The 226,847-nt window shown below is 35.0% G+C and overlaps 1 protein-coding gene and 1 pseudogene across 1 annotated transcript; both read left to right on the top strand.

The window, feature by feature from the left end:
- The first annotated feature begins 3,303 nt into the window (after window positions 1–3,303).
- On the top strand, window positions 3,304–208,310 carry LOC148948988 (protein TANC2-like). The gene is made up of 25 exons (XM_089095078.1): window positions 3,304–3,313; window positions 4,125–4,288; window positions 14,978–15,074; window positions 51,493–51,651; window positions 55,109–55,204; window positions 69,902–70,123; window positions 78,789–78,941; window positions 108,029–108,139; window positions 114,807–115,055; window positions 130,804–130,928; window positions 134,544–134,762; window positions 136,268–136,455; window positions 166,337–166,583; window positions 169,205–169,414; window positions 174,795–174,916; window positions 180,997–181,258; window positions 188,778–189,040; window positions 191,753–191,897; window positions 195,245–195,403; window positions 196,898–197,075; window positions 199,607–199,788; window positions 200,796–200,965; window positions 204,090–204,300; window positions 205,192–205,292; window positions 207,538–208,310. Exons 1-25 carry the CDS (start codon window positions 3,304–3,306, stop codon window positions 207,800–207,802), a joined length of 4,308 nt encoding a protein of 1,435 aa, XP_088951204.1. The 3' UTR covers window positions 207,803–208,310.
- Window positions 122,088–124,031, top strand: LOC148948989 (nuclear protein localization protein 4 homolog pseudogene; annotated as a pseudogene).
- Window positions 208,311–226,847: the final 18,537 nt, after the last annotated feature.

The following is a 226,847-nucleotide window of genomic DNA, read 5'->3' as shown; positions in this document are numbered from 1 at the left end:
GAGAAAGCCATTTAACCAAATAAAAGTAAATTAATGTGAAAATTTTGTTTTAATTATTCATGTACTGTGAGCCAAGATCAAAACGCCTTGCTCTTTACGCTAAAGTTTGACTTTCTCACAACTCTATTTTTTTTAAACAATAAAAAACTTTAGCGTAAAGAGCAAGGCGTTGAGGAGGGGACAGCCCCTTTCATATACGGAATAATTTCTGTTCGTTTTAAGTTTTATTGTCGTTCCTTCCTTTCAGTTAAAAAAACTTGTTTTTTTTTTTATTTTCTATATTAAAAAACGTGCTCAAATTGCACTGGTTTATTTTTGTTGCGTCAGTCATTATGTATTTTCAGAGCCAATAGCAATATTCCTTAAGGTTACCTCAAGCCAAATAACCCCGCTCTTTTATGCAATATGAAATTTTGAGCAAGTAAATAGGGTACTTGTATAGAAAGCGGGGTACTGTTCTAATATCTGTAAAACACACGAGGCATCCATTCGACAAAAGCAAAGATCTTAACGCTATCTGATGGAGTAAAAGTATTTAGGGGTTTCTCACTCTGGAAACTATATTTAAACTTTAGTTTTTTGGGGTTTAGGGGGGGGAAGCCGAAGTTAGTTTATGTAAGCTTTGGCTATCAAGGACAGGGCGGTGTACCAAGAACAGGGAAAGTAATAAATATGAAATTAAAAAAAAAAATTTCAAAACGGACTAGAAAGTAGAAAATATTTTTCTTTTCTTCAAGATCTAGGAACATAAGTGAAAATAAGGGGCCCTATTGCGCAGGACCGTATCCAGGGGGCGTACCCGGTCTGAATCCCCCCCCCCCCCGAAATGTTTTGTCCGACTCATAAAAACGTAACAAAAACGGACATAAACAAATTTTGTATGCGTTTTTGAGGTTTTTTGTGTCCCCCCTCGCTCCCGAAATTTTTTTTTGAGTAAAAAACCTCCGAACAAAAAATCCTGGGTACGGCCTTGCTATTGCGGCCCTTGTTTTTCACTTATATTAATAGATCCTTGAGGAAAGAAATTATTAATACTTTTTAGTTCATTCTGAAAACGAGTTACAAAAAAAATTACTAATTTTTTCGATTTTCATGTTTTCTATAAGACTGCTAAGTCTTTAGTCTTCTAAAATAAAAAAATTGTCTTACCTAAGATTTGAATCTAAGCTACTACGAGGGGGTGCGTACCCCTAGTGTAGTCTAAAGTAGTGTAATTTACTTAATTGACGCAAGATTGCGTCAATTAAACTTGCTCCTAACGCAACTTTATCGGATCAACCTATTTTGCGCCCCCCCCCTCTAAAAAAAATCCTGGATCGGCCCCTGGTTATGTAACCGAAATTTTCGCTTAGGTTGTACATTGTATCTTATTCACTGGTTTCAGAAAACTCCTCGTTGTCTTATTATATTTTGTGTAATAGAAAAGTAGTGGGGTCTTCGTCATTCGTCATTATTTTAAACAACTAAAAGACAAATCTTATAAGGTTGAAGTTTTCAGGCATGAAAAAACCAAACATGGGTTCATTGGGGGAAATGCTTTTACTTTAAGTAAAATTAATGTTTTTAATATTAGTTTAACAAAATTAAAAAAGACTAAAATTTAGTAATAATAAAATTAAAAAAAAAGATTTAATAAAAATAGTTTCAATATTAATATTTTTAAATATCTTGGTACTTAAGTTCGCGTTACAAATTGAAGACCAATAACACCGCCTTTTTGGGCAGCATGAAATTTTCAGCAAGTAATCACAACATTCATAACATTGAGTCACAATATTTTTACAAGTCTATTCTCTATTTCTCTCTGCTTCCTTTTTATGATTAATTTGAAAAACTTTTCCCGCAAAACAAGTTTTCAAAGGAAAAGTAAAGATCTCCATTAAACCAAAATTGAGCAGAAATAAAGTGAAATAATCTTCCAAGCGTAACTACCACAAATCACCGTAAATAAATAAATGAAACCCGAAACAAACAGAAAAGTACAATTAATAACCGACTGAAAACAAGCAAAATTAATATTAGTAGGGCTGACAACCCCCATTCCTTCTCAAGACCAGAACATAATTTGCTTTTTACTGAAAACAAAATCCATTTTAGGTGTTTTCACTTTTTTTACTTTAATAAATGAATAATTATTGAAACTTTAAGGAATAAATATCAATATAGCCTATGTATATTAACCTGGCAATCCATGTTCATTTATTTTTTTCAGTGCAAATTACGTTCTGGTCTATGAGTTGCAATTCTAATGATACAGCCTTTGGCTACTTTTCTGTTAATAGATAATAGTTTGTGTCAGCAAAAAAAAAAATACAGATTTCCCTTTTTTTGTCTAGGCTCGGTTACATATATCTTACTGGTTACAAATTATAGTTTTTGAAACCCTTTTTAAGTTGCAAAAAAGGCAAATCAATGGCTGTCTACCCAAGTTGACTAAGATTAATTTCATGACTTGTTTAAATAAAGTTTGTATGGGCATAATTAGTTTATCCACGGGAGGTCTCAGCCGTCTTCGTAGTTTCGCGGATTTTCGTAATTACTGAACACCAGGAATAAGGAAAATTTCTCTCGTTTGGAATTCGTTCTGGAGTTTAAAAGATTCGAGTACCAAGGACAGTGGAAGTGAAATATGATTGTTGGTTTTGTTTTGTTGAAATATGATTTTGTGTTGTTCACAATATTCGTGAAGTGGAAAGTTACAAAACCATATGTATCTTAATATATTACGAAAATTTGGCAGTTTTTCAATTTTTAATGGAATAGTTCGGTACTTATTTAATATCCGGGCAACACGAGAAGAACCACCTGTAGAATCTCAGAGATCCAATAGGAAAAACAGGTTTCCGCTGCGTTCTAAAGACCTCCGCTTGCAGTTTTTGATAAAACTTCGAACCAAAATAAGCTAGAAAAGCATGACACTCAACAGCTTCTGGAGGTGTAGTTTTCCTTTGAAAGTGTAATTGTATTTGGGAATCAAGAGGTTGTTCTACGGATGAAAAGCGTTGTCAAATTTACTAAATTAAATTTTCTTATTTATTGCCATGGTTCAATGTGGCAACACTGTGGAAAAAGTCATACTGCCCTAAAACTTCATAATATTGAAGAAGCCAGAAGAAAAATACTAAAAAAATGCAACACTAAGGCACAAATACACCTAAGACTGGTCTAGAAGACATAAATGTTTAATTTTTTTAAATTTGTTCCGTTAAAAAATTGCAACTTTGTTGAGGTAGGTGTAGCCTATACAGTTTAGATCTTCAGGAAATCAGGATTTTTTTTTTTTTTTTTTTTTTAAAGAGTCCTATGAATCGCAGTAAATTTAAGCTGAAATTATTATCTTTTTTTCCGCAGTTTTTTGTTGAGAGGGCCTAAGTTTATGAGGGAGGTTGCCCCAGCCCCCGCCCCTCAATACCTCGCTCTTTACGATACCATTTTTTAGAACCTTTAAAACAGCTTATTGTTCTAATTAAACAGTCCTTGTGTTTCAGGAGTCATTCTTAAAGAATTTGGACAAAATTCAAACTCTAGCGTAAAGAGGGAGGTGTTGAGGAGGGTGAAACCCTCTTCATATACTTCATAATTTCTGTTCGTTTAAGTTTTAATGTTGCTCCTTACTTTCAGTTCAAAAAACTTGTTTTTTTATTTAATTTTTGATCGTTTTTTAAATAATGCCAGGAAATCTGGCCCCACCTCCACGGAGAAATCCCCTTCCCATGGAAATATCCTCTAGACAATACAATCCCGGTGAAAATTTAACCCCGGACACTTACTCTTAACCACTCCGTGCGTAAAATTGAGACGGAAAAGAGAAAGCTAGACATAAAAAAAAATTTTGTATAATAATTCTGGCAAATTCAATGGCAAATAGCAAATTTTAGCGTAAAGAGTGAGGTATTTAGGAGGGGAAACCCCTCTCATATAGATAATAATTTCTGTTCGTTTTAAGTTTTAATGTTGCTCCTTACTTTCTGTTGAAAAAAGTTTTTTTTTATATTTAATCCAACTAACTAAGTGAACAGAATCCAAATATTACAAAGATCTTAAATGAAACAATCAAAGACAAGAGATTGACCAAAGTTGACTGATTGATCAAGTCTCTATTTTTTATTGCCTTTTATTTTCAGGTTTTCCACCCAAAAAGCCTTTGGTAGATTCCAACTATTCGAAATTTCCCATTGAAAGATCAAGAACTTTAGACGGTTGTTATTCGTCCAAATCTCCTGATTCTGGTTCTTCGTCTCCCATAAGAAACAAGGTCCGCACAAACGGTCACTTTACATATTTACAGGTGAGCAATCTCTTTTACTTCAAGATTTCGGTTTATAATTGTGTGGACCCCACCCCCGCTAAATAATTTCAGGTACTGGTTAAATTTCCAATCAAGAAGTGAAGTTAGGTTAATCGTACTGAAATATACTGAATATAATACTGCACAAACAAAATTATGGGAAATACAATAGAGAATAATGGAAAGCAGGCCGTCCAGAACTCATTATATTAAATACCTAACCTAACTAAAATAAAAACTCTAAATATTAAATGTTTAATCAAAATATACCTGCATTGTAGTTTATCTCTCTCAGGCTGTAAACCGGTTTTATTACTGAGAGAAAACAATATATGTATATATATGTATATATATATATATATATATATATATATATATATATATATATATATATATATATATATATATATATATATATATATATATATATATATATATATATATATATATATATATATATATATATATATATATATATATATATATATATATATATATATATATATATATATATTATATTTTTTATATATTTCCCTTTATTAACAGTGCCTTTTACTTTATTTTCATAAAAATGAAATTTCTAAACTTACAAAATGATTATAACCGTTAGATTATTTATTTGAAATTTTGCACCCCTAAAATTTCCGCCTCTGGGATCTGTCCTTCCCCTAAAATCCCCTCTGACGAAAAGTTGTTGGTATAAAATCACGATTTTCAGGCAAGAACAAAGGCTATCTAAGATGGGTTCAGGTGCCAAAAAATGTTTTGATTTTGATGTCCTTGGTACTTTAAGAATTTTGTTATATTGGAAGAAGGAGGGGGGGGGGGTATAACGCATCGTCTCTCCTAAATCCATCCATGCTTTAAGTTTATTTAGTTGTAATTCTCATTGTATCTGTAACATAAGAAATGCGATAAATGTAAGTGTGAAAAGACGCTTAGATAACGAAATATTTTGGTAGGCTAGTTATGGAACAATGAAACAGATGAATTTTAGATTATAAATTCTCTTACATTGGCAGACTTGGTGGTGTTACGGCCAATTATTTTTGATTTGCTTGAAGTGATCAGATAAAAGGAATTATAGAACTTAGTTTTGATTCACAATTGCAATAATCAGCTGCAGGTTTTGTTTAATTGTATGTCAATTACATATGCTAAAGTTTGTGTAGGCGTCTGCAGAAAAGGAGATACCAGCTATTTTCATATGGAACACTTTAATAATTTTTTTTGAGTTCACTTCCGTATGAATTAAAGCTGCAAAGATTTTAGGAAAATAATACATTTCATTCCTTTAGTTATTAGCTAGATCTGTGGTGCATCGTATGCACCGTGGCACTCTGAAATGTGACATTTTTTAAATTGGAGCCAGTGAATCTGGCACACGCAAGGAAATTTACTTGAGAGAAAAAAAGGAGAATTACAAGAAAATTACAGAGGACTTGTGGAATCATAAAAAACCTAAGTCTTTTCTGGGTGACATAGGCCCACAGCCCATCCCTGTTCTGCTTACATAGCGTAGCTCTGTAAAAGGCTCAAAGTATTTTTTTATAATCAAATTTTTAAATCAGAAATTATCTCTGAGGAGGATTATAAATAGAAATTCTTCCTACGCGTTATTTTTAAAAGAATGGGAAATAATGGGAAAACTTAAGGGCCCATCCCAAAGGATCCCTCCTTTACATATGTCTATTGCCGAAGTTTATTTGGTATAAACTTATAGGAAAAACTGGAAAATTCAGGACTCATCTACTGTGTCGTGCTTTGGCGCAAACAGTTTTAACTCTAAGGAGGTACCAGGAGATATTTTTTGCGGTGACAGGTGCTTCAAAACGTACATTTGCAGCAGGTATACGTTTGCAACTGGACCTTTGCCCCCCCCCCCCTCCCCGGTATCTTGACACTCATATAATTCTTCCTATAATTTTTTTCGGTACTTGTGTCGGTAGGGGAGACCGGCCCACGATCGACAGGTTTTGACTTTATCAATTCTGCAGGCATTAATTCAACCGATAGGAAGTTGCTGAGTGTGCCAAAGCAAAGTGGTATCATCCAGTGGGTATCATCCCAGAAAAAAACAATTAGGAATGCTCCCCCACTGTTCTAGCTGGAAGCTGCTCTTTCCAAGTGGCTAAAAGTGCTGAACCTGGGCCACCCCGGTACTGGTTCGGCCGTCTCTGGCCTACGTTCGGCCACCTGACAAGACAAACAGAAAAGTGCCCAGCAAAACGTTAAAACTTGTTTTACGGCTACAAAAGTATAAAAGAGTATGATCAGTATAAAAAGCTAGAGAATCAGCTTCAGTAAGGCTAAAAAAACTGACAGAGAATTCATTTCAAATTGTAATTTGATAGATCAACATCACAAGTGAGCCACTTCACTAATCTTGATGATCCACCTTCAATTGTTGGCGGTGCCAGTTTCGTTTCAACTTCCGTCTTTAGGACACTAGCTGTCTCGTCGGTTAGCAGACAGTCACTTATCCCTGTCTTCTTTAGAAACTGGACCTCAAGTTATTCAGTTACTACGTCTTTGATAGGTATCGGCCCATTACAGATCTCTGCGGTACCCCTTTATTTTCTAACAGAAAATATGAGATGATTCTTCACAAACTTGGACTTTAAAACTTCTTTCAGACAAATACGATCTCATCAAATCCAGAGCTATTCCACGGATTCTTAAATTTTCCAACTTATCTAAAAGAATTGCATGATCTATTGTATCAAAAGCTTTTTTAATGTAAAAAAATATAGTTGCCGCCAAATAACTATCATCCATAACCTCTGATAAGAAATGATGTAAAGAAGCTACTGCTTGTTCTGTTGATCTACCACTCAAAAAACCAAACTCATTAGGAGAAAAAAACTTATTCTTTACCAGAAATGAAATAGATCTATTTTTTATTATCTTTTCAAAAGCTTCAGAAACAGGTGATAAAATAGTAATAGGCCTATAATTGTTTGGATTATCTTTATCACCTTTTTTAAAAAAAGGTAAAATTTTAGCTACTTTATGAAAAACTGGGAAAAGTCCATTTTTTATGCAAGAATTAAGAATATATCAAAGCGCAGAAAAAGTACACCATCTAATTCTTTAAACAGAGAAGTCGATATACCATCAGACCCTGTCGAAAATCCATTGTTTAAACTGGTAACATCTTTTTGGTACTCCGAAAACCAGATAGGGTACATAAATATAGTCTTGTCTACTTTATTTGGTAAATATTTTCTATGATTATGTGTTCCAGCAGTAATTTTATCCACCAGATCATGTCCAACTTTTCTAAAATGGTCAGCAAATGCTTCCGCCATCCCTCTCTCATCAGTTATCTTAACTTTTTCATGAATTGTAATGTGGGATGGAATATTTCTTGTTTTAACATTATTTATTTTTTAATTTATTATTTTCCATGTTTTCCGACGTGAATCGCATTTACGAAATTCATTTTGATAATATTTTGCTTCTGCTTCTCTGAGAACAAAGTTACTGATTTTTATATTTAAAAAAATTTTTATATTAATTTCATTTGGGTACTGCATTTTTACCTTATACAATCTATTATTTTCACAGGGTTAATAATGCCAGAATTAATCGATTCTTGGATTCTGAGCTTACATGAAACCTTAAAATATGCTGTTTACTCAGCTTTTATAAGCATACACGTTCGGTCCGGGCCGAACCTGCCCCAACGTGGGAACGTGGGAACGTGTGGGCGATCTTGGGACTTTTCCACCTCATGGGATGAAAAATTGTTAGCACCCGACCAGTGAAGATGGAGCGTCTTTTAAGATGTCAAAAGACAGAGAGTTAATCAGAGAATACAACACGAGTTTCTGTCCTACCAAGTATCTGTAGCTAGGGGTAGAGCTCCAGACATAACTTGAACAAAATTCAGGATTTGCTCACTATAAAACACGATCCAATATGGTATTTTTGGTTAAATTGTTTATCAAGGGCAGTCATTTTACAAACATAGACTTCCATCAAGCGGAGCTTTTGCAATCTACCAGAAGTCTTCATCTGTTTTTAAATTGAGATTATTTGCTTTGGCCGAACGTGGGCGGTGCCGATCGTGGGCCGGTCTCCCCTACTTGTCAATTAGCTGGAACCCATGCGATAATGCTTTGTTTGGTTAATGCTAATGAAATAAAACAAAATAGGATGAAAATATCATAGTTTAGAAACAAATTTCGGCTATATATTTGCACATTCGGGGGAGGTGGGGTGGGGATAAAGCATAGCATATATTAAATACGTAACCTAATCTAGCTACCTCCCCCCCCTAAACCCCAAAAAACAAAAGTTGAAATATTGTAAACGCAGTGACGAACCACGGTCTGCAATCCAATTCCTATTGAAAGAAATCCGTTTGACTAGTTTCTTAAGCATCTTCCCTATATAATATATCGCGTGGGTTCCAGCTAATTGACGAGTACCCTTGTGTCTTAAAACCACCACACTCAACTTCTCTCGAGATTTTGTATCGCGAATATGAGACAATAACCGGTTTTCAAGGTCTTTATACTAGACAATATTAGTTTCGGTTCGGTAGGAAACTACATCGTAGCTGTATTTTGATTAAATATTTAGTTGGTATTTTGATTAGATTAGGTTTGTTTAGGTCGGTATTTAATATAATGCGGTCTGGCTGACGCCCCTTCTATAATTCTTTGTTGTAGTTTCCATAATTTTGTTACTAAACTGCTCATCATATTTTGGTATATTTCATTATGATTAACCTAACTTCACTTCTTGAGTGTGGTGGCTATAAGACACAAGTACCTTTTTTCCTATAAAATACATTTATTTGTTCAATACAATGTTTTTGTTGTCCTCCTTCCCTGAAAAAAATTGTTTAAAGTTGTTTATAATTGTTAAAGTTGTTTAAAGTTGTTTAACAATTGTTAAAAATTGTTTAATTGTTTAAAGTTGTAACTCCTTCCCTGAAAAAAAAAATAAAATCTTGCTTACATGTCTGATTTTAGACTAAAATTTCTTTGAGAAGTGGAACCCTTCCAACCAGTTTTATGAGAATATTCCCTCTAACCCATGTGTGTGCTAGGATAGGACCGTGGATTGAAAAACCGAGGCACTTTCTGATCTAGACGGTTAATGCGGCGTAATCATCCATACCAAAATTAGCTTTCTTATTATAACTTTTTATGAGTCCTCCCCTGCCAGAAAAAAATCTGGAAAACCAAAGATTGCCTTGGAATAGGGGGTTATTTCTGGCTAATTCTGCGATCATATTCCCTTTAATCCGGCACCTGCGTGCAAATAACTTCTGATCTAGATGACTAAATCTTGTTTTTTTTTCTTAATCACTCACGCGAAATTAATTTTATAGTTTGCCTCATAGCTCCAATCTCCAAGAAAATGTGCACATGTTTGATTTCAGACCAAAAATTCCTATGGGTAGGGGTGGGATCCTTACGGCCAGCTCATGATAATGACAAGTATGTGGAAGGAGGGTAGTGTTGACTGATAATTGAGGTTCTTTTTAATCACTCGTGTAATATTAGCTTTCATATTATAGTTATTTTTTGACCACCTCCTCCCAGAGACAAATTTTATGATTTCAGACCAAAAATTTCCTTGGAAAGGGGGATGCTTACGGCCAGCTCTTGAGAATATCCGAATTAAACCGGCGCATACGTGCAAGGATAGGACTGTGGACTAGAAAAAAACGAGGTAACTTCTGATCTAGACGATCATCGTGTGGTTTCTTCTTAATCAACCGCACAAAATTAACTTTCTTATTATAGTTTTTTATACCCATCAATTCTAACCTTCATGTAATAGCCTAGTAATGTGTTCTGTATTACGACCTGAGGCATAGGCCAAATTAGCTCAGTCTATAAGCGCTTAATTACAATTTTCTTCCTATGGTTACAGGTGCTTTTGACAAAGCCCAATATAGTCACTTAACAATTCATATGTCTTTTAACCATTGTATCTTTTTAACCGCCGATATTTAACGCCTTTTTTGTGATGCGACTTGAAGATAGTTCGACGGGAATCCGATATCCATTTCCATTGAAAACCATTGTTCTGAAATTATAGCTTCAGAGTCGTGTAATTAATGGTTTTGTAATGGAAACCTGTACTTCCTTTTCCTTGTAACTGGAGATGAATAGGGTTTTGGGAAATAATTTGTGCACATTTTTCAACTTTATTTCTATCGGGCAGCCAGCTACCAGCCATTTAAACATTTGCTTCTCAATTACTTGGACTATCTGTCTTGGCTTTTCTCTGTCTACAATTAGCCATGTCTTGATGCAACCTATGCAACTACTGCAAAATACTTGATAACTTCAATTCAAAATCAACGGACTCGGATAAAATCACAATGATTTTTTTTTTGAAGAAGAAGAAGAAGAAGAAGAAGAAGAAGAAGAAGAAGAAGAAGAAGAAGAAATTATAATGTTTAGAATTATTGGCAAAAGCTAAATCTTTTTCGCTGTCCAGAAAAAAAAAGAAAAGCGGACCAAATTAAATTTTTACTTAGTGGAATTATAATTGAAAGTTCCTATAGGTACAGGCAGTGGCGTCAATGGGGGAGGCCCTCCATCCACAAGTCTTTTGCCCCCCTATATTATGAAAAAAATCTTTTTTTCTGTGTTTTTGTTGAAAAATGTATTCTTAGTACTTTCTTAGAAAATATTGAAAAACAATAAATCCACGCTCGATTTTGAAAAATATATTTTCGCTCCGTTCCCTGATTTCCGTGGATTGACACCTTGGGTAGGCCGATAGATATAATTTGCAGGACGTATTTCTAGTAAAAGTGCATTTTTCGCAACTTTTTGTTTCAAAATTTTGTAGATAATGTTCTTGTAACAGAAACCTATACTTCCTTTTCCTGGTAACTGGAGATAAATAGGGTTTCAAATAGAATTTTGTGTCAGTTCATTAATTTTCTCACAAACAGCCAGTTTGTGCAAAGACGGAAAACTGTTTTTTTAACAGAAGAAAAGCACATATTTGATTTTGTAAGTTTAAAATAACAAAAAAACACATGTAAATTATAGGCTATAGAAAACACGGCAACTTCCTGGGAAAATAGTAAAAATTCCAAGATTTAGGAGGGGTGAGACTGAAGCCCCTTGTTCTTGTGCACAAGCCCTTGTTCTTGTCTACGTACTCTGGAAATAGCTAAACTTCCCACTATAGGGGTTTTAAGGTGTTTGCTCCCTGTATCAATTTCCCATGCAAGATATCTAGATGTTTATTTATCTAGACTTCACCGCAAGATGACGATGATGAAACCGTTCGATACCGAAGATTATGTCCTTGAGAATTTTGATTTTAAATTCTTTTTTCATAATACTGCGAAAACGCTTAAAATATTTCCGAAAATTAGCGTTTCGTTAGTAGTTTTTCATATCTTTATTCTCTATCGAAAGGGAAAAAATTACATACCATTGCATTCACGTTCTCCTGATATAGATGATCATGAGTTCAAAATTGTCGATTTTCCTTCTTGTAAACCAAGAGTGGTTGATAATATTTTAGAGGCGCTATGTTCCCTGGAGGCTTTCCATCCCTTTTGAAAATTAACTAAAAAAAAACAAGTCTTTTTAACTGAAAGTAAGGAGCGACATAAAAACTCAAAACGAACAGAAATTATTCCGTATATGGAAGGGGCTGTCCCCTCTTCAACGCCTCACTCTTTACGCTAAATTTTTTTATTGTTTTAAAAAATAAAGCTGTGAGACAGAGTCAAACTTTAACGTAAAGAGCGAGGCGTTGAGGAGGGGAAAGCCCCTTCCATATACGGAATAGTTTCTGTTCGTTTTAAGTTTTAATGTTGCTCCTTACTTTCAATTAAAAAAACTTTTTTTTTAGTTAATTTCTGACAGTTTGTAAACTAATGTATCTTCTATTTTAACTCTAAATACATGAATAATTAAAACATAATTGACATAATAATTTTCCTGTGCTTGGTTAAAAGACTTTTTTAACATTCTGGTTTAAGGAAATTTGCGAATTTATTTACGTAAAGAATTTCTCTATTCTTATTTTCTTATTACAAATACTAGAAAGTTCGCCCCCTAGTCAATACCTCTCCCTTTACGCTAAAGTTCGATTTTTGTTCGAGTCACAAACCCCTGAATCTCAAAGGCCGTTTAATTAGAATAGACAGCTCTATTGAAAGTATTAAAAAGAACTTTAGCGTAAAGAGCGAGGTATTGACTAGGGGCGAACCCCTCATATACGTAATAATTTCTGTTTGTTTTGAGTTTCAATGTTGCTTCTTACTTTCAGCTGAAAAAAACTTATTTTTTTATTTAATTTTTGATCGTTTTTTAAATAATGCTGGGAAATCTGGCGCCCCTTCATAGAAATTTTCCTTCCCCCAAGGAAATATCCTGCATGGAAAGATCCTCCCCGTAACCCCTTCTCTGACCCCGAACCCCCACTAGAAAAAAAAAATTCCTCCTGAAAACGCCTGTATACTTCCCAATAACCAATACTATATGTAAACAATGGGCAATGGGCTTGTAATCTTAGCCGTCCTGGCTAAGTGGACGTACGCTGGGTTGAGAATTCTTTGTCCCAAGGGGCACGGGTTCGATCCCTGGCGTGGCCAGTCATTTGGGTCTGGGACGCGGGTCACTGGTGTGACTCTGTAAGCTTAGCGAGAGCCGACCCAGCTCTAAATGGGTACCTCGAGAAATCAGGGGAAGGTATGCAGGAAGGGTGTGCGAAAGTACAGGATGGCTGGTCCCCAGCCCCCCATTGCACTTCCTGGCTGAGCGCCATGAAACGGAGATCAACACCGCCGGTTTGGATCTTAAGGGTCTAGTGCCGTCATACTTACATATTTACTTACCTGTAATTTTCGGACTTCTGGTACTCTAAACTATGATCTTGCATGTTTTGGTATTACATGGCATAGGCGCTCCTATTTTGCGCTTTACGCGCTTTGTTTAGCGCTCTGTTGTGCACTTCAGAGCAATTCTTTTCTTTTTATATAGCCGCCATTGGAATCGCCATATCTTAGAATTTATATTCAGAGGTTTTGATGCTTCTGTAGAGATGCTGGTTAACTTGCGCGTTTTTTTTTTAGTACTTTTGGCACTCGTAAATGTGCATTAGAACGTCCACTCGACGTGCTCCCCGTCACCATTAGATTCCCCGTGCTTTAATCTATATTTCCACCAATTTTCGTGCTTTTTCCCAGAAGTGCACGATTCTTATGCTTAACAGCCCCGCTATTATGTTTTCTCTATACTTTATCTGTTTTCGGGACCTTTTTATAAGTTGTTTACGTAGGGAAATGCCCCCCCCCCCCCAAAAAAAAAACAAAAACCAAAAAAAAACAATTCTTGGTCAGTTGAATAAAAGAGAGTAAAAGATCTTGTAATATTTTAATTAAATGGAATACATATTTTTCAAACACAAAATTAAATTGTATTCTCTAGTTTCGTGCATTAATATATTTATTTGACGAAGGTGGGGGGGGGGGCTTGGTAACAGAAAAATTAGGTTGGTTACATGGATAATAAAGAAAATTTTGGCAACAGAAAAAGTGTAAGCCCCCCTTCCTTCCCAGCATGAGTCCCCGTCTCAAATATTAATTTCCCTCTGGTCAATTTGTGTTGGTGCTCAAGGCAATAGTTTTAATTAAAATCGTGGAAAAATGAATATGTTCAGCACGAGATCAGCATCCGAAGAAATGGATGTCTTATTTTATTTTTTAAGCACTGATAGTTCTAAATAAGCTATTTCTGCAATCAGTTAAGACCTCCTGATGTTTCTTTTAAATTTTGGCCGAAAAAGGGTATTTCTTGTTTGTTTAGCGGCTGAATCAACCGGAACAGTAAAACGATTTCTGTGGTTTTACCATTCATTGTCTGAAACTGTTAAACAGTGCTAATTAACTTGAGAGGTATTGAACTAGTGGCTTTTAGCACATGTCTATTGAAAATTTGGTGAAATTGGCATATTTTCGAGATTTTCCGCGCCTGTTTGATTTTTCAAACTGAACATAATATATTTAAATAGACAGTTATCCTTTTATTACTGTGAAATCCTAGCCAACAGGAGTACATACTAATTGTTTTATTGAATTAAACAATACTTAGGTCCAGACAAGGCCGTATCCAGGGGGAAGGGGGCTAGACGTTTGACCCCTCCCCCTGAAACGTGGGTTCGACTCGTAAAGACGTAACAAAAATGGGTACTGTTCTATTAACCGAACTCTTTTATATAGTGCTAGTTTGGTTAATGCTAATAATAAGTTTTAATGCTGTTTTTAATAATTAATGCTGAAATAAGTTTTAATATATTATTTTATTGTCTCTAGTACTGATATTTCTATGTAACTTATTTTTGGCAGTCAGCCAAGACTGGAATATACCTACGTGTGGTGCAAATTGTACCATGCGTGGCGGAATTAGTGATCCTCGAAGATGTATACCAAGTGGCAGAGAGTGGGTGATCCCTTGATTCAACCTTTCCCATATTTGCTTCATTTAGCTGCCCCTCATCCTTTTCGTGCTAAGACATGCCCGAAGTTATTTCAAACACTTTGGTAATGTCAGTTTCCTACGACATTGCATCAACCAATTTAATTGTCATTTGTGTCTCTTTCTTTGATTAACTTTGATAATCCAATGTCATTGTGTCTTTAGTTCTTGCTGTAGTCAATTTCCCTAATGTCATTTTTTTTTTTTTTTGAAGGGTGATCCGTCTCAAAGTTCACGAGGATCAGTATCTCCCAATAAGTCTCCAGTACGAATAGACCGTTCTCCTGGAAGAGGCCTCTATTCTAGTCGGGGTAAGGTTTATTCTTTCTTATTAAAAGTGAGAAGATTGATCTGAACTGGCCATTTATTTCAACGTGCAACATCATACGTTGCGTGCATTTTAGAGTACATTCTCAAATGTCTCTTGGGAGGGGGAATATTTTGTCTCGGAGAGAGGTTGGTTGGGCAAAAACTTTCTGTGCTAGTAAGACCCCAAAAGCACTGCTTTTGCCGAATGTTTATATAGTTTTCTCTTTTTTTGACTTCATATAAAGATTTTTCAGTATTAAGGGGGCGTGGTGCCCTGGCTGTTCAGCCAGTGGCGTTCAGGGGCGTACTCTTAAACAATTGGAATTGACAGACAGGCGCGCCAATTCACGAAAATGTAGAGGCGGCAAGGATTTTTGTCGATTTGTTTGTGAAAATATTCCAAAAAAGGTGTTTTTAGAAATAGAGGGTGGGAGAGGGGCATTTTCTTTGTTTCCTAATGAACACCGAAAAAAATTATTTTTCAAAATCTCTCCCCCCCCCCATTGGTGCCCCTGTTCCCAGAAGTAAAATTTTCGGGAGCAAAAATATGCAAACAAAGTTGAAGCAGAATAATTGAAAATTAAGCTGAAGTTCCAAGCTAAATTTGAGAATTTTCGAGCCCAGAACGAAAGATGAATCTCACATTTTCATTGTTTTACAGGAAGGCTAAGGTATCTAAGCTTTTCAAGCATTTCAACAAGAAAACTTTTAAAAATTCCTATGGGAGTAGTAAGCGCCCAATTCGTTGAAAACCTACACGCAAACCTACGCCTGAGGCATGGATATGTGTGTAGGTTTTCAACGAATTGCGTTCCTTCAGGTTTTTCTGGTAGGTAATTCTAATCTAGAGGTCAATACATCTTTCAAAGAGGAACGAGTACGCAATACCGGTCCTAGTGTGATTGATTTTTTGGACAATTGCCTTTAGTCAAGAATAGTTTGTTAGGAATGTGTCGTTGCTAAAGCTAACTCTCATTGGAAAAAAAGGGGTATAAAGCTTTTTTGTTTTTGATAAGAATTGCACAATGAATGTATCGTTTGACGTGGGCATTTTCTATGAGCCAATCAGAGGTTGTTTAATATATGATAACTTGATTTGTGGCTGGGATTTGAATAAAAGAAATAGTTATGTTATTTCCTTGCGTGTATAGGAATTCCCATGTTATTTGCTTTCAGGTATATGAATTCCATATTTATGTTATTGCATTTTTAGTAATTCAATTTTTATTAGCTATAGGGAAAAGGTATTCAATGTGTATATGCTTGAAGTTCTAGTTAAACCCATGATCTTTTTTTGAATTAATAGGAATTACGTTGGTATTTGAAGGAGTGCATAGGAATTCCCATGTTATATGATTGCCTGGATAGGACTACCGTTGTTATATTCTTGCAGGTTTAGGAATTCATTTGTTCTATTCTTGGTTGTATAGGAATTCCGATGTTAATTGCTTGATTGTATAGGAATTCCCATGTTATTTTCTTACATGTATAGGAATTCACATGTTATTTGTTTGCGTGTATAGGAATTCCCTTGTTATTTGCTTGCATGTATAGGAATTCCCATGTTAGTTGCTTGCTTGTATAGGAATTCCCATGTTATTTGCTTGCATGTATAGGAATTCCCATGTTATTTGCTTGCGTGTATATGAATTCCCATGTTATTTGCTTGCATTTATATGTAATCCCCTTTTATTTTCGTTCATTTTTAGTTATTGCCAGGTTATTTTGCTTGCTTGTATAGGAATTCCCATGTTATTTGCTTGCGTGTATAGGAATTCCCATGTTATTTGCTTGCATGTATAGGAATTCCTGTTATTGCTTGCGTGTATAGGAATTCCCATGTTATTTGCTTGCATGTATAGGAACTCCCATGTTATTTGCTTGCATGTATAGGAATTGCTACGTTATTTTGCTTGCGTGTATAGGAATTCTTCCCTGTCAAAGCCTGAATAAAAGACTTTCACCAATTGCACAAGTATTCGCTTAAGCTACCTCAAAGCTTATAACTCAACTAGGAGTAAGCAAACGCATTCTTGATAAGCTCTTACATTCCCATCCATCTCAGCTTACTCTGCATGTATAGAGACGTCCCTTGGTATTTGCAACGGCGTGTATAGAGAATTCCAAAATTATTTGCAATGCGTGTATAGGAAGTCGCACGTTATTTGCTGTGTCAGTCGATATAGAGAAAGTTGGTAAACTGTTATTTGCTTTCAATGAAGTCCATAGCACTTTGCAGATTACTCAATTTACATCTTAGTGTTAACTGGGCAATGACTAAAGGAACATTTGAGGGTGGAGAAAAAAAGGGTAATTAGCGATTGGATAATTTTAACAAGAAATGACTGAAAAGTGTTTTGGTTTGCACAGTGTTGTCAATTTTAAATAGTTCAGAAATAAAAAAAAAATAACAAGAAATGGCTGAAAAGTGTTTTAAGGGAGTTGAGTTGCACGAGGGTTCAGTTACATGTGGGTTCAGTTACACGGGGATTAGTTGAATAGGGTCGACTAGCACGGAGGTTCAGTTGTACAGGGTTTCACTTTTACAGTGGTTCAGTTACGTAGGAGTTCTTTGTGTTAAATAAGAAGTTTTTGTATCTTTTAAAAGATCTTTACGGGGATTGAGAGACTCAGTTGCCTAATTCCGTGTGATTTTTCTTTCCTTGGTTGTCATTAAAAACGAAATTTTTGTGTTAAATAAGTATTTTTTGTATCTTTTAAAAGAGATTTACGGGGATTGAGAGACTCAGTTGCCTAATTCCGTGTGGTTTTTCTTTACTTGATTGTCATTAAAAACGAAATTTTAGTGTTAAATAAGTAGTTTTTGTATCTTTTAAAAGATCTTTACGGGGATTGAGAGACTCAGTTGCCTAATTCCGTGTGATTTTTCTTTACTTGTTTGTCATTAAAATCGAAATATTTTTGTTATATAAGTAGTTTTTGTATCTTTTAAAAGATCTTTACGGGGATTGAGAGACTCAGTTGCCTAATTCCGTGTGATTTTTATTTACTTTGTGGTCATTAAAAACGAAATTTTTGTCTTTAATAAGTAGTTTTTGTATCTTTTAAAAGAGCTTTACGGTGATTGACAGAGACAGTCTAATTAGTCATATATAAAGTTCTGAATATGATGGAAAACTAATACGTTAATTGTGTGTTTTATATGTAGTTTTTGGATATTTTAAAAGTGCAGTACGTGTAGGGTGAGCGAAAGGTGCCTATGCCCCTTTGAATTATGTGTACTTGGGACACGTTAAAAACGTATTTTATGTTTTAAATAATTAGTATTTGAAAATAATTAATTTGCATTAATAGGATTGAGAGACTCAGTTGACTAATTCCGTGTGATTTTCTTTACTTGATGGATAGTAATCCTGTGATTTCTTTACTTGGTGGTCATTAAAAACGAAATTTTTGTGTTAAATAAGTAGTTTTTGTATCTTTTAAAAGAGCTTTACGGAGATTGAGAGACTCACTTGCCTAATTCCGTATGATTTTTCTTTACTTGATGGTAATTAAAAAAGAAATATTTGTGTTAAATAAGTAGTTTTTGTATCTTTTAAAAGAGCTTTACGGGGATTGAGAGACTCAGTTGCCTTATTCCGTGTGATTTTTCTTCTTTTCAGTAAAGACATTCGATATCCTAAAAGTGTTTAATTCAAACTTTTTTTAAAACTTCGAAATTTTTCAACTTTATTTATTTTTTTCTTTTTGTACATAACTTAAAATGTCGAAATATTATTACAGTTCTAACAGTTGCTCTCTTTGATTGGTCAGAGACACGATGTGACTTTCCCTCTGGTATTCTATGACCGTATATTCACACTACCTAATCTATTGCATGTATTAAAATCAGTATTTTTTACGCAGTGGAACGATAAACACATAAGTCATATCTTTAAAAAAAAAGTGAAGATGGAGCATTTAAATAAAGTGTGTTTACATAACAAGGTTATTGTAGCATTGAATGCTGACAAAGAGAAGTATTTAAACTTTGAAACAAGTACAGGTGGTAGCACTATTGGAAATGTATGCATGCATTGTCATGACAGTAAGGAATTAAATTTCTTTGGAATACCGAAAAATTCAACTCTTATGTTGGTGGATATGCGAGATTGAGATCTCCAGAGATGATTGCACTCAAAGAGAATGCCAACATAAAAATAATCATTGATGATAGAGGACAACTCCTTGCTACTTTTGCAGGTAACACATTACCTACTGATGTATCCAATCGTCACCTTTCGGGTATTAGCATTCAACGGAAGATCAATAAAAGAATGGCCTACTCTTCTACTAATATCGTAAACCATATCTTGTCTACATGCCGAAACTGTTACCTGTGTAAAAATAATGTGATAATAGAGAGTGAAATTGCCAGAAAAGTAAAAAGGGCATTGTCAGAAAATATCACGATGGAATATAAAGATGAATCGATGAAAAACAAAGCACCAGCAAACGTTACTGCCATTGATCAAACAGTCATTGAACCAAATAATACCATAGACGAAAAGCATATTGAGCCTGTTGATGAGACACCAGTAAAAATTGTGTATGACTCAAAATGGAATAATGATTATTCTACTGATTACGAACTAAGAAAAGACAATAGCTATAATATCAAGAGAGAACATGGTGAACTATTTTATGGAACAGATTCAAAATGTCCAAAGTTGATCATTGATATTAATAATGTATCATAATATATTTTTGTATTAATATTCTACATAGCATTATTTCATTAAAAATACATTATGCATTACATTGTTATGTGTTCATTATTTTTAGAGTAAGCTAGCATATCAAACGTTGAGAATGTCTAATAAAACGTCGGAGATGTAAGAAAAGGAATTTGTATACATCTATTGTCAGACACATGGGAACAAATTCTTTCTTGAATTCGCCTCCTGGATAAATAAAAAAATACATTTCATTCAAGAAATTATGAAGAAACTCTAAGTAAGCAACAAACTCTTTCTTGAAGTTACCTCATGGATACACAATGCAGAAATTTCATTTAAGAAATTATCAAAAATTGTAAGTAAGTAACAAATTCTTTCAAAAATATTTTTATACGTTTAAGCAATAAATATCTAAGCTTAACCCGTCTTTATTCTTCAGAATTGTTTTATTCATTTCATTGAATTATGAAGAAATTGTAAGTAATTAACAATAGGTTTCATGGATTCACTTCCTAGACACAATACATATATCTAATTCAAAAGATCCTAATAAAATCACAAAAAAGTGATAAACTCTATATTGTTTTCACTTCTCGGACTCACAATACTGAAATTTAATTCAAGAAATTATGATGGAATTGTAAATAGGTAAAACACTCATGTTACTTCATGGACACACATTGCAGAAATTACACTTAAGGAATTATAAAAAATTTTAAGTAAGTAGCAAATTCTTTTTTTAATTTACCCCGTGGGTAAATAAAAAATACAGTTCATTACAGAAATTATTAAAAAATTGTATGTAAGTAGCAAATTCTTTCTTGAACTCACCTGCTGGATAAACAAAAAAGACATTTCGTTCAAGAAATTGTGTCAAAATTCCAATTAAGTAACAAACTCTTTATTGTTTTCATGACTTAGATACACGATGTAGAAATTTAATTCAAGAAATTATGAAAAAATTATCAGTAATTAGCAATTTCTTTCTTGAAGTCAGCTCTTGGATACACAATACGGAAATTTAATTTAATAAATTATGAAAAAAAAACAATTTCTTTCTTGAAGTCAACTCTTGGATACAGAATATGGAAATTTCATTCAAGAAATTATGAACATATTTGTAAGTAAGTAACAAACTCTTTTTGTTTTCACCTCTTGGATATACAGTACAGATACTTCATTCAAGAAATCATGAAAAAAACACAAGTAAGTAACTTTTTTTTTTCTTTATCAAAAACAATTTTCACTTAGCTACATGATGTAGAAATTTAATTCAAGAAATTAGGAAAAAATTCTCGGTAATTAAAAATTTCTTTCCTGAAGTCAACTCATGGATACACAATATGGAAATTTCATTCAAGAATTTCATGACTTAGATACACGATGTAGAAATTTGATTCAAGAAATTATGAAAAAATTCTCAGTAAGTAACAATTTCTTTCTTGAACTCATCTCTTGTATACACAATACGGAAATTTCATTCAAGAAATTATGAAAATATTTGTAAGTAAGTAACAAACTCTTTATTGATTTCACCTCTTGGATATACAGTACAGGTACTTCATTCATGAAATTATGAAAAAATCGCAAGTAAGTAACTTTCTTTCTCTATATCACAAACAATGTTCGCTGAGCTAAATGATTTAGAAATTTAATTCAAGATATTATTGAAAAAATTCTCAGTAAGTAACAATTTCTTTCTTGGAGTCAACTCTTGGATATATAATACGGAAATTCCATTCAAGAAATTATGAAAAAAAATTGTAACTAAGTACCAAATTCTTTCTTGAATTTACCTCTTGGACAGAAAAAAAGACATTTCGTTCAAGAAATTATGAAAAAATTCTAATTAAGTAACAAACTCTTTATTGTTTTCACAAGTTAGATATACGATCTAGAAATTAAATTCAAGAAATTATGAAAAAATTCTCAGTCTAGGTAGCAAATTCTTTCTTGAATTCACCTGTTGGATAATCAAAAAAACATTTATTTAAATAAATTATGACAAAATTCTAAGTAATTAAAAAACTTTATTTTTTTCGCGATTTAGATATTAGACATATAAATTTAATTAAATAAATCATGAAAAAATTATCATTATAAGTATCAAATTACTTCTTTAATTTACCTGTGGTATAGACAAAAAAAAAAGACATTTCGTTCAATACACTATTGAAAAATTATTAGTAAGTAGCAAACTTTATTTTTTTAACGAGTTATATATACGATGTAGAAACTAAATTAATGAAATTAATAAAAAATTATAAGTAAGTAACCATTTCTTTCTTGAAGTCAACTCTTGGATACACAATACGGAAATTTCATTCAAGAAATTATGAAAATATTTGTATGTAAGTAACACACTCTTTATTAATTTCACCTCTTGGATATACAGTACAGATACTTCATTCAAGGAATTTTGAAAAATCGCAAGTAAGTAGTTTTTTTTTCTATTTATCACAAATACTTTTCACTTAGCTAAGCGATATAGACATTTAATTCGAGAAATTATGAAAAATTTAACAGTAAGTAAAAATTTCTTTCTTGAAGTCAACTCTTGGATACACACAATAAGGAAATTTCATTCAAGAAATTATAAAAAATATTTGTGAGTAAGTAACAAGCTCTTTATTGATTTCACCTCTTGAATATACAGTACAGATACTTCATTCAAGAAACCTGATTAAACACATATTGAAACTACATGCTATTTTTATGCCTTTTCTTGGCACTTTTCCAAATGAGCGGGGAGTCCCCACTGGTTCCTACACATTACAAAAAAGTGAGCAGTACGAAAACTCCCCGCTTTCAACCAGACTGGTTTTTTAGGGATCAATCAGGAGAGATATGCAAAGTCGACATAGCTTAGTTTAATTTTTTTAAGGTTCATTTCGACGAGGTTACGTGCGCGCACGTAACCTCGTCTAAATGAATCTTAAAAAAAAATGAAATAAAGCTATGTCGACTTTGCATATCTCTCCTGATTGGTCCCTAAAAAACCAGTCTGGTTGAAAACGTGGAGTTTTCGTACTGCTCACTTTTTGCAATGTGTAGGAACCAGTGGGGAATCCCCGCTCGTTTGGAAAGGTGCCAAGGAAAGGCATACAAATAGCATGTAGTTTCAAAATGTGTTGAATCACGTTTCTTGAATGAAGTATCTGTACTGTATATTCAAGAGGTGAAATCAATAAAGAGCTTGTTACTTACTTACAAATATTTTTTATAATTTCTTGAATGAAATTTCCTTATTGTGTGTATCCAAGAGTTGACTTCAATAAAGAAATTGTTACTTACTGTGAATTTTTTCATAATTTCTTGAATTAAATTTCTATATCGCGTAGCTAAGTGAAAATTGTTTGTGATAAAGAAAAAAAAAGCTACTTACTTGAAATTTTTTCATAATTTCTTGAATGAAGTATCTGTACTGTATATCCAAAAGGTTAAATTAATAAAGAGTTTGTTACTTACTTAAAAATATTTTCATAATCTCTTGAATGAAATTTCCCGTATTGTGTATCCAAGAGTTGACTTCAAGAAAGAAATGGTTACTTACTGAGAATTTTTTCATAATTTCATGAATTTAATTTCTACATCGTTTATCTAACTCGTCAAAACAATAAAGTTTGTTACTTACTTAGAATTTTGTTATAATTTCTTGAACGAAATGTCTTTTTTGTTTTTTTTGTTTTATCCAACAGGTGAATTCAAGAAAGAATTTGCTACTTAGACTAAGAATTTTTTCATAATTTCTTAAATTTAATTTCTATGTCGTATATCTAACTCGTGAAAACAATAAAGTTTGTTAATTACTTAGAATTTTGTCTTAATTTCTTGAACGAAATTTTTTTTTTGTTTATCCAACAGGTGAATTCAAGAAAGAATTTGCTACCTAGACTAAGAATTTTTTCATAATTTCTTTAATTTAATTTCTACGTCGTATACCTAACTTGTGAAAACAATAAAGAGTTTGTTACTTACTTGGAATTTTGTCATAATTTCTTGAACGAAAGGTCTTTTTTGTTTGTACAACAGGTACATTCAAGAAAGAATTTACTACTTAGTTACAATTTTTTTCATAATTTCTTGAATGGAATTTCCATATTGCGTATCCAAGAGTTGACTTCAAGAAAGAAATTGTTACTTACTGAGAATTTTTTCATAATTTCTTGAATCAAATTTCTACATCATTTAGCTAAGTGAAAATTGTTTGTGATAAAGAGAAAAAAATTTACTTACTTGCGATTTTTTCATAATTTATTGAATGAAGTATCTGTACTGTGTATCCAAGATGTGAAATTAATAAAGAGTTTTTTACTTACTTACAAATAAATTCATAATTTCCTGAATGAAATTTCCACACTGTGCATCCAAGAGATAACTTCAAGAAAGAAATAGTTACTTACTGAGAATTTTTTCATAATCTCTTGAATCAAATTTCTACATCGTTTATCTAAGTCATGAAATTCTTGAAAGAAATTTCGATATTGTGTATCAATGAGCTGACTTAAAGAAAGAAATTGTTACTTACCGAGATTTTTTTCCTAATTTCTTGAATTAAATTTCTACATCATATAGCTAAGTGAAAATTGTTTTTGATAAAGAAAAAAAAAAGTTACTTACTGGTGGTTTTTTCATGATTTCTTGAATGAAGTATCTGTACTGTATATCCAAGATGTGAAAACAAAAAGAGTTTGTTACTTACTTACAAATATTTTCATAATCTCTTGAATGAAATTTTCATATTCTGTATCCAAGAGTTGACTTCAAGAAAGGAATTGTTTTTTTTTCATAATTTCTTAAATGAAATTTCCGTATTGTGTATCCAAGAGTTGACTTCAAGAAAGAAATTGTTACTTACTGAGAATTTTTTCATAATTTCTTGAATTAAATTTCTACATCGTGTATCTAAGTCATGAAAACAATGAAGAGTTTGTTACTTACTTGGAATTTTGTCATAATTTCTTGAACGAAATGTCTTTTTTGTTTATCCAGCAGGTGAATTCAAGAAAGAATTTGCTACTTACTTACAATTTTTTAATAATTTCTGTAATGAACTGTATTTTTTATTTACCCAGGGGGCAAATTCAAAAAAGAATTTGCTACTTACTTAAAATTTTTGATAATTCCTTAAATGAAATTTCTGCATTGTGTGTCCATGAGGTAACATGAGTGTTTTACCTATTTACAATTCCTTCATAATTTCTTGAATGAAATTTCAGTATTGTGTATCCAATAGGTGAAAACAATAAAGACTTTAGTACTTACTTGCGATTTTATTATGATTTCTTGAATTAAATATCTGTATTGTGTCCAGGAAGCGAATTCAAGAAAGCTATTGTTACTTACTTACAATTTCTTCATAATTTAATGAAATGAATAAAACTGTTCTGAAGAATAGAGACGGGTTAAGCTTAGATATTTATTGCTTAAACGTATTAACATATTTTTGAAAGAATTTGCTACTTACTAACAATTTTTGATAATTTCTTAGATGAAATTTCTGCATTGTGTATCCATGAGGTAACTTCAAGAAAGAGTTTGTTGCTTACTTAGAGTTTCGTCATAATTTCTTGAATAAAATGTCTTTTTTTATTTATCCAGGAGGCGAATTCAAGAAAGAATTTGTTCCCGTGTGTCTGACAATAGATGTATGCAAATTCCTTTTCTTACATATCCGACGTTTTATTAGACATTCTAAACGTTTGATATGCTAGCTTATTCTAAAAATAACGAACACATAACAATGTAATGCATAATATATTTCTAATGAAATAATGCTATGTAGAATATTAATACATAAATATATTATGATACATTATTAATATCAATGACTAACTTCGGAATTTTGAATTTGTTCCATAAAATAGTTCACCATGTTCTCTCTTGATATTATAGCTATTGTCTTTTCTTAGTTCGTAATCAGTAGAATAATCATTATTCCATTTTTAGTCATACACAATTTTTACTGGTGTCTCATCAACAGACTCAATCTGCTTTTCGTCTTTGGTATTATTTGATTCAATGACGGTTTGATCAATGGTAGTAACGTTTGCTAGTGCTTTGTTTTTCGTCAATTAATCTTTATATTCCATAGTGATGTTTTCTGACAATGCCCTTTTTATTTTTCTGGCAATTTCACTGTCTATTATCACATTATTTTTACATAAGTAACAGTTTCGGCACGTAGACAAGATATGGTTTACGATATTAGTAGAAGAGTAGACCTTTCTTTTATTGACCTTTCGTTGAATGCTAATACCTGAAAGCTGACGAATGGATGTATCAGTAGGTAATGTGTTACCTGCTACAGTAGCAAGGAGTTGTCCTCTATCATCAATGATTATTTTTATGTTGGCATTTTCTTTGAGTGCAATCATCTCTGGAGATCTCAATCTCGCATAACCACCAACATAAGAGTTGAATTTTTTCGGTATTCCAAAGAAATTTAATTCCTTACTGTCATGACAATGCATGCATACATTTCCAATAGTGCTACCACCTGTACTTGTTTCAAAGTTTAAATACTTCTCTTTGTCAGCATTCAATGCTACAATAACCTTGTTATGTAAACACACTTTATTAAAATGCTCCATCTTCACTTTTTTTTTTAATATATGACTTATGTGTTTATCGTTACACTGCTTAAAAAATACTGATTTAATACATGCAATAGATTATGTAGTGTGAATAACCGGTAATATAATAGCAGAGGTTAAGTCAAATCGAGTCTCTGACAAACCAAAGAGCGCAATTTTTAGAGCTGTACTTATATTTCGACATTTTAATTTATGTACAAAAAGAAAAAAAATTAATAAGTATGAAAAGTTTTGAAGTTTTAAAAAAAGTTTTAATTAAACACTTTTAGGATATCGAATGTCTTTACTGAAAAGAAGAAAAATCACATGGAATCCGGCAACTGAGTCTCTCAATCCCCATAAAGCTCTTTTAAAAGATACAAAAACTACTTATTTAACACAAAAATTTCGTTTTTAATGACCAGCAAGTAAAGAAAAATCATACGGAATTAGGCAACTGAGTCTCTCAATCCCCGTAAAGATCTTTTAAAAGATATAAAAACTTCTTATTTAACACAAAGAACCCCTACGTAACTGAACCCTTGTATAAGTGAAACCCTGTACAACTGAACCTCCGTGCTACTCGACCCTATTTAACTAATCCCCGTGTAACTGAATCCGCATGTAACTGAACCCTCGTGCAAATAAACTCCCTTAAAACACTTTTTAGCCATTTCTTGTTATTTTTTTTTTTATTTCTGAACTATATAAAATTTACAACACTGTGAAAACCAAATTCCTTTTAAGTCATTTATTGTTAAAATTATCCAATAGATAATTACCCCTTTTTTTTCTCCACCTTCAAATTTTACTTTAGTCATTGCCCAGTTAACACTAAGATGTAAATTGAGCAATCTGCAAAGTGCTATGGACTTCATTGAAAAAATACCAGTTTACCAACTTTCTCTAATCGACTGACACACAAAAAGTGCACTTCTTTTCGCATTGTATTTTTGATCTCTATACCGCCGTTGCTAAAACCAAGGGACGTCTCAAGGGAGAGTGGTAAGCTGAGAGGGAGGGGAAGGTAAGAGCTTATCAAGAATGCGTTTGCTTACTCCTAGTTGAGTTATAAGCTTTGAGGTAGCTTAAGCGAATACTTGTGCAATTGGTGAGTCTTTTATTCAGGCTTTGACAGGGAAGAATTCCTATACACGCAAGCAAAATAACGTGGCAATTCCTATACATGCAAGCAAATAACATGGGAGTTCCTATACATGCAAGCAAATAACATGGGAATTCCTATACAAATTCCTATACATGCAAGCAAATAACATGGGAATTCCTATACACGCAAGCAAATAACATTGGAATTCCTATACACGCAAGCAAAAAAAAGTGGCAATACCAAAAAATGAACTAACATACCATGGGGATACATCACAATGAAATAAAATACAATGTTACTTAATATACTCGAAATCGAATAAACTGGTAAGTCATCTACCTGTACTAAGATCAAATGTGAATTCCTATACACGCAAGATAATACCTTAGGAATTCCTATACAATGAAGCAAAGACCCTTGTAACTCCTATAACCTCATGAAAATATCCTGGTATTTACTATACATTTAAGCATACGACATGTGAATTCCTATAGACGCAAGAGAATAACAAAGGAATTCCTATACACGCACGAAAATAACAAAGGACTTCCTATAAATGAAAGCACATAAGAAGGGAATTCCTATAAAAGCAATCAAATAACAACGGAATTCCTTTACAAGCAAGCAAATAACAAGGCAATAACTATACAAGCAAGCAAATAACAAGGGAAGTTCTATTCATGCAAGCAAATAACATGGGAATTCCTATACACGCAAGCAAATAACATAACCATTTCTTTTATTCAAATCCCAACCACAAATCAAGTTATCGTATATTGAACAACCTCTGATTGGCTCATAAAAAATGCCCACGTCAAACGATACGTTCATTGTGCAATTCTTATCAAAAACAAACAGCTTTATACCCCTTTTTTCCAATGAGAGTTAGCTTTAGCAACGACACATTCCTAACAAACTATTCTTGACTAAAGGCAATTGTCCAAAAAATCCATCACACTAGGACCGGTAGTGCGTACTCGTTCCTCTTTGAAAGATGTATTGACCTCTAGATTAGAATTACCTACCAGAAAAACCTGAAGGAACCCAATTCGTTGAAAACCTACACGCCTCTCCGTGCCTCAGGCGTAGGTTTGCGTGTAGGTTTTCAACGAATTGGGTACTTACTACTTATGGGTAGCAAAATATTACTACTAACAACTCACTGTAGCACCAAGCCACCTGAGGTCAACAGAGCCACGCACGTTCCTCCTCCATCCATATCTATTTAAAGCCTCCCTCTTTACACCCTACCAAGAAGTTCCAATTTCTCTTAAATCCTTGAAAGTGTCAAGGATAATTTTTTAATTATAGCACATTATAGCTAAACTATAATAGCACAAAATGTCGAAAAGTTTAAATTGAAGAAATTTCTTTGGGTGGCACCGGGGCCTTAATTCACCAAAATACGGTGGGTACAAAATGTCTTTTTCGGAATCTAGGGGGACACTTTTTCTGTTTTATCGTTTTTTTCATGGAAAATTCCAAAAAGGTGTTTTCAATGTAAATACAAAAAAGGTGTTTGTCGAGATTTAGGGAGGGAGTCGAGGGATGCAAATGCCCCCCCCCCAATTGACGCGTCTGGTGTGGCGAAATTGTACAAGGCGGCTACAGGAATTCAAATTCTTAAAAATTGAAAACTGAGTTTCAGTTGACTATAAGATAATTGTTTTTGGCATTTACGATGCAACTAATGTTTTGATATGAAACGTTCCAACTCTTTCTACGATTGAAAAAAGAACATAACGGTAATGGCCAGTTCTAATTTTTTTTTTTTTTTTAATCTAATGGACAGGCCTGGCCAGCCCAGATTGACTCAAAATTGTAGGTCCTCCGAAAGAACCCACAGGGAAGAGCAGAGGCCAGGTGTTCCCATCTCAGCTTTAACTACGTTTGGTGTTCAAGATTGTTATTCATATAGCAATAATAGTTAGCGATAATTGTTAGTGATTTTTCGGTCGCTAATGGAGTGAAAGTTCGCTCATTAGAAGTTCTTGACGGCCTCATAAAATGCTCAGTCCAACTTCGAGTTATATCCGCTTTTATTGTTTTTTTATTTTTATTTATTATCTTTGTTTTTGCTTCTATATTGCTACTATAATGAAGCAAAAGTCACTGCAAAAAGTTTTATGCGAGTTGTAAGATAATTTAACCTGTTTTGGAGTCTGCAAATGTTTGTTCAGCTTCACAGTATTTCTGCAATTACTGAACAATTTATTTGCTGAATCACTGCTTAAATTTGTAGAAGCCATCTGTAAAAATCCATTCAGTGTAGTTATTATCACGTATCACAATTACTGCAATTTTTTTATTATATATTATTGACAGATTCCAGTCCGTAGGGCGTCCCCTGAGAGCGGTTTTGTCGTATCTGCGACTTTTTCGGGAAGTGGAGTTAGGACTGCCATCTAACGTGAAATTGTTTGCTCTATCCGATTCCGTCGACCATTTTGTTGTAGCTCAGCTAGAAGTGCCCCAATTTTAGATTTCTCGTTTATCGTATCTCACATTTTGCCGTTTTGTTAAGAGCGGTTCTGTCGTACCTCATATGGGAAAATTACACGGGCATTTTTGTCGTAACTCCGTCGACGTATACTTTTGAAGAAGAAAAAGTTTGTTAAAGTTTCACAATGAAACCCAAACGGACATTGTTTACATCCGCAGAAGCTGCACAATATTTGCAGGAATCCAGGTACCTCATTTTTGTGGAATTGACTAATATTTTGTTCCAAGAGTAGGTAAAGGTGCAGTGTAGCTCCCCCTGATAAAAAAAGCTTATTTCCAAGGGTATATTATTCAGTCAATTTAGTTGTAAAGTTGCACAGATACTGTCCAATAGAAGTAGAATGCAAACAACACAATTCTTCCTGTATATTTCAGTTCTCTTAGTAGGGTCTCTGCACCCTATAGTCCCGGGGGAGCTACACTGCACCTTTACCCAAGAGTATATCAAATAGGCTACCTGATTTGTTATGATTTTTGGTGCATATATAGTTTGATTTGGAAACAGCATTGAATTAGGAATATGGTTCTATTCCTAGATAACAGAATTGTCTTGTCTATTTACGCACATTATTGTACCACTGCACCATCTCATAATGCGATTTGCTAATTTGCAGAACTCAAAGGAAGTATCAAATTTTCTTGAACAAGTAGGCTAGCCTAGGCTATTTGATTAGGCTGAATATTTTAGCCATATGGATAGCTGAATGTTTTGAATGCATTGATAGTTAATAGTAGAGTCTAATGACAAATACACAATTTAGTTTAAGCATAGCCTAGGCTAATTCTAGAAAATACTGCCCAATCTTAAACACATGATCCTATAGGCCTTGTAGGATACAAAACCACTCAAACATAAATAGATTCAATCCCAGACATGTGCTGTAAAGAAAAAATAGGCTACTAGGGTTTGCTAACTTTTCTTTAAGCTTAATTTTCAGTATAAAAAAGTTTCTGAGATCAAATTGAGCTAATCCCAACAAGGTAATCTAAATCTATACATTATGCAAGACTAAGAGCTTGCTTGGAAATATAGGCTCTATTTGAATCAAATTATGCTCGGTTGCTTGTCCAAAGTTAGTGATTATCCAAACACCAGGGGTGCTTGGATAATATACCCAGTTCTTCATCAGCAGCTGATGTGTATTACCAAATAAAGCTAGTTTAAAGAAAAATCAAACTGTTTTGTTAAGCCTAAAGGTGTATCTGGCTTTGTGGGGGAATAGACAAGGAAATAGAAAATCTAATGGTATATTTCCTTTTTTTCTTTATCTGATTTCTCCCCTTTAATAAATATTAGAGCTAAAAATATGTTTTGCTATTACTAGGCCTAGACTAGTCTATCCTTACAAAGCCTATCTTTAGTCTACTGAAAATTTCATTTTCCTGACCTAGCCCCATTTTCCATTTCCTGACTTGAAGTAAAATCAAGTAATTGGAAGCATTGCATCAAGCCACAATGTCCATTGGGCTTGTATAGCCTAAGCTTTTGTTTGTTAAGCTTTTGTTTTGTTTGTTTGTTTTTTAGTTTTTTGTTTGTTTTTTCTAGCGAGGAAGATCTATCTTCTGATTCAGAAAAAGGCAGTGATCCTCTCTATCGACCTGAACTAGATGCAAGCAGCCTTTCAGAACTAAATTTCCGAGACTCTGATCAGGAAGTAGCTGAGGCTCTTCAAGAAAATGTGGATTATGATCTCTTTTCAGAGGTTAATGTCAGTGTTGGCTGTGGTTCTAGTTCAAGTGCCATAACAGGTTCATTGGCAGAAGAAAATCAGGAGCACCTCAAGATTCCCAATAATGCTGAACCTGTACAAGAAACAACCGAGCCAGATCTAAATAGTCAAAGCAATACAGTGGATCATCCTAATTCACGTAAAAAGACCAGAAAACGAATTTCAGATAGGAAGAACTGGGCTAAGACAAAGATCAAGGCAGCAGTAAACTCTGGTACTGTATATATGAATCCTAACAACCAGAAAACTCATGGAGAAGAGAAGAAAGTGAAGGATGTTGTTTGTAATAAGGATTGTCATTATATTTGAAGTCAGGCTATTGCCTCTGGAGAGAGACAAAAGATTTATGATGATTTCTGGAGACTAAGTAAGGATATGAAGAAAATGTTTTACTTGAAAACAACAAAGACCGTTCCAACCAAGACTAAAACCAAGAAGAAGGCGGAGACGCGCAGGAGTTGCACACTGTGATATTATTTTGTCGTTAGCACGAAAACAGTCCAGATTTGCAAGACATTTTATTTGGCTACTCTTGATATTTCAGAGAGAAGAGTTTACTATGCACATTCAAATGTTGCTACAACAGGAGTGCCAAATCCAAAGGCAATACAGGTACCTCGAAGCAAAACTAGTCACGAGGACATTGAACTTGTGAAAAAGCATATTGAATCTTTCCCGTGCGTTGAATTGCATTATACTCGAGCCAAGTCTACCAGAAAATTCTTGGAAGCAAATCTAAACATTCGCAAAATGTATGAACTGTATCAGGAATACTGCAGAGAACTAGCAAGAAATGATGTTAGTGAGTTTAAGTATCGTGAGATCTTCAACACGCAGTTTAATTTGTCATTTCATATTCCGAAAACAGATCGATGTGATGTATGCGAGGAAAAACGTGTAAGTGAAGAAAACCGAATTGAAATGGATCAGGAAGTAAAAGACAAGTATGAGGCTCATGTGAAAAGTAAAATTGAGACCAAGATTGAATGTGACGTGGACAGGTCAAACCTATCTATTCCCCTACTTTGTTTTGATCTGGAGAATGTTTTTCCGCTGCCCCGGGGTAATGTTTCTTCATTTTTCTATAAAAGGAAGATAACTACATTCAACCTCACGGCAATTCTTTCATTCTAGAGAAGGACTGGAGAGAAAATCAATGAGGTATACTGTTGCATTTGGTCCGAGTTTGAGGCTGGACGTGGAGCAAACGAAATAGCTAGTGGACTAGTGGCCATACTGGAAAAAGTCCTTGATACTTACCCTGATATCTGCCAGTTAATTACTTGGTCGGACTCTTGCGTCTGTCCCAGAACCGAAACTCATTTATAAGCTTCGCCATCCAAGATGTTCTAAGAAAATTTCCGCGCTTAGAACAAGTGGTTATGAAGTATTGTGAACCAGGTCATTCAAGTATACAGGAGGTTGATGCTGTACATAGCACTATTGAGCGGGGGCTAAAGCATCTTGATTTTTTTTCCCACTAGATCTGGTGAGGAAGTTACTGAAAGTAAGAAGGATACATCCTTTTAATGTCCTGCAAATGACCCAGTCAAAGTTCTTTGACTTTCAAAAGCCAGCAAAACTGTACAAGTACTCGTTGGTACCGTATTCAAAGGTAAACAACTTGATTTCCGTCAGGATAACGCTAAGAGAATTTGGTTCAAAGCTTCCTTCTCTGGAGACTTGCAAATGGCTACTATATCACAAGAATGTACTTCGGTTAAAAAGTGTCCCAACACTTCGGCTGTCCGTGTTGTTGAACGTATTGTTTTGCCCAAACTTTGTGGCAAAAAGATTGATCTACCTGAGGCGAAAATCAAAGATGTCAAGTATCTCTTGAAGTTCATCCCCAACCAAGACAAGGAGTATTTTGAAACCAAGATTGAACAGTACTACAAGGCCAAGGGGGATGCTGAACGTTTGGAAGCCTCTCCGTCTACGCGAGATCCCTGTCCAGAGGAGGATTCCACTGAAGCAACGTTTGGAAGGCAGGTTTGGAAGCCTCTCGGTCTACGCGAGATCCCTGTCCAGAGGAGGATTCCACTGAAGCAAAACGGCGGCCGGAAAAGAAACTCAACAAAAAATAAACGTTTCTGACGTTTTTTGTAATTTTTATACTTTTTCAAATAGTATTGCTGCATCAGAACTCATTTGTCGTATCTTCATGGTGAAAAGAATAGGCAGCCCACACCATTTTATCGTATCTAATTTTGCTCCCATTTCGTTAAGGGCGGATTGTCGTATCTGTATTTCATTTCAAGTTTCGACAATGAAAACTTTACCTTTTCCATCTCATATTCGGGAGACCTTTCTTGTTATTTTTTCTCTTTTTTTTGATGTATTTGCGAAGAAAATCGGTTGTACCGTGTAAGTTCCAGCAAAGGGGAAATTTTCAAAGTCGTTTTTCTAGGAATTTTGAAAAACTTAGTTACGACAAAACCGCTCTCAGGGGACGAGGGGGTAATGAGACAATATTTAAAACGCGAAAACGTGCATTTTTTATCCTGAGTAATTGCAAGTTTTCTGTTTATAATATCCCTGGATTCTGTTCCTCGAGGGGCACCCACTTTCAAAAATAATCTACAATAGGTGACGCGTTCCAAGCGTGGCGGAAGTGCATCAAGCGTGGCCGAACTGTGCCGAATTTGAAGAAACTATGTGGCACAATGGAGGTTCTGAGATGTACACCAAGTGGCGTAAATTAGGCACCCCTCGGCGTCTCTTGAAATCTTAGAGTTGGGTTACAATTTGGATCACTTCCGCGATTGAAAGGGCGAAATAAATATTCTCCTTTTTGAAACCTGGCCCAGAGTGTTAAGCATTCGGTTCCTGAAACTCTTTGGACGAAAATGTTTGTTTTCATAAGCTTCCACCCAATCTCTTACGAATATTCGGAAGTTACTAGATCTGTTCCTGCTCCCTAGAAAGTAGAGAAATTTGTTTGTGCTGATGTCATGATGACTATTGCAAGAAGATTTATACCTAGATTTTAGAAATTGAAACTTTATGGGCCGTGGGGGTTCCCTATATTTCTCTTAATCCCCCATATCTCTTTCTCCCTAACCATAGGAAACGGTATAATAACTTATATTAGAATAAAAAAAAAAGAAAATATTCACGCCATCAGACCAACTCTTAGCACAGTTGGTTTTTCATTTTCATTTTTCATTTGAGACTACATAGCTAAAAGTTTGATTTCAATAATTTAATAGTCAATAGTATGTTTTCAACCTGAAAAGTTTGACTCTGTCTCACAACTTTACTTTTTAAAGCAATAAAAGACTTTAGCGTAAAGAGCGAGGCGTTGCGTTGAGGAGGGGACAGCCCCTTTCATATACGGAACAATTTCTGTTCGTTTTAACTTTTAATGTCGCTCCTTAATTTCAGTTAAAAAAACTTTTTATTTTTATTTAATAGAAACAAACAATGAATGACTCATAAGTATCAGGCAAAGTATCAGGCTGATAGTTTATATTAATCCTACTTATTACAAACCGGAATTTATACTAAATAAATGTTAATATTACTTAAAGAATAGAATTCATATAGAAAAAAAGGGAGATGCCACTGAATTTCCCTTTCTAAATATTTAATCTTCCTTTCAAAATATAGTAACTGCTGTCGTTCCTTTCCTGTCTCTTTATTTCGCTATCTGCTGGGCTAAATCTGGGGTTTGGTTCGGGGGGATGGGCTCAACCAACGGAGGTTTACCTCCCGTGGACTTTGTCTTACGAACTTAAAAAAGTTTTTTTAGCATCACTTTTGAGACCAATATACTAGTTGGCGAAATATTTTTTTTTAGTTTTATAGTTCAATTTTTTTTAGTTTTATTTGTAGAACATTTTTTTTTATATACAGAATTTGTCTTAAAATGATAAATCTACGAGTCGAAGAAATGTTTGGGAGGGCGGTCAAATTGAGTTTGACCCCCTTGAGGTTGTAAGAGAACCATCATAAATCTCTCAATGGGTTTTACTGATGGCTATTCAAAGATGTTACAGCTAATGTTTTGTTAATACATGTATGGTATTATTACCACTTTTAAAAAAATCCCTCTTTGAATTCACAGAAATCATTATGCTTCAAAAAATCCCTCCTACAAAACATAGTATCAAACAGTTCGTGGTAACGAACTGTAAGTAAGGAGCGACCCGGCTCAATAGTAGCCGAAACTCTAAAAAACGGAATTTGGATACCAATAGATACATCAAAGAATCAGATTTTAATGCTGATTTGAAATAATAAGTTTCATCAAGTTTAGTCTTATCCATCAAAAGCTACGTGCCTGAGCAAATTTGCCTTATTTTTGAAAAAAAGGGGAAACATCCCCTAAGAGTTATAGAATTTTAATGCAAATTACACCATCAGATTAAGCGTATCAGAGAACCTTACTGTAGAGGTTTCAAGCTCCTATCTGCAAAAATGTAGAATTTGGTATTTTTTGCCAGAAAAAACATCACGGATGCGTGTTTATTTGTTTGTTGTTGCTTTTTTTTCCCAGAGGTGGTCGTATCGACCCAGTGGTCCTAGAATATTGTGGGAGAGCTCATTCGAACGGAAATTAAAAGTTCTAGTGCCCTTTTTAAGTGACCAAAAAATGGAGGATAACTAGGCCCCCTCCCACGCTCATTTTTTCTCAAAGTCACCCGATCAAAATTTTGAGATAGCCCTTTTTTTCGGCATGGTCGAAAATATAATAACCATGTCTTTTAGGATTACTTAATCCCCCAAAGTCCCCGGGGGGGAGGGCTGAAAGTTATGAACCTTACCCAATGTTTACGTATAGTATTGGTTATTGGGAAGTATACAGACGTTTTCAGGGGGGATTTTTTTCTGGTAGCGGGGGGATACTGCAAGTAAGGTGCAACATCAAAACTTAAAACAAACAGAAATTTATTGCGTATATGATTGGTTTCGCCCTCTAGTCAATACCTCGCTCTTTAAGCCAAATATTTTTTAGTACTTTCATAAGAGCTATTTATGCTAATTAACGGCCTTTGTCATTAAGGTGCCATTTTTAAAGAATTGGAACAAAATTCGAACTTTAGTGTAAAGAGCGAGGTATTTACTAGGGGGCGAACCCCCTGTAAGCTTTATCTTTAATGTTCAAGAGTTGGGCGAGTCCATTCAATGGTACTTACAAACTAGTATACTATTTTGCAGAGATAGATATTCAAGTCCATAGATGTTTCATATAAAACAATCTTTATTTATATCAAAGCCATAGCTTTCTACATACTTATCACGTACAATGCATACGTTCGACTGTCCCTATCTAAGGGTTAAACACACAAATATATACTTGTCTTTCTACAGGTTTATGAATATTTTCTAGGAATCCTTTTACTTTTCACATTACTGGGTAAACCTATATTCAAAGAAATCTCTTGGATTCCGTGACAAACGAAAGCTGTGTTGCAACAAAAATATTGACAGCTAGGTTAATCTATTAACATAATTTAAATCAGGAAGAGACTTTACAATCCACCCCCCTCTTAAAGAGAACCAAAGTTCTTATTATTTCCCTTCATATTTTTGAGTTATTTAAAAAAAAAAGTTTTTAGATTATCTTTTACATCACTTAAATCCCGACATAGCAAAAAAAATTAAGATTTTTAAACTATGCTTAAAAGTTCTGGTATTACGGCGCAGAATATCCATGAAACAAACATAAAATTAGGACACAAAAAATTAAAAGAACAAACAGCAAATACTAAATTAGGGTGTGCACTTAAAAACATATACTGAAAATAAAAGTGTTCTGTTTTGACGGGAAATAATAAGAACTTTGGTTCTCTTTAAGAGGGGGGTGGATTGTAAAGTCTCTTCCTGATTTAAATTATGTTAATAGATTAACCTAGCTGTCAATATTTTTGTTGCAACACAGCTTTCGTTTGTCACGGAATCCAAGAGATTTCTTTGAATATAGGTTTACCCAGTAATGTGAAAAGTAAAAGGATTCCTAGAAAATATTCATAAACCTATAGAAAGACAAGTATATATTTGTGTGTTTAACCCTTAGATAGGGACAGTCGAACGTATGCATTGTACGTGATAAGTATGTAGAAAGCTATGGCTTTGATATAAATAAAGACTGTTTATATGAAACATCTATGGACTTAAATATCTAGCTCTGCAAAATGGTATACTAGTTTGTAAGCACCATTGAATGGACTCGCCCAACTCTTGAACATTAAAGATAAAGCTTACAACATAGATCCCACTTCTGACGCCATGTTGTAAGCTTTATCTTTAATGTTAAAGAGTTGGGCGAGTCCATTCAGTGGTGCTTACAAACTAGTATACCATTTTGCAGAGCTAGATATTTAAGTCCATAGATGTTTCATATAAAAGGTCTTTCTTTATTTCAAAGCCATAGCTTTCTACATACTTATCACGTACAATGCATACGTTCGACTCTCTCTCTCTAAGGGTTAAACACACAAATATATACTTGTCTTTTTACAGGTTTATGAATATTTTCTAGGAATCCTTTTACTTTTCACCTGGGTAAACCTATATTCAAAGAAATCTCTTGGATTCCGTGACAAACGAAAGCTGTGTTGCAACAAAAATATTGACAGCTAGGTTAATCTATTAACATAATTTAAATCAGGAAGAGACTTTACACCCCTAATATAGGTATTAAAAATATATGAATATAGAAGTTCGTTACGTAAATTAATCGTAAGTTACGTATATTCATTACTAATAAAAACGTTCGTAAATAAAATTAAAGAACTTTCGAGAAAGCCATTTAAACAAATAAAAGTAAAATTAATATGCAAATTTTGCTTTAATTATTCATGTACGGTGAGCCAAAATCGATCCAAAAATTAATTCAAAAACGTCCAAAAATTAAATAAAAAAACAAGGTTTTTTCACTGGAAGTAAAGAGCAACATTAAAACTTAAAACGAACAGAAAGTATTCCGTATATGAAAGGGGCTGTCCCCTCCTCAACGCCTTGCTATTTACGCTGAAGTTTGACTCTTTCTCACGACTTTATTTTTTTAAACAATAAAAAACTTTAGCGTAAAGAGCAAACAAAAAAATTGCCCACTCTAAATTTTGAAAAATTTATCCCGTATCCTAAATTTTCGCGACTTGGTGCCCCTGTGCATTGTAATTTAAATCTACAAGTGTAAGCAAAAGCCGCCTTTTTGACACCTGTACTTTTTCAGATATTGTGTAAATGGCTCTATTGTACCTCCGTTATATCAAGTCTTTTAGACAGCATCAATCAATCGATCATAAATGATCTTATTCTGGGGATGTAAAATTCTCAATTTTGAGAAAATGGTCAGTTACTGCCTTTTTTAATAGGGTCGTCCCAATTGTCTCATGATGAAATACAGCTTGTTTTCTCTGCTTTGTTTTTCAGCCTTAATTTAGTTTGAAAATTATGCCAAACCTAGTGCTTGAAGAAGAGGTGGCATAAAACAATCATAATTCGTACTTCTATGAATTGATTTTTAGATCCGATTTCTGGAATTTCTTAATTGATTGCTAGAATAAAAAAAATGTTTTTGTGTGTTTTTTCTTTTCTAACCGGATGATGCATGACCATAGACTCTCAACTATGCCGATGAAAAGACCCTTATGTCGATGTTAACCAGCATCAATGGGATCAACTTCCATTCCGGAGTGACACTACTGTAAACAACGTCAAAATACGCCTAATTTCACCAAATAGACATCTCCCCAGAATCATTTCTATTTTTTTGTGCATTAATCCCCCTCACAAGTAGAAAAAGAAACTATTCGACCCCTTTAAAGGTTAGACCGACGGGAGCCAACTTTCTGCGACCTGGGGCACATCTCAGAACGTTACGTTTGCCGCACAATTTCGCCGCGCTTGGCAAAGTTTTCGCCTCGCTTGGCACGTACCACCTAATGTACGTGATTTCTGAAAGTAGCTCTTACCTTGCGTTAGACAACATTGATAAAGAAAGGGCTATACTTGTCAAAAAGCTTACAAAAATGTATTCCCATTAAAGTTTCACATAAAGGAGCAGAAACATTTGGATGGGGTATGGCCAGTTGTGGGATTTAGGGGGTCTGCTCCTGCAGATGGTGCTCTCATCCAAACCCAGTATAATCCGCAAGATAAAAAATCTAATCTTTTTGTTTCATTGACCGCTCCTCCTGAAGGCTAAAAAAGAACCCCTGCTGGAACCCATTCTTCAGATATTCTTTCTTCTGCTAATCTTTTTCCTCTGCTGTTCCTTGTACAATACTTGGGACTTTGGTTATATTCTTTGTGGGCTCTGTTTGTCAAAGGCAGACAAATTGTATAATATGAAATTAATATTGTATGGTTCTGGGATAAGAGTATTATCTAGAGACCTTCCCCACCCACGTACGTGCCTGCTGCCCTTGATTCTCAATTGAACCTGTTTTTTTTTACTTGACCGATTTGGTTCAAGATCTATAATGCGTTGAATTTTTGACTTATAATTTTAACGTTCTTGAATTTTACATCCTCAGTCTTCTAAATACGATTCTTTGTTTCCAAACCTTTAAGACGATGCAAAAAGCAAGATCACTATCTAAACCAAGCAACGAAAACTATGCTTTCATGAAATTTAATGGTTTCATTGCTTGAACATTCCTTACAAAAATGTCTATTACTTTTTTATAAGATTTATCGCCGATAACTCGATATCATTAAGCATTGAGTCATAAGAAAGGGACTACCTACTAGGCTCTTTCTTTACAATTGGGGTATCAGGGCATAACAAGGTGGCCTCCGCCTTGATTTTGAAAATTACATTTGGTACATATGTATTATAGGCAACCCCACTCAAGACGTGAAGTTAGACTAGTCCAAATAAAATTATCAAAATATAATGACAATATAAAACTTTGGAAAGAAAATTATGGAAACTACCGAAGAAAATTATGGAAAGCAGGCCGTCCAAAACGCGTAGATGTCATTAAAAATTGTGTTGAAAGGAGCTCTACCTTCACCCCCCATATGTGCTCCGCTAGATATGATTTCGAATGATGGCATGCTGTACATCGGTGCCGTTTTGCGGAACTCCACATGCTCTCTACTTGTTGAGAAAATGCACCGGTTTTATTGGTCGACCAATGAATTTCATCCATGGTCAAAGAAACCGGTTCTACTCAGATCAAGAACTTGAGTGGCGTCGCTATAATACATAAGTACCGTATAATTTTTTGTAATTTCACTGAAAATGGCTGAATTGACGCCACGGAAGAGTAGTGACGATTAATTTGAAGAGCATAATTTAATTCGGCACAGATGGCAGAGTACACCTGCGACAATACTGCGCAGCACATGAATACAAGCAAGGCATTATTCGACTCAGAAAGCTGATCGGTTTTATAGATTTATTTTAAGCTCAACATGGATAACAGTTATGATTCCTGAATCAATGTCAATTCATGGTCCATTTACAATAGAAAATTGATTTTGGAATGAATTTTCTTAATTTTAGTTAATATGGACCGGAGTTTGGTCTGTACTGGATTTCAGCTACTGTTGCAACCATGATTTAGAGTTTGCTAAGCTTGTTATGTGTTTGATTTGTCATAGTTGATCATAGGTTGAGTTTTATTTAGTCTTTTAATACGAAGGCACCGTGAATGACAAAAAGATTTAAAAAAAAAATCGGCTTGTCTTTATTGGCCCAAATGTTGTTCTGGTTGTCTACATAGCTAACCCAATTATAGTATCAAGTAACTAATGAGATGGTTGTCCACAGCTATGTAATTTCTGGCAACCCGTCTGACCTTTACCAGGATCTAACCGTGTATTTGTCAGTATTGTAGCTAGAGGGTATATGACGTGGAGAATATGCACTTTCTCAACGTCAAGAGACTAATATTACCGAAAGTGTTCTCCCTAGAGATAAGTTCTAACCCCTCCCCCAAAAATCTAGTCAAAGCCCTAATTCTAGTTAATTCTTCAAAGGGGTTTGGAGATTAGAGTATTTTTTGAAGCCAATGTGTCCTCAATTGAATAGAAATTTGCTGCCTATTCGGGGCGAAATTGCTGCTTTTAGCACAAAATGACAAAAGCTGGCTGCTTTCCATGGCACCATATCTTTTGTCACTTAAAAAGGACAAGAAAATTTAGGTTCTGTTTGAATTTATTCTTTTGATTTGTTTTTTTTTATGGAAACGCAGTTTTGTACGAGAAACTAAATATTGATTCGTTACTTAAATACTGGAGCGAAAATATAGTTTAAATTCTCTATGAAGTAATGCGTCATGTTATTTTTCTTTTGGCAATTTTCTTTTTTCGTCCGCGGTTACCCTATTCGGATCGATTACCTGTTGGGGGCTTTAAACCTTCTCCCAAAATTTTACTACTGCTGGTTCGATACGATCATCTCTAGTGGAAAAACAAATCTGCGCTCATATCACTCCGGAAAGATATGAATTTCCGGATTCTTATAGGGAGGAACTTCAAATCTATATTCTCGGACACTTAGACATGTTGAATTTGGTGGTGTAATTTTCATCAAAATCAGACCCCTTTTTCAGATTACGGTCATTATGTATGCTTAAAACTTTGAACTTAAGGAATCGCACATATGTGCAATCAGCATAGATAGCGGATTCTCATATTGTTTTATTGTCAAACGTTAGTTTTTAGAGCTTTGGTTATTATAAACAAGGGTCGCTCTTAATCTACCGTCCTTTACCATGAACAGTCTGGAATTGTAAGACTTGGGGTTATTCAACATCTAAATCTTCTTGACAGGCCCATTAGATATATTTTAAAATGAAAGTCGTACTAGAATGCTGAAAACGTAACTCCATAGTTCTTCCTCAATTCTCATAATAATAAGTGTAATCAATTACTGCCTAGGGCCGAAAGCCCGAATTTGTTCATGTCCATTTCCAAGGTGTAGAGTAGGTACGTGCCTTGGGTATCCATTTAATGTTTAATTTATTCATCTTAGCTTATGTTTTACTTCGATATCAGTATGCCAGATGAGACGCTCTGTGTCAAGATAAAAACGCTCTCCATCATGGGTCGGCTGTTCTTGTTCCTAATGTCCGTTCAAAATTATCACGATTGCTATTTCTTATGATATTCGGTTCTCACGACCACCAACGACGCTAGTTACGATGTTTTTTTCTGAGGGACTGGTGTCCTGATGTACAGGGGCGTCCCGAGGGGGAGGGACGCGCCACCCCGCCAATGTTTTTGGTATTCGGTAAATTTTTCGCCGAAGGCGAAAATTTTGGCAGATATTTTGCAAAATCTTGATTTCTGCAGAAAATTCGGCATAAATCAGGTAACGATTCGGTAAAATTTATGAAGATCGCCCCTCCAATGAAATGAGTCTCGGGACGCTCATGCTGATGTATCTTGGAGGGAAACATAGTCAGTGTCGTTTCTGGCCTCTCTTGCGCTTGGGGCAAAAAATCTTGATTAGCGCTTTCCCTGTCTCCCAAAAAAATTTTAGGGCCAAATTTTAACAAAATATTCCGTTTATTAACAAAAATATTCTTTTTAACTAAATATTGATTCGTTACTTAAATAGTGGAGCGAAAATATAGTTTAAATTCTCCATGAAGTAATGCATCATGTTATTTTTCTTTTGACAATTTTCTTTTTTCGTCCGCGGTTACCAAGGCCGTATCCAGGGGGGGGGGGGGTTACCCGGTTTGAACCCCCCCCCCCTCCCGAAATTGTTTACCGAGTCGAAAATAAGTAGAAAATTAGTAAAACCTAGGTAAAAATCAGTAAAATTAGTCGAAAACTGAGTCAAAATTAGTAACCCCCCCCTTCCCCCGAAAAAAAATCCTGGATCCGCCCTTGGCGGTTACCCTATTCGGCATAAATCAGGTAACGATTCGGTAAAATTTATGAAGATCGCCCTCCAATGAAATGAGTCTCGGGACGCTCCTGGTGATGTATCTTGGAGGGAAACATAGTCAGTGTCGGTTCTGGCCTCTCTTGCGCTTGGGGCAAAATATCTTGATTAGCGCTTTTAGTGTCTCCCAAAAAATTTTGGGGCCAAACTTTAACAAAATCTTCCATTTATTAACAAAAATATTCTTTGTTTACTAATTAATTAATAATTTATTTATCATTCTCATATATTAAGTACGACCTCTACTTTTTATTTAATAAAAAGGAAAGTTTCTGAAATTACAAAATGACTATAACCGTTAGATTATTTGTTCGAAATTGTGCGTCCCAAAAATTTCTGCGCCCGGAGCAAGTGCCCCTTATTCCTTTCCCCTAAAACCGCCTCTGGAAATAGCTAAACTTCCCACTATAGGGGTTTTAAGGTGTTTGCTCCCTGTATCAATTTCCCATGCAAGATATCTAGACGTTTATTTATCTAGACTTCACCGCAAGATGACGATGGTGATACCGTTCGATACCGAAGATTATGTCCTTGAGAATTTTGATTTTAAATTCTTTTTTCATAATACTGCGAAAACGCTTAAAATATTTCCGAAAATTAGCGTTTCGTTAGTAGTTTTTCATATCTTTATTCTCTATCGAAAGGGAAAAAATTACATACAATGGCATTCACGTTCTCCTGATATAGATGATCATGAGTTCAAAATTGTCGATTTTCCTTCTTGTAAACCAAGAGTGGTTGATAATATTTTAGAGGCGCTATGTTCCCCTGTAGGCTTTCCATCCCTTTTGAAAATTAACTAAAAAAAACCAAGTATTTTTAACTGAAAGTAAGGAGCGACATTAAAACTCAAAACGAACAGAAATTATTCCGTATATGAAACGGGCTGTCCCCTCCTCAACGCCTCACTCTTTACGCTAAAGTTTTTTATTGTTTAAAAAAATAAAGTTGTGAGACAAAGTCAAACTCTAGCGTAAAGAGCGAGGCGTTGAGGAGGGGACAGCCCCTTTCATATACGGAATAATTTCTGTTCGTTTTAAGTTTTTATGTCACTCCTTACTTGCAGTTAAAAAAAACTCGTTTTCTTTATTTAATTTCTGAAAGTTTTTGAATTAATGCGGGTTTGACTTTAGCTCACCATACATGAATAATTAAAACGAAATTCGCATTTTAATTTTCCTTTTTTTTTGTCTAAATTGCTTTCTCGGAATTTTTTTCTGACGCAACTTCGAATTAACTTATGTAACGAATTTCTATATTTGTATGTTTTTATTACGTATATTAGGGAGTTCCTAGTCAATACCTCACTCTTTACGCTAAATTTCGAATTTTGTTCGAATCACAAACCCCTGAATCACGATGGCCGTTTAATTAGAATAGATAGCTCTTTTGAAAGTACTTATAAAAACTTAGTGTAAAGAGCGAGGTGTTGACTAGGGGGCGAACCCCCTCATCTACTTAATAATTACTGTTCGTTTTAAGTTTTAATGTTCCTCCTTACTTTCAGTTGAAAAAACTTGTTTTTTTATTTAATTTTTGATCGTTTTTTAAATAATGCTGGGAAATCTGGCGCCCCTTCATAGAAATTTCCCTTCCCCCAAGGAAATATTCTGCATGGAAAGATCCTCCCCCGTAACCCCTACACTGACCCCGAACCCCCACTAGTAAAAAAATTCCTCCTGAAAACGCCTGTATACTTCCCAAAAACCAGAACTATATGTAAAAAATGGGCAAAGTTTATAACTTGCAGCCCTTCCCCCGGGAACAGTGGGGGGTTAAGTCATCCTTAAAGACATATTAATTAGATTTTCGACTATGCTGAACAAAATGGCTATCTCAAAATTTTAACTGGGTGACTTCGGGAACAAAATGAACGTGGGAGGGGGCGCAGTTGCCCTCCAATTTTTTTAGTAACTTAAAAAGGGCACTAGAATTTGTAATTTTCATTTGAATGAGCCCTCTCGCGACATTCTAGGACTACAGGGTCGATACGATCACCCCTGGAAAAAAAACAACAAATAAACACGCATCCGTTATCTTTCTTCTGGCAAAAAATACAAAATTCCACATTTTTGCAGAAAGGAGCTTGAAAGCTCTATAGTAGGGTTCACTGATACGCTGAATCTGATGGTGTGATTTTCATAAAAGTTCTATGACTTTTAAGGGTTGCTTCCCCTTTTTTTGAAAATATGGGAAATTTTCTCAGGCGCGTAATTTTTGATGGGTAAGACTAAACTTGATGAAACTTATATATTTGAAATCAGCATAAAAATCTGATTCTTCTGATGTATCTTCCGTTTTTTATAGTTTCGGTTACCATTGAGCCGGGTCGCTCCTTACTTACAGTTTGTTACCATGAACTGTTTGAAAATATAGTCTGAACGTTTGTATTCGTATAGATTAAGGAGTATTGCTCCTTTCTTCAAATGGGGAGGTGGCACAGTCTAGGACAGTATTTTCGAAAGTAGGGGCTACATCCCTTTGGTGGGGATTTAAGGGAGGGGTGCTCACTTTCCACCACTTGGTGTAAATCTCAGAACGCCACGTGTACTGTTCAGTTCTGTCACTCTCTTCACACTTTCTGCCACAGTTAACACACTCCTGGCAAACTTGGCACGCGCCACTTGATGTTTTGAAAATGGGCGCCTCCCCCAGATTCAGGATTATTACTGAGGAAAACAGAGCAAAAAATAAATAAATTGGTTGCAGCACATCAGGTTTATCATTCTCATTAAGATGATTCCAAATGTTTAACTTTATTTTTGTATTATCTTTCTATTCTGAGTTCAATAAATAGTTTCATGTTTTCAAATATGAATGTTTCTATTTTACACCTTACTTTACCCTTAACTTACTTTACAAAAAAAGTAGACACATTAATTCATATATCTTTCTGTTTGATTGCTTTAAAAATTTAGAAATAATTAATTTCCAGGGAGCGCTGAATAATTTTTTTTCTGGACGTGGACTGGTAGGCCTAATCAGTTCGAAACCACTGGTATAGAAAACCATTTATGGACCCGCCAAGTAAATATAAAAGAAAAAATGGAGCTCCAATTCAGTATGAGACTTTTTGTTGGTGTCTCGTCATGGGGCATATGTGGTGTTCTGAAATGTAGGCCTACACCATGTGGTGGGAAGCCAGTGCCCCTTGGTCATTTCTGGCATTTTCGAACTTCTAATATTCCAATTGGATAATTTCCAGTTCTGGATAATTTCCAAAAGTCGTTTGCTTAGCTTTTTTTCGAGGCGAGGATCAGTAGGACAATACTTGTTCAGTATGTTCATTTCTGTATGTTTACATCGAAGAATTTTTGCATTTTGGCAACATTCTCTTCGCTCGTATGTGCCTGTTCGCTAATTCTGACTGATGACAAAAAAGCAAAGATGCTGAGAACTTGGACGATGTTAATGTGTATTTGCTTGAATACTAGTAATCATCAAAGGTTTTCTGTTCATTTGGCGGTATCTTGAATGAGAGAGCGCACAGAGGGGCTGCTTACTCTCCATCGTCTGGTACATATTTTGGAGTGGGGCAAAATTGTTCTGCCAAACGTGATGCCACACCTTTCACCACAGCACTCCTCTTTCTGCCACGCATAGCAGACTTCCGCCACACTTGAGTTGTGCCACCTTCTCTACACAATTTTGAAAGTGAGAAACCTGAAGCATATTACAGGAGTCTTTAGCAAATATGAATTTTGATGGATTAGCGTTTTTGTTTTGCTAAATCGGCTACAGTAATTCAAAAGATATTATATTATATAATTATATTATTCTAATTTAAAGACTAACTTTAAATTAGAGCGAAAAGACTGAAAAGTGTGTTTCGGGTTTTTGACTATGATTAGAAATCAACTACTATTACTGCTACTACTACTAACAACTTACTGCAGCGCAAAGCTGCCGGATGCCAACACAACTAAGCACGCCCCTTCTCCATTCCAATCTTTTCAAAGATTTACTGTTTATTCTCTCCCACGTAGGTTAATTCTTATTTATTTAAACCCTTTTTATGGCCTCTTCCGACCCAACTCGGGGGCTAATTTTAGTTTGGCCCCACAGTCTGGCTAATTTAATCTGGGCTAATTTAATCTGGCCAGGCCATCTGAACCTCATTTTATTATAGACCTAGAAAGTGAGATCAAAGTGAGATTCTGGAACAGCTTATTGTTTGATATATTGTCAGTCCAACGATTACTTAAAACTACCCTTATACACGGCCGTATCCAGAGGGGAGTTAGGAGGTTTGACCCCCTCTCCCCTCTGAAAAAACCCTGGATACGGCCCAGCCCTTATACAATTTCTTTGGATAACAATGAGCAAGCCTTCTACAGCCCATCAAAGAACCCATATATTAGTGCCATACCTGAACTGCCTTAATGGCCGTGGCTTCCAGTATCTAATATTAGTTCGTAGACTTATTATCCTATTCTTGCAAACTTTGCTTGACTGTTAAAAACACCCTGAACCTTGGCTATTCCACCCTTCACAGCATCCACCATTTTTACTAATAATACTACCGAGTATTATTATAATAATAATATTATTATAATAATATATAATAATAATAGTAATAATATTATAATAATAAAAAGCTATCTACTTGATCGACTTTTCTCGATAGGATACTCATGTCATTTACATAATCTAAGTCTAGCAAAGTTTTGACGTTCATTTTACACCATTTTCTCATATAGCCTTCACTGTGTTCCTTGAGACAAAACTAATCAAAATATCCAAATAAGAGGGAATTGGAAGGCAAACCTGCTTAGATCCTAATTCTACGCCATACCAACTACTAACATCATTTCCCACCTTAACTCAAGCAATTTTCTCGTACAAGTAGAAATACAATAAACACGTATAAATACAATTCATATAAATACGGAGAATATACAATGCTCAAAACCTGTATACTGAAATCAAAATAATTTTTAGTTACAGGGGGGGGGGGAGGGTATCACTCACATCATCATCATCCCAGAAAACTGGGAAATTAAAGCTAAGAAATGGACCTTTGCTCAAGGCGGAAGATTCCCCCCTCCTGAGTAATAAAATTCTGAAAATTTTTTAGACATGTTTCCAAAACAAACGTCCCTCTTAAGCGAAATTAAAATTAGGGTACTGGTGCATTAGATGGTCACTTCTAAAAAGTCAAGTTTGGTTAATGCTAATTAAATGAAATAAAATAGGATGAATAGATAATAGCTTAGAAAAAAATTTGGGATATATATTTGCACATTAGGCGGGGGGGAGGTAAAGTATAGCATATATTAAATATGTAGCCTAACCTAGGTACCTCCCCCCCCCTTAAACCCCAAAAAACAACAGTTAGATATCGTAAACGCAATGAAACTACTCTTTGAATTCCATTTCTGAATAGCAGTTTCTTGCAGTTAACACGTCTGGTGGGTTGTTCGTGACTGGTTTCCTTGCATAGTATATAAAAGTGACCATGTAATGCACCAGTACCAAAATTAGATTAGAAACCAATTGAACGAAGTTTGCGTATTTGGCCCGCTAATCCTAGTCAAGACTACTTGTTCTAGTACGGACCTTTCTAAGGTGAATTGTATTTAAACTACTTATCAGAAAATAATCTTCTCAAGTCCTTTGCCACTTTAGAGATTTTGCATACAGGCAAGGGACGCTATAACCTCAAATTTTTGGTAAAGGCCAAGGCTAGAGAAAAATCTGCAGTGTTTTTAAATTTTCGGAAAACCAATTGTTCAGCCTGATTGATATCCTTTTCCCAGGGCCGTTCCCAGGATTTTTTAAAAACGCATCAAATTTTTTTTGTATGCACTTTGTTACGTTTTTACGAGTCGGACAAACACTTTGAGGGACGGGGTCCAAACCGCTCTGGATACGGCCTATTTCTCCCAAAGCTTCTGGACGCTCCTATGTCCAAATTCAGTATATAACGTGGAAAAGGGCACCCCCATGGATTTTTCTAGGGGGAAGAGGCCACCTTTTAAATATTTTGCCGCGGAGGTGAGTTTGAAAGGAATCACTAGAAAATGTCAAATTTCCACCAATCGTTACATATGTTGTCCTTTTTTGGCGTTCTGAAGAGGAGGGAAAATACTCCCGCCCTCTACTATGGACGTTGAATTTTACCACCCTCTGGTGTGGTTGCCCTTGAATCAAGTCCTTAGCGGACACGCAAGCTGCGTCCTAAATCTTTTAAGTTCATGGAGAATTCACCTTGTCGTTTTGTCAGTTACCGCTGACAGATCATCCGTCATCTGATGATAAAAGCGTTACCGAAATCCAATTTAGTTCGATGTCATTTCCGGATTGCTGATTTGAGAGATGTTGAAAAGATATCCAAAATCAAGATTAGTCAAATGGATATTATTTCAATTGCTGACCAGCGCATTTTGATAGGATCTGGTTAAATTGGTTCCAGTCAATTAGCCATGTTCCAATTGGAACTTGGCGCCGACTTGGTCGGCAGTTTTTGTACTAATTTTCTGTAAAATTGGAAAATAACCCTCTCTTTGCTTTTATAAACGACAATTATCGTGTAGACATTGGTGGCATTGTAGTCTAGAGAAGCATAAAACATCATCATCAAGCAGTAACATTTGCAATTTTTTTGTTTTTGGTGAACCGTCGTTTTCTTTATAGGAACACCTATTATGACATCATAATTTTATATACGAACACTCAGGCTCCTGCATTGAAGAGAGTGCATACATCCCCCTCCTTTTATGACCATATTTGTGAAAACATGGTGACCTATTTTTAAATTGAAAATAAGGAAACTGGAACATTCTTCTTGGGGGATAGAGGTTTAAATAATTTGTTTTTAGATCTTTATACTTGAGGATTTAATGTTTTTTCCTCCAGTATTTTCATAGAGGTCCATGCGTATTCTCACAAAAAAACTTACAGTGGCATAAACCTAAATTTTACATGTAATTCAAGTTATTTTTGGACATTGTTCTGGCCAGAAAGTTTATTTTATTGTATATGAGATTAGAAAAAAAAGATCTGGGTAAAAGTGAACCAGAGGCAGTCAAAAATTGGGGGGGGGGGGTTGAGGCTTTTGCTCCTTTGCTCTTTGATATGTATTTTTTTCTATAATTTCTTTTATTTTCAGCCAAATTTGCCTCTTTTTGGCGTTTTCTCTGAGGAATTTTTACCCCTTCTAAAAACCTTAACCCCCAGCCCTGAAATAATTATTGTATATGTGGCTAAATCCTGGATTCTTGGGGTGAATATATATGTATATAGTAGCATTACTGAGTGCAGTTTAACTAGGAGTTGTCAGTCATTACTCCCCTGACTGTCAACCCTGACTACAAACCATGAATCATAGCTCCTCTTATGCGCTTGTAGCTTTTACTCAGCGGCTTATCGCGTTTATACTCTCAGATCAAGGCCGTATTCAGGGGGGGGGTGTTAGGAAGTTTAACCCCCCTCCCCCGAAATGTTTTTCCGACTTGTAAAAACATATCAAAAATGAATATAAACAAATTTTTGATGCGTTTTTTGTAAGCCCCCCCCCCCCTCTTCCGAAAAAAATCCTTTTGTACCCAGCCCCCCCCCCCTTAAAAAAATTCTGGATGCGACCTTGGCTCAGATATAACCGTGACTTTGATATTATTTCGGATTAGTATTAAGCTAGGTGAACAAGACGTATGAAACCGCAAAGACAAGACAATCATATAATACGTTGCTTGAAGAATCATTTGTCGAGCTTCAGTGTCGGCTGAACATCACAAAGACAAAAGGTCCATTAGCGAATTGTCCCAGGGGGCAAAAATACAGAAAATACAGAAAATACAGAAAGCTTTTTTGATGATATTCTCAATACTTAGGCCACACAACCTAAAAAAGTTCATAATCGGCGATATGAGGTGATTGTTTAAGATACCGTGTCCCCATAAGGGTTCAAAAAAGTCTTAATTTGTCGCTTTGAACAAACCTACTTACTTTTTTCGTTTTACAGGCTGTATAGTATCGCCAATAACCAGACGACGTGGACTAGCAAGTGCAGGGTCAAGTCCTAATTCAAGTCCACGTTTTGGTAGATCTTTGTGGACCCACAAATCTAGTCGCGCCCGGTTGACGCACACCGGTAAAGAAGAAAGGAAGCTAAGCTTAACAGGTATTCATCACTCTATTAAATTTTGGCATGTGAAGATTATGCGTGTTGTAGAACTAATTTAAATTCTAGTTGCTTAATAACAAAGTTCTGAACGTGATTAACAAAGCAGGATTTGAAGGTAACAATAAACACTTAACATAAAAGACACAAAAATAAAATAAATAAAAGACCCAAAAAAATTTTTGTGTAGTCTCAGAAGAAGTTTATCTTGCTTTGGTTTAACCGGCAGAAAGTTTGTTAGCTTCGCGTTTATATTTTATAATATTTTAACTTCGCATTTGTACTTGATTTGCGTTTATATATTATTGGCTTTCAAAGAATTGATTTCAAATATCGGAGGAGACAATGCAATCGAAAGAAAAATAAGGAGAAAAATAGAAAATAAGGAGAAAAAAGAAAATAAATAAAAATAGAAAAAAAGAAAATAAGGAGAAAAATAAGGAGAAAAATTTCAAAAATGCCTAAGACCACGCTGCCTTCCATAATTTAACAACATTTTTATTTATTAAACCTTAAATTATGAAAAATCTGGATATTTTTTATTCTTCTTCTAGAGTCGCTCTTCTAAGAAAAACAAAAATTTCAAAACATTTTCTTCACAATTGCACAAGCAATGTTTGTCCTGCTGTAGCACAATGGATTGATCTTTTCCTGGACATACATGGCCCAGAGTTTAATTCCACCTGCTCAAGCAAGGACCTTTGTAGTCAAGAACTGCTGTTAATTCATAATACAGACAATAAATATTGCCACACATCCTAGAAAAAATATTGAATTCGCAGACGAACCAAAGTTTTAGGCGATTGAAAGGAATTTTTTGTTCGTTTGCTAAGTCTACAGAAAATGTCATTCTGTTGGTAAAACGACGACTAAAACCTATTTTCCCAAAATATAAATACAAAGATTAACTCTTATATAATTAAATCTTAATGATCAACTCTTAAAATAACTGGTTGTTGATTTACTTTATTAATTGCAATAATAGCAGGTTTTGTTTATTTATTACTAATTATCAATGATTAATACTAATTTTTTCGTAATGTTGTGGTCCAATTTTGATGTAATATTGATTGTGATTTTGTGAAGAATCTGCTATGAATTTACGGGTTAGCTTTTTTGCGCCTTTAAAAAGGGATCTTTGCTTCAAAATATACTTAGGGTTTGCTTTAAATTTATGTTTCACTGTCTATAATAAAATTGTTCCCATTTAAATAAAAAAAAATATGCATTAAATAATGTAAATTTGCAACATTGATAAATGTACTTAAAAAAACCCACTCGGTATGTATGCCAAAATGGGGCCACGAAACTTTAGATGTCTCTCAAATCCTGCTTGGGATACCTGAGCTCCGTTGTTTCCATACCCAGTAAAGACTAGTTTATAGTTATTAAATTACTCATGTTTGGTATGTTGGGTTTTGATTAAGTGGAACAGGATAAAAAACAATCGCTTCAGGAAGAAAATAAACTTGTTGCTCATGCCTCAGAGCATAATCACTTGCCTGCTGAAGATTCTGGGTTTAAAAACTAAATCAGAAACCCCCCCCCCCCAAAAAAAAAAGTCTCAGAAGAAAGTATAACGGAAGGCTTCGGATCATCTAAGTTCTGATTGAGTCTCTAATCGAACCAAGCTCGAGACGGAGGGCCATGCTTTGATGCTTGACTCAGAAGACGATGGAGTTTTTTTTTCAGTTTAATCCGCAGATCTATGGATAAACAAGCCCATTGAGCAAAAATTTTTGAGTAGTAATTTCTTTTCAGGTTTTGAAGTATAAGAACTTTAAATTGGTTGCGAAACTTAATTGTTTAAAAATACAAAAATTGGAATTGATAAAAATTTTGAACAATAATCGAAGGGTTGAATGATAAGAATTAATAATCTGGCAAATTTTCTCTGGCTTGTAACTGTTGGTGAGTAATTTTAAACATAAGAATTTTTAAATATTTAAAATCATTATATATTTAGAATTATCAATAAAAATACCAAACAAATATGGTTAAACCATAGACAAACAAAGAGTTTATATGTAAAAAAAAATAATTTAAAAACCGACTCGTTTCTTTAATAGGCTAAAACTTTCATATAAAGAATCAATCCTGTTTTTGTTGTTTTTACTAGCTCAAAATGTGGCCTAAAAACGAGGGATATGTAAAACGGAGAGTAGAGAGCGTGAGGATATTTGGCTTTCCTTTCTGAGTTACACTAAAGGAACAAAGCGGTTTTCTAGCAAAAGTACGTCAGCAAAATAAGCCAATGGAATTAAAGCACATTTTTTATTACGGAAATATAGGACTATAAGGTCTCTTTGATTTTTATATTGACTAGGTTGCGGTTTAACAAACTATGTATGTAAATAATAGTTGTGAAATATCACTGAGCGAAAAGCTCAGAGATGACTAGCGAAAATACGGTTATCCGAGATGAAACCTCCTCAGTAAGGTTCTGTCATACGCTGAATCTGATGGTGTGATTTTTGTTAAAATTCTTTTGGTGTTTCCCCCCTTTTTCGGAAATCATGGAAATTATCTCAGGCTCGTAGCCTTTGATGGGTAACACTAAACTTAATGAAACTTATTTATTTGGAATCAGCATAATAAGTCAATTATTTTGATATATTAATTGGCATCAAAATCCCATTTTTTAGAATTTCGGTTACTATTGATCCTTGTCGCTCCTTACTTGCAGTTCGTTACCTCGAACTGTTTGATACGTCGCTTGTAAGTAATGATGAAAGGTACACAAATAAATATATTAAATAAAAAACATAACAAACTTTTGAAATGCAATAGATATCATAATGGATAAATCTGTGGCGTTCTGCAAAAAGGGCCTAAGTCCACTTTCGCTAATTTTTCAGGAGAGTAAAATGAAAACGCACAATGACAAAATCTTTTTTATAAATCAGAATTTAAGAAACTTGAACTTTAAAGACTGATTTCTAGTTGACTTTTCGATCAGAATTCGATGGAAATGTCTAAATTGCTAATTTGTTCGTTACTTAGAAGATAAGGGACTTAAGCCCTTTTAAAACGATTTTTAACTGTCAGAATTAAAGATAAGCCCATTTTGAGTAGACCAATTGATAGATATCTTCGAGCTCTCTCGAACCACGGGCAAAAGTGGACTCGGGCTCTTTTCATAAAACGCCACTGAAATATCAAAAGTGGTGAAATGAAGTGTGGTGTGCTTTAGTACGATTGTTTGTAATTTGTTAGAATAGCAGTTTAGATTTTGCTGATTAACACTATTCAAGGGCGCCCGTTGAAACCCTGTATTTCGATTAATCGGGTTATTCTGCAAAAAATCTTTTAGTAGGGCTAAGATTTGAAACGTAGCACTTTGTACCCACTTCTGCTATTCGAGGAGGAGGGCTGATCCCACCTTCCCTCCCGGATGGGCGCCCTTGACACTATGGGCTTTGCTTTGAGCATGATTTTCTTCTTAACTCTTTTTCAGCCTCCGAATTTGATTTTCAAGGTTCATATGGCAACGTAAGTGTGGGATCTTGGCCCAAGACATTTTTCAGAAAAATCAAGTCCTTATGGGCTATAGGTATGAACTTTATAAATTATTTAGCACTTGACAATATTCTTTCCACCTAAACAGACGTCTATCTCATTTTTGCCTGCAGATCAGTGGCGGATCCAGGGAAGGGGCGAGGGGGGCACGCGCCCCCCAAACGTAATCTAAAGTTGTGTAATTTACTTAATTACCGCAGGTTTGTGTTAATAAAACTTGCTACAAACGCAAGTTTATCGGATCAACCTATTTTGCCCCCCCCTAAAAAAAATCCTGGATCCGCCCTTGCTGCAGATTCTCTACCTGTGTATAAATGAGGCATTGCGTGTTATCCCAAACCACACTCAAGAAGTGAATTTAGGTATACGTAATCAAATATTCCAAAATCTGATGAGAATATAATACTTTAGTAACAAAATTATTGAAACTACAACAGAGAATTATGGAAAACAGGCCGCCCAGAACGTATTTTATTAAATATCTAACCTAGCCAATTCTATATATTAAAATATTTAATTAAAATATACCTGCAAAGTAGTTTATCTCACTCAGGCTAAGTTGATTATCTGAGAGTGCACACATAAAACTGGTTTTAAACACATGATCAGATCAAACTTCTTTGTGCAGTCGGGATAACACATAAGTACCTAATTTTTCTCCAGATTAGTGGGAGGGGAATGGGAGAAAGTGAACCCCCCTTGCTACCCCCCCCTCCCCACACCCACACACACACAATCAACGCCACTCTACGTCCCTGAATCTATTTCATTGAACTTGATGATTGAACTTGATAATATTCTGCCCACCTAAGCCGGAAATTTATATCTCGTTTTTCACTGTAGATTTTTTTTCACTTTTATATTTTTAGATGTAACATCGCCTCACTTGATTAACCATTAAATTGCTACTTACATGAGGGTGTTGACTAAACATGAGGTCTCGTTAAAAAAAGAAAAATGATATCAAAACTCGCGATCTTCATTGACACCTTCATGGACTTGCTCAATTTACCTTCTCGTTGGGTCAGATTGTTACATCAATTTTTTTTTTACTTCTATTTAAGCTTCTGCATAAGATTAATAAAAAAGATTTTGATTGAATGAACGAAAATAATAATGATAATTGGTCCTGGTGCATTATGCGGGCCCACCACTATAGACTGCATCAAGGAAACCAATCACAAAACCCGTCAAACGGGCTATTTGCAAGAGACCGCTATAGATAAATGATTGCAACGCCGTGGTTTCTAAGTGAGTTACAATATGTAAACGATTGGTTTTTGGGGTTTAGGGGGGGGGTACCTAGGTTAGGTTGCGTATTTAATATATGCTATGCTTTATCCTCCACCCCCCCCCCTCTAATGCGCAAATATATATCCCAAATTTGTTTCTAAACACTTATATATATATATCCTATTTTATTTAATTAGCATTAACCAAACTTCACTTCTTCGCGGTGCCCCCATAATGCACCAGCACCTGATAATTATGTTTGCGTTTATTGGGGCACACCGTCTAAGGGTTAATCAGTAGGGAAAAATTTTCGCCCCATTGGAATGGCTGTCGTCTTGCCAAATTTAACCAAATTCTCAGCTGTTCAACCAAATTGCCAAGCCAACCAATTTTTGGTTTTCAGCCATTTCTTACCACATATTTCCGAAAACAATTTTTTTTTCTTTCTAAAAAATAAGTTTTGGCAACAAACCTATGCTTAGATGCAAGATCATTTGTATGATTGTATTTGAGGGTGAAAAGGGAGGGGGCGGTGGATGCAAGATCTTTTTTATGATTGTATTTGAGGGTGAAAAGGGAGGGGGCGGTGGATGCACGATCATTTGTATGATTGTATTTGAGGGTAAAAAAGGGAGGGAATGGTGGATGCAAGATCATTTGTATGATTGTATTTGAGGGTGAAAAGGGAGGGGGTGGTGGATGCAAGATCATTTGTATGATTGTATTTGAGGGCGAAAAGGGAGGGGGGGGTGGATGAAAGATAATTTGTATGATTGTATTTGAGGGTGAAAAGGGAGGGGGCGGTGGATGCAAGATAATTTGTATGATTGTATTTGAGGGTGAAAAGGGAGGGGCCGGTGGATGAAAGATAATTTGTATGATTGTATTTGAGGGTGAAAAGGGAGGGGACGGTGGATGCAAGATAATTTGTATGATTGTATTTGAGGGTGAAAAGGGAGGGGACGGTGGATGTAAGATCATTTGTATGATTGTATTTGAGGGTGAAAAGGGAGGAGGCGGTGGTTCAAAAAATGCTAAAAATTGTTAAATTGCCGTGGGGAAATTTGACGCACTGCAGAAACACTAAAACTATATCGTTATTAAGGAGAAGGGTAGGGACTCAAAGGCTTGCCCCCCTGCATTCCTGCTTACTGAGGTTGGATATTTACAGGATGGATATTATACTGAAAGATGAAAATTTTTACTTGATGAAGACAAATAGTAAAAATAAAATAGTAAAAGTATAACTTAATTAAAGCATTGTTCTTTGATATCCCTGACGAATAATTTCCTCCTCCTGGAATGGAGAATTAAGCTTTTCAAGAAGTATCCGTGAACACTCAGTATTGAAGAATTCGAAATTGAGGATGCAAGAAAGAGAGAGAGAGAGAGAGAAAGAGAAAGAAAGAGAGAGATGCAGTTTTTCGTAAATGGTCGCTGTCATCCCAAAAATTGTATCTGACATTTCTTACTTCTGATATAACTGCCAAAAACAGTTAGGTAAGCTGTTCTCAAAGGGACGATCAGCTGGACAATGTAAGTCAAGATGACTAGTGCACGGCTGAAAACACATTGCCCTGTTGACCCTCCCTTTGACAACGGCTTAGCAACAATTGGGCTTTGTGCCAATCATCTCAGAAATGGGAAAATGTTAGTTATGACCTTTAGTCGCTACATGCAATGACATGCGAGAATATGGAAATATTCTCGTTTTTGTTACTGTCATTAGCGAACGAGGTGTTTAGTTTTTGGTGGTATAGGGCTTAGTGAAGCGAATCCATCCTTATCTATAATCTGCGATTTAGATTAAGAACGGGTACCTTCTAAATTCTTATGTACTCAGTATTTGTTGCATAAGCTAGCTTTTTTCCCTAAGATACTAATTGAATTGTTGTCGAGGGGTTGTCCATGTTAAAAAAACGAGTGCACCCGATGGCACGCGCTATTTGGTGCGAAAGTGAGCCCTGTTTGGCACAAAAGCATGTCATATGTAGCTTGGTTTGGCGGAATTGTGCCACTCGCGGAGGAACAAGTGCCACTCCGCACATCAAATGGTGAAGATTGAGCAACCCCTCGATTGTTCCGCGTTGGTATTCATGCGTGAAGAAACTTAAAACAACTGTAGCGTCTAACAGGGAAGACACTGGAGTTCTTTTTTGTGTCTCTCTTTAATGTTTCTGTTTCTTGCCAACTGTCTGAAAGCCAGGAGATGAAGTACGGTACTTTGTGCCATAACGAAATGGTTTCTTTCTTTATTCTCTCTAGTTTAAACTATTACTAGCGAGCAGGCGCTTACAAAAATAGAGGGGGACGGGCCCGGGTTTCTAAAATCTCACGACTTTCTCTGTAATTTTCAGTAGTTTATGTTTATTTTTTTTTCGTTTAAACCTGCGTTTTGGTATTTTGACAAATAGGCTTCCTCGATAAAATAAATTCCAATACATGTCTGCTAGTAAAGCCCTTGGGGGGAGGGTATTCAGGGAAGGAGTTTCCACTTTCAAAATATGTTTATTTCTCTCTTATTTTCCAATCGAAAGAAAAATTTACGCCCTTTTAAATGTTCTAGATGGGTCAAGATCAATAATAACTAGGTAAAAAGATAAATAAATAATAATATGAGGTCAATAATAACAAAAGCAGAAGAGCGGCCATATATTTTGGACCAATATACTTTGTCCTTCAGCAACAAAAATAGAAAGAAAAATGAAGCATAACTATGTGATATGAGGACAAAGAACCCCGAAACCCCTCCCCACTACCCCCCAAAAAATTGTGCAAACTAAAAAAAAAATGGTCCGTGTTTGTAACTTTCTTTTTATATATATGTTTTGCATGCGCACGGTATTTGCCCTATTACTTGGTTTTCTCCTAACGAATCGATAATTGAATGAAGTGAGCCGAGTGTTGCCACCCCTAGTGATTTATCACTATTTTAGTGATTTTTTATATTGCCAAAACTAAAAAATCGCTAAATTTGGACAGATAGCCTACCACTAGATTATTGATGAAAATTACTAAATAATCCAGCAAAATCTAATGATTTTTTTTTGTCATCGGATGGCAACCCTGAGTGAGCTGAATTACAAATTGCTTTAGCGCAACAGAATTGACTTGCTTAGGACGAAGAAGATGAAATATCAAGTCGAGCGCTGCTGTAATAAACAACTTCCATTGATGTTTTGAAAAGAAAAATGACTCTGTTAATGGCAATCCGTAGACTCGTCATTTTAGCCCATTATTCCGCTTTGCTAGTCACGCGTCAAGCAACTATGGTTTTCACACCGTAAACTGTGATAAGAGAGGCGGGTATCAATATTTTTGGGGTGGGGATAATTTCCCTTCCTCAACATTTTGAAAAATACTTTTTTTATTTTCACTTTAAAAATATATAAGAAACAACAAAATTGCCTCTTATAGATTTTGAAGGTACTTACGTATTATACTAAACACACTCGAGAAGTGAAGTCAGGCTAATCACAATGAAATATGCCAAAATATGGTAAAAATATTATACTTTAGAAACAAAATTATGGAAACTACGACCAAGAATTATGGAAAGCAGGCCGCCCAGAACGAATTGCATTACCAAACCTAACCTAACCAAAATATGAACCCTATATATTAAATATTTAATTGAAATATACCTACATTGTATAGTTTTTCCACTGATTCTAAGCTAATTGTCTCTGAATACAGACCAATAAAACCGGTTTTTCTCACATCTAAGAGAGCAAACTTCTCGAGTGTGTTTGGTATTATACGTAAGTACCATTTTGAAAAATATAGTTTTTCGTTTGTTTCTTCATTAAAAAAAAGGATTAAAAAAAATCTTTGCCCCCTCTTTAATGAATTGGTGCCCCGGTGTAAGAACACATACCCTCGTTCTTGTAATCTTTATGCTTTGCTTAGAAGATAAACTAATTTCGCTCCAAGCAGCTTTGCTTGTGTAAAGTGTTCATAATCATTGCCCTGTTTTGATTGCGTTATGCCAGTAATTCTTTATCGGTTGCCATTACTCATTTAAATTCTATTTTTCGATTTCTTTTTGCCTGTTGTTGATTACTGCCCCCCCCCCTCAGATTCTTGTGAATTTTCGCCCCTGTTGGTCAACAGCTACCAGCAAGTCAGAAATGACCAATTAGCTGAAGTACCAAGAAAAATAAAAATAAAATATGATTGCTAGAATTGGTTTAGTGGAAACTTATAGGCCTATGTATCCTAAAGAAATTTGGGAAAATCGGAAATTCAATTTTTAACGAAAAAGACCTCCAAGTACAGCTGTAAAGCTTTGGTAGTAAAGGGGGCCAAATTAGAAAAAAAGAACCCAGGGTGATAAATTAGCAAAAAATAAGATAAGAAATTGCATTAAGCAGCTTAAGAGGTCACGGAATTGGAATAAAAGTCTCAATTCTCGAACTGGATTATGTCGGCAAAAGCTGTCAAAGACAAAGGATTTCAAAATTGTAACATGTGTGTCAGCTTGATGTCTCTCCTTTTCAGGGGTTGCTTACGTTAAAGCGGAGCTAATGAATAGTCGACGCATACTTTGTATAATATAATAGTCGACTAAAAATTTAATTTGAAGTTTTGGAGTACATAAGAAGCTTGACAAAATCTGTTCAAATAGAATTAAGTAGACAATAAATATTTGGCACTAATCTCTACAAAGGCTATCGTTCTTTCTTTTCACAGTATCTAACCTAAAAAGGGATGCTAGATGTATTACCCCCTCCCCTCCCTGTGTAAAATACTCCCCGCAGAAAATACCCTCTCACGGAATTTACAATCCTCCCATGAAAATTTCCCCCGCGGAAATTGACTACCGATTTCCGGACTACCAGTTTTGATTTTTGACTATCAAAATTAGGTAGAAGATCTGATAGCATCTATTTTTAAATTGGTATTTATTTCAATTCTATTTTCCTCTTTTGGGGTCGAGTTATGATTGCTGGGTAAGATTTCATATTTGAAAATATGAAGTCGGTGGCAACTGTATATGAGTTGTCTTATGATGGAAGTACACAGAGATAACAAGCTGAAACCAAGAAGTACGAGTAATTATTTTCCATAGACTTGGTCTGGTACGGGCCAGAGTCATTACTATCCATGGGATGGGCCATGGGTACCATGTTTACCTAATGATTTGGGATATATCAGTATAAAAAATTACTTAAAAGTATAAAAAGTTACGTAAAAATCAGTATAAAAATTACGCAAAAAGACAAGCAAACACACACGCATCCGTGATAAACGAGTAATTACTTCCCCAGGAATTAGTGTGCTACTGACCAGAGGCGTAACTAGCCACAATGTTTGGGAGGGAGCAATTGATTACACCAGAGGGCAGGCCATTTTTACCTCCAGATTTGGGCAAGATTGCTGTCAAAACTATTTAATTAAAAAAAGAAAATCAACACGCATTTGGGGTTTTTCTTCCTGGATAAAATACAAAATATCAATTTTTTTTAAATAGGAGCTTGAAACCTTAGCAGCGGGGTTCTCTAGTATGCTGAATCGGATGGCTAAATTATCATTGTGATTACTTGCTATTTTGGAGGTGTTCACCTCATTTCTTGAAAATCAAGTATTTTTTTTAGGCTTGTGGCGTTTGATGTGTAATATTAAACTTAGTGAGCCTTGTATATTTGAAATCAGCATAAAAATAAAACATATATTATTTGTTATATATTTTTTTTTTAGTTTTGGTAACTATTGGCACGAGTTGCTGCTTCAGCTCGTTACCAAAAACTGTTATTTTACTCCCTATATTCCGCATTTACATTCTACATTGGAATATAGGGTACATTCTACATTGGAATATAGGAATATAATTTGTTTATATCCATTTTTGTGACGTTTTTACGAATCGGAATTTTTTTTTTTTTGGGGGGGGGGGGGTTCAAACCGGGTTTGAATAATCAGGATAAATCCTGATTTATAAATCAGGATTTATCCAAACCGGGTTTGGATAAATCAGGATTAAATAAATCAGGATTTTTTAGAGGAGGGGGGGGGGCTAAATAGGTTGATCCGATAAACTTGCATTAGGAGCAAGGTTACAATCCCATTTTGCGGGGCCTCTCTAAAGAAGTCCAACAAGAGATGCTAGAGATGCTAGAGACGGAAGAGATGCGTTGAAAAACCCATTTTTTCAAGATGATTTTTTTTTGGAGTTTAGATGGAGGAAAAGGTACCTAGGTTATGTATTTAATATATGCAATGCTTTGCCCCCCATCCCTATCCCCCAATGTACAAATATATAGCCCAAATTTGTTTCTAAACTATTCTATAGTCATCCTATTTTATTTTATTTCATTAGCATCAACCAAACTTGACTTTTTAGAAAGGCCCGCAAAATGGGATAGTACCGAATATAGGTTATGAATGTTGATTAAGAGGATAGTGATTTTAGTATGTCTTCATTTTATTTATCCTTTTTCTTTTCTTTTTTGTTTTGTATATGGCTGTAAAAAGCTTTAATAATACATTATTATTATTATTATATAGGTACAATTTCTGACATTTTCTTTCCTTAATTCCTTTGATTTGTCTTAATTTCCCTTTGGCTGCTCATTAAACTATAAAAGTGATTATAATTTCGTTAAGATATTGTAGAAACAGCTCCAGTATGAAAATTATCTTTACCAATAATTAGTTGAAAATAAAATACTATGAAAAGGTGAAAACAAAGAAATAAAATGAAACACTTGTAAATATTTTTTTTTAAGCCCATCGACAACGATTTCCCGTACTTAAATTTTAAGTTCCCGTCTCACTTTTACGCTCGGAGTGGTTAAGAGTAATTGTCTGGCGTAAATTTTCACCGGGATTCAATTGTCTAGAGGATATTTTCGTGGGGAGGGGATTTCTTCGTGGAGGCGGGGCCAGTTTCCTGGCATTATTTAAAAAACAATCAGAAATTAAGTAAAAAAACAAGTTTTTTCAACTGAAAGTAAGGAGTAGGCTAACATAAAAAAAAAACAGAAATAATAACGCATATGTAAGGGATTGCCCCCTCCACAACGCCTCGCTCTTTACGCTAAATTTTGAATTTTGTCCCAATTTTTTAATAACTAGCCTCATTTAACAAAATTATTTAAGTCATTTTAACAAACAGCGAGGTATTTCGAATGTTAAGGAAGGGGTTGGGAGATTTGGATGTTGATTAAGGGGTTGTCCCTTCCTCAACACCTCACTTTGTAGGGTAAAGTTTAAATTTTGTCCTAATTCCTTATAAACGACTCCTGAAACACAAGGGTTTCAGTACTTTTTTTAAAGTACTGAAAACTTTAGCGTAAACAGCGAGGTGTTTAGGGGGGACATCCCCCCACAAATGTAATAATTGCTGTTCGTTTTAAGTTATAATGTTGCTCCTTACTTTCAGTTGAAAAAAACTTGTTTTATTTTATTTGAGTACAAGACTGAAGCTGTTATTCACCTTTTTATTATTCGCATAAAATCAATGAATCACGGTACTCTCTGTTCTCAGCCAACATGTTTTGTACATGGTAATTAAATTAATTAAATTTAAGTAAAGTAAAAATTATAGAAAATTAAAACTTATTTGGAATAACAGGACTGTCAATTGTAGGTTGGGCAGCAATTTTCCCTTCTAAATATTTCGTTACTCTTCCGAAGATTGACTTTTATTAGCTTTTTCTCCATTTAAAATATTCGTCTCTTTCTCTTTTAAAAAGCAACAGAAAAACTGACAAAATCCCTCAAGTATTTATCAGTAACAAACTAAAAAATACTTAACATGGAAGCGATGGCAAGTTGATTTGGACAGGCGTCCAGCCTTAAGGTATAGTTATCTTTTGGAATCAACATATTGTTAGGTTGTTAGATTGTTAATGTTTCATTTTTTTTTACAGATGAAAAGCGGTATCAAATTTAATAAGTTTTTATTTTTTGCTTTTATGGTTCAATTTTGCAACACTGACGAAACCATCGTGCTGCTCTAAAGCATTCACAATCTTGAAATAATCAATGGAAAAATCCTAGAAATTTGCGGTTTTTAGGTATGATTGACAGGTGGACCAAAGACAGGTCCAGGAACAGGAATTTTTAAGTACTTTATTTATGTAATTAGTAAAGCTATCCTTTGGGTTATTCTTCGGTGAAACTACCCTTTCTAAAATTAAAGTACAGGACACAAATCAAATTTGTTTCCCACCTTTTTAAAAAAGAAATTTTAAATCAATAGTTGACACTAATGATTTATGTAATGAATGTACATTTATGCATTATTTATCTAGATCTTTTTTAGATTTTCTTTAAAGGTGTATGCACCACTTAGAGAGTGTCCTAGGGATGAAGATTGACCAAAATATAGGGGAAGGGCAGGGATTTCTCTTAAATTTGATTAAAGAAGGATACAAAATTTTTTTTTCTAAATATAGGAGATCAAATTTGAAATAATGTAAAATATGACAAAATATAGGGGGGGGGGGGCGAAATATATGAAAACATAGGAGATTCACAAAACCGTCCCTCTAAAATTTTGAAAAAAAACTTGTTTTGTATCTTCATTAATCAAATTTAAGAGAAATCCCCCCCACCCCTACATTTTTGTCAATCGTCGCCCCTAGGACACTCATTAAGTGATTCATGCACTCTTTGGAAGAAATTTAAAATAAGACCTAGATAAAAACTACATAAATGTGCGATCATTACATAAATCAGCAATGTCAACAGTGATTTATAATTTCTTTTTAAAAAAGGTGGGAAAAAGGTACATAATTGAAGTTATAGGCAAGTATTTAATTCACAAGATAAGGAAAGCTCTGAAAGTATTTATGCGCGCTGATTACATAAATCTCTGATATAATCAGTGATTTATGCTCTGCTTAAAGAAAATTCTTCTGGGTTTAATTGCATTTTATGCTTGCCGATCTCCATTTTAGTACCGGTTTTCTACCCGTCCTTTTCGCTTTTAGTGCCATCTACTCCAATAGATTTTTTGTTTGTTTCTGTGACTTACCCCACGTTCAATAGAGCTTATTGTAATTGATTACAATTAATTGCGATAACTTTTGAATAAATGTAATGATTGCGCTCTATTGAAGACAGCTAGACGGCTAGAGCATCAAAATGGATTTCTTTAAAACCAACACCAACCGACAATAGTTTCCTTTTACTAATAGATAAATATTTCTAATAGATAATATTTTATATATTTAAATATATATTTTAATATATATATCTATATTATTTATATGCTATATATATTTGTATATATTATATATTATATATATTTTATTATTATATATATTTATATAATAATATATATTTAAATATATATTTTATATTTAAATAAATATATTATATAATTAAATATATAATATTTTATATATTAAATATATATAATATTTAAATATATTAATAAATATATAAAAACTTTACTAATAGATAAATATTCCAAGAATTTTCTATCAAACAGTTCGTAATAGCGAACTGTAAGTAAGGAGCGACGCGGCTCAATAGTAACCGAAACTCTTAAAAAATGGAGTTTTGTGAAAAAATTTGCTTGATTTTTGAAAAGGGGGGGGGGGAACAATCCTTAAAAGTCAAGGAATCTTTATGAAAATCACACCATCAAATTAAACGTATCCAAAAACTTTATTGTAGAAGTTTCAAGCTCCCATCCACAAAAATTTGGAATTTTGTATTTTTTGCCAGAAGAAAGATGACGGATGCGTGTTTATTAGTTTTTTTTCCAGGGATGTTCGTATCGAACCAGTAGTCCTAGAATATCGGGAAAGGATTCATTCTAACGGAAATTAAAAGTTCTAGTGTCCTTTTTAAGTGACCAAAAAGACTGGAGGGCAAATAGCCCTCTCTCATCCAACTTTTTTCCTCAAAGTCAACTGATAAAAATTTTCAAGATTTTAAGATAGCCATTTTGTTCAGCATGGTTGAAAAGCCCAGTAACTATGCCTTTTGGGGATAACATGACCCCCCAGAGCCCCTGGGAAAAGGTCTGTAAGTCATGAAGTTTTCCCATTGTTAACGCATAACATTTGTTATTGGGAAGTATACAGACACTTTTGGGGGGGGGGGATTCCGCTGTGAGGATGTTCAGTGGGGAGGGAATTTTTCAGGGGGTTGAACTCTCTAGGGGGAATTTGACACTCAGGGAATTTGCCAGAAGTCCTATATGAAATTATTTTTATTTGTCTTACTTTCTGATTGCCGACTCAATCTTACATTTAGAGATGTTTAGGGGAATCGTCTTCGGATTGTTTTTTGTTTTTACCGGGTTTGAATTGTCTAGAGTATCTTTCTGTAGGGGGGGGGTGATTTTTCAGAAGATAAATTTTCCATAGGGAGTTTTCCCAGGGATAAATTTTCCAGAGGGAACTTCCTGCGGGAACAACTTTCTACTAGGGGTGGGGGGCTATTTGAGAGAAAAATTTTCCACAGAGGAGGGGATTTCCGGCATGATTTTAAAAACAATCAGAAATTAAAGCATTTTCAAATGAAAGTGAGCTAAGAAAAAATTTTCATGCAGGATCGTCTGCAGGGAATTTACCGGGTGGAATTTTCAGTTGGAATGGAAATTTCTGGGGGAATTTCCCTGGCGAGGGTAGAGGTATTTTATGCGAAAAGAACTTTCCATGGAGGAATTTTCCGTTGGGATAAGGAATTTTCCATGAAGGGGGAGGCGGATTTCCTGGCATTATTTGAAAACAATCAGAAATTAAATACTAAAAACAGGTTTCTTCAGCTGAAAGTAAGGAGCAGTATCAAAACTTAAAACGAACATAAATTACTACTATATGAAAAAGGTTACCCCCTCCTCAAGACCTTGCTCTTTACGCTAAAATTTGTGTCCGAAATTTTTATGAACGACTCCTGAAACATAAAAGCCGTTTAATTAGAATAATAAAGCTTTCTTTAAAAAAATTATATAATAAAATTTAGCGTAAAGAGCGTGGTCTTGAGGAGGGGACATAAAGGGCATAAAGGACAAATTACAGCTCTGAAGCACAATGAACAAATAATTAATCAGTAATTAAGCAAATAATAAGCAATAATTAGGTTTCAATAAGTGCCTCTGAACGCAATTCAATATTTGCAATTGGCTATTAAACACAAAAAAAAACTACAAAAATCAACTGCAATAAAGTTATTGATAGCGGGGCCTGTATATAGGCCTACAGCCTATTCGCAGAATTTTTTTTCGTAGAGGAACGAATTGTAAAATGAAAAAAACTCAAAGGAACGAATTATTTAAACAAGATCTAGGGTAAATATGTAGTATGTGCGAAATGTATAAACATTTGACTTGCAAAATTGGAGAAATGATATAAAATTGCGAGGTTTGAAGGGAGGGGTTAAGGAAGGGAAGGTGGTAGGGACTGATACCCGATTCTTAGAAGTAAATTGGCTGCTTTTTCTTGTTCTGATTGATTATTTATAATTATTACGTAATCATTGACGTATAATCTCGTTAGAGAAAATAATTTTTTTAAGTTAAATTTATACTAGCCGATCTCCCTTTTAGGGCAGCCCCTTCGGCTTTTAGTGCCATCTAGTCCAATGTCATCTTTATTTCTTGTAAGATATTTACGCAACTTGTTTTTTTTTTTCATTGAGGGGATACAAGATCTAGAAACGAAATATTTAAAATACGAGTTAGGGAAAATATATAATATTTGCCTATTGCACAAATAGGTGAATTATAGAATTTGAGAAGTGATATGAAAATAGCTAGATTCGGAGGGAGCAATCAAAAAAGAGGGGCAGAGGCAGGGCGGATCCAGGGTTTTTTAGAGAGGGGGGCAAAATAGGTAGATGCGATAAACTTGCGTTAGGAGCTAGTTTAATTAACGCAAACTTGCGTTAATTAAGTAAATTACACCACTTTAGACTACGTTAGGGGGCGCGCGCCCCTCTCGCCCCTGGATCTGTCACTGGGCAGAGGAGGCAATAAATAAATCCTAGAAGCAAATTGGCTGGTTCTATTAGCTCTCAGTGGCTACTTAAGTCGTTGATGTAATCAGTAACGTATACGCTCTTAAAGAAAAAAGGAAAAGGTTTAAAATAAGTGGCATAAATAAAAAATAAAAGAAAGTTTTTAATTCGCGAGATAAGGAAATTCCTGAGATTCCTGAAGAACGCTCATTGCATTCACCATTAATGTAATCAGTGATGGATGCTCTCTTTAAAGCAAATTCTTCTGTTTTTAAGCGCAGTTTGTTCCAGCTGATCTTGCTTTTAGTGCCTGCTTTTTAGCATGGCCCTTTTTCTTTTAGTGCCATAGAATGACACATATATGTCACTTTTCCATTCAGCGTGGCAGCACTGGCGGGAATGTAACAAATTCATAATTTTGAAACAACCTAAAGAAAAATACTATAAAATCGCGGTTATAATGTATTAATAGGTCAAAGATGGGCCGAGAAAGGGAGGGGGGTAAGGGGGAGGAAAGGATTTGAATTTTTATTCTTGGTATTTTTGGGAAGCTCTGCGGGGAACGATGATATATTGACGTTTTCTTATAGTATTTTTTTTAGATAAATTGATTGATTTATAGTTATGGCTCAATTTTGATCAAGTAACTTACAAGCTGAACAGTCAAGTAACTTATTCTAAATGCACACAATTTGAAAAAAATATAGATATGAAATTACCGTAAATGATTATATTTCTAGGACAAATAAAAATAAAATCCTAGCGAAATCTTTACACAACCCTGCTATATTGAAATCGTATGACCTAAGAGTAGTTCCTTTAAGCTTTCTCTGAAAGGTGGGGAGGGGCTTGGGTTCTCCCAACAGTGTCTTGATGACCAAAGAAGCTTAAATCTTGAATTACTGTTTTTGGATATGTATTTTGAATAACGCGATAAAGATTAATAAAAATTACATATTAAAGTTATTTTTAGACCTAGCCTCACACTAAACAGTGACTTAATTGAAACCCTAATTAGGGCAAAAATGTTCTCGCGGGTTAAAGTTTGGAAAAAAAAACTTCTTTTTAACCAGATAAAAGTGTCTGATTTTTCAAAAAATGTAATTATAGGGATATATTAGAAATGTTTGTACTGTTTGTATATTTTGCTCTTCAATGAAGGGAGGGGGTTGAATTGAATATTTTATGTCAAAATATTTTCAAGAGATTTCACTATTCCTCTCTGCTAAAATGAAATTATTTTATCATTAGGTAAGCTTCCTTTGACGGATGTAGGGCAGGCGCGTCAGTTTGGGGGGGAGGCAACAGGCTATGTTCTTCCTATCCTTTTGGTTATGATAACTATTCTTTTTTGATATTTTCTCTGAAAAATGTCTTTTTTGGGTTTTCATTGAACATCTCGAAAACAAATTGAAATTGAAAATTGAAAATCGAAAAGAAATCCCCTAATTTTCCCTAATATCGCTAATATTAATAAATTAGCACCACCGATGTAGTTTGGACACCAAAAACTGTTTTTTTCACATTGATGAATATGAGTGACTTTTTCCAAGCAGATTTAATTTTTTTTTTCTTTCAGACGAGGAAAGACCGCACGAGAAGCTCCCTCCAACTGGTTTACAAAATCCTGTCCAAACAAGTGACATTTATTCAAGACTGGGTTTTCTTTTTGCTGACAGAACCAGGCGGTCCGGCCGACCGGCAGATTCTGGCCAGGGATCTTCCGCTTCTTCCTTCAGCAGCTTGGAGCATAATGGCGTTTTCAATTCTTGCAATACGAGTCCTATCTCTACCTTAACAGGTATTGTGCCTATTGTCCCTAAATTAAGTCAATTATTACCGGAAAAAAGCTTAAAAAATAGTTGTATATATTGTTTTTAGAGCAGACATGTCAGCTGCTTAGAAGACGGGAATCCCCATGTTGAAACTGTACACTTAGAGATTGATTTTATTAACTATATCAATATTGACTATATTCAATATCAACCCCAGAGTTGCCAACCTGAAAAAAAATTACTAGATTTCACTGATTTTTTTGTTGATTTAGTTGTTTTCATCAATAATCTAGTGATTTATGGGTACTTATGCATTACATGCTACACACGGAAGAAGTCAAGTTTGTGAATGCTAATGAAATAAAATAAAATAGGATGAATATATACTAGTTTAGAAACAAATTTGGACTATATATTTGCACATAAGCGGGGGTGGGGGATATAGCATAGTATTTATTAAATACGTAACCTAACCTAGGTGCCTTTCCCTCCCCCTAAACCCCCAAAAAGAATCGTTTAAATATTGAAAACTCGTTAAGAAACCTCGCTTTGCAATCAATTTAGATAGCAAATACCCGTTTGACGGGTTTCCATGTCTGATTTGCTTGTACAGTCTATAGTGCCGTGTAGCATATAATGCATAAGTACCGATTTATGTGCTGATTTAGTGATTTTTTTTTCTTTAGGCAACGCTAGAAAACAATAGAAAATAGTGATAAATCACTAGGAGTGGCAATCCTGATCAACATGTATCAACGGTTTAAAGAAGATTCGTCTCATTCTTTCTGTGTAACAACATGCCCTGTTCTCTAACCAACCAATCAGATCGTTTAAATTTGTACTCTTCTTTTGTAAATAATTTTGTGAACCCCTTTCTTGTAATCATCTTTAACGATCATCTCTTAGCATTTATATCTCCTCCCCAAAATGTACCTGGAAGGGGGGATATCTCTAAACAAAGAGAGCTATATGGAAATTTCAGAAATTATAGAAATAATCATAAACATTTTGAAGTTACTGCTTCTCTTACTTTTGTGAGTACTTTTGTGAGGGCTTGATTATTTGAGGACACTTTTAAGCCACTGAATTAAACAGAGCTTTGATTTTTTGTAATGCAACAAATTTAGAACTCACATTTATGCATTTATGCTCCCCTCCCTCAAAGGTGTTTGAGGAGTAAGGGGGCACACATTTTTAGAAAATCTGCATTTATGTCTGAGTAGGGGGCACACATTTTCTAAATCTGCATTTATGCTCCCCTCCCTCAAAGGTGTTTGAGGAGTAAGGGGCCACACATTTTTAGAAAATCTACATTTATTTATGAGTAGGGGGCACATATTTTCTAAATCTGTATTTATGCTCACCTCCCTCAATGGTGTTTGGGGAGTAAGGGGGCACACATTTTTAGAAAAGTAAGCTAAATGAAAATTTATATATTATATAAACAACCGGAAAATACCGGATGGATACCCCCCTCCTTCTACGCTCCTACGGTTGTGTTTGCCTCCTTTTTAGGACAATTTATTTGTTTATGGCCCTGGGCAAATAAAAGCCAGCCATCTCGTTAGTTTAACTAACGTTTCAGTTTTGGTATTGGAAAAAATTTTGAACTAAAATCCACAATTTTAGCGTTGAATTGAATGGTTATATTGAATTGTACACATCCAAGCAGAGAGAGCAAATATGGCATTATTCAAATTATCTAGGTCACGACTCCCTTAAGAAGAACGGTGTGAGGGCTGAAATTGAAGAAGGTAGCCATGAATAACTAAAGGGATCAAGAAATATTTAATACCTGTTTTATTTCGAAACAGGTTACTCTAGAACAGTGGAACTTGCAATTATCACGACGTAAACAAACGTTCTTCGTAGAACGTAATGCATATAAGACAATGATTAAAAGTAAACGCAAAAAGTAGCTTGAAAATGTCTATATTAGCAAAACACGTTTATATTAACGTTTATATTAGCAAAAACGTTTATATTAGATTCTTGTTTTCTGTAGACCAATGCTTGTCAACAAGCAGGGCCGTATTCACGTTTTTTTTTCGGGGTAGGTTTTACAAAAGGATTTTTTCGGGATGGGCTGCTACATATTTTTTTAAAAACGCATCAAAAATCCATCTATATACATTTTTGTTACGTTTTTACGAGTCGGAAAAATATTTCGGGGGGGAGGGTCAAATTCCTCCCCCCTCCCCCCTGGATACTGCCTTGTCAACAAGTGTTGCTACTGATATATTATATACAAATTAACATTACAAACTTGTTAATTCCATTTAAAAAAAAAAATGCTAATGACTTTTTTTTGGTAAAATCATAAGCTAGGCAGGTAGCAGTGTGAGGGTTATATGTTGGGTTGCCTTTGGCCCCTGGGCCGTGTTTTGTAGAGGTATGATCTTGGCAATTTAATCATAATAGCCAGGTGTTGTATTCGGTTCCATGTTAAGTGCTTCATAGTAACACAGAGATTCAATAATAGCACAACAATCGTCAATAATAACACAGAGTTTACTTGTAAAAAATCTTGTGCCTAAAAGCCTTTCGTTCATTCTTGAAATTTCAGTGACTGATTGACTGGCTTGAAATTTCAAATAGAAAATAAATCATATATTGCATTTTTTTACGTGCTAAAAATTTGACACGGCAACAACGAGTAATTACAACAAGGGATAAAATAGGCCAAGCTATTTGGGTTACCTATCTGACGCACGATCAAGGAATACTGTCATTGGTTCAGAAGTGAGGACTGACATTACCTTAAACCTTTGTTCCTCCAGAGCCATTGGCCGTCGTTGAAGATGAAGCATCTCCACTTCTGTTAAAACGGTGCTTCAGCGGTGATTTCTTCCCATTTACAAGATAAAAAGAGTACACATGAAATAACTTTCCCCTTTATCTTGAAAGTCCCCGTCTATTTCAGTTGGGGTTGAGAGTTTCTGAAGCGGTTTTATTGAAATATCATTAAAAATGACGGAATAAGGACAAGTCGATTCCTGATAAACCTTTGTCATTTTTTTTCGAAGATAAAAGAAGGCTATTAAAAAAAAATCAAAAAAAATATTGTCATAGGTTTTGAAGCTGCTTTGTGTAGTATCCAAGTGAGAGAGAAAAGGTCTTTCAATAAAGGCAACACGCAGTGCATCTCAATCATATATGACAAGATAGGACCGTATGGCATTTGAAAAATAAAATTTTTATACCAAAACCTTACTCAAGAAGTAGCAATTTCTAAGTACCATAGAATACTAAGCGCCTTAGGGTATAGTTATTGCCGCAGCTAGCAAGGGTCCAAATTAATCTCGCATTTAAAAGAAAATTCTAAGACCCAGTGATGTCAATTCACCAAAATTCAGGAGGGGTTAATTTTTTTGTTTATTTTTTTTTTTCTGTAAAAATACCCAAAAGGGTAATTTTCAATCGAAATACCCCAGAAAAGTTGTTTTGAAAATCTCAGGGGGAAGTGCAAAAGTCAAGAGAAGACCCCCTCGTATCCCCTTCCTAATTGACGCTACTGCTAAGACTATTAACTTAAATGGGACCCACACTCTTAATTGTGTTAATTTTTCTGGAGTTTTCAGTGTGCCTTCTTGTATGGCTAACTTTCTGCTGGTTGTAAGCTCTAGTATCGCTCTTTACTTTTTGTTTAAAAACATTTTCGAGTTTAAAGACTAAAAAGAAACACTCTATTTTGGAATTTCGGTTACTATTTAGTTCCTTGCTAGATACAAGTCACCTTTGGCATGTTACTACGAATTATTTGATAAAATACTAAGAGCTTGTTTGCATATTTGTTGAATTAGCTAGGAAGAACACAAATGAATTTTGTTCTTAAAAGAACTTTCTAAGAGTGTGTTCCAGGTGGAAATTGCATTTCAAATCGTATTTACTTAAATTTAATACTAATTAGCTGCGAACCTGGAATTTTTTAGTTTATGTGGCCGAATTATCTAGATTTGGTTGGGCAGTTATGCCATAACTTCTATAGCTTGAATATCAGATCCAAATAAACGACCGAAAACAAAAAGCCGACACCTGCTTTCCCAGAAATCTTAGAAAAACCATTTAACTTATCCCGTTTTATGCTGGAAATAGAGATTCTGTTTTTCTTGATTAAAGGAGCAGAATTTTCTCGTTAAAATTCAGGAAAGGTCAGTCCTTAAAGATGTTCTAGCGTATCTGCTAGGAAAACGTAAGAATCAGCTCATAGGGAATGTCATTTGAGCCATTTTGCAGCTTTGAGAGTTCCCTGTGGTGGCTACCCGCTTTGATTGAAAATGTTGCGGACATAGGGATGTAAAATTTAATTGTCTTTTCAATCAAATTTCATAGTCTAACCACATAGTTTCAATACCTTTCGATGGTGGCTATCCCCTTGGGGATATCTTGCAGACATAGGGATGTAAAATTTAATTGTCTTTCAATCAAATTTCATAGTCTAACCACATATTTTCAATACCATTCGATGGTGACTATCCTCTTGGGGCTATCTTGCAGACATAGGGATGTAAAATTTAATTGTCTTTTCAATCAAATTTCATAGTCTAACCACATAGTTTCAATACCTTTCGATGGTGGCTATCCCATTGGGGAAGCTTGCAGACATAGGGAGGGATGTAAAATTTAATTGTCTTTCAATCAAATTTTATAGTCTAACCACATATTTTCAATACCATTCGATGGTGGCTATCCCCTTGGGGATATCTTGCAGACATAGGGATGTAAAATTTAATTGTCTTTTCAATCAAATTTCATAGTCTAACCACATAGTTTCAATACCATTCGATGGTTGCTAGCTAATGGTTTTTTTTGTCTTTGAGACGGTCAGCCGGCGTTGAGGCTGAGGCTTCGATATGAGATGTAGAAAATTTCGGAGACCACACTGCCTTTCCATGACGATAAATAAAAGTTCAAATAAAGATAAAATCCTTTTAATCGACAGTGTTTCACAAACAGTGATAGAAATTCACAAAAATACCAGATATTTTGGTCACATATGCATTGACCGAAATATCTGGAATTTTTGTGAATTTCTATCACTTTGAAACACTGTCGTTTAAAAGGATTTTATCCCTATTTGAACTTTTATTTATCGATATGAGATATCTATTCAATAAATATGTGTGTAATCACCCACACTAGGGCAAAACACATCTTGACATCTATTTTTCAATTATTTCTGTGAGAAATGGAGATGCAACGCATCTTGGAACCAAAGAAAATATCAATAGTGTCAGGAGTGCCTGAGGGCTCGCAAAATGATTTTAAAGTATTGAATCCCTTAACTAATGCCTTAATACACTAATGAGTTATTAAGATATGAGTAACTCTAATGAGTAAAATATGAGGCCTCAATCAATCAATCAGCGTCTATTCAAAGAATGAGTGTGGGATCACCCAAGTTCAAGATATAAATACAAGATATCAGTACGGTCGTAGGGGTGGGAAATTGCCCCCCCCCAAGCTTCCCATCCCCCTAGATTTTGAACAGTACTTAGTTTCGGTATTTTTATGAAAAAAATACACCCCCTCCCTGGATTTCGAACGTATCTATTAAAAAGACATCCTTGTCCCCCCTCTAACTTTCCGTAAATTGGCATCCCTGGATAGGACCAAATCAAATAAGGAGCAATAAATAGAACATTCTAAGTTTTATTGATGTAGGATATGCATCTCACAGGTTTAGAAACATTTCGCATAATACCTCATTTCACCCATATTTCACATAATGGCTTTTGAATTACTCCAGTAGAATTGCTTAAGTAGTACTGAAGAAAAAAATTAATTGCTGATTCATTCTGCTTGTATTGTATCAGTCACTGAGTGAAAAAGTACCCTAAAATATTTGGGCCTTGGGGGCTACCAAAGAGCACTGAGAACTGATAAGATAGAAAGTCATAGCTTACATATGAGAAAGAATAACATCTTGCGTTATCCCGAAAATTCAAAAGTTAATTATCAAAGCTCAATTGAAATATTAATTGTATTTCTCTTGTTTGTTACTGTTACTTTACATCTTGCGCAAAGGACCAGCTTTGGCAAAAGAACACCAGAGCCCTCCCCCCGAAATCCTAAAATGTTCCGAACTTATGGGCATGTCTTATTCAAATTATAAAAGAAACTTTGTTGTTGTTTTTTTATCATTACCATTCCCGCAGTCCTTGGGAAGAATTCCTTCATAAAATCCGGGGCAACTGGCACAAAATAATATTGCTCTATTATGAGGGGAATTTCGACATAAGTAAGGGTTGTATTCCATATCCTTTTAATGTTGAATAGAAACTGCGGTAGGTTTTGCAATAACATGATTTTATTTGATTTGTAGGCCTATAAAAATAAAGCTTTTTATTACAGGCTATATCAAGAAAGTCGGCTCTATTTTCTTTTATAGCTGAAAAGAATGCTAGTGCTTTGAATTTTACGGCCCTGACTACGGCCTACTTATATTTTTTTTTTGTCGTGTGTGTGTGATCTCTTCGGTGAGTTTACGCCTATGACGTAATATTGTGGCACATTTTGGATTTGGTAACTCAAAAGATGTGATTTTTAGGAAAAAAATATTTTCATTCGTCCAGCCGAACAAAAAAAGTTCTATTGATTCCAAGTTGTCCTTCATAAGACATTTAGAAGTACTTTCTAAAAGAAGTTTGTGTACTTTCTTTTTCGAAATGGGTCGTGTTTTTTTTTCAAATGTAAACCAGTGTGGTAGTTTTTGATCAGTGCTTTCACTACTTCCGATTTTATTGGGGTTCTCTCCAATTTCTCCGAAAGAAAATTGGGTTCTCCGAAATCTCCACAGATATGGTCTTCGAATAAGATTGCTCCAAATTTTTCAAGATACTGCTATGGAAAAGGTCTTCCAAGAGCCAAGTCTTATTTTTCCCTTTCATTGTGGTATGTTTGGGTCAGGGTGCTAGTTGTCCATTACATAAGTTATCCAATACATAAAATTGGTATTTCATATATGAAAATGTCATTTTATCATTTTACTAAATCATTGGCTGCTGGTGTTGCTAGCAAACTACATGATCGTCCAAGTGTTAGCCTGTCTGAGGCAGATAAACCAGCGAAAAATTGGGTTCGATCCCACCTTCTATGGCCACAATAAAAAAAGGCTAAGAGGTCTATGCCACGTTTATAGACGAATGATGTTAGGTAACCAAAGATTTTTCTGAGGGGGCACCCACATTCCACCACCTGACGTACATCTCAGAACTTCACGTGTGCCGCACAGTTTGGCCGTGTTTAGCACAGTTTCCGCAAAGCTTGGCACGCTTTCATCTCTCTTGGTATACTTCCGCCAATTTTGACACGCGCCACCCGGTTCGCGTGATTTCTGAAAGTGGACGCCTTTTGATTGCGCTTTTTGGCCATCCTCCTTGTGCCAAGCAAAAAGCAGGTCGTCTCGCAATTGGGTGGGAAGAATTCTTAAAAAAGATTTAGAGGACATTGGAACTTCATGGGTGGGGATAAATCGCGAAGCTTTGAGTAGATTAGGCAGGAAGTGACGAAGCATGCGCAGTTGTTTGCTGGAATCACGTGACTTGGTGTTGCAATGATCCGTTAATAATAGTAATAATTCGAAGCCTTGCGACAGCCAAGTGGATAAAGCAACGCCTAAAAACTCTGGGACTGCGGGTTCGCCCCTTCCTGTCGCAAGGCTCCTCTCTCGAAGAGGGGTGAAACTTCAGTTAAATTAAGCCAAGTAATTGAGATGGCTTTGCACTGCACGGCCTCAGGTAACTTAACGTAGCAGTAGAAGTTTAAAAGAAAAAACAATAGTTTTCCTAGAATAAGATTTAGAAATTATATAATGAAGGTTAGAATAGACTGGGGTGGAGTTTGAGGGTTGGAGTATGAGCTGTGTTGGCCTTAGGCTGGTCAGTGCTGCAATGCATTATTCGGAGGAGTAGTTGGTGTACCTATTGTTTGTCGAGTTATTTCAGTGAAGCATAAGTTGTTGTCTTTATGACAGTAGGGCCAGAACGGGGAACACCAACCGAAATTATTGGCCCAAACAGTGCCACATTTCTTTTGAGTGAAAATTCTGCGGTACCCAAATTGAATTAGATTCCACACTCTGTAGTCGTTTTTTCCTTTGAATCTTTTCTATTATTTCCTTTTTTTAGAATCTTTATAGAGATATCAAATTTAATGATGCGTTATTAGCCATAATGTGCTTTCTTGTGTTGTGTTGATTGACAATCCAATATGGTGGAATTCCATTAATAAACAATTGGGTTTTCGTGGTCAATAACGGGTTTTTGACTAACAATTGTCGGTGAAGATTCTTACAGTTTAAATGACTGTTAGCCGATATTCTAGGCTAGATAAACAGGATATTTTGAAAAAAGAACAAGAAAAAACAGAAAATTCATGAAAATTTATATGATTTAGACTGTTGTAGAAGATAAAAGCTTAGCCAGGGGTTAAAGAAAGATATTTATCTAATAAATATGATATTTTGCAAATATATATATATATATATATATATATATATATATATATATATATATATATATATATATATATATATATATATATATATATATATATCACTAATACACCAGTAATTGGGTTGATTTAGATTTTTATGTGTAAACTTATATTTATGACATAAGATTCTAGAGAAAGGTCAAGTTCAGACCAAGATCGATGCATTTTGATGAATCTTTTGTATCATTATTTTAGGATCTTCGGGGGTTGATTCACATCAAAAGGACTGCAAAAACCCGACTGACAACATGGGCTCTATATTTTCAATGAATTGTCTTCCTGTGAACTCAGGTCACCAGCAACAGAAGACCAATCAATTACCAAATAACAGGAGACATTCAGTTACAAGTAAGATTTTTTTTCAAAGAAAATTCCTAGTATTATGAATATATTGCTGTAAACAGATGCCAGTCTACAAACAAGCAAAACTACTTTTAGGCAGAATATATTTTACCGTCCAAGGACTGCCCAGCGGAATTCTTGGAACAGTAACAGAAAATTTGCCAAAAATTGGATATTTTGGGTTAAAAATATTTTTGTTGGACTATCAAGAACCCCGCCTTGCCCTTCTGAAAAAATCGTCTGTTTCCCATACAGCTTTGCCCTCCCCAATCGAACCGTATCGGTACTCTGGTATTATATGTATTTTTATAATTCACCGCTTTCGAGCTAGTTGAATGAATTTTGATCCGCACCCCTAAGTCCAGTGAGAAGAAGGCAGGGGAGAGTAATCTTAAGGCCCTAGCTTCAAAGAGGCCTAATTTAAAATGGTGCACTTGGCGAGGGAATATTAATTTGGATATTTTTAATTGAAATTAAAAAAAAATTTCCAGATTTTTTATCTCTTCTTTTCTTCAAATGAGTATAAAATTTAATAACGTCAAAACCACAGGAGGGGGGGCAATCTTAGCAAAATGGCTATGTGTTTGCTCCCGGATTAATTTACTTTTTTTCAAATGAGTATAAAAGTTAATAACGTCAAAACCACAGGAGGGGGGGGGAATCTTAGCATAATGGCCATGTGTTTGCTCCCGGATAAATTTTCCCCGCTCCGAAAAGAATATGGACCACTCCAGTATATATGGTTATAATTCAACTATATTTATTGTATTATAATTCAATTGTATTTATTGTATTATAATTCAACTATAGTTATATTATAGTTTTCAGTTATATTATTCAGTCGCAATTCAATTATATAGTTTCAGTTTAACATACAGTTTTAATTAAAGTGTGCAGCTAACTACATAAGGTTGTGCTCATATAGTTTGTGACTAAGGGTAAGATAAAATGAGATTTATTCATAATAAAACACACATACGATAATAAACTGTATCTACGATATAGTTTATACTATATAAATAGTTTATAATATAAACTATACGATAATAAACTATATAAACTATAAACTATATATACGATAATGTACTAATCTCCCCAAGGGCTCCTTGACCTGTAAAACAAGGGAAGACATACGAGTCACTAACTCAGAGAAAAAAATATCGCATACTTACAAAGAGAAAAAAAATGCATAGAATACAAAAATAAAGTAAGTAGAATAAATAGATTCCAATGAATCCTGTGCAAAAAAGATAAAAGAAAATTAGAAATAACGGGACTTGGTAATAATACGGAACACACCCAAGAAGTAAACTAATGAAATATAACCTTCATATAAGCTTTAGTTCATATAATAATATAATTTGGGCTCTATAGTTGCACCTTTAAGGGGGGGGGTAAAGTATCTGGGCAGCTCCCTTGACCTAACCTACACCCCCCCCCCCCCCTTAATGCCCAAATTATACAAGTCCAATGCATTGCAACATGCGTCACTTATCCTTCTAGCTATGAAACCGATTTTCTGAGATCTAAGCGTAATTCATGAGTGTGTTCCGTATTATTATCAAGTACCGAAATGACTTCTAAGAAGCCAACAATTTTTTTGAGTGGCGCGCTGACTCAGGCGTCATATTCCCACACAATAACTCGCCATTACATGATCGAAGTCTGACTCTGACCTTAGAGAAGGAGCAAAGGAATTTGAATATAATTTTTGTATCACGAGATAATCAATTATTTTGATCAGATATATAAGACGGCTGAACACTTAGGGACCGGGAGAGGTCAACATGAAACTGAGAAAAAGTGAAACATCCACATGAAAGAATGTATAATGATTCGTGATCAAGTAAAGGGATAAGTCCTAAACGATTATTTTCCTGAGTAAGGTTTCCAGCTTTATTTTAAACCTTAGAAAGGGTACCAGGCCCGTATCCAGGGGGGTTACCCGGTTCGACCCCCCCCCCCCGAAATGTTTATTTGACTCGTAAAAACGTAACAAAAACGAACATAAAAAAATTTGTATGCGCTTTTTGAGTTTTTTGTGTAACCCACCCCCCCCCCGAATTGTTTTTTGAGTAAAACCCCCTCCGAAAAAAAATTCTCTGATAATCAGCTAGTAATAATTACTATGCACATAGTAACTACTATGCAGGTATATTTTAATTAAATATTTAATATATAGAGTTGGTTAGGTATTTAATATAATGCTTTCTGAACGGCCAGCTTTCCATAATTCTCTGTTGTAGTTTCAGGGACGTACGCAGGGGGGGGTCCGGGCCTGCCCCCCCCCCCCCCGAAATCTCACGATTTTTTCATTTTCCCATAATTTTCTCATTTCTCTCACAGAATAATGGGTTTGAAGGATTTGCCCCCCCCCCCGAAACAAATTCCTGCGTACGTGCCTGTGTAGTTTCCATAATTTTGTTATTAAAGTATTACATTTTCATCATATTTAGGTATATTTCATTAGGATAAACCAAACTTTATTTCTTGAGTGTGATTGGGATAACACGTAAGTACCAATGTGGATTTAAAAATAAAGCGAAAGTCGATATCAATACTATGGGACAGTGAAGAACATAAGAAGTAAGTTGATATTCGAAGTTGATCCGAAGTAAACTCTGTGCTATAGTGTATGCCCGAAAACACAACTGCCGGAGAGGCCCGCCGGCAGGGGGTGCCAATTGGGGGGGGGGGAATTACCTCGTAGATTTTTAGTTTTCTCTCAGAGTTTGAAATATATTTTTTTGATGTTTTAGTTGAAGGATACATTTTTTTTATTTTCCTTGAATTGCCCCCCCACCTATATTTTGAAAAATAGTTTTGGCCCCACCTACATTTTTGTGAATTTGTACCCCTACCCAACAGATTGTTATGAGCAGTCCTTTGCTACCAATAGCTGGAGCCACCGTTATAACCACAGTTTATAGAATTATCCAGTAAGTTTATCGCAGATCATTTCTGGTCTTCATTCTCGGTGCGAACAAAAAGCTCCTCCCACTTATTTCTGCATTAGCGGGTTAATCTGTTTTTGTCAATCAATGAGAAATGGTTACAAAGTGCATTATTCGTAATAGCGGGTTTCCACTTGTTTCGCGTCCAAGAGAAATCTGACTTGTCTACCGGTGAAAAGATCTAATGCCGCTTATGTTTATATCTGGAAAAACGTTCTCTGGAGCACTCTCACCTTGGTCCGGGTTTTCATAATGGGTGAGATAGGGAATGATCATACTGCTAATTCTATAAACTGTGGTTATAACGAACTGTCTTCGTTCGATCACAAATTTTAAAATGGCCCCAATTAGAGACGAAACTGACTGGAGGGTACCCTACCACCCTGCATTTCCCTGGCCTATCCCACAGGTCCACATGGCAGCGTACATAAATTATAAAATAGACCTTGAAATTAGAACTGTTGAAAGGTCGTAAAAACGTGCATCTGGTGGCAATGTCATCCGTGTAGCCCCAGACAAAAGGGCACGAAATTTGGCAAAGAGCCTGTTTGAAAACAGTTCTGATTAAGACACTTCCGAAGAAAGTGTAAAGTTATACTTTACTGAATTTATAATTTTCAGTCTGCCGGGGAGCCTTAAGTGGGGCCTTGGACCCAACTTTCAAAAGGTTAGGGTGCCGTTTTTTTCGTTTAAAGTAATTTTTAAATTTTTAAATAGACTCGTATGAAATTAACTCATTCATAGTTAAATCCCTGTCTCTCCAAATAGTTCTCTCTACCCCCCAGATTAAGGTTCTGGATACGACCCTGAAGGATAGAAATCTTTATTAAATTAGAAAACAGAGAATTGAGAACCCAGTTTTGCTTACTATATAATCTGCGAAACCGCTGAGACTGCAGCAAATCAAAAGGCGTTAAGTCATTTTTTGTGAAACTAATATTTTTAACACATCCCCTTGAATATAAGGTCGAATCGGTTGCTCTAAACTGTTTCTCAATTTCTCTTTTGTCCTTGAATATATTAAAGTCTCCCGATGTTCCACCCTAACTATACTTTTTTGTTTGCAGATGGATTTTTGTTTTTGTTTGGGGTAAAATATTCAGCTTCTCACGCCATGTTAGTCTTGATCATGTTTCAAGGGCCTAAAAAGAATCTTTTAGGGTAATGTGGGTAAAAATGGACAGATACAATCCTCAATGAACAACTAGTAATTGTTAGATCTTAAATTAGACAAATACCTGAAAATACTCATATGTAAAATGTATGTTTTGTAAAATCAGGCTCGTTTGAGGGGGGGGACTCTAGGGCCCGTACACCCAAAATCCTAAAATCGTCTGAATTTATTGGCAGTTTTATTCAAATTAAGATTTTTTATAGCCCACCCCCCCCCCTTGTAGAAAATTCTGATTTTGAGTTTCCACAGTTGACTTGACCTTGTTGTTGTAGTTGTGTATAGGTCAGACATTAACTAGTAACTGTAAAACTCTAAAAAAGTACTTTAAGAAGCACTTTATTTTATCTTTCAAATAGACATGCAAATTTAATATTTGTTTAAGTCTATGTTTGCTGGTTTCCTTGTTTGAATTGGCTAAATGAAATTGCTAATTTTATTTGTGTCGGATTCTTCGGAAAGTACCACGCCTCTGTGAATGATATCATTTCCGTTTTTTTTTTGCTAATTTGAATTCCGGAAATGATTTTTCGCAATTTTCCTGAATTTTACTTTGTGTTTCCCCTTTTAAAATTCCGGACCTTTTGCTGGGTGAAACTTACTTTTTAAAAAAGCGAAAAAAAAAACTGAATTCGATTTACGATTTCTTGAAAGATTGAAAAGGGCGTCATAATTACTAACTTGTAAAAAAAAAATCAACTTTAGTTATAATATACAGTTAGAATATTACACACACATATATATATATATATATATATATATATATATATATATATATATATATATATATATATATATATATATATGGAAATAATATAATATATACAATATTATACTATATATAATATTATAATAAAGCTAAAGTGTTCTGGTACATTCATGTTAACATACTCAACCAAGCGAGGAGTAAGAGAATGATTATCGCTGCTTATTTCCATTGCTGTAGGTTGCAATATGTGCGAACAAAACTGCCAGTTTGTAATTTTTAATACCAAAATATATTCAGTTAAATTCAAATTCATTATCAATGTATAGCTAAATATAACCGCAATAATAAAATATAAATTGCCGAAAAGTAGTGACGTCGCATAATTTCCAATTACGAATAAAACAGGAGAAGGATTAAGAGGGAGGTATAAGGAGGAGTCTTTACTCCTCCGTAGGAGTCTTACTCCTCGCACAAGGTTGTGCGAGGGCACAACCTTGAAAAACAACAAAAATAGGCTAATTAAATGGAAATAAAGAAACATGGGGAAGCTAATGGAACTACCATGAATTTGGGAGAGCGAAAGGGTCCTTAGCCCTCTATTCCCTCCCCCCTTTGTATGTATCTGCTAGGAGTAGCCTCAAAAGCACTTTATTTTCGAGTCTTGGCTTTTAGACTAAAATATCTTAATTTCAAGTATTTTTGTGGGCCAATGAAAACACCCCCCCCACACTCCCTCAAAATATCCAGAAGTTTCTACTATACAAGGTTTTCCTTTCATTTAAAATTAATCTTGAGGGAAATTTCACAGCCCCGTTATATTGCATCTTTCATATACGTATTTCATAAGAGCAGCATCCACTTTTTACCATGGTAAGTATAATTAACGTGCCGGAACTTGGTATTTTAGCGATGAAAATGGACCTGCATACTAATTTATAGTTGAGAACCTGCTCTGGAAGAAACCGTTGATGCAGTGTGACTCATTCTCTCTTTACTTTTGCCTTTTATGGTAGCTACCCATCTGTTGTTTGGATAGGGGTTCAAAACTTGAAAAAAAGACGAGTTAATTGTTTGATTATGCAGTAATTATACAAGTGAAAAGCTGTATCTAAATTTGGATGAGGTTAAGGTTTTATCTTTTGGCTTGTTGAAATGCAAGAAGCACTATCCTTAGGTTTGGATAGATTAATGTTAGGCTATTCGCTTCTTCGGTTTGAAAAGTATTTCTTCGTTTTTTCTTTAGCAAAAACATATCATGACATTTTTGTTATTTTTTAAGAGAGTGGAAATAAGAGGGTGTAAGGTACTTGTGCATTATATCTTACACACGAAAGAAGTCAAGTTTTGTTAATGCTAATGAAATAAAATAAAATAGTATGAAAATAGGTGCTTAGGCATTATAACTAAACCATCGCTATAGACTGTACAAGGAAACCAGACAAATGGGTATTTGCTAGATAAATTGATGGCAAAGTGCGGTTTTTTATTGAGTTTACAATACTTAAACGATTGTTTTGGGGTTTGGGGGGGGGTACCTAGGTTAGGTTACGTATTTAATATATGCTATGCTCACCCCCCACCAAGGGCGGATCCAGGATTTTTTTTTCGGGGGGGGGGGCTACTAATTTTGACTTTTTCGGGGGGGGGGTTACTAATTTTTGACTCAGTTTTCGACTAATTATACTGATTTTGACCTAAGTTTTACTAATTTTCGACTTATTTTCGACTCAGTCAAAAATTTCGGGGGGGGGGGTTCAAACCGGGTAACCGCCCCCAGGATACGGCCTTGCCCCCACCCCCCTAATGTGCAAATATATAGCCTAAATTTGTTTCTACACTATTATATATTCATCCTATTTTATTTCATTTCATTAGCAATAACCAAACTTGACTTTCATGTATAGCGCTGGTTTAGTTATAATGCATAACTACCTGAAAATATAATAGTTTAGAAACTAAGTTCGGCTATAGGCTATATCTGCACATCAGGGGGTGGGGGTAAAGCATAGCATATATTAAATAAGTAGCCTAACCAAGGTACCCTAAACCCCAAAAAAAAACAGTTTAAATATAGTAAACACCAAAAGAAATCACACTTTGCACTCCATTTATCCATTGCAAATACCTGTTTGACTGGTTTACAGTGGTATTTTCTGGTACAGTCTCTCGCGCTGTGTAGGATATAATGCACAAGTACCGGGTGTAATTTTTTATGCAGAACCTGTTTTTTTGCCTTTTGGATGGATGTGCCATTTGAATTTGGGCATGATGGTTTGAGCTAGCACATTTATCCAATTTTTATTTTCTGTGTGATGGCCGGGGCTCCGAATTTGAACTTCATCACTTTCCATTACGGATCGACATTTTATCAAAATTTTACATATCTTTAAAAACGCTTCCATGTTATTGCTTGGTGAACAGCCAAGAAAACCGATGCGAACTCCATTCCCAAACATATCTCTTTGTTATTCTTATTTCATATATAACAACAAGGCAATAGATATATGTTCTAATATATAAAATAGGATTAACAAAGGAATATGTAGGGGAATGAAGTTCACACCGACAAGTGTTGGCATTGGGGTTTCGGAGAGAGTTTTGGAGGTTTAAGACCCCCCTGAAGTCCAAAATAAAGATAAAATAATGGCATTCTTCATTTTTACCATTATATAATTATCATCAAAAGACGGTTTCTATGGAAATTTTTAGGAGCTTATTTCGGTGTCGCGCATAGCCTAAACTAGATGTCTAGATGAAAAAAGTCCTTTGACTTGGCCTGCTCCCATAGCCAAGTCGTGACGGCTATAGACAAATTTTTAAAATCATTTTGACCCAGAGAGACCCCGTACCACATCAGCACAAGTGGCTGCAGAATCAGGCAGGAACAAATTTGGGGGAAAGGGCAGTAAAATCGATCAAAAAACACTCAGAAATAGGTGGAATATACGAAGAATGTTGAAAAGCCGGGAAGGTCTAGAGATTTAGGAAATTGATGGGTCTGCAGACCCTCATTTTGTGTGTACACACCTGAAGCCAGATCAATTCCAGAATATGAGGATGCAAAACAGACTGATGGCAAACAGTGGGTTTAGTTCACGAAAATTTGTGGGATAAAATGTATGTTTTAAAATATAGGGGGACAAGTTTGTCGTTTTTAAAATTTTTCCCCATGAAAAAAAAACAAACAAGGTATTTTTTAACGAAATTACCCTCCCACCCCCCAAAAAAGTTTGTAATGAAAGTGGACTTACCCCCCCCCCCCACAAAAAAAAGATAATTTTCAAAACCTAGAGTGGGGGAAGTCTATGGGAATAAACCCTCTCCCTCAATTGACGCCAAACTCTTCAGCAAATTGTCACTATGTGAAGACTCGCTCCGTAAGAAAAAACAAAACAGAAACATTCACAATCTGCCCACTTGTCTGACTATTGCGTAGATTACTATTCTGTTTTCCGCGTGCTGTATTTTGTTCTGTGAGGACACTAGATAAATATTAATAAGTCCCTTTCTTAATCTTACCAAAAATCTATGGGTGTTTCTGTTAATTGCTTGTGTATTAATTTGACTAGCTGTAATCTGGGAGTTTCGCATTGCATAAGGAAACCATCTAATATGTTGGATTTTTATTGTACACCCTATCAAGCACGTCGAAAGTCTCTTGAATCCTTAGCATAAAAGCCAATATATTTGTATGCACTCCATTATTCAGTTAAAGTTGTGCCATTAATCCCCTCGGAAAAGCACGTTTTAATTGCATTTAATATAACTTTTTCCTCTAAACATAATTTGGGAATTTCGATATAAATCCCCTGGCTCTGGCACGTACGCAGGGGGGGGGGGGGGGGTTGGCTCCGGGTCCGTGCCCCCCCCCTAAATTACCATTTTTTATTTTCCCAGAATTTTCTGATACTTCTCACAGAATGAAGGATTTCAAGGACTGCCCCCCCCCCCCGAAACAAACTCCTGTGTTAAATAAAAGTTCAAATAGGGATAAAATCCTTTTAATAGACAGTGTTTCACAAACAGTGATAAAATTTAACAAAATATTCTAGATATCTCGGTCACATATGCAGTGACCATCATCCTAGTAAAAACTTTTTACTACTGATGACGGTCACTGCATATTTGACCGAAATATCTAGTATCTCATGTGAAATTTTGTCACTTTTTGTGAAATACTGTCTATTAAAAAGATTTTATCCCTATTTGAACTTTTATTTATCGTCATGGAAAGGCAGTGTGGTCTCCGAAATTACCTAAATTTCTGCGTACGTACCTGCCCTGGCTATTCTTCTTCGATATCTAAATTATTTACTGAAATAAGATAATGTTTAATCTAAAAATTCGCTTCTTCTTTCAAGCAAGCACTATTAAACAACAGACGGTACTGGTGCAACTATATGGGCCTTTCTAAAAAGTCAAGTTTTGTTAATGCTAATGAAAAAAATAAAATATGATGAATATAAAATAGTTTATTAACAATATGGACTATATATTTGCCCATTAAGGGGTTAGGGGGTGAAGCATAGCATATATTAAATACGTAACCTAACCTAGGTACCTTCCTTTCCCCCTAAACCCCAAAAAATAATAGTTTAAATATCGTAAACGCAATGAAAAACAAGCTTTGCACTGCATTACTCTATAGCGGTCTCTTGAATTAACCCATCTGGCGGGTTTTTCGTGACTGTTTTCCTTGTAAAGGCCCATATAATGCGTAAGTACCAAAAACTCTTAATACTGATGACGGTCTCTGCATATGTGACCGAAATATCTAGTATTTCTTGTGAAATTTTATCACTGTTTATGAAACACTGTCTATTAAAAGGATTTTATCCCTATTTGAACTTTTATTTATCGTCATGGAAAGGCAGTGTGGTCTCCGAAATTACCTAAATTTCTGCGTACGTACCTGCCCTGGCTATTCCTCTTCGATATCTAAATTATTTACTGAAATAAGATAATGTTTAATCTAAAAATTCGCTTCTTCCTTCAAGCAAGCACTATTCAACAACAGACGGTACTGGTGCACTATATGGGCCTGTCTAAAAAGTCAAGTTTTGTTAATGCTAATGAAAAAAAACCCATAGGATGAATATGTAATAGTTTATTAACAAATTTGGACTATATATTTGCACATTAAGGGGGTGGGGGGGGTAAAGCATAGCATATATTAAATACGTAACCTAACCTAGGTACCTTCCTTTCCCCCTAAACCCCAAAAAATTATAGTTTAATAGTTAATAGTTATTGGCGTAAATTGAAAAATATTATGAAGAGAAGAATATTTTTTCCAAAAAACATAGCAAAACAGCCTAATATGTAGTGAACTAGCTAAAATCAACTAGGCTATATTATGTTTTAGGCAATTTGTACTCTATGGATAAGGATAAAAAGGTACTGTACATAACATAGAAAATGACATCATCATAATTACAAATATAACCTTAAATAGTCCGTGCTTGAAATTGTTGAAGAGGGCATACGGAAATTGTGGCCCAATTCACGAAAATATGGGGGGGGGATATATTTTCAAAATCTAGGAAGGACGATTGCCACTCCCCTCCCCAAGTTGTCGCCCATGTACGAACATATTGGCCAAAATTAGGTATGGGGGCACAACTCTATGCCCCATATCAACTTACGTGTATAAATGGGGATTCCCCCTGACTTTTTTAAGCGACCCCCCACTCATAGGAAAAGGTTTCTGACCCGTCCCCTAAGGGTTAGATCCATGGGCACCTGTATCTTCATCAAATTGTGCATGTATTCTTTTACGTTTGACAGTTAACACTGTATTTGCTTGTTATTTTTTCACAGACAACTAAACTGTCCTTAATTGTAACTTGGCTCTGTCCTTAATAATTGCCTACTTATTTTCTGAGTAGTACAAGTAGCTAAACATCTGCCATATAAAAAATAATTGGTAGGATGAATACAACTCCTATAAAATCCCTTTTTTGGAAGGGTTGCTTGACACAAAACTGATTCTTTGTCTACCCTCCTGGGTATCAACTATTTTGGACAGGTGTTGTGTCTGTAGTAACCCACGTACCTGTGTTCTCTACAAGTTAAATGTCTTGTCTAAATCTCCTGATTTTGTTTGGATGAGTTTTGCATTGCTAATGCTGTTATCATCACTTTTCTTGTCTAGATAAGATTTTTGTGTTCTAAAATCTATTATGCCCCGGAACGTTGTTTTCGAGATCGAGGGGTTTCACCTCTCCACCAAGTGGTGTACATATCTAGATAAGATTTTGATGTTCTAATGTCTATTGTTCCCGGAATGTGGTTTTTTTAGCTTGATGAGTCACTGCCAATGACAAGATAAGATAAGAGTTGGTTGAAACTACAAAAGGGTTGAAACTACGTCCCTAGTTTTGGCTTGATGAGTCACTGCCAATGACGTATCCAGAATTTCGCTCAGGAGGGGGGGGAGTAAAAACTTTTAAAACGCACAGAAAATTGTTTGCGTGTATTTTTGTTATTTTTATTCGAGTGAACAAAAAACCCTATACCCTCCCTGAATACGACCTGGCTCAATACCTTACCAAGTACCTAAAATTTCCAGATATTCATAAATTAGACTACCCTTTGGGTAAATTTTTTAATTACCTGAATATTGAGATGGCCAAGAATTAGACATAGGCCTACCTTTGGAATCAGAATTTCATCATGAATCCAAAAATAACATCCATTTGCGTCGCAACTGAACTTTCCCACCACTACCACTCTAATGGTCAAATATATAGCCTGAATTGTGCATAGGCTACGCACTGAATTTTCCATATTTTTGATAAACCATTAAATTGATTTGAAGAAAAGTAATGTACAGAAAAGAATTAAATAACTTAGAAGAATAGGGTGATGAAAATATATAAAATTGATGAAAAGTTACGAAAAGAAGGAAAAAGAGAAGAAAAGAAGAGAAAAAATTCCGTACATAACCTACACAAAATTCTCAATATTCAGTTACTCGGAAAATTTACCACCCCAAAATACTGATAGTTATCATTTGTTAAGATTATATTAACCGATGAACTGCCCACTCTTGTACACGAGGTGTCGCGTGCCAAAGTGTTCTGCCCGTGCCAGAACAAATGATGCTCCAACATGTATAATACCAGATGCGGTCTGTGGGAAACCCCTCGATCTTAAAAACAACTTCCTGGCCTCGGGCATAATAGATTTAGAAAAATATAAATCTTATCTCAACGAAAAAAATAATAACAAAATTATGAATGCAAAACCATTTAAGTAATATCGCTCAAATATAGTTCAAATATATAATACAATTATAGTAATATAGCTCAAAATATATACTACTATCTGCCAGGAAGTTTGTTTTTTTCTCAACGGGGAAAATGATTAATAAAATGAATAATGAAAGACACATTAAAGGCTAGAAATTGAAAGAAAAGAAAGAATTCGAAAGACAAAATAGATAATAACAAAAATAAACATTCATCGCATAAAGTGCTGGTAATAGCAAATTGAAGAAACTCCCTCCAATTGTGAAAACGCTCTTAACTTCGTCTGATTCAAATCCCTGGAACCCCTGTATGCACCTGCCTCTATTTGAATCTTCAATATCTTTTGGGGTTAGATAATTCATGTACATAAATTTAATGAAAAGAACAAGTTTTGATAGACAAGTGCAGTGTAGTTAAAACATCAAATAGGCAAAAAATAACTATGAATTAGAGGGAGGCTGCTACCCCATCAATTCGCTGCGAAGTCAATTAAATATTAAAATTAATTAAATATAAATTAAAAATAATCTGAATACATTTAATGGTTAAGAACATTAAAGAACAAAAATATTAACAAAAAAGTGGGTCTAAGACTATGAAAAAGGCCGAAAAAAAGAAACAAACGACATTATTTTTCAAGTTATTCTATTTTCAAAGTTATTTTCAAGTTATTTTTCAGTTTACTGTCAGCAAGTTTACTCAAGTTAGTTTTCAGTATAACAAGTTACTTTTTTGAAGTTATTCTTTCAAGCACTCCTTTTCAAGTTGAGTTTAATCGCATTATTTTGACTCATCCAGTGCTTATATAGGCTACATCGAGAAGATGGATGGAAATGGAGCCATGGCAGAGATTACCTATAATCCTAATCCCCTGTAGACCTTCCAAGAACGTTTTCGAGAAGAAAACGTAAAATGAAATAAAAAAAAGTTTGGACACGGATCTTAAATTGCCATCTTCTGAAGAGATAGACACACCCCCCCCCCCATGAAAACCAATGAATTTCCACGCAAAGGTTTGGTTTAATCTTCTGGCATCGCGAAATTTAACTGCACATCTTTATTTTTTAGAAATCCAATTCTGCCCTAAAGTGAAAAATTGTTTTGATTTCAAATAATTCCGGGGTTGCCGAAAAACCGAGTTTTTTGGCAATTTAGCTGTAGCCAAACAAAACTCAGCTGGGCATCTTCAAATTCGGTGGGAAAAAGTCACCAAAAAAGAATTAAAGTAAATGGGAACTTTATTAGAAGCAGAAAAGAATCGAGTTCTGAAGAGAGTGGGTGGACGAGGAACGTTAGCTGGGGTGATGGGCCCAGGGCCCTTGGTGCTGCAATAAGTTTCAGCAGTAATAAACCTGTTTCCAACGGGTTCAATAGGCTAATAATGCTAATTTTTTGCCCGACCATGACGCATGACCTCTGAGTAGGTACAATTTAGTGTTCTGATCGACAATAGCAATTGAAAGGCCTTGTGTTAAAATTGCTTCAACGCTTAAGATTAGTTAACAAAGTAGTAAATTACAACTCGAATACAGATCACACCTTTTTTGCTTATGCTCTGTCGTGCGTGTTAGTGATTTTTTTGTATTCATGACCATATAAAGGGAGTCTGTTTGTGACGCCTTGATTCATTTGTAATAGCAATTCACTGTAGTAAAGGAATTAGTATTTTTTTGGCATAGTAATGAATCAATCTTTTAAGCTAGATTTTAGTTTGTTGTACTATTTGACGCAGTATGATTTTCAATAACATTTTTGGTACCGGTGCATTATACCTAACACACGAAATAATTCAAGTTTGGTTAATGCTAATGAAATAAAATAAAAAAGGATGAATATATAATAGTTTAGAAACAAATTTGGGCTATATATTTGCACATTAGGGGGTGGGGTGGGGTAAAGCATAGCATATATTAAATACGTAACCTAACCTAGGCACCCCCCCCCCTCCGTAAACCCCAAAAACCAACAGTTTAAATATTGTAAATTCAATGAGAAACCACGCTTTTAGATCAATTTAGATAGCAAATACCCGTTAGACGGATCTCCATGTCTGTATTCATTGGACAGTCATAGCGCTGTGTTAGGTATAATGCACCAGTACCAAATTTTTTTACTAGCTTTGAACCACAGTTTATATAATTATCCAGTATGATCTTTCCCTATCTCACCCATTATAAAAACCCGGACCAAGGTGCGAGTGCTCCAGAGAACGTTTTTGCAGATAGAAACATAGGCGGCATCAGATCTTTGCACGGGTAGACAAGTCAGACTGTGATCTAATCGGAAACAAGTGGAAACCCGCTATTACGAATAATGCACTTTGTTGGAAACAATCGGAAACAGACTAACCCGCTAATGCAGAAAGAAGTGGGAGGAGCTTTTTGTTCGCACCGAGAACGAAGACCAGAAATGATCTGCGATAAGCTTACTGGATAATTGATATGAACTGTGCTTTGAACGATGAAACGTGTTGCTGTGATTATTCTATCATCAGGAAACGTCAATTTTAAAAATTCAAGTCTAAATTTGTTTTGGAAAGTGTTCTGTCAAATGGGGAAATCGAACATACGATCACCTAGAATCACTTCATGATATCTTCTTTAAGATCACTTTTAAAACAACATAAAATAATTTTTGAAGGAGTGGAGTGAAGCTGTGAAATTACTGTTTTATTTCCGGGCGAGGTATAAAATAGCAATAAAAGTGATAAATATATTGCTCAGTTGGAGACACGCCACTTAGAAAGCTTTACACTAATTTGAATACAATTAAGATTGAAGTTGTTCTCTTCTTATCAAAGTTAAATCCATTTAGATGAATGTTGCTATAGCAATTCTCCGACCTTTAAATGAGTTTTTGTAATGTATCTAATTGTCTGTATCATTATTAAAATAGTCAGAAAACATTGGAAACCTTCCCCCTTCCTACGAAATTTGGAACACTATATTTAGATGAATCAAAACAAACAGTGATTAAACAAAAACACCTCTTAGGTAGGTGACCCCTCGTCCAATTAGATGAGTTAGTGTCCCCCAAAGTCCTCCCCCCTAAAATTGCGAAGCTTTTACTATTTTTCCCATAATTATTTTTATTTCACATATGATTAATCTATCTTTGATGGATTGTTTTTTATCGTGCCGAAATTTTGCCCCCCGAAACAAATATTGGGCCCCATGATGATGGCCCCATGATGGGCCCCTTGAATGATGTTTATAACGATTTAACACAATTCAACTACTAGTTTCGCCCTTTCTATCTCCGATGTGCTGTTTTCATACCCCCCCCCCCCCCGAAATAAGTTATGGAAAGTAACGAAGAGGTTTTCCCCCTGCTTTTGTTTGATTTGTTGCTATTGCATGGTGAACAATCACATTGGACATTATTAAGAAGTGAGTTTTATATCATTTGTCTTTTTATTTTTCTTTATTTTATTTTGAATTCCCGTTTATAAAGGGTTCAGGACTTGAAGTCAAAATTCGGACTATTATTATTATTTGTGAACAAAATAATTTTCGTTTATTTTCCACTGTCTTATTTGAAATATTAATCCCGTTTTTTCTACATTTTCATTCCGTTTTATTTGATAGGTGGAAACTTATATAGTTTGGCACGAATCCTTCATAATTAAGTTATGCTCAAACACGTGCTTGGGTATTTCTTTTGAAAGGCCCTAATAAAAAGAAAACAAATTGTGAATTACTTAAGAAATAGGAGATGATATGTGAAAAGTTGTAAAAAGGTTCGAATTGAAATATTGAATGAATAAATAAATAAAAACGTAAAAATAAATACTATAGGATATTCTTCACTACACATCCTACTTATGTTTTGGAAAATAGATGTAATATTCTGAAATTTATTCTTTTGTTTATTATTTTTATTTGTCATAGTTTCTCTTTGGACTCTCAGTGTTGCATGTGGGGGGAATTATGCATGTGGGATGATTTTACGGGGGAATTTTCTTAGGGAACTTTCTGTGAGTGGGGGACTTTCCAGGGGGAACACGTCTAGCACCAGTTTAGGGATGGTTATGCCCAAGCATGTAAATTGGGTTTTCTTTCGTAAGGCACTAATAAGCAGCAAAAAAAAATATATATATAAATTATTTGAAAAATAGGGGAAGATATGGGAAAAGTTGTAAAATGCCTAAGGCCTTGGGGAGGGCAAGGACCCAAAGGAATCCTTGCGAATGGACCTGGTTATGTCTAGTTTCAAGTTGTGTCTAGAAAGAAATAATGCGTAAAAGATCATCCAATTAGCAGAAAATCTTAATTATCTCCCTAAGGCTGGACAAGTCATGTCAGTACAGTACTGAGTTCTTCAGAGGCTGATTCTGTCAACCAATCAGTCGACTTCAAAGGTGTTGTGTAACCCATTGATATCAATGGGGAGGGTGGGGGATTTGTGCTCCTAGATTTTTTGCCACACACCCCTCCCCCTAGATTTTGTATAATGCCTTTTTTGTTAATTTCATTGAAAAAATTGATTAAACAAAATAATTGCCCCCTAGATTTTAAAAATACGAATAAGCCCCTCCCCCCCACATATTTATATGTTGTTTACTGCTGTTTGCTTTTAGCTTTTTTGGTAGTTTTTCACCCACGATTTTTTTTTATATTTGGTGCCGGCTACTACCAAAAACTGCATGACTGTGTATTTATTTTAATTTAATTTATTTAAAATTTAATTTATTTTTTGCCATTTAAAAATTTAATTTCCAGATTTTTCTGTTTTTAAAAATATATATGTTTGTGCTTTCTCACTTATTTTTAGGACCCATGTTAGGTCCATTCATATCATTTCCCTTTTGGATTTCCCTTTTCATGGATTTCCCTTTTGGTTGTTTCAAATTTATGAAGTTTTTCGGGAATACCATATTTGTGTTAGTGTTGTCACGATGAATCATGATAGATAAACAAGCTAAACTTTTTCATTATATTCGACAACGCTTTTCGTTTTTTTTTCGTTTAAGCATTGACAATCTGTTGATCCGAAAAGACCCTCAATGTTGCCCCTCAAACGAAAGCTACACCTTCTAAGGTACCATGGTTCATTATTATATTTTATTGTTTTCGCCGATTTTTCATGCTTTTTGTATTTGGCAACCGCTACTACCGAAAGCTGCATAACTGCATACGGAGGTATTTTCCATTGAGAATACAATCCCCGATTTTTCATAATTTTTAACATATGGGTAGAGGAACTCTCTACTTAACGAAATCCAAAAATAAAGATTTTGTTTTCACTGCCCTTGATACTTAAAAATCTTACTTGTACGAGCAACTGGTCCTTAGTTAGACTAAAAAAAACGCGAAGCACATTATTCAGTTCCCCTTCACTTCTTTAAATTTTACATTGTGCTACATACCGTCTTTTGAATGACCGCAGACGATTTGTCTGCGTGTCCAATATGTTTATCCTCATCCTTACCATTTTTTTTTGGCTCTTGAAATTTTAAAACAGACCTATTCTTTTGTTTTTTAATGCTTGTACTAACTCGGGAGGACGACCCATTCCCCACCACCTGATGTACACCTCGCGTGGCACACATCCGCTTCATGCCACATGGTGCACACGATTTTTGAAAGTGAATAACCCGCTTGTCACATACCTATTGAAATTGAGTCTTTTGAGTGGGTTTTGGGTCTAGTGAGTAGCCAACCCTTTTGTTATACATGTAATTAGTAGCCACATCACGTTTCCCTTAAAAACCGCTTCGATAAATTTTGCTCTGATGCGCCTTGAATAGTGAAACAGGCGGCAGAAGTTTTTTTCTCAGTGTGGATGTAAAATTGATTGCTATTTCCACTTTTTCCATATTCATTTGGGTCCTATAATTTACATTAATAAAGGTTTGATTGGGGTTAAAATGCCAGGTTCATCATAATCGGCTAGTTATGTTTATAGTTTTATTATAGTTTCCACCTTTTTACGGCTATTTCTTCGAATTGTCAAGCTCACTGTTTGATTGTTGTCTGCTTTTCATACGCTTATTGAATGGTGGATACAATCGCCTAATAAAAATGGAGCGGGTTAGAGGGGTTAAGGATAGCAATTTGTGTAAATATGGGGGGGGGGACAAGGATTATCCTCTTGTTTTTAATGAAGAGATACAAAAAAGGTATTCCTAGAATCTATGGGGGGGATTTAATATTTTATTCTAAATCTGGGGATTAGAAACCCTGGAGGTTTTTTTTTCTAATTCCCCAGTTTACGAATGGATTAGACCAGTGGTTTGCAAAATTTGTACCATGGCCGACCCCCAAAAACTAGTTACATATCATGCGGACACGTTAAAGCTAAAGGGAAAATTGTGCTCTTACAGAAGAATGCATAAATGTATAATGTAGGACCTAATGACAATTATTAGATATCTGAAGGTAGATTCTAAGAAAAAAAGCTTACCTTTGTAAATTATATTTTCGAATTAAATGAAATAGTGTGAAGTTGTTTTAATGCAAAAAATAAAATCTAAGAGGCAAGGCCGTATCCAGGGGGATACCCGGTTTGAACCCCCCCCCCCCCCCGAAATTTTTGACCGAGCCGAAAATAAGTAGAAAATTAGTAAAACCTAGGTAAAAACCAGTAAAATTAGTCAAAAACTGAGTCAAAAATTAGTAAACCCCTCCACCAGAAAAAATAATCCTGGATCCGCCCTTACTAAGAGGGTAGTTGCTTAATAAAACAAGATAATGCATGCTAAAACAAGAATTCACCGTGGACCCCTTGTGATAGCTTCGCGAACCCTTGTGAACTTTTTTTAGCTGTTTTTTTAGCTGTTTTTTTTTTTTGGAAAAGGGCTTATCCACATCATGAATATCCAACATCACCTTAGAAGTCAATTGATTATCTTGCTTTATCCTACCTTTTAAGCGAGAGACCTATGTAGGGGGGGGGTGTCCCCTCATTGTAAATTTTTTTACAAGTGACTCTGCATACAAGAGACAGGGGGGAGGAATTTCTCTAAAACCGATCCAAGGCGACCCCCCCCCCGAGGAACATAGTGGTGAAAATACGTATTTTGTCACTTTTTTTTATCACATCTACTCCAGGAAAATGTTTTTACTAGACCTAAGGGTCGGACATGTATATATTTAACGACTCTGAGAGGTTTTTTTCTCTGATAAGCTTAGTTTTTTTTTATAAATAGTTTTTTTGGAGATAAATAAGTAGGCCTACCTTGAAAGAACATTTCTCAGGATTCTTAGAGCAGGTTTTAGAGCATCAATAGTTAACTCTATCCTATCCATAGGACAAGTCTTGTTCCTAGTGGTTGCCACCTATCAAGGCCGCCTCAAGGAAGAGGGGGTTAGTAAGTTTGTCCCCCCCCCCAAATGTTTGTCCGACTCGTAAAAACGTAACAAAAATGAATATAAAGAAATTTTTAATGCGTTTTTTTTGTAAACTTTATATCTTTACATGCATACCAGGGAACAAGGCCGTATCCAGGGGGGGGTAGGTTAAGGGGCTTGACGCCTCCCCCGAAATTGTTGTCCCTCACGTTAAAACACAACAAAAATGGATGTAGCCTAAACACAATTTTGATACGTTTTTAATTGTTTCGTAACCCCCATCCCCCTGCAAAAATACTAGATACGGTCTTTCCAGGGAATCTAATTTTTTTAGGGGGGAGGGTCAGATCAAAGGAGCTTTGATTGGGTATCCCTTTTTAACCTGTTCGATTCTGTTTTACACCTGTCCCATCCAGATAGTAATAAAATTATAATAATAGTAATATAATAGTAATATATAATATAGTAATATATAATATAGATAGTAATAATAGTAATATTTTATAGTAATAAAATAACCTAACAACTCCACTTTAAAGAAGAAAGGAGTAATTCAAAAAACAATTTTTAATTGTTTATTTATTTTTTATTGTTTATTATTATTGTTTATTATTTTATTTTATTTATTTATTTTATTTTTTATTTTTATTTATTGTTTATTTATTTTTAATTAAATTGTTAATTTATTTTTTGGTTGTTCCAAGTCGTTAAGATACCTCGGAATTTACGCCCTATAACATTTTTGTTCTAGAAAGAAACAAGGGTTTCTTTCTAGAATATATGGGGAAAATATGGTAATAAGCCAGATATGGTATGAAAACTTGGTAGACAAGCCTGCTGTGAATTTCACACTTGCTTCCTTATTATTGAAGTAGTGAAATGGCACGTCTCTATAGGCGGGGTTTAGATTTATTGGATCACAGTTATAATGAACGATCATTCATGACAGCTTTTGTGTTTGGCCTTTAAGGTTGTCAATCTTAGGGTTCTAAGGTTACTATCTATGTTATTACAACTTATATTCTCGATTTTCTTTATTACCAATGTTCATGCAGTTAGACATTATCTCCTGTTGCCAATTCATAGAGATCCAATTGATGGTATTTTTTTCATGTCTTTGAAGCAGCTCGTTCGGTCGAAGCAGCTTGCTTTCCCATTCTCGAATTAACACCTCTGGGCACATTTTGGATAGCTGATTTTGGGAACTGATTTCAAAATCAGCACTGGTTTTAATAGAAATTGACTTCAATTTTAGCTTGAGAAGTTTTCTAGTTTTCGGCACCGATGTGCAAAATCAGCCCTGATTTTCCATCATGATCGTCCCAAAAAATAGGAGTCACATAAATAATCAGCCAGAGATGTCTTTGGGTAAAGACCCCGTTACCGAGCTGGAAACTAAACTGAGAATTAAGCTGAGATCAATTATGCAACTATTAATAAACTCCAGTTGACTATTTGTGTCCATGATTTTTTGTTTTGAAAATCTTGCGCAATTAATTTTTATTTCAACAATTTTTCCTTACTGCTATCGTTTGTCCACTGATGCTGAAATCGGTTCCCGAAATCAGCTACGTGTGCCGAGCCCTTTAGGTAAAATGGAATTTGTTGATATTGTCTTTTTTTTTGTTAGTAATTTTGATTTACCGGGCCGGTTTTTTTTTATCATAAATTACCAAGGAGATCACAACAAAAAAATTTTTGCCCCTGCCTCTGGACCATCTCGGTTTAACTCATACCTTATATTGTGATTGTTAAGATTTCTCGGTACTTACTTATTATCCTGACCACACTCAAGAAGTGAATTTAAGTTAATCATAATGAAATATACCCAAATATAACAAAAGAATGATTCTTTTGTTACAAAATTATGGAAACTACAACAGAGGATTATGACCTAGAACTCATTATATTAAATACCTAACCTAACCAACTCTATATATTAAATATTTAATTAAAGTATACCTGCATAGTAGTTTATCTCACTCATGCTAAGCTGAGTATCTCTGAGTGCACACAGAGAAACGGGTTTACAACACATCAAGAACAAAGTGTGGTCGGGATAATACGCAAGTACCGATTGCTCTTTTGGTTTTTCAATATTATGAAGTTTTCGTCAGTGTTGCCAAAATCGACTGTGAAAGTTAATTAGTAAAACTAAGTATCCTAAGTTTCTTAGGGAGACTGTCTTCAAAAATTCCTCCGAGGGGATTTTGCCTCCCTCCCCAAAAAACTACGCATCTGGTTTAGTGGGAATCAACAGTCGAACACTTTCTAACTTTTATTCTACGCTTGTTTCAACTATCGAACTTTTAAGTAATGTTCCCTTTTTTAAAACACTTTTCTGGCTATGAAAAGCATTTAATATATGAAAGCGTCTAACATTTGAAGGATATGAAAGCAATATTTTGACTTTTTTTCTGAAAATTACTTAAGTTCCTAGGATTCCGGGAGTTTTAGGATAATGCTGCAAACGAATTTCATTAACACAGCCTATTGGAAAATAAATAAAACCAAAAAGTAAATTACATTTCTAAAAAAAAACATTGGTACTATCTAGCCTATCTTATCAGTTGGTATTGCCAAAATGTAAACATTAGGCTATCTAGTCTTAGCGTTACAAATCAAATGATTTCATGCCGATGAAATAAGTTGCGTGGAAAGAAAAATCAAGAGATGTGAAGTAATTTACTTCAATCGGTTCAGGTGCATCCTTGTCGTCAAAAAACTACCGCAAAATGAAATTGCTTCCATTTAATTGTAAGAATTTCAAATATGTTAAAACAGCTTTGAAACAGTTCAAAGTCAGCACCGAAACTGAATTTGAAACCTAATAGGCGTTTTCAAAATTGACTGTCAAACATTAATTGTAAAGAATTGAAAGTTTTTTGGCGAAAAATAATTTAGCCCTGCAACGCCAGGGGGACACTAAGACCAAAAAAGCAGTAAGAAAAGGATCAAAAAGTTTTCAAAAAGGATCAGAAAGCAGTAAGAATGGAAACTGGCGGAAAGAACATCAACGCCATCTAAAACTTGGCTTACACTACAAACATTGTAATTCTTTTGAGCTCGAAAACGTCAAACCGTAGCAGAATTACCTTGTTTTCTGTAGTAGTGCTCTGGGCAGGGCTGCCAACTTGCACATTTTCGTGTGAAATGCACTCTTTTTTACCAAATAGGGAAAGCAGAACAGTAAAAATCACTTTTTTTGGGTGTTAATTTTCAATCACTTTATACGTCAGTAGTTGGTAACTTCGTCAGAAGTGTAATTAACCCAAGGAACAGGGTAACTAACTTAGACATTTTTCATTTGAAATGCACTCTTTTATACCTCAGAGGTGATGCAAAAGCATTGGCAGCCCTGCCTGTGCAAATTTTTTGACTTGCACTCTTTTTGAGCAAAAATCAATCTTTTTTTTTTTTTTTTTACGTTGATTAGCACTCTTTTTGGATGTCAATGGTTGGCCAGAAAGGATCCTGGATTTTTTTAAGGGGGGGCGCAAAATAGGTTGATCCGATAAACTTGCGTTTGGAGCAAGTTTAATTAACGCAAACTTAAATTAATTAAGTAAATTACACTACTTTAGACTACGATCGGGGCGCGCGCGCCCCCTCGTGCCCCCCTCTGGATCTGCCACTGTGGTTGGCAACCATGGCTCTGGGTCTGACCTCAGCTTGGTAATACCAGGCCCATAGTTCGAACTCAGCTGTAGCGACACACTACGGGATTGAGAACTTAGTGGTTAAGAAGCATCGTTAATTGAATACATAGCCTATAGCCTACACAGCAGAATTTCGTTTATAGATGCGTTCCTGAAATTTTTATTTCTTAAAATTGTAAAATTGTCTAAAATATTCTAAAATTGTAAAAAGTCCCTGATCTCCTCTTTTTCCCCTGACCTATAATTTGACCGAGAAATGCGTATGAAGTATATCCCAAGTCAAAGTTTCAAGATATATTTTAAACAGCTTTTAATAGCTGTTTTAAACAAATTTAAACATGTGTTTTGAACTATGGGCGCCCATAAGCTGAATTCCAGGGGGGGCCAACCTCGTCTAATTGGCACTTTTAATGCTGTGTAATAGAAATCTCAGAACAAAAATATAAAAATAAGGCAGCATCATTCATCCAGGGAGGGGGGGGTGAATAATAATATATTCTGTTCGTTTTAAGTTTTGATGTTGCTCCTTACTTTCAGTTGAAAAAGTAGTTTTTTTAAAATTTAATTTCTGATCTTTTTTTAAGTAATGCTGGGAAATCCGGCGTCCCCTTCATAGCAATGTCCCTTCCCCCATGAAAACTTCCTCCATGGAAAGATCCTCCCATATCCCCCCTGCCCCCCCTTATGGGCGCCCATGTTTTGAAAAGTTATTTGTACTAAACTGAAGCAGACTTGGGTCTGTCTATCACATGTACGAGCCTAAATTCAGCTAACCTTCCTAGCTACCAAGATTTCCTAAGCAAACCTACTTCTATTACTACTACTAGCAACTCATAGCAGCACAAGGCCACCCGAGGCAGACACAGCTACGCACGCTCCTCCTCTATCCCAATTTTTTCAAAACCTACCTCTTTACACCCTCCCAGGAAGTTCCTATTTCCCTTAAATCTTTCTTTACAACATCCCCTCACCCCTTTCAAGGACGAAAGGCTTTTGTTTGGCCCTAGATGGTTGGCGGACAAGGACAATCTATCGTCCTTCATCCGTACAACGTGCCCTAGCCATCTCAACCTTTCTCTCATTATAGCCCTAGAAGGCGGGATTGAACTTCATTTTTTGTGCAGCTTACTGTTTGAGATTCGGTCAGTCAGTCAGTCGGGTACCCAAAACAACCCTTAGGCAACACAAATTGGAAAATTCTAGCAAACCCTCTTCCGTTTTTCGAAGCGGCCATATGCGCTTCAAAAGCGTATTTAACAACTGTCAAAAATTTTAGGTTCCAATATTCGAATCGCGGCTCGCTGACTTATCTTCCTATTCTTCCAAAAGTTTTTCAACTGTGAAAAAACACCCTGGGCGTTAATTAATCCTACAAAATACAAATAAGTAATCTGAATATCTAATTCTCTTTGAAGTTGTCTGCTTCTATAATGAAGCCCACCGATGCTGCAATAAAACTGGTGCTGCTCTTTTTTTCCCTGTCTTCTCATGTCAAATTGCACTCTTTGGACTAATTTTGAATATCACTAATTAGCCTCTGGAATGATATTACTTATGGAAAATATTTTTATCGCGCATAATTCAGCATTGGTTTGAGACGCCTACTGGGGCAATTTTATTTTTTATTTGGCAGTCGCTATCTATTCACCAACAGCAAATTCTTACACGAACAAAAATGTACTTTATTGGTCAATGTAGTTTAATAATGTATATTATTACGGGTTCTAATTAACTAGTAATTTTTTTTTTCCTGAAGCAAATTCCTTTTTCGGAAAAAAGCAAATTTGAAGCTTTAATACATTTTCATTAACTGGTTAGGAAAAAAGAGCAAGGAAAATTTTATGAGTGGACACCAGTGGCGTCGATTGGGGGTGGGGGAGGGCAAAGGGGTCTGTACCTCCTAGATTTCCTCCTACTAGGCTTTGAAAATAACTTTTTTTTTTGGGGGGGGGGGTATTTTCATTACAAAATGCCCTGTTGAAGAAACTGAAAACAAAAATTTGCCCCCACCCTAGATTTTAAAAAACATATTTATCCTCCCTCGCGTCCCATAAATTTTCCTGGATTGATGCAACTGGTAAAAATTGGCGCTAGCGTCGAAATTGAAAATGAGCAATTCCATCTAGTTTTTGGTGACATTGCTTGATTCAAACTGATTTATACTTGTCCTTACAGGTACCTTAAAATTCAGGGGATGATAAAGAAAGTTTAATTCTGTATCCAGTAGGCAAAACGGCTTAAAGTCGACTAGCCTACTTAATCTGCCATGATCTTCCCAAGCTAACCTAGGCCCACTTTACACAAACCGGATTTTAACTTATGAATAATCCTGACTGATCCTATTAAATTGCAGATTAATTATATTAATAATCAAACTTTCTTCAAAATTTACTACTTTTTTAGCAAGCTTGTTGTCACACTGTAAGTGATGATAGTAGTTCTTGCTTCGCATGTTAAACCTCCAAGGATCTTTCTTTTCTTCTTGTTGCTGGGGTTAATGAGGAGATGCTGTCGCATAATCTCATCACTGGACTTAAATTCTCAGCCATGCAGTGTGTTGCTGCTGTTGAGTTTGAACTCCTCGTCCCCGGCCCTTATACGTTTCCGTTCTTTATGGTTTCTAATTTTGTTCTAATTCAGCTCGCTATCGCCATTCACAGCCCTAGTGCTTGCTGTGTATATTTGGATCAAAGATATGTTGAGGAGGTGCCGACTTTCAGAGTTCACTTACACCATGTGGCGCGTGTCAAGTGAAAACGTACCAAGCGTGGCGGAACTGTGTCATGCTTTTTGGGGACTGTACCCAGCGTGGCGGAACTTTGCGGCACACATGGTGCTCTGAGATGGAACCAGCTAGCGGAAAGTGGGTGGTTCTTTGAGCTACGTATAGCGACAACGTACCAAGCGTGGCGGAACTGTGTCATGCTTTTTGGAGACTGTATCCAGCGTGGTGGAACTATGCGGCACACATGACGTTCTGAAATGGAACCAGCTAGCGGAAAGTGGGCGGTTCTTTGAGCTACGTATAGAGACAACGTACCAAGCGTGGCGGAACTGTGTCATGCTTTTTGGGGACTGTACCAAGAGTGGCGGAACTATGCAGCACACATGGCACTCTGAGATGGAACCAGCTTGCGGAAAGTGGGCGGTTCATTGAGCTACGTATAGCTACAGATATCCGAATCTTTTCAATATCTAATAGTCTTTGACCTATGCAACCACACGCATTCTTGATAGAACTTTTAATGCGGGTAATTTTGATTTGTTTGATAGCTTTGAACCTCTCAAATCAACTAGAAAAAAATTGACTTATCCATGTATGGCTTATTAGATTGCTGTTAATGGAATATTTTTTTTAATAACACCAAATTTGCCAACTTTTATTATGCATAAATATTATTGACACCTTTATGTTGTAAGTGAAATTGTGTTATATGGTTCTCATTTAAGGAATTGAATGTTTAAACAGACCAAGCTTCGGAAAATAATTCGAGATATCAGCTCTTGCTAGGACTAAAATAGAAACTCTTATATACTTTCGATATCCGAGGTGGGGTGTGGCTTTCTGTTTTTACAGAGGGTTTCTTTGGTGTGGCTTTCATGGGGTGTGGCTTTCTGTGTGGTAAACTGCCCCAAAGCTAATATGATTCGTTTCATTACTGATCTGAAACAGTGCCAAAGCGTAAATTACAAAAGTGGAAACTGGCCAGTTTCGACAAAAAAACCACCAACGTTGTCTTGCGTTTGGCGTTTATTGAATTTTTTTCAGTGTGATAAAAGGCAAAATTAATGTAACTGGCAAAATTTGTGGGGTAATAGGTAGTAAGTGTCTGATCTCAGTTTCCGGAAATAGACACCATTACCAAGCTTGAAAAAATGTCAAAAATATCAAATGTCAGATGGCATTGGTGGTCTCTTTTTTAAGAGACTACCGCCACTTTCTACTCTTACAAGTTGCCCATAATTTTTGAACAGGGCTACCACTGAGAATTTCACATAATTTTTGAACAGGGCTGTCACTGAGAATTTCACATAATTTTGGAACAGGGCTACCTCGGATTTTGAACAGGGCTGAGACAGAATTTCACATAATTTTTGAACAGGACTGTCACTGAGAATTTCACATAATTCTTGAACAGGGCTACCACGGATTTTGAACAGGGCTACGACTGAATTTCACATAATTTTTGAACAGGGCTACCGCTGATTTTGAACAGGGCTACCACTGATTTTGAACAGGGCTACCACTGAAAACTTTACATAATTTTTGAACAGGGATACCACTGAGAATTTCACATTTGAGAACTCTTTCATTCGAGCAGACTAAGACTATTTGTACGACAAAGATTATAAAGATCCGCCAGGCCCATTGCTGGCGTATAGAGTGTCGAATTCACGTTTCAATGGCTAGGTCTGTTTTTGCGAGGACACATACCAAGCCTGTCGCCGTACTCATGGTAACGAACTGTAAGCACTCGAACAAAAAAAATGTCTTTATACAAGTCCTACATTAATACAAGAAAAATACTACAAGATGCAAAAACAGACAGTTTAATTTGGACGCTGCTTTTGTCCAAAATGAAAAGATTTTATTAAATAAAGTAAAATATACATTTTATTTAATATTTATTTGCATAAATTTTCAGAACTTGTTTTATATACCCTGCAATATTTTCAAACTTTCAAACACGCGACTTTATTGATTACCAGTTATCGAATGAATTCAGCGTGGGAATACTATTTTGGAAATAAAAATTGTCATTTTTTTTTTTTACTGAAGATCAATTTTAGATTCATATTAATCGTATATTCTCACGAAAGTGGGTAATAATGTCAGTAGACTATGAATTAACAATCTCTAGTGTCGGTTCTTCTTAATAATTAGTTTGCAAAATATATTGACATAAATAATCAGTTTCAACTTGCTAGTAATTTATGATTGAAATGATCATAGCTTATATGAAGCGCACTAGCCCATATCCCATTGAAAGGGACGAGTAGGATAAAAGGATTGTGATGGTGCGGTGGATTGTACTTACTTACTTGTACTTGGATCAGGACACAAGCTATGTAGCTCTCCCTGGCGACAGGATCTGGCAGACTGTTGAATTCCAAAGGTTATGGTCTTGGGTTAATGGGGCGATAATTTCAAGCCATGAAGGGTCCCATCCGTGACCATGTCTCCGGAAACTGCAAATTGGCTCGAGGTCTGATTTGACTCTGCCATTTTCATCGTTTCGTACGAATATATTTGACCGACGGGTCCCCAATCCGACGGCACCCCTTCTGCCTGTTAGCCGGCGTCCGCCAAGATTAGGTTGGCAGGGCTGTTGCCACCCTTCTGCCACGGTGAGGCCACGCAGCTGGATTTCTCCCTGAAGAGCTAGGGACGGAGAAGGTGCCTGTGGTGCACCCCAGAGACCCACAACCCTCTCTAGGGGCAGAACAGCAACCTTTATCTACCCAACCTAGTCTACAGGGGAGCTTAGTGGATTGAACCTTGTGTTTAGCTCAAGGGTTCTCCGGTTCAAGTCTCCCCGTCGCAAGCAGAGCATATGATATAAGAGAAAACCATATAAAAAAAAAATCATTCCATTTTCGAAAACCATTTAACGATTTGTTAGCTTCGGATTGGTTTATATTTCGTGTCCCTTCGACTACTTCCATGAAAGAACTTTCATACTGATGCAGAGAGATTAGACTATTTTTGTAAATCATGAGAAAACTAATCTTTGTTGATGCTGTGAAAAGTGTGGCATGGATATTGCTTTATGTGTTTACATATGGGAACTGTGAGAATTTTATTTGCACCTCCTCCCCCTCTCGAGGACTTGCTGGTATCAGCTTGATTGTTTACACCCTAGAAAATGGTATTTCAGTTTCTGTGCAATGTCCAAACTTGGTTACTGAAAGTAATGGAATTTTGCCTCTTTGATATAGATTTATTTCACTCATACTCCTATTTATTTCAGCTTCTCAACCTGTGCAAATTGAAGAGCTGGACATTTTGCCTCTTTGATATAGATTTATTTCGCTCACCCTCCATTTATTTCAGCTTCTCAACCTGGGCAAATTGAAGAGCTGGACATCTTTAACAAACGAAATATTTGTGCTCGACGGTCTGCCCGTGTTGGTAGAGTTGTTCTCAAAACTGAAGACGCAAAAGGTGAGATACCAGAACAAGAAAGTAAAGATTCAATTTTCAAGACTAATACAAGTCAGGCATTTTTGTAAAATTTGTATATTTCTCCTGTTTTCTATTTTGACAAAATTATTCCCTCTCTCCCCGAAATACGATCATCGGTTGTTTTTGTTTTGGATGATAGTTAAGTAACCGATGATCTTCTGTCTCCTACTGTCCTCTCCCTCTCTCTCTTTCTCTTTGTTGCGTTTCCCCCTCTCTCTTTCTGTCTCTATGCCTTTCCTCCCTCTTTCTCCTTCTTTATTTTTTCTTAAAGTTTTATTAAGTTATCTAACAGCGTTGACATTGTTGTAGGCCTACTCAGAATTAAAGAAGCAAAAGATGAGAAACAAGAAGAAAACTGAAAATTAAAATGAAATAAACCAATTGAAAAAGGTTTGACTCCTCTCTCCTTAGGTGGAGGTGATCATTAAGGGGGAATGCATCAGTTTTAAATGCTTAATTACTTAGGTTCCGGCCATCTTTAAGAGATGTTTTGGGGCCTCTGCTTCTACCAGTTCATGCAGGCTATATTTACTCGTCATGACGGTTTGTATCATGCAGCGTAAGTTACCTTTGCTACTTGAACGTTGGTGGGGTTCTCTTTCCATTGTTTTCATGATCTGCCTTGAGGACTTATGAGTAATTAAATAAAAAAAACAATTAAGGAGCGACATTAAAACTTAAAACGAACAGAAATTATTCCGTATATGGAAGGGGCTTTCCCCTCTTCAACGCCTCGCTCTTTACGCTAAAGTTTGACTGTGTCACAACTCTACTTTTTAAAACAATGAAATCTTTAGCGTAAAGAGCGAGGCGTTGAGGAGGGAACATCTCCTTTCATATATGAAATAATTTCTGTTCGTTTTAAGTTTTAATGTTGCTCCTTACTTTCAATTTCTTGCTTTTTTATTTAATTTCTGAACATTTTTCAACTAATGGAGGTTCGAATTTGACTCACCGTACATGAAAAATTAAAAAATAATTGTATATTAATTTTGGTAGATTTATTCCGTATATAAAGGGTTGTCCCCTCCTCAATACCTTACTCTTCTCGCTAAAGCTGTTAGCACTTTTAAAAAAGCTTCCTGTTCTAATTAAATGGCCCCCTTGTTTCAGTTTTAGTAAACAGTCAAATTTTAGAATAAAGAGTAAGGTATTGAGGTAAGAGTAAGGTATTGAGGTATTGAGGTAAGAGTAAGGTATTGAGGTAAGGTAAGGTATTGAGGTATTGAGGTAAGAGTAAGGTATTAATTATTCATATATGGAATAATTTCTGTTCGTTTTTCAAATAATGACGGTAAATGTGGCTAACCTTCTATGGAATATACCCCTCCAGCTCACGGAGAACTCCTCCGTGGAAATTTTACCCAACGTAAAGTGTGCCCCCTCCCCGTGAAATTCCCTCCAGAAAGTTCAATCCTCTGTGAGAATCCCTCCTCCCTGTAAAATTGCTTGCGGACGATTCAGCCTGAAAAATTCTCCTTAGCATTCTTTCATTTGAAAAATAAAGCCACGATGATACATTTTGAAACCACAATGGCTATAAATGAGTAGCCTATATGGCGTACTTAGTTTCGACAGTAAGGAGTTTACCACAATGTTTTTGCGAAGTAATTGCAATAAAAATACATATAGACCTCGCTTTAGACAGAGATATTGGGGATATTTTTCAAACCCTATTTCTGAAAATTTAATAAAAAGAGATTCAACTCACATTCCTTCTCTTAAGGGGAGTCGGATGACCCTATCTCGCCAATGTTAATTTGTAAGAAAAGAATTCAGGCAGATTTTCCTCTAAACTTAAAAAAAAAGAAAAAAGAATATACATTAACACGCACTTTAAACACAGGAAATTTTACATATATTGTTTACTTTTTTTTTTTACAAAAAAAGAGGTTCAATAATTAGTATGTTTTCGAAGTTGGAACTAGTGTTTTCTTCAAATTTCAGGTGATCGAAGCAAGGTAATTTTGTAAGAATTATACTTTAACGCCAAATCCGGATTACTTTATTATTACTTTATAATTACTTTTTTATCTTTATGAATTTATGAAATTTAGTTAACAATTATCCAGTTTCTATTTTGGCCATTTATGTCACCCCACCCCTTTAAAAAGCAAATCGATTAGTCATCTTAATGCAAATCAATTCAGTAAACAGGTTGCATTAATCGCCACGGAAAGAATTCGTTCAATTTTTGAATGGTCGTTCATATGGGGTTCATTTTCTTCATTCATCGTTTTCCTTCGGTACGGTTCGCTTCAAAAGGTTAGTTTTTTTTTTCAGGTACTTGGGCACTATATGGGCCTCTGCAAGGAAACCAGTCACGAAAAACCCGTCTTTGACGGGTTAATTCAAGAGACGGCTATAGAGTAATGCAATCCATAGCGGGTTTTTATTGCGTATACGATATTTAAACTGTTATTTTTTTTTGGGGGGGGATGAAAGGTACCTAGGTTAGGTTTGGTTACGTATTTAATATATGCTGTGCTTTACCCCCCACTCGCCCTAATGTGCAAATATATAGCCCAGATTTGTTTATAAACTATTATATATTCATTCTATTTTATTTTATTTCATTAGCATTAACCAAACTTGATTTTTAGAAAGGCCCATATAATGCCCAGGTACCTTTTTTTGCACTGCAGACGGGCGGGTTAGGGTCTTTGCCTTCTCTTTTCTGCTTTCTCTTTTCTTTTTATTCACTGGCTCAAAGCCATTCTGGTTTTGTCTTTTCCTTAATTATTATTTTTCGTTTTTTGTCATAGGTCCTTTTGAAGCACAGAAGTGCTAATTTCAGAAACAATACATTTTATGACTAATTGTAGTCGTTTGAAATTAGTTTTATTTCTCTCTATATACTGCTAATGCAACGTACTGCGATGTGTCACCACAGTAAAGCTATAAATAACACTAGAAAAGACACTTTTTTATCCCCTTGGTCATTTCCTCATATTAGCGCTTATCCTTAGGCTACCTTTTAAGGATTTTCAAATGCTTGTAAAAACTGTATGTAAATTATGGGTGTTAGACAATTTGCATTTTTACTTCAACGAAAACTCTTAAGTGTATTTGAAGATAATTGTTGAGGTACTAGGTTTTTACGTCGAAAAGCTGGTCTTTTGTGCACTGCTTATTGTGTCATATGTCATTGACACAGCTTGCCAACTACTCTATCTCCTCTTCTTCTTCTTTGGATTAATATGGAGGCGCTTTCGCATAATCTCATCACCTGAGTCAAATTCCGAGCCTTGCAGTAGGATAAGATTTATTGCAAAAAGCATGTGGGCCATAGCAACACATAATACAGTCTACAAACAAAGTTCAGAAACAAAATACAAATTTAGATAATAAAAATCAAAAAAGAAAAAAAGAACAACAAAACGACAAAAATAGAAACACACCAAGGTTCAGCATTTTAACCAACAAAAACTAATCATAATAAAATTCAACTTCTAAAAAACCGTAACAAGCTATCCCCTCAAACATGATTCTCTATGTTTAATACCTAAATGAAGAAACTTACACATCTGTTTAATAGCACATGCGTTCCTCTCAGCCATCCGCCCAATTAAACAGCTTTCACTCCCAAACACTCGTCCAAAACATTCGTTCCGCAACCCAGACAGCTCTTCGCACAAAAATGAAGAAAGTTCTCATTCACGCATCCACATATTGGGCAAAAATAAGGGCCAGCCGCCAGCCTAAACTTTTCCAAAAATTTCCTTCTCTCACCTACATCCAAACCATCCCCTCTTACCAACAAAAATTCTTCAAATCCTCTTTATTCAGCCCAAATTTAAAATAAACCTCATCCCCCTAACATTCTTTGGCTTGGGAGTAAAACCTCAAAGACTCTGATTGGTCCTTATGAGCTTACCACTCTTGGATTTCTTGGTCATTTAAGATTCGCTGGACTTCCTTCCATACTGGCACGGTTTCACCCATAGGGCCTTTTCCTTCATTCCACATCTCCGAAAGGTCACAAAGGTCCAGTATTTTCTTGACCTAATTTGGCCATGAATCACGTCTACCGTCCTTCAACCTCTCTAAATAAGCTGACTTGAGAAGCCGAACTCTAGGTAGCCTAATTATCTTCTCTAGAATTTTACCATTCTAACCAATCTAACACTCCTTAAAGTGAAAAGCCCCAAATTTCCTTTCAGTACCACTGAACTAATATGTTGCCACAGCTGAGTTCGAATTTTGGATTGCCAAGTGCTTCATCTACTAACTGAATCAATGTTCTATTTATATTTGAAATTCAAGAATCAATTTTAATTAAGAAAACAGTCTTGAAATGAATACGCAGAATTAGATTTCTTGTTTTTATTGTTGGATTTTCTACTCTCATACTTGGAGGTGGGCTGGAACATCATAAATGCCTAACATAAGCTAAAAAGGATACAAAATTACTAACTTAAGACAACAATCGTAGATAGGATGTATCTCGCCCTTAACCACCAAAGACATCAAAATGAAACTGTTTGACCTCTGGACCCAAGGCCGTATTCAGGGAGTGGGGTATGACCCTCTCCCCCCAAAAAAGTAAACATGTCTGTCTGACTCGCAAAAATGTAACAACAATGCATATAAATAAATTTTTGATGTATTTTTAAAGTTTTTTTTTGTGACCCCCCCCCCCTGAACAAAAGTCCTGGATACTGCCCTGAGTTGACCCATATTATGGTTATTCATGTCTGAACACCATGATTTAAAAAAAAAATCCTTTTATTGTTTTCAAAATTAGGAAGTTATTAGGGCTTGTATCACATATTAGGCAGTGTTGCCACGTTGAATTGTGAAATTAAATAGGTGAAATTAATTAGTTAAGTTTGACAGCGCTTCTCGTCCGTAGAAATTTCAATATTGTCAATCTGTTGAATTTTATAAGACAAATGTACCTTCATGTACCCTCATGTTTCTGGCTTATTTTTCCTGCTTTCTCACCCACGTTTATTTTTTTCAAATTTAGCGCCTGATACTACCAAAATTGTATAACGATTATGATGGTCATTTTCCTTAAAAATTGGATTTCCACTTCTTCCCATTTTTGTAAGATAAACTTTGTAAGATAATACGGTGGAAAGGAATGATGGATGACTTTAATGTGATATATTATGTTGCCTGTGTGACCAGTGTAAATATTCCACATTCTTACCACAGAGAATATTTAACTATCTATCAGATCATTTCAGTTGAGTTCGTCTCGTCTATGCTTTTCAAATATTTTATTCATTATTTTAAACTAATTTGTATCATAATCTGTAGGTATTCAAAAGATAAATTTTGCTTGGATTTTTAGCTCTTACTCAACAAATCACAAAGCTACATGGCTGAACTCTGCGTAGATGGCTTAATGGGTCATATAGGCGTCATGGCCATATCCATAGGGGGGCAGGGTGTTTTAACCCGCCTCCCCCCCCCCAAAAAAAAAATGTTTTTCCAATTCGTAAAAATGTAACAAAAATGAACGTAACCAAATTTTTGATGCGTTTTTTGACGTTTTTGTACCCCCCCCAAAAAAAGCCCTGGGGTTCTAGCTACTTCGTTGGACATGGTAGCCATACTAACTTTTATATTTTTTTTGTAGATATTGTCGCCTATATACGGTTTTTATCACCAGGACCGAGGCTTTGTTGTCTATATGAATGATATCATGTGATAGTGTTTTTTCTATGTTAAAGCTATGTAATGCCCAGGACTGCATCTTGGCCGAATGCCATATTTGTTAATGTATACATTACGAAAGAACCCAGAAAAGTACCGTTAGTTAGGAAAATACCTCTGATAATTTCGATGATGTTGCAGATACGCCATTTTGATAGCTTGACAACACATAGTGCCTTTTCATTTACCTTGATATTTAACTGTACATTGATTATAATCCCATACGTGCTTGTGGTGCAAAAACATTTTGAGGATCAGATACAAAATATTGTCCCTTGCCCCTCGTAAAAACGCAGAATATGAAATGCTCTTGTCCAACTGAACCTGTCCTGGGCTCTTTCGTAATGCATCCAATGTTCGAAGCCACAAATCTGAATGAAAAAGGCTCAATATTCGAACCACTCAGAGGCCAAAATCTGAAGCAAAAATAGTATAAAATTTGAAAAAGAATTGGGTTTTAAGCTGGTTTGAGTTTTCAACTGGTTGGGTTGATGGAACTTTAATAAAATTAGTTAGGGTTCGATGATGCAAGCACGCAGACATTTTTTTCGGGGTTGGGAGGTGAACATTATTTTTTTTTATGTAGTTTCTGTAAGAAGTGCTCGTGAATTCCGGACAAATCTATTATTTCAAGGGGGCATGCCCCGAGACCCCTCCTGCTTACGTCCCTAGGCTCGAAGACATGTTTTTTTCCATATTTTTTGTGGCAATCGTAATTTGTTGAAAGTATTATTGTGACTACATACAGAAGTTATAAAAGACTGAGTTAGTCAGATTTATATCTTGACCTCCTAATAAAAGCAAATACGTCATCATATACCCCTGCAAGGTTTTGTGACCGGGAATGCAGGCAGAAAAACAAACAAACAGAAAACACACGCTAAAAAGAAAACTGAACTTCACATTTCATATCTTTAAGGCTTATCCTTTTGTTTTTTCTTTTATTGTTTAGATTCTTAAATACTTTTTTAAATTTCAGCTAAAAGCTACGACTTTCCTCCCCCCGTAGTTCCGCTACGACCTCTTTACTTCGAAGTGCCACAGTCAGAAGGTGATAACGATCCTTTATTTGTTGGACGTCATTGGCTTTTCCGGGAACTTAGCTCCTCCCTTCTCCAGGAACGAGGGGAACGAGGCATCATCCTTAGTGGTAATACTGGATCCGGAAAAACAGCAATCATATTGCAGCTTGTTGACTACAGCTGTTTTGGAAGAAAAGGATCTTCAGGTTAGTGTTCTTCCCTCCATACAGAGGTGGCCTTGCTAGTGCGTGAGACCTTGTGCAGCCGCCATTGCTTGGGGCCTGACGTTGTGGTCATAATTTAGCGGGAGTAATAATAATGTGGCCTCCAGCGGGAGTGGCACAGTAGAAGTATATGTAAGTAGCAAAATATTTTTCCAGACATGACACACATTTCATATCGCATAATTAGACTCTGAGCATATACGCCAGAGCCATAGATAGACTCTGAGCATACACATCAGAGCCGTATTTCAGTTGCTACTTGGTTTTCCATCGGAAATGTATGTCATTGCGCGTGCGCGAAGGCGGGGTCCTGAATCCTGTTTGGTTTTAGATATGTGTCAAAAATTTTCAATGGGGAGTATAGGACTTTTCCCTACTGTATATTACCTTTACCGTGGGGAGTGGTGATTCCGAGGGTTCAGCGAAAACTTCTTTGGTTTCAACAAGACGGCAGATAATAACCGCGCAACGACGAAGGATGCTGCATGCGTTCTATCGCTTATAAGTTATTCTTCGCGCTGACAGAATTTGCATCGTGGCATTCTGAGTTATAACAAATGAATGTATTACGTTTGTAAAAACACTTCCACGCTGCAGTAAAACAAAGGCACACAAAATCACTCACGTGATTGTAATTCGTAACATATTCGGCCCTTTTAGTGCGGAGGCCCAGTTGGTGCGGGGCCCGGTGCTGTCGCACTGCCTGCCACCCTCAAAGACAGGCACTGCCACCATATTTTTTTTATCTATTTGATTTAAATATAACAGAGAAAATGGCGAGTGGCTTTCAGGATATTTTTTTCAAGGGCAGGTGTCGATATTAAAATAGCCTTTCGTCTTTCTTATAATTCCATGATTGTTGCAAAGAAATTTCTAACTTGAATAATTTCGCTGTTTATCCAAGGGACTATTACCCTTAATTTACAGGTTTGGATCATAGAAGGTAAAAGGTTGGGACCCAATGCCAATTCTTTGGTTATTATTATTTTAGTTTTTTTACTTATATTATTCGTATTCTATTATTATTTTATTTACTTTTTTTAGGGTAGAAAAAAAGTCTCAGGTGTGTGGGTCGCTATTGAGAGTCCTGTCTATGGTTGAGTTTCATTTTTTGCAATTGATTTTATTTTCATTTTAAGTCTATATATAATTCTAAAGTCGTCTTTGTTAACCTTATTTGTAAACACTAGTGTCGCAGAAGCTGTTGAAAATAGAAAGAATAGAGCTCAAATTTAATGTAAATGAAGTAATCAAATTTTGAAAAAAGCAATTTAGTAAGAAAAATATTTGGGATTTGCCGTGCTTGGGTCAATCTCCTGTTCTATAATATGATGTTTTTGGTTTATCTTTCTTCTTTTTTCTTTATTTTTGGTGGATATGAAAGAAAGGTAATACTAAATAGCCTTCTTTTCGAGCTCAGTTCCCCGATGGCTTTATTCAATTATTTGTGTTTGTTTATTTTGTTTGAAATAAAAAATCTTGAATCTTGAATAAGAAAAAAAAATAATATTTACATTCTTCGTCATGGTAGTCCCCTTAGAGGCAACATAGTAAAGAACTAACCCTAGCCCATACTAACCAGAAATTTAAAAACGCATTTGAAAATGAATGTCAAGTGAGGAAAAATCACCATTTCAAGTTGATTCTGGAATGGTAAGTGTTATGAAAGATAAAATATTTCTACGTTTCGTAAGTAACAAAACATAACATAAAATATGGAATGCGGTTTTGACCAAAACTGCTGCTTCATATACAGGATGATTTAACGTACGTATCTTTTGACAATATTTATAATATATGTATCTTTTAAAATTTGCTTCTCTGGGATATGATGTCGTATTTGAGTGACTCTGCTGCTCGAGTTGCTGTGGTTCGCTGTTTACTATTCCAACTAGGAGAATTCCAAAGGCCTTTTCCAGTGTGTGATATGTATCACAGAAAAAAGAATAGAAACAAATAGTGAGATGTATGACTCCTCCTTAAGGAAAAGAAATGACTCCTCCTGCTTTTGGGTATGCTGCTAATCTTCAACGAAAGAAACACTATTGATGTATTTTTTAGAAGTGGACTAAGGTCTGTTGAAGAAAGGTCAGACTTGCGTAAACGGTACCCCAGGATTCCAATTAAAAAAAAAAGAAAAAAGAGCCGTTTTCAAGAAAAAATTTGTGTAAATAAATGCATACATAGTTGCTCGTTTAAAGAGAGTAATAAATGTATATTTATCTACTCTCTTTAAACGAGTAAATGTATATTTAATTATGTATATAGATAGATCACAAATTTAAGAAAATTCGTTTAAAGTCTTAATTTAGGAAAAAATTCATGTGAGTGACGTCATATACATTTCAAGAGCATAAATTGCATCATTTTCCCCCCAGGACCGTTCATATCGTTTTTAATATTTATGACGTATGTAAAATTAGACAAGATGATAAATGACTGAACAGCTAAAGAAAACGACATTGAACAAGAAGCAGCAAAAATCATATTGAATGGCAAAGGAATGCGTTGCACAACGAAATCTGCTGTTAGAAGACAAAGTAAAATTAGAATGGAATGAAGCAACATTTTAGTTTAGCTTGTGTGAGTCTGGGAAGGATAAACAGGAAGGGGAAATGTTTTTTAGTATCTATGACAGGAGGAAAATTACACAAGATGACCAATGGCTCTGAACAGCTAAAGAAAAAGGCATGGAACAAGAGACAACAAAATCACATTGAATTGCAAAGCATAATGTTTCACAATGAAATCTGCTGTTAGAAGACAAAGCAAAATTACAAATGAATGAAGGTTTTGGTTTAACGTGCGTGAGTTTGTGAAGGAAAACAGGAAGAAAGAATTGAATTCCAGTCATAATTACTTAGTTCAGTTGAAATTGCCGATTTCTCACCAAAGAATCAAAAAGTTTTATTTTAGCATCTGCAAAGATACACAGGAGAGAGAAAATGGGTCACGCCCGAATTTATTTACCTCCTTGGAACCGAGTGAATATTTTTGGGGTCTGTGAAGGATAAACAGGAAAGAAGAATTGAATTCATGTCAGAAAAAGAAACATGTGAATGACGTCACATTTTTTTTACATTCACAGAGCAAAATTGTATCATTTTTTCACCAGGGGTGGTCGAATCGTTTTTTGTATCTGTGACGCAAGCTTTTCAGATTAATGAATCTGAATAGCTAAAGAAAAAGGTCTGGAACAAGAAACAGCAAAAATCAAGTACAATGGAATAAGGAACGTTTAATTTCTATAGAGGATATACAGGAAGGAGGAATGAAATTCACGTCCGAATTTTTTAATTCAACTGAAACTGCTGTTTTTTTTTAATATGACTTGAAACAAAGCAGTAAAACGATGCTTATGCGAATGTGTAAATATTTCTATGACATCAAATGAAATTACACATGCATTTGAATGAATCCGGCTTTTTCTTAATTCTCAAAATTTCTTATCACAATTACAAATTAATTGTCAGATGAATCTGAATGAAAGTTAGTATCTTCAAAGTAATGTTACACAGGGAATATTTTATCACTTTTTGTTTTCTTGCAAACCTTTTTGTTCAATTTTGGTTTGTTTTTTACAATTTTTTACAATTTGTTTTTTTTTGTTTTTGTTTTGTTTGGTTTGATTTGTTTGGTTTGTTGGTTTGTAGCAATTGCTACAGCCAGGATAACTAAAATTGACTTTCGTTGTAAATGACGAATTTGATTAAAATTAACACACTTAATTTGTTTAATGTACCTATGTATATAATCAAAATCCTTCAATTAAACATTTTTTTCTTTTTTTAATGGAATCTAAATAATTTACTACAGTGTCTTAGTTTGAGCAGACATTTTTTTAAATGTCAAATCATCCTTGCCAAGGCCTCTCGACTTACCGGTGAAAATCCGTATAAGTGTGACGTATGCGAGCGCAGTTTTAGTCGGGAGTGGAATCTTGCCATGCACATGAGAACCCATACCGGTGAAAAGCTATACAAATGCTGCACATGCAACAGGAGTTTTTCTTAAAATAGTCAGCTCATTCAACATGTGAAAAGTCACACCGGGGATAAAGGCCTACAAGTTTAAAAAATGTAAGAAGGGTTTCAGTCTAAAAAATACTCTAGTTGAACACCTGAGAACCCACACTGGTGAAAGGCTATGCATATGTGACGTATGTAAGCGAGGACTTAAACAGAATAGTACTCTTACTGTGCATCGGAGAATTCACACTGGTGAAATGCCGTACAAGTGGGACATGTGTAAGCGGAGATTTTCTCGGAATACTATTCTTGCTAAACACCTCAGAACCCACATTGATGAAATTATAAATTATACACATTATGTGTTAGTTGGGTTCTAGTAAAAATTACTGTTTTTGAACAGATGAAAAGCCATTCAAGTACGACATGCTCAGGTTTAACCGGAGTAACACTTTTGCCTTGCTAAACACCACACCTGAGAACCTATGACGGTGAAAACCCCACATTGTTTGCCATTTTCAAGCGGGGTCTCAGTCAAAATATTACACTTGCTGAAGATATGAGAACCAAAACCAATGAAAAGCGACACAAGTTAATATCCTGTGGTTCGTCTTTTACTATTCCAACTATGACAAAGACATAGGCTTTTTTGTATTTGCAATGTATTTATCATGACTGTAGCGGTTTATTAATTAAAATTGTGCAGTCACAAAAAAACTTGTGGAAGTAACTTCCATGACAGTGAAAACTAATGTCTTTTTTCATTTGTCAAGATTAAGTTCAACAATATCTTAACAAGGCTTACAGAACCAATTTGCAAGCTAGTCTATTTTTAAAGAAATATTAAATGGCACCGTATCTCATAGAAAAAAGTAAGGAAAAAAGAAAAGCAAACGTAAGGAAAAAAGAAAAGGGAAAACAAGGAAAAAAGAAAAGGAATTTGGACATAAGTCACATGCATGGTTTGGTTCTCATCAATCAAGGTTAAGGTCAAAAATGTTTTCTCAAGGCTTACAGATCCAACCCGCAAGCTTGTCTATCATTAAAGAAATATGGATGACACCATGTCTTATAGAAAAATAGTAAGGATAAAAGAAAAGAAAAGAATAGAAAATTTGTTGACAGAAGATGACGCGGGCTTTATTTACTACGTTTTCTCCAACCGCTCAAGATATGCCTACATACAAAAATTCTCCAACCTACAAAAATACAAAAATACAAAAATACAAAAATACATAAATACAAAGATACAAAAATAGGATACAAAGATACAAAAATAGGAGAGTGCTCTTTAGATTGAAAATTGAAAGATATGGTTTCCTCTTTAAGAGTCAAAAGCTATTGAACTAAAGGCAGATGTACTTTTCAAAAAAAAAAAAAAAACAATTTTCCTTAGTTTTCCATTTGTACTGCGACCTGCAAGATGACATAACACAAAGTGATTGTGAAACATTCAAAAGCTGAGAATACACAAAAGTATTCAAGGGAACTAATGCATGAACGAAAACAGGAACAAACATAGGAGTAGGAGAGCGAAGGATATAGTACGGAAGGAGCAAAGGAACAAGACATTAATGAACACAGGATGAATTACAGAAAAAAGAGGAACACATAAGAGAAGGATCAGTAGAAAATAAAATACATGGAAATTATAGATGATATTTCAAAGACTATCAGAAAGGAAAATATTTCAGCCAGTAAATAACTATAAAAAAGCAAAAAGTTATGGAGAAATTGCCAAAGTTCAAAATATAAGTGTCGCAAAATTCAGTACACTTTTAAAATACGCAGATTTGTAAAATTCTGTAATACATAAAAAAATTACAGCTTTATCATGGTTGGAGCGATAGGTGCATGCTAGTAAAGAACAAACTACTACCAATGCACCTCTAAATTAAAACACGCGTTTTTAATAAAACTGGCTAGTGCAAAAAATTACCACTAGCAGCTCATTCAAAAATTTAATTATTATTCGATTACTCTTAAAAGTAAAATATTTATGGTGTCTGAGCAACAATTTTAATTATTTCATTGAAACTAGAAAAATAGCTGAAAATTAAAAAATTAGTTTCACTTATTACGTCACATAAGACATAATAAGCGAATGCAATATTTATTCACATTTATCTTTTGACAAGATAAATTTTTTTTTATTTTAGTTCTCAGCTCATGATCGTTAAAGTTATTATGTAAACTGCAAAAATATTTATGGTGTCTGTGCTGTAGTTTAATTTTGTTTATTAAAACTATAGAAATACCTGAAAATTTCAAAATTAGTTTCACTTATTACGTCATATAAGACGCAATAAAAGAGTACAATATTTATACACACACGTATATCTTCGGACAAGATAATATTATTTTATTTTAGTTTTCAGTTCAGTATCGCTAAAGTTATTATGTAAACAGCAATTTATGGTGTCTGAGAAATAATTTAAATTTTTTAAATTAAAACTAGAAAAATACCTGAAAATTATAAAATTAGTTTTTATTTTTGCTAAGTTCTAACTGCAATATTTAAGTTCTATAGTGCAATATTCATACACGTTTATCTTTCGACAAGATAATTTTATTTTATTTTAGTTCTCAGTTCAGGATTGCTAAAGTTATTATGTAAACTGCAAAAATATTTATGATGTCTGAGCAATAACATTAATTTTTTAATTCCAACCAGAAAAATACCTGAAAATTTCAAAATTAGTTGTTTTTTTGCTAGGTTTATATTAAAAGACGATCATTAGAAGAACATTATTATTATAATCATAAATCTCCTTCTACCCAGAATAAACATAAATCCTCGCTCCTTGCCAAGGGTGTAACGAAAATACCGTCAGAGTCCATAGTTTAATGCGTTTCTCTTTACGTTCAAGCTAATTGTATTTCCAGAAAACTGATAAATGCATAAATATTTAGGGAAAAAACCATTACGATGGCAAATAATATTGATGGAAGTATAGTTGTTTCCTTAAAAGGACAATGGTAAGCAATTATCAACCAATTTGTATACTTGCTGCACCAATTAAAATTCTTTCTATCTAGGTAAGTAATGCTTTTTCGAATTCAATCGGAAGAAGGTGTTATACGCATCAACATTGATGAAAATTATTCAATTAACGACCTGTATAAAAAGGTCTACGACTCTTTTAGATTGATAAGCCAAGACTTTGTCCTTAGCGTCAATAGGAATGGTCTTCCGAGTTTAGAAAAAACGCGTCACATAAAGGATTTGAATTTCTCAAATGGTGAACGATTGTTCTTGGTCCGAACTAGCAGTGTTTCCTTATTTGATTTAGTGCCAAAATCTGTTGCCAGAACATTGTCAAGTAACACAGAATCAGAGACAAAGATTAATTTACCGATAAAGAGTAATGTTTTAGAAGATGCTGTAGATCAGATGCTGGAAGTTAAGACTGGACGGATTGAAAGATCCAGAGGGCTGGGGTGTCTGCATGAATCGAACAGCATGATTCAGTGTCTTAACTGCTGTACTCTTGATCCATTCGACGAGTCTTACTTGACAGAACAAAAAATAAAGTATTTGTCATTTCACGCTTATTTAAGAAAAATTGGATCTGGAGCAGACCAGGGAAAATACGCTGACCTCGAGGATGTTTCATATTCAGTCAAGTCAAGCTGTTCTGGTCATTCGATAGATCTGAAAGGAGGCTGTTCGAACTGCAGTCATCGTGCCATAACCTTGAAGCAGCAGGGCTACAGGCATGTTGACAACATTGTTTTTGAGAATGGTCATATTGTTGATCAATTTGTAGATTATTGGAGGAAGACGGGGAACCAAAGAATGGGTTATTTATATGGACGCTACCAGATCTGTGAAGGTGTGCCCTTGGGTATACAAGCTGTTGTTGCGGCTATTTATGAACCTCCACAAGAGAATAGTCGAAGTAATGTGAATGTGCTTGAAAATCCTTTTGAGAAAACTGTTTTGGAAATTGCAAAGGGTCTTGGGCTACAGAGAGTGGGATGGATTTTTACGGATTTAGCCGTATATGATTCACTAAAAGGAACAGTGCATAATCTTCGAAATAAAGATACTTTTTTTCTCTCTGCACAAGAATGCTGTATTGCTGGAAAATTGCAAGCGAAGCATCCAAACCCTTGTAAATATTCATCACAAGGAAAATTCGGATCTAAATTCGTAACTGTATGTCTCACGGGAAATAATGAACATCAAATTCACCTGGAAGGATTCCAAGTGTCCAACCAGTGCGTGTCCTTAGCAAAAGAAGGAATTATCATTCCAGCTAAGGAGGCACCAGGACTTGCTTATGTTAAGGAGTCTACCAAGGACCAGCCCGTGCCTGATGTTTATTTTATAGATACTGATGAGTATAACAATAAAGTTTCAAAGCTTGCTAATCCATTCCCTGTCGAATATTTCTTGCTAGATATCCCTGTGGCAACTCCCTTAGAGCCAATCTATACTTTTCATATTCCACGTCGTTCGTTTCCCATCGAAAATAGGTCAGATATGACAATGCTTCAAAGTTTTTGTGTTCTGAAGCGTTATTTGCGGCAGTTTAGAACTGACGATTTCTTACAAGCTGTGTCAGATTTCCATTTTTTGATTTTCATATGTTCAATTGATTTTGTCCCCATTAAAGAGCATATAAAACCTTTAATTGCAGCAGTAACAAATCATAGTAAAGATCAAGCTTTAGAGTGGCTTGATCTTTACATGGATCAATGGACTCTTTTAGAGCAGCATCTTAAAGAAGTTGTCTGTGAGAACTCTGATGACGAAGGTGATAACGATTGCTCTAACAACAGTTACTCTGAAAACGAAAGTAATAGATCTTGGTCTAGGGACGAATATAGTGACGAAGTGATGAATATAGTGACGACGAGTGACGAATCTAGTGACGAAGACAAGTTTCAATGGCAGTGTCAACACTGTTTCTACATCAATGTCAATCGCACACCATGTTGTCAGGCTTGTCGTATACCTAATTATGGCCTGATATTCTTGTAAATTATTGATACTACTTTTAGGTTAAGTTATTTCCTAGAGTTTATGATTTAAGTTGAGATCTCCCCACCCAATTGGTGCTCTTTTGGATGAATAAAATTTTCCATCGAACAAACTACTTAGTTTTCATTGAAGCAAAAACACTTTGAAGGTTCTGTTGATTTTATACTTTCTTTATACTAATTAGGACATACGTTAATATAGTCTTTTCCTAAGTCAACTTAATGAATTAAATGTCTGGTTCTTTTAGGGCAGAAATTGTCTTATTTCTCCAGCTTTAGTATGAGTTCACACGATACCTTGCATTTAATACAAGCCTCTGACCATGTCATCATTTTTGCGAACGAAACCAATCAGTTGAATTGGTTTTAAACGGACTCAAGTGAAACTGACCTATCGAATATAATCATCTCATCAGTAGACATTTGTGAAGATAATCAAGCTACAATGAAGCTGACTGACCAGCTGAAGTAACAACCAGACGAAGCAGCAAGTCAGAAGAATGAAACATATTTTCAAAATGACGAGAAACGATCTATAAGCAGCAATCTGTTGAAACACCTAATAGCTCTCAAACTAATGAAAAGTCATACAAGCGTGATGCATGCAAGAACAGATTTTCAAATAAGAGACCTGACCATCCACACCGGTGAAAAGTCATACACGTACTGTACATGCAACAGGAGCTTTTTTACAAATGGTCATCTCATTCAACAGGTGAAAATACACACCGGTGAAAAGCCATACAAGTGTGTTACTTGTTGTGACACTAACTTGAAGCTCAACGAAAATGGAGTCATTTAAAGTTTTAATTCTCAAAGATGAATTTAATAAATGAACAAGCTTCTGGTTATGCGATCGTTTTTGCAAATGAAACCAATCAGTCCAATCGGTTTCAAATGGACTCAACTGAACCTGAGCTATCGAATAAAATCATCTCATGAGTAGACATTTTGATGATAATAAAGCCACAAAGAAGCTGACTAACCAGCTGAAGAAACTACTAGACGAAAATGAAGAGGACGCAGCAAATCAGAAGAGTGAAACATCTTTTCAAAATGACGATGAACGATCTTTAAGCGACAATCTTGTGAAACACCTTGGAAAGTCATACAAGTGCGATGTGTGCAAGAAGAGATTTTCAAGTAATAGTATTCTGAATAGTCTCACCTGACCATCCACACCGGTGAAAAGCCGTACAAGTGTGATACGTGTAATAAGAGCTTTTCTCAAAATGGTCATCTCATTACATATGTGAAGATCCACACCGGTGAAAAGCCATACAAGTGTGATACATGCAATGAGAGCTTTTTTCAAAATAGTCATCTTATTCGGCATGAGAAGATACACACGGGTGAAAAGTCTTTCAAGTGTGACGTATGCGAGCACAGTTTTAGTCAGGAATGGAATCTTGTCATACACATGAGAAAACCCATACCGGTGATAAGCCATACAAGTGCTCTACATGCAACAGAAGCTTTTCTGCAAATGGTTACCTCACTCAACATGTGAAAATACGCACGAGTGAAAAGTCGTACAAGCCTGCCGAATGTGAGCGAGGTTTCAGTCTAAAGAGTACAGTTGTTAAACACCTGAGAACCCACACTGGTGAAAGGTCATACATATGTGACGTATGTAAGCGGTGATTTAAACAGAATAGTGTTCTTACTGTGCATGGGAGAACTCACACTGGTGAAAAGCCGTAGAAGTGTGACATTTGTAAGCGGAGCTTTTCTCAGAATACTGCTCTTGCTAAACATCTCACAACCCGCATTAATGAAATTATACGTATTCATATCATACTTTACGGGGTTCTAGTCAAAATATTACTCTTGCTGAACCCATGAGAACCCCAACCGATTAAAAGCCATTACAGTATGACATGTGAAAGATTAGATTTACTCGGAATAGCACTTTTGCAGCAAACTCAAAGTGGTAACTCAAAGTGGTGAAGTAACTATATATCTTCTTCTTCCTGTTTTGGCGGTGCTGGCAATGATGTTGAATTCGGAGGTTGAGGTTGATCAATAACATTTACTTTGAGCGGTCTTTTACGGTAGGGTTTATGCCTATCGACAGATTTTGTGCAATTGTTGTGCCCAGATGCCGCCAGATAAGGTAGCATGTCACAGGCTGATTTTAAGTGGAGATCCCATGACACAGATCGTTCGGCTCTTAAGAAATTTCGCAGTATGGATACCTTATCGGAGTATTGGAACCACAGTTTCGAGGTTCTGTACTGGAACAGCTTGTTAGGTGGCGGATATATTGAATGACTTTTTGTATCTATAGATGGCAAGAAATCAAACACGGGCATTAACGTGACCTAATAAATGATTACTCGGGGTAATTTTCAGCTGTGACTTTTTAGCTTACCGCTTTATCCGAGAAATCATTTGGAAAAAGTGTGGGACGAAACGTTTATATAATTTATTGCATACGAAGGTAATGAAAGTGGTGTAGCTGCCTCATGTACGTTAACTGGTCTTCTAAACGAGCCAACCATAATTTATCAGCCCACTTATTCTTTTTTTTACCAACAATCGACAAATTGGTCGACAATAAGTGATAACAGAAACAAGTCAAATAAAAATAAAAAGTGCATATTGATGAATATGAAACGGGTTTTCTTAGCAGACATTATGTCCGGTTAATTGAATTTTATGGTTCAGCTCATCATCTTATGTCAGGATAGTTGCTTTCTAATAGTATGGTGAAAAAGAGATCACAACGATGCGAAGGGTAAAATCACATATTGATGACTATGAAACTTTTTTCTGGTACTTTGTACGTCAAATTTGTTTTCATTTTCGGGTTCAGCTCTTCAAGTTACATCGGGACGGTACTTCATATGAGGAAAAACCAACATTTACCGACAGTTCATTTTGTTTTGAAAAACTGAAAAAATTGACATGAAAAGCAAAAAAAAAAAAAAAAAAAACTAGTTTTGCTTCGATGTGCAACGTTGGATATGTTGTTGAGCTTTTTTTTTCTCTGCAGTATGGTATAAAAATCATTTCTGTTGCAATTTGTACGGGGTCGACCCATATTTTTGGCTAGTTTGCCTGTACTATTATGAGAATATCGACATCTGCCATTTAAAAAAAAAAAAAAATATCCAGAAAGTATGGCATTTTCTCTGTTACATTAAAATCAAATAAATAAAAACAAAATTCGAAACCACCATAAATTTCTTTTCACAATAAACTTTTACTCTAAAGATTAACCGAAATAATAGTTACCATTCCTGAGTCAGTGTCAGATGGCAATTTCTGCTTAGCAGGCAGTTTTTTTTTCAAAACACGCTTTTCAACTTTTGGTTACTATGGGCTATTGTTCGTTCTTTACTAGGTTTAAGTTACTGCTGCAACCATGGCAACTACTTCAAAATAATCATAGGCAAATTTGCACATTTTTTAGTTTCAACACTGTCCTGTAAAAGTTATATTACGCAACATAGCGCCTTTTGAATTACTGGCGTCGTTAAGGTCTGGATTAAATACAGGGGTGCCAATTAACGAAAATATAGGTGGGGAGAGTCTGAAGACTTTCCCATTTTTCAAACGAAGATACAAAGACGTATTTGTTTCTTTTTCGATTTTTTTTCTTCAATCATAATATCAAAATAGGTATTTTCTGAACCTAGAGTTGACGAGCCGTGGTGGCAAATAGTTCTTCTTTTAATTAGAACCCCTGAATAGATAAATTACAAGCTGCTTCTCAACCATAAGTTATCAAATAATAAATATCAAACACTAATTTTGTCATTAGTGTCAGGGGGCTGCTCACTCCGCTAGCTGATGTACATCTCAAAGCGCCACTTTTTCGAGCACGTGGTACATTTTCACCAGGTATGGCTCATTTCTACCGAGTGTCACGTTTCATCTGGTATGCTAAATCTTAGAAAGTGGAGACGCTTCGTATTAGTTATCGAAATGCCTAAATACAGACCTTAATAATTTTCTTATTAAAACTGAAACTAATTACGAATGAAATTACTAATTAGCTAGAGAACTAAGACAATTAAGAACTAAAGCTAGAGAGATAAGACAATTTCCGCCCGAAAAAAAACATGACACTTTGTTGTCTTTTCATAATGCAGTCTATTCAAAGATATTTGATATCTGCGTGCACTCGGCAAACGGCAGGCTTCTATATATAGATTCTCATTGTCGCTTGTCTTCTAACCGCAGACAGTTTGTTGCCTTTTCATACTGAAGTCTTTTCAAAGATATCGGATTATTAAAGCAAGTCCGATTTCTCAATATCTACTAAACTTCAAATTTGTTAAAATTTATGCAAATATTTTAGCAATTACCCGTTTTTTACTCTTTCCGCAATTCAATATCATTTCATACTGCAGTCTATTCAAAGATATTTGATTATTACAGCAAGTCCGATTTCGAACACTGATTTCTGTTAAGCTTCGAACTTTTGGAACCGATTTTTTACAACGATTTCTACTAAGCTTCAAACTTTGGATTATAAGTAACTAAATATATATAAAAAGTCTGGGAAAATTCGTTAAAAACCTTAATTTTTAAGAAAAAAACAAGGTATTAATCAAACATCTCTGAATAGACTGCAGTATGAAAAGACATTAAATTGCCTATCTTTGCCAGCGTCAACTCTGTAAATGAATCAAATTTTTTGTTTTTTGGGGCAGAAATTATCGCATTTCCTAAGATTTAGTATAAGTTTGCATGATACCTTGCGTTTAATACAAGAAATATTTAAGAAATTAAAAAATTAAACTTGAAATTAAATATTTCAAGAAATTAATTTTCATCCTAATTAGTTTCAGTTTTCATAAGAAAATTCTTGAGGTCTGTATTTAGTCATTTCGAAAACTAATACGAAGGGTCTTCCACTTTCTAAGATTTAGTATACAAGACGACACGTGACACTCGGTAGAAATAGGCCATGCCTGGTGAAAATGTACCACGTGCTCGAAAAAGTGGCGCTCTGAGATGTACATCAGGTAGCGGAGGGAGTAACCCCTTTAGACTAATACCAAAATCATTGTTTGGTATATATTATTTTGTAAATTATCATCGAAAAAGAACTTGTAATTTATCTAATCAGGGATATCAGTTAAAAAGGGAACAGGGTGCCACCCCTGCTCGCCACCTTTTGGTTCAGAAAACACCCTTTTTGGAATTCTCATTAAAAAAAAAAAATCGAAAATACAAAATTGCCCTTGCCCTAGATTTTGAAAAATACGTTTTTGTATATTCGTTCGAAAAATTCGAGAAAATCTTCACATCTCTCTCACACGTTTCTATGAATTAGCACCCCTGTATCTGATCTAGGGTAAAACGACGGCAGTAATTCAAAAGGCGCTATGACACGGAGCATAATTTCCATGGGACAGTGGAAAAACTAAAAAATGTGTAAATTTGTCTATTGTTATTTTGAAGCAGTTTTTTTTTGTACAAGAAACATTTACTCGTGCATCTTATATACGAAAGAAAATGATTTTGATATCAGGAACTCAAATTTTCAACTACTTTCTGATTTAAAAAGGAAGACAGCACAATTTATCAAATATTAACTTACGAATATCTTGTAGCCCAAAAAGTCATGAGAAAAATAATAATGTTTTCAACATTAATTCGTTTTAGACACTACTACTACTAACAACTCACGGCAGTAACAATCCGCCTGAGCCCAACACAGCTACGTACGCTCCTCCTCCATCCCAATCTATTCAATGCCTCCCTCTTTATATTATATTTGTTTTAGACAGTTACATTATATTTCTTTTACATTGTTTATGTTATATACTTATTTTTATTTTAGACAGGTTTTGTTTAAAGGTACCAGACCAGTTTTAGGAAGAATATTGACTGACGTTTAAGAGTATGGGTGACTTACAATAAGAGTGGGAGCTGGGGCTAGTGTTCAAAAAAATCGCCAACGCCATCTAACGTTTGGTGTCTTTTATTTTACTCTATTATTGTTTTTTGGGAGGGGGTAAGGATGGCTGGTGGCGATTGTGTATGTACAGTTTTGTAAAGGATGATGTCTACCCATACTAGTTTATAAACTTTGGGTTTGTTGTTTATCTGTATGTGTTTATTTCTATTAATAAATCCCTTTTTCTTCTTCTTCTTGGTATCTTTTGCATACTCCGCAATTGTGTTTTTTTTTTAATGAGAGATCAGATACTTATTACTACACTAATTTGCCTTGTTATTACACTAAATAAATGTCAAAGAGCGCTAGACACTTGACGTTGCTGATAATTTTTTGTCGACATTTGTTATTAATGTGTTTATTTCTGTTAATAAATCACTTTGTTTCTTCTTCTTCTTCTTGGTATTTTATGTTTAGATTTTTTTTTTATTTAGATTTTTTTTTATTTTACGTTTTGCGTTTTTTTTTAGAATCGGAGATCAGATGCTTATTACTACACTAATTTGCCTTATTATTACACTAAATAAATGTCAAGGAACGCCAAACACTTGTTAATGCTTATAATTTTTGTCGACACTTGTTGTCAATGTGTTTATTTCTGTTAATAAATCCCTTTTTCTTCTTGTTCTTCTTCTCCTTCTTGGTATTTTATGTTTTGATAATTTTATGTCGACACTAGCGCCAATTCCCACTCGTGTAAATTACCTATACTGTTTGGACTGACTGATAAGAGTTGGAACTCTAATGATCTCGAGAGCAAAAGAAATCTGCTGTTGTGTTCTTTTGCACTTGGTCTTGGTCAACTGAAAGTTTTTCAGTTTTTTTTTCCAAAAAATAAGTGTTATTATTATTTCAGTGCCACCCCCATCAAGGCCGACTAGAGTAGAGGATAGTATATACTCGGTTCGACCTTCTCCTAGTCAAATTACTGAAGTTCTCCGAAGTATTGCATCTAAAATTGTCGCCTATCACTTTTGTCAGGTAAGTAAACCAATTACAATAATGTCTGGTGCATCGTTTCAAACTTTTTGTGTGCATACTATTAGCTATACTTCTACTACTACTACTAACAACTTACCGCAGCACCAAGCTGCCTGTGGCCAACACAGCTACGTACGCTCCTCCTCCATCTATTCAATGCCTCCCTCTTTACACCCTCCCAGGAAGCTCCCATTTTTTAAAAATCTTTCTTTATGACATTCTCCCACCCCAACCGCAGACCACTTGCTTTCCGTTTAGCCCAAGAAGGTTGGCCGAAAAGAAAATATTTGGCAATATGTCATTCTTCATCCGTAGAACGTGCCCTAGATTATTTTGTACTATTATTGCTATTATTATTATATCATGGTATAATCATGTTTTAACTATATTAAATACATAATATTCATTGTATTGCTTCCATCATATTGTATTTTATTGTGAAATTTTATATTTATGTTATGTTATTAATTACATTGTTTTATTTTGATTAAATTTGTTTGATTAAATTTAAATTTGTTTTGATTAAATTCAAATTTGTTTTGATTAAAATGTTTTGATTTGATTAAATTGATTAAATTCTATTAATTAGTACCAGAGGACTGAACTTTGCTCGGCTAAAAGAAAGACGGTTTAATCTCTTTTACGAAACAATTAGGGGTATTCAACCTCTGGGTATTTGTGACGCCATTCATAGAAAAAAAAAATGATTTTCCGAAGTAAAGCCAGTAAACGAATTTTTCCAAAGTCGTGAACTATCTATATCGTTCTTTCACACTGGCTCTTTCACGTTCTAATCTATATCGTTGTTTCACTACATGTATATTTAGTCCCTTGGTATACAAATTACTATTGTAATTTTTCTGCCGCAATGCGTAGCATCAAGCAATCAGTTATCGGCTAACAAACTGTAAAAGCTCAGAATCAACTTATTAATCAACAAAGAAATTGCATTTTGAAACTCCTCCTCCTTAGGCTCAATGCTTTCAACCTTCAGAACTCTCTAGTTTCAGTCCGCAAACAATTTGTCAAAAATACTAAGGGGGGTTGAAGGGGGAAACAAAACAAAGTCTTAATCTATCTAGATAGTTTTTTTTTACACCGGAAAAGTGCAGTATACCAATTTTTCAGCAAAAATTATTGTGTTGTTTTTGAGAAAATGAAATAAAAAGCAAGTTTTTTTTCAGCTGAAAGTAAGGAGCAAAATCAAAACTTAAAACGAAAAGGAATAATTGTATGAGGAGGGCTACCCCTTTCTCAATACCTCGCTCTTTACGCTAAAGTTTTTCTGAACTTTAAGAAAAATCTTATTATTCAAATGAACCTCCTTAGACCTTAGACCTTAGATCCTCCTGTGCCTCCGAAGGCACTCAGGCATCGACGAAGAAACGCCAGTCGTCCCTCAAATGGGCTCCTGCCATTACGTCTACCCAATGGGGTTGTATGGACGTATTCGCGTTGAGAAGGTCTCTCTGGTATATTCGGTATAATGTGTTCTTTGGTTTTCCCCTTCACCGCGTTCTCGTCGGCTGCCACTGGAGGATGGACTTTGGTGTTCGGTCGTCTTTCATTCGTACAACATGTCCCAAGTATTTCCATCTTCGGGTCCTGATCATGTCGATGACTAGAGGTTGCCTAGTAATTTGGCGTATTGTCCGGTTCCAGACGTGTTGTGTCTAGTTTTTTTTTTAAGGATTCTTCGCAGACAATTGTTCTCAAAGGCTTGGAGTCTCTTCTCTTGCTGTTGATTTAACTTCTAGCATTCGCTTCCATACAGCATAACTGGGAGGACATTACTGTTGAAGACTCGAAGTTTTAGCCGGTTTGAGAACTTCTGTGAGCGCCAAATCTGTTTAAGTCTGGTAAACGAGCCACTAGCCTGTCCGATACGAGTATGGATCTCTTTGTCTATTGCCCCTGTGTTCTCTACTGTGTTTCCCAGATATTTAAACTGAACAACCTGTTCTACATCCTCGTTGCCGCACTTTATGTTGAGGGGAGATCCCGTGACAGCCATACTTTTAGTTTTTGATGCATTTATCTTGAGGCCAAACAGTAGTGCATTTTCTTTCACAACATCCAAGAACTGTTGGAGTTTCTGCTTGTCTGATTCGAGGAGACTAATGTCGTCTGCAAAGAGTATATCTGCAATCTTATTTTCGTTTCTGATTGGGATTCCGTAATTTGTGTATCCGCGGAGGATGTAATCTATCACCAGTATGACGAGAAAAGGGGACAGGACACAATCTTTGTTTTACTCCAGAGATGATCCTGAAATATCTCGATTGGCCTTCACTCATCTGTACGCAACACTCCGTGCTCTCGTACAGGGCCATAATTAGCCTTACGAGTTTGTCAGGGACACCGTAGTACTTGAATATTTTCCAGAGTGTATCTCGATGGACAAAATTGAATGCTTTCTCGAAGTCTAAGAAAATTAGGTATAGCTTCTGTCTCCACTCGTTCGTCTCTTCTAACATCATTCGTAATGGTAAGAAGTGCGCACAGGAGCGGTTTGGGCGGAAACCGTGTTGTTCGTCCCTTAAATGCTTGTCGGTCATTGGCTGGATACGTTGCAGAATTATGAGGGCAGCAAGCGTTCTTGGAATAGAGAGCAAACTGATTCCTCGCCAATTGTCGCACAGCATGATATTACCTTTTTCGAACAAATTATTAATTAGGTTGTTTATATTATTATAATTATATTAGTTGTATATTAATAATTAAATTACTAGTATTATATTTTGTTTATTATATTTAAATTCAAAATTTTACATTTTATGTTTAATGTTTACATTAACATTTTGATTTATGTGACTTTGGTATTCTATTTGGGATTCCCGGGGACCCCCGGTGGTCCACATCCCCAGTCACTCCTCCGCTCGTCCATGCGGGGTTTTTATTCGGTGTTTGATTCTTCGGTGTTTTTAATGAGAAGAATCTACAAAATCTACAAATCTACGCCTTTTCCTCATAGGAGAAAAACTCTCAGTTAAACAGTAATGGCACCTATAATTCTCTTTGAAACATAGCCATTTTAAACTCTTACGCTTGTAAGTCTGTGCAGCTCTTTGTTCCAAATAATTTACTTTGAAAGCTCAGACCAGTAATTTGATAAAGTCATTATTTTAGTGTACATTGCACTATCATAGGAGGTCTTCTTAACAGCTTGTCTGACAGTATGCAGTGATGTTAATGGACTCAAACAAGCTATTGAAAGTTTTGCGAAATTGGTCGTGACAAGAAGAAATCCTTATTTGACAAACTAGCCTTTTGTGAAAATGGTGCCAAGGGTATACAGTGACGTCGATTTACAGGAATTTAGGGGGGGGGTGTATTTTAATGGTTTTGAAGTGACAAATTTATCATTTGTTTTCAATTTTGTCTATGAAAATACCAAAAAGGTATTTCTCTAGGAAACTTCCAGAAAAGATGTATTTTTGAAAATCAGGGGGTGGGGGGCACAAGTCCCCTGCCCCTCTTCATTGACGTCACTCAGGGTATAGGTGGAATTCTTATGGGGTTGGAATGTTTTTTTTTAGCCTCACCCTCCTTTTTCCTACCAGATCTAGCCTAATTCCTTAAAAGAGTATAAAAATGTTGATTTCTTTATTTTAGGCTGAGAACAGCGCCACATGCCTTCTGCCCGATTTTGTACATTCTATTGCGGCACAATTATACCAAGCCCCTCAATTAGAAGCATTTAGAAGTAAAGTCCAAAGTGACCCAGCTCTGCAAAAGAAACTACAGCTCAAAGAATGTATTTCAGACCCCCATGGAGCTTTTGTTCAAGGAATACTGGAGCCCCTGTCAGCGCTGAAGAAAGGGAATTCAGCGGTATTTTTTATTTTATTTCAATAGTTTAATTTACTCTGTTGTTTTTTATTACCACTTATAGAAGGAGGTATGATTGATGCTTTATAAATGAGGCAATATGTAGTTGAAGTGTAATGTAGATGGGGTTACAAAAAAAAACTTTTAAAAATGCAACATAAATTTGTTGATATGTATTTTTATTACGTTTTTATGAGTCGGCAAAAGTTCTGGTGGGGGAGGGGTTAAAACCCCAAGCACTCCTTCCCCCTGGATACGGCCTTGGGCTCTTCTTATCCTCAGCTTATATCCAAAGGAACACCAACACGGATGCCAAAGGCATAACTTTAGTGAAGACCTATAGTTAAAATTCTTTTTCCGTCGACCCCCATTCCCCTCTCCGAGTAAAAATTATTCATTTTGTAGATGAATCACTATGTGAATGAAGTTTAATGCTTTATACGTGACAGCACTATATGGATGAAGTTTTATCTTATATAGAATATAGATTAAGTTTGGTAGATTTTGTTGGTGAAGCACTATATAGATGAAGTCAAATGCTTCCTACATGACAGTATGACGTTTAAGTCCCTCCCAAATAACCAATATAGAATTGGCCTAATGTAGTAAAAAGATCACTACATATCATCTACGGAAGTTTACCGATGCCTTACTCTTTTTATCTAAAAGAATTTGAACTCGAACCCCTTTTTGTCTGTCGTGCAAAATTGTGCATGACATTTGGGGCAAATGTTTTTTTTTATTATTACAGTATTTTTTGTTTTTAACTAAAAGATACGTTGTGGCTATGCATATGAAAGTGTGTCTTGTTTTCAATAAACAATTTGATTTGATTACTCTTGTCAACTTGTGTTCAACTTTTGTATTATCCCTTTTTTTGGGTGGTGGGGGTCAATTCAATAAAAGTAATTATGTAGAAATATAGAAAAGATGGAGAAAATCATAAACACTTATCCCAATGTCTCTAAGTGGGTTACCACCTTGATGATCCCCCCTTCTATCGCTTAAGTTTCTGAAAGAACTATGGATGGATAGCTTTTAAAAGTATTATTTTACAAATGAGTTTGTAATTTACTAAATAAAAGGTTGAATGAGAATGAAAATTTTTCTGGAACTGATAAAAAAAATTCCCAATATTTGCCTGTTTGTCTTTTAACAGTAAATATGGTTTTTTCTTACTAGATTCCTCCTAAGATAAAGCACCGTTTATAATTGCTAAAGGTCTTTACCATTGTCCGATTGTTTTCCTCAGTCTTAGTCAATTAAAGTAACACGAAAAAAATTAATAATAATAATTATTATTATTATCTTATATTATTTTTCTTACAATTATTTTTATTTTTCTTATATTATTATTATTATTATATTATTATTATTATTATATTATTATATTATTATTATATTATATTTTTATTATATTATTTTTCTTATATTATTTTAATTATTTTTCTTGTTTTAATCTTTCTGTTTTGTTCCTTAAACGTAACTTAATAGTTTCATAATTTTAGCCTGGGTCGTGCATAATAGTGGTGGATGCTCTATGTGAGGCAGAATACCATCGGCCAGATACCGGTGACACAATATCGTCATTCTTGGCACGGCATGCACTTCAGTTTCCTAATTGGTTGAAAATGGTCGTTACAGTTCGTGCTCACCTCTCGGATATTACTTCGATGTTCCCATTCAGACGAATAAGGTGAGTTGTTTTTTCTCACCTTCCTCCCTGTTTATACTGAAACATAGCTACTGCATCTCTTAGATCAGGTAGAAGTAGCGACACTGGTGAAAGGTAAAGTAAACCTGACGTGGATCAGATCAGGTAAAAGACTGCAAACTCCTTGAATAATTGCTTGATCTTATACATAAATGTGTATTTTTTTTGCGCATGCTCTACAGCTGCACAAGCTCCTTCTCCTTCACAAATCGTCTTGATCCAACTCTTGACTTCCTTCAGTGAAGTCCCAACTTTTTCAATTTTTTTTTATGACCACTTGCCAATTCATTCAAGGATATCCTCTATTTCCTTTGCCCTTTCTGGATTGTAAAAAAGCAGGATTTTTGGTGGCTATTATACTTCATCCATTTAAAATTTTCTTTACTTATTGCCTTACCTCCTTCAGTGAAGTCCCAACTTTCTCTAAATATATTCTTATGACCACTCTCCACTTCATTCAAGTATATCCTCTATTTCCTTTGCCCTTGCTGGCTTGTAAAAAAAAAAACAGGGTTATTGGTGAATATTGTACTACATGTATCTTAGATTTTCATTAATTATTGACTTGGCAGTGGGAATGAACCATAATTTTCAAAGGTATGTACAGACCCTTAAATGGATATGCAGTCTTAAAATTTGGATATACAGTCCGTGATGGATTTACAGTCTCAAAAACTAGTGATAGACAATTCATCTGAAGAAAGCTAGCAAATATTCTTCAATTTTTGAAGCTTCCATGTTTCAGAATTAAATTTGGCAACTGTCTTTGCTGCAAACTTTGGCAGAAACTCACAGTTGAGAAAATTGATAAACTTTGTAAACATCTATAAACAGTTATAAACATCAAATTTTTGTTTTTTAATCAAAATGATTGAAAAAATGAATAAAGCCCCTTTCTATTCGCATTTTTCACAAAGTTTTCTCTTCTATTTGCGAATTTTGAACTTTCATTTTACTTAGGTCTTTTATTTTCAATAAAAAGAATTTACTTAGGCAGCGCAATTGCGCTGTCTATGATAAAAAGAATCAGAAACGAAGAAAGTGCCTCTCATCTTTTTGAAGCTTCCATGTTTCAGAATTAAATTTGGAAACTGTCTTTGCTGGAAACTTTTAAAGAAACTTAAAGTTGAGAAATTCATTTTTATTTGAGCTGAATTCCATTCTATCCCCTGTGCAGGTTAAAACTGCGCAGGTCAAATGTACTTTGTATAACCTAAAGCTAAAACAAGATGATTGACCTGATGTGTCTCCTTGTAGTTGTCATAGCTGTGGGTTCTGCCTCTCGTCTCGGGGGCTATTAACCGCTTGCGGTAAATTTAGTATATCCTTGCAGTTGTATCTCGTCCTTGATGGCAGTTGTATCTCGTATAGTACGTTGTCTGCTCGTATAGCAGTTGTCTGTGCAGTTGTATCTCGTCCTTAATGGTAGGCTATTAGGATCCAGCAGGTCCAGTCTCTGAAATACCTTGGAATTACTCACTGTCAGACGCTTAGTTCAATTAGAGGCGTGTTGACTGAATCCATTGTATATAAATTTATACAGTAATCAAATTCAGTAATTTTTGGCTACTAGATTATCGGCGCGTAAAAACAGCTCCTCCCATTTAATCTGCCGAGTATATAGTATATTACATCTGCCATCGGCAGATATACATCTGCCGAGTGTATATTACCGAGAAACACATATTTTGGCGGAAACTTTCTCAAAATGCCTTTGAAACCAGCTCGAGACTTTGAAACCAACTTTGTAATTTCTAAAAACATCTAATAATATCATTACACAACTAATTACCGATTTATATATATGTATTGGAATAAATTAAGCTAAAATTAGATTCTTTAAACGTTAGTGTTAAATGTGCTTGGTGTTAAAAATGTGCTGTTAGAAGATAAGCGACAGCAAAAATCAGACTGAGACAAACATGAAAGTTATATATATATATATATATATATATATATATATATATATATATATATATATATATATATATATATATATATATATATATATATATATATATATATATATATATATATATATATATATATATATATATATATATATATATATATATGTGTGGTTGTCAAGAGCTGACAAAAAATAGACGTTCCAAAGAAAAACCGAGAAAACAAAGCTAAATTTTTTTTTTACTTGAAATCTTAAAAAAAAATAAAAATAAAAGAATTGCTTTCATTAGTGATACCACAGCCTTATTGATTTATAATCGAATAGCAAAGGATTCTAAAGTCTATGAAGCAGACAAAACTGGTTTATTTTGTTCTCCTTATTTCCACCATTCTTGTTAAAAGCATGAAATAGCTGAGCCACTTCTTAAACTAAAAACTGTTATATAAGCGGGAGTTAGTGTACAGTGCGTCAGCAATCCTTATTCGTCAGCTATATCTTCTTAGTTTATTTGTTTTTTTTCTTTTTTTTTTACTCTTAAATGCAGATTCGCCCATCTGGACTTGGAAAAGTCAGTTTTTTTTTTTTAAATTGAATCTTAAAAAATCAATGCCCTTATGACTCGATGTCAATATTTCAGGTTGCAATTATTTCCAAAAGTCACTTTTGCCATTTTGCATCATTAAGTGCAATTCCACTCTGCAATGTCGTGAGCGTTAAATTTCATTAGTTGTAGGTGACGAACTTGACCTTGATGCAAATTTATAGCTTATAAAAGAACTTCGAATAAAAAGCTAAAAAGCTCAGAGAGGTAATTTATGATTGAAATTTAAGCTAACTGATTAGCAGAACTGTGGCTAATTAGTGGCACTGACGGGTAAAAGTGAAATCCATCTCGACGGACAAGGCACATATGCGTGATTTTTGGGAGGGGGCATGAAATTTTTGTTGGCAAGGGGCATTCTTGTCTATAGCCTCTTCTAAAGGAAACACTATAACTGTCATTCAATTTCTCAATCCGCCCTCGCTCAAAATTCGATGGTCATTAGCCGTGACAGTTGTTAACGCCCCCCCCCCTTTTATGCGGAACTTAAGCCTTATTGATAAATAATGAGAACAGTTGGATAAACATTATCTAAAAATAAAAAAAAAATAAATAAAAAGTGCATAGAAATTTGGCAAAATTTGGTATCTTTTTATGGGGGGCCTCAAGCCCTTCCCCCTCTTGTTTACGTCACTGAATTAGACGTTAAACTGTCAGACGGATCGGAAAGGAGGCAGCCTTAATCTCCCCGTATAACCTATGTGATTTATATTTGTTACGCAACTGGAATAAGACCTTATCCGATGAAATGTCGGCGCCAACCTTAAAATTAAAATGCTTCTAACAATTTGGTGTTTTTCTTAAAATATTAACAATGGAATACATCATTATTGGCTCGATTTGCAGAACTATTAAAAAGTAATTTAAATTTTTTGTGAAAACACTACCAAATTGGCGCCAAAATCCAATTGGAATATCCTAAATTCAATTGTGATCCTCATTTTAGATGAGTGATGCCCGACGTAGGGTGTAGGTGGAGTCTTGATTAAAAAAAAAAAAGATGGAGCCTAGATTAAAAATTATATATATATATATATATATATATATATATATATATATATATATATATATATATATATATATATATATATATATATATATATTATATGTTTGTCTTGGGGTGCGGCTAGATGTTAACCAATTGTTAGCAAGCGTTAATCAACAATCTTCGTCAGTCAACGAATTGTTGTTTTTTTTTTTTGTTTTTTTTTTTTGTTTGTCTTGGGGTGCGGCTAGACGTTAACCAATTGTTAGCAAGCGTTAATCAACAATCTTCGTCAGTCAACGAATTGTTTTTTTTTTTTTTGGTTTTTTTAATTGTTTATTTATTTTGGTTTAAAATTTCTTTTGTTGAAAAACAATTTTTTGAAATGAAACTTTATTTCCGGAGAAATGTGTCCTCTTTTTACGCAAAATTCAATTGGTTTTGAAGAAATCTTTTCCTAAATTAACAATTAGCAAAATAAATACAGTTCCAAAAAATAGTAAAGCTAAAAAATATTAAGATTAGGCTTTTTAAAGCGTTTCGATACAGTTTTATAATAATTTGCTAACTTTCAAAATTGCCAAAACTTAAATGGAAGAAAGAGAAGTAATTGTAAAGTAAATTAATACTTTATAAAATGGACACAATTCTGCGAGTAAAAAAGTTAAAAAATAATTGGTTCAAGTTTTTCTTTTTAAACGGTCTAACACGCCTAGTCGACTTTTTCAAAATTGCCAAAATTTTTGAAGGAATGATACTATAAATTGCTGTAACCATAAATAATTATGGAAGCAAATAAGTTTAGAAGTTTTGCATAAAGTATTTAATGGGATTATTTCTACACACTTTGAAGAAAAACAAAGAAGAATTATCTGATCCCTTCTTATTCAGTTATGGTTTTGCACCGTTTGGTTTTCATCGTTTAGCACCACACTCTTTTTTTCATCTGATAATAGCCAGTGGCTAGTTTTGTCTTTGGGCACATCGGACAAAACCTGTCATAAATAACCGATTTTTGCTGGACAATGATAGAGACGCTTTCAACAGCTTATACGAAAGCAAAATTGAATTATCTAATTCTTCTTCTTCTTCTTGAGTTATGGTTGTAAGATTTCAGTTTTGGCTATTTAGCTCGCCTCTTTTTACCGACATTAGTTTGTGAAGCGTTGTCTGCTCAGAGAGGGGGCATGCATTTCCAAGATCCCCCCCTCTCATAGATCTCGGAAAATACTTTGGGGGGATTTCATTGGATAGAGCTTTTTTTATAAAATCATAAAAAAATGAAAAAAAGTTTCATCCCTCCCTAATGTTTTCGAGAATTAACGCTTCTAAATTTCTGTTCAGTTGATTCCTGTGGAATTTCTTATTTTTCTGTGAGATTTTTTCCGAGAAATTTTTTTAGAAATAGTATTGCTCCAGCTTGTTCCTATTGTTGAGATTAGACCCCGGCGCCGCGCCGATGAGGGAAGACCGGCGGCGGCGGGGCCAAAAACAGCACGCCGTGCCGCGCCACCGTTAAGATGTCGGCGGCGCGCCGTCGTTAAGATGTCGGCGGCGTGCCGCCGGTAAGATGTCGGCGGCGCGCCGTCGGTGTAATCAATGTTGACCGCAAACATTAATGTTTTCATCAGTCTTTCTCAAATCACAGCTTAAATTTACAACAAATTCGAACCTTTTCATGAGTTCAAAAATTCACAAGTTTCTGGCTGGAAACTGGTCTTCTTCGTTACTCATAGAGAGAAGTAGAAATATGGTAGACACGAAATGGCTATGGCGTTTCAATACCCATGCAAAATACGAACGGCTGAAATATCTATTAGTTATGTTATCTTAACAACAGTAATTTTGCAAGTTAGTAGTTTTTTTCACCAAGCATTACTGCATATGCAACTTCAAATACCGTATCACAAAATTCGTCAGTTGTCTGGGTAAAAAGTTTGAATGTAATTTTGAACTTAGAAGCTTAGTTTTTTCATAATGCCCTTTGCCTATATCTGTTTTGTCACCTTTAAAACAGTTGAAATGGGCGACTTTGATATTGATTGTTTTTTTGCTCTTTTGGATTCTTAAAAAGACTTCTTGTATTAAAAACTGGTTTTCAATTACAATTTAAAAAATTGTACAATTAAAAAAAATTGGCTGCTCTTTTGGATATTGTTCGTTTTTTTCCTTTGGGGATTCATTCCAAATTATAAATTGATAAATACCTAGTATCAATCAAATTATAAACTGCATCTAAAAGGAGTAAATTTATCAAATTGAAAAATACATGATGAACACTTCACATGAGAACACTTCAATTACAATGAAACAAAAAACACTTAATGGTTTATTCGGTATGAAGAAAAATTAAATGTCAGCTATTTTCTGGTAAAAAATGAAAAGCTCATCCGTTCTAAATGTAATTAAATGAAATAATATGCAGACTGAAGTAGCACAAGGAAGATGTTGAGATTTTCATCCTAGTTCGTCACTTTTAATCCAAGTAAAATGTTTGGACACTTAGTATCAGTTATTAAGTTTAAGCTTTGATTTCCAAATTCTCACAAAAATTACCAAATTTAAGACAGTCGCAACAATGTGTCGTCTGAGGTCAAAGTACTCAAAGACTCCTCTTAGATTCCCACCCAGGCTCAAAGCTTCTGCTATGGTCATTTCCATGGAAATCTCCAAACAGTATCTTTTTAAAATATCTTGCAAGGGTAATTAGGGATATTTAGCCTTTTTTACTTTTTTTCAAAGCTTTGAAAAAAATGTTATAGTATTCAAATTGTTGCACTTTTTATATTTGTCCCCATTTTTGGTAATCTTTTATGGGGTGATCGAAATTTTTAAACCTCTGTAGATACGTAAGAACATTGCAACATCTAGTACCATGAGGCCATATGACTGTCAAAGACTCCTCATTGAACCTCCCAAATTGAACGCTTATATTATGACCTGGCCTTTTCATGTAATTTGGGCACTGGACCAAGGGCGCTCTTGTTACTCGTTCGCAACGTTAGGTGGAGAGGTCAGTATCGTTTCCTTCAAAACAATTCGTTTTAGTGTGAATCTGCCAGGTACTTATGAATGAATGTTTTCAAATTAAACCCGCTTCATCAAAAAAAAAAAAACAGGTTGGACGCACATGTCCCTTTCCCTTTGGACGATAAAACCATGCAAGTGCTGTATCAAGTATAACTCACGAAAATCTTGATAATTTTTGTCAACTATTGAACTTTTTGGCATCCATGCTTTCAATGAAAAAATCAAGGTACTATCACTTAAATATAATAACTCCCTATGCCCACCCCCCTATGGATACTATCTTGATAAAATGCCGTCTCTGATTTAAATTAAAAAAAAACTTTTTGGGATCCCTGCTTTCAATAAAAAATTTCGAGATATTATCATTTAAATGTAATACCCCCCTACCCCCCTCCTCTGGATACTACCTTGGTAGGATACCGTCTCAGCTTTCATTAGAAAAGTAAGTTACTTAATAATTAACTAGGTCACTATATGGTTCAAACAAACACGCAAAATAACGTTAAACAGCTTAGTATTCCTTGAAAAAAATTGAGACTATGAGTAAAGGGGTACAAAGACAGCAAAAAATATGTCAAAATTATTCAGATATACCTCAAATTATTGGAAAACTGAGTCTTAGATTCGCCGTGGCATTCAATACGATCCAAAGAATCTAATTAAAAGGGAGCACACACAAAAGCCAAATTAGGCCTGTAGCCTATGAGAAATCGCAAAATATCCAAGAAAATGAACAAGTCTTAATGGGGGGGCCCTGGGTCTATCAAAATATTTCAATGATTTCCCATGGAATTTGATATCATTTTGTCCGGTCTCCACTTTAAATAAAAAAACTAGTTATCCTTTTGGCAACCCTGCTTTCAGTAAAAAAATTAAGGTATTATCACTTAAAAATGATAGCCCCCTATCCCCCCCCTATAGGCAATAATTTACAATTTATTTTTGAGTCATATTTTTGGGGTAGCTTCCGAACAATTGAGTATTAAACATTCAGGCGTTCAACAATTTAGTATTAAACATTAAGAAATCTTACCTAAAAACAGCAAAAAAAAAAAAAAAAAAAAAAATCTGACAAAACTTACAATTCAGCTGTAGATACAATCTATCGGCTGTCAATTTCAGAATCCAACTGAAGGCTGAAGCTGTATAGTAGTGAATTCCTTCTATAATTCTGTTCAACTTGAAAATAAAATTCTTGAGTACGAACGGTGTTAGAAATAGCGATTGGGAAACTACATTCAAAATGATTTAAACTCATTTCATAAAGACAATACTGTTTATTTGTCAACATATGAAGAACTGTGTATATTGCAATATTTGCAATTGCATATAGCATCTGTCTGGTTTTTATGCAAAGTAACAAAAGAGACGAAAATCAATGAACAAAAGAGTAGTAAAGAATTATGGTATAAAAAGTAATATTTGGCAGGGAAAGTCACTGGGGTAAATCGCAAAGGTTGGTACCATGATTGTTGGAATTTGAGGATTCAAAGAAGCAAATTTTTTTTTCAGAATTACGCTTAGATTTTTGGCGAAATACCTAAAAACACAGGGTTAGCTCAAACCCTGCTTGATTTCTAATCAAGAAAATTGAAATACTAAACCTAATGAGAAGGAAAAGCTCCGGATTTGCGGTTGACCCAATAAAGAATTGCCGCAAAATTAATTTAATGTCGACCGAACGCCGCTGCCTCTGTCGGCGGCGGCGCGCCTTTGGTGCGCCGGCGGCGTTACGACAGTTCGGCAGCGTTCGACCGGGCCTCTCGTCGGCGGCGTTCGGTCGATCCGCCGGCGCGGCGCCGAGGTCTAGTTGAGATGACCAATCTTTGGTTTAAACGAAACATGCATATTATGGAAAAATAACTGTATATAACTATATGATTAATACTAATAACGACTAGTAATAACTATATGGCTAATGAATATAATAATGATATAAATAATAATATAACAATATAATATAATAATAACTGGCGGGTTAATAATAGTAACTTTATTATTGTTAAAAAGATCATAATAATAATTTATTTTTTTAATATGAATAATATTAACGATTTAATAATATAAATATTTAACATAAATAATAATATAAATACTAAATATACATACTAATACTATGTGTGACATTAACTAGACTATATATATAAACGGAAACGCGAATACGTTCGAATAAACTCAACTGCTGGAATTAAACTGAATTGTTTCTCTTAAGTGTTTCGTACTAAAGAAGAAATATTATACTTAAGAAAAATCAAAAACAAGATAATAATATCGATATTTCTCCACACATATCCGTATTATTTGCCTGTTTTTGAGGGCTTTGCTATCCTTTAGCTAAATTTTGGTGTTTCACGCCATTTTTAAGAATCCTTAAACTTTCTAAATTTTTTAAGTTTTTTTTTTTACTTTAAGGATTGAAGACACTCTCTAAAATCTTTTGGACAAATGATCACTATGATTCTTATTTGTATAGTTGTTTCATATTTCCAGTAAAATTTGATTTCCCTTGCTGTATATGAATAAAGTTTCGACTTTCAAACAATATTCTGGAAGTGTGTCTTCCAGATAGTGAATTGCCTTCTAATTAAAAAAGAAAATAAAAAACGAGGATACCTCAGTGCCTCCCGTGCAAAAGAGTGATTTCTTTGTTGTTCAAGGTGAAGGGGGGAGGGCTGCATCTTTTCTATGTGCGGCTTTCGACAATGGTGAGTCCATTGGTGTAGTTTTCATTTCGGTCTGATACGATTTTCAAGGGTTTTTGGCAATGCTGTATCCAGGATTTTTTTTTCAGGGGGCGTTTTACGCAAGGATTTTTTTTCGGGGGAGGGTATACAAAAAAGCTAAAAAACCATAGTTTTTTGTTTTTATCCATTTTATGTTTTATGAGTCAGACACACATTTAGGGGGAGGGGTTCAAACCCCCTGGACCCCCCTGGATACGGTCCTGGTTTTTGGTTATTTTTTATGTTATCATAAACTTGTTTTCACAATAAACTTTTATCAGTAAGATTAATCGAAATCATAGTTACTATTCCTGAATCAGCTTCAAACGGCAATTTGTGTCACCTGGCAGATGTTTTTCAAAAGCTTTTAAAATTTTCGGTTACTATGGGCTGAACTTCTTTTTTTACTTAGTTGCAGCAAACCATGAAAACTGAAAGCACTTAATTATACTCAATGCTATTTGAGTTGCAGGACGAAACTTAAAGCTTGTCGTTTTGTTTTTGCAATTCAACTTTTGGCTCTTTTACTGCGACAAAAGACTCATTTTTATCTACCGTACAAGGTGTTTGGCAACCTTGACTAATTCTCTTCTAAGTAATTATTACTTACTAATTAGTATTCCAGTTCCTATTTTGGTGGATAATTTATTCAAGTTGATTGTGATTAAACGGTTATAAACAAGGAACCAAGTAGCAATTCAAGTTAAATATCTCGAGGGGGCGCCCACTTTCAGAAATCACGTACACCAGGGGTGCGTGCTAAGCGTGGTAGAATTGTGCCAAGCGTGGAGGAAACAGTGTCAAAAACTATGCCAAGCGTGGCGGAACCTGTGCGACGCACGTGGCGTTCTGCACTGTACATCATTTAGCGGATAGTTGGCGTCCCCTCGAAGTATCTGATGATCAAGTTGTGTTTGTATTTTAAAAATCGGCATTTTAGTGTTTTGAAAGTATGATTAGTTCTTAATTGATAAATATCTCATATTCAGTAAGAAGGGAGTGACACCTTTGGCAATGACTATTGCTGCGTCATTGTTGCCACTTAGTCATTTTCTTTTCACTTACTTGCTCATATCAGATCTTAATTTACAATAATCCAGTACCTTATAGGGAAAAGGTGAGGAAAACATATAAAAGAAGATATGAATATTAAAAAATACAGAAGGAAGAAAAATGTAGAAACACGTAGCAATGCTGTAAAAAATTCGCTGGTAAAAACTCATTCAAATAAATTCAGTTCAAGTTGGCACTCTTTTTGAAGGGCTGAACTTTGTTGCACTGCAATTCAAGATAAATTCAGTTAAGGCCGTATCCAGGGGGGCTAGGGGGCTAATCACTCTGCCCCCTTCCCGAAATGTCTGTCCAACTCGTAGAAACGTAACAAAAATGAATATGAAAATTTTTTTGATGCATTTTTTAAAGTTTTTTTTCGTAAATACCCCCCCCCCCCCACCGCCCCCCCCCACAAAAAAAAATCTGACAAAAAACCCTGGATACGGCCCTGGGTGCAGTCAAAGGAACTTGAAGAACTTTAATTGTGAAAGTTACAAATAATTTAGTTCTTTATTAAAGATAACTGAGATGGAATGGAAAAGAAGCACATAGAAAAAATATAAAAATATGTTTAGTCATTCAGGTAATTTGCAGCTAGAACCCCTCTTGCAAGTCATACCGGAGCCCCTCAACCAGGCAATTTAAAAGAACTTGTAAACTTGAGAACTAAAAGAACAACTTAATAAACATAAAAGAAATGGAAAGGAAAAAGTTAAGAAAGTGCGCATAGTTCTGTCAGGACTAAAGAGTCACACTGCTGCTCGTCAATCAGGTACCTTAAGAATTCCCCTAGAAAAATTCAAATATAAAATGTTATTATTCAGTTCCTTATGGAAGAGTATCGAGTAAGAAATGTATAAAAAACGTGTAGCAACTCTGTATGAATCTAGCTATATAGAAAAGTTGTAGCTAGTCTGGTTATATGAGTCTTTTCTATTAGAATAGATTCTACCTTCTAGTACTAATGCTACCATATACCCGGCTGTTAAGCATACTGCCCCCACATGGTTTCATACCATACTGCGCCCGATTGGTTGCATAATCCATCCACTCTTCGTATATCCCTCCGCTATCCCTTCGTATATTCTATCTTCGTATATCCCTGTCATAATCTTAACTCTATATAGGTCACGCTGAAAAAGCTATTCAAACCTTGTGAGGATGGGACAACGTCCATCACTGAATTTGTTGTAGAGTTTGGCCAGAAAAGTAAAGTATTTAAATAACTCAATGCTTTATAGAGCAAAGACAAGATGGAAAAGAAAAGAAGCTCATAGCAGCGCGGAGAAAAATCTTGCTCAGTGATTCAAATAATGTGAGGTCAATTCCTGTTATAGCTGGTCAATCAGGCTACTACAAAGACCTTGCATATGAAATATTTAAGTACTTGAGTACCTTATTAGACAAAACGGGGATGGAAAAGAACAGAAGGTGGAAGCGGCACTGTCAACAAACTGACTTTGGTCGTTCAAGTGATAAGAGGGTAGAACTCCTCCAGAGTCAACCTGCAGCTCCCCAATCAGGTGACTTCAAAGGACTTCCTTATACAGTATTCCAAATATAAAATAACTATTGTTCAGTACCTCATGGAAGATAGGTGAGTATGAAACATAAAGGGATTGCTCAGCTACTCTATATCCGTCACGCTGATATCTATAAGTTTCGCGAGGGCTGAAGCATAGAAAGCGTCAGTAATTCTATACAACTTACAAGAGTCAAACTTACAAGATCCTTCAAATATTGTAAGGACGAGACAATAAAGTCGTTCAGTCATTCAAATAACTAGGGTTGAAGACCCCTCCAAATTCATTTTACAGCTAGTTAATTAGGTCAAAGCTGGTCAAACAGAGCTGGTCAAAGATCTTCTATGTGAAAGATTTAAATAATTCAGTGCTCAACACGAGATAGGGGGATTGAAAGGAATGACGGTCAAAGTGGCCTTTGACCTTCAAGTAAACAGTCTGTATTTGGTCTTTTAAGTGCACTGTAGACTGTAGCGTCTTCTTTTTTCAAACATGACATACATTTGATACCGCACATATCGTCCCTGGCAATATACGTCATAACCTTAGTTCAGTTTCCATAAACTCATCACGACGTGTAGATCGGAAATAATTGCCATTGCGCGTGCGTGAAGGCCACAGTTCATATAATTATCCAGTAAGCTTATCACAGATCATTTCTGGTCTTCGTTCTCGGTGCGAACAAAAAGCTCCTCCCACTTCTTCGTGCAGTTATTAATAGCGGGTTTCCACTTGTTTCCGATTGTTTCGCGTAAAGTGCATTATTCGTAATAGCCGGTTTCCCCTTGTTTCCGATTGTTTCGCGTCTGACTTGTCTACCCGTGAAAAGATCTGATGCCGCTTATGTTTCTACGTTCTCTGGAGCACTCGCACCCCGGTCCGGGTTTTTATAATGGGTGAGATAGGGAATGATCATACTGGATAATTATATGAACTGTGGTGAAGGCGGAGTATGAATCTTTTGTGGTTTTAAATTCGTGTCACATATTTTTAATGGAGAGTATAGCTTTTGTCGATACTGTATATTCTGTCTATGTTCAAGTGATAAAAAAGTAAAATACCTCCAGAATTATGCTGTAGCTACCCAGTCAAACGACTTAAAAAACTTGCCTATATAAAAAAAACATAAATATAAAACAATTTTTATTCAGTACACTATGGATGAATTGCGAGTATATAATGGAGACGTTACATCATTACCGCTGATAACTTTTCAAATATCGGGAGGGATGAACAACAGTCGTTACTAAAAAAGTTTTAAACTTCATCTTTCAGTAGCCTATTAGGGACTAAAAGGACTTGTCTATACAAGGCAGTACCTTATATAAGTTTCAAGTTTTTCAAGTTCAAAATGGTTTTAATTTCAAAGCAAAAACATGAAAATGTAAGAAAGCTGACATGGCAAAAAAATAAAGCTCATAGAAACATATTAAAGAACTGGGCTTTCTTCTTGAAATGATTTGGGGTTACAACCCCTCCAAAGTCATTTTGCAACTATTCAATTAGGTAACCTCGAGGATTTTACCTATAAAAGGTTTAAATACAAAAAAATGTTTTTAGCGGTGCCATAACCATGGTTGCAAGTCCGTTAAACGACGCAATAATAGAGTCCTTTAAAAAAAACGGAACAAGATCTTCAGAATTCGTTTATAGTTCACTAATGAATAATTTGTTTATTTACTTAAAGACAGGTTCTTTAAGAATTCTTTGTCTTCTGGATTGTAGTAAAGTGGTTTAAGTTGGGTATGTATGGGTTGTTAAACCTTGCCCTTGGAGGGAGTATAATTACGGTCCTAAGGTGATTAAAACTCAGGTAGCGTGCCCTTAGTTTCGACCTGACTAATTATCGGACGTATATCTACTGGGAGTTAACGAGAAGCTTAAATAAAGCTGTATAGAGAGGTTTGGTAGAATATCACAACTTTTATTAAGCTTTACACCAGGCAACGGTGCACGACTTAAAACTCACAATTGCTCATGAAATGTATATAAGAAAATCATTATGCACTTACTCTAACAAAACGATCCAGAATACAATCGTAATAATAATTAGTTTAGAGATTACGACGCATTATCGCAAAAGCTGGCATATACTTATATACTTTATGCCCTGACCCCACGTCCTGTTTTAAAACAAGGAAGTGGGTATTACAAAATCCCGTATCTCCACATCAATTCTGTCAGCTCTTAGTTTGCTGGTCAGTTCCAAAACTTTTTATCTAGAACCCATTATTTCCAAACTTCTTTAAAGCTTATAATTTGCGTTGTTGCATTTTTAATTGCTTTATATTAAAATCGATTTCTTAGAACTTAGTTTGGCAGGTTACTACTAGATCGTGAATGGCGTGAAGTTAGTTGTTGTATGCGGACTGAGTGGGGGAACGTTCGGACTGGATGCTAATCCCACCTATCTTGCCTTATGACCAAGCCAAAGCGGTGAAAGTATCACTTTTCAAAATTGTTTGAAGATTATTTTTATAAGCTCATAAAACATTCTAACTAGTGTCTCAATCTGCAATGGCGTTGCCACCGAAACAATATAATATATTTATGTTGTTAACTATGTGATACCCCAATAGGTGTGATAGGTTTACCCCCGCCCCTCATCTTAGGGGCAGGCCTTGAAATGGACCTGATTACATAATTGAAGTTAGAATAAGATGCTTTATAAAAGAACGCGAATAAAAAAATACAAAGGAATAAAATATAAGATATCGGGAAGTGCGTTTGGCATGTACGCAGATTATTTTTTTCGCATTGGGGGGGGGAGGGAGGAATTAAAAAAGCAAATTTTTCTTAATTATACATTTTCGTACAATTCTGAAAAGGCTAATACCAGCTTTGCCCCTCACTCAGATTACCTGTCTTGACTTTTTTTTACAATTAACTCTCAACTTTTTCGTCATACTCCACTAACTTGATTTTAATTTAAAATTCGAATAAAAAATGCCCAAGAATTTGGGAAATTTCAGGATTTAAATGGAGCCCTGCTCAGAGCCCCCCCCCCCGAACATCGTACTTTCCTAAAGTGCATATTATTATTTCGTCGTTAACACTATTTATTTAGTTTAACTTTTATTTAAACTAATTTATTAGTTTAAATAAAATTTATTTAAACTAATAAATATCATTTAAATTATAATTAGATAAATATAATTTAAATTATAATTAAATAAATATAATTAAATAAATTTATTTAAACTAATAAATTACTAATAATTTATTACTTTATAAACACTATTTATTTAGTTTAACGTTGACACTATTTATTTACACCATTTATTTAGTTTATATTTTTAGGATTTTCGAGTCATCGCTTCGTTTTTTTTTCTATTACAAAAAATAAGTTAATTTATGATCAATCTTTATGGTAATAACCTAGCAATAATAACAGCATTATGTAATAGAAATTCCAGTACGCAGATTATTTTTTTTCGCATTGGGGGGGGGGGGGGGAGGGAGGAATTAAAAAAGCAAATTTTTCTTAATTATACATTTTCGTACAATTCTGAAAAGGCTAATACCAGCTTTGCCCCTCACTCAGATTACCTGTCTTGACTTTTTTTTACAATTAACTCTCAACTTTTTCGTCATACTCCACTAACTTGATTTTAATTTAAAATTCGAATAAAAAATGCCCAAGAATTTGGGAAATTTCAGGATTTAAATGGAGCCCTGCTCAGAGCCCCCCCCTCCCGAACATCGTACTTTCCTAAAGTGTATATTATTATTTCATCGTTAACACTATTTATTTAGTTTAACTTTTATTTAAACTAATTTATTAGTTTAAATAAAATTTATTTAAACTAATAAATATCATTTAAATTATAATTAGATAAATATAATTTAAATTATAATTAAATAAATATAATTAAATAAATTTATTTAAACTAATAAATTACTAATAATTTATTACTTTATAAACACTATTTATTTAGTTTAACGTTGACACTATTTATTTACACCATTTATTTAGTTTATATTTTTAGGATTTTCGAGTCATCGCTTCGTTTTTTTTTCTATTCCATAACATAAGTTAATTTCTGATCAATCTTTATGGTACTAACCTAGCAATAATAACAGCATTATGTAATAGAAATTCCACTATAAAGAGGCATTCCTGCAGATTTAAGTCAAAGGTTAACGAAGTTAGTGTGTTTGCTTTAAAAGGCTTCTGAATAATTGGAGTATGGACCACATAGTGATCAACTTTCCTAATATAGAAGATACTTTTAAAATATTGCTGATTAATCCTTCGTCAATATTCATCATGTGAAAGAATCAAATTCGTGGTGTCAATTCTGGAAAACTTGGGGGGGGGGGGGTTGAAGATGTATCTTTCAAAATATAAGGGGGGCATATTTGTCATTATTTCTATTTCTAAATAATTTATTAGACCATACTGCTTTTCCATTTACGCAAAATTAAGCAAGAAGAACGGGTTTTAATTTTGATAAAGCAGTGAATAAATACAAAAAAAAAATGTAGGACTTAGGGTCGAAATATTCGGAGTGTGTTTGTTTAATTAAGTGTTTATTTTGTTGTATTTATTCACTGCTTTATCAAAATTAAAACCCATTTTTCTTGCTTAATTTTTTGTATTTCTATTTTTTCAACGGAAATTCCGAACAAGGCATCTTTCAAGGAAAATATCCCCCAAAAAGGTATCTTTCATGGAAAATACCCCCCCCCCCAAAAAAAAAAGTATTTTTCAATTCTTTTGAGTGAGGGCAGAAAATTTAGGGGCATATTTCCTCTGCCTCCAGGTGACACCACTGTATCAAGTCGATATTGCGTATGCCGATGAACTGTTGGTAATCTTTTCTTAGCCATCCCTGAGAGTACTTACAGGACTTAAGTTAATTAAAGGAATAAAATAAAATTAATTAAAGAGTAGGCTATAGCAATTTCTAAAAGAGCCAAACTCACGTTTTTGATTTGAAAAAGAAAGAAAGAAAGAAAAAGAGCAATAAGTAAATGTCAGAAGAAAACGCTGCCACTAATTAAAAAAAAGAAAAATAATCATAAAGCAATTGATTAAACAAGGAATGAAAATAAGAAAAAAATAGCTAAAGTATATTTAGAAGAGTCATATTGATCTGTCACAAATATTTGCCAAAATTTTAGGCAAATTTATCGCAAGTCTGTTTTGCTAAGGTAGTAGTAAAATCTGATGTTGTTAATAAATTTACAAAAAATTTAGGGCCCATAATGACGCTAATTTCGTGTTTTAAAATTACTAGAAAAACATTTGACAGTGTAGTGTGAAGAAGAGCTGCGTCATTTCCAATTTGATTTATATGTGGGGGTTATATTTTTGCGTAAAATCGTAGACGAAGTTCAGGAGTACCGATTAAAACAAATCGAGAAAGCACCAAAATCTGCCCCTTATCTAGATTTCGAAAAATATTCTTTTTTTGGCATCTTCATAAAAAAATTGAAAAATTATCACCCTGTTTCCTACTTTTTCGTGAATTATTGCTCCTGAGGAGCTTTGCGACGTAGAGCTGCGATGGGGAGGTGAAATGATATCCGGGTTAAATTATAATTGGGTCGGATGGATGAAGAGCGTTTGCAAGTGTGTCTGCACTAGAAAGCATAAATCCACCAGATGGTGCAAAGTGGGTGACCTCTTGGTGAAAATAATGGTTTGAAGCTTTTGGCAAGAAGAATTTTTTTCGTCGAGAATCTGAATTGAGAAAACTGTGTGAAGATCAAAGAGTGTAGCTGACAAACTTGATCTCAGCTTTGTACATAGTATGGATAATTATACCTGGGGGTCTTAGAGCTACAAGTACCGAAAGGTTTCAATCATACCCCCCCCCCGTTTCTGTAAATTAGGTGTCTTAGGCATGTAGGTGTGATTAATGTATAAATAAATAGTGAAGGAAATTCCTTTCTAATTTATAGGTAATTTCTGGAATAGAAAATAGAAAATAGAAATGGAATATTTATTTACTTTCTATCTGTAAAATTACTGTCTTTAAATTAGGTGTGGCTCTGTATATTTCATTAGGGGATAAATACATAACTAAGAAATTTCTCTCGCATTTATAGGTAATACGTAGCGGAAGAATTTCTCCCTAATTAATAGGCTATTTTTTTGTGAGTTTTTTTTTTTTACCTAACTGATGTGGATACGTTACTTTTCTTAAATTATTTTTTATTTAATGGAATTATTTCCTTTTGTGAAAGTGGTGGCAATTTTGTTGTTTTCTAATTTTGTCTGTTAAAGTACCTAAAAAGAGCCAAAAAGTACCAAAAGTACCAAAAAAGAGGCATTTTCCAAATCTAGGGGGGGGGGGGGGGTCAAAAGTTTTGGGATGTCAAGTAAACCCCGTCCCCACAATTGATGCAACTGCCCGTAACGGCTTACCAAAATGCTGATGTTCTGGTTACTGATGAAAAAACACAACGTAATGGCCTAACAAATCTACATTGTCATGTAGGTGTCATGTAGGTGTCTCTACACTGGCTCGTTGTCATTGGTTTTTGCATGAGTTGGGGAAATATTGATTTGCCACGAAGTTGAAACTGCTTCTTTTTTGATGATTCAGTCCTCCAGTATTACAATTAGTATGTCAATTTTAATTTAGGTAGTTTCAATTTTTTACGCTTTTGAAACTTTTTATATATTTGGTTCTTTACAACTACCATTATTGTGACAGTTTCATTTTAATACCGTGACATGTTTTTGTGCTTTCTAAATAAAAAAAAGTTAATTGTCAAGTATTGCAATTAGTGTGTAGATCTGATTTTAAATAGAATGGCAAGTTTTTACTACGAGCCTTTATCTTATATTTTTTTTTGTTAAATTGCAGTTTTCAAACACAGTTGAGCTAGCGTTTTTTTTTATTCCTATATTCATGGCGCCAGGTACTTAAAGGTATCTGAGTACTTGTATGATATAGCCCCGACCTAACATTCTTCATCTAAGTAAAACCTGTTTCTCTGACGCTCAATCCTAATGAAATATACCTAAGTATGATAAAAATATAATAGGCTACATTAAAAACAAATCTTGGTTAAATATTTGCACATTAGAGGGGTGGGGGTAAAGTATAGCGGGTCTGCATGCCTAATGTGCAAGGTACAATTATTCTACATATTATGGAGTAAGAATTATTTTCTAACTTCACACTGTCTAAATACTTTACTCCTCCCCCCCCATAGTATACAAAGATATAGCCCAAATTATATATTTTCCATCTATTCTGTCACTTCTTTTTGTGTTGTCTCACGCTAAGCTGAAAGAAACTAACGAAAAAAGCCGATTCTACAAGGCGTCATTGGATGAACAGCTTGAGTGGTCGGCGCTATATCATACAAGTACTTTTATCTGATATGCCGCCATTCTTTACCTCGTTCCAAAACTCGAGATTTTAAATGTCTGTTGAACCTTCTTTTGAAGGAGTCAACAGAGGCATTCGCAGGAATAACATCCTCAGGAAGATCGTTCCAGATAGAAGTGCATCGCCGGATAAAGCTCTTCCTCAAGTACTCAATTCTTGGCGTGTCCTCCTTTATATATTGGGACTGTGCTGTATGCCTTTGTGTCTGCCTTGACGGCTGGACAAAGTTGGGTACAATGTGAGTGAGCTCGTCTGAGGGAGGCGAATTCATGTGCTTCTGGAAAACAGGATGAAAGTGAATAAGTCACTTGATACCTTTTCTTATGCTCTTTCATAGTTCAACAATTGTTTCTGGGTTAAATTCTATTTTGAGCCCTTAATGGGGTCCCAAAAGGTAAAACAGTCCATAGTAACCAAGACTTTAAAAAGATGTTTCTGTAAAACTCTCTAGTTAAAAAAAATTGCCATTTCCATCTCATTCAAGAATGTTAATTATTATTTTCATCAGTCTTAATAGAAAATGTTATTTGGAAAAAAAACTTGTATGAGTTTTTAAAAAGAGCCTGAAACTCCTCGATAATAATGTCACCGCAAAACTAAAATCTTTTTACACATTTGATTTTTAAAGAGTGGCAGTACTATTGTTGTGACAGTGCGGCATTTTTCAAATTAAAAAGGAAATGCCAGGAATTGACATTATCTTTTTTCCCCTTTTAAGCGATAAAAACTAACATTTACCTTTTTTCTTATTTTTCGATTCTCTAGCATTGAAATTAATTTTTATCATTTCAAATATGTTTGTAATTTTTTACGCATTTAAGACTCTAATATATCTAATTCTGTACGAGTACCGTGATTGTAATAGTTTTATTATAACATCGTAATATTTTTTCGCCTTTTTTTAATTAAAAAAGTTGATTATAAGTATTTTTTGTGTTTAATTTTAGATATTCAAGTATCTCTTTTGTTTTTCGATGTGCAGTTTAAATCCAGGCCAAGGCCGTATTCAGTGGGGGTTAGGGGCTATGACCCATCCACCACCCCCCCGCCCCCCCAAACATATTTGTCCGACTCGTAAATAAACGTAACAAAAATGAATATAAACAAGTTTTCGATGGATTTTTTAAAGTTTTTGTAACCCCCTCCCCCGAGAAAATTATTTTACACCCCCCCCCCACCCCGACAAAAAAATATCCCGGACACAACCCTGAACTAGGTTAAATTCACTTCTATTACCATTACTATATCATATTTTATTTTAATATTTCAGTAATTTGTGCCCATTTAAAGATTTTTTTAAACTTATCTATTTAGAAATTAATAATAATTTTAATGCAATTTTTATTATTTTATAAGTTTGTTATCTTTAATATTTTTTGTAACAACTTATAATATTTCATTTAAAAAATTTGTTAATCTTTTATTTTAATAGTTTTATTTTAAGAGCCTGACATTTTTTTTTGCGCTTGTTTAATTAAATTACAAAAAGCTACCTTCCTAGTATTGCAATTAGTATGTAAATCTCATTTTAAATATCCTGCCAAATTTTCACTACGGGTCTTTTATCGTTTTTTATATTTTAGACAAGGAAAACAATGGTGGCTAACATTTACCTCTTTTTCCACGATTCATTTCTCTAGCATTATGATTAGTCTGTTTGTCTCGTTTTAAATATTTTCGTAATTTTTTTACGCGTTTAAAAATTTTCACTTAGTTCTTTGTGACTACAATTATAATGTCTGTTTTACTTCAACACAATGACATATTTTTTGCACGTTTCTAGCTTTTCTGAAAAGTTCATTTATTATACATTACAATTAGTTTGTAAGTCTCATTTTGAACATCGTACCAACTTATAATTACGAGGCTTTTATCTTTTTGTTTCCTTCTTTTTAAATGATGGTAAGAATGATAGTTTAAATCCAAAAACAGGAAATACAATGCTTATACTTGATTATTTACCGGGAATTTTCCGTATTTCAGAACGTTAGCCATCACAAAATGTTTGCCGAAGGGTTGGCTATCAAACAGTTCGTGGTAACGAACTGTAAGTAAGGAGCGACCCGGCTCAATGGTAACCGAAACTCTAGAAAACAGGATTTTGATACCAATAGATACATCAAAAGAATTAGATTTTAATGCTGACTTCAAATATATAAGTTTTATCAAGTTTAGTCCTACCCATCAAAAGTTACGCACCTGACGAAAATTTGGCTGATTTTCGAAAAAAGGGGGAAAGACCCCCTAAAAATTATAGAAACTTAATGAAAATCACACCATCATATTCAGCGTATCAGAGAACCCCACTGTAGAGGTTTCAAGCTCCTATCTACAAAAATGTGGAATTTTGCATTATTTGCCTGAAGAAAGATCACGGATGCGTGTTTATTTGTTTTTGTTTTTTTTCCCCAGGGGTGATCGTATCGACCCAGTGGTCCTAGAATATCGTGAGAGGGCTCATTGGAACGGAAATTAAAAGTTCTAGTGCCCTTTTTAAGTGACCAAAAATATGGAGGGCAAATATAGCCCCTCCCATGCTCATTTTTTTCCCAAAGTAACCTGATAAAAACTTTGAGATGGCCATTTTGCTCAGCATGGTCGAAAATATGATAAATATGTCTTTTACGATGACTTATTCCCCCAAAGTCCCCGGGGGGAGGGCTGAAAGTTATGAACTTTACCCAATGTTTACATATAGTATTGGTTATTGGGAAGTATACAGACGTTTTCAGGGGAGATTTTTTTCTGGTAGTGGGGGGGGGGGTGGGGGGTTATATGGGAGGATCCTTCCATGAACAAAGTTTTCATGGGGGAAGGGACATTACTATGAATGGGACGCCGGATTTCTCAGCATTATTTAAAAAAAGATCAGAAATTAAATAAAAAAAAGTTTTTCAACTGAAAGTAAGCAGCAACATCAAAACTTAAAACGAACAGAAAATATTACGTATATGATTGAGTTCAACCCCTAGTCAATACCTCGCTCTTTAAGCCAAAGATTTTTTAGTACTTTCATAAGAGCTATTTATTCTAATTAACGGCCTTTGTGATTAAGCGGTCATTTTTAAAGAATTGAAACAAAATTCGAACTTTAGCGTGAAGAGCGAGGTATTGACTAGGGAGCGAACCCCCTAATATACGTATTAAAAATATATGAATATAGAAGTTCGTTACATAAGTTAATTTGTAAGTCACGTATATTTATTACTAATAAAAAAGTTCGTAAATAAAATAAAACAAGTTTCGAAAAAGCCATTTAACTAAATAAAAGTAAAATTAATATGCAAATTTTGTTTTAATTATTCATGTACGGTGAGCCAAAATCAAACCTGCATTAATTCAAAAACGTTCAAAAATTAAATTAAAAAAAACATGTTTTTTTAACTGAAAGTATAGAACGGCGTTAAAACTTAAAACGAACAGAAATTATTCCGTAAATGAAAGGGGCTGTTCCCTCTTCAACGCCTCGCTCTTTACGCTAAATTTTGACTTTCTCACAAATCCATTTTTTTTAAACAATAAAAAACTTCAGCGTAAAGATGAGTATACCTATTCAGTGTATACCTATGTTCACTTCCCGTACTCGTGAAAATAACCATTTAAATATACCATTTATTAATATATTATTATTATACATTTTTACATATTGTATGTTATATATTATTATATATATATATATATATAAAAAAAAATATATATATATATATATATATATATATATATATATATATATATATATATATATATATATATATTATTATTATACATTATTTATATAATAATAACATATTATTATATATTATACATTTAATAATATACAAAATAACCATTATTAAACAAAAAGGTGCATTCTTAATGCAGTCTCAGGGCACAGTTCTTCGAGATGTGTGGGGGGAGGAGGAAATCAAAGGAGGAGGGAAGCAAACTTTAGAAGAACAAATCACAGCGTGAAAATTGAGGTTCACTTGGATGGGTCATTTTCAGCCAGCTTTCATCTCCTTGAAAATGGGCCCTTGATTAATGTGAAAATCGCATTTTGAGAGAATTCAAAGAACACAGCACGTCAACTTTCTTATTACAGCCCTTTTTTAGTGTCTCAAATCATTTGCAATCACAAAATGTCGACATCATTTGTACCATTTTTGTTACTTGTTGATTTTTTTTTACTATAATTATACTCATTATACTAAAAACGGTACTGTTCTATTAGCTGTAAAACACGCGCGACAGACACTCGAGAAAAGCAAAGACCAAATGCCTATTACCCGGTATCTTCCTATCTGACGCTGTATAAACAAGGGGTTTCTCACTCCGGGAACTATATTTAAACTTTAGTTTTTTGGGGCTTAGGGGGGAAAAGGTACCTAGGTTAGGTTAGTCTACGCATTTTATTTATGCTTTGCTTTACCCCCCCCCCCCTAATGTGCAAATATATAGCCAAAATTTGTTTCTAAACTATTATATTTGTATCCTATTTTGTTTTATTTCATTAGAATTAACCAAACTTTACTTCTCACGTGTTTTACAGCTGATAGAACAGTACCCTAAAAACTTGAGACTAGCTTATTGCAAAGATTCTATATTATAGCACCATTACTACCATATGTAAAACTGTAGTAATTACACTGCTCTAATCATATACTGCAAACGCTCTTCCTGTATCCCAGCCTAGTTTTCCTAGTGTGTGAATGAAGTAAATACGTCAGAATAGCTCCCTCCCCCCCAAAAAAAAAGAGAAAGAAAGCAAGAAATGAAATCTATATCATTACTAATAATTCGATTTCAACGAATGTCCTTCAAATCTAATTTCTCTGCATAGCATGTTTTTTAGTTTTTTCAGTGCACATTTGCTTTTTCAGGTGCTGTCTGGTGCCGTCGCACTTGCAAACGGTCTTCATCCATCCCATCCTGTTGTAATGTAACCTGAACTTCCTCCCCCAAGGGTTTATCTGGGATTTTTGTTCAGGGTGGTTATTTTTGTGGGGTGTGGTTACAAAAAACTTTTAAAAACGGATCAAAATTTGTTTGTATGCATTTTCGTTACTTTTTTACGAGTCAGACAAAAATCTCGGGGAGTGGTTTCAACCCGGTAGCCCCCTCCCGTATACGGCCTTACCTCCCCTCAAGATTTAAGGCCTAACAGAATCAATATGTGTAATCGAGACTTAATTGGAGATGACGCAACTCTTTTCCACTTTTTTCAACTGTCACTCTTTTCAACTGTCAATTTTTTTATAGCAATTTTACAATGCTAAATTGGTGTCACTGTCAATCCTAATATTTTTTGAATTTACTTATAACATCAATTTTTGCTACAACTTTAGTAAAATAGATTCAACACAAAGTTAGAAGTATAGTTGTTTCTGGTTTAAGCTAACCGGTTACCTACGTTACAGTAACCGGTTACCGGTTAACACTCTTCCTCGTCAGGTATTTTACCTCCTTCAATACCAGAATATTTTACCTCCTCCTCACTGTTTTCTTTCCCTCCACCTCCTTTTTGTTAATCTATAAAAAAAGAGTAAAATTCGGTAAAACTAGTGAATGGCTAATAAATTATTTCGCAAAGCTAGCACAAATTTTAAGTATAATTAGTAAATTTCCTACAATTTGTTGCAGATTCAAAAAAAAGAGGAAAAAAATAGGTAATATTATTTAATTTAGAGCAAGATATTTACAAATGGTATAAACTAAAAGTAAAGTTTGTAAAAGCGGTGAACCACAAATTTGCAAAAAAGCTCTCTTTCTAATATTCAAGTTCTTCCAAAGAATAGTAGAATTTGTTAAAATTGGCAAATATATAACAAACTATTATGTAAAATCTAAAACAAATTTGAAATACAAATGGTGAAGTTACGACAAGTTTTTATTTGATAAAATTTGCGAAATTGTTAAATTTATAACAAATCATTTGGAAAATAGCACGAATTTCAAGTGAAAGTCCGTCAAATTAGTAAATTACAAATTTTGTGATAAAATAAGCAGGTTAATACATTATTAGTTGCTTGTCGATCGTGGACAATTAACTTTTCTTAATGAGTTCCATTAATTTGTTGTCTGTAAAGTTTTACTTGAAATTGGAAAATAATTTTTTTCAGTTTTTATCGAAATTCAAAACGATAGTTTAATAGCATCAATCCTGTTTATAGTTTTTAATCCTGGAAATAGTTTTCAATCCTGGAATTTTGTGAAGGAGTGTGGTTCTATTATGGACACAAAACACACGCACACATGTTCTTCAAAACATTCCGGACATGATCCTATGCAGGCTTTTTTTTTGAAAAGTATTATTGCAGTATTTTTTTTATTGAAAAGGGGACAAAAATGAAAACAAAAAATCATTTATTTGATAATGTGAATAAGAAGTGCCCAGAAATCCGGAGCATTTAGGATTTTAGGGGGAGTTCTGAGCCCCGAGATCCTATTCCCTGCGCAAGCCCGTCATCCAAAGAAAAAAACTGCTATAAAACCAAGGTGCTCATCGATAAAAACGTCTCTTTTTCGAGAAGGGGGATATTTTAGAAGAGCAAAGCTTTGACGAAAAAATTTATAAATTAGGCTAATGATATAACATAAGATGACGTCCCCCCTGTGAAAATGAAGCAGAGTCAGTTGTCACTCTTACCCTTTGAAACTGACGGATGAAAGTATACTGCAGTGTTTATAAAAATGAATGATTAAGATTGATGAGTTATTGATATGGTGAATAATTGATCTAACCCAACAAGTTGGTTTCACGAATGGTTAAATCAAGCAATTAAGTTGTAGATACTGATGCATCTCATGTTCAATCGTGTTTTGTGTCGGTCATTGAACCAAAGCTATCCTTTTAGTAGCAGAAGCTGTCCTTATTCACTCCTTACTCCTTATACTCCTTACTCCTTATACTCCTTACTCCTTATACTCCTTACACTCCTCTTGAAAACATGTCTTTGTTTTTTTTTGTTTTTTTTATTTGCATTCAACAAACATTAAAAGAAACAAAACTATGCATTGTTTGAGTTTGAAACAAAGCTAATTGTTGTCTACATTTTCCCATTCTTTTTGACATCTGATAATATTTTCCTTACTCTTATATTTGCTTACAAATAATATTTCAAATAGGGATAAATCCTTTTATTAGACAGTGAAAAACAATGATAAAAATTCTGGATATTTCGATCACATACACAGCGACCGTTATGAGCAGATAAACTAAAGTATCTGCTTATGACGGTCGCTGTGTTTGTGATCGAAATATCCAGAATTTTATCATTGTTTTTGACTGTCTATTAAAAGGATTTATCCCTATTTGAACCGTTATTTATAAGTCATGTAAAGGCAATGTGGTCTTCGTAAAACGCCTAAGTTATATTTGCTTTTTTTTTTGTATGTGTGTCTTTACCCTAAAGTGCGCATTCGGCCCCGTTGGGCTTGTGATAACCTTTTTTTCAGAAAAAAATCTTATTTTACCAGATATTTGGGTTATTATTAGTGATTCCTGTATGATAAAGAAATCATTAATCATAAGCACGTGCCTATCATTAGTGGCTAAGAGGATCCGAATGCGGGAAAGATTTTTTCACATAAAAATTACTAGGCCTACAGCATTTATTTTGCCTATTACCATTTATTTTGCCTACTTTGATTATTTTGCCTATTGTCTTGTCTACCTTTCAGACTAAGTTCTGCTCAGTTTATTTTCAGTTTGGTGACAACGTAGTTTTCATTTTAAAAATGGAAGTAACAATTCTATTTAGTTTTTCTTTTTTTTATTCTTCCTAAAAAAAATAAAGCAATATTTCAAAATTCTCAATTACTGGGCAATTCTGTATTGGGAATATCAAATACTGTATTTTGACTTTTCCATATTTATAGCTTACAATTGTTGTTCAAACTTGGATGACAGGGGTCGGAACAAAGGTTGGAACAAAGGTCGAGCTCGGCACTTTGTTCGTTGTTCTCCTCTAAAGGCGTAATTGACTCTGTTTTATTGGTCTAGGGAAGCAGAGACGCCGTCTCATGTCAATTCACTAGCCTGTTTTGTATTTTTTTTTTGTCAAATATCTGCTCCAAATCGCTTGGCATAATTAATTTCGGAGACCACACTGCCTTTCCATGACGATAAATAAAAGTTCAAATAGGGATAAAATCCTTTTAATAGACAGTGAAATAGAAATTCACAAAAATACCAGATATTTCGGTCACATATACAGTGACCGTCATCAGTAGTAAAACTGTTCTACTGTTTTACTACTGATGACGGTCACTGTATATGTGACCGAAATATCTGGTATTTTTGTGAATTTCTATTTCACTGTCTATTAAAAGGATTTTATCCCTATTTGAACTTTTATTTATCGGCTTGGCATAATTCGGTTGGATATTAATCACTACCTGTGACTCAAATAGCCTTAACTGTGGTTTTCTTGATATTTATTGATATAAAATTAAAAAAAAACAACAACATATGTATAATTTCAAGAAGAAATGTAGAATAATAGCTTTTTATTCTTGCTCGAGCAACTAGGACATCAATCAAAGAGGTTCAAGATTGCTATGTCTCGTGCTTCGTTTAAGGAGGATAGGCTGCATTAGGGCTGAATGAAAAGCAGGACAATCTCAAATTGGGCATGGAGAAGTAAGAAAGAAAGGTTTAAAGCAAAGGTGGAACTTCTTGGGAGGGAGTAAAAAGTAAGGCTCTGTACAAACTGGGATGTGAGAGGTGCGTGCAGAGTTTTCTTGTCCCTAGGAAACAACCCAGTGGTTGTCAGTAGTAGTATCAAAGTTAGTACTATGCATCAAACCATGGACTTACTTAGGGGGTGGTTTTGCCCCTCCCCCTCCCGAAAAAAATATGTGTACTTGCCTGTATTAAATCAAAATCTACTTGGTCGAGGTATTATAGAAAAAATAATAAATAATAGACATATTATGACCTTTTTTTCTACTAACCTTCCTTAAAAATAACAATTTCCTATTAATAGCTGCACTCCCAAACCATAAAAAATAAAAAAGAATAAAAAACAATAAACAATAATGGTAGAAAACAATAAAAAAAGGTGTTTTTGATACGAAAGTATTATTAGAATATAATGTATAAAGCTGTTATTTGCTGGGCACTCCTTATTCAGATTTTCAATTTTTTTATTATTAAGCACCTCCTCCAAAACAAAAACAATTCTGCGTACATGTCTGTATCAAATATATATCAACATCTAGTTTGTCGAGCAGTGGCGTAATTTCTTCAAAATTCCGGGGGGGGGGGCAAAGTTGGAGCCAATTTTCCAAAATCAAGTGAAAACGGTAGTAAAAACTAAAAAAAAGTCATTTGGTACCATAAAGGTACTATTTAGTACTATAAAATACTATAAAGGTACTTTATAGTATTATAAAGGTAAATGTGTACTAAAAAAACAATCTGTTGATGTTGATATTTGAATTATGTAGCTTTATCTTAGTTTCGACAAGATTTTGGAAGAAACTAAATTTCAGCTGGAGGGGGGGGGCAACCAAGGTCGGGGGGGGGTAAACGAGGTCTGGGAGGGGCAGTTGCCCCCTGCCCCATAACAAATTACGCCCCTGTTGTCGAGATGTCGTTCCATAGGTGTAATCCTCAACCCAACCCTGCTAGGAAACAACAATAGATAGATAGATGTATAAATATAATATTTCTGTATCAATTTATTTGATCTGTATCAATATAATATTTTTGATACAGAAGTATTACTAGAATATAATTAAAAAAAACAAACTATTATTTACTATTCATTGTTGAATTACAAGGAAAACATGGCCTATTGAAATTGAAGAGCAACTGAAAGATGATTATTCCATTTCCTCTTAAAGATGAAGAAAACTGGACGTAAACCAATTTCACATTCCGTTAAGGTTTGCTAGTAATTTCATTTTTTCTACCCGATTTTGAAAATTGATTGGCGCGCTGGACTTGCAATCCTCTGACCTTTGGGGCAGGGGCTCGAGTCATTTTCCCGGGGGTCAGAAGTATGACTGAAAGCTGAACCAGAGTTGACCCAGTTCCAGCACAGGAAGTATTTGACGATTTGCCCACAACCGTACATAGCCCTCCCGACCGAAGGCTGATAATTCGAATATCAGCGCTTGCGCTGCGCGGATAGTTGGTCTGCATGTAAAAAAAGCTTTAAGATTACAAAAACATCACTTTATAACGACCTCAATACTGGACTACTTAATTTGATATTTTCTTACAATAATTTGAAGTATTTATAATAAAAATATTGGCATTTATTGTTAAATAAATAGTTATAGCAATTAACTTATTACTATTATAATAATAGGCTAATAGTTTTATAAATTATATTATATTAATAAGCATATGTTTTTATATTCTATAAAAATTACATTATATATATATATATATATATATATATATATATATATATATATATATATATATATATATATATATATATATATATATATATATATATATATATATATTTGTTATTAATATTATTATTCTTATATTCTGAAAAATAATAACAAATGAAATAACAATTATTTTGTCATTTACTATGAAAATTAATTGATTACTATATATGCTTAATTCAATTGTCACTGAATAATTACTTTTTTTAATTATTTTTATTAACTCTTATTTTATGTAATTTTTTATTATTTACTCTCAATAATTGTTTTTTAATAATTGTAATTAATTGTCCTTCAGCTTGGATTCAGGAGCGTCGCAGGAGGCTTCGCTTAGAGACTTGATGGATTACATAACAGTGAGGATGCACAAATCTTCACAGCTGCTTAGTAATGCAGTTCCCAGTATGAGCAGTAAAAGCAATGATGCAATCTCAAAATTTGCTTCACATCTAGCTGGACTCTCTAGATCTTCATTTCTTCATGCAAAGCTTACTCTTGATCTGGTAGAAAAAGGACATCTCGTGATGAAATCGTCAAATTTCAAGGTGATTTTAGAAATATTTTGTGTTAAGATGCATGGTATTTTTTTTATTACTTCTTTTAAACAACTTTATTTAACTTAGTCCGCTGAGGAGGAGAAAGGTGTTATTAAGGGGGAGTCCTGGTCTCATAATGAAGCCTTAGAAGTGAAAATTGTTAGTATTAACTTGTTAAACGTGTCGAAAAGTACTTGCAGAGTTAAAAAGTATGTAAAAATTTTTTAGTGAGAAGAGGAAAAATTGGGTGCAAAAACAAAAAAAAAGAAGTAAAAAAGAATTAACGCTTCTGCCTTCAAATGCACTAAAAAGTAAAAAAAAGTTCCTCTCCAGTTGCTGAAAAAAAAATTAAAGACTAGAAATACAAGAGTCTATGGTCATAACATATTCTATAGAACTGTTCGTGGTAACGAAATGTAAGTAAAGAGTGACCTATGTAATAAGGAACAGAAACTCTAAAAGCAAAATTTTTACAATAATAAATATATTAAAAGAAATTGATTTTTACGGTGACTCGAAACATATAAATTAACTAAATTTGAAATTTCTAAGGCAGATTTAGAATCTTGAGAAAATTTTCGTGGTACAGAGAAAAAGGGGAAAGATTCTTAAATGGAGTGCGATCTTAATGAGAATGGACCGGTGTCTTTATCATATCCAAGAACTCAATTGCAGAGGTTTCATGTTCCATAATACAAAAAAATTGCATTTTTCTGGGAAATATGGTAACGGACACATGGTTATTGGTATTTTTCCCAGGGGTGATGATGTCGAATTGATGGTCACAGAATATCAGTAGAGAGCTCATTAGATGGGGAATTAAAAGCTGTATAGTTTTTTCTTCTGAAAAAAAGGAGATTGTGCTGCAGGTGTCCACCATTTTGTGCTGCTGATCAAATTTCCGGTTATAATAGGGTCAAAATGCTATCCATTCGAAACTCTGAGATTATCAATCGGTATAGATTGCCAATGGCAGATTGCCAAATATTGTCTTTGTCGGCCAACCGTCTAGGGCTAAACGAAAAGCAGGTTGTTCCCGGTTGGGGTGGGAAAGATTAGGAAACATTATTAGGAATCTTTCCTAAGGAAAGATTTAAGGGAAATGGGAACTTTCCGGGAGGGTGTAAAGAGGGAGGCTTTGAATGGAGCTGGATGAAGAAGGAGCGTTAGTAGCTGTGCTGTCCTCAGGTGGCTTGGTGCTGCAGTGAGTTGTTAGTAGTAGTAGTAGCACTCGGTATAGAATTGCTTACAATTGATGTATATAGCCTCGAATTTTTAGATTTTGTCTCAGAAACGTGCTGATTTCTGCTATTATGTCGTGCAAAGCTGAAATTTTGGTCCAAATAGGGCATTTAATCGGCTTCGAAATATCGAACACCTATATACGCATCTTCTCGGTTTTACAGAACATTTTACCGCATAATGCCGCATTCGTTCTTAAACATATACACAGTTCATACAAAATGAAGGTCTATTATATAGAACATATATACTAACGTTGACTTAGTATTGCAGTATTGTAAACCAGATATGGGGGGAGGGGCTGGGGAGCTCAGTAGATCATTTTGTGGGGAGAAAAGGCCCCAAATCCTAAAAAAAGACATTTCTAGGACCAAGCTTTCCAACTTTTTGTGAGCGGTCGTTTGGAAGAATATACATGGACTAAGCATAAAATATAAATGCTAATGGTAGAAAGCCCCCCTCCACCCACCCTATTAATGAGGAAATATTGTTAGTGTGAAGTAAAAGATTACATTTACGTGATGCTACTAGGCGACTAGGGAGACTCCGGCACCGATGTGGTGCCGTCTCGGGATTTCCCGAGAAACTCTCGGGAAATTCTCCCGAGGAACTCTCGGGAAACTCTATAAGTTTGTGTGGCCAGACTATGGTGAATTAGTTGGATGGTCTTGCTGCAAATTGTAGAAATTCAAAATCCAGCCTCATTAAGGATTCCTGCGATGGACATGAGACAGTAGCGACTTGTCGAAAAGAGCATTAAAAGGCCCATTCAGTTGTATGTTCATATTTTAGCTAGGAATTAATCTAGAAAAGGAAAATTTTCCAAAATTGCTTTGTTCATTTTCTTAACTTGTTGACCTTTCACAATTTTACATCTCTGCTTCATTAGAATAACGCTAATTGAAAATGCAGGTAAGAGATTTTGCCAGTGAAACTTTGAAATATTCTTGAATTTAAAGTTAAATCAAGTTACCTTAATGAAATAAAAGTTGTCTAAATGAAAAATAGTTTTGAATTTTTGAAATATTCTGAAGTTTGAAGTAAAACAATTTGTCTAAACGGTTTTGCTCATTTTCTTAAATTGTTTGCCTTTCACAATTTTATATCTTTGCTGAAAAATTTTTAGAATAAGGCTAATGGGAAACTCATGTATAAGATTTTGCCAGTGACGCTATATAAATATTTTCAAATTTACCTAAGTTAAATGAAATTATTTAAATAAAACGAAAGTTACCTAAATTAAAAAAACAATTTGGTTTTTTGAAATATATTAAGTTGTAAAATTTGCCAAAACTGTTTTGCTCGTTTTCTTATTTTATTGACCTTTAAAAATTTACGTCTTTTCTGCAAATGTTTAGAATAACCCTAAAACAAAATTCATATTTCAGATTTTGCCAGTGACACTAAATGAAATATTTTTGCTCCATTTAAACCTTCGTTTCTCTAGTCAGAGGGGGTTCGAAAGGGTTTCACCCATTCTCTGCACAGCATTGGCTGCACTGAATCCTCTGACAGGTTTGGAGCTGTATCATAGTGTCAATTCTATACAGGTTGGAAGTGACTTAATGAGCTGGGAAGACTTTTCCGAGAGAATGAAGGTAAATAATTTTTATTTGAATGTAAATATATAGAAATGATTATATGCAAATAAATGAAGAAGTAATTCATTGTGCTTTTCCACCTTATAAATTGTTATCGCCATGCTGCTTCTTTCCATCAGTTTTTTAATTATTTATTTGCTTGTTTAATTACAACGAATTTTGGCCCTTAAAAAGTGGCTTCTTAAAATGCTGAAAGTTTTAGCAAAAAACAAACAGGAACACGGATTGGGAGGTAAATTGTCCCACTTAGACCTCCCTTAGGTTCTGCAATTTTGTTTTATTATTTTCATTGAAAACATCAAAGAAAAAACAAAATGGTCGACCCAGCTCTAAATGGGTACCTGTAAAAATTTGGGCAGGTAAACAAGAAGGGCATGCGAAAGCACAGGATGGCTAGCCCATAACCCTCCATTGCACTTCCTGGCTGAAGGGCCATGAAACGAAGATCAGCACCGCCGGTAGAGACTGGAATGTCCAGTACCGTATTTTCTAGCTTTTTACCTTACCTCACTAATATAAATCAGGCATAAAAACACTACATATATTTAACGTTTGTTTTTTAGGCCACAATTGTTTAGTTTTTCTAGGGGCATTCTTTGCACCAATTCCAGAAGGAATCCCCCATGATGTAGATTTGATCAATTGTCTACATCAAAAACTTTTTTCATTATCCGTAACATACCCCTTTTGAGCATTGAAGCTAAAGGAAATTTTTTTATTCATTTTATACCCGTTCGTTTTGTCATTGCAATGGATAATTATCTATGGCAGTCTTCAAACTTCGGAGGGGAGATTAGCAGCCCACATGTCTCTGATCTGGACTTCGTGGATGACGTTGCTCATCTCGAAGATACGAAGGGCCAAAGACGAAGAAGGCGGATAGTAGGAGTTGCCGTGAATTTCAGTAGTACACAGAGCATGAGAACAGCAGCCACTGTTCTCACCCACACCTGACTCTCCGCTGATACTAAAATGCAAGGATAAAGCAGTTAAGCCGGTCATGGAACTTAAGTATCTCGGGAGTTGGACCGAATATGATTGGGAATTAGCCAACGAAATAAAGAAGAGAATTGAGCAAGTGACACTGGCTTTTAAAAAATTAAGACCTGTCTGAGGCAGTAGTAAATACTCTATGCGCGTGAAGCTCCGCCTCCTAACTAGCAACGTTTTTCTTTTACCCTGTTTAGATTTCTTTAGTTTTTGTTTCATTTTACAATTGAAATCATTACGAGTGCATGAATGGAATAATAATGTGCTTGTGCCAAAAAGGAATGCAAATGAGATAAAATTTGCCATAAAATAATTCTGACAAAAGAAACGTAATTAACAAAATGCATAAAATTCAACGCCTAATAGTAATGGACTATAACTGTTTTGTAATAATAATAATAATAAAAAAAATGTAAGTTTCTTTTCAAATAAGGAAGCCAACAATTCTAATAAAATGAGTAAAAAAATAAATACATATAGCAATCAATGCCGTATCCAAACAAGGATTTTTTTTCCGTGGAGTGTTTTAAACAAGGATGTTTTTCGGGGGGGGGGTTACAACAAAACTAAAAAAACATCAAAATATGTTTTCCGTTTTTGTTACGTTTTTACGAGTCAGAAAAGCATTTCAGGGGAGAGGGGGTTCAAACCCCCCAACCCCCCTCCCTGGGCCCGGCCTTGATAGCAATGGATCAATCACTTGGATGTAGCAGCATGAAATGGCGTGCTAGTATGCGTATTTGGATCAGTTGAAGGGAGATAGGGGGGTTTCAATCTTCCCCTGGTTTTCTAGAAGTGTCCGTTGAAAAGTCTTTAAAAAGGTTTCGGAAGTTGGATTATTTGTCCCTAATTCTCGCCCTAGGCTTGCTCGTTTGCCATCATACCCTTAGGGCAGATCCCATCCCCTCATGTTTTAACATTTGGTATGTTGAAAATGCAGAATAGCTTTATGTTTTTGACGAAACAAAAAGTCTCAAGACGCAAAAGTCTGAAAAAAATCTCAAAAACCCCTGGTAAAAATCTATCCTGAAAATAAACTTGAGATTAGTCCAAATAATAAAATAAGCATTAGTAGTTCGCTATTATTCAATAAATTAAGATTACAAAATTCAACATAAATAATATGAATCGAGCTCAGGAACCAAATACAATGTATAAATAAGTTAATAACTAATATGCAAATGAATAATTAATTGAATACTAAGTTTATTAATTAATAATGGCAATAATTTACTTCTCATCCGGTGGCGTCGATTCCCGGAATTTTAGGGGGACAAGATGTATTTCTCAAAACGTAGGGGAGACAAAGTTGTCATTAAAAAAAAATAATGAAATACCCCGAAAAAGGTGTTTTTCAATTAAAATACCTCCCATAAAAGGAATTTTGTAAATCTAAGGGGGGCGAAAGTATCTAGGGTGTTACCCCCCCCCCCTGACGCCAATTTTCTCTCCCACTCTTCAGGTTCGAAACTAGAATAAAAAACAAAAATACAGCCAAAAGTCCTAGCCGAGTGGATTGGTGTGCTGGATTTACGATCCTTTGTCCGAGAGGACGAGGGTTCGAATCCTAGTGTACCCAATTATTTAGTTTGGGAAGGGGGGTCAGTGGCATGACTCTGTAAGCTCTGCCAGAGTCGACTCAGCTTTAAATGGGTACCTGGAGAAATCTGGGGAAGGTAAACAGAAAGGGTATATGAAAGCACAGGATGGTTGGCCCCCAATCCCCCATTGTACTTCCCGGCTGAAGTGCCAAGAAACGGAGATCAGCACCGCTGGTAAGGACTGTAAAGTCCAATGCCGTATTCTTTACTTTTACCTTATACAGCAAAAAAAAAAAATTGCCCTAAAGCCGAAAAATAGTTAACGTGCTGCAGCGACTACCCAGATAAGCGGGTGACAAAACCAGTAATAGGATGGGGTTGAATTTTGGTTTTGGGTTTGGGTTGGGGTGTAATAGCTTAGCATCAGGAGCGATAAAACTTCAACTTTATCATCGTCACTGGACAAAGGGAATTTGTGGTAAGTAGAGGTGTTTTAAGTGATTGAAAAGTTTTGGTCCGACCGTGGAAGGGGTGCCTTATGAAAGAAGGGGACCCTGAAAAATGATTGTGCGGGTGTTTGATAATGGTAATTTCGCTGGTAAATGCCTCAGAAGTAGAGATTTTCAAATCTGTTCATTGTGTGTGGTACGTAAAGCGTAAAAGTTGTACGTGGTAAAGTGGCACGTAAAAGTTTAAGTGATCCGTAAAAATAGTTTTGAAATTTAAAGATGTTGGCACCAGTGAGAGGAGAGCAGGCGGGAAAAAAAATAATAAAACTTTTCCATAGAAATACATAATGTTCATTATGAAATACATGATGAACTGACTAGATAATAGTATTTTTTCAATGAAAAAATAAAGGGATTCATTTAAGAATTTAACAAAGTTTAATTTTGGTAACCAGTACAATTTTTGTCTTTTTAAAATACCATTGTTTCTGTTTTCTCTCAATTTGGATTTATTTTAATATGTTATTTGTATTCGTCCGATATACTATTTTATGATATGTTCGATTTATTTTGACGGAAACATACATTGCTCAATTATTGACCTATACTTCACAACGAAAAAGATTAATATTTTCGGGTTTGTTGTTTTAAATTTATGATCCTCAATAAATCTCTATAAAGTTTATAAAAAGCTAATTCAACTTGATTGGATTGTAATTTAGAGTGTTTTTATAGAGAGTTATAATTTAAATTTCCTTTTGAGCGGCATTAGAAAAAACGTCACGTAGAATATAACTTATGGAAAGATTAAAGCAAAAAGCTTCCAACTTTTCGAGTTGCGTGTGTTCTATGTTTAGCTTTATCTTATTTTGATTACAATGTTTCTGCTTTTTTTCAACTATTTTTAGTAGAATTTAGATTAATTCTTGTGTTTCAAATCGTTACTGGAATTTTTAAGCTCTATAAAATTGTTTATAAGGGGATTTTATAGTTAAAATTAGACAAAGGTAAAAAAAACGGAAGTTTCGAAAATAATATGAAAGGACCTTGACACACCCTTCCAAAATAAATAGCTTTCAAATAACTATTTTAATTTATTATACATATTGAAACTAAAATACGTTAAAAAAGGTTAATTTTTTTAATAAGACTGTGAAAAATGAAAAAAATCTTTTTAATGCGTAAATAATAATAAAAATTTGAGTTTTACGACTTCACACCCGGCAGTCTTTATCCACCCAAAAAAAACCTAAACAAAAAACATAAAACGAAAAGCAAAAACATAACAAGAAAAACAATGAACGCTATACAAAAGAAAGAAAACGAATTGTGTCTCATACTGACGAGCCCGTCCCCCCCCTTTCCAATGTGCCAAGATTTTTATGATGTTTCATATATTTTTTTGGCATTTTAGATTGTAATCTACCAATGTTTTTGCCTTTTTTTCGAAATTGTGTTCCCCCCAAAAAATCAAAGCCTTACATAGAAATGATCAAAAGTTGCTTATAAAGTTTGGCTCTTCTTAAGTAGGACATGAGTGTTCACTATATTAAACAGGGGTGCCAATTGGGGTGGGGGAATCACCCCATTATATCAAAGATGTACTTAGCTTTCTTGTACCGCATCAACAACCACAGCTGGACCGGGCATGGGTCATAGAACTAGGGGCGTCGCCTATGGAGGAGGGATCGAGGGGGAAATTTTTCATTGAGTTAATAGGCTGAATTAAACTTATGAAGTAAAATCAGTGAAAGAAGATCTGTCTCAGTCACAAAAAAAAAAAAAAAAAAAAAAAAAAAAAAAAAAAAACCAGCCAGTTGGTAAAAATCTATTGTCCATAAATTCGTAAAATTCTATTTTGTCTGACAACATGGATGCACCAAGTATCCTTTTTTGTACGTAGGACAGCCGATTTCGCAAGAAGTATTTGGTGTAGTCAAAATAACAGACAGGATCTGACGCGTGATGCTTTTCTCGTGTCGATTGCTAGCTACTACTATCTCTATTCACTTAAATTTAAAAAAAAATCCGTAGGAAGGGGCTATGAAAATGGAAAATACATATTACCCCTTCCCCCTGTATATGACCATTTGAGTGTGTCTTTTTTCAAACCTTTCTAGGAGTAACAGAATTCAGAAAGATTTGCGGAAATATTGTCTTCGTTTATCTACTGAAGGGCCGTGAATTTTCATCAGAGTTATTTTAAAAGATGACATATAGTGAAATGCAACACCTAGCAGTAAATATAGGAACAAATATCGTATGGATTACAAATATGTCGACTACCTAACTCGAAACATAATGTTCCGAATAGATTTCTATGTGTAAACAAACATTAGATAACGTTTAAAGGAACAATTTTCGGACCTCAAAATAAAATGTATATATCTTTTCTAGCAACTCACGGGGCTTTTGGTCCCTAGGGCAGATGACACTTATATGCTGATTCATCCTGCTTTTCGCGAGTGGCTGCTTAGACGTGAAGAGGGAGAATCGACAAAATTTTTGTGCGACCCCAGGTAAGCCTTTGGCCTGTAGGTCTAGGGGAATGATTCTAGGTTTGAGAGCAGGAGGTTCGAGGTTCAAATCTTTGACAGACCCAAAATTTTAACTTTGACGTAGCACAGTGGATTGATGCTCTGCTTCCTGTAGCAATCTCTGAACCAAGGACTATTTTTATATTATTTCCCTCTCAAAGTAGATTCTGACAGAACTAGACCCGACTAGAGCATCGCCGTTAGTTTGGCCATCGTAGCTATTACAAAACGATCCCTTTTTTTACACGACATGTTCCACTTGGACCAAGAAAAGACGTCTTAAGTGGCTAGGTCGTATATTGAGGTGCTAGGAAGAGACCTTGGCACGCCAGGTACTAGTAGCAGCCCCTCCTTTTTCTAGAAGAAAAAAAACAGGTGGTCACCCGAAATCTTGGCATAACGCGGTCAAAAAGCATTTCGAATTTGGAAATACCGAATTCGATAACGAATGGGAACAAATGAACACGTTAAACCATCGAATTTTCTGACTGCTAGATTTCAGAACTTTACTGGGGCAAATATTTAGTAATTTTGTTGCATCAAAATTACTAAATTGCGTCTGTGTAAACATAGTGTTTGAACTCTTTTTGTTCAGATACTGGTAGAAATGCACAATGTAGCGTTGTCATTCTTTTTTAGTTTGGTATTGAGAGGATTTTTTTTAAGATGTGGGGGGGGGTACGAAGACCTCAAAGAACAATATTTTTAATAAAACATACCAGCCATAATTAACATAGCGATTCCACTTCGTCGACCAAATTAAAAAAATACAATATTATATACTCGTAAGAATGTATAATGCAAGATTGTCGTTCTTTTCGGCAGGTAGTTAAAGGATTATTCTTCTTTGGGGGGCAAATATTTTGGTTTACTGTATTTGGGCCAAGGTTTGGCTTACTTTTTTTTTTGAAGTAATTTTGTTACGTAAAAATTACAAAATTTTGTTTATGTGAAAATTTTGGTCAAGCATTCATGCAGTTAACACCTCTTATTTTCTGAGAATATTACCTGTTGAAAAAATTGGTTTTTGGTTATATTGACTGTCAGGCTGTGTGATTGAGCTGTTTGTACTATTTAATTTGGGTTGGATTATTTCATTTGGATAATTAGAAGGTGTTTATTATAATGTGGGGGGGACTTAAAAAAGCCCCCCTTGCGGGTAAGTCTTTGTTTTGAGACTCTACATTGAGATTTGATTACGCTTGGACCTACGATGGCGGAAAGTGAACAAATTACTTTGAATCCTTTAATGAATTGTGTTACGAGAGCACTTACAGATGGAATAAAATTGGACTGTATCGTAAAAGCGTAAGTTGCTTTCTATACACATGAAGATGTTATAAAGGCAAAGCGAATCGTTCATACTGAGTTGAATATTACGAATCGTCTTGTGACCTACTCTAAAGATGAAGACAATATCATTGAAATGTGTAAACTTCTAGTAGCAGCTGCGAAAAATAATGTCAGCATGCCAAAATTTGTCATCTTTAACCCCTTCTCGGTTTCGGTCATCGGAGATGTAGTAAATGCAACAGTTACTGTCAAAGTAAATTAACTCTCTCGGAAACTTGATAGCTTTTTAGCTACCCTGTCCGCTCCAGCCGTCAGTAATTTCACAAGCAGTCTTAGTGAACCTTAAACGTCCAAGCCCAAAGATCCTTCCTATTCTGTTGTCTAGAAAAGTCCCCCCAAGAAACTCAGTGGCCAAAATGACCGGAAAGCTTTCATAGGCAGTTTCTGTGAAAATGCAAATGACATTAGCGAACTTCAGAAATCTGCAAACGAATGGAAGCTTGTGGTCAGGTCGAAATCTTCCAAGCCCGATCTCAAAATTGCTGTTCGAGAACCCCTGCACATAGCTGTGCTTCGAAATGTCCCTGAGGATATAAACTATGAAGGACTAAAAAATCTCATCCCGAATAGTACAAAGACTGAACAATGCGGAAAATCCTGTTCTTTCAAAGTGTATTTTGACACTATCAGTGAGCTCCAACAATTTCTGAGTGTTTCGGTGATTATTGGCTAAGAGCGTCTACCTGCTGATCCGTTTAAGTTCTTGCCAAGATGATGCTATAAATGTCACAAAATCGGTCACCTCGCTTCCCAGTGTACGGCTGAACCTTTATGCTCTAGATGTGCCTCAAATGAACATCGTTCTACGCGGGATGAACCATGCAGACAGCCGACATTCTGCGTTGAATGCAAAATTGGCAGTCACACGTGTTGCAGTGTAAAATGTCCCTCAAACAGTAATCCACAAAAGAAATGACATCTGAAGCTTCGGCAGTTAAATGTTTATCGTGGAACATTAATGGCTCGTTCGCGAATAAAATTCCGATCTTAGATTTTGTATTTTAGCAAAATGAAGTTGTCTATTTACAAGAACATTTCGTCACTAGCCGCAGTAAAAGTATTCTTACTTTTAATAGTTCAGTATCGGTTTATTCAGTCTCAGCGAAGCAGCTAAGTAGAAGAGGGTGACCCTCCAGTGGTATTACCACTTTCGTTCGTTTGACTCTAAGATCTAGTGTATTTGAAGTCAATGATAATTTTCTAGCGATTCGTGTTGAGGGCTGTGTTTTTATTAATGTATATTTGCCTACAAATTACCATGATGAGCGTTCGGAGCCAGCTTTTACTTATTTTAGTGATAAACTCGGCCAGTGTATTAACCGTAATAGATCCTTAAGCCTTCAATGCGTATTAGTTGGTGACTTCAATTGCGATTTGAATGAACCGCTCTTATCTACGTCTTTACGTTCTATGTTGTTGCTTAGTATTTTTGGAGACCAGTTTGATCTCAAGTGCAAAGTTTTAAATTTTACACACGTACACACCTCAATGTCTACATCAGATCTCGATCACGTCGTTGCGTCTGCAAATCTCTGGATCTCGTCTGTCAAGGTTGTGCTTGATTTTCAGCTATCTGATCACTTACCAATACAGTTCTCCGCCGAGATTCCTTGCCACAGCTCAGATAGACAAACGCAAACAACTTCGAAAACACCTCCTAGGTCTTGCCGTGATTGGCGTAAAATTAACCCTGTTTTATTTCATAAAGAAGCCGCCAGAGTACTTAGTAAGATCTGTGTTCCTTTCCATCTTCTCTCTAGATTAACTGCTCTTTCAAAGGAGGAAACACAACTATCAGTCGATATTTATTGCGCAGAAATTGGCCATGCCCTTCGCTGTCATGAAAGAGCTACCGTCCCTCTAAGTAGACCCTGTCATCCTACCCTTCTTTGCTGGTGTGAAAATCCAGAGTTAGCAGATATCCATTCTAAATCTTAATTCTTGCTTCAAATTTAAATTGCTTTTGGACGACCCAGCTCGGGGGTCGTCAATTGAACCTATCTGTTCACAGAAAGAACATTCGCGAAGGAGCTAGAACCTCGCAGAAAAAATATAATTGATACAAAATCTGTAAGGGCCAAAATTAATCCTTCTCTCCTTTGGCGTTTTCTGTCCTCTAAAAGAGATGAATCTTTGTCCGCAACTGCTATCCCTGATTCTGAATGGTACGCGTACTATGGGTCAGAATTTTTGCCTCCTGACCCAGCCCTCAACGAAAGATATGAAGCTGAGTTGGACGACTGCTTAGATAATTGTCCTCAGGGTGATTGTGTTGTAACAAAGGGAGCTGTATGCAGGGCCATCTCTCGCCTAAAGCCTAAACAATCTTTCGGGATTAATGAGATCAGCGCATTCAATCTAAAAAGGGGTGGGCCCGCTCACATTAGTCACGGAACTGTCCTGATGCTGATTATCCTCATTCAGGGTATTGTCCCAACCACTTTCTCAATTGAGATCTTACGCCAGTTCCTAAAAAAGGGAAAACTACCATGCAATGCTCCTCTTTCCGTCCAATCACGATTGCTACTTCTCTTTGCATGTTATTTGAACTTTTATTCGAAGATGAGTTTGAGAAACTGTGTTGCAGTCCACCAAGACAATTCGATTTCCAACGCGGTATTGGTTGTGCTGAAGCGCTCTATGTCGTTGCATATGCACTCCTGGATGCACACAAATCAGGAGAAAGCCTAGCGATCGGTGGCTTAGACCTGCAGAGAGCGTTTGATTCTGTGATTCATGCGCTTATGTTGCTAAACTCAGCTAAAAGAGGAGTGAACTCAAATATCATTCGGGCTTTCCGTGACCTTTACTCTCGCCTTTGCGTGCGACTCGAGCTCCTTCCCGATAAAGGCCTTCCACCAGCCCCACGGTCAGCTTTGATACCAGTCTGTCAATGTGCCCGTCAGGGGGCAGTTTTATCCCCCAATTTCGTCAACAACTACATTAATGAGCCTCAAGACAGCTGTCCTTCATCATGCATTCTCAGTTCCATTGACATCTCCCTAAAATACTATGCTGATGAATCGCTGAATCTCAGCCGGACGCTTAACCGCCTTTCAAAAATATTCCTATGTCTGCAGTCCAATTACGAGAAAGTCGGTCTGAGATTTAACTCCCAAAAGTTGGAAGTCTTGCTTTACAATTGGAAGAATGACCCTCCTAATAATATCACACTAGGTGATTGCTCAATAAAGCCAGTTGATAAAACAGTATATCTGGGGCTGCTAATAGGTACCTCATTACGGCATACCCGCTCCCTCCTGATCTCACATGTTGAACGGCGGATTTCCAACTCCTATACTTTGATCGTTAAATCCTGACTGAGATTTACCATCCACAGTTAATTAGTATTTACAATGCTACCGCTCTGCCAAATAGAACGCATGTGACCCCTCTCTGAAAATTATTGGTAAACTGTGAACAGTCTAAAATCCGCTCTTTATTTTTCCGTTTTGCCTAGTACCTACTAAAATTACCACCTTGAGCAAAAAATAGTTTTCTGATTCGGCGCTTCAAGCGGACCCAAATCTAGCTGTTGAGACAATTATTAGCCGGCAAAAAACAAAACCAGCAATTCTAAAGCACGAGTGGGCAAGTTTGCTTGTTTAATTTTCCCTCTGTTTTTTTTCCCTTTTTCAGCCGTGTGAAAATTATAGATATTTTAACCAAGCTCTCTCAAAGAAAAATCGAAAGACAAGGCTAAATCTGCAAAACTTTGAGAAACAGAAAGAAAACAGAAAGAGAAAGAAGCAAACACAGAAATAAAACAACCCCCCCCCCCCAAAAAAAAATCAAAATAGATGTCAATCAGAACAAAATTAAAAAGCCAAAGCTTAAAACTGAAAAATGAAACACATAAAATAAAAATCAAAAAAGGTAATTAGCTAAAAACTCTTCTCTTTTCGTTCTTTTTTTGTGTATTTGATATCTAGTAAGCCTAGTCTCAGACCTTGCTTATTTTTCTTCCTTTTAAGTTTATGCTGGTACTTGTTAACAAACCAGAACACACTCAAGAAGTTTGCTTTGTTTGATCTGAATAAACCAGTTTTTCTCTTGCGTTTTGTTATAATTAGCTCATTCGTTCGTGAAATAAACTACGATACAGGTATAATTTAATTAAATATTTAATATATAGAAGTGGTTAGGTTAGGAATTTAATATAATGCGTTCTGGGCGGCTTGCTTCACCTAATTCTTTGTGTAATTTCCATAATTTTGTTACTAAACTATTATATTTTTATCATATTTTGGTCTATTTCCTTCTGAGTAACCTAACTTCAAACAAAGCAAACTTCTTGAGTGTGTTCTGGATTGTTAACAAGTACCTTATTATATTTATCCTCTTATGTCATGTGTTTGTTTTTATCTCACTGAAAGTTCACATCCTAGTTCTACGTTTCACTATTCTTGTTGTTTTCATTTTATTTTGTATATTTAACTGTATATTTATATTTAACTTTATATTTTGACTGTATATTTATATTATAACTATATGATATTTTAAATATATGTATTTATATTTAACTTTATATTTTAACTATATTTTTTATATTATAACCATATATTATTTTAATCATATATTTTTAACTATATATTTATATTTAACTATATATTTATATTTAACTATATATTTTGTATATTTAACTATATATTTTGTGTATTTAACTATATAGTTTGTATATTTAACTATATATTTATGTTTAAATTTAGGGTTGGCGACGCGGCAATTGCTTTCCGCCTTTCACGGCTTGAAGCTCCGCTCAATCAAGAAAAGACCTTAGAGGTTGGTCATCACATTTTAAAAGGTCACGTTTACCGTTCACTTGCACGAGGTCAAGGCATTTATGGAATGGTTGGTGACAAGGCAGGTCTTTATCCACGTGACTTACAAGCTATTTGGATTGCTGCAAGTTCAAGCGATGTTTCGGCTTCGATTGGGTCACTTAGAAATCTGTATAGCCCTAATGTCAAGGTAGGTTCGTTTGAATAAAGGCTGGGAATTCATCGCCGTTGGAAAAATCTAAAATATCCATTTTCACACTTGATAATCAGAGGCAATGCTGTAGCGTTGCCTCTAGTAAAGGCCAGACGGTTCCAATGTTTTATTATTATTATTATTTATTTTTTTTCCCAGAGGCACTTTATATGGAAGAGTTCGTCGTATAAACTACAAAGGAGGCTTATTCGATTGGAAATCGAAAGCTCTAGTGTCCTTTTTAATAGTCGAAAATGTTAGCAGGGCAACTAGCCCCCACTCACGCCCATCATTCCCCCAAACATATCCAATCAAAATTTTGATATAGCCATTTTATTCAGCGTAGTTGATTTCCAGATAGAAAGTATGTTTTTGAGGATGACACTCCCCCACAGCCCTCAAAGCAAGGGATTTAAGTTATGCCCTGGGGGCATATAAGGTTTTTAAAGAAGGCGTTGTCGTAGAAAATTCAAAACAGGCTTATTGGATTGCAAATTAAAGAGCTAGTGCACTTTTTAATAATCAAAGGTGATTTGAACGCAACTTGCCCCCTCCCCCCCCACGCCCATCAATTATCCCAACAACTTCGATAGCACTTTGTTCAGTACAGTTGATTTCCAAATAGAAAATGTGTTTCTGAGCAGGAAGCTCTCCCACACCCCTCAGGGTATGGGTTTTAAGTTATGGCCTGGGGGCATATAAGGTTTTTATACAAGACGTTGTCGTAGAAACTTCAAAAAAGGCTCATTTGATTGGAAATTCAAAAAGCTAGTGCCCTTTTTAATAGTTGAAAGTGATTGGAGGGCAACTAGCCCCCCCCACGCCCATTATTCCCCCAAACACATCCAATCAAAATTTTGAGATAGCCATTTTGTTCAGCGTAGTTGATTTCCAGATAGAAAATATATTTTTGAAGAGGAAACTTCCCCACAACCCTCAGGGTAAGGGTTTTAAGTTATGCCCTGGGGGCATATAAGGTTTTTATAGAAGGCGTTGCCGTAGAAACTTCAAAACAGGCTCATTCGATTGTAAATTAAAGGGCTAGTGGCCTTCTAATAGTCGAAAGTGATTGGAGTGTAACTAGCCCCCCTCCCCCCCCCACGCCCATCATTTTTCAAAAACATCCAATCAAAATTTTGAGATAGCCATTTTGTTCACCGTAGTTGATTTCCAGATATAAAATATATTTCTGAGGAGGACACTCCACCACAACTCTCCGGTCAAGGGGTTTAAGTTATGCCCTGGGGGCATATAAAGTTTTTGCATAAGGCGTTGTCGTAGAAACTTCAAAAAAGGCTCATTCGATTGGAAATTCAAAGGGCTAGTGCCCTTTTTAATAGTCAAAAATGATTGGAGGGCAACTTGCCCCCCCTCCCCCACGCCCATCATTCCCCCAAACACATCCAATCAAAATTTTGAGATAGCCATTTCGTTCAGCGTAGTTGATTTCCAAATAGAAAATATATTTTTGAGGAGAATACTCCCCCACAACCCTCAGGGCAAGGGTTTTAAGTTATGCCCTGGGGGCATATAAGGTTTTTATTGAAGGCGTTGTCATAGAAACTGCAAAAAAGGGTCATTCGATTGGAAATTCAAAGGACTAGTTCCCTTTTTAATAGTCAAAAGTGATTGGAGGGCAACTAGCCCCCCCCCCCTACGCCCATCATTCCCCCAAACACATCCAATCAAAATTTTGAGATAGCCATTTTTGTACAGCGTAGTTGATTTCTAGATATAAAATATGTTTTTTAGGAGGACACTCCCCCACAACCCTCAGGGGAAGGGTTTTAAGTTATGCCCTGGGAGCATATAAGGTTTCTATAGAAGGCGTTGTCGTAGAAACTTCAAAACAGGCTCATTCGATTGGAAATTCAAAGGGCTAGTGCCCTTTTTATTAGTCGAAAGTGATTGGAGGGCAACTAGCCCCCCCCCTACGCCCATCATTCCCCCAAATACATCCAGTCAAAATTTTGGGATAGCCATTTTGTTAATCGTAGTTGATTTCTAAATAGAAAATATGTTTTTGAGGAGGACACTCCCCCACAACCCTCAGGGCAAGGGTTTTAAGTTATGCCCTGGGGTCATATAAGGTTTTTATAGTAGGTGGTGTCGTAGAAACTTCAAAAAAGGCTCATTCGATTGGAAATTCCGAGGGCTAGTGCCCTTTGTAGTAGTCGAAAGTGATTTGAGGGCAACTAACCCCTCTCACGCCCACCTTTTCCCCAAACACATCCAATAAAAATTTTTAGACAGCCAATTTATTAAACGTATTTTTAACTTCTAGAAATTAGGTCTTTGAGGATGACAACTCCTTCAAAGCCCTCAGAACAAGGGTTTTAATATAAGGATTTTCTGAATCCTTGATATTGTTTCCTGTGGAAGAGATGCTCGTATAAACTTTAGAGAGGGCTCATTTGATTAAAAATTGAAAGTTCTTGTTCATGTTTCAAGAGTCAAAAGAGATTGAAAGGTAGATAGGCCCTCTACTTCTTCCACGCCCTAAATGCATCAGATAAAAATTTTGAGATACAAATTTTGTTAAAATAGTTCAAAGTTCTGATAACAAAAAAACTCCGGGGTCGACACAGCCCGCCAGGGCCCAGGGGTAGGCATTGTAAGTAATACCCTGGGGCACAACTTGTTAAGGGGAGTTTATAACTTATGGAAAGGGATTTTGTATGGGTAGAACGCATAGGAAATTTATCATAATTATCCAATTATAAGGTTAAAACACATACACTGTGATAGATGAAAAATTGCTTTGGCACACAAATTCATATTAAGGTCAATTCCAAGCAGTCGTGATCCCTTTGTGTCAGCAAGTGAAATGGTCTAAACCCCCTTATTGGAGCTATTTTTTCCATCCATTCATTGTTGTCAATCGCTGTCCACAAGTTATGCAAGCTGTCTATTGTTCATATATAAGGTTTTTATCAAAGAGGTAATCGTATTGACTTTGTAAAAGCCTCATTCGATTAAAATTGAAAGTTCTAGATCCGTTTTTTAAAGTCAAGAATAATCGGACAGTAAGCACCCCCCCCCCATGCCATAAATACTTGAAACTGTTTTCCATAAAAAAAGAACAAAAATTAATTAAAAAAAACTTTCTTATCTATAAGTTTTTCAATTAGAAGTAAAGGCCATGTTAAAATTAAGCTCTACAGATAAAAATAAATTTTAAAGTTCAAAATCAAATTGACTATAAATTATTATTCCAGAATAAGTGAGACCTAACACAAACAGAAATAGAACAAAAAATAGAAGCAAAAAACATACAACAAGCAATAGTGTAAAAGAATAGATCGATTTTAAGTCGAGTATTGCTTCGATTGAATATGAAAATAAAGCTTAAAACGAAAAAGCATAGTTTGCTATTAAAGAATAAATGAAACTTAAAACGAACAGAAATTAAATACAATCAGTGCGAACAAACATACAATATATATTAATGTAAATGAATAAATAAATCTTAAAACGAGTAAAACTTAAATTGAATATGCAAATCAACTTTGAATCGAATAAAAATAACTATAAACAAGAGTTTGGGTATCGTCTCACTGCAGAAGCCTAAAACCTACTGCGTCATTGGCGCTTTACTGAAAACGAATTATATTACAAATGTTTTCTTTTGCACTTAATATTGAAAATAAATATAAAAATTACAGTAAAATTTTGAACTGATTAGCTTTTAGCAATTAAAATCATTATACATCAAATATTCAGTCTAAGTTATTAGTTCTTTTCAAGATTGGTCAAGACAAATAGTTTCACTACAAACCAAATTCGAATACTGCCCCCTTATTTAACTGTAAAAACCGAAAGACTTCTGTGTCATTGGTGCTTCACTGAAAACGAATTACTCGTATATTACAAATTTATTATTTTCCAGTTCTTACAGCATTGAAAATAAAAATAAAAATTACAGTGAAAAAAAATCTTGAACTGATGGATCTGTCGATAATTAATATCATTATATTCAATTTGATTTTGTTTATACTTTCCAAGACTGTTCAAGACTCATATAGTTTTGCCATTTTTTTAACTCTGCCATTTTTTCTAACTAATCGTGTTAGTTTGTTATGAAAACATTATATGGCTTCTAGGCATTTCTATTGGAGCGAAAAACTGCACCTCAAACTTTTTGGAACATGCATTTTCTTGCATGAAACACCAAAATATAATAAAATGTCAAGTTTCGGAGTGTTCCACCACTCGCAAGCAAGTGCCATTGGTATTTTCGAATCCACATGGTCAATTTGGGGGTGGAGGGTAGGCTAATTCTCGTAGCATCCCCATTCCGTCGTGGTATGATTCACATTTTCAACACCTTGCGTCCGGACTATCATATAATCTACCATGCATACAACTACCCCCAAGTCAGTATCAATAAATAAATGAAACCCAAAACTAACAAATATTAAAATAAATATTAGAGTCAAACTCGAAACGAGCATAAATTAGTGTGAGTAGGGTTCAAAACCCCTATGCTTTCTAAAAGCCAGAATATAATTTGTACTTTACTGAAAAAAATTCAAATGAGTTTACTGAAAAAAAATTTGCATTGTCAATTTAATATACATATGCTGATATTTATTCCCTAAAATCTTAATTAATTTTTTATTTCTTAAAGTTACAAAAGTGTAAATATTTCAAAGAATTGTTTTCAGTAAAGCGCTAATGACGCAGTAGGTAGTTATGCTTGTTTGTAGTTATTTTTATTCGATTCAAACTTGATTTGCATATTCAGTTTAAGTTTCACTCGTTTTAAGATTTACTTATTCATTTACATTAATATATATTGTATTTTTGTTTGCATTGATTGTTATTTAATTTCTGTTCGTTTTAAGTTTCATTTATACTTCAATAGGAAAATATCTATTTTCGTTTTAAGGTTGATTTTCATATTCAATCTAAGCATTACTCGTTTTAAGATCTATTTATTCATTTATATTATTAGTTGTTATATGTTTTTTGCTATGATTGTTTATTTAATTTCTGTTCGTTTCTGGTTTCATTTATTCTTTAATAGTAATTTCTGGTCGTTTTGAGTTTGAATTTTAACAAGTATTTGTATCTCCTGAGCTTCAGTTTAAAATGGCCTTTACTTTTCTTTGAAAAACTTATTTTTCGGAAAGTTTTTTTTAATTAATTAAATAAAAAGAAGAAACTTCACTGATACATTGGCAAAATATGATTTTCTTGTTTTTTTTTTAATGGGGGGGGGGGAAGCTGAACACCCTCCATTTTGATGTTTTCGGCCATGATGATGCCAATGATGCACTTTTAATTTCAATCTGCCGCCATTTTCAAGAGGTTTCAAACTCTTTTTGGAGATTTCCATGCATTTTTTTTCGTAATAAACCTTTACCAGAATAACCGGAATTACCGGAAGTGAAGTCGAGGTGACCGTTAGAGAACAGGTAGCGATAGCGATTAGTAGTAGTCACGGAAGTGATTTAAAGTTTTCAGAATCAGCAAAATACGACTATTTGAAGAATTGTTTTCCAGCGGAAAAAGGAATCCAAAACAGAAACGAACCGAATATTCACCCACAGAAACGAAACGTTTCCATCAGACAACGTGAAGTTCTGCCAAAACAGCATAATTTGACTCGAACCAGAACTTAACACCATGACTGCAGCTTTTGCTGCAACCTAGACGGCATTCTTGGGAAAATCTTTTCCAAGGTCCAGGATGTACTTTGCGAATGCTGCCTGGTCAGGATCAACACGAATATTTTTTATTCTAAGAATGTTTTATTGAAATACTTCCAGAGATGAATACAGAAGAAAAAGATAGTATAGAATAAGATAGTATCTATTGCTATAGGCAACACTATAGCTTATAGCATTGCCTATAGTAAATGCCATAGTTACTATTCGCGAATCAGCTTCATTCGTGAATTTTTTCACGAATTCGTGAATCAGATTCATTCGTTAATCAGCTTCATTCGTGAATATTCGTGAATTTTCTCTCATTAGTTATTTATCACTACCTGTTCTCTATTGTTCGCCTCGACTTCACTTCACGCAAGCGGGGGGCGGGGGATAACTTGAAGAGTGGGAACTGGTGCCAGTGCTGAAAAAATTACCAATGCCATCTAGTGCTTGGCGTTCCTTGGCGTTGTTTAGTGCAATAATAAGGTGAATTTAGTGCAATTGGCAAAATTACTATAATAATAAGTGTCTGATGTCAAATTCTGTATTCTATTGAATTATATCAGATAAACTACGCTTCTTGACTGATAAGGTCATTACGTCGGCCCTGCATGTGTTGGTACATCCGAGTTCGATCTCTGTGTCCCGTATTTCTAAGCTAAATCCAAATCCACTGCGCCATCGCAAGATTCTCAGCTTCGGAAAAAAGCACAATTCCGAAGTTTGCAAAAAAAGGTCAAAAAACTTCAATGCTAGATGGCGTTGGAGATGCTTTTGACTCTAGCACTAGTTTCCACTCTTATAAGATTAGTTGCCCATATTCTATGAAAAAGGTAAAAAAAAGAAGAAAGAAAAGAAGGAAAATTTTCATAATTTGAGGAACTTAAAGGAGATCCATATGAAGATTCGCTGTTCAGGCTAGCAAAAGTCCATTGAAAATAAATCAAAGCTTCGTTGACTTTTATAATCATGAACCGTGTGACCTGACTGTTGACATACATAAACTCTATTTGTGATTCATTTTAATCTCTTTACTTTGAAGCAGCTCTTGCTACTTTGATTTTTGATGTTGATTTTTTTTTGGTTATTTTTTTTTCTTGGACCTTGTTTTGCTTTGTCTTTTTTTTAATATTGCCATGCTGATGTTTGCTCCAGCTATTGCATTGAGTAAATATACTCTATTCTCTATACATATATACAAAGGAGAAAACCTACCGAAGCAAAATGGGTCAAAAACGAAGCATGAGTAAAAAGGAAAGATTTGTCTAATATTTAAATAGCATAAGCAATTAAATTAAATGTTTACCCAGGTCATGTGTGCGCATGTCCAGACTTTAGGATCAAAAAGTGCTCCCAAGGAGGTGGATGGCTCAAAAATGCAAACCTCTGACCTCCTTTCTTAACCTCAGAACCCTCTTCATTAGAAAGATCATATATCATAATTTCGTATCTGACCTTCCCAAATTTCTGAAATAATTTCCAAAAACTGTTTGATAAGCTATATTCGAAAGGAGGACAAGGAAGTTAATGTATGTTCAATTACATTTCGTTCCTCCTGATCTACATTATCCGTGCAATCCTCCCTTTGAGAACATCTTAGCAAAATCTTTTTATCAGTTACCTCAGACGTGTAAATACAACTGGGATAATAGTAACGATATGTAGTCAGGATTCAACTCTAGAACGATCTTGGAGACTGCAAAACCTGAACTCAAGATGAAAATTAAAAGATCAAAAAGGTTAGTTTAAGAAAAACGCACAAATTAATTGCTATATCATTAACTGCATCATGCTACTTTTGCTATCGTTATTTTTAGTAATAAAAGAATCGATGTAATCTGATAAAATAAATTTTACAGGTAACTCGTCTTCTTCTTCTGTCCGGTGGCTCTCCAGATCATATTACTGAATACAACAGCAATTCTCCTCTTTTGTGCATCTATGCCGCCGAGGGTAACATTGACATGGTGTCACTTTTAATTGAATTTGGTGCCACTGTCGATGCAAGTAACAACGCTGGCCAGACGTCTTTAATTCTCGCTTCACGGAACAGCCAATGCGATGTTGTTAGAGTTCTCATCCAACATGGAGCTAAGTTGAACTTGGCGGACAATGACGGAATGTAAGTTTATAAGGAAGACTAATTATCCATTTTTTGTTTCTTTTACTCTAATATAAGATATATTCTGTGTTACATAACACTTATTGAACTGCTTCTGGAGCTACTGTCTTTGGCACTACCCTGCAACAGTGAAAAAGTTCAGTGTTGCAAGCCATTAAACAAGCGGAGTATGCGGAAGTATCCGTAATATTTTATACACAATATTGTGTTAGTTTTAAGCTACACTTCCCTACTACTACTAACAACTCACCTTAGCACAGCTACGCACGTTCCTCCTCCATCTCAATCTCCTCCACTTCCCTGCAAAGTGTAAATATCGAAATCTTTGTCCTTTTCTAGGCTTTTCCGTCAAAAATGGTTTCTTTCTCAAGATTTTTTTTGTTAGTTTTTTTTCTAACGCTTGTTTATAACGTCAAAATCGATACGACAAAGTCAAATCAGATACATTCAAAATAAATTCGAAAAAAAACATCTTAAAATTTCGGGCGATTGCCCATTGAGACCAAATGGGAAAATGACTAACCTGTGGCGACCTGTTCTGACAGAAACAATCTGCAAAAAGAGGTGCTAGGCTTGGAAAAAAAAATTCTGTTAATCATGTTTTAAAGTAAAACACAGGCGTGGTAACCGATGAACCATTTCCGCCATAGTTTAAAATATCAAGAACATCAAAATGTTTTTTCTTACATTTTCGTCCGTATTAAATTAGTGTCAGTAATAAATTAGTGAAAAAAGTAATAAAGTCCGAATGTCCGTAATAAAGAGTCCATAATAAATTAGTGAAATAATTTGTTAAATTGAATATCACTCCTCTTCCGTAAGAATTCAAACATTATCTGTTTGTTCCCAAGGACAACTAAGGCTTCTTAAGCAAATTTATGCCATCTGTTTTTAGCTTTTTTTTAGCGGATTTTTTAATTATGTTTTTTTTTTAATCTGGCACCCGCTAGTACCAAAACTGTATGTGGAATTCTTTTCGTTTGGTTCCTGATTTTTCTGTATATATTTTTTTTTTAATTATTTGCGGTTGTGCGAATTTTAGACAGAATTTGCGCAAGTTTCTGCTTGGCCAATTTACTCAGCCAGGTTTACTTTTCACTGTCCTTGGTACGCTTAAGTTTAAATTCTGGTTGTTGATAACTAAGCTAACAAAGCCAAATATGAGTGGTTGAGTAGAAACTGAATCCCTGAGGCAGTACCTTATCCAGAATTTTTGTTGGGGGTGGGGGGAGAGGAGAGTTGCACAAAAAAACTTTAAAAAATACGTCAAAATTTGTTCACATACATTTTTGTTACTTTATTACAGTCAGACATTTTTTTTGGGGGGGGGGATCCAAACTCCCTAATCTCCCTCTCCCTGGTTACGGCTTTCCTCAGAGAAACCGCTCTAATATGATTTCGCTTAGTAAATAACTTTGACAGTAGCAGTGATTTTTGCAACTGCACAAACTATGTCTTTTCAGGCCTAATCGTATATATTTGGGCAAGGGGCTCTTTGGGCCAAACTTAGGAAATTCAATTTTCAAATTTTATGCTTCAAACTTTTTCCTAACTGTGGTTGGCACTTTTTTCTGTGTGCATCGTTTTTTTTTAATTATTTCGTTTTATTGTATTTTAAGTGTTTACGTTTTTTCCTTCTTTACCTTTGAGTTGTGTTACTTACCTATTTTGTTTGAGTTTTTGTTGCTGGTAGCAATGCAACAGAAATACATTAAAGCATTTGGTCGGAAGGCTTGAGTTAGAGGAACCGCTTTTGGTAAATATCAGAAATCGACTTTTTTTTTTTTTTTTTTTTTTTTGTTCAACTTATCAAGAAAATGTCACCAGATTTAATCGGGTAATTTTTACTTGCCCAGTCCTTGGGGCGGAGCCACCAGCTAAGTCTGACCAGGTATAGGGAGCAGAACAGGTGTGTCAAAGTACGAAGTCAAAGTTTTTGGGTGATTGTCTGATATTAAAGTGACTAATATGTAGAATAATGACTAATGTATACAATATAACAGTTTTACTGATTTAATGTTTTCAGTACAACATGGACATATGTATTTAAATATTTACAATAATGATTAAATTAAAAAATAAAATTGTTTTACTAATTTAATGTCTTAAGTATAATATATACAATATGTGCCTGTATGTTTAAGTATGTACAATAATGACTAATTTATACAATATAACAGTTTTACTGATTTAATGTTTTAGTACAATATCGACATATGTATTTAAATATTTACAATAATGATTAAAATAAAAAAAATAACCGTTTTACTGATTTAATGTGGTATGTCTAATAATATGTACAATACGCAAAGATGTATTTACATATGTACAATAATGACTAATATACACAATATTACTGATTTACTGATTTAATGTCTTATGTACAATCTGTAAATAGAAACAACAATGAATGATATATACAATATAACTGTTTTACTGATTTAATGTCTTATTTGTGCAATAAATATTCATAGTAGCAGCAACTTTCTGCTTGATAAGCCTTACGAATTTCGTGACATTTTGTGATAAGTCTCTTGTAAATCGTAAAAATTTTACCTTAAAGTCATATGTATATTCTAGGTCTCCTTTGGTACATGCTGCAGCATGTGGCAATTTGAATATTGTGATAAGTCTTTCGAATTTCGTGACATTTTGTGATAAGTCTCTTGTAAATCGTAAAAATTTTACCTTAAAGTCATATGTATATTCTAGGTCTCCTTTGGTACATGCTGCAGCATGTGGCAATTTGAATATTGTTGGATATTTAATATCTTGTGATTGGCCAAGCGGTGAGCCAACTATGGCCGAAGTCGCTCAACAAGCTCTTGTTGCAGCCGCATCCAAAGGCCATACTCAGGTAAATATCAATATAAAACATATTTAATAATAAAAAGAGCATGCCGGTCCAATTAGTTCAGGTCTCATATAATATATCAAAAGATCAGTGACCTGTGATGTGCCCTAGTTAGATGATTGCATGTAGCAGCATGATGTGGTATCATGCTAGTAACTCTGATCCTGTATCTCTGTTCAAAGTTAAACCTAAATGTTGATATTTGTATATTTCAAAAGCCTCTCTATACTATAATTTTGATATTTGTATATTTCAAAAGCCACTCTATATTATTAGAGAGGCTATTTCAAAAGCCTCTCTATATTATGATTTTGATATTTGTATATTTCAAAAGCCTCTATATTATTAGAAAAGTTATTTCAAAAGCCTCTCAATATTATAATTTTGATATTTGTATATTTCAAAAGCCTCTCAATATTGTAATTTTGATATTTGTATATTTCAAAAGCCCCTCTGTATTATAATTTTGATATTTTTATATTTCAAAAGCCTCTCTATATTATAATTTCGATATTCATATATTTCAAAAGCATCTCTATATTATTAGAGAGACTATTTCAAAAGACTCTGTATTATAATTTTGATATTTGTATATTTCAAAAGCCTCTATATATTATAATTTTGATATTTATATATTTCAAAAGCCTCTCTATATTTTAATTTTGATATTTGTATATTTCAAAAGCCTCTCGATATTATAATTTTGATATTTGTATATTTCAAAAGCCTTTCAATATTGTAATTTTGATATTTGTATATTTCAAAAGCCTCTATATATTATAATTTTGATATTTATTTATTTCAAAAGCCTCTCTATATTTTAATTTTGATATTTGTATATTTCAAAAGCCTCTCTATATTTTAATTTTGATATTTGTATATTTCAAAAGTCTCTATATTATTAGAGAGGATATTTCAAAAGCCTCTCTGTATTATAATTTCGATATTCGTATATTTCAAAAGCATCTCTATATTATTAGAGAGACTATTTCAAAAGACTCTCTGTATTATAATTTTGATATTTGTATATTTCAAAAGCCTCTCTATATTATAATTTTGATATTTGTATATTTCAAAAGCCTCTCTATATGATTAGAGAGGCTATTCCAAAAGCCTCTCTATATTATAAGTTTGATATTTGTATATTTCAAAAGCCTCTCTATATGATTAGAGAGGCTATTTCAAAAGCCTCTCTGTATTATAATTTTGATGTTTGTATATTTCAAAAGCCTCTCTATATTATAATTTTGATATTTGTATATTTCAAAAGCCTCTCTATATGATTAGAGAGGCTATTTCAAAAGCCTCTATATATTACAATTTTGATATTTATATATTTCAAAAGCCTCTCTATATTATAATTTTGATATTTGTATATTTAAAAAGCCTCTATACTGCTGGCCAAACCCTTGCAATTTGAGATCAAACTATCCTGGTCGTATAAGATGCTTTGACGTTGGTCGTCATAAGTGTGCTCAACAAGGGTTGAATAAAAACATTCAGTTTTTTTTCCTCTTTTTGAGGGTATTATCAATTGAGATGCAATACTTGGATCTTTTATCCGTAAGGCATTGATCCGTCCTTCGCATGTACAATAAGCCACATGAGGAAGGAATTCTGTAGACACCGAAATTATTAAACTTAAGAATGGGATATCTACCCTGATAAATTTGTGATTTAATAGTTTTACCTGGTCTATAATAATTAACAATGTTATTTTACTTTAGATTTTTGGCAATTTGGTCTGAAACCTCTTTTGTATAAGGAAGACGAGGATAGACAATTTTTTTCGTTTATCTGAGTTATCTCCGTTATTTCCACGAGTTGTTTTAGCACGCTATTAAATCATATGATCTAGTGAAAGATGACATATCTATTTCCTTTCCAAGTAATCTGGCCTATCCCCCTCCCCCTCCCACAAAAATTCTCTCATTTCATGTCAAGATGTCAGGTTGGCAGACTGGCTGTGGGGCCAGGCAACCAGGAGTCTTGGAATCGAATCCTCACACCTAATGAAATTTTTATTCTACCTGCTAATCTTGTGAAGAAAGTTTTTTGTTGTAAATATGTTTTCTCGTCAAACTCAATAATCTCAAGTAATCTTAGGCTTCACAAATTTAAAATATCAAGTTGCTTTTTAAAAGCTAGGTTATTCATTATCTGGTATCGATAATGTATCGTGTATCGTGATGTATCGATACAGCATGTATCGTGATAATCTGCTTTAAAATAAGCGTTTCAAACATATGGTCTATGGGCCATGAGCCACCCCAAAGTATTTAGATGCCAGTGGTGGTAGTCCAAAATTTGTAATGTGACTTATTTTTCACACTGATATTTATAGCCCACATGTTTAAACTTGATCAATTGGTTGTGGGATATAAATATATATATATATATATATATATATATATATATATATATATATATATATATATATATATATATATATATATATATATATATATATATATATATATATATATATATATATATATATATATATATATATATATATATATATATATATATATATATATATATATATATATATATATATATATATATATATATATATATATATATATATATATATATATATATATATATATATATATTTATAGCCCACATGCATGCTTGATCGGTTGGTTTGAATCTCTTATCTGCTTATTAAAATGACCGGAATTTAATTGTTTTCACATAAGTCTTCTTCTTCGGTCTGGTGTTAATTACAACTGTTTATATCAAATTTAACTTTGATATAGCTTGTAGGGTTGGGCTGTAGGGGCTGTGAGGCTAATGCAATCGTTGTTCAGCTGAACAAACTTAGGGCCCTTTGGATTGATTGTGAAAAAAAAAGAAAAAAGGACACATTACTGCTATTCATGCAAAAAAGTTTTTGTTGTCTTTTGAGCAGGGGGGGGGGCTCAGAACCTGTAATTTAGGGTTGTCGCCCCTGGTAATTACGATATTATACTTTTTATTTCGATCCGAGGCCGTTTTTGTGAGTTTTCAAATTTTCAAAACAAAAACCCCAAAAAATCTACGTACTATCTTTTGATTTTGAAATACTATTATCATGATACTATTATGATATTTATGATACTTATGATGCTATTATGATACTAACATGATACTATTATGGTACTATTATGATTCTACTATGATACTATTATAATTTTGATACTATTACCATGGCAGTTTTTTTCACGAAGAAGCTGTACATTTAAGAGGCTATATTTCACACCCGAGTCATGTTTTCTACCTTAATTGATGACCAAAAGGTAGGACTTTTGTATATCCTTATATTTTCTCCTTATGAATATATTTATGTTCAAATCTTATTATAGATTGTTGAATTTTTATTGGACATGTCAGAGGTTCGTGTGAACTTGAACGACTCTCATACAGGAGATACTGCGTTGGCCGCGGCTTGCCGACATGGTCACGAGGAGACAGTTGCTATTCTTATTAAACGAGGGGCAAACGTGGCTGCAACTAACCTACAGGTAACTACTTACTATCCATCGTTATTTCATCAAGCTCAGCCGTGGCAGTGTTTTATGCATGCTATAATTTATATTTTATAATGTTATGAACCTTTTTTAGGTGGAGTATAAGCATTCAACAATTTTGTCATAGTGTTAACCCTAATTTTTGAAAAGATGATCCGTCCAGGCACAAATGCAGGAATGTTTTCAGTGCCGGGGGGGGGGATAATAAAAAAAAATATATTTCATTTCATGACTTGAAATAGGAAGTCCCTAGAAATTCAATAAAATTCTGACTTCCGGGGAGGGGTTTGGGCACCGAGCCCTACCCGCCTTGAGTGCGATCCTGGATGCTTCAATTAGAATTGTACAAAACAAGAGAAGATAACGAGGAAATTTCTGAAAAGAATGAATAACACAGTTGATATAGCCTAAGCGGAGATTTCGGCAGTATATGCAACAGCCGTCATTAATAAAATACAAAATAAAACAAATTAATAGAAAACAAACTTACTCACAAAATATCATCGATAAAATAAATTTTAAAACCAAATTTTTAAAGTCTCAGCTTCCTCACCCGACTTAAATTCAACCAAGTCTTGAATCAACCCATATTTTATTTTTTATATATATTTTTTTTTTATATTTTGTTTGGCGTTTGATGGTTGTGGCATGTATAGCCAAAATATCCACTTAGTGTGTATTCACTGGCTTTGCAAATTTCCTCTAAATATTTTCTTGCTTTATATGATGGAAAGGTCTCTGTCAGTAATAAGGATTGTGGATTTGAGAGTATTAGATACTGATCGAGGAAATTGAAAAGGCATTATATGGCCTTTATTTTTGTCAAACTGGAGATCTAAAAGATTTTGAAAAGATTTAATTCTGAGATTGAAAATTTAGATGCTCAGAATATTTATCTTTTTCCAGTGTGCTTGTGCTTTTTTTGTTTTTTAATTAGGAACGCAGTTTTTTTTTTTTTTTTTTTTTTTTTTTTTTTTTTTTTTTTTTTTTAATGAACGAATTGGTTTGATTTCATCCGAGGCATGGGTCACGATTGAGGAAATCAGTCATCTTGGGAATGTCCTCTGGCCGAAAAAGCAAATTTCCCTCAAGAATTTAGTTTGCTAACACTGGTAGTCTACTGTCTGTCAGGGCAAAAATAAGTCTCTTTTATTACTTGGAAAAAATAAGAAAGATGCATAAATAGGTGATATATAGGTATGGAAAAGGGAGCTTCACCAACCCCTTCTCTAATCCGCTTTTTTGGTTTCTAAGATACGTAAACAATTTCTATCCCAAAAGCTCCGATTTACGACTATTTCTAAAAACACTGGAAAAAAAATGCCAAACTTCGCCAAGCGCCAGATGGCGTGGATGTTTTTTGTTGTTGCTAGTAGCGCTATTTGCCACTCTAAGCTATCTTCCTCTTCGGTTTAGATTATGTAGCATACTTAATTATTAACTATGTGGAATGGGTATCATTTTATTGTTGAAAATTTGATTTTGAAGGAGGTGCCACCTATATTGATTGCCGTCCAAGAGGGTCATTGGGAGACAGCGGGTTTAATTCTTCGAAATTCTGCTATTCCTGCTCTAGTCGATCAGCCAGATGCCACAGGGAAAACTGCGCTCATGGCTGCTGCAGCTGAAGGCCACACAGCTTTGCTTGAACTTCTTCTGTCAAAAGGTACTTTTACATTGTAAATACTATCTGTGTTCGTTTTTTATATTTTCAATCATGTTACAAATAAGATTAATTATTTAACTATTTCTTAAATTGTATAAATAGTTCTCTGTGAAGTGTTTTCTTTAGCCGATTGATCAGAACATAACACGGATTTGTATTGTGTCTTAGTAATTTAAAACTATGTAACTTGCATACCTAGGGCCATATTTACAGTGAGACCAATCTAGGTTATTGCCGCAGGCCGCCATACGAAAAAATTCTTTTGAGGATCTCAATTTTTTTTTACAATTGATGGGTATTATAATGGGCATTTTAGGAATTGATGCGCAAATAGGGTAATTGATTGGTATTTTAGAAACGATTGATGGGCATAATTTAGGAACAATTGAAAGGAGGAATGATGACACTTTTCCCAATTTGAAGTGATTTTTCTCATCTATTCAAGCTTTTTCAAGCAAGATTAGGGTGATTAATATTTGAGAAATTGTTCTGAAGTTACGGTCTTAACATGGTCTTACGGATGGTAAGATTGCTGACACCCCAGCATCCAAAATTAAGGTGCCAAAAAATGACTTAGGTGTAGCACACAGCCAAATCCGGCTCTGTGCATACCTTGTGAGGTGCAATCATAAACCATTGGTTCATGTAGAATAGTGACACTCTTGCATTGGGTATTTCATCATAAGGAAAGAAATGGCTAAAATAGTAATAGGAAATAGTAATAATTAAAAATAGTAATAAGTAAAATAGTAATAATATAGTAATAAAAGTAATAAATATAGTAATAAATAAAATAGTAATAAATATAGTAATAAATAAAATAGTAATAAAAGGAAATAGTAATAAGTAAAAAGGAAATAGTAATAATTAAAATTAAATTAATGGAAGTACTGAAGTACGCCTACTTTAATTAAAGATGGACTGTTGGATTACAGCCCGTTTCAATTTTGAACAAATGCCGACCTACACAACCCAACACCACTGACTTAGTAAATAATAATGTGTCTCCCATATATTATTATTTCTTAATCAGCCTCATATAGAACAGATGATTGTAGACAGTTGGTGGAGGTTTTCCGATTGCAAATAAAATCTCTGATTCTCTTTTATTGGTCAAAACTGATGGTTGAAACTGGGGGAGGCCATCTGCCCACTTAATGCCGAAATTCACCCCACAAGGCATTGAATAAAACTCCTAAGATAGCCATTTTCATCAGAGTGGTTGAAAGGTTGAGAAAATTGCCTCCGGGGGTGAAGTTATCCTTACCATCCTAGGACCAAGGGCCATAATTTATGCAAATGAGCCATTTAAAACACAGCCTTTATAGATGTATTTCAGTATCGAGAAGAAAGTACGAAAGTGAGCATGCAAAGAATTTGTCTAAATATTTGCAGGAATACTATCCCTGGTCTGGAATAGTATTATGACAAAATGGAGTTTAGAGAAACTGTTATAAATATATATTATTCTCAGTAAAAATAGATTATTTACTAGGGTTTAGAGAAGTTATAATCTAACTTTTGACTGGGGTATCTTTTGAAAAAAATACTTTGGCTAAAACATGCTTTGTTTTTAATATAGAGGTTCATCGTGGCTGTTATTTTGAATTTTGAATTTACCTCAGTGCTTTGTTGTTACCCCCTAGAGTTTATTCCAGTAAACTTTCTCGTAAACTTAATGAACATCAAATTCAGTGCTGAGTTTTTAAGATATTTAGCAGCGTAAAGATAAATGGGACAAGATAATAGGAGTTGTCGTTTGAAGTTACCCTCTGCCCATTCAGGAGGAAGGGGGGCTGTTACCTACTGTTCGTGTCGTTAAACTTTCTCTTTATTTGTTGAAACCTTTCATGGGTTGGTATCATTCCCATTTTCGCTGCTTTGATATTATGTTGGTAGATGGGCTTAGATTTAAAATGGCGCTTCCTGTGTAGAAATTTTTTTCGCCAAGGGGCATAATTGTTTATTTATTTTTTATTTATCAAGAATTCAACAGATATGTTCAGAAATGTGACATCAGCTTGGTCACTTTCTATGGATGAAGGATGATAGACTGACAAAAATTGTGCTCTGTCATCCATCCATTTAGATTTAGTTGAAAAGCAAGTTGTCCCGTATTAGTTAGAAATAGGTTACGTAAAAGGATTCAAAGAAAAAGCTCATGGGAGGAAGTCAAGGCCATATCAAGGAGGAGGTACTGGTTTGAAAACCCCCCGAGTTTTTTCCAACTCATAAAAAATAACAAAATGCGTGCAAACAAATTCTTGATACGTTTTATAATTTTTTGCCCTCCCCCCCCATCCAAAAAAATCCTGAATACAGCCCTGGAGGGAGTAAAGAGTAATACCTTCTATAGATCGGGGTGGATAAGAGGTGTTTGCAGTTATGTTGACCTGGGATGACTTAGTCCTGCAATGCGTTCTTAGTTGTAGTAGTGTTAGAATAGACGCTTACTCTGAAAAGACTCCAAAGGGGATCAGTAGCCCTTTAAGCAAACCATTTACGCGTGTTATTTCATTTCGCTATTTTAGGAGCCAATATAAATAGAACTGACAACGATGGTATGACAGCGCTGACATGGGCCTGTAAAATGTCAAAACGGCAATCAGCTACCTGCCTTCTGGAGAAAGGAGCAGATGTCGATACTGTCGATAAACAAGGAAGATTGCCTCTTGACTATGCTGCTGTTTCTGGAGACCCCAACATTGTTCAGGTATATAAAAAAAGAAGGAAAGAAGTTAAACCCATATCAAACTCGTCAATGATAATAATAGAGACTGGCATTTTAGGTTTTACACAATTTTATGATTTTACAAAATAATTTACAAAAGAATTATTCATTTTTATTTACAAAATAATTTATAAACAATTTTAAAATTTTATTCATAAAATAACATACGAATCAGTTGTACAGTTTTCTTCATAAAACAATTTACAAAACAATCGTACAATTTCATTAACAAAACAATTTACAAAACAATTACTCATCTTTATTGACAACACAATTGACCAAATTACATGATTTTACAGTTTGTTGAGGAGCGGAGGAGAGAGGAAAGGTGCATATGTATAGAATATATTTGTCTTGATTCTGATTAAATTTACATTGTCAAACACTTTTCAATTACATTCAAATTGAATTTTAGAAGGCCTAGGATTTTATTCGTAGCTTACTGAGCTTACCAAAAGGGGAAGGGAAAACTGCACATCCGTTTTCACACCCTCTCACACCAGTGACGTTAACTGGGGAGGGGGCAATTGCTCCCCCTCAATATTTTTCTGCCCTACCCCCTATATTTCTTTTTTGCACTGAAATTAATTGAGTGTCCATCTGCAATTAAGCATGTAGAAATATAGAAATTTAGGCACAGTGATTAGTTAGTAAGTATCATTGGTGTAATTTTATTATTTCATAATCTGCTCATGTCAGTGGAAAAAGTGTCTCAGCTGGTCACATACCTTTATTATATTGCAGCTACAGGTTTCCTGTAATTACAAGTTGAATTAGTTCCTAAACAAGCGCTTTTTTATATTTTCCCAGATGATTCCGTTGTGGGGACTTATTTATATAAGAAACAATGCACATTTCCAATATTTGAAGACTTGTAATTTCATTGATATGTTTGATCGTCCCAGGGAAGTCGATAAGAAAAATAATCATCTGACAATCCTATACGCGTGCCCCTTCGGACTATATTAAGCGTGCTTTATTCCTTATAGAGTTTAATTGAGCGTGGATCTCCAATTGAACACACAGATACAAGTGGCATGCGACCTCTCGACAGAGCCATCTCGTACCGGCAAGCCGCAGTTGTTCAAGCCTTCCTCAGACGTGGCGCGAAGTTGAGCCCTGTCACTTGGACTATGGCAGCAGGAAAGCAGGACATTATGTAAGCTTTAAATAATTTATTTAATTTTATTATTGTTGTTACGCCGTGTCTACCCTACTCAAGGTTAAATTACTCAAGGTCACAAGGTCATAAGGTCACACTGCCATGTCGACTCTGGCTGTTTTTCCCACTGTTCTCTATCGTTCTTAGCCTAATCGAGTGTGGATTTGCAGGCAAATAAAAACAGAAATAAAAGAAAATAAACACATTTAGAAATAAACAAGAAAGAGATGAAAAACTGGAACTAATAATTAGACATAAAAAGAAATTAAGTAGAAAGAAAAGAAAAAGGACGAATCAATGAATATTATAATTTTGGAGTTTAATTATTCTATTATCCTTTGGGATGAATCAAAAATCCTTTCAGCTGGATGTATTAATTCCCTCTGATGACTTCCGGGTTTATTATTTCCATCACTATTATGAATTAAGTCATCACTATAACTCATTTCTATGATGAAGGAAAAATAAAAAAAAGATAATAGAAATGAAGAAAGTAAGGATGAAAGTAAATGATGAAGAAGAAAATAACTCATTAATATGACGAACGAAAAATGAAACAATAAAAAAAATAATAAAAATGAAGAACCACAAGGATAATTTCTAGCCAGTGGACTTAGAGCCTATTTACACTCTTATGGTCAGGAGACACCTAGGAGGGTCGCACAAACCAATATCACAAACATGATCACAAAATCACAAACTCGCATAAATAGATTTAGCTAAACTAACGCCTTGAAATTTCGTTAATAGGGCTTAATAGGCGTTAATAGGGCGTTAATAGATTCTTACCTAAAATAACAGTAGTGAAACTTTATTTGGGAAGCATACTTAGGGAAGGGTGTCTTATATTTTTACTCTTCAATGGGCTTTCGTATCTCCGTGTGTACATAATGATTTATTTTGAAATGGAGGAGAAAAACAATTTCGATGAAGGACAGGAACTTCAAAAAGGATTCACTACACTGACTTCGTCCTAAACCAAATAATCGGTGACATCAGACTCGAACCCGTCTTGAAGAACGTAGGATTTATTTGCTCTGGTTTGATTTAACTTATTTTAAATCAGTTTCATTTACCTAAAGTTTTAAAATCCCATAAATTTCAATAAAAAGAAAAAAAAAGGAAAGGGAGTATTCAGTTTTTTTTTTTTCATTTTTCAACCATGCATACAAGCGGGACTATATCGATATAGTTAGGAATATTGGCTACTCAAAAGAAAATTTCTAGTTCTATTGGTTTTTCTGTGCTAACCGTCACTACAACCAAATTTCGGAATATAATCGCCGCTAGACAACACTGGTTGTAGTCAAGGACCCACACTTAATGCACCTGTTATATTTAAGGCTGCTAAGGTAGGTGAAGCCGAGCTTAAGTTCAATCTAGGTCTTATGTCCTCACCCTATTTCTAACATTTAAACCTAAAGCACAAAGTTCTCCCTACTGGAGAAATACCAATTGTCAGAGGTAAATATCCCCAGAATTTCCACTGACAGCCAAACAGTTTATTGGGCATGAAACTTTGTTTCATGCCCAATTTCCAAATTTGCTCAGCTTTTGTTTTGGCGGGTAGTCATTGAAGGGCAGTCGCTTGCCATTTTCCTAAATATTTACCTATCTCATACCTTTTCCCCTACTTGTTTGGGGAAAAGTGTTCATTTATCCATATATAAAGAAACTAACTCTTCTAATTGCATCAACGGAACGACAGTAAGTTGGTCATTGACTAATCAGGTAAAGGTAATGAAGGTAAAACAATGGTAAAATAGTTAGATAAGGAAGTAGCAGCAAAAAGTAAAGGTTGAAAATAAAAGTAAAAACTAAAGATAAAAAGTAAGGTAAAAAGGAAAAGCAAATTGTAAAGGTAAAGAAGCAAAAATTAAAGGCAAAAGCTAAAAGTAAAGTTAAAAAAGTAAGGTAAAAAAGTAAACGTAAAAAGCAAAGGTAAAAGCGTAAAATTAAACAGTAAAGGTAAAAAATAAAAGTGAAAAGTAAAATAAAAAGGTTGATTAAAGGTGAAAAGTATTTTGGGAACAAGGTTCAGTGGTATTTATAGGTGATGAAAGATGCGACCAGCCCTGTTTTTCACCCTTTTGCACCACAAATGTGCCGATTATACTAATATTGTACCAAAAACTGGGTCAAGTTCCCAATGAGCATAATTATGAGGTCGTTAATTCTACTCCTACCCGTACGGGTTGGAAAGTGTCTTCTAATTTTTCTCTGTGTATATACCGCCTTCCCCCCTGTTTTGTTAAAAATGCAACTGAACATAATACTCGTATATCCAATAAATATAAGCAAACATATTATCACAAAAGTTATATTAATTCCTTAGGGTAAATTAACAACATCATCGATCTGTAACTGTGAACCGACTTGAAAGAGAGTCTGCATTAGAGGGGTCGGAGAAGGGTCAGAAGTCCTGTGCCATGGAGCATTGTTCCGCCCACAATGAGTGTGTAAAAAACTTTCTAGTTTTAGCTAGCTGATTTGTCACTTGTGTATGTGCGTCTTTGCCATTCAGTAATATTTCACCAATAAAATGTTCCCGTACAGGTATTTAGTGGGGGGAGAGGGTCTGAAATGTTAAAATCAATTACAGAATCATCGTTTCGATAGTCTTTAAGGTTCGTTTGTTGAACAATTTTTTGTTAGGGACCTTCCCATCAACGTTAGTGGGGGAGGGGGGTGATACCTCCTGAAAACAAGAAGCCATTAGGTATTATATATAAGCAAGGCCGTATCCAGGGGGGGGGTACCTGGTTTGAACCCCCCCCCCCCCCCGAGATTTTTGACCGAGTAGAAAATTAGTCGAAAATTAGTAAAAGTTAGTAAAATTGGTCGAAAACCGAGTAGAAAATTAGTAACCCCCCCCCCCCCGAACAAAAGTCCTGGATCCGCTCTTGTATATAAGTAGGAAAATGAGGTATATTACCAGATAAATCTGAGCAAAAAGCTCCTTGTAGCACTTCCTCCCCCTTCGACCACCTAAAGAGGTTTTCTGGTGGCACTAACGTAATAGTCGTTGTGCGTGATTTCCTAACTGAATACCAAACAGAGTTTGTACCAATAATGGTTCTGAATCCTGAATGATTGCTCTATTGCTTATTTTCTTTCTTAGGCTTATTCTTCTGGGAAAACTTTTAGACGATGGAAATGCCCTGTACAAAAAGGCAAGGCTGAAAGAAGCAGCACATAGATATCAGTATGCCCTCAAGAAACTACCTGCGATTACTGACTTCAGCTCATCTGACAAACAACATTCAGAAGCTTTTGTACAGCTCCGCTTCCACCTGCTCCTAAATCTTGCTAGGTGTAAGAGAAAATCTGAGGTAACTTGTTTTTTTTTCTCTCTTCCTCTCTCTCATGTCTTATCACTCACCCTCCTGTTTTCTATCCATCTCTCCTTCCCCTCCTCTCTCTCGTACTCTCTAAATCTCCATTACTCACCCTCCTCTTCCCCCTTCTCTCTGTCATTTATTTTTTTAAATAGAAAATGAAATTATAATGATGGTAAATAAGGCCGTACCTAGGATTTTTTTCGGAGGGTGCTTTACTCAAAAAAAATATTTGGGAGGAATTTTACACACACATACACAAAAAAAACGCTTACAAAATTTGTTTATGTCCATTTTGTTACGTTTTTACGAGTCAGACAAACATTTCGAGGGGGGGGGCCACCCCCCCCCCTGGATACGGCCTTGATGCTAAACGCTTCTATAATCATCCGTTGTAATGGTCAATATCTAGGGATGGCTGATCACCGCTTTTGTATGCTCCTAAATCTTGCTAGGTGTAAGTGAAAACCGGAGGTCATATATTTATCTCTCTCTACCTCCCCCTTACCTCCCTCCCTCTCTCTACCTCTCCCTTCCCTCCCTCTTTCTATTTATTTGAAATTTTTAATAGAAAATGAAATTTTGTGATATCAAACGTTTTCATAACCATCCAACCATAATGGGTAGTATCTGGGTATGGTTCATTCCCTACTTTGCACTACTCTGTTCGGCGGTAAGGTTTTACCGGATACTTCTGGAAAATCTATCTCCAGTTTAGTCTTACTGTTGACCGTCCAAAAAGTTGTCTTACCATCTTCTATCTAGATCTTTGTAGTATTTCTGGTTCGTATGATCCTTTGGTTAACTGTAAATTAGAATGAATTAGAAATAAAAAAAAATAAATAAATAATCGATTAGAGATAAATATCATCTTTTATTTTGCAGGAATCGTCAGAAGCAGTGGACTTAACAACAGAGGCAATTGCTTTGAAACCGAGTGCATTTGAGGCCTACTATCTAAGAGCCAGGGCCAGGCGCGATATTGGGTTCGTATTTGAATTTTCTTAAACTGCTTTTTCTTCTTTTCTTGTTTTTTTCCTTCTAATATTTTTTGTAACTGTTCCCTCTTTAATTTTCCTTTAAAGAATAGCAGCAGGTCTGATATTTGTTTCATTTCCATTTCTTTTAACGCCAACAGTTATTTTTCTTTGATTTTTGAAAATGTTTTTCTAATTATAAAGTTTTCAAAATTCATAATTTTTCTTTCCTTTTTGTGAAGCGAAGATTTGAAGCTGTTAATTCTATTATCTACAATCTTAAGTAGGTCTACTATACTATCTAGTATGACATCTACTAAAATAGTATATATACTACCTACCATATAGTGTATACTCTCTATAGCTTATTCTATTATAATTATTCTATTACCTATAGTTATTCTATTGGAATCATGTTCAACACTAGAAACATTAAATAAGCTTATGTTGTATTCAATTAGCTGTAGTTGATCGGTACTTATAATAAAATAAAACTATCTAAAGGCTACAAGAAAATTATTTTTAGTAAATGGCCCAATCAAAGCGCAAGGTCATTTCTTATTTCCACCTCAAATTATTGTTTCCAGTATTCCGTAATTTTCTGGGTTTCTCCGAATTTTCCCTGAAGAAAATCGAGTTTTTCGAAATCTTCCAGAAAATTAACATCAACAAATACTAATGATTTGAATTTTTCAATAACCTTCGGGTCAATGCGAACATTTATTTTCGGGGACAATTATAAACGTTACATTCGGTGATATTTATGCTCGGGGAAAATTATGAACGTTAATCTTCGTGGATATTTGGGAGAGAATATAAAAATTTTAATTTTGTATTCCCTTTCGGGTCAATGCGAACGTTTATTTTCGGGGGTAAGTACGAACGTTACATTCGGGGATATCTACGCTCGGTGAAAATTATGAACGTTAATATTCAGATATTTGGGAAAAAGTAGTAATTTGAATTTTACATTAACCTTCGTGTTAATGCAAACGTTATTATTACGACCGTTACGTTCGGGGAAAATTATGAATATTAATTTTGGAGAAATTGGGGAGAAATCAATTTCTATTCAGAGAAATCCGGAAGTAGATTTTTTTTGTGGCTTCTTGAAGTCTTAAAAATTGTAGTTTTTTCTTTTTTTTGATTGTTTTTTCCCTGTCTCTTGTGTTGAGTCTCTGAAAGGTTTAAACGTATTATGTTGAAAATAATTTTTGTCAATTTATTTGTTTCATTTTGGTTTATTCCCTGTTTTTTTTTTCCTGGCCATAGACCCCTATGGGGGAGTCTATGTTGAAGTGTTTTTGTTGTGAATTTATTGGCTGAGTAAATCGATTGATTGAATGGGTTTCCTGATCGTACAGATCTAAAATATGGCGAGGATGTACTCACGCCAAATATGTTCGAAAGGAGGTCTTGAGATCATGAGAAAAATCTTATGTTACAGTCACATGTATTCTTGTTCTAGTAACTGTCACCTTAATTACCTAACGATAAAATGTTAATATTTATTATATACTAATTTGTTTATATATTTCTTGACAAATAAGTCGCGCTATTAGTGACTTAAAAGAACCCCGCTTGACTCGCCTTTTAGTATTCATTTCTTTTGTAAATTCTGACAACCTCTATTCATCTTGTTGCTAAGATTATCACATTAGCGTTAGTTATATTCAAAATACTTCGGTATTTATTCTATCATATTTGATTATGCATTTATTTAACAAATAAGTGGCGTCATAAATGACTTTGAAGACGCCTCCTGATCAGTCCCTCAACTAAACACCCCCTCCCACTATTTTTGAAAAACTCCTTTTTTTGGTATTTTTTATTAAAGAAAAACCTCAAGAAAGGTATTTTAGTGCCTATTATTTAGTGAAAAAGCGTTTTTTAAACACCTTCGCACTGCCACTTCTTACTACCCTTCACCACTTGATAACTCAGGGGTTAGGCCTTGCTAAATATACGTTCCGAGACTACATTAGCTATATGTAACATTCAACAAAAACTAAGAATAAGAAGAAAAATAATTGAGAAACCGAACGAAACGGATTTTCAGTCAACAGAAAAATTAATTCTAAGTGATTCTGAGGCTGAAAATCACTTTGAGTGATTTTCGGGCTCAGTATTTTTTTCATCCCTATTCTTTATTTTCACTGACCATTAACCTTGTTCACGGTTACACACAAGTATTGGTTATACTCAAGTTGTGTTTATAATTTGTTACATTTTAATTAGTATTTCCATTTTTTAGACAAATAAGTGACGCCATCAGCGACTTAGCAGAAGCTGCGCGGCTAGCACCCCAAGTGAAAGAAGTGAAAAAGCTGCTGATATCTGCGCGTGAAGAGCTATTTTCAGCTGAAGAATTTTCATCGAAAAAGAATAGCAGTGCCAGTGGTGCCGCGTTGGCAACGTTAAAATCTCTTGGCACATCCGTTGATAGTTTGAATGAACACGATATTAGTAGTGGAATTGGATCAAGCTGTGGATCAGATCCATCAGCATCGAGAATTTGAAATATTGGTGATGTCGTGCTAAAAATAACATGACGTTAACATGCCTAAGTTACGGTTTTGAAAATCGAAAATTCTAGATATTGGTGACGTTTCCCTAAAAATAATACGAATTTCTGGTAAAGCAACGTTTTTGAGAGTCTAGAATCTGAAATATTGATGGTGTTATGCTAAAGATAACATGGCGTTTTCTTAAGTAACGTCCTAGAAAATCAAGAATTTGAGTTATCGGCGACATTCTTCTAAGAATAATAGAACTTTTGGTAAAGCAACGTTTTTGAGAGACTAGAATTTCAAATAGTGATGACGTTGTTCTAAATATTATAACGTTTTACTGAAATTTGCATGATTAACGTACATTTGAAAAAAAAACGACCCGTCGTCCGGAATTTAGAGTATTTGCGGCATCCTGCTAAAACTAGTGTATCTTGAAGAAGATGTGCGGATTGAAGTTAAAGTTTTTTTTTTACTTGTACATTTTCGACATATTGACAATATATTCTGCTTCTGATTTTTATTTCTGAGACATAAATTTTGTCGCTAAGCCATATGAATTATTGATAAATATAGGCCCCCAGGATTATCTACTTCCTAGATTCCCAGCATGAGGTGCAAGTCCCACCGATGGGGCATGACTATATTTTGTTGGGCCAGGGGCAGGACGAGCACCCTTCTGTTGACTATACCTTTGAGCCTTAATTTTGAAAATAAAAACATTTCATGCGAAGACGTCATATTGATAAGAATTTAATATGCGAACAAGATACATGCAATGACGTCAAACGTTGTATAAAAGGTGTGATATTCAGACTATATTTGTAGTTAGTACAAAATATACCTAGAGGACGGCCCGAAAACGATATCAAGTTAATGGCCTTTTAAGCTTCCTTCAGGTGAATGTAAATTCTCAATTACAAAATTTAAATTTCACAGGGGGGGGGGGGTATCAGGATTCTAGAAATACCTAGGGGGGGGCACGGCCCAAAATCGGTTGGAAGCCCCTGATTTACGTCCTTTCTTTAATTTATTTAAAGTTGATTATATCGGAACGTATGAACCGTGAAAAATTATTTGTTCTGTAAGCACATGAGTTTTATTTGGGAAGCGGGGGGGGGGGTGGATTTGATTACCCCAAGTAGCGTTCTGGGATTTGACCTTTAACTCATTTTCTTTTAGCTTTGTCCCGATCAGGCAAATACAACTATGGTACGGTATGTTTTTTTTCTTATCACATCAAGTTCCGACTTCGACATTCAAGCTTCGCTAAAGATCGATTAAAATTGCTATAAGCCATTTAAATATCTTTCATAAACCATTTTCAATTCCCTCTTTGTTTTGGACCAAAAATCCCTGTAAATTAGTTTAATATTGCAACCAGTTTGAAAAAAAATTAAAGATCTACATGAAATAATTTGAATCCAAAAGAAGCAATTTAGAAAGCATTTTGAAGCAGAAAAATACGAGAGGGTGGGGACGCTTCATGCCTTTGCCCCTTTGCCATGAGGTATCATTATTTTTACGATGTAATTGCTAACATTTCCCATAAATTCACCTATTTTTCAATTTTTTTGTGAATCTGCCTCTTCCCCCTACTTCCAGAATAAGTGCTCACGTGTCTGCTATAAAGTTTAGGATTTTAAAGTTTTAAAACATATAATTAATTATCCCGATTATACCCATATGTCATTTGCTACTGAAGACTGTGAGTTTAGAAAAAAAACACACTATTTGTTACCTTCGGTTTTATGATCGATTAGTCTAAAATAAATATATATTCTGTCAACTAACTTTGAATTAAGATCGATGCGCAAGTATGCTAGCAAATGTTTGCTATTTGCCTGTTTGCAAATAGTGGGGAGGGGGAAGCAGTAATCATAGTTCATATACCTGTCACTTCATTTTGTCCATCCAAATTTGAAGTTCCTGATCTTACTACATAACCATCACTGAAGCTGTATTACCCAACAGACTAGTATAGGCTACAGCCTAAGAGTTCGCAGGACTGAGAGGTCTAGTCATAGATTTTCAAATACAACACATTTTTTGAGAAAAAGTCAAATATTTCAAAATATTGAAAAAAAACCTCCACTTAAAGTAAATATTTTTTTTGAAGGAAAGAAGTCGAAAAATTTGAAAATCCCCCAAAAAGGCTTGATCCACTCCTCAATCGCAATTTGCTTATTTTAAGTAAACAGCCTGGCTTCAACTTAATATTATATAATAGTAATAATTTATTTTTTACCCGCTATACTGAATTATAAGAAACATGAGAGTAACAACAAAAAAAGGAACGCAAAATGGAAGAAAATGTAAGAAAGACGAATGAGAAAAGAAAGTCAAAACACGAAGACCATGATAATGGAATAGGCTTGATAAGACTGCGAAGGCCATAAAGCCGTAATGCTTGTTTTTTTATTTAATTTCTGATCGTTTTTTAAATAATGCCAGGAAATCTGGTTTCACTTCCACAAAGAAATACCCCCTCCAGCAAAACTGTCCTTTACGCAGATCCATCCGGTGAAAATTTAACCCTGGACAATTACTCTTAACCACTCCGTGCGTAAAATTGACGCGGAAAAGAGAAAGCTAGACATGTGAAAATAATTTTGAATAAGAATCTGGCAAAGTCCCCCAGTGTATAATTTCTCCTGACAAGTTCACTCCCTGAAAACTTACATCCACATGGAAAATTCCCCAGTGCAAAAACCCCCAGCAGAAAATTTGTCTTATCAAATAGGAAAACCAAAGTGTCCCGAAAAGGGTTCTAGTGATTGGCCAATTTTTTTTTAACCCACAGTCCAGTCACTTCATGGAAAAGTCTCATCCAAGGCTTACGGCCAAATGATAAGATAAGATAAGATATTTATTTCAAAAAATGGCTATCACAAGCCCCGAAGGGCCGAATTCGCATTTCGGGGTCATATAATAAAAAAAGACATAAATAGCACAACAAATAAAAAAATGGCTAAACAATGCCAGAAACAACAATGTCAGAAAGGCAAAGCCATTCATTAGTCTAACAAAAAGTGTCAAATGTAAGAAAGTTAAAAAGGCACAAATTAAAACAAAACCAAAAAAAAAAATTGAGATAAAAATAATGTTAAAAAGGTTTAAAAGAGATTATATAAAAAGGGGAGGGACCGGAAGAGCCAAACGGATTAAATGAGAAAGCTACTGCGTAAAAAGCATAAAAAAACTCGAAAGCTAATAAATTCGAGTTTTTTAATCTGAAAGTAATTTTCAGCGTACCCTTTCTCCAAAGGAAAGTCATAAGACCCTCCTATGGCCTTTATTCCGAGTGACTTTTCTCCATAGATTAAAGATCAAAACTTCACGTTCATCCCTAATTCATGAAGCACATGTAATATTAATCTCTTTTTTAACTTTACTATTCCCTCGCCTATTAATGTGGATTCAGAGCATACCGAAAGCGATCATCTTGGTCTCAACCTTAATGTTCCTTTTGGTTTTCCGAAAGCAGAAAAAAAAAAATTCGGACAGATTATTCGGTAGCTTCTCAAATGACACAATAATACAAGTGTCTCCATATTTGGCCATAATTTTTTTGTTACGATAGTGTCAAGGCAAATTAGCAAAAATCTACGATAATAGAAGCAAGCGAACAACAACAACATGGGCGAACAACAAATTTTTATTGAATTTCTCAAACTTGCTAGGGCTAACGTCCTAATTTATTTCCATGGAGAATAATGCTTTGGCCTGCTTGACTGATTTAAGCAGAAGTGAAATCAAACGGGGGGTCGAGGGTGGACTTACCTCAATAGATTTTTTTGCCCTCGCCTCCTAGATTTTGAAAAATACAGTATTCTAGTTTTTTTTAGAAAAATAATTTTACTTTGGCATTTCTTTCCTCGGGGAAAAATGCGTTGACCTCTTTTACTGATATAAGCCTCTTTGACTGACATAAACAGCGCTTGCACCAAATAGGGGGCCGGGGGTGAATTTACTTCCCTAGATTTTTTGCCCCCGCCTCCTAGATTTTTAAAAATACCGCATCCTAGTTTTTTCTATGAAAAATACCTTTACTTTGGTATTTTATTAAAAGATAAAAAAAGTTGTATCCCCCCCCCCTGTTTTTTGAAATATGCATTTGTCCCCTCCAGCATTTTCGTAAATTGGCACCACTTGTAAGCAGTAGGTTTTTTGTCTTTGTTCCATCTCACCATTGGTTTTGTTTTTGCAATAGTGAATTTGCGCTTGTCAAGGTATATTTGACTGATATCACCCCTCAGAAAAAACTTATACAACAGATAAAACCTTTCAATCTTTCATACCCGATCTTTTGTTCTGCTCCATTTGTTTTTTGAAAATATGTTCGTGAAAGACATTGCTTTTGAGGGCACTCATGTTTTTTAAAGTCTCTGAGACAACTTCTAGTTTTCTTGGGATTGAATATGGTAATGCCTTTCTTGTATTGGATACTACACATCGTAAGATGGCTCATTCGGGAAAAATATTATATGGGAATTACGAAGAAGTCGGACTCCTTTTAAATAAAACAGGGTTGTTAGAATAAGGTGAATTTGCTTACTTCAACATTTCAGTAAGATATATTTTTTTTCTAAAGAAGCTTCACGATTTAATTTGCCTTGGGGCCTCGCAAATTCTTAATCCAGCCGACGGGGTTTGACCAAAAACTAAACTTGACCAATCAACAAACAAATGTTGTCAGGTTGAACCAATCAACTAAACGAAAAGAAAGCAAAATACCCACTCTTAAAATCTATCCTTTTCACTTGTAAATAAAAGATATTGCAAAAAATAAAATCTGAAGTGTGAGTTATGGCTAGGGTTCCAAAAAAAGGAATTAGGAACCTTTTGTTTTCCTCTCAGATGTATAGCAATCGACCCCAGGCAATTTGTTGCTGGGGTTCGCGATCTACTTGAAGTTCTTCAATCCTAAAGGTTTAAAGTTTTGCGTGATGACGTGATGCCACACGCCTAGCCTACTGTTAAATAATTCATAGTGGCGAGGTATTTTTGAGGGACACGGGGTTACTTTGGTAATTGCATAGATCAAATACTAGCACTATCCTGGTTAAAAAAAACAGGTTGGAACAGTTCTGATTAACAGCTTGGGGGGATTTTGCAATTTTTTTTTAAATACACGAAAAATTTATTTATATGGATTTTGTTACGTTTTTACGAGGCCGACAAACATTTCAGAGAGGTAGGGGTTATAACTCTCCTCCCCCCTGAATATGGCCTTGGAGTTAGGACAATTTTTATCTCTCATTCACTGCTCTTCTAGAATTTTTTTTTATCTAAAAAAAATCCCTGCTCTTCCAAACGGTAGATTTTTGGGTGAATGGTTCTAAGCCATGCCATCTAAGAAAGGTATTTGCGATGAGTAGGAGGGTTTCGCATTTCCATTTTTAGAGATAATTGGATTTTCTCTAAGGTTTTAATTAGGAAATTGTTAAGAATTCAGTCATTTTTGAATTTGATTAAAAAATGGGAAGTTGTAATAAAGAGAATGCATAATTTCTGCTGACATTTCAGGGAAGTTTAACATAACTTCTACTGAGAGGGTAATCTCGCAAAGAATTCCTTCCGAAGAACTTCAGCTAATGCTAAACTATGGAAATTTCTTGACTGCATGCTTTTATGAAACAAATATTAAAGTTTAAAATTAATTGTTGCTCTATCCCCGTCAAGTAACTAATTCGCTCCAGACATGAATTGGAACTTTTGTTACTAAGAAGATAGAATAAGATGAGTCTAGACTCGAGGATATTTGTAGGAGGAGGGTATGGAAGGCTTCAACCCAAGACATAACTGGCACTTAAACTCCTGAAACCCTAATGGCATTAGTGTTAGAATAAGATACGTCTATATTTGAGAATGCTCGTAGGATCAGGCTATACTTATCCAAGGATTGTTCCAAAAGAACACCAAAAGTTATGCTAAAATTTTCAGTCCGTTTGATAAAAAATCCAATCGCCATCAGTTTCGTCGTCGAAATCGAAATCGTAGAAATTTCGTCGAAAGGATATATGAAACTTTTCGAAATTCCAGACATTTGAAACATATCGAAAATGTTGACGATTTTTTCAATTTTTATTAAGGACTAGAACTGTATTAGAAAATTCAAGCTCTTGAGCGGAAAAGTTAAAACACTTCACAAGTATTCCTAATCTTAACACTTTAAAACTACGCCAATTAAAATGCGAAAAAAAGTTCAAATTTTTTTCTCAAATATTTTTAAATGGAAGGTAGAAAACGATGCATAAGGCCGTAGCGAGGATTTTTGCTCAGGGGGGGGAGGGGGTATTTTTTTGGGTTGCAAGGGTTTAAAAAAAAATTAAGGGCGCTTCAAAAATTTGTTTATTTGCATTTTTGTTATATTTTTACATGACGGCCAAAATTTAGATACGGCCTCGGCGATGCTAAAACCTAAAATGAGAATTTGAGTCATATAATAATTCAAGCTTAAAAAATCAGAAATTAGTAGGAATAAATAAATAAAGACATAGACGAACAGAAGATAAAATGAGTAATCAATTCAAAGTTAAGACAATCAGAAATTTCTCCAAATGATTAACACCTTAGGACGAAGAGAAATGAAAATGAAGGATGAAGCCAAACTTAGAACGACAAATAAAACATGCCTACAGGCAAAAACAGAACAATTTCTTTCAATAACATTTGTTACCTTCAATTAGGTCTTATAGTTCTAAAGAAAATTTTTGTCACCATTTTTTTTTATATTGATTTTATTCAAAAGTATATAATATTGACATATAACGTCCGTTAGCAAACCATATTAAAAGAAGTAAATTGGTAATTTAAACAATCTGTATAGTTTTCTGAAACAGCTGTTTGAATTGACGAAATGATGCGCAAATTGACTTTCAATAGAAAAGAAAACAGGGAATTTAAAAGGAAGAAAAGATTGCCGAAGATTTATTGCATATCACACTAATTAGATTAAATTGATTTTTTTAGAATTTAACAATGTATTTTTAAAAATCTTCTGCATTGAAAATTTTGACTTTTAACAGTAACAGCATTTCGGGCATCATCTAAAATTTTGACGTCTAAACTCAACTAACTCAGTGACATTGATTTTCTCTTTTTGATTCCTGGTATAAAATCAGGGCTATCACTGAGAATCTACTAATTATGATATACATTCTTGATATACATTTTGAGGGTATAATGTATGTTCTTTTTTTAATATCCCACGCTGAGGACTGAAATCCCAAAATTTTGGGGGAAGAAGTGGAAGCGCTGCGTAGAATACAAGCGTCGCACCAGGTTATCAAGAGAGTTGACAAATTTTGCCTCTTGGGAGTTCATTTCCCCTCTGCCCTATCATGGGGAACACGTCTTGATGGGGCGAACTCCGTTTGGAATAATATCCCAATGGACGTTATCCCTGAAAACTGTCCTGTCGATTTCTTACAAAGGAAGTTGAACAAACCCAACCCGGGGAAAGATTTAGGTAACTAGTGGCATAGGAAACCGAGGCGCCATTAATTTTGTCTTTAAAAAGAAATTAGCACCATTAATGGTACCTCTTTTCAGGGTGAACGTATCAAAACCATTGTCCTAGAAGATTTGGAGAAGGTTCATTTTACCTGGTGCCGTAAATTTTGTCATTAAAACATAATAGTCAAGCAATTCTCATTGATCTCCATGTTGTTAATCATTGGAAACTGAAATAAACGAAAATCAAAATAACATTGGAAATCAAATTATTAATATCACCATTACTAACAATTCACTGCAGCTCACAGTCAGCTGAGGTCAGCACAGCATTTTAGTTTCTCCTCCACCCCAATCTATTCAAAGTTTACTCTTTACCCCTTCCTATTTAGTTCCAATATATTTGTTTCTGTCTTATGATATCTCTCAGTGGTATCAATTGGGAGGGGGGGGGGGGTCATGTGTCCCTAGAAAATGTCCTTTTTGGTTCTTTCAATATGAAAATTGGAAAAAAATTGCCCCCCTCCCATAGATTTTGAAAAAAATCCCTTACCCCTACTTTTCCTGAATTGCTGTGACTGAATCTTTTCCTACGCCCATTCGGGCGAAATGCAGGACGGCCCCAGATAGATTGCCAAAAAGCACAATATTTGGTAATGTGTCACCCTTCACTCGTAAAATCGGACCTATGCCGTCTTAGCCTTACGTTCGTTATCGCCCTAGAAAGTAGGGTCGAACTTCATTTTGTACAATAAAACTTGTGGTATATGTTCATTTAAAAGAATACATGAACCTATCCTTTAAATATTCCTTAGCCATTCAAAATGCCCTAGTTTCAGAGCAATACTTGACCACTTTCATTACCACTGCTTCTAATATTCTAATTTTAGTCTGTAACTTATCTTTCTATTCTTCCAAAAGTTACAGAATTGGAAATACATTGAGTACTTGTTACAGAGTTTAACCAAGGTCATTAAGACTTCACAATCTATTCCTGCTGCTGAAGCTTCTATTAAGTGATAATTTTCTTTGATTTTATTTTCTAATAACTGTTCAGATACTGCGACATCAATATTTGTATGACATTGTTTCAGTGTCTGCAAATATTGATGTCGTAGTATCTGAACAGTTATTAGAAAATAAAATCAAAGAAAATTATCACTTAATAGAAGCTTCAGCAGCAGGAATAGATTGTGAAGTCTTAATGACCTTGGTTAAACTCTGTAACAAGTACTCAATGTATTTCAAATCCCGTAATTCTTTTTACCAGCAAATTAATGGCTTAGCGATGGGCGCACCCCTCTCCGGGCTACTGACGAATATTTATGTGGAACATATTGAAAATTGGGCATTAGATTCGTATTTTTTGAAACATATCTTTTGGGGATGCTACATGGATGACGTAATTTCACTCTGGAACTATGGGGAAAATGAGCTTAAGGGCTTTTTAGATCACTTTAATACATACGATAGAAATTTACAGTTTACTTTAGAAATCGAAATCGCAAATAAAATCCCATTCCTAGATGTGTTAGTTATTCGTAGCTTCGATAAACTCAATTTTACTATGTATAGAAAACCAACACAAAATGATAGATATTTGCGTTTTAAATCAAACCACCCCCCACAAGTTAAAAGAGCAGTAGTAATATCCCTCGTCGATCGTGCCCTAAACATTTGTTTTGATTCCTACATCACAGCAGATTTAAACTTTATCAAGGACATACTTTTTGGAAATGGGTATCCTATTTTAAGTATTAATAATGTAATTAACTGTAGAGTGAAAAGACATTCCCGTAAAATTAATGATAGTTTACCATGTGAGATTTCTGACAAGCCCTTAAACATAATTTACCTTCTCTACATCCCAAAAATCACTACAAATCTTAAAAAAGTTTGCACAAAAAATAACCTGTATTTAGTATTCACAAATAATTTTAAAATCATAAATTTTCTAAATTCTGGTAAAGATAAAACCCCAGTTACTGGCCAAAGAGGGGTCTATCAAATACCATGCGATTGTGGCAAATATTATGTAGGTAGAACACACCAGAATTTAGAAAAGCGCATACAACAGCATAAAGATGATATAGTCAAAGCTCTAAATTCTAAAATTTCCACTGTTTCATTTGATTCTGCATTAGGGAGCCATATTTTTGAAAATCCTAGCCACAATTTACTTTTTGATGAATCCGCCCTTATTAGCAATGACCTAGGCATAAAGCAGGTAGTCCGAGAATCAATTGAAATCAGACTTGAGATGATTAATAATATTTCCGTAAATAGGGAATTGGGGGAATATACACTAAATGCTCTATACACAAATTTAATTAAAAATGACCTTACAAATATTTTAAAAAACCAATAGGCCTTAACACAGAACCGGTCACAAAAAGACCTTTGAGGTTAGCTGCCAAAAAGGCTGGATTAGCAATAAGAATGTGTTTTTAAAATATTTTTCTTTCATCTCATTGAATCGTCTTGTTTTAACTTACTTTTTATCAGTCCTGGTTGAACTTCGCTGAAGTAAGGATGCTAGGACTGCTTTGAAAAATTTTTAATTTTTGGTTTTATTGGTCGCATGTTGTCGTGAGTCTTTTTTCTTTTATATATTTTTGTCTTGCTGAGGACGACCCTTGGACATAGGGTCAAAATATTCATTCAAATTATCCCTACTGACTTGCAAAAAGATTTTCCTATTGTTCTTCGTGCTTTTGTTGTTTGTTATGGAAAGGCAGTGTGGTCTTCGTCGCTATTTTTTTTACCCCTCAAATTTAATTCAGTTCGCTAGAAATGAATCAGAGACATTCTAGAAATGAATCAGAGACATTCCTGAAATGAATCGGAGACGAGTCATCTCTATAATCTAGTTTTTATCTTCTCCAGCCTTTACTGTGTTCCTTAGGACAAATTCTATCAAAAAACTTAATCCGTATTAACAGGGACAGAAGACAGAACCTTGCTTGACTCCTGATATAACGCCAAACCAGATGTTTACCTCACTTCCTACCTTAGCGCCAGCAATATTATTCCGTGCATGTAGTTGCGTCATTGGGGGGGGCAGGGGGACAGTTTTTCCCCCAATAATTTAGAGACAAACTATTATATAGCCCATGGCCCTTGACTCTTCGGAAGTGGAGCCCTCTTGCCCCCCCAATAAAACGGTGGAGCTACGCCCCTGCGTACATGAAACTAATTACTTTAATTACCTCTTTTGGTGTGTCAAATACAAGGACAGGACCTTTAATGCACCTATTCTATCAGCTGAATCAAATGCCCCTTAATAACCTATAAAACCGAGATCTACAGAACTCTGGTGATTCAGACAGTTCTGAATGATCAATCTAGAAGTAAACAAGGCCGACGCAACCTCTTCTCTCTTTAAAAACACATTGTTTTTCTCTTATAGCACCATCTAAAGCACCTCTTCGTCAATGAGCATTAATATACCGAGTAATTTACTTCATATAGAAACCAAGCTATTCCTTTTGTTATTACCACACTCACTCATCACTTTTCATATAAAAGGGATTAAAATTTTTTTTCCTAAGATCGCTAGGTACTTCCCCTTTTTCAAAAATCATTTCCTAACCTTCAGTAATTTATCTCTAGATTCGCAAGGACTATATTTCAAAAACTCATTTACTCGCTGTCGACACCTGAGGCATTATTATTTTTCAATCTTTCAGTACAGTCTCTAACTCCTGGCAAAATAAATCTTGCTTTGCTTCCAAATTGAATTATATGAAGTTTGACATATTTGAAAAATTAAACATTGTATTGAAAATTTAAATTGTCGAATAATTGAGTCATTGAAAATAGAAATATTCAAAAATTGAAAATTATGATGAAACTGAAAAAATGTCCAAAATGTGTTTTGTCAATAACTTTGATATCCATGATGGATATATGGATACTTTATTAGTGACTGAACCGGAAATCCGTTATTTCACATCTACAACCACAAAAATGTAAATTGACATTAAAAGATATGGGAAATGAACAAAAAAGGAGAAAAACAAAATACGGGTAACATAAAAGATGGAGAAAAAAGGACTACAAAATAATAATGACTATATAAATAAGCAATAAATATAAATTAGAATATCACTTTAGAAATCAAATATGAACATGTATCAAATCTGACCGTGTCAACCAGAACTTGAATTGCTAACGACCGAATACGTTTACAAGCACAAAGTAAAATACAAATCTGAAGTAAAGAGGGGCAACAGAAGCATTTAAACAATTTATCAAAAGCGAGCGAAGAAAAGAATAATTAGCACATTCGAAGAGGAGGTGATAAAATTTCCATACTACCACGCGAGCAGGGTGGAGAGTCACTTTTACCAATTCCATGTAAGATATAATTTAGGGTGGCTGTGACCAGTTATAAATTGGGTTAAGTAAGGAGAGGGGTTGCATTTTTTAAGAGACAAAAGGACATTCTTATTCTGAAAGAAGTTCATCGTCCAGCTACTGACAGAATTTTCAAACCTATTATACCAATTATGATATATTGCATTGTTAAGAATGGGCAGGGGAACCGCAAGAAAGGGAGCCGCAATCTTTTGTATTAACATATCTGTGCCCTTAAATCGAGCAGCTTATTTCAGTAAAGGTACTATGATCACCAAAATGTTGAAATAATGGAAATACAAGGATTAGAAATTTTGGCCTGACTTACATCTAAACCTGCAATAACAATAGATTCATCAATTCGCTCACACTCCGTAAGGATATTACACATAGGATGGTGCCGATGCTCTCTACTGGTGTCCTCTTTGAGCCCAAGCTGGTTGCTAGGCGAGTAACACACTCGATATATCATATCAATAACTAGCATTTCAAAGAATTTATATTTTTCTGGAATAGGCAGCTCCTGTATGGCATTTTGGACTGACAGCTGAGCAAAACGCGAGGCTCGAAAGAGTTCAGAAAAGAGCTCTAATGATAGGATCGAATCAGGCAGAAATGTCTTATGAAGAGCTGCTGACAAAGTTTAAAATGCAAACTCTGAAAAAAGAAGAGAGAAACTCTGCATGAATTTCGGAAGAAAATCTCTGAGCCACCCAATCCACAAAACCCTTCCCCCCTCAATCCATAACAAAACGACTCCTGCTTAGGGTTGCAGTGCCTGTTGAGAAATTTCAACCGTTACGCTGTGCCCATCAGCGGTTAGCGAAAAGTTTTATACCTGGTTTTGTAAATATGTATAACCAAAATCAGGAGGATTGACTAGTTGTTTTTTTTTATGTATTTGCTTTTTAATGTGACTATACCAAAGAAATTTGGAAGTGCCATGAAAATGTTGGTGAAAATGAAAGATTATCTATGTATCTATCTATCTAGCCTATTCAAACTGCATTGAGATGGGTATTTCCCCTTTTTGATAACTGGAGTGATGATACCAATACCAAAAGAATTATGCAATAAACCACACCAGGATACCATTTGGCACATTAATTTTAAGTACTCAAACAGCATCGGACTGCCATTCACCAGATGCAAGCCACAAATATTATCAACTCCCTTAGAGTATTTTTTTACTTTGCTATTTGCGTCGAAGGCACTGGAGAAAGTTGCTATAAAATTTGGGCTTTCAGTAGGATCTGAGAGTCTTTCGTCTATTTCCTTTTCAAAAGCCCGTTCAAGCTGGGGATCAGGTGCCTAAAAGTTAGAAGCGTAGTAAGCAGTCCATTCTTTCTCCAATGAGGAAGGTGGAGGCTTACATGGGGAGGGTCAGAATTCTTAATACCTCTGTTCTTTTTCACAGACTTCCAAACCAGGGAAGGGTCGATCTTGATTCGAGTGCTATTATCATTTATAATACGAGTTCGGTAATGAGCTAAACATTTTACGAATTTGCGCTTCGTGTACAATCTGATTTTTTTCACTGTGCCCACTTTAGGCATGTCATTGTCACACAACAACTGAAACCAAATCCGCGGCCGATGATAGGCTTCACAGCCACTCTCAATGCGTGTAAGATTTCACATCAAAAGGTATTCAGTGGTAACTGATCAGTCTTATCTAACTGATCTGATCAGTCTATCTGATCAGTCTAACTGATCTGATCAGGTAACTGATAAGTCTATGCTTGCCAGTCTTATCTAAGCCCGAGTTAGTCTGCAATAGGTGATAAGGCACTTTCGTTTTTGACAATATGTTATCAGAAACTAAATGGTAAGTTAGGACATCAGTCTTTTGCCACTTCTGTTTCCAGACACTGCGGTTAGGATTCTCAAGTGAGGTACTAGGATTACTTGAACTAACACGGAATGAATTCGAAACAGGTATATGGTCAGAAACACTGATTTCATTGTGTACACGGGAAAAGGGCGAATTGAATTTGGTTTCGTCGAAAGAAAAAAGTCGAGATTGGATCTAGACCCACTATTATGCACATATGTAAATGCCAGGTCGTTGTTAGTGACCGTGAATTGAGGACAGGAACTAAGGAGTATCTCTGTCCTGGGGCTATTAATATCACTAAAATTACAGTTCATATCCCCTGCAATGATAACAGTAAAGCCTTTTTTCTGTGCCTCTGACACAGATTTGCAAGCTTATTACAAGCTATGCTGAACTTCCGCTCTCAGAAGACGAAATTGGTTTGGGCATAAGTTCGGTACGAATAAGTAGAGCCAAACCAATAGAGGGTCTCTCTCTCCCACTGGACAACCCAGGCACACCAAATACCTCAACCCAACCATCAACTTGCAGCCAAGATAGTCCCTCTGTCGATAAGAAATGGTCCTGTATACAATGTACATCACAACCTGCCATGAGCTGACATAAAAGGGGATTTTTATTGATCACTGCTCCATCTATATTCCAAGAAGGAATTCTTACAGAGCGACTCATTTTAATAGTTTCTGCGCTACAGGGCACTTATACGTGTAGCAAGGGTGGTCAGTTTTACCACATAGTGCACACTTCAGTACTAGCTGACAAGGACTGTCTTTAGAGTTCTAATTGATATTATAAAAACACTAAGTGAGTGATTGTTAGGAAAAAAAAACCCATCCAATGGCTTGTGACTGTTTCGTCTTGACTATTGTTCTTGACGTCTGTGACTATTGACGTCTGACGTGTTCTATCGTCTTGACGTCTGTGACTATTGTTTCGTCAAGCCCTTCCAATGGCTTGAAATTAAAAACATAGACTATTGTTTCGTTTTACGTAAATTGACATTACAAAAAATATTAAGTGAATAATATTAAAAAAAATCTTTCCAATGCCTCATAAATGAAAAAATAGAATATTATTTTGTCTTGGGTGAATTGACATTACAAAAAATTTAAGTGAATGTTGCTGAGAAAAAAAACCTTTCCAATGCCTTGAAAATGAAAAATATAAACTATTGTTTTGTCTTACGTGAAATGACATTACAAAAAAATCAAGTGAGTTACTTCTGAGTTTACTTGCGATTTTCTATTACTACATTGTTGTACATAAGTAACAGTTCTGACATGTTGATAAAATATGGCTTATGACATTGCTACAGCAGTATGCCTGTCTTCCTTTTGCCTTAAATGAACGCTAATAACAGACAGATTACAATACGATTTATCAATCGGTAGAGTGTTTCCAGAAGCAACTAAGAAGCTTACCCTTGTCGTCCACTATTAGTTTTGGGCTTGCATTACCCTTGAGCCTTAGCTTTATGGATATGTTACTCTTCCATATCAAATATTACCAAAGTTAAATTTTTTCGGTACTCCAAAGAAATCTCTCACTGTCATGACAATGCACAATGAAAACAGCCGTTTTCGGTTTTCTTTTATAGAATTAGGTCTTCCGTTTTTGTTGACCTGTTCTGTTTCATTCAAACCTTTTTTTCTGTTTCTTCAGAAAAACAGAACAGCAACCATGCTTAATCAGTACCTGCTGTATATTTGCTTGCTATGATTGTTTATTTAATTTGTGGTTGTTTTGGGTTCCATTTATTCTTTTAGTAATTCCTGGTCGTATTGACCTTAGATTATTATAGGAATCTACTTCTGCTTAGTTTGCGTTTAATATGACCTTTGCTTTTCTTAGAAACACTTCTTATTTGGAAAGTTTATTTTAATTAATTTCTGTTCTTTTTTGATTGCCAGGTATTTAGTTAACTATGATTTATATTCTACGGGTAAAAATGTATATCTGCAGTAGAGAGGGAGGTGCTACTCCGATCACGCACCCCTGCTGCCACCTACAACTTTTTTTAACACCATATATTGGCACGAGAACCACGTGGTTTATGGTTTTTTTGTCAATGAGAATTTGAAAAACAGGAATTTTGTCACATTTATGTATGTTTTCATGGATGGTTATGGATGATTTATGGTTTTTGTCAGTGAGAATTTGAAAAACAGGAATTTTGTCACATTTATGTATGTTTTTATGTTTTTTGTCAGTGAGAATTTGAAAAAACAGGAAATTTATCACATTTTTATATGTTTTTATGGTTTTTGTCAGTGATAATTTTAAAAAACAGGAACTTTCTCCCTGAGAAACCATAAACCACGTGGTGCTGTCACGAGTCAGAACACCTGTGCTGTCGACCTCAATTCACCTATCGTGAATCAATAATTCCCCTTAGAAACAACAAATTAATTTCCCCTTTCTTGACAGATCAATCAATCAATGACATCATCTGTCAGACTTTAAAAATTTTCGCCTAGAAACATTTCTCCAGGAATAGATCCAAATCATTAATGTCTTTGCCTCGGGAACAGTTCTACTGGTCGAACTCCAAAGGATATTAATAACCAAAGGCCATGGAAACAATTAGGCAAGAAACATCTTAGCGATGAATTGTTTTAGCGCGCGAAAAGGTTTCATATTAATTTGAAATGCGTTAGCGCAGATATGCCGATAACAAAGGAACACGCTGAATTTATGTTTAGGGATTATTTGGGTGAAACCGTTTTAGACAGGTTATGGAACTATTTCGGCGAAACAGATAGAGACATTTTAAAAGAAGATTTTTGAAGAGATTTTAGAAGAGAATTTAATGGTGAAACTCTGTGGTCGTTATAATACACAAGTTTCATTTGAACAGTGTTGTGAGGTCCTCTAACCCAACCCCAAAGGGTTCCAATCCTCCTACCCCAACCCCGAAGGAAGCCCCCGGTCCTCAAAGCCCCCCAAACTCCCAAAGGACCACCGGCGCCCCCAAAGGCCCACCCAGACCCCCTAAGGCCATCCCCAGGCCCCAAATGTCCCCCAGGCTCCCAACTGTCCCCCCGGACACTCAAAGGCCCCCCAAGCTCCCAAAGGGCCACCGGCGCCCCAAAGGCCCACCCAGACCCCCAAATGCCATCCCCGGGCCCCCCAAAGGTACATCGAGCTCTCAAAGGACCAACGGGGTCCCAAAGGCCCTCCACCGGTCCCCAAATGTCCCCCAGGCACCCAAAGGCCCTCCCGGCGCCCCAAAGGCCCACCCACACCCCCCAAAGGCCGACCCCGGCCCCCCAACCCCATCCCCCGGCCCCAACACGACCCCCCGAGCACCCCAAGGACCACCGACCCTCAAGGGATCCACAGACCCTCAAACGCTCTCCCCGAGCACCCGGCGTTCGTTGATGGGTGTTGTCTGAAACCTATGATTTGGGATGTGTAGTTTGCTACTTCAGGCTTTTCTGAGCTAAGGTTTCCTAGTATTTCCTAGGTGAATGTTGTCTGAAACCAATAGTTTGGGATGAGTAGTTTGCTATTTCAGGCTTTTATGAGCTAGGTTTCTTAGCCTTTCGTTGGTGTGTGTTGAGTGAAACTTATGATTTGGGGTATGTAGTTTGCTATTTTTGACTTTTCTGAGTTGGATTTCTTAGTCTTTCATAGGTGTGTGGTGTCTGAAACCTATGATTTGGGATGTGTAGTTTGCTATTTTCGACTTTTCTGAGCTGGATTTCTTAGCCTTTCATAGGTATGCGTTGTCAGAAAATTATGATTTGGGATGTATAGTTTGCTATTTCAGGCTTTTCTGAGCTAAGGTTTTCTAGTATTTCGTAGGTGAATGTTGTCTGAAACCAATAGTTTGGGATGAATAGTTTGCTATTTTTGACTTTTCTGAGCTAGGTTTCTTAGTCTTTCGTTGGTGTGTGTTGACTGAAACCGATGATTTGGGATATGTAGTTTGCTATTTTTGACTTTTCTGAGCTGGATTTCTTAGTCTTTCATAGGCATGTGTTCTATGAAACCTATGATTTGGGATGGGTGGATTGCTACTTTTGACTTTTCTGAGCTGGATTTCTTAGCCTTTCATAGGTGTTTGTTGTCTGAAACCTATAGTTTGGGATGACTAGTTTGCTATTTTTGACTTTTCTGAGCTAGGTTTCTTAGCCGTTCATAGGTGAGTGTTGTCTGAAACCTATGATTTGGGATATGTAATTTGCTATTTCCGACTTTTCATAACCGGATTTCTTAGTCTTTCGTAGGTGTGTGGTGTCTGAAACCTATGATTTGTGGTGTGTGGGTTGCTATTTTTTTGACTTTTCTGAGCTGGATTTCTTAGCCATTCGTAGGTGTGTGTTGACTGAAACCTATTATTTGGGATGGTTAATTTGCTATTTTTGACTTTTCTAAGCTAGATTTCTTAGCCTATCATATGTGTGTCCTTTCAGAAAATTATGATTTGGGAGGTGTAGTTTGCTTTTTGGACTTTTCAGAGCTAGGATTCTTAGTCACTCATAGGTGTTTGTTGTCTGAAACTTCGAGTTTGGGATGAGTAGTTGGCTATTTCAGACTTTTCTGAGCTAAGGTTTCTTAGTATTTCGTAGGTGAATGCTGTCTGAAACTTATGATTTGGGATATGTAAATTACTATTTCGGGCTTTTCTGAGTTGGATTTCTTAGTCTTTCATAGGTGTGTAGTGTCTGAAACCTATGATTTGGGATGTGTAGTTTGCTATTTTCGACTTTTCTGAGCTAGGTTTCTTAGCCTTTCATAAGTATGTGTTGTCAGAACATTATGATTTGGGATGTGTAGTTTGCTATTTCAGGCTTTTCTGAGCTAAGGTTTTCTAGTATTTCGTAGGTGAATGTTGTCTGAAACCAATAGTTTGGGATGTGTAATTTGCTATTTCCGACTTTTCATAACCGGATTTCTTAGTCTTTCGTAGGTGTGTGGTGTCTGAAACCTATGATTTGGGATGTGTGGGTTGCTATTTCAGGCTTTTCTGAGTTGGATTTCTTAGTCTTTCATAGGTGTGTAGTGTCTGAAACCTATGATTTGGGATGGATAATTTGCTACTTTTGACTTTTCTGAGCTGGTTTTCTTAGCCTTTCATAGGTGTTTGTTGTCTGAAACATATAGTTTGGGATGACTAGTTTGCTATTTTTGACTTTTCTGAGCTAGGTTTCTTAGCCGTTCATAGGTGAGTGTTGTCTGAAACCTATGATTTGGGATATGTAATTTGCTATTTCTGACTTTTCATAACCGGATTTCTTAGTCTTTCGTAGGTGTGTGATGTCTGAAACCTATGATTTGGGGGTGTGTGGGCTGATATTTTTTGACTTTTCTGAGCAGGATTTCATAGCCATTCGTAGGTGTGTGTTGACTGAAACCTATGATTTGGGATGGTTAATTTGCTATTTTTGACTTTTCT

The sequence above is a fragment of the Artemia sp. Qi Xiang Cuo genome, chromosome 9 (assembly GCF_049724085.1).
Source record: "Artemia sp. Qi Xiang Cuo chromosome 9, ASM4972408v1, whole genome shotgun sequence".
NCBI lineage: Eukaryota > Metazoa > Arthropoda > Branchiopoda > Anostraca > Artemiidae > Artemia > Artemia sp. Qi Xiang Cuo.
The sequence above is the reverse complement of the archived record's forward strand: the minus strand, read 5'-3'. Positions and strand labels throughout refer to the sequence as shown.

What these genes read in the sequence shown, in the direction of transcription:
- LOC148948988 (XM_089095078.1), top strand. An exon ending in AAGGAAGCTAAGCTTAACAG is followed by an intron (nt 51,652 to 55,108) that starts GTATTCATCACT and finishes ACTCTTTTTCAG; the next exon opens with CCTCCGAATTTGATTTTCAA. An exon ending in CATCCAAAGGCCATACTCAG is followed by an intron (nt 191,898 to 195,244) that starts GTAAATATCAAT and finishes ATCTTATTATAG; the next exon opens with ATTGTTGAATTTTTATTGGA.